Source organism: Cimex lectularius, unplaced genomic scaffold, assembly GCF_000648675.2.
Source record: "Cimex lectularius strain Harlan isolate CLEC.00 unplaced genomic scaffold, Clec_2.1 scaffold126, whole genome shotgun sequence".
Classification (NCBI taxonomy): Eukaryota; Metazoa; Arthropoda; class Insecta; order Hemiptera; family Cimicidae; genus Cimex; species Cimex lectularius.
In genome coordinates this window covers 103937-392294 of record NW_019392705.1, presented here as the reverse complement: position 1 = coordinate 392294, position 288358 = coordinate 103937, and the positions used below count along the sequence as shown (strand labels likewise).

The window sequence follows — 288358 nt, the reverse complement described above, 5'->3', positions numbered from 1 at the left end:
TTTTTCAGCGATTAGCATTAGGTTTGTAAACCTATTATCTTTCCAAGTCCTATAGCTCCAGCAATGAAGAATCAAGATACACTAACACAAAAAACCTAATGTATATACCTTCAGAAAATAATGTACAAAACTTTCTACTTCATTTGTATAAGGGGCACTCTTGGAACCCACATGTTTGATTTAAACGAACTGACGTCAAATAATCAAAATCAAATGCTGAAGCGAATATTAGATAAAAGATTTCAACTGGCATTATCAAAAAGTAAATTTTCGTCTCCTCCCCCAAAAAATTTCACTTGTCCAAAATTAAATAAGAAACAAACTGCCAATTCATTAAAAAACTCCAAATATTTGCTAATTGTGGAAGACTTGTGAAAGATTAGGTTATTGACTTCTGGAAGATTAGGTGCATTCTTTCATCCACACGCCTATTTTAGTGAGAAATGCTGCCAACTAATTATAAACAACTCATCTTCCATCTGACCAATTTTCCTGGCGTTCCCCAGTGAGGCATACTTGTTCCCTTACTTTTCTCAATTTAAACATATTGTTTCCCATTGCATCCAAACACGTACCTCTCATACACCAAAATTCCATTACATTATCTGTCAAATACAAACAAGGGGAAAAAGAATAAAATATATTGTGGTAAAGTTTTCCATTTTATCCTTCTTTCTCTTCACCGCAACCTCTGTCCTTCAGGAAATAGATAAGAAATTTTGGGCTATATCCGGATAAGTGGCACACTTCAAACCGACATGTTTGATTTAAACGAACTAAAAGCGTAAAATATAAACGTTTTGGTCATTGGACTTCTCATCCACCCAGGATTGTCACAGTAGATTCCAAGAGTTTATATTGGAAAATAATATTCTCTGCTCTCATCGCCTCAGTGTGTACCTTAAAGCTTTAAATTTATTGTGCCTTAACTTCAACTAACTTAACTAACTCAATTAACTCCAATCCAAAATCATACCACGGCTGATCGTTTCAAATCAACCATACTATTTTGATCTAAATACACAACGTCAAAGCCTTACCTAGTAAAGGTAAAATTTCACTTAGGTCTTTGATTCCAATCCTGTAATCAAAAACCAACGAAGCATTCCATTTCATTCTAACCCTAGGAGGAGGCTGAGGCGCAGGTCGCGCAACAACCAGAAGTGTTACGTCTGCACTCCTGCGGTATACCGTTGACTTCAAACCAATATGACCAATTTCAATTAGTCCACCGTCCGACCAATTAGTTCAAAACTATCCACCGCAGATATAAATATATAAAATCCTAATCAATTGGGCAGGAAAGGCAAAAAATAATAAGAAAAGATGACAAGCTAAAAACTTTAACACTTATTTGTTATGCCATTCTTTTTTGTAATCAGTGAGAAATCTTTTTAAAAAGTGATTGAATATAAGATTTGTTCCTTTATTCAAATATTAGCCGTATAAATCTTAAATGTGTTAGGAAGTCGTCCTTCGCAAATTGAGCCGTAATTGAATCTCCCCTCTCGTCGCGGTAATTTCAGGAAAAATGTGCCAACAAGCCAGACGTCGGGAGAGACGGCTAAGACCGTCCTCGGATAATGAAAAGAGCGATAAATTCTTATTGACCGACGTTAAACCAGTAATCGTGATTTACGATGGAAAAACAAGGATCCGGGGGCAGCCGATCTCTCACGGCGGCGGTGGCTCTTTTTTTTCCCCACTTTTAATTCTATTTATACTTCCGATATGTATCTCCCGACGCCCGTGGTAAAATAAAATGACGTCAAAAAGGAATTGTAAATCGCTGTAAGTGCTAAAAATCCAAAGGTGCAGTAAAAATCCGAGCATGCTCGGCAATATAGCGTGCAGTAAAAGCCATTGAGCGCATAAACCTGTGGGGCTTCGAGTTATAAAAAGAGTTCCTAGAGCTCATGCTTATTTTACAGCCTCTCAAATATCGCTACATCGTTAATTTTTTACATTAATTATAATTCAATCTTGGAATGTAATAATGATATATTAACTTCATAAATCAAGTTCCTTTCTTTTTTCTTCAAATTTTATTTACTACACCGAAGATATTTTAACAGGTTGTATCATTTCCATTTAATTAATTTGTATCTTCTTGAACTACTCGTCCGACCCGGCACAGATGCAAAAAAAAGTCTTTCTCTATATTGCACAGTCATGTTAAATAGCTGAATGTGTGTGGTACGGTATGGAATGTTTAAATTAATTTAAACTTACTTATAACATAAATAGTTAATAATCAGTAACTTTCAGGATGATTAAACAGTATAATTGTGAGTTGAAATATGATTCTAGCCCCTAGCAGACATTAAGAAATATTTCTGAAGCCGAAATGGATAGACAGCAAATAGCATCAATTCTCAAGGCAGTTCTTGTTGATTTTCTGGCTACATATATTTTCTTTATGCATTATATTTATTGCTTATTGCATTGTGTGGGCTTTTGCACTGAAAGGCTGGCCTGGTCGTACACATTTCAAACAAAAACAAAAGATTGTGTTATCTTATTATCGGACCATCGAAGATCGTAAACTTACAAAATTAAATGTTGGTGTGCTTCCTTTCAAATTCCACTATTTTAAAGTATATATAGGATCCTCCTTGTACTTTGAGACTCTTCTCTATCTTCCAATACAACAAACCGTTCATAAATAAAATCCAGTAATAATAATAATGATAATTATATTGTAATAATTTGAATGAATAAGGTTGAGAATAGTTTTTATTCTGTTCTTTGTTATCTCCAGAGCATTTTCGATTATTAACTTCCTGTTCATATTTTGTTTCTGCATCCAACTTTTGAGCTATTAGAAATACTAATAGGGTATATAAATGTTCAGTTGGTTCACCTAAATTCTTTAAAGCTGTTAAGTGATTAGAAATTGTAGTGTTTTCAATTTGGTATATGAAAATTTGTCTTCTTTCTTGTAATCAATAATTCCTTGCACAAGTGCTGTTATATAAGAGTCATGAAACGTTTATTTCTTTAAATACTGTTAAACTGGATCGCAGTTAATAGAATTTCAGAATATCGATTCGTCTTTTCGAATTGTGTTTCATGGATTTCATGAAATCTTCTCCATTCCGTAGAAACCAGGGATATATATTTATGGTAATTTAAAATTATCAGCTGTTTCACTTACATCGGTTTTTCTTTGGGGGGGGGAGGTGAATCCCTTCCAATGATAATATAGTACTTTAATTTTAGCCAACTTCAAAATAAGTATCAATAAAATTTAAATATTCTCGTATATATGTTGATATGTATATGAATTTCATTGTGAACAGGGTTAAACTGGGTCCTGCAGTCTTCCAGTTTTAGTTTGCCTAAACCTCAGCTCGGCAGCATTATTCACTTCTGGTCGATAGCTAGTCAGAAAATTTCTGATATGCCTAAAGGACGATGATTATTTATCCCGTTCGTGTTTTTTTTTTACAAATTTCACTGGTGTCTTTACGTCTGTAAAGAACAAATAAAGCATGATAATTTTATATTAATAAAGAAATAAATTGCTTAGCCTAAACAAACAACAAATAAGAATTATGAACAGGAATACAAGAATATCCGAAATTGTATACATGAAAATAAACATGTATGCAAATAAGGAAGAAATTTTTGAATATTATTGAAATGCAAGTAAATAGTCAAATCCTAACGAAATAATGAAATAATTACGAAAATTCCACGCCTATTCTGTTAGTTTTTGAGTTTGAATAAAGTTTGATTTTTAGTTTACTGCTTGTGTAATTTTCTACAATGAAGTTGACACTATGTAGAATAAAGCAGATAGGAATATTCTTCTTCTTTGTCCACTGTTCGAACTAAAGCTGACATCTTGGGTTTTAACTTGCACCTTTAGTTCGGTTTATCACGTAGGGGTAACCAAAAAAAATATTTGCCTGTTTCTAGTGACACTGAATCTAGTTGGATGATTGAAATAAAACCCTTTAATGGGTCGTTAATAATGAGTTTAACTATTTTACATGAAAACTGAGACTTGTTTATTGATTGCAAAAGTTTATTAGTGCAATTTAGAGTTTTAAAGTTTTTTTTTTCAAGCCAGTCCCCACTCGCACCCAAATCGTCCAGCAATCTATTCCTTCGATTTGGGGTAGTTCTGGGTTCTTTTCTTGATGTGTAACTTTTGAACGAGTCGCTCGGACTTGCTGTTTCCAGGCATTATTCCATTTATCTTCTACTTCACCTTTACTCCATTGTAAGGTTTTTAAGAGACGATTAAGGCAATTCGTCTTAGTGTATTATCATATCTATGATGGTGTAACTCAGGGATGCGTACCCATACTTTTAATATACACTACTGACCGTATCATACAGAAACGACCATCATGAAAAACTGCTGTACTTTCGACTCGAAACAAAATGTGTTGAAATCAAATGCGGTAAATGGAATAAAATAACCCTTCCCCTTTGTATGAAATTTTCTCCTCCATTATATTTCAAAAATCCCACCAATAATGGACAAAGTGCGGTACTTGGTACATAGACTGGTGACAGGTTATTCACTTGTTAACGAGCGAAATTTTCCTGGAACCTCCACAATATTTTCTTATCGCGTATGCGCCGTAGCCAAAAATTAATTAATAGAGGGTAAATATCCGTTTGTAATTTTGGCCATCGTAAAGAAGGTTGTTCAACGAGATTTGGGAGCTGGTTTTCGCACTGGCGTCGAATACCACCCGAAGAGGGGTGTAATCGTACTTTGAGATTTAAATATTACACGATGGGGAATATAATCACCAGATTTGTCAGTTATATACTTGACCAGGGACATGTGACTTTTATGTGAATAGCCCCGAATCACCTCATGATACGCTCACTACGTAAATCTGTATCACGAGAAAGTCGAGCTTCCAAGTTGAGAAGTGTTCGTTTAGTGACTTCGAAAGAATGAATACACTAAACGGATGGGCTTTTTTTTACAACTGCATTCTTCGACGCAAAAAGTAAAACATATAATATTTACATATAAATAATAATAATAGTAGCATGGAAGCCGTTAGTACATCAATACCGTGAGCGAGATGGATTCCGTCCTAGGAGATCGATGTCAAGTGTTGAGGTTGTCGACGCTTCAGTCTTCTGTTTAGATTAGGTAATGCGGTGGATGACAGATTTTTGACGAAAGGGTTCGATAATGTGGTAGGTTGGAATGGAACGTTTTGTAGCGGGATTGGGTGGACTAGCTTGGTAACAAGAGGGACATTTAGGCCGGGATACTTTGATATATAGGATTTGATACTTAGAAAGGGGCGTTGACTATTGTTCTGAGGATTTTGGATTGAAGGGATTGGATTCGATTGAGGTTGGAACGCTTAGCAGACCCGTAAAGTTCAAGTCTGTATGCCCAAATGGGGGCCAGGAGGGCAGTGTAAAATTTGTTTTGTTGGTAATGAGAGTTTTGATCGTCCGTCGAGTAGTCGTTTAAGCATGAAAAATCGCATGTTTACAATCTGTGCGCTTAAGTCGTGTATTTCAGGTTCCACGTCAGTCGTTTGTCCAGGTAGAGTCCGAGGTATCGCAATTGGGATGGGAACGTTGTGAGGTTAGGTAACAACAAACCGCCCCGAACTTATTCGGCAAACTGTTGATGAACATTTGTTCACAGAAAGAATTTTCCACCGGGCCTGTGTCGAGACAAAACAACTTGGCTCGGTGCTAGTCTCTGAAAAACTTGGAACCTGACCCATTAATATAAATCCTTAACAACTGAGGCGATCAAATCGTTCCAAATCGTATTACCTTATGGGTATTTTCGTCGAAGAGGTGAGGTATCAACTTCGCTCCAATTATTCCATGGACTGCCCCCGGCCGATTAAAGTCCCGATTGGAATCACCTAAACTAAGAAAAGCATTTTACATTAAGACAAAGGGCTGCAGTACTTGAGGGATACTTTTCCGACCATCCTGGTACTCCTCATCATTAAACATAATTCTAGAAACTTAACGTTTTTAATTGGATTTGTAATACTTTTATTACTTATTTCTTTAAATAATGGTACACTTTATGTGTGCAATAAATATGCATTCTTACATCATTGTTTATTATTTAATGTATTTTTTAATGGGCAAGTGAGAAAAATACAATTTTTTTTATAGCAGTTAAAAATTGCACCACGCTGCCTTTCACTATTCTTATCATGGATATTTAATGGATATATTAACAAGCCATCTTCAATTTACCATACACCATAATAATTTAGTTGCTGTAACTCCGTGCCAAAGTGGTTCTAAAGTAAAGGAGTTCCAGCGAACAGAAAATTTCTCTTTTGATTAGATTGATTTTTTATTTTGCTTAATATTAACCTAGACGTTAATTAGCATGATTAGTTTCCACATGCGAAAAAAGTGGGAGACCACCTCGGCAGTTTTTCTAGGACGGCCTCTGTCAGATAGACCATAACCGTCGTACCGAGGACAGTAAAATAAATTAGCATGAACTGCAATAAACCTTCGCGGGTCGAGGAACTTGGCTATTTTATTTTGCAGACTTTTTGCACGGCTACGCCCAGTGCCTCTCGCTCCAGCCGAGTGCTAATTGAAACCGAGCCGGCCAAGAATTAATCTCGGACCCGCTCTCCTTTTTACTTCTGGGATTCTTTTGTCTACCGAAGGTTTATGGGCTTCTACCATCAGAAAATGGCCTCGGCCGGGATGAAACGCATAGAGAAATAACGAAAGCAACGTGGAAACACTCTTCAACTATTATTACTTAAACACGTATTTTTGAAACTGTATGAAATTTTTTAGTTTAGGAAATTTTTAATTAAATCAAGAAAGTTGGTTATTTATTCAATTTTTAACTAAGAGACCATTTATTTTTGTACCAAATATTTTAATTGATAATGCAGTTCGGGCCACGTCCTTAGTCCCTCTAACCTCTTCCTCGGTCCCTCTTCAGGTAATGGATGGTCTGAAATCCATTAGCAATTAAACTATTTGGCATAAAAATAAATGGTGTGTTTAGTTTAAAAAAATCTACTTTCTAGACTGAAATATTTTTACCACCATATTAAATTAGTGATTTTTTTTTTTTAAATATTAAATGAAATCGGCTAGCTTACGCTTTTTTGGGAATTAATTGCTCACATGTGGATGGTTCAATGACATACTCCTAAAATCTTTCTAAATCCAATTATAACCAGAACATATTCGTCATATAAACATAAATAGTGTCTAAAATAACGGCAATATTTCTTGTTTTCTATTATTTTTAAATTAATTATATTAAGCTAGGTGAGCATAGCTAGGTTAAAAAGGCTAATACCATGGAATAGAAAATGTCCAGCGACACCATATTTCACGTTGTTTATTTATTATTATTTTATTTCCATTGTACCGCAGATATTTGAGGTCCTTCGGTTTAAGTTTTTTTTAAATCAAAATTGGTCGAAATAAGTTTTAGCCATTTCGATTGTCAAGTGATTTTACATCGGAAGTTTGAAGTAATTACCATATCTTAAACCATACATAAATAGTCTTGTTACGATTTGAATTCACTTTGTTTTGTCACAAACGGTAAAGCTTTGTATTCAACAAAGATTTTATGTTGCGTTAATTGATCATCTCGGTAAACTTTACTAAATCTTACAGGGATTCAAGTTAAACTGATAATTACTTGTTACTGCTTTATATAAGCTCAAATCTGCACTTGTGTATGCATATATATACACACCCATACATGCACAGAATTGAATATAACACTTCTCCAGCCCACCGGCGTTCCAGATTTTGTGATTTACATAAATATCCCGGGCACTCCGTGGTCAGACGTCAGTCCAGCCACCGAGGTTGTGTTCCAAGAGTTAATAACGGCTAGGACTTTTCAGTCCCTGACTTAATCAGTTTACCATTCACACTCTAAGTCACTATTAAATACATTATTTCTTATTTACATATCATTTAGCCATATTAGGATAGTGGAATACACGATATTCCTACATCACCCTTTACACCTATTAAATAACTAACCTAATTAAGTATGGGTTCTCACACTACACATTCATGCCAATAAATTCACTATTAACAAAATTATGTTAGTATCTACACAGTAAAACCACTCTTTTGCTCCAAGAATTGGAACAGGGGACCCAGATTCTAACTGCCGTACCCAAGCACAACTCTCATATCGAGTTGCATTCCTACGCACATTTTTGGACCCAAGGAATTTCACCGTTTAAACAGGTGGGACACATACAGAACCTTCTCCATTTAGCCCGTGTTTCAACCTCACCACACCTTTCCTCGAGTCAGATCCTCCGAGGGCCACCTATCGACAGTGTTGTTGATAAGCAAGAGCTTCTCTGCCTATCAGGCCCATAACGGTGCCACTATTTTACTCATATTTTTTGCTGGGTTCTTAGCGTCAGAGGTAAAATAAAGTATTTTGTGTTTTATACATTTATATTTTATCTTCGACCGACGAGGCTCTGGCGTAGAGTGGCTGCCCAAGGGAAATGGTTAACGAGACAGAACAGAAAACATTTGGAGAGCTGGCGATGACCAATTTATTTTGCCGGCCTAAAAATTTTTCATAGTAGATCTATCTAAGATATAGAATACATTGTCCCTATATTTTCTTATTTTTTCCTTTTAACGATAGTACCCTAAAAAGAGGTCCTTGGGTCTTTCATTCGTTATATCTCTTCTTTTTCTTTTAAAGTGTTATGTAGCCTAGTACTAGTAGTATATATTATTTATGGGACGACAAACATCAAATTGTCCTGGCTGGCACCTGTGCTTTAAACAGAATATTCTTTTCTTCTTTTGCCCATCTTTGTCACTGATTAAATCATATTTTGTCATATTTTCTTAACTTGCTTACTTTTTTAAGTATCGTGAAACTTTTATTAGATTGTAATCAAAAATACAATCTTGTCGCAATTTTTAACTAATTCGGTTAGGGTGAAGAAATAATGTTAGCCTTATTCTAAATGAGAAAGTGTGTGGATTAGATTCATTACAATTTTATATTTAATGTAATTTTAATATAAAGGTTCAAGGTGAAATAACGAAAAACAGATTAACTGAGGAAGTTTTCCAAATCGAACCGTGGTGTCTACATTGGAAAACTTTCAAGCAGGTTAAAAAAAATTTCTGTTTAACGAACCTCCAAAAATAAAAAACCCCATAAACTATCCAGAGGTGGGAAAAAGTCAATTACATGTCTAGCATCTGCTAGTCGATTTCACGCCCTTTCTGAATATTAAGTCGGGGAAAAAGTTTCTACGGCGAAAAAACCTAATCGATTTCCACCCGGCGAGGAAGTGTTTCTTTCTCCGGAGAGGAATAAAAGCGGAAGGGAAGGTGAAGAAACGAAATTTGTTTTTATCATTCTATAAAGAATGGAGTAATTAAAGGATAATTATAAAGCTCCAACCAGCAGGACCTCATTTGACTTCTTTAAAGTAGGAGAGATTCCTGATTAGACGACCATAAGATCCGCCTACCATCATGTCAAAATGGACATTAAACGGAATCGGAATCGAAATCATCCATCGGACGGAACGGTAAAATATCTAGGATGGCATTTAGGTCTACAACTTGGAGAATTAATACCAACAGAGTTATTACACTATTAGCAATATCTTATTACAATAGAGAGATTTTGCATAACGTTTCCGCTTTTTCAAGGACAATGAAAATTTAACGTCTTTCAAATAACGTTGAACCTATTTGAAGATTTTTTTGAATAACGGATTTTACCGCTAATGCAAGGTTTTCTGGGGGTTTGTATTAGTTTGCAAGCATGTATAAAAGGCACCGTTCACCGTTGATATGATTGATTGATTGCGATAATGACAACAAATGGTGAGGACCTGATAGCCCTAGAAGCTCTAACGTACAAAGTAAACAATAACGGGACGATTCGAGGCAAGTTCACTTTAAATGAAGTTGAGGACGAAAAGGATCAAAAACTTAGGAAACGAAAGCTTTTACGTTAGCTTAGCAATTTCAGGAAATACTAAACTTTTTTAGTCTAATTATTTAACCAAATACATACTCATACCTACCTCTTAGAATTTTAGCTTTGTATGTCAAATGATGTGTTTTACAAAATTGCTGTAGCTGCATTGAAGAAAAGATAAAGTTGCTGTATTTCTAGCTAAGTGCCAGCCATTCCTGCTTGTTGTCAATAAAACCTATACTATTTGTTTAGGCCTACTGATACCTTTTTCCCCGCAATTTACAATACCATGGAAATTAGGCTTATGATTTTAGTCAGTCTGTCCCTGTACTTTGTCTGCGGCATCACGTTTGTCACTTTCACGTTATTTTTTTTCAAGTTTTATTTCTACTTGTTGGCGATGGTATTGACTAAAACACGTACTTCTCTCCATTTTCAACGGTTGGATCGATTAAGATCGAATGAGGACCCAGGAATCTGTTTTCAGAGGCAATCCTCAGGCTTCCGGGAGCGGCAGAACGTTATCTGGACCATTCCTCAATAAAGGAGAAAAGATAATCTTGTAAATATCATCTCGGTTCCTCGTTTCAACCGCCTTTATGGCGGAAATTTTTTCAGGCAACAATATCATTATTTTCTTAATGGGACAAAAAGAACTACTTTATTGACCATACCGTCACCAAAGCACTATTGTAAGGCAAATAACGTAGGACGCTATCTCAGATAAAATTAAATAAATCTAATCGCGCACTTCAATCTTTTTAGCGTTACCGTTCAACTTAATGAAAATCGCCGTAATATAAAATCTTTATTAAAGGCGGAATGTTGTCTTCTTGTAAAAATAAGATATTCTACCTACATCTCATTACCTTAGGAAGACCGAAATGGCAATACAGCCACATTAATATAATAAAAAGAGAAATTTGGTGTGTAAAAGTTAATCTCGAAATCTTCTGGTCCGAATTTAATCAATTTTTTTAGACGCGTTACTTATGATCATATGAACGACGTGGACATTGTTTTGTCATGTTATTATTGTAGTATCAAGTAATGATATAAAATTTTGTATGCCACTTGCATATCGCAACGCAAAACTGATCTTCGTAACTGCTAAACCCATCTTGGAAAACTTTCCCCTCTCTGTTTTCAGTGTAGCATAGGTACTGCGGGATCCTTTTAGGTATGCCCTCAAGAATAAGCTGAAGTCCTCAGGGCTGTTACTTGTATAAAATACAGCTGGGATTGTTAACAGCTTTCCCCCCAATAAAATGTATTAAAAAATTGATGTCTGGAGCTAATGCGTTATTATTTATTATTCAGCAGAAAGTTCAAATCAAATACTGTAATAAATTGTATTTTTAAATGTCTTTCTAAAATAAAATATCTGGTCTTAAAACTATATTTTTACAAAGAGGAAAAGCTAAAAACAATATTTCAGATTTGATCAGCCTCATTGTTTTAAAACATCCAATTGCCCTCAATTTTTCCAATCCTTCAAATCGAAAGTGTATCGCAATGAATTTATAGTCAAGGGAAAACTTCCCCAGTTTTAAAATATAGTTTCAATTTACACGAACGTTTCGCAAAAGGGGGAAAAAGTACATGAGACGGATGCGATAAGATGTGGGGTGTTGAAGATTGGATAGCTAGCTGGCCGGTGGTGAAGCGAAACCGGTCTTCAGGAACCGGTACAATATCTCACAGTTTACATACCGCTGTACCATTACCGGACGATACTATAACTTGGGCTTTGAAGAAAAGACAGCTACTCGGTTAGAAAAAAGATAAAATTAAAAATACGGGGCGCTCACGACGCCCAGGTGCAGGCGAGGACGCACAGGGGTGGATGACAAAGAGGTTGAGTTGCATTTCATTGAAGGGTCGATTTTGCAATAATGCGTGTCTTTTTGTATAAAAATACTTGCAAAAGATGAAAATTTTTAAAATTTGTATCACATTCCTGATTTTACTGTCCACAGCTTTACCAGCTTTAAAGTAATAAACTGACAATCTTACCGGGAGGGAATTCTCTCTCTACACCCCTTGGGATGGAGTCGTTTGCATATTAAACAATTACACATTTTAGGACATATTTTTTTAACATGCCATAATTTTTTTTTTTTTTTTGCATAATTGCAATATTTCATTCTTCATTGGTACATCTTCCCTTCACCAGTGATGTAACGTCATCGAATTTTTAAATGTTTTACTGTATTAGTATGTGAGTGCTTAGGAAAATGTACAGCCCAGTTAAAAAAGTGGTTAGAGACAAAAGAGGTACATAGAGAGGTTGAATAGGGCATATCCTGTTATATATGTCCTTCTAGGCATTGTCTGTGTTAATATGTAGACTTATTGTTAACGTTGTATTTTACTACAGCATATCAGGTAAATATAACTGATCGAGATTTTCTAGTTCCATTTTGTTGAGAATGCAAAAATTCAAGAAATTAGTTAAACTACAGCTTACTTAATTGTTGACAAGCGTATTTCTGAAGCAGTACGTTTACATGATTGTAGCATAAGTAACAACAGAATTAAGTTAGTCTAAACATTTAAGATTTCATGTACACAGATGGTTTGGGTCTACATTTTGAGGAACCTGGCTGTTGTTTTACTTTAGTTAATGAGAACTTCCACCTCTTCTGTCCTGTGCAATCATCCTGAAACTCTGGTCATCTTTAAGGAGCCATAGAATATAACTGAATAAATATCTAACATACAAAATTTCCGTCTCTAAGTAACATTTACATCTCATAACAACAACATAAGGGAATAAAAAGGCTTTGATAATTACAATTACTGTGTCATTGTCAACCACCTTCGTTACAATGTTTTCGTTCAATACCAACCGCGCCGCGTAAAACAATGGCAGTCATTGAAAGAATCATCTTTTCCGAAGGGTGACAATTGTAGGTCGCACCTTGTCGGTCACAGATTGGTCACATCTGACCACCGACCCTCGCCGGCCTTAAAACAAAGGCGGTCCCCTCATTAGGGCACACCTGGCCCCTTTTGTTTCAACCCCCACCCTTGAAATTGACATTTTTATGCTGCCCCTCCAGGCATCCACCGGCTCTGGAGGTCCAGGGCGGGCCACTAGTCCGATCTAGGCATGGCATTAGTTAGTTGCAATTTTAATTAAGCTCATTAAGGAGGACATGGAAGTAAGAAGTAAGTGATATTTACTATTTTTACCATTTTTCAGTAACTTCCATTAGTAAAAGAACTCAGTTCATATGGTCTTAGGTTCAGAAAAGTAAAGGGAAAATAACTTGAAATATGATAAATGCAGGCTTAGTCTCTTAGAAAAATTCCAAATTTGGATTATTTTGCATTCATTTATGCAAAAATATCTGCCTTGTTCCTTTATGCGTTACAGCATAACGACCTTAAGGGCTAATGGTTAAATTTCAAAAATTCAAAACCAAACAAAATGCGTGAATTGTTATCCCTTCAGATGATGAACGAACATGTCAGAACCAGTCGGTACGCTTCAAATCATGTTGATTTTTTTGCATTTATTCTGACATCGGGCCGAGATTGAACGTGAACGCGTACAAGGCCGATTCCATGGAGCGCATTTTTTTTACATGGGATTTTGAAAAATTGATAGGTTTTGCATCCGACAAATGTTATTTGGGCATAAGACAAAAAACTACCCAAACAGACAATTGGGAAAAAATTTTCAATGTAAACTCGAATATCTTGAAAACAATATTCCTGCAGTACATTGTTACATGTTATGTTTATTCTTCCTTCTATAATAACTTGAATAACGGTAATGCAATCATAATAATAATAATATTCAATTTGCTTTTGGGTCAGCCCTCGAAAGGGTGAACCATATGTGAAGATTAATGTACAGGGTTATTTTACAATATTTGTTTTTACACAAACCATCCAAAAGATATTATATTTTATTATAAGTATAATTTTAAATTATACAAATTAAATTTGTTAATATTTTCTATGTGGAAAATTTGTTGAATTAATATATGAATTCATGAATATACAGGGGTTCCCGTGAATTATGTCAATACTGCAGTAGGTTATTTTACATGTCCAATTGGACTAGAAAGTCTCGTTCGTTCAAATGTGATTTATTTTGTAAACTATCTGTTTTGTATAGATCTAGAAGTGAAAATTGTAAAAATAATTGTTTTACGCTAAAATAATCGTTAAAAGTGGAATTAAATTTATATTGGCTGCTTATTTAGAATAATTTTAATTATTACGTTTTTGTAATTTGGAGGAAATTTATAGTAGTTTTATTAGTAGAACTTCAAACAATAATACTTTATTTCAACAGAGATTGAGATAGGGAAAGATAAGCTAGTTTGGCACAGTTATAAAATTGTAGATATAATTTTTAGGATAGTGATTTTAGTTTTCAAATTTTATTTGTAATGTCGTAATATATGAATTTCAAAATTTAAATGATTACCATGAGTGATACCGAGGCATTTACATTTTTAAAAATTTTATTGTTTCAAAATCACATTTTTTATAGGTTTTGTACAAAATTCAGAGTGAAAATATTATGTGAGAAAAATGATCCTCTCAGGATTATTTAATAATTTGGATGATTTTATGACGTATTAATGAAGTTGTTTTTATTTAATTGCAATAATGTTTAAGGTTATTATAGAGAAAAAAAGCTCTAGACATTTTTTGGGCGTAATTGATGTATAGTAAGAATAGATCCTAAACCTATACCGAGGGCTAAATTAAGTTTTAGTGTCAATTTATTATTATTATAAAGAGAAATTTTATTTTTACCTTTATTTTCGGCTTTTAGGTAAAAGTTGAAAAGCTATCAAACTAACCCTTCTATACCTGTTTAGTTTTTCCGATAAAATAACAATATAACGAATTTTTCAGCTTCAAGCTCTTGGGAAGTGAAATGAGAAGTTGCAGAAAGATCAGTTTGAATTTTAGATTGCATATTTTGTATAATAACATTTAAACTCAAATTATATATGCGTGAGTTCCAATCTCGCTCGTGACACTAGCTTTTTCATCTCAACCAAGACCTTAGACTCAAAGTTTAATTAATTAAAATAATTAATTGGACAATTATGTCTGCTAAATACTTATATCGCTTAACACGGATTAATTTAAAACTTGAATAATTTGTAATAAAAATGCGTTCCAATGAAGTTATATTAATGTTAGTTGGTACATAATTTGACGGGAAGCGGTTTTTTATTGGGCTTAGTCATATTCAAGTTACTATAAAGAATTTCAAGCTTGTTATCAAATATAATGGCAGTATAATCTACGAAACAAAAACATGTAGAGTTTAAACACATTTTAATTAAATGTAAGATTGGTAAAGATGTAAAATTAAAGTTACAGTTCTACAGTAAGAAGTAAGATTGGTCCTAAAACTGTTCCTTCTGTGGCATCAATTTTTACTTTCAACTTAAACAATCACAAGCCTTATATAATACTTATAATACTTATATTTATTTTTATCTTAAAATAGACCAAATACATTTCTTAATTTAACTAATTTTCATACATTAATTTGGTGACGTTAAATAGCGCATGGGATGATAAAATATCAGATTGATAGCTAAATCGATGTTATGTTAATTTGGAACATAAAGTTAGATATTGTTTAATTAATTTTTAATACATTTTTGTTAACTTCAGGTTTTAAAAAAAATTGGTCTATAATTATTTAAAGAAATTTGTCACTGCAATGTGGCAATAATCACAGTTTTTTTGGGGGTAGCTAAGACATGCCTACAGTAATACACAGCCATACCTACCTATACAGAAAGCTCCAAGGTATAACCTCTATGATTTCTAAACTATTACTATTCAACAACCCCACTGAGTTACGCTTATCAGCTGTCGGACGAAATCTATCAAATGCGTACCCACCGTGCGTTGTCCGTTCAAAGTAAAACTTTCTCATTTTGCGGGCATGCGGAGAAAGGAGTTAAAAACGTCCCAGTCAACACACTCATAAACGTAAAGTTCAAAGCTCCGAAATTCAGTTTGTGCCCTTCCGTCCCCTCTCCCTCGCCAAAAACAAACGCATCAAATTGTTGGCAGCGGTTTCGTTCGATTCTTTCGACACGATCATGCCAACGAAACCGGACTCTTTGAGGCAGGTCAGTCCCGAGCGATACCCGCCGCCAACAGTACCGGTACACACCTCTTGAACCATAACAAATGTAATCTCGACGTAAATATTCGGTAAAATTAGCACAACCCTTTTGAGATTTGTTTAGCGTGTTGGCCATGGCCTTGACAATACAGATCTAGAAATCAAGGTAGGCTCTCTACCTTGATGGTGCATTTTCTCAATCGCTGCTTCCACAAAAATCCATCAAACGAGGTATGTCTTTTTGCCTTCATTTAGGGATGTTCTTATATCATTATTTTTAATAATGTTAATCACACCTTAATCATTTTCATTTAAAGTGGGTAACTATGAAGCTATGCCACAAAACCTTTGAAAGATTGTGGATTTAACTTCTTCCCCCTCCCTATTTTTTATTGGGTCGTTATTGGAAGAACTACGAAACGCGTAAACTTTTCTTTTTTCTCTCGATTCTCACGAGCCAAAAAGTTTTGATCTTTCCAGGTTAGCGGGATAGGAATGTGAGCTTAACGACAAGTGGCAAGTATTCGTCGATGTACAGTTTTTGAATGGTACTTTGACGCTGAGTTCATCTGTGCAAACAGTTTTCAATTTGGAGCGATAATTCTCAAGCTAATCGCAAAAAAAGTCTTAAAACATACCTTAAAACTCCATAAATAACCACGGAATAAAACATTTCGATCATTTTTTTTCTTTTTGAGATTACTCAAAAGGCTCAGGCGTCAATAAAACAAATTGTATTGTAGATTATCCCTAAAATCAAATAAATGATCTTTCGGCGGTCAGGAGGAATTAATTTACTATCAAATTAAAACGATAAATAAATAAATTCCTTTTTTGGTTGAAGAAATTGGAGATTTCGTTTTTCCGAAAAAATAGTTGTTCAAATTAAAAACTTTATGCAGCGTTGAATTTATCATAAAAAATCAAAAATCTTACAAAAAATGTTCATTGATAAATAACGAGCCATTTGAGATAGTTAAGCCCCTATCTATATCCCGCCATCTTCGAAAGTTAGGTCCAAGCAAATGGCCCTTGAGAAACTAGAAAAAAACAGAAAAGTTCACGTACCTTGGAGTTTTTGCCGAAAACGCCTCAATAAAACAATATTAAAAAAAAAAAAAATAGCGGAAGAAGAAACAACTAGTTAAATTTACTCTATAATATTGTAGATCATCAGGGAGATTTTGCATAACGTCAGAGGGAACGGTAACGCTAAATTAATTGAAGTGCGCATGTCCAGATTTAACGGAACGCTATCTGACAGCGTCCTACGTTAGTTGTCATAGAATAGCGTGCTCAATAACAGGTGACGGTAAAGTCTACAAAATAGTTCTTTGGAGATATTGTCCGATTTAAAAAAATAGAATTATATATGAACATACAAACAGAAAATAACAGTTAAGTAGAAATAATGCAACCTTATACATTTTCCCTTCAATTAAAGCCAAAGCCATTGTGTAAAAAGATCCTTTTTCTGAACCGCCTATATGCAATTGAAAAACTAAAACTATAAGAGACAGTTACAGAACGTGATTATGGTGGATGGTAGCTAAAAGCTTTTTTTCTAAAGAATTTTTAACACTTCTCGTTCTCAATTTCATTTAAACTGAAATTGCGCCAATCACCGGGTAATGATGTTAATTTTGTAGGTTAAAGCTTCTACAACTATCAGGTCCTTAGCAATTGTCAAACTAACGTCAGATGATAGAGTTCTATTTTTAAAGACCTTTTCACTTTTTACTAGCCACAAGTTGCAGGTCTAAGAGGAGCTACGTAGGGAAGGCTATAAAAACCCACCAAGTATCAAGTACCAGGCCTTGAACCTTAAAAATCCGATAAATAACGCCCTAGGTGGGAATAAAGTCGCCCTATAATAGAGGCCGGAGAAGTAATTATTGGAAATCTGAATTGCAAAGTCTTGCTACAAAGAATCCTTTTATAAGCTATACTCGTTTGCGGGGGGGAGGTCTTGATATATCTGCATACCCCCAGTCTTGGAATGCTCTCTTGTCCTCGCCGATATTTATTGCCGTTCATCCGATTCATCCCAGAGACTCCTATCGTCTTTAATTAACCTTGCCATAGATCCTTCCGGAAAATCAGTGCCCATCGATTGTAATTTTTAATTGTTTTTTAGTTTCTTGTTTCCTGTTGATTCGAATCGTGCTCCCCAAAATGTATGTGAATGTGTAAGTGATTGATAAAAACATTCTCCTAAATCGTTTGGGGGGGGGGCTCCTGCCAATATTCCAAGATTATCAAACAAGTATAAATGTGATTGTGTGCGATTCCTTGATCCTAAATGGTCTTATATGTACTTAAGATGAGTTTTATTTATGTCGGGTGTATTTTTCCCTTATTGTATTTTTTCTTTTGAGCTTTTATGCCTAATTTTCTTAATAGTTTAAGTTAATTACACAAAAACATGATTCAATATCAAATTCCTCCATGTGGTCTGAGTGGTGATGAACTTGCAATTTGATCGTTACAAGACATTTTTCTGGTCTGCTTCTCCTCGCTGCTTTTAAAATGTGTAAAGTCGTGTCCCACTCACTCTACCATTCGTTCTGTTTTATTTGCATAACATTCAGTTATGGTAATGGAGTCTCAATATTCCTCCATCACACTTGACGTTTTATATAATTAACCTAATTAAATGTCGATGGGATATTCAATATTCCGCCATTCACTCTCTCACTCTCCACATTCACGCTAATAAATTCATTCTCAACACTCACTAGCGTACACATGCGACCAAATAGTATATCTGCTTTGGTGTAGAATCAGTTTCTTATTATACTAGTGTGTTAAATTAGTTAAAATCTGCTTATTATTATTCCTTATAATCTTATAACTTATTCCTTACTGCGCAAATCCTCGCACTATACTAATATGTACTTGTTCAGATATCGTGAGATGCGGTCGGGTGTGATGTAGGTTTCAGAAAAACATTTTCTTTATCGTGCCAACGTTTCGATCTTTTATTGAGATCATCTTCAGGGCCTGGGATTTACAAACAATGTTTACATTTAACAATTACATTTAGGATGTGGAGAAGTGAATTTATACAATGCAAAATATATTTTATATTCAAACAACGTATTTCTACTCACTCAAAGTGTTTGTCTTCTGTGTAATTGTGCCATCCTTGTTGAGAGTGCCAGTGAGATTTTGCTGTTTTATGTTTACATATGTTTGGTGTTGAAGGGGTGGGGAAGGAAGTCGGTATATAAAAGACAATTTTACTAGAAACCTACATCACACCCGACCGCATCTCACGATATCTGAATAACTATCGATAAACGGTCACTAATCTCTACACACTAATATGTACGTTAATTAGTTACCTGACTTTGTTTTGTCTAATTCTGTTTATTTATTATTATGAGTACAAATCATTGCTCTTTCAAAATGGAACCTACCCTTCGCACATGTTGAGCATAGTTTTATCTAAATTTAGTATTTAAGCAACTGTAGATATTTTTAAAGAATGAATAAACAAAAATCTTAGGGAAAAAACAATTAAATACAGTTGAAATTATCTGCATGCTTTTATCGCGACAATTACTTTTGTGAGTCCGACTCTTAATAAAGATTCAGCCGCCCCCACCCGCTAAAAAACTGAGATCTTATAAAGCAATTAAAGTCCCTGGACCACCGAGAGGGGTGGGCGAGAAGACTCCACTGCTCAATTATTCTTTTATTATTGTTTTTAAATTAATAAGAGTTTCGAAACGGAGGATCTCTGATTGCGTGCTCGGCCCTAATGAAAGCCGCCCTTCCTACGATTTTTCATCCCTCGCCCTTTCTCGATGAGCGGCTGTTGAATTTTTCTTTGACACCCTCGTTTTTTATTTTTTTTGCTAATTGTATTCGTTATATTTATTTACTCCTTTCGCTCTTTCTAGAGTGACGTCTAATTGGATCAATTTCGAAGAGAAAGGCGCTCTTTGCCCGCATAGGGCTCTTTTAAATGTTATTTATCGCTTTCAAACCAACACCTTATTTATTCCCCAATGAAATACGTATTTATCAAGCCGAGTTGACTTTTATGACGTTCTTTTTTGAACAAGGCCAATTGGTTGTTCACTGATACCCAGCATGACTTGCTACTTCGCTTCCCGCTTCAACCCCATTGAGACGGGTTTCTAATTGAAAAAGTAAAACTCATAATATAAAGCCAAGTCAATCGAACATAGACCATGTTGGAAGCACTTGAAGTTTTCATGTGAGGATCAGTTAATTAGTAAAGGAATTTTAACATTTCCTTATGAAGTATACTGGATGATGAACCAGTTCGGTCATATCCAATCATCAAGTCTACGAATACGTAGTATTTTGGTTTGTCAGAAAATTTTTAATTATTTTTAATTATTTAAATTTTTTAATTATTTACAAGTAAATTGCCAGTATTTATTCTAAACAATTTTGCAATCCTTTAACATAATTTCGCGTGTATAAATTTTACGTTGGACGCCGTGGTAGACCTTAAGGTACAAAAGTACGGGTGCTGAGTGACGCTTTCATGGAGCTGAACCGGAAATTTCACTTTGTGTGCCGGTGTAGTAGTATGGGCAAGAAGATGCATATCTAAGCGTAAGAAAAAAGGCTCTCAGGGTCCTCGGAATGAGTTGCTCCTCACCCTCTCTCTTACAGCCTTGAAGTCGTCGCTGTCCTTTGCCTGCATCCTTATGGATCGGGAGCGCAGCTTTTTAGCCACCCATTTAGTGGCGATGGCTGTGGAGTATAGCCACCAAACTTGACAGACCAGAAATAATATAATCGGGAAAAAAATAACATTGTCTCTTCAGCTTCAGAATCTGCACGTGCCGGTTGGGCCATTCTAATCTTCTTCATATGACCATTGAGTAAGTGGTGACCTGTTAAGAACCTTGTCAGGATTCGAAGATTTTTCCTACTTCCTATGCGTTGTTTCTTTCATTCGAAAACTTGCTAACAGGTTCATGGATTGTTCGTGTTCAAGGAGTGAAACCGTTTCCTCATTTTCTTTTTGTCTTCTTTTCCTTGACTCATTGATAGTGTGAATCAATAATAAATTTTTATTTAGATTTACGTAGTCCAAGTACTAACATTTGGAACGGGACGACGGGAGATCTGCTCACCCGGTCACAAAGGAACAATGCCGCGATTTGAATAAAACTTCAAAAATAAATCAAGAAAAATATCCCAGTTGGCTTCCACTGTTGGCAGATTTTTCAATTGCACAACGTCATGCGAATTTTTACAGCCGAGGCCAAAAGCCCTGAATAACGCAAATAGCGAGCTGCCTCCCACGCGGATTAATTGCCGGGGATCGAAGACGGATCGATACCGTTCCCGCGGCAGACATCACGCTGATTATCCACGCTGGTGACTTCCATAAAACTTGGCCTTTCCCGGACGTGGTTTATCAGCCGTCTCGCATTTCACCCTGGCGAGGATCGCGTCTAATTGCTCCCATGCGACCTTTCGACCAGGTCGGCTGAAAGCGTCAACTCGGCCCATGAATTGAAACCCGAATAGCTGATAGTTTCATCAAAGATGTTGATACAAATGAACACTCCTTGACAACTTTTAATAGGAAATTTTACGACGATACAATCACGCTTTTTTCTAACGACTTATTTACAATATGGAATCGGTTCTTCAACAAAAGGCTATGATGAACCCGAAAGGTTATATAAACTATATTTGAAATTGGAAAATAATTGGTCGTGCAAAAGTAGAACACTTATGCCCTTTTCTTCACCAATTTAAAATTCTCCCATCACAAAACCTAATAGCAGAATTTTAAATTAAGGCTATTATCGCTTATGCGTTTAAAAAGCTACTTAATGTAGAAGATACATTGATTTGCATTTAAAATTTATTTTCCCACGATGATAGATACCAGAAACGGCCCAGTAAAAGTACAGTAGACGTCTTTATAATAAGATAAAACATGTGTAGTAAAAGAATTTGGTGTTTTTAATGTTTTGTTTTATTATTTTAAGTAATCTATATACTTTTCTAATACTTACATAACTAAAAATTAATAATGACTTTATTAATATTTATAAAATAATAATATAATATAATTAAGACAATGTAATTTATATTTTAATTAATCCATATATATATATATATATATATTTGTAATACTTAAATAATTAATAACGATGAAGTTAGTCTCGTCGAGACCCACGCTATAGGTCCAGCGGATTTACAAAGAACGATTTCTAATTATATAAAAAATGAACGGAAAATGCACTGGAACGAAAGAAACATATCTAATTTATCCAAATGTATAATAGACATCGGTCCATTTCCTGCGGAGGCTTCCCTGTTTACAGCGTAAAATTTTCGAAAATGTTCAATATTTACGCTTACTTGAAAATCGGGAGAGAGTGATCCATTTTTGTCGATGAACACGTAAAAAAAACCACGTTCCCAAAAATCGCTAATTACTCCAAAACGAGGGGCGTCGGTGGCCGCAACGGTTTTAGGCGTTGACACGGCGCTCATCACTGTAAGGTAAAGGTCCCGGGTTCGAATCCAGCGGCCCTGCATTCAGCCACGACATACATACAAATGTTGTTTTTTTTGTTTTTTTTTTTCAAAAACACCGGTACACCGAGGGTTGATATAACCTCTGCTGTTGCGGACCCTCGGAAAAAACAAAGTTGAGAAATCGGGCAATGTGGAAGGTGACCAATTGAAAGATTATTAAAAATTCTATCGATTGCTAAAGGGCGCCGCTACAGGACGATTTCTTGGCTCCACAGCTCAGTCGTGAAGTTTTCGTAACAAGTGCATAATTAACATGTTCCCGAATTATTGAATTAACTGATGAATACCTGAAGTTAGGAAAACATTTAAAAAAGCCATTTGTTCAGTGTACAATAAAAAAATGAGGCCTAGCGCAGGTCTTTTACTTAAAAGGCTAAGAAAATATGCATACCCAAAGTTGGCCTTTTTTCGTGAAAATCCAGGTGGTCGGTTTTTTATGGGTATTTACAACGTCGCGTTGGCGATGGATCGGCGATTTGTTCGGTGTAAAATTTTCTAAAAAATGAGATCTATCGCAGGCCTCTGTCTTAAAAGCTAAGAAAATATACTTTCCAAAGTTGGCCATTTTTTCCTGAAAAAACCAGGTGGTCGGTTTTTTTGTGTGTAGTGTATGTAACGTATAGATAAATAAATAAAGAAAAATAAACATAATGTATAGGCTAACTTGTGACGACCCAGAACGTCATAAGAAAGAGCAATCGAATTATGGTATTCTATGTTGTAAATTATAACCTTTAGTCTGACATGAAACTGGGCATGTAAGGTCTTTTATTAATTGTCAAAACGTCATATCAGAACAGCTGAAAAAAGTTCTTTTGAAAGTGTTTTTTCTTGTCTCCGTCTGTGGAATAGCGTGCGTTAAGATAAAAATAAACAATTAATAAGTATAATTATTCAGAAATCGTGAGATGCGGTCTGCTGTGATGTAGGTTTCAGAAAAACATTTTCTTTATCGTGTCAACGTTTCGATCTTTATTGAGATCATCTTCAGGACTCAAAGTGTTTGTCTTCTGTGCAATTGTGCCATTCTTGCGTGACGTGTTGAGAGTGCTAATAACTATAATTAATCTAAAGCTTAATTGCTTTGTAATTTATTTTGATGTTAATTTTAAAGTCCGAATTAAAAATAAAGCCCTTAAAGTTACTTAAAATCGCCTCTAGAGAAATCGTCATGTGCAAGGCAAAGCACAAAACTTTGCAATATCGGCCTGTGTGTACTATGTATTAATCAAGTCCAGAATTATTTGAAGCTATTTAGAAAGTGAAAATCCACTTTAGTTTTCAGCTTAAACGATCTATTACACTTGGGCCCGATTTCTTATTGATGACTCATTACATGTACCAATTCGTTTGAATCAATTTTAAATTTGGAACACTTTCATTTCTTTAATGCAATATCAATTTAAAAGATCAGGGACAAGGTGAATTTGAAAGAAAGACGTTTATTATTATTATATTTTTTATTTTTTTTATAAGTTTCATGTCATAACAATTGAAGAGGGAGAGCGGGCACCCCGAAATCATTACTTGCAAGTAAATAAAGAATATTTGTTTTGAAAGGGTTTTTTGTTGTCTCCGTCTATAGAATAGCTTAGGTTAAGATTTAAAAAAATTAATAACTATAATAAATCTAACTAAGAGTAAGTTGAGAAAATGGGAAAGGTGGAAGGTGACCAGTCGAAAGCTTATTAAAATTTACTGTCGATTGCTAAAGGGCGTCGCTCCAAGCTAAGTTTGAAGTTTTCGTAAAAAGTGCACAAATTAGCATGTTCACGAATTTTTGAATTTATTGTTGAATACTTGAAGTTAGGAAAACATTTAAAAAAACCATTTGTTCGGTGTAAAATTTTCGAAAAAATGAGACCTAGCTGTTATCTGTTAATTAAAAGCAGCAAAAACCAGGTGGTCGGTTTTTTTATGGGTATATACAATGTCGCGTTGGCGGTGGATCAGAAATCCATCCAGATGTGTTTTTTACTCCTTCAATCTGATGATGAGCCTTTAATGCTTGAAAACATGATTGTTGTAAACAAAAAATCTGTGAGTACAACCAACTTTTTACAAAAATTCCCTTTCATGTTTTAAACTGCAATTTTTGGGCGTTTCTGATTATCTTGTCAGTCTCTTCTGAATCAGTTAAAAGACAATAATAGCCGGTGGCGATAAACGAGCGGAGAGGAGACCCTTTTAATTAACATTTTTTTCGCTACCCGCCTACTAAAAGTTGGGCCACTTAAACAAACTTTGTATCTAAAAGAGGAGATAAAAGAAGTTGGAAAGATGGCGGTGTCGCCCTCCCCCGAGTTTTAAAGCCGTTTTTTTTCCTACCCTTTTCACCCCCGAGTCCCCGCCCCCTTTCACGTCTCATTTCGCCCCTTCCGATCAACAGACTTCTCGCGGATGTTAGTAATTATCTATTTTACCGACTAAGGAAGCCTGATGGAAAACTATTTCAAATAGGACGCATGGGGTCGTTTTCGCAAATAGCTCTTCACCTCACACAGTAGGTGATACTTTAAAGTTTTAAGTGTTAATACTCTGGTCTGTGGAATTATTGGGTCTAAGCTTTAGGCTTTAAAAACGTATAACAATTTTTTTTCCAAAATTAGGCTAAATATAGAGATAATAATTGTATTCAACTTACATGTAAGAAGTTACCGATAAAAATTATAATGTAAACACATTAAAAGTCAAATTTTTTTAAACAACACCATTCTACACGTTTTAAACATAAAGTAATAGAGAACACTGCTTATCTATTAATCCATTTAAGTTTAGTGGTTTAATTGACCATATTAATTATTTCAGTTAAGTCTTCTTTTTATGTATGGCCTTGGTTGAGATGAAAATTTAGTGTCACGAGCGGGATTCGAACACGGGGCCTTCGGCTCAATACGCCACTGCTCTAACCACTTGAGCTACGAGTGGATTGAAGTAACGATCTAAGTTTTTCATCTCAACCGAGATCACTTACATAAAGAAGAAGTATTAAATTAATTGAAATAATTAATATTGTCAATTAGACCACTAAACATAAATGGATTAATATATAATAAGAAAAGAAGTAATCACTTCACTAACATCTCCCGGTGGCCTTTTCATAAGTGGGTCCGAATCGAATCCTGATTACACGACATTTAAAAAATGGCTAAAAGAAGGAAAATTCGAAAGGTTGTAGGTTGAGATGGGGAGTTGATGTGTCCGAGTGGGTCGAAGTCACGATAAATCAAGTGGTTAGAGCAGCGGTGAATTGAGAGAAGGTCGTGGGTTCGAATCCCGCTCGTGACACTAACTTTTTAATCTGAACCAAGACCTTACGTAAAAAGAATAATTAATTGAAAAACTGCTTACCTTTCAAACCAGCATAACAACCAAATAGAAAAATAACTTTACAATTAAACTAAACCTAAGTTACATAATAAACTGTGTATAAATTTATAAAATGTACTAAATACTAAATACAAATAAATAATTTTAGAAATATAAAACCGTTTTATATCTATAAAATGTATAAATACAAAATATTTATAACTATAAAAATATTTTTATGACAATATATACGTCGAACAATGGTAGACCTTACTTTTTTAAAACAATACTATAAATTCTACTTAATTTATTAAAATCAGTCTGTAAATTAGAGGAATTATAGTTCTTTTTGACAAGCAAGGATTATTTTACAACCTACGTCCAAGTACGCTTACAATGTTGATTTTTATTTCTTCTGTATTAAAAATAAAATTATGTTTCATCTCAATCCCATGTTTAGATAATCCTGTAACTGTTCTACTATGGTTGTTGCAGTCATATTTATGGGACCCTTTCTAATTCGAACTTTTTGTTTTGGCCATACTATACAGTTGGACGATCATTACACTTAATGCAATAAATAATGCTTGATATTTTTTCTTTCTTTTCTTTATGTTTCAATTTTACAAAACCCGTTATTAAAGTTATCACCTATTGTAACATTATTAATTTTATTTTCAAGTAAAACTTTTAGATTTGACATGTCTTTTATAAAATTGTAGGGAATTTTTTTTTATATTTCTTGGTTTCTTTTCAGGAACTTAGACAAACAGCCAACCCATTTTCTTTTTGTGGATATTTGAAACGTTTCCAAAAAGAAAACGAGACCGATGAGGGGAGGCTGATGCCCCCGAAATCGATATCAATAAAAAGCAAATGAGTTTGATAGTTATCTAATTCCTAAAAAGAAACCCAAGAAATATAAAAAGTCAAGAACCGAAAAAGAAGAATAAAATATATAATTTTTTTAATATTTTGAAAGGACGGATTTATCTGGCTATAATAATATCGGTATTATTAAGTCTTTGATGTAAAACCCTGTTAATCAGTGATTTATGATAACCTCTAGGTACAAATATCTTTTCAGTTCTTAATTTATTCTTGAGAGGGACACACTTGTCACTTTAAATGACATATTAGTTAAAATTCATTATAATGTTATTTTAACTTGTGTGGAGTGTGAAAAGCTATGATGTGCTCTATCTGAATTAGTAGGCTTTACTTCGCTTTTTGTAAATGATGCTTCTACTCACAGATTAGTTGTTTAATAAGATCTGGTTTCAAGCATTAAACGCACATCATCAGTTTGAAGGAATAAGAACAAGCAACGAAAACTTAAAGATTAATTTTTGCTGAGCTGGCTGAGTTCTATTGTTGCTTTTTTTAAATTCTGTTATTTCTTTAATTCTTTTTACTATCAACCCATAGATAGGTATTTCTTGATACCCTTTGCTTTTAGTTAAGAACAACACTGCACCCGCCCTAAATTCATAGGATTAGCTACGCTTTAGCAAATTTGCTAAATTTGGTGTTGCCTGAGGAAACGTTGGGCAAGAAAGAGCTAATTATTATTAAAAAAACGTCGGTTTATGTGTATAAGATAATTTGTACAACCCTCGATTACCGGAACGTGCTCCAAAAACGTCCCCCTGATTAGAAGAGGAATTTTTAAGGGGTCCCTTTCTATTTACCCCCGGGGTTTAGGGCTTTAACCCTTCGGAAGAGGTGGTCGGGGGTCACTGGAGGGTGATCCTGGGGGGGCAGATGTTCCGGGCCGTGGACTGCAGATAATCCGGTGCAGACTGCAGGTAAGCAACTCGCCGTCAGGTGACCATCTGCCCCCGGTAACAATACTACCATTGTCTTAACCCCGACAGATGGACCCCGTCCACCCCTTTGTCTAACAACAGATTTATAGCGTCTCTGCCCCTGCCACCCTTTTATCACCCCGGCCATCCGAGGACCATAACTATATCACGCTCACATCTCAAGATTCACCCTAACCTGCACTGTTGTATGACAATTCAATTTGCATTAATTTGGCCCAATATCCTCAATCTGTTACATCCACTGTTTATAAATATTTCTTAATTTCTCTGAAATAGGATTCACGCTTCTCATTGAAATATTTTTTTAAAACATAATGTTTTAATTTCATTGCACATGACACCACAGCATTAAATATTATTAATATTTCATGATTTCATAAATTATTAGTTAAAGTTTCAACGTCCTGGTGATGAGGATATTTCTTCAAAACTCGACACGAACTGCGTTTTATTTACAGTTAATTGACCTCATCCTTGATAGGTTTTTATTAAATAATTTCACACTTATCACATGTTATAAAATTATTAAAACCCTAATAAAATTCATTAATTTATAAAATTCAATAATTATTTTTGATTGCACAAAAATTGGGAAAATTATTTATGAGTGAGAATTATTCACTATTCTAAAATTCATTCTTTTCAACAAAAAAACTATTAGGATACTTCCGATCTTTTATTAATTTTTCGATAATGGTTTTCATGCTTTAAACAAAATACATAAGAAAATAGACAATAAAAAATAAATAGTGCACAACAAAAATGAAATAATTACATTGAATTTTTCTTCTTTTGTGCTCTTTTATTAGGTTAAAGTTGGGTTTTACAACTTCTGTATTGTTCTTTTTTTGTCTGTGTTTTGTGTAGATAATTTGTCAAACTTTTCTGCTTTGGTCGTTCTCTATGTTTCTTTCTTCTTTTTGATATGTGTTTTACTTCATTTTTCTTTCTTTTTGTGGTTTTTTTTATTAAGTTGGGTTATACAATTTTGATATTGTAGTTCTTTTTTTTGTTTTGTCTGTGATTAGAGTAGATATTTTGTCCATTTTTTTCTGTTTTGGTTGTTCTCTATGTTCATTCTCGTTTTCGTGTTTTCCTTCATTTGTTCTTTCTATTCTTTTGTTAAGTGTAAATTAAGCAATAAATTTAGCCCAGGACAAAAAATTTAATTCATAGATTAATCCCACTCCTCCTTTTTACACCGTCACTAATTTTTTCCCATTTAGTATCGAATTTGTGAATTTTGGTTGACGTAATTAAAGAAAAGGGTGTACCGCTAGAAAGCTTATTAAACGAAGAAGTTTATATAAAAATATTCAAAGCTCTTCCTTGAATTTTTCCAATTTGCAAATTTATTTTAACGGATTGTAAATTTAACAGTTTAGGGACTTATTAATTTTTACTACGAATTTTAAAAAATTAGCAGTTTTTGAAATGTGTTTTTTTAATCAAAAAGTATAATGAAAATTCTAGAAGGGTGCGTTCTTAAAGAAAATTTAACTCATTTTTCAATGTTTCTTTAGAATTTTTATAAAAATGAATACAATAGGTCAGGAGGTACGAGTACATTTATTACGAAAATCGTAGATATTTGAAAATACAAATTGAATATCTACGGAAGAGTTAAAAATCGGACTATGGTTCCCGAACTTTTTTGTTGCATTTGAGGTGAAAAAGTTCGTGACAAATTTTGTCCTTCGAGTAGTGAATCGTGTAAAAACTATGACATGATTTAAAAATAATTCATAAAGGAGGGGACAATATGAAAATTTTCCAGGTGTGCCATGTAGGCATATTGTTCGAACCACGAAGCTTAGTTCGTCGTCTAAAATTTTGAACAAAATATTAGATAAAAAAATTTATATAGGTGAATATAATTTTACGCTATGTTAGATTATTAAAATAGATTTTTCACCATTCATACCCAACGAAGTATTCCATGTCATAAGCCATCTACCATTAAAGACAACTCCGGTTTCGACCTATCATTACAAAAATCCTTCGACATCTACCCAAAAATATTTTTAGTTTTACTTATTTACCTTTACAATTCTGCCCTTAGAGCACCCTACTTTTTGCCCGAATGGAAATTTTTCGTCATCCACATCTTAATAAACTTCATATTCTGTTATCTATACATGGACAAAACCTTACAAAAACTATGTGGTGAGTAGTGACCGTTAGTCGATAATTATTCAGAAATCGTGAGATGCGGTCTGGTGTGATATAGGCTTCAGAAAAACATTTCCTTTATCTTGCCAAAGTTGCGATCTTCATTGAGATCATCTCAGGGCTTAACACGACACGCAAGAATGGCACAATTACACACAAGACAAACACTTTGAGCCCTGAAGATGATCTCAATAAAGATCGAAACGTTGGCACGATAAAGTAAATGTTTTTCCCATAACAGTATATTCTATGCAATGGACTACTTTTACTGTATAATAGTCTCGTGGATTAGATTGTGGTCAGTTTTCCTATAACCTTTCCCTGACACCAGTTTGGATTCAGCCGTTCAGACAGCAATGTCATGGTGTTGTAGACATCATCGCTGCTGCTCTTGTCCGTCCTTTATTGTATTCAACAAACGATTCAGAGCTTTTGTTTATTATCGTTTTGTTAGAATCTAAATTATCTCTTTCTGTTCGCTTAAGCTTCATAACAGGTCTTCATATTAACTTTAACGCGTTAGCTATTCGTTCCTTTCCTTAACTATTACATTACGTTATATTATAGTGTTGGAGAGTGTTTCTTCATTAAGTTGTAAATATGTGTTTGCCGAGATACCTCTGGCAAAACTAAAACGCTTAATGAACAGTTTTTGCAACTCGACTTTTTGAGTTTTGCGCTGAAACCTGTTGTGTTTCATGATCGCTTTAGACTTCTTATAATTAAATATGGGGAAAGACTGTGGTTGAAGTAATTGAATACGTTTAAAGAAAATTACTTTTAGGATTAGGCATTAGCCAGGGAATGTGATCGCAGGCCGGGATAAATATTGTTTTTAGGCCGGTTTAATGTTTGTCTTCGCCTTTTCCCAGAGGCCCATGACCTGCCCCAAGCCGGCCACCCTTGTTCTAGACGATGCTATTTTTGCGGTTCTCTATTTTTTTTCAAAGAGGCGGAGGGAGGGGACGTTATTTCTGGATTATTCGGTTTTATGTTCCTGCCGGGGGGACACTTAAAAATTAAATTATGGGATCACTCTTTTTAGAAAAGGGGTCGACAACCTATGTCGAGCCAGAATCGCTTAACCGGTGATCTACGGTCGTATAAATCAGCTTAAATATATTTCTGATTTTAAACCGTTTCTCATATCCTTAACCTTTAATATTTCAAAGGGAATGCCGTGTCTTAGCCAATTTGCAAACTCTCGAAACAAATGCCTGAAGAAAACGCAAATATTTTCAAACTGCTTTCTGTAAATAATCTACTTAATGAAAACAATCATCAGGTAGTAAAGTGGCTTAACACTTAGCTCTTAGCTTTAAAGAAAAATTATTTCTATTTGCTTTAGCTTATTCTATAAGCATATAAGCGACATGTTTAGCAGATTCCCAAAATTATGAGCCCATTTTGTTACGAAAATTTCTAATTCACCAAAACTTACCCAGTAATACATAAATCCACTAGTAAAAATATCGACTTTAACATAAGGAACGCCACTGGTTTCAGGTTAAGTAGATGGCTATTGATCAGTGCCGAGTAGTATAACCAACATCTACTCGGTCAACCAGACGGCAACTCATTACTAGTAAAGTCCAGAGCCGTCTGGGATAGCATCAAAGCCGCGTCGGTCATTGTGGAAAACAACAAAATTACACTTGTTTGGGTACCACAGCTCACAGAGCAAAGTGGCAATGAGGAGCCCGATAAATAGGCCAAGGTGGGTGGCGACCGCGGAGGCCGAGTGGTTTGGGCGCCCGACTTGTATCGCCACGATAGCGGTTCTGGGTTCAAATCTCGGCAGAGCCCATGGCTCTTTATTTGATAATCGTATCAAAAATGTATAGTAAAGTGATTTGACCCCCGTTCGCGATAGCCAACGCCTGGAATTTATACCCTGCTGTTCAACAGGAATTACTTTACTAAATTGGCACAGAAAAGTTTAATGCGAACACCGCCCTTACCCGTCTTACGTCATACGAAATTGCCAAAAATTTAGAATCATCGAACATTACGTTTGAAACAAGGCCTCCTGGGATAGTTGGAGTCATATTCAAAAGTTCATCAAGGAACTAGAACAGTAGGACTGAAGACTGGACAATGCAAACTCCGGAGGCAGCACGACAGGAACCTGCAAGATTTCTGCAATAGGAAGTAGAAAGGTCCTCTATTGGTACGAAGGCTTAAGCAGACTGAGAGCAGCCTAGGCCCGAAGGATACACATGGAGTCCTTAACAAAGCTTTTAATCTGATAAAAAACCTTAAGCTTAACGAGCTTTAGTTAATAATAACAGAGATGATCATAGATCATAGATCGGAGGGCGTAAGGTCTTAAATAGGCCAACTCAACCTTAACCTTAACCTTAAGATTGTGAACAGATTTGGTTTACATTTTCGCGATACAAGTTTTATATCTTTTAAGGGAGATCCCAAACTTCCCTTTGCCACCGATTAAATCACCTCATTCATCAACTCAATTCAAGATATTTATATAACAATTATTTTCATAATAAAACGCCTATTTTACGCTGGAGATGTGCAAAAGAAAATATTAAACGTTCAGGAACACGCTTAAGAAAATTTGTGGTTTTCAAAATAGAGTACTTCCGGTCGAAAAGATATATTTTTAGTTTGTTTGCGATGTGAAGAGAAAATTTCTTAGCTGACCGCATTTCTTATGTAGATATTTATCGTGGGGTTATTTTTAAGGTGGATTTTGATAAACATAAACTCGCAATCTTGAAAATCACCAATGATTCCTGGTGGGTGGGAGTGAACATCCTTTGCACCGTTTCCAGAAATCAGGTCTATCGGTAAAATTAAAGTAATTAAAAGGTTAACCGAGCTCAATTCGATGTCCATTTAGATAGCCGCTTTTATAATCTGGCATGGAAAAATCAGGAAAAAGCGTTTTCTGAAGGTGAGGCCGGTCCGCATCTCTGGCAATAAAAGGAGAGACAGACTTTTTCTCCCTCTTTATCCTTCTCGAGTAGAGATAAGAAAAATGGTGGTTGCCGGGGAAGGGGACCGAGATAAAACCCTAATGAAATCCCACCCCCAAGCCGATTCTACCCCCTTACTAACTACTTACGCCTTATTTTTTCACCCGACGTAAATTTTAACCATCTGCCTTCTTAGGGAATTGTTTTTAAGCGAGCACTGGGAAACTAAATCGCTCAAAGCTACGGTATTGTTAAACAAATTCTGTCCTTTATCCCTTTTATGCCCAATGTTGCCTCAAGGCAACACCAAATCTAGTAAATTTTTTAAAGCTTAGCAAATCCCATGAGATTAGGGCTGGTGAAGTGTTTTCCTTTCAATGTTTCATCTCGTGTATTGGCAATATTGATTTATTTGCCGCCAATCTACTGTCTCCATTTTGGAACCTTCTATCTCAAACGGCATCTTATATCGCTTGGTATATTTGCCAAACATGAAATTTTTCATAATCCATTATTTATATCCAGTTTATAATTTAACTGGTTCTTTCTCAAAGTAGGATTTTTGTTTAAGGCTAGCAGGAAATCCCGTGAGTTTAGGGCAGGCGCAATGTTGCCCGGGCTCTGTTTCTGCCCGTGTATTGGCAACACTGGTTTATTTGGCGCCAATGTAAACTCTCCATCTTGTACTCTCCTATCTCCAACATGGCAGAAAGCAGCGAACTGCTCGTTTCAAAAAATTCAAAAACTGTTATCTTTAGGTATATGATCATAGACTGAGAGTTGTAAATGGCAAGAACTTGCTGAACCTATAAAAATATTATTGTATACATATACAGAAAATTATGTCTATATTTGAATTCTGGAATATAGATTATTATTAAATCTTAAGGCTTTCTTACTAGATTATTTTGTTAAAAAACATTAAAAACCAATTTCTATTTGTGATTATGCAATATATTTTGTAAGCATGACAGTGGGCGTAGTTGAAGAGCAGTTAGGAAAGCTGTGTGAATAAATTACAAGACGATTTTTTCAGTTCAATTATCTTCTAAACATAAAAGTACCATTATATAAATCTCTGCCCCGTTTATATAAATTTGACCGAATTCTTTTAGTTTCATTTTTCCAGCGACTGTCGACAGATATGAGGGTTTTCAAAGTGCGTCAGACGCTGTACAACTGCTTGGATAATCATAGAAACATTCCCTTCTGGCAGTGTCCCTTTGATCTTTACGGTTTGTAATTAGCCTTTGTGGAGGGCATCGTCAAATCGTAAGTTGTACGACTAGCCGTAAAAATACCACACGGGTCTTAAATTGGCCAATGGATAGAAACGGTTCAAACGCCTTTTACGCCCTTTCGCAAACGGCCTATTTCTTAAAAGCTACCCCGGCCCTGGAGAATTGATTACCCTATTACAAACTTTCGCTATTGTGCAATTTTTGTCTTTCCGACCAGTCGGACACTACGTTATTTACAAACGTTATCAATTGTTTGAGGTGGCGAAATACGGCAGACCATCTGATGAAGCATGTAAAAAAATATAAGCTCCTGGCTTGGTTATTTTTCTTACCTTCAAGAGTACTCAGTGGTATTGTCAAATTTTCTCTAGCTAATAGTACCACGGGCGTTCCTCAAGGCAGTATACTTAGCCCAGTCTTGTTTGTTTTGCGTGAAGACCTCATCGACAATGTTCTTGCCCGGTAAAGCTGTTCGAGAGGCGTCTAGGTGGTTTTTATTAAACCAGTTCAATTATTGTAAATCAAATTACATAACATTCTGCAACTAAACACGTCTATAAAAACTCCCTGAACTCTCATTATTAGAAAATTACTTCCTACCCATCGTTTATAAAACCCGGTTCCTGAGAGAAACTTGATTATGCGTTTTCATTTTCACATCACTTCACACGGGAACTCTCTGTTGCCTTGTTGTTGTTGTTCCTCAGCAGCATTGGCTTGTGAAAAGTCCGATCCGCATAATAGTGGGGGCGTAACGCATTTAAAAGAGTTAAGTGATAATGATACCAGGTATATACTCTTACAGTGCTCTATATTCCCCGAAGTGGGGTTAACCAACACCTCCATTCACGCTAATAAATTACATTCACTCCAATAAATTAACATAGTACACAACACCCGATACAAACATTGCAGTCTGGTCACACTCACACCCCCAGGGGCGGGGTCGAACCAACTCCACTCTCGCTAACAACGTACGTCACACAATCACCCCAAGACTAATCACAGATCTGATATAAACATCAGGCCTTCTACAATTGAAAGCTCGACTGTTACTTTATCCTTGCATAACAAGCATCTAAGCGGTCGCTTTCCGGCCGAAGGTGCCTTCTTTATATTGTACTTATGTATTTTATGTAGTTATTTTTGACTATGTTCATATAATGGTTGTGGCTACTTCTCTCCTTGAAGCTCGATATGTCGAATTATACGTGCTCTTTCCCTGTCGAAGAGATAGCAGCTGAATATCAGATGGTTCCAAGACTGATCTCCCATACCGCAAGGACATGCTGGATTGTCGATTATATGGAACCGTGCCAGATAAGATCTGTTTTTCCCATGGTTTGTCAAGGCCATAGTTGATTTGTGAGTATGGTCGATCTGAACTTTTAACCGTGAGGCTACTGTAGGGAAGAATTGCTTGGTTCCTGTTCCTTTTTCCGTCATGGTCCATTCCTCTTCCCATTTGATTTTTGTGCATTGTCTCATGTTCTTCTTTATATACGTGTCTTTATGTACGTACAACCGTATATGTGACACTAATGTTCTCTTCTTCGGCGGCTTCTTTAGCGAGTTTGGAAATATATGGATTGTCACTGAATTAAAGATATTGTGATTGATTTATTGATTGATTTAAATAAGCGTAGTAATGAAAAAGAGTTTTAAACCAAAGGTCAAACTTCGGGGGGGGGGAGTGTTGCTGTAACCGAAGTTCCGTACTTTTGTAAGTACGCTTCAGCGATAAATGTTAGATATGTAAATGAGTAAAAAGATCGAGAGGTAAATAATTTGAAAGATCCGCCCATTTTCCGCCGGCAAAGTTAAATAAAATATAAAAAGTAGTAAAAAATTCAAGTCGGAATGAATGAGAATTATTTGATTTTGTTTTGAAATTGCTTCACTCCGAAACTCGTATTTATTTCAAACTCCACCGTCGAAATTAACTTTCAAAAGCTCGCTTTTCTTAGAGGGTGGAAATAATTTCGAGAATAAAAACAGGAGCCGGGAGGAAAGGAAAAGGAAAGTATTATCTGAGCGAGAGAGGGAATAAAAGTGAGGGAGAGTGACAGAGATGAGGGCTGGAACGACTGGAGGGGTCGCTGTTTTTCCCGCATAAATTATAACTGTCAAGAAAAATACCCCGGTTTGGGTCTGGTGAGAGAAAACTTGGTAAGCGCCATAAAATATCTCTTTTATACAAAACTTATCAAATAAAACTTTACAACGTGGATGGACTCGGGGGCTATCTCGCGACTCGGAGCCTATTTTTTATCCGGCTCTTTTGAAAACGGCTTGTTTTGTAACTTTTATTACTGAGGATGAAAAATGGCCCGGCCCTGGGAAGGAAGGGGTTGAAACAGGGATTTTTCCTTGTTACAACTCTTGTTACCTCCCTACAATGAAATTACCCCACGAGTTGTTTTTTAACCCTCTGTTATCTCGGCGTGTAAAAGTGGCCCACCCCCAGATTGTATTGCCCTCATTCTACCCTTTTCTACTCCCTTTTGTTGTAATCGGACTATGACTTTATATGTCCACAGTTTTAAGAAAACACGGCCAGCCGGTATAACTCTCCCTTACATTTTCCAAGGGGCTTTCTGTGTAAATTAGGTGATATTTAATTATTATTACCTTGTTTTTAGCCTTCTGACCTGTCAGGAAATTGTCTTTATCACGTAATGACCGCACCAAGACAGGTGTCATCCAGGGGATGATCCTTGTCCCATTTCTTTTTTCAATCAACACGACGCATTTTAATAATTCAATACATACTTTTCTGACCTCCCCTTTTATTCATAATTTTTTAGCAGGCTACACATACAACATTCTCATAAAAATCACGGTTTAAAATGAAAATATTGTAAATGTAAATAAAAGCATTCAGGTAAATTTTAGGGTATTGCCGTATGGTTATGGTGTCTGACTCGTATCTGACACCATAGCGGTTCTGAGTCCGAATCCCGGCACATCCCATTGAATTTTAATGAGAAAAGTATGAAAGAAATATTGAAAACTGGTTTGATTTTTTATCCATGACGTACAACTTGCGAACCTTGTTATTAGCTACTATCTGATTCTAAATGATACTTAACCGAGAGTTTATTTCAAATAAACTGTGGCTCCTTTCTATCAGTACGCACATGCATGGATAATAGACAGTATCTTGAGACCCATCTTCCTACCAGTGTACACGGCAGATATTTAAACACTTTCTGAAACAATCCTTATAAAGTATGATATAAAGTATATAATGATTCTATCATCTCAACCTGTACAGCCAGCTCACATCCCTTGAGCAATGGTTAAGCGGTTTAAAATGACAATAAACATACAAAAATGTGTAATGTCACTTACACTCTCTGAAGAAAACTACTGCATCATCTACGACAATAGCATCCGTCTGTCAGTGGCAAATGAAGTCCGCTACCTTGAAATATTGACCGTTGTCTTACATGGAACCATCACGTACGACTGAAAATATAAGAACTTAGTAAAAGAGTACTAGGCAAACGGTCAAAGCTGATTCTATAAAACAAATGATTCATGTATAACATCATTCTTCAGGACCATTGGGACATACGGCATAAACCTTCCCAACCTCCACTATCGTCAATGCTTCTTTTTATTATCCTTATAGCCGTTGGCAAAGAACTTAATATCCAATTTGTTTAAGTCGTGAGAAGCGGTCAAGAATAACACCTTTTTCATTTTTTTGCCGACGTCTCGACCTTAATTCGGGTCATCTGGCATGAACTGTATTGCCATTCTTGTGGTGCCACATTGGTTTTGTGTGAAAGTGTTGTGTTTGTAATTCAATCAAACAATAATTTCTTAGTACATACCATTCAGATATTCTTAGATGTCTGTTTTGTTGTTGCTCACAAGTTGGACCACGCGTGTCGTTGGTTTTGGGAGTTCACCAAGGATTACGCAGACTGACCTTTTGGAGCGGGAGTGCTGCTTGGACCTATCTTTTACTACTTCTCTACACTTTAGATTTCATTCCCTCCTTGCATACTTCGCCGACGACACCGTGCTCTTATCCCATTTCCGCAATTGCTTCCGATTAAATGTAGACTTAGGTCCTACAAATTGCCGAATGGAGCACACTTTAGGGATATATATTAATGAAACAAATACTCATATAACATTACCATCCTCTCATATATTCCTCAACAATACTTCTATTCCAAAAACTTTATGCCTATGCTTTTACCTTTTGTTATGCGTAACCTGGAATGACACAAATAAAGAGACAAATAAAAATTAAACTGACGCTTTGCACTACTTGGACACATGTTGACAAAAAAAACACTACTGACACCGATTTGATATAATTAAGGACCAGAACTATAAGGGGCCGCTAAACATACCAACATCCAACGAATACAGTCCAAGGTCTTCAGAATCACAGATAACCTTCCTATAATGTTTCATGTACAAACATCCAAATGACGTCAAAATAACCTTCATAGATGAAATAATCGCCAACAAATTTTCAAGCCCCCCAATATAATCCACCCGAACAACTAAAGTGGGAACAGCCCTCGGATAAAGTATTGTCAAGGACTAGTCTATGACAAAAGTTGGAGTAGCAAAAGTTGTTGACTCATCTCTAGTGTAATATGTATATTTATGGACCGATAAACTGGTCATCACCGGCCCTCTGCTCTTTATACGGAAAATCCTTCGTTTTTTTATTTTTTTATTTTGCGCAATTTTGTCGCTGATTCGCTCAGATTTTTTCTCCTGCTTTCGTAACTTGCATACCTCTCGAAGGTTACCACCTCCGGAATACCGCTAACGAGAGTTTGAAACACGCGGGCAGTGCGTAGATGAACTCCCTGCAATGCCACGGTGAAGAACAGGCAGACAACGCCCCCGAAACAACGCCGCGATTCTCCTTCGAAATAGTCATCCGTCGTCGTGTGGTACTGGAGTATTCCAATTACGCGTATATCGTGTCACCTCCCATAACAAGACAAGTCTGGTCACATTTACACCCCCGAGTACTCGATATTCCTCGGGTCTGGTTTAAAACCCTCCATTCACGCAAATTACATTCACAACAATACATAAAACACAACATATAAACATAAACAATTTAAAAATATTTACAGCCCTGAGGTACTGAAACGGTGCTCCATACCTGCATAGGTCAGTAGGAACTCTATGTATACCTCATTCTGCAAGCATCTAATTTTCTGCAATGTAAAATATGATCAATACTTAATCTTGCGATACATAATGGACTCACGGGTCTCTTTTCTTAATCTGTTAACTATGGTGCTTTCTTATTTTGACTCGGGACCGATCGACCAGGGACGAATGAATGCCAGTTTCAATCTGCCTAATTTCGCAGAGTCCCAGATTTTCCCGTTTTTTATTTACCTTATTCCTCATTAATCATATTCATTATCATTTTATGAAATAATGTATTTATAATAGGCAGAAGGTAAGAAATATACATTGGCAAGCAAAAACTTCTACCCACTTGTAATATAACATAAACGTTTTTTATCGTTCAATAATTGAGTCTTGTCAAAAGTAAAAAAAAAATTGTAAATTGATAAGGAAAAAAGAGGGACAGATAAAATTTCTTTTAATTTTGTTTAATATTTTTAATTAATATTTCAATATGGCGTATTTCCTCCTCTTGCCTTAATTACATCTCGAAGACGCCTCGGTATATTTTCTACCAGTATGAATGTCTCTTTGCTGGAGGTTAGCCTTCACGAAGAGTCCTTTCAAGATCGTGGAGTATATGAGGAAGTGATGGACGTTCTCTTATTCATCTTTTGAGATTAGCCCATAAATGTTCGATGCGGGTCAAGTCAGGTGAACGGGCTGACCAGACTATGACCAAAATGTTATGCTGTTGAAGGTATGTTTGTACTATGCGAGCGACATGCGGGGCATAAAATATCTCTACACATCTAAAAGACGGACGTAATCTTGCATTAGAAAAGGATTGTCGCTGATTTCATCGAGGATAGGCAACACACTATATTGCAAAATTTCATCCACATAGCGAGTGGCGGTCAAAGAGCCTCCAGGAACAACCAACCCTGTGCGACTGACTCTCTATTGACACCATCAATCATAGCTCTGGGAAAAATTACAAGCTTCGTACCTTTAATTTCGCCTTCTCCATACTCTTTCACCCCCATCTGGAGATCGTAGAGCAAATCTACACTCATCTGTAAAAAGTTCAGCAGACCAATCGTCCAAAGACCAATGGCTGTATTCTCGAGCAAATGCGAACCGTGCAGCTCTGTTTATTCTGGTCAATTCTGGTCCTCTTACGGGGCGAAAAGCCATCAATCCATACTGATTTATTCTTCTTCGAGCAGTGTGTTAAGACATTTGGACACCTCAAACTTCCTGGAGTTGATGAATCGGTTGAACGACAGTAAGGTGCCGGTTTCGCAAAATTCTCAACGGCAAAAAACTGTCTTCCTGTGGTTCTATTACCCCAGTGCGTCCAGAACACTCCTAATGTAGGTCCCAGTTTTGCGTCGTCTCGCAGAGTTTTGTAGGGAACTCCGATGGCAATAGCCGCATACCTGATGGAATGTTTATCATCCATAAGCGCAACATCCTCAGCACTTAGTGACATTTTTAAATTTCAAAATTGAAATTAAGAAAACAAATATGAAAACTAAACAGTTCTTACTAAACTAAACAGCTTCAGAATTCAAATGAGACTGAATAAACATTTAAAATTCCGTAAAACGTAAACATTGAAAAATCCTTTATACTTGTTTTGGATTAAGGATTAAGTGTGTTTACATCTAATTGCTATTCACAATTTAAAACATACTATAAACAAGTATTTATTGATAAACACAATGAGACAAATGGAGCAGAATTTTCTTTTATCGAGAAAATGAAAAAAATTGAGTGGAATTTTTTTCCTGTCAGTATATTAAAAAAGGTTTACTTTCATTATCAAGATATATAATTAATAGGTTTGAAGTTAAATACTTTTTATTAATAATTAATAATTATTATTGTATAATATATTTTACACTTCTTTTATCTGCTAACGGTCAAATATTATGTGAAATGTTCATCCTGAAGCAACTGTTTTATAGGTTTAAAACTTTTTATTGCGCGTTGTTGAAATAAATGGTAGAAAAATGTGGTCGAGAGTTTGAAAAAGGGGGAAAAGTGGGTTTTTCCTTGTAACAAGTGTTGCCTCTACAATGAAACAAACCCCGAGTTGTTTTTTAGCCCTCTGTTATCTCTGTATTTAAAAGTGGCCCACCCTTGTATTACTTTACCTTTATTGTCTCCCTTTTTATATAATCCGCGCTTTTATTACCACAGCCGGTTATACATTCTCCCTTCCTTTTTCCTTATCCTTCAGTTTCCATTTTCATTTAATTAGAGACCTCAGTTTTTCGCCTGTGGAAAAAAACAAAGGCGCACTGTTTTTGGCAGGGCCTTTTGTCCTTGATAAATTAAAAACGATGCCCTCGCAGTACTCGAGATGGGATTAATCAGACGGATTAAAAATCCCCGCGGCCCCTCAGCCTTCTTATTTACTTCGTGATCCGAATCCCGAGAGAGAAGAAAGCCCCGTTTAGGAATTTTTTGATGACCCGCAGGGAATTTCAATCATTTCACTTTTACGTTCCACTCCGCAGCCGCTTCCATTATTTTATCATCCATTAATAAGAAAGTTCAATTAATGCCCCGGAACGGATGTAATCACGCGAACAACCCATAAACAAAGCATAACATCATTTCCATTAGCATTAGATGCATGGATATCAAATCTGATAAAAATTTTCGATGTCCACACAACTATTAATCTAAAGTTATTCAGAAATCGTGAGATGCGGTCTGGTGTGATGTAGATTTCAGAAAAACATTTTCTTTATCGTGCCAAAGTTTCGATCTTTATTGAGATCATCTTCAGGGCCTGGGATTTACATTGTTTACAAGACAAACACTTTGAGTGAGTAGAAATACTTTGATTGAATATATATATTTTGCATTGTATAAATTCACTTTTTGACATCCTAAATGTATTTGTTAAATGTAAACAAATGGCCCAGGCCCTGAAGATGATCTCAATAAAGACCGAAACGTTGGCACGATAAAGAAAATTTTTTTCTGAAACCTACATCATACCTGACCGCATTTCACGATTTTTGAATAATTATCGATTAACGGTCACTAATCACCACACATTAATCTAAACGTTTAAACTATTTGTCTGTTTCAAGTCTTCGTGCACATAACAGTACGCAATTGAAACATCATACAAACCCATATTCTTCCTTCGACATCCAAAATCCTTGAAAGACTCCTTTTAAAACGCTTAAACCCATCCTAGATCTCATAAAAGCATTCCATCTCACCAATTCTTCTTCCGTCCTCATCACTCCGCAAACCAACAAGGATTCAGGTTTGACGTTGATCCTCCTCTGTCTGTTCTAGAGTATAAATAGTATTGCTTGGGTGAGTTCCTGGATCTAGCACTGGCTTTTGACAGGGTCTAGCATCGGAGTCGGTCTCTATAAACGTAAATGCCTCTTGCCCATTCATTATTAAATTATCCTGAAATCCTGCCCAACCGACCGCTTCTTCAACAAGTTGAACAAGTCCTCGGCAGTCAGAGAGATACTAGCTGGCGAAACACAGGGAACTTTATTGGTACCATCCTTTATCACATTTATACTGCTGACCTGCCTATGAAACTTAATACCATTACCACCTAAGACGATACCGCATTTAGTCCTCTACTCGAATCAAATCCAAGTTACCCCCAATATCCACTCGGGCACAAAGTCAAGGACAAGTCGTTCACATTAAAAATTCCTAACACTGCACATCAGCAACAAAGAGATACCGAATTCCATTTCAAGTCAGATACTTAGGACTGTATATATACAGCAGACTGATGTAGAATCCTCACACAAGACTTAAAAGACAACAACTTGGAAAACTCCGATTCGAGATCGAAATCTGTCTAGACCGCTTCACTAAACTAACCTTATATAAGACTTTACTGGTACCACTTTGGACATGCCGTGTGGAACTTTGGTGTTCTGGCAAGTCATCCAACATCAAGCGCATCCAATTCTTCGAGTCAAATAGTCCTCAGAGAAATTGTCCATGCATCACTAACTTCGTTATCCACAATATTCCTTTTGTCAATGAACTGGTTCCAAAAATTTCATATCAACCTCTCAATCCATCCTAGCATGATGCTCGAGCGCTCTCTCTACATATTCCCATCCCGAGAAACTGCGACGTCGCCTTAATCGACCTCCTTGCCCTTTAATCCCTCTCGTTGAGTGCCAGCATTGGCTTAAATCACAAAAAACGTTGCATCCTTAAAAAAAGTTTGCCAACTTTGTAAATTTTGATTTTCGAGGAGTAAACATTAAAGAAGAACAATGAAGGGATGTAATAAAAAATTTCCGAAAGTTCTGAAACGCAAATTGGGTACGAAAATGTTAATTTTGTAGGCAGGAAAAATTATTCCTAGCATAAATACAAGGCTTTTCTACCTCCGGTGGTTCGTAAGCACAAATGTTTATGATGTTCATGCGGCAATAATTTATTTTAAGAGATATGTGCAAAAACATGACAAGTGCCTTCTGAGACAAGACATGCAAATAGTTGAGCATCAGCACAACCGTAATACTGTATAATCCCATTACGTCTATTTTCTTTATTGCAATGTATAAAGCATGTATGAAGGCACTAAGAATTTGGTATGATGAATATTGGGACAATTGAAATATTTCAATTTGTTTGATCTTGGATTAGTCACATTAAGAAACGGTCCTGTGAACCTTGAACGATAGCCTCTAAGTGTTGAAGATCTTGACGTTCAAAAATTGAGATTCTTAATATCTTGGAAATATACAAAATCACCTAATGCGGCCCATAGACGGTCAATATTATTGTACAATATAGATTGCACAATATTTGACGGTTGCTCCTTAACGTTCAATGATATTGTACAAAATTTTGTTTGTGCAATGAACTTGAATTGTTTGAAGGCGATATTGAAGTTAGTGCAATATTTTCCACTTGTTGATACTTCACAAACTGACTGAATTGTGCAATAATGCCAACAGACGGTGCAATATTTTCCAGGTTGTACAATACATTTTCACCTTTTCGTCAATCATGCGATGCACAAACTTTCAACATCGTCTACACACGATCAGTTAAATTGCACAACCCAAAATATTGTGCAATAATATTTATTGATCGTCTATGGGCCGCTTTAGAATGCACAAAATAACAATACTTTTTAAGGCGGGCTCTAGAAGATCAATTCTATTGCACAATATGACGAATTGCGCAATATTTTTGACCGCCGCCTTAATGTCCGTAACGTCTGTAGTAATAAATTTGGAAGTAATGTTGTGTCAAATTCTCTTCCAATAAAAATCAACCAAAACGTAAAATTGAAAATGTACGGGTAACCAAAGGTGATAGTAATGGTCTAGACAAAAATCAACCTTATCATAAGATTTTACAGTTTATGGTTATAAAAGTCGTAATTTCAATTCGTAATGTTTGTTTGATTATTCCGATTGTAATGTTTAAAGTCGTAACAACCCGCGTTGGCATGTAGAAACGGTACACGAATCGTCTAGTTCGTAGAAATGTAATAAAAAGGCCCATGGGCCTTTGGTTTTAAAGCTAATGGGAAGAAATCTCTCTAAGGTCGTCGTTAATACACTTTGGAATAACTCCAAATTCCTGCAACGATGACTTGTAAGGTCGCTGAACTTGATTTACCGACTCGAGGGAAGTTTCGTCAACCGGGATAAAACATGGACAAATTACAATTAATTAAGGTTTTTTTTAGTTTTTTTTTAGTTGAGATGAAAAAAAGTTAATGGCAAGAGAGGGATTCGAACCCACGACCTTCGGCTAGATACGCCGCTGCTCTACCACCTGAGCTATCGTGACCTCGACCGACTCGGACATCAATTCCCCATCTCAACCCCACCTTACGAGTTTTCCCTCCTTTTGCCATTTTTCAAATGTCGTGTAATCGGTTTGGATTTTCGACGACAATTGAAATGGGGTTGAGATGGGGAGTTGATGTCCGAGTTGATCGAGGTCACGATAGCTCAGGTGGTAGAGCAGCGGCGTATCTAGCCGAAAATCGTGGGTTCGAATCCCTCTCGTGCCTTTAACTTTTTTTCTTCTCAACTAAAAAAAAAAAACCTTAATTAATTGTAAAGTAATTATTGGTCAAGCGGACCACGAAAATAGTGAATTTCATGAACAAATTCTTACACTTGACTAAGACCAAAACAAACTCGGATGAACAAAATGCGGATCTGTACTATCAGTTCATCTATATTATTTCTTTTCAGTTAATAAAAATAAAATTTAAGAGAGTAAAAAAATAATCAGGTATTGCAATTCGTTCCCATTTTTGAAATCCGTTAGCTAAAATGGAATTATTTTCGAAAAATTAGAAATTATCGATCGATTGCGATTTGTAATGTATCACATCCTTGTCATAGGTACATCAGGACGAACTATTGTATGCAGCAGCATGTTTAGTTTTTTTATACCAACTTGCCTAAGATGTAAGATATTTGGGTTGTGTGATACTAGTTCATCGAGGAACTTGGTTAATAGGCCCAATTTCAGAGGTTGAATTTCTCCTGTTGTCTATGTGGCGCTATATTTGTTTGTAGGTGTGTTGGTGTCTCCTCTGCTTCTTTGCTGAATCTGCAATTGGGTTATACCAATCTTCTTCAGATGCCCATTCAGTCAGCAGTGTCTTGTCAAGAACCCTATCATTCGTAGTTTTTCCTACTTAAAATAAGTCCTTTTTAAAGGATTAGAAGGAAATAAAACATAGATAAAAATCTGTAATTACAATTGGATTTTGTAAATAAATTTTTGAATAGTCAGTCTCTTCTTTGTTGGTTTTTCTGTAAAGTTTTTTTCTAACATCCCGGTGGTTTATTATTTGTTGTCCATTTTTAAGTTTCAAATTTGTTTGAGTGATGGTTTTAAGTTATACGGATTCGGCGAGAATTGTAACACTGTCGGAAGATGGATGAAGTCAAGTGTATCTTGCCAGGGTGCTTAACATCCCCAGAACAACTTTCCGAAGGGTCTTCCATCGCTAGCATGATATTGGAGATTACCCAAGAAGGTATGAATCAGGTCGTCAACGTGCCACATCTCAGAGAGATGATCGTTTTATTGTTTCGAATGTACTCCGTAATCGACATTCAACCGCTGTTGAGGTCAAGCAACGACTTCAACAAGCAAGAAATATTAATGTCAGTTTACGTCCTGTAAAGCGAAGATTTTCAGAAGTTGGATTACATGCTAGAATGCCTTCCATTGGACCAGAAATTACAGAACAGCAGGATTTAAGTATCAAGAAATCATCATCATTGATCTGAGGAAGATTGCACTAAAATCTTGTTTTCAGATGAGTCAAGGTTTTGTTAGAGGTCATCTGACGGCCAGGAGAGGGTGTGGAGAAGAACAGGAGTTCTACATTAAATTTTCACTCCGAAGAAGCTATGGAGGTTGTGGTATTATGGTTCGAGTAGTCATTTCTATGGAAGGTCGTACAAATGGGATCGTCATCGAGGATTCCGTAACGCTGAACGATACATTGAAGATGTGTTATCTGAAGTAGTTGTTCTTTATATGCCACTAACTTGCGACGGTTTTATTTTCATATATGAAAACGCAAGGCTCTACATAGTTAGGATCGTTGGTGACTACTTGGAACGGGCTCTACTTCAATGTTTGGAGTGGCCAGCATGTAGTTCCGACTTAAACAAATCGAACACTTTTGGGACGAGTTGTCGAAGAAGGTAAAAGTCGCCCAGTGACACTAGAAAATTTACAGGCATTAAGAATGGCGCTTTTGAGGAGTATGACAATATTCCAAAGCAATGTAGTGCTCGAAAACCCCATAAAATCGTTGCCAAGTCAAATGCAAGCGATGATCAACGCATGAGGAGGAAATACTAAACTTACACTAACATACTAAATGGAATATTTTTTTCACTAAATCCATTAGCTTTCTAGGTCCAATTCACCAAATAAATTCTTTCAATTAATTAGTCTTTAAGTAAGGTATTGGTTGAGGTAAAAAGTCAGTGTCACGAGCGGGATTCGAACCCACGACCTTCGGCTAAATACGCCGCTGATCTACCATTTGAGTTATCGTGACTGATCCACTCGGACCAGCTTTCGAATTTTCCCTTCTTTTTGCTATTTTTCACTAAAGCTTTCGTGGCCATTTCATTTGTTTCCGATAATGGAATAGATTACACAACATTTGAAAAATGGCGGATCTAAGTCATGATAGCTCAAGTGGTAGAGCAACGGCGTAACTATTTACTAAAACAACAAGGGGGGAGGGCACTTTGTGTCTTTCAGTGTAGATCTATCAGTGTACCAGCAGTTGGTGCCGTTCTTAACGGAAAGAATTTTCCCTCTTTCCCATTCGCTTTGGGTATTTGGATTTATTTAGAAATTGTACTTACATTCAAACATTCTTACCACTAGTCTATGTTTCATATAAAAAAATTATCTTTAAGTCTTCAATGCGACCTTGGCAAATGTTCAACCTATAGTTTCTACACCCTGCAGACCATCAAAAAATCTAACTATGTAATTGAAATTAACTTTTTATCAAATCAAAACTAGTTAAATTCTTCAATTTAATCAATAATAGCCCAGGGTTTTCTATTTTCGACTTCGGACATCCGTTCGTAGAGCGATGATAATAGCGCAAAGCCCGGATTTTTTTCCCAAAAATAATACAAAATACCAGTTGTGATAAGATAATTTTTTTGGTGATATTGGATCATTATAATCGGTGTCTTGTCTTCTTGTCCCATGTGTTATCAGTCATAGTCACATTGTGAACTTTCATTAGCTGCATAGTTATCGCTTGTTAAACAATGGAGAACAATTTTGTCAGATCTTTTATTCAACTTGACTAAATATCGCGTTAAAAGGGCGAGTGCGGTGTAAATTTTGCAACAGAAGCTCGGAATAATCGAATGATGTCGGAACAGGATCCCTAAAAACGGCTAAAAGCCCCAGGGGGCTGAATTGTCGCTAAGGTTTTCCTTTAATTTTGCGGCACCTCCTTAAACTAGATACATGTGACTGTCACCGGTGATATATTCCCCTCAAGTCCACCACCCCCGGGGTGATTACCGGAATTTGCATTAGGTATAATTGCCTCCCCTGCCGGCGACGAGCCGCTCTTTTCCACTCCGCGAATGTTTTAATCAACTTTAAAACCAGGTACACTTCATTTTAACCTCGAGTTATTGCCTCAGTTAATTTCCGCTAACAGTTCCCCCTCGTTTTTTATTCCTTCACTTGTGTTTTTTCTTATGTTATTGTCATTTACATTGCGTTTTTTTTTTTACTTTCCCGGGGGTGTAAACCGCCACGACCGGTCTCTTTAGGTCCGTTCATCCGTGTCCACAATTTCGTCAGGAGGGATTGCCGGGCGTAAAGATCAATTGGAGGAACGAACGAGTCAATTGGAAACGGGCCGACGTCGGCCGGCGGACGTTGTCGCAAACGGCACGTTTAACGTCCTCCAGGTGCTCATAAAACGGCTCGTCAGCTCGAAAAGACCACCGCGATCCAGCATGCATCACGTTCCGTGAACCGGGCCGAATCGGATCAAGCATTATTCTTGCATCGGATCAACTTAAACATTTTACCTTTACAAGAAAGTTTACAATTTGGTTAGATGAAATTTGTTTTAAGGTCATGCCTTTGTTGAAAGTTAGAACCATTAAAGTTTATTTCGAGCTGAAATAAATAAAAAATAATAAAATCTTGATAATGGTAAAGATACATTTTCGATTTTACATTGTTTTTTAATTAAAATTATAAAGCGTGGCCTCACTCAAAAAGCCCTTTTTTTTAAATCCATTTGTTTACGCCAGTGTAAACATTTTTATTTAGAATAATTGTTCTGGTTAATAATTTTAGTTTTTATATATTTTTCTTCCTTCAAACTCAAAAATCCTCAGATAAACATAATTTTTCGACGTTTTTTTAGACTTTTGATATTTCCTTTCTACATATAGTGTCCAATTTTTTACAAGAATTTCTACGTGAGATCAAGTTGAACTGTTCGAAAGGCTTCATTCGTTAACTCGCAACTACCGCCTCAACCGGTAGTTCAAACTCGAAAAACCCTTAGAAAAACGTACTTTTTCGAAGTTTTTTTAGAAGTATTGATATTTCCTTAGTTTTAGAAAGTATTTCTACGTATTGTGACCAATTTTTTACAAGCTTTCAACACGAGATCACGTTGAACTATTCGAAAGGCTTCATTCGTTAACTCGCAACTACCGCCTCAACCGGTAGTTCAAACTCGAAAATCCCTTAGAAAAACATACTTTTTCGATGTTTTGATATTTCCTTAGTTGTAGAAAGTATTTCTACGTATTGGGACCTATTTTTTACAAGATTTCTAAACGTGATCAAGTTGAACTATTCGAAAGGCTTCGTTCTTTAACCCGCAACTACCGCCTCAACCGGTAGTTCAAACTCGAAAAACTCTTAGAAAAACATACTTTTTTGAAGTTTTTTTTACAAGTTTTGATATTTCCTTAGTTTTAAAAAGTATTTCTACGTATTGTGACCATTTTTTGTCAAGATTGCCACACGAGATGAAGTTGAACATGTCGAAAGGCTTCATTACTAACTCGCAACTCGCCCTCAACCGGAAGTTCAAACTCGATATTTATAGTAAATCCGTCATTAAAAATGAGAATTAACATTCGTTTGTATTTGGTTTGTTGTTTCTATTTTGTTTTATCCAACTAACAAGAATATATCGGTTAATTTAACTAAAATTAATAGAATAAGAATAAATTACAAATATCCTCATTCATTTTTGAGCAGTTTATTGTCATTTTAAACACACGCTAGTGGACCCAAAACAGTCTATACAGTACTATATACAATAAAACAAAGGATCGGAACAAGGTCTCAGATACTATCTGCAGTGCAAATTTCTCATATCAGGTGTCATTCCTACGCGCTCTGTATATGGAACCAAGGAATTTTACCCTTCAATTTTGTTGTACACATCCAGCAACCTTTCTCCGTATGCCGGAGACATATGTGGCCTTTTAAGTCAAGCCCTCCGAGGGCCACCTACCGATGTGCTTTTCGCGAGAGCTACAGGTCTACTGATACTGCCACATTCTTTTAATCGTGTTTTTTCTTCAGTTTTTAGCGTCAGAGGGATCGCGTTGGTTAAGTCAGGAGGTTTGGATACCCACCCCATCCGCCCATTTTTTTTACCCTCCAGACCTATGCCAAGACATCGTCTCTTATTCTTAGTATCTATTTTGTATCAACGGGAAGTCATATTTTAAACATTTAATTTAAATGACAACTATTGACTGTATATTTTTCATGTAAGTAGTGTTTGCATTGAGTATTACAAATATTAATAATTAAAAAGTGGTGCCAAAAAGTTGCCTTTCATAAAACACTAGGAGTATTAATTATGTTCCGGATAAAACGAAAGTATTTTCTATTTAAACGAAAATATAAAGGAAAAGGAAAAATTGAATTTATGTATATTTCGTACCATTTTTTTCCCCAAAGCAAGAAAAGATACACAGTCTGTGAAGGTTAGTGCTAGGATAAAATTTATACAGTTTTAAAATACGAAAAATAAAAAAAGGAAGACACCTACAAATATGTAAATCATAAAAAATTATTAATAGCTTAAATGAGACTATTAATGTCTTCTAAAAACGATAGTGTTATGAACGATATTATTAATGTTAATTAAATCAATGGTTGTGTATTAAGAAGAGATCGAAACATGTGTAAATAAGCTCAAAAGGGCTTAGTACAAAGGCTTAAAATATCAATTGGAGCCGAAATGACTTGTGTGGAAACTACTATTCGGACGCATAAGAGTGGTAATAGCGTTGCCATGGGCAGCCAGTTATACGGAAATGTTCACATAAATTAGTCGTTCACCCCCAACCCCTCGATAGTTCACCCCTAACATAGTTCCCACGTCGGCCATTTTGTTGCCGTTTTCACTATCCACCCCTCCCCACGACCACTGGCCTAGCCTTCCCCTAGGCGGCCAATGGCCAATAAACTAGACGTGAAAATTACAACCTCGATTATTGAGGATTGTTGGTTATTTCGGCTCTGACCCGATTTTCGGATTTTAAAGAATACGGGAAATAATTATCTTGTCTGGTCGTCTCATAGGCATTGTCGGTATTTTAAACATATTCAATGAAAACGTCAAAAAAAAGCATAGATTACATAACAATTGTAAATTCTTCTAAACACGTACTTTCTTTTTATAAGTTCTTTTGCATAAAGTTCTTGAAACATTGCGAAGATTGAAACATTAAAGCGTAGATAACCTTTGTCCAAGTTATAAAACTTGGAAAGTTTCAGCTTTACTTTTATTCAGCCAAAACAATCTTAAAACTTGAACAATATTTTTTGCTTTTCGCCTGGGTTAATTATTGTATTCATTATATTTCGTGGTCCAATTGACCAAAAAACTTCTTTCAATTACTTAATTTTTATGTAAGGTATTGGTTGAAATAAAAAAGTTAGTGTCACGAGCAGGATTCGAACCCACGACCTTCGGCTAAATACGCCGCCGCTCTAATCACTTGAACTATCATAACATCTTTTTTATTTCAACCAATCCCTGACATAAAGATTAATTAATTGAAAGAAGTTATTTGGTCAATCGGACCACGAATTATAATAGATTTAGTAAGTAAAATGAAGTATCGGGTTGTCCGGAAAATAATGCAGGATTTTAAGTTTTCATTAAAAAAAATCTATATAAAATATTCTGTTTACGTTTACAGGATNTGGGAAATTATTTTGATTAAAGAACATTGCTTTAAAGTAACTAGTTTCTTTTTTTTTGTTTAATACCAAAATCCTGCATTATTTTCCGGACAACCCAATAGAAAAGCTGAAAAAACCACCAAATTGAACAGGTCACTGTATTATAAACAATTTTCTTCGCGTTTTTACAATTTATAATTGGTTCGTGCTTATTGTTTGAAAGATGGGTACTAGGGCGGCCGAGGCAGCTCGTAAAATTTGCACCACGGTCGATGATGAAACGAAATAAGCGAGCATTGCCCAAAAATGGTTCAGAAACGTTCTTCTGAGAAAAGAGATTAATGATGAGCCTCGGTCTGGTAGATCCTTCTAGATCTTCTGTCCTGAATGACGAATAATTGAGGGAAGCTATAAAACTCGACTCGAGTCCCTCTAGCTCATAACGCCTTGGGAAAACGTGGCAGATGAGCAAATGTGTTCCTCATAAATTGATCGACGGTAACAAACTTCAGCCTCCAAAAATTTGCCTTTCATTGCTTTCACAGTACAAGTAGAGCCGTTTTTGACCGTATGGTTACACCCGAATGAAAAATAGATCCTGTCCAGTAATACCAGTAGGTCATACCATTGACTGTCACCAATGACCAAATATTCTCCAACATGTTGATGTGATGCTTTGTGTTTGGTGGAATACAACAGGCATTTCCCCATGGTGGTCAGGCATCACCGCGTAAATCTACTCAAGCCAATTCCAATGGTCTGGTAGATCTTCTGTCTTGAAAGACAAATAATTGTGGGAAGCTGTAAAACTCGACTCGAGTCTAACGTGACAGGAGCATGCCAGAATGTTCAATAATCAAGGCATTCGCTCTAACTCACATGGACTTGGGTAAACGGGAAACTGAGAAAATTGGTTCTTCATAAATTGGTCGAAGGTAACAAGTTTCTGCGTCCAAAAATGTGGCTTTTATTGCTTTCACGGCAAAAAATTGAGGCGTTTTTGACCGTATTGTTACATCAGAATGAAAAATGGATCCTGTCGAGTAACATCAGGAGTCATACTATTGACTATCACCAATGACCAAATATTCTCCAACAGGACGGTGATGCTTTGTGCTTTGTGGAGTACTGCAGACTTTTCCTCAACGTGGCCAGGCCATCATTGCACAAATCTACTCAAGCCAACTTCAACGAGTATCTTTCTGTACCCCAGAAACAGAAAAACCGTTCTTGTGAATGTAAAAGATTTTTCATCAGGACAACACAAGTCCTAATACGGGCAACGATAATGGAGCTTAGTTGGCCCTACCAAACCTTATTACTCCAGGCCTGGCTCCATCTGACTTTAATTTTTTCGAAGCAACGAAATCATATGCGCAATCGGGAGTTCAATAATATCCAACTGGAAAATGAACTGATTTTTTTTTAAGAAACTTTTATAAGCAGGGCACAACTTAGCTAGTAGAGATCTCGAATAAAATATCTATTTAATCTAAGTTAATTACAGAAAGACAGGGTAGCATACTCAAAACGACTACGAATTGTGAAAGAGAATACATTTTCAATCGAAAATTGTTATGTTAACACAAATGGTCACAAATCGTAATATTTATTAGCCTTGATTGATTTGGAAAATTTGAGGGTATGGATAAACATCATTTACCATCTTTAAATGCAGTTTTCAATTATTAAATTCACTAGTTACGTGTGGATCGAGGTCACGATAGCTCAAATGGTAGAGCAGCGGCGTATCTAGCCGAAGATCGTGGGTTCGAATCCCGCTCGTGATACTGACTTTTTTGTCTCAACTGAAAACCTTAATTAATTGAAATATATAAATTACATTGGTCAAACTATATTTGTGGCTCTCATAAAGGCAAAAGTTTGTTATTGTTAAATTCAACAGGCGGTATTGAGTTTGAACGTGACCAGGATGAGACAAGTATAGTTTACTGATCACCTGACGGGAAAAAGCTCAAACGGTGCCGATCTTTCATAATCAACAAATAGACAAATATTTAGGATAAATAAAAGTACTATTTGAATAAAGGAATACATGGGGAGTTGGGTCCGAGTGGATCGAATTCGTAGAATAATGTTTAAAGTTAGATCTAGTAAATTTCGTGGTCCTATTTACCAAATAACATCTTTCAATTAATTAATCTTTATGAAAGGTATTGGTTGAGATAAAAAAAGTCAGTGTCACGAACGGGATTCGAACCCACCATCCCAGCCGAAGGTCGTTGGTTCGAATCCCGCTCGTGACTTTTTTATCTCGACCAATACCTTTCATAAAGATTAGTTAATTTAAAGTTAGGTTGAGTTCAGGTGGAAGAGTGTTTCTTTAATATTTTCAATCAATTTATTTGAAAATTACAGATGAGCACAAATGTCAATTAGAAAAGCCAGGATGAATAAAACATAAATACACTATTAAATACAAGAGAAGTTTAAACACCATAATACTATATTTACTATTGGGTTGTCCGGAAAATAATGCAGGATTTTGGTATTAAACAAAAAAAAAAGAAACTAGTTACTTTAAAGCAATGTTCTTTAATCAAAATAATTTCCCATACTCTCAATACATTTCTCCCAACGTGTTGGTAACTTATTAATTCCGTCTGAGTAGAATTCAGAATTTTTAGAATTGATAAAGTCAATAAATGCATTTTCCAGTTCCGTTTGATTTTTGAATATTATGTGTTGTAAGTAGTGGTCCAGGTGTCTAAAAAAATGGTAGTCAGTAGGCGAGAGGTCCGGAGAGTAGGGTGGGTGAGGCAAAGTTTCATAGCCAAGCTCCAATAATTTTTGTGACGTTACACGTGACACATGTGGTCGAGCGTTGTCATGCAACAAAATGGGCCCTTTCCGATTGACCAAAGAGGGCTTCATTACTGCCAATTTCTGATGCATGGTATTAATTTGGTTACAGTATGATTCAGCATTGATGGTTTCGCCAGGATTTAAGAAGCTGTAGTGTATTAAACCAAATGAAGCCCACCATACCGTAACCATTACCTTTTTTTGATGAGTTGGGGGCTTTGGAAAATGTATTGGAGCTTCTCCTTTGTCGAGCCACTGTCCAGAACGTCTAGTGTTATCGTAGAGAATCCACTTTTCGTCACATGTAACAATTCTGGCCAGAAATGGGTCATTTTTGTTTCGACAAAGAAGTGATGCACAAACATCAAAGCGCTGATTTTTTTGGCGATCGTTTAATGAGTGTGGAAATCGCCTTGAGGTGGTCAGCGACGGTCGTTTTACTGACTTTGAGTTGCCCTGCAAGTTCTCGAACAGTTGTTTTGGGGTTTTCTTCCACCACTGATCGCAGAACATCATCATTAAGAGAGGAAGGCCTTCCACGACCTTCTTCATCTTCAAGGCTGAAATCTCCCTCCCGAAATTTTTTAAACCACCTTTGCACAGTGCACTCATTAACACAACCCTCGCCCCAGACTTGGTTAATGTTTCTAGCCGTTTGGGCTCCGCTTCGGCCGAGTTTAAACTCGTAAAAGAAAATCGTACGAAATTCTCGCTTTGACATTATAAGGATGACTGAATTATTTCCAAGTAGCGGAATGCTACAGAGGTAAACAAACAATATCATTTGGAAGAGGATTAATAAGTGTTGACATTCATACAAATGAGTAATCCTGTAAACGTAAACAGAATATTTTATATAGATTTTTTTTAATGAAAACTTAAAATCCTGCATTATTTTCCGGACAACCCGATATCAAAATGTTTTAAAATTTTATTTTTGGTTTAAAATCAATTTTCTCTAAAGATTTCTTTCATATTTGTTCTTAATTTTTCAGGACAGAAGGAAAAATACTTCCGGCGGAGGGAGGAAGAAGTTCAGAACAAATGCAGATGTAAGTTTTTCATTTTTTTATTCATAATCTTTTAATTTATTCTCAAAATGTACAATCATTAGAAGAATTAAATGTTTCAAAATAAGGTATATAATTTGAATTTATGAAGTACAGGACATTACAACGTTAAATTTTTAATTTTTGAAATTTTGTGTAATAGTTGGGTCCAAAAACTTTTAGTAGTAGTAGACTAAAAAAGGTTAGCTCGGTTCAACTTTAATTAGAAAAATGCAAGCTTTTTATTGCTGAAATTTTTTTTCGGTGTAAATTTTTTCAGTTTGTCTATAAAGATTTCCTTTTCTCCTCATAAGACATAAGATCAATAGTTGGACCAGTGAAAGGAAACTAGTTGATTGTATGCTATGGTTTTATTTTTCGCCAATATCTGTCTGTAAGAACTTGGTGAAGTTACCAACCTTAATTTTACAATGTTTTTTTTCTCTTTAACTTAAACCTATCTGAAAGACATTGTTGAAATTATCAGTCTTTATTTTAAAGGTGTTTTTATTTTGCGTAAATCTGTCTGTAAGACCTTGGTGAAGTTATCACCTTTCATATTATAGGATTGTTTCTTTCACTTAAACCTATCCGTAAGACGTTGATGAAGTTATCAGACTTTGTTTTATAGAGTTTTTCCTTCGCCAAAACCTGTCTGCAAGAACTTGATGAAGTTATGAGCCTTCATTTTACGGGGTTTTATTTTCGCTAGTATATGTCAGTAAAAATATGATGAAATTACAAGCCTTTATTTTGCAGGGTTTTTTCTTGCCCCAATAACTGTCATTAAGAAAATAATAATGTTATCAGCTTTTTATTACGTGATATTTTTTGCCTCAATAACTGTCTGTAATAACTCGTTGATGTTATCAGCCCTTATTTTACATGATTTTTTTTTCTTTCACCAATACCTGTCTGCAAGAACATGATGATGTTATCAGCTCTTTATTACAAAGTATTTTTTGCGTCAATAACTGTATGTAATAACTTGTTGATGTTATCAGCCCTTATTTTGCGGGATTTTTTCTTTCGCCAATACCTATCTATAAGAACTTCAATATGTTATCAGCTCTTTATTACAAAGTATTTTTGCGTCAATAACTGTCTGTAGTAATGTGTGGTGATTAGTGACCGTTAATCGATAATTATTCAGAAATCGTGAGATGAGGTCTGGTGTGATGTGGGTTTCAGAAAAACTTTTTCTTTATCATGCCAACGTTTCGATCTTTATTGAGATCATCTTCAGAGCCTGGGATTTACAAACATTGTTTACATTTATCAAATACATTTAGGATGTGGAAAAGTGAATTTATACAATGCAAAATATATTTTTTATATTCAATCAATGTAACCATTACCAACACATTGTTTCCCTTCGTCGGCTCTTTTCACCTCAAAGAAGCCTACGCCTTATACAGAAATGTCTTTTCTATACCGACTTCCTTCCTCACCCCTTCAAAATCCAACGTATATAAACATAAAACAGCAAAATCTCACTGACACTCTCAACACGACACGCAAGAATGGCACAATTACACAGAAGACACACTTTGAGTGAGTAGAAATACTTTGAATATAAAAAATATATTTTGCATTGTATAAATTCACATTTCCACATCCTAAATATATTTGATAAATGTAAACAATGTTTGTAAATCCCAGGCCCTGAAGATGATCTCAATAAAGATCGAAACGTTGGCACGATAAAGAAAATGTTTTTCTGAAACCTACATCACACCAGACCACATCTCACGATTTCTGAATAATTGTCTGTAATAACTTGTTGTAGTTATCAGCCCTTATTTTACGGGATTTTTTTCTTTCGTCAGTACCTGTCTGCAAGAACATGATGATGTTATCAGCTCTTTATTACAAAGTATTTTTTTGCGTCAATAACTGTCTGCAATAACTCGTTGATGTTATGAGCCCTTATTTTACGGGATTTTTTTTTTCTTTCGCCAATATCTGTCTGCAAGTACATGATGAAATTATCAATCCTTGTTTTACAAGTAATTTTCTTTCGCCAATACCTCTATCTATAAGAACTTAAATGTGTTATCAGCCCTTATTTTACGGGGTTTTTTTTTTCTTTCGCCAATACCAGTCTGCAAGAACATGACGATGTTATCTGCTCTTTATTACGAAGTATTTTTTTGCGTCAATAACTGTCTGTAATAATTCGTTGACGTTATCAGCCCTTATTTTACAGGATTTTTTCTTTCGCCAATGCCTGTCTTCAAGAACATAATGAAATTATCAGTCCTTATTTTACAAGTAATTTTCTTTCGCCAATACCTACCTATAAGAAATTAAATATGTTATCAGCCCTTATTTTACGGTATTTTTTCTTTCGCCAATACCTGTCTGCAAGAACATAATGAAATTATCAGTCCTTATTTTACAAGTAATTTTCTTTCGCCAATACCTACCTATAAGAAATTAAATATGTTATCAGCTCTTATATACATGATATTTTCTTTCGCCAATAACTGTCTGTAAGAATTTGTTGAAGTTTTCGGGCTTTATTTTACGGGGATTTTTCTTTTGTCAATACCTGTGTGTTATAAGTTTTTATACATCTGCATGACTTTTCCATTTTGAAGAAATAAAAAAACGTAAAAATTTTCAAATTAATGTTATATTTGAATTAGTCTATTTGGAGGAACGAAATATTTTCTTTTTATTTAGAAACATATTTTGGCACGTGTTGGAATCCGGCCATTGTCCAGTGGCGGGTAAGTTGTCCGCCTGAGTTCTAATTACCAGCGTTACTAACGCCCGAGGGACCAGGTTTACCCTTGGACTATGATATTCTCTCCAATATTAGCCCTACCGGCTAGGTTCAATGAGTCGATGAAACCATGAAACCATTACTCCTTGTCAGATTTGTTTTCGTACGGCAATATTGTGTTTTGTATGAATTTCAACTCTTCATGTTTTAGTATTGATTCTGACTTGTTCAGCGTGGCAGATCTGGCGAGAAAGGAACCTGCTTTAGGGTTTTTTTCTCCTAGTGAATATGTTCATTTGAGGAACTGTTAAAAAATCATTGGAGTGAGGCGGACGGTCGACACGCCTCTTTTGTTTCGGCCGGTGAGCGATAGGCCGGAAGGGCGAATTTCCGCCATGTTGCGTTTACAAAAAAGAAAAAAAATCCTGAAAAAAATTTATTGAAAACGAAAAAAATGGTTTCCCGGTGGCGAGCGGGCGACTCACGAGGCTTTTCCGCTGGGAGAAACTGTTTTTTCAGCGGCCCTTTTTCATTGGGCGCGGATATGAATTCCGGTTAAAAAATGGAAAAACGAAACAAGTGCCACTTCGGGGAAACAAACAAAAGCCCGCTGTTCACTTGATGTACACTCAGGTCAAACGGAATGTTATGAAAAAATGTTTCCCGCCGGGTATTTCAATATTCACCGGGGAGAGGGCCGGTCAGGGAAATTCGAAAAACCCGTTTGTATTTCCTCTCCGCTCGAATAAAATCACGTACATTTAAAAATGTATTCAGACAAAAATCGAACAAAAAACTTTAAAAGGTTTAAAGAATATATCATCATATATTAAACACAAAAAAAACTAAATTGTAAGAATCTCTTCCACCCTCCTGAAGATAACGATCAAACTTGTAAACCATACAAAACCTACAAAATAAAAAAGGTTTCTGATTCATGTAAGAATTTCTATCTGACCTATGCTCCAAAGAGGATTGCAACGGATATCAAAACACCTGAATTTTCAATTTGACCAGCCTGAACGATACAAGCAGCTCGACGGTGCCGCTAAGTATGGAAATTAGATGGTCTTTCAAGATTTACAACGGCTTCCATCGGAGTACGACCTCGGACGAGTACGAGCTCGAAGCGGATATTCAGGCGAAACTGACTACTATTTCCAATACTCGGTGATTTACGGCTTCGACGTCTCCCTGTCGTGTTTTAAAGTCACAACATCCCATTATTTTCATCCTGTCTTTCTCCTTCCTTCAATAAATATCTTCCTTCCTTCCTTGTAAGGAACAATAACTGAACAAATAGATTTTCTGTAGAATATTATAGAATACATGAAATAGCAGCATCGCGCATGTACCAGATTATGAGTTCTACATATTATATAATTGACAGATAGTTACCACCTTCGGAGTCTAAACGTTTTGCCTTTAATTGATTTCATGGCAAAAAGAAGAGTCGTTTTATTGTTGGAACGTCACATCCAACTGAAGTACCACTGGTCACTAAATGACCTTGTCCCATTGACGCCAAGCTACTGCCGACTAGCCCAGAAACAACCTGCTCTCGTGAACAAGGTGTAATTTTTCTCCAGGACATCACGAGACCTCGTACTGCCAAAGGTGATAATAAAACCGTAGGCATTTTTGTTGTTACCTGGTGGATAGAAAAAAAAAATTTAGTCGGTTCCGATAATGTCTACGTAGTCCCTCTCTCCTCATTGGTTATGTCCACTGAAGGTACGCTGAAACGCGACTCCAAATGTCATAAAATGGAATTGAAACGACAAAAGAGGGTTGACGAAGGCAAAAGTTAACATGTTGAGGTCAGTATGGAGTCACAGAAAATTCAATTATAAAAGAAATATACATATTAGTACTTTATTGTTAATGTGATCACAAAAGTTTTTTCAAACGGTAATAGCATTAACACTAATACCAGCGATGCACGTATACTATATACGCCATTAGAAACCAGCCTGGCACTCAGTGTGGGGATTAAAGGGGAAGTAGGTCGCGAAGCCATCATTGATAAAGGCGACGTGGCGCGTTCTCGGGATGGCAATGTGTATATAGGTCTCGAGCAGTAGGTTAGGATGGAACAAGAGGGATCAGTTCGTTGACAAAACCAATGTTGAGGTCTTTGTGGATAGTGAGGAAAGTGTCGTAGTAAGTAGGTTTAAGAATTGTCTGAGAAATTTTTTTGTTGTAAAGATTGAATGCGCTGGAAGTTGGATGGCTTAGCAGAACCAGAATAACTAAATTAGGCTAGTTTAGTTTTGACGATCAGGCCCGATTTTTGACCTAGATCACGTCAGTCTATCGTCTTTGTATAGTCTTAAGAATTTTCTTCTATAGACGTTTTGGTATATTTTGTTGTTCTTGATGTGTAGTGTAGGGAAAGATGGTTTTTTCATTGTGAACGACTTGTCCTACACTTTTGTCATCAGTCTTCGATAAGCTCAAAGTGTTCTTGGATATTTGAGATAACTTGGATATGATTAGAGTTAGAGGACAAAATTGCGGTATCGTCCACTTTAGGTGGTGGTTATGGTATTAAGTTGAATAGGTGGGTCAGAGTATAAATGTTATAATGGATGGGGTCAATAATGCTCCGTTGTGGGACGCCAGCGTGTATCTGTCTTCCGAGCACTTTTGCCGCACTTCACTCAGCAGCAGGGGTCGGTTAGGTTGGATTTGATGATAAGGTAATAAGGGAATGGGTGAGAAGCATGTAAATTTATAAAACATATCAGAGCTTATCGAAAACCTGGTTGGTACACGTACTAACTCATTTTCTAGTGCAGTGTCGATAACTCTGAAAACTTGTTGGATCGAGGAATGATGTAGACGGATGCAGAAATATCACTAGTTCTTAGTATTAGTAACAGGGAATGATTTTATTAGTATATATAGTAGGATGGGTATTAAGCACTTTAAAAGGTCTTTTCAGGACGTTGAAGGTAAAAAGCCGATGGGTCTGTATGGTGCTTGGTCTATTGTCTAAAACTGACCGGTGTAAATATTCTTTTGTAGATTTCAAGGAAAGGCGATAATTGTATATAAGCGTAAATGTGATTAGGAAAGGAGAAAGGGTCCGGCTCCTTTAATTATTTCCATTCTGTCTTTCCTTCCGCCGGTTATTAAGAACTGTTCCCCGCCGCACCACCGGCTGAGAGAAAAGACCCCTTGATTACTGTTTTTATTCAGCGAGGGCCAAAAAAAGGGTTGTGCCAAGTCTGGCTAATACCCGGGCGCCAAATGAGCACCAATTGTGAGATCTTCTCAATTCCACCGCCGCCCTCGCCCCCGAGGACAAACAAGGAAAAATCACGGACGCGCACCCCCAACCCTTTTTTTGTCCAATCTTCCCACCCCCCTAGCTGAAATCCCGCAACCGACGCCAACCTTATAATTGTCAATTAATACCTTCGGCGCAATTTTCGCTATCCCTTACCCGGCTCCCCCTTCGGGTAAACAGAAAAATTCAATTATGTACAACAAGTAGCTTCATAAACTATTTTTCACCGAAGGCAGGTACGCCTTTGTAGGAAAATTACTCCACCCTCGTTGAACAACAACCCTTTTCTTCAATTACATGTACGAATGATTGAGCACGTCATGACAACTACTTTATCATAACTTTTTAAAACATGTCAAGTGCATATTACCAATCAACCATAACACTCAATTAAAGGGTTTTTTATGTTATTTCTCCAAAAATATGAAATAAAGAGGTCCCCAAATATGAAGGAAAAAAATAAACTAACATATTGGTTTTTCTTGTGTACTGATTTTGATCAAATTTGGTATATGTATACAATATAATAAAGTGGACAAATAAATCTAATTTCATAACGTTATGTCGTATAGTTCCAATGATAATTTAAAATATATAATTAGGGGTTCCCAGATATGAAAAAATAAATTGACGAACCCAGAGGCTATTCTTTTGTACAGATTTTGACGAAATTTGGTATAACTATACAAGATCATGAAATGAATAAGTAAACCAAGTATCATAACGTTATGTCGATAGTTCCAAAATTTTAAATCGGGTTTCCAAACATGAAGAAAAAATTTAACAAGATATGTGTGGTGATTAGTGACCGTTAATCGATAATTATTCAGAAATCGTGAGATGCGATCTCATCCGATTAAAGAGAATCCAACCCGATTACACGACATTTGAAAAATGGCAAAAAGGAGGGAAAATTCAAAAGGTGCGATTGAGATGGGAAGTTGGTGTATCGAGGTCACGATAGCTCAAGTGGTAGAGCAGCGGCGTATCAACTCGAAGATCGTGGGTTCGAACCCCGCTCGTGCCATTGACTTTTTTGTCTCAACTAAAAACCTTAATTAATTGTAATATATTAATTGGTCAAGCGGACCACGAAATTAGTGAATTTTATTGATGGGGAGAATGTTTTTCAGCAGTTTTTGTAAGTTATTCAGAAATCGTGAGATGCGGTCTGGTGTGATGTAGGTTTTAGAAAAGCATTTTCTTTATCGTGCCGACGTTTCGATCTTTATTGAGATCATCTTCAGGGCCTGGGATTTACAAACATTGGTTAAATTTATTAATTTTTAAATGTATTTGTGAAATGTAAACATTGTTTATAAATCCCAAGCCCTGAAGATGATCTCAATAAAGATCGAAACGTTGGCACGATAAAGAAAATGTTTTTCTGAAACCTACATCACACCAGACCGCATCTCACGATTTCTGAATAATTTAACAAGATAATGAAATGAATAATTAAACGAATTTTCATAACGTTATATTGTATAGTTCCAAACTTATTTTAAAGCATAAATTAGGTGAAGAAAAAATTTCCGAATCTGGTGGCTATTTTTTTGTACTAATTTTGCCCAAATTTGGTATAAATATACAAGATAATTAAATGAATAATTAAACTAAGCTTCATAACATTATATCGTATAGCTCCAATGATATTTTAAAGCATATAATTAGGGGTTCGCAGATACGAAAAAAAATCAGCAACTCTAGAATAGCTTGTTGCATACTAATTTTGCCCAAATTTGGTATAAATATACAAAATAATTAAATGAATAATTAAACCAAGTTTCATAACATTATATCGTATAGTTCCAAAGATATTTTGAAGCATATAATTAGGGGTTCGCAGATATGAAAAAAAATCAACTCCCGAAGCTATTCTTGCATACTAATTTTGCCCAAATTTGGTATAAATGTACAAGATAATTAAATGAATAATTAAACCAAGTTTCATAACATTATATCGTATAGTTCCAAAGATATTTTGAAGCATATAATTAGGGGTTCACAGATATGAAAAAAAAATCAACTCCAGAGGCTATTCTTGCATACTAGTTATGCCCAAATTTGGTATAAATATACAAGATAATTAAACCAAGGTTCATAACGCTATATTGTATAGTTCCAAACATATTTTAAAGCGCACAATTAGGTGAAGAAAAAATTTCCGAATCTGGCGGCTATTCTTTCGTACTAATTTTGACCAAATTTGGTATAACTATACAAGATAATGCAATGAATAAATAAACGAAGTTTCATAAAGTTTTGTCGTATAGTTCCAGTGATATTTTAAAGCATATAATTAGGAGTTCTCAGATATAAAAAAATCAACATCTCCAGAAGCTATTCTTGCATACTAATTTTGACCAAATTTGATATAACTATACAAGATAATGCAATGAATAAATAAACGATGTTTCATAAAGTTTTGTCGTATAGTTCCAGTGATATTTTAAAGCATATAAATAGGGGTTCTCAGATATTAAAAAAAAATCAACAACTCCAGAAGCTATTCTGGCATACTAATTTTGTCCAAATTTGGTATAAATATGCAAGATAATGGGGGGGGGACGGTGGCCGCAACAGTTAGGCATTGACTTGGCGCTCAAGGTAAAGGTCCCGGGTTCGAATCCAGCAGCCCTGCATTCGTACCGAACGATTAAGCACTGCATGAAAACTCTAAAACTTTTTAAAACTCGGTTACAAGTGCATATCGTCAATCATCCAGAAAATTCAATTTAAGGTCTTTTCTCTGTTATCTCTCCAAAGATATTTTAAATCATATATTTAGTGGTTCCCAAATACGAAGGAAAACATCAACGAATCTTGCGGCTCTCCTTTATGCCATTAATTTGGGTCAAATATGGTATAAATAAACACGAAAATGAAATGAATAAAGAAACCAAGCTTCATAAATTACGTCCTATAGTTTTATAGATATTTTAAAGCCTTCACTCAGAGGTTCCCAGGACTGTAGAAAAACATCAACAAATCTAGTGGTTTTCCTTTTATAATAATTTTGACCAAATTTGCCAAAATTATAAACGATAATGAAGTTCATGTAATAACTGAAATTACATCGTTCATTTCAAAAGATATTTTGTAGTGAGCTTATGTATGGTAGCTACCTAGGTACACAAATCTATTGCAAGTTAACAATAATTTAAGTAGAACGTTTATTAGCATTATCTTCACATAATGGACAAAACATTGGGGCTTTAAATCTTATTTTTATTTAAAAAGAACTGAGGGGCGTCGGTGGCCGCAACGGTTAAGTAGCTGGCCCAGAACTTATCACTGTAAAGTAAAGGTCCAGGGTTCGAATCCGTGGGCCCTGCATGGCTTATAAAAGGGCTTTGGCCACCGGCACCCAGAGGGTTCATTCAACCCCTCCCCATAGTAAACCTCCGTGAGGAGGAAAAGACAGATTGTAGTTCTTGCAGAAACTACAAATCTCATATTTTTTCACTTTCTACACTCATTTATTTAAGCCCTACAATTTTTTAATTTTTGAAATTGAATTACAGTTAATTTAATCTATTATTGATTTTGTTATACATATTATGTTTCTTAACTCGATTTATATATCGTATATGGTAATAAAAGCAGTTTTTCATTTAGAATTATATTGTTGAAGGCTGATAGTGATTACTAACTAAATAGTAGATTATTTGTGTAAACGAAATTGTAAATAATCTATTAATTGGACTAGATAATACCTCCTCATTAAAATATATACATGTAATATAATTAATTACCTTTATCGGGTGCATTATTCAATATACTGATGTTAGAGTGTACTTTCGTCAGAAACCACACACACATGCATATAATTTTTTAACCAGTCAGAGAAGTAGATCCTTTAGTGCACATTCACTGAATTCATCCGATTCTTCAACCAACGTTGATTTTTAGGTATGGTTAGTGTTAAAAGTTGTTGGACGAGGGGTTCGAGGGTTCAGATAGAAAGCGTATTATGAAAATTCTGATAACATGTTCTTCCAAGGTGGTGAACGAATGGAATACTGAGGTCAGTGTGAATAGATTTTTGAAGACGTAGATCATTAAGGTTTTTTTTTTGTTACGATTGGAGACTGGATACAGAATGAATTGGAATGTTTTCTGGAGCCCCAGGTATCATACTATGACTGCAGTCGGTATCAGTATATCATTCACATCTATAGTTCGAAATCTCCTTGATCACATTTGCTTTCGTTTTGGTTGTCCATTTATGGCGCCTGTCTTATAATATGGTGAGATGATTTTCCTGATAGGAGCTTACAACGGATGGGCTGAAGTGAGAAGAGAGAATAGGCGTGTCGTTAGCAAACGGATTACTGTGTTTGTCGAAGTAGAAATATTACCGGTGTATATCGAAAATAGGATGGGGCCAAAGATGATTCCGTGGGCCAATCCAGATTTTACTGGAATATAGGAGGAAAGGGATGTTGACTGACACCGCAATATGTTTTCGTTAAAGTCTGGTTAAAATAATTTTTATATGACGGTGGAAAGATTTTACATAACGTTTCCGCTAATTCAATGTTATATTTAACGTCTTTCAGATAACGTTGAAACTATTTGAAGACTTTTTGAATAACTGATTTGACCGCTATCACAAAATTTTTCTGGGGAGTTTGTTAATAAATCAATTTACAGTCTTATCTTGCAAGCATGTAAAAAAAGATTCGCAGATGGTATTTTCTCTTGATTGCTGACGATACTAGCAGGAAATGCGGAGAACCTGCCACTTGCAAAAGCTATAATATGCAAAGTAGATTAATTACCGGACGATTTGAGGCAGGTTCAGTTTAAATGCAATTGAGGACGAAAAGTGTCAAAATCTCTTCAGAAAAAAAAAGCTGAGTAATTTCAGGAAAAAGTAAAGCATTGCAGTGCATTTAACCAAGTACAGTATATACTCATTATAATCACATTCTATACTTGTCTCGTGGAATTTTCATTTTTAAATCGTATTTAGGAGGTTCATCAAAGAGTCTGATTTCCAGTTACCGTTAACAAGCACGCTACGCTAAGACAAATAACGTTGGACGCTATTTCAGTTAGCTTTCCGTTAAATCTGCACCTGCGCAGTTTAATCAATTTAGCGTTCCGTTAAATCTGCACATGCTCAGTGCAATCAATTTGGCGTACACGCTAACTGCAAAGTCTTCCTAATATCTCTAACACTAACATTTAACCAGAAAAAACTTAGTTGGTCATTTACTAAAAGTTCCTCAAAATTTGTTGAAATGCAGTCTCTTGGTGTGGTTTAAAGAACCGTTTGTTTTATGTTTCTTTAACTCTAGAAGATAACCTGTGGAAGCTCGGTTTAATGCATTACTAGTTTGTGAAAATGTGAAAAATTTTCGCAATAAAACTACCGTACGTTTAGAAATATGTATTTATAAATAATCCGAAGAACTGGATAAAAATTTCCTGTACTAGAATACATATCTGATTGAATACATCGTTGAAATTGAATTTTTCCGGGCATGCTTAATTATTTTAAATATGTAAGGTGCTTATACAGTTTTATTAAAGGAATGCCATTAAAACAGAAGATTTGTACTGATGAATTTCGGTTGTTTTATGGTAATGGGAGGCGTACCACAATATCCCTGAGGAGATAAGTGATTGTTGACAGATCCCATCCCTGCCCCTCGCGTTAAAATAGGAATTCACTTTCATTTTCTCTAAACTCGTTTCAGAGTGCATCAGATTCTAATGGGACCTCTTTAGGGTCACCGGGATCACGTCTGCTCACAATTACGGCAAATAACCGCCGCCCGGGAGTAATTTGCCCAGGATGAGAAATACGTGCGTATCGAAGTGTAGGGCGAATAAGTCAATTACGGAGTATTAGGATAGTTTATATCTAGAAACGGGGAATTTTAGGTAATTATATATGCAAATGGTGTCGGTGGAGGACGTTGAAATAGTGGATGGATATAGAAGTGGCAGCTGCGGCATCGCCCAAATGTTGTTCATCTGACATATACGTAGTACAATTGTCGCTTGTACTCACATAACGACAACATTTCATATTAAACTACCATGTCACACGGTGAATTCCACTCTCACTATTCAGCACTAGTCAAAATATACGACAATATATGTTATATCCCAGTGGATATGTAAGAGCTCTGTGAAGTTGTTCGACGCTCTTGTTTCTCACTTGTTCGAATAGCGCCCATGGTGTAATTTGTACCACCAGCTACAGCCGATTTTAATAGCCCACAATTATTATTCAAATGGGAATCAATTATTGACAATTATTTATTCTCTCCGTGATCCACAAAGAAATTACTTTTCACGTTGATAACGTAACTTGATGTAAAAATAAAAATATTTTATAGCAATCATAATATTTATTATAAATCTTCAATATTAAAAAAATATCTCTTTACTGAATATTGATCAAAATCTCTAAACGTTATTGTCATATATTTTTACGGTTTAAAATTTTTCTAAAATTTTACAGTTTTATATTTTTCATCTGTAATGTCTACAACAAACATTTTCATTTGGGAATTCCCCAATTCAAATGAATTTGATGAAAAATGGCGAAAACCGAATGGAAATTGGTTCATAAAAACGATGACCCCCCCTAGTGTTCTCAAAAATTAGTCAACATATATAAAAATTATAAGGGAATTATTAGCAAAATCGCTACTTTCAAAGTTTAAAGTTTTTTAAATGGTAACCTCATTTTCATTTGCGGATTCATCAAGTCACATGGATTTTATGAAAAATGGGGAACACCATATGAAAATCGGTTCATAAAAACGTTAGATATACAGGTTGTTAACTTATTATTGACCCAACTCCAGTTTCCTCAAAAATTTCTCAACATATAAAATTTTTTTTAATGGTAACTAGCATTTTCAATTGCGGGTTCATCAATAAAATGGATTTTATGAAAAATGGCGAACACCATATAAAACTCGTTTCATAAAAATGTTAGATATACAGTGTGTCAATTTACTAGTGAACCCCCTAGTTTTCTCAAAATTGCTCAACAATATATTTTTTTTGAAATAGTAACCAACATTTTCATTTTGAAATATGGCAAATACCATTTGAAAATCGGTACATAAATCGTTAGATTACCAGCATTTTCGTTTTCACTAAAGGTGTCGTTGTCATCCATGTTGAGCACTGGTAGCAGTGGTAACCAGCATTAAATGGACTTTATGAAATATGTCGAAAAACCATATATGTCAGCGTGGTATGGACAGTAGTGAACCCCATTCCTAATTTTCTCAAACATTACTTAATATATAAAAAAAAATGTTTTCTAAATGGAAACCAACATTTTCATTTGCGGATTCATCAATGAAATGGATATTATGAAAAATGGCAAAAACCATTTGACAATCGGTTCATACAAGCGTTAGATACATAGGGTGTCAACTTACTAGTGACCCCCCGTTGTTTTCTCCAAAATTACTCAACACATAAAAAAAATTATAAGAGAATTTTTCTGACTAAAATCTCTACTTTCAAACAAACAAACCGTTTTTTAAATGGTTCCCCTCATTTTCATTTGCGGATTCATCAAGTCACATGGATTTTATGAAAAATGGGGAACACCATATAAAAATCGGTGCATAAAAACGTTAGATATACTGGTTGTCAACTTATTAGTGACCCAACTCCAGTTTCCTCAAAAATTATTCAACATATAAAAAAAAATTGTTTTTTAAATCGAAACTAGCATTTTCAATTGCAGGTTCATCAATAAAATGGATTTTATCAAAAATTGCAAAACCGTATGAAAATAGGTTCATAAAAATGTTAGATATCAGCGTGTCAACTTACTAGTGCCCCCTCTAGTTTTCTTAAAAATTACTCAACACATAAAAACATTTATAAGAGAATTTTTCTTACTAAAATCTCTACTTTCAAACAAAAACCGTTTTTTTTAAATGGTACCCTCATTTTCATTTGCGGATTCATCAAGTAACATGAATTTTATGAAATATGGCAAAAACCATTTAAAAATCGGTTCATAAATACGTTAGATAAACAGATTGTCTACTTATTAGTGAACGTCTCTAGTTTCCTCAAAAATTACTCAACATATAAATAAACGATTTTTAAACATCGGTAACTAGCATTTTCAATTGCGGGTTCATCAATAAAATGGATTTTATAAAAAATGGCAAAAACCATATGAAGATCGGATCCTAAAAATGTTAGATGTACAGCGTGTCAACTTACTAGCGAAACCCTCCCCCCCCCCATAGTTTTATAAATTATTGAACACATAAAAAAATTGTTTAGGGAAGTTTTTTAGCTAAATCTCTACTTTAAAAATAAATATTACTGATTTATCGGTTTCAGTTCCATGCTATAATTATAAATTTTTTTACTCGAAATTTGAGATTAAAAAAAGTCAACCTCAATTATGGGATTCAAACCCACGGTCTTCGGGATTTTACCTCGACGCTCTAACCTCCTGACCTACCGTGACTTCGATCTCCGTCGACTTTTCCATGTCAACTCGTAATATTTGTGCAATTTCCTTTTTATCGTCCGCATTATACGTCGTATGGGTTCGAATCCCATGCGTGACTTTTTGACTTGGCTTTTTTATCTCAAATAATTCATTATTGATAGTTGTAAGTTGTATTTAGTCAGGATTGGGATAAACTCGAAGGCCTATTGTGGCCTGGTGGATCAAGCGACGCCGAGGTCCGGATTTCCAATCGCTCGGCTGCCAACTGGCCGAAAGAAGGGTTTTGAAGAAGCCCAAGAAAGTGATATCGATCTTTGATTAGGGTTTAATTTGTGTGTAGAATCCCCGCAAGATGGAAGGGTTGCGGCCCATCACACAACCCTTTCAGTTTGTTTACTCGAAGCCTTACTTTTAATTAGAAATAGACAGGCCCCGATTTCCGGCCGGATGGAAAAAATAATCAAGTCCCCTCCCCCACGCCACCTCTGGAATTCCGCCCATCTCGTTAAATCCCTGTCTTTTGGAACGTTGGTAACAGTGCATTGTGAACATACAAACGCGATTCACAAACAAACCAGGAAAGAAGGTGTGAAAAGGATGTGCGTTCCGCTTCGCCTCCGGCCACGTCCATTTCCTGCCCAATGTCCAATAACATTTCGCCACCATACCAAAACGTTCAAGCTGGACTCTTACAGGTGCTTCTTCCTTGGGAAATATTGCGTTAATCGGGTGGAAAAATCTCCAGTACCTCTTCTAACAATAACAGGGTAAATTAGAAAAATAAGCTTTAACGAGAAAAGCGCACGATTAGAAAATTTAATTTTATATATATATAAATATACAGGGTGAATTGCTACTCGTGCTACAAACTTCTCCAGTAGATTCTTCACCCTAAAATGAACAAAAAAGTTCATATTGTCCATGGTCCGATTCTCAACCATTTCAGAGTAATTTCGCTTTTTATCGATTTTGAAAGATATCACGTCCTGGCGTCGGAAAATCGTGATATCTTTTAATCTAAACATTTCTCTTAAAATCTATAAGCACCGTTGAAATCCCCGTTAATTTTTCAATAAGAAGATGAAGGTGGCAAAACGTTTGGGTCTTTCTTCCTTGACCTTCTAGCTGTTTGTAAACTTCTTAAGCATTACATACTAAATGGGCATTAAATTAAATTAAAAAATTTCAATGGAATAATGATTTTGATTCTCTCTAAAAATTAACGGGGATTTCAACGGTGCTTATAGATTTTAAGAGAAATGTTTAGATTAAAAGATATCACGATCACACAGGGTGTCAATTTGCTGGAGGCTCTCCCCTTAGTTTTCTCAAAAATTACTCAACGTATAAAATCAATTAAGAGAATTTGTCTTGCATAATCTCAATTTTCAATCTTAAAAAAAAATTGTTTTTTTAAAAGGTAACCTGCATTTTCGTTTTCACTAAAGATAACGTTGTCATCCATGTTGAGCACTGGTAGATAGTCTTGAACTGAAAGCCGACTGCTCCTCGATTTAGTCAGGTATGATATATTAAAAGCCGTATTTAAATGGGCACACCTGTTTCTATAAATTCGACAAGTATTGTCAAAAAGGACAGAATTGCTTAAAAGACTTAATGAGAAAAACAAGCCCGCCAGATCCCGTTTATAAGGTGGCATCTGTTCATGATTAATCAACAATTAAAAATTAATTTAAAGTTTATTAGACTGATTTTCCAATGTAACATCGTGTAGAATATGAGAATAAGGCCCTTGTGAGTATTTCAGAGCAGAATAATTCATCCTTTATAATAAATTCATTCGTTTTGATCCATTGATACAAATAGGTTCTAAACCTTTTGTTATTCGTGTATTACTGATGAACGAAGATTCCTTATGCGCAGAAATAAACAAGCGAATTGTCTATTCTGGTTGTTCTTTTTCTCAGAAAAAATTACTTTTAATAGAATAAATAATTTATGAAGATTGCATCCACACTTAACCAGTAATGTTAAGTTAATCTTCATTAAATTATTATTGATTCTGCTTGGTTGCTGTTTTCTATTTCTTTAATCACTGTTGTTTATGCCGGGAAATGAAAATCTTCTTTAATACATACTCTCATTATTACATTGGATAAATCGTTAACGTACTCGTAACCTTAAGTTGATTTCAAGGTAAAGAGGAACACTCTGGATATAATGTTAAAACTTTCCGCTCTTTTTTCTGAATCGCGGGATTGTTATAATCGCCTGGTCCGCCGAGTCCCGCGAGGTTCTTGGACGTGATGAGTGGCACTTGAACGGTTAAATCGGAATTGTACCACGGGGATTAGTTCGAACAAGTGTTGTCAGTTTGTCATCAGTTAATAGACACGTCCGGCTCGCGGTTCGTCATACGACCAGTGACACCTATCAACGCTGTCCGAACGATTAATATTTCTGCACGAAATCCACTTTTATCTTATCGCATTTTTGTTTTGCCATACGTTGAAGAACGATCTTTTTTAAACAGATTTCTTTATTCTTTATAGGAAAAAAATAAAAAGTGTTCCAAATTTCCTTAGGGTTGCCGGAATATCTTAATAGTTTCTTTGTCCTACAATTGGGACGGCTACCTTTAGAATTTTTTCTCGTTAAATTCGGCATTTCAGGGACCATTAGTAACAAAGGGGTCTCACGAGTCTGGGAGGGTGGCAACCCCTCGGGCTAATGATTTTTACGACGTTTTAACCAACCCCCGCCTCAAGTGTCAACGAGGCTTATTACCCTTTCTATATTTACTCGCTAGATTGAAATTCACTTATGCTTTATAAATTATTATAGACTACAACTACTCGACTAAGTAATGGCTAAAAATGTGTCATTTAAAAAATACAACGTTATCAGAGCAATAAAACAATAAACAGTGCCTTTGTGGTTCCTAACACTAATGTTATGATTGTATAAATCATCGTAATAAAAGATATCAAACATAATTAGTGTGTGGATAACGTAATAAAACATAATCTTGGCTTGTACCAAGAAAATAAACAATTATCCTTACAATAAACACATAACCTCCCGTCTTGTAATACACCTTCAGATCCGGTAATGTTAAGATTGTCTAAATGACGATATAAACCTTAATTAATGAGTGAATAATCAAAATAAAATACAAATTTAAATTCTAATAACGATAAATTATACGTAACATAAACAATTAATTATTATTTTTATCTAACGTTTTGGCTGAGATAAAAAAGCTAGTCTCACGAGCGGGATTCCAACCCTCGACGTTTGGCTCAATACGCCGTTGCTCTTACCACTTGAGCCAAAAATCGTAGGTTCGAATCTCCCTCGTGGCACTAGCGTTTTCATCTCAGCCAAAGCCTTACATCACAACAAAAATTAATATGGTCAATTAGACCACTAAACATAAATGGATAAACAATTAACCTAATGTTAAAAGCAGAATCCAGTACACTCCTTTCAATCCAGCGAGTTTAGAATTGTCTAAATATTGTAATGAATTATATAAAACTTAATTACTGCATGAATTGTAATAAAATGTAAACTGAGAGTGATGATTTATCGGAAAATAAAGAATCGTTCTATTTCAGAAACCTGCTTTCTGTACGCTCCTATGATTTCAGAGAGGTCAGGAATGTGTAACTCTTGTCTGAAACCATATCAAATTTAATTACTGCGTGATATTGTAATAAAACATCAACTGAGAGTGTTATCGTAATAAATTACCCGGATAAAATTATTCTAACATTAGAGGTAGAAACTCGCCATCTGGTTAGGTTGATATTATTTAAATTAATTTTAATTTTAATAAAATATAATAATATAAATAAATGATATACAACTTAATTCTCATAAAACATAAATTTACACTGTAACAATAATAAATCACCATGAAGTAAGGATAGGATTGTGTAAATGTTGTATGAGAGATTGTACTCAAACTTATAAATATACATCATATCATATCAAATATACATTTTAAGTGCAATAATTTAAATTAACTAAAAAATAACTAATTATCACACGCCGTAACACCATAAACGGTCGCCTTGTAACACTCCTTCAACTCGAGTGAGGTTATAGTGTGCTAATCATGTATTAAATAGTAACGTTTTGGTATCTATGACCCAGTCTCTGGACTTCATTTTCAAGATTGTCTCAAGCGTAAAGCGAATAATGCGCTTTGATCAGTATCTATGTTATATGCTAGGCACGATGGACTTTTAATTATCAATGACCCAGTCTTTGCCCTTTTTTGCATCATTGTCTCAAACATAAAGCGAAAACACTCTTTGATCAGTATTTATGTTATACGCTAGGCACGATGGACATTTCAGTATCTATGACCCAGTCTTTGCCCTTTTTTGCATCATTGTCTCAAACATAAAGCGAATAATACGCTTTGATCAGCATCTAAGTTATATGCTAGGCACGATGGACTATCCATGACCCAGACTCTGGCCTTTTTTTCACCATTGTCTCAAACATAAAGTAAATAATACGCTTTGATCAGTATCTATGTCCTACGCTAGGCACGACGGACATTTCAGTATCTATGACCCAGTCTCTGGCCTTTGTTTATCATTGTCTCAAACATAAAGTGAATAATTCGCTTTAATTAGTATTTATATTAAACGCTAGGCACGATAGACTTGTCAGTATCTATGACCCAGTATCTGGCCTTTTTTTCATCATTGTCTCACACATAAAGTCTCGAATGTGCTTTGATTAGTATCTACGTTATGGTAAGCCCAATGGACATTTTAGTGTCTATGACCCAGTCTCTGCACTTTTTTCACCATTGTCTCAAACATAAAGTGAAAAATACGCTTTGATCAGTATCTATGTTATACGCTAGGCACGATGGACATTTCAGTATCTATGACCCAGTATCTGGTCTTTTTTCATCATTGTCTCAAACATAAAGTGAATAATGTGCTTTGATCAGTATCCATGTTGTACGCTAAGCACGATCGACTTTTAAGTCTCTATGACCCAATTTCTGCCATTTGTGCATCATTGTCTCAAACATAAAGCGAATAATACGCTATGGTCAGTATCTATGTTATATACTAGGCACGATGGACTTTTAAGTATCTATGACCTAGTCTCTGACCTTTTTTCTTTGATTCTTATGATAATACATCTGATTTTGTGCATTATGCCATCCTCTTTTTGCGTGTATTCGAGTTCGTTTATTGAAATTTTACTATCCGTTCAAATATACTGAATTATTTCGAGAGTTTTCAATTGATTGGTTATTTGTTTATTTATCAGCCGATCTTTCAAGAGTATAATAATAACAATAAAGTGAGAAGTTTATGGGCCGACAAACAGCTGAGGTCCGGCCTTCTCCGTGTTTTCGTTCTTTTTCTCTTCTTTCGTGCGTATTTTGTTTTAAACTACGAACATTTGAGCGTCTCGATCTGGTTACTGACTCTATGATTCCAAATATATAGTACGTTGATATACCAGAAAGCTAGTCACTCGTTTGTACCTCAGGTTGTCAAATACAGAATAGAAACAAAACATACAGTACATATTTATACATCACCACAAAAATAGATGTCAATCACCACATTCATTCCCACAGAGTAGTCGATATTCCTAGGGGCGGGGTTATAAGCAACCCCTTCCTTTCACGCTAATAAATTACATTCATTCCAATAAATTAACACAAAGTCTAACACAGACATACCACAAAAACTGATAAAAAACTATATACATTTAAAAATCTCTATAACCCTGAGGTATCTGTGCTCGCTGCCGTGCCCCAAGACTACGCACAGGTCCGATGATATGCCAAAATATTGTCTATATACATCAAGCCTTCTACAATTGAAAATTGCTCGACCGTTATTCCATCTATGCATAACGGGCACCTACGCGGTCGCTTTCCAGCCAGAAGGTGCCCGTGCGTTATTCTTGTATGACCTATGCGTAGTCTTGTCAGAATGGCCTTTTCCCTTTTCGAACTGTTCTCCGTGGACCAGGGAACGACTTCTTTCTTAACCTGCCACAGTTTAGCCTATTATTTATTTTGTTGTTAGCTTGTTATTTCTACTTCTATTAGCGGCCTTCCCATTCTCTTTTTACAGAATTTGAAATTAATAGTTTTAGGTCCGCTGGGTGTATTGGTTGGGAAGCGTCGTGGGGCCTTGCAGCGGCTTCTTTTACCGCCCTGTGTGCTTCTTCGTTCCCGGCTGTCCCTATGTGGCCCCGAACCCATGCCAACACGACATTCTTCCGAACTGCATCGATCCTTTTTAACTATTATTTTATCTTGTTTATTAGGGTGTCCACGGAGGCTTTTCTCCTGAACTTCTGCATCGCACTGAGCGAATCTGTATATAAAAAAAAAAAGAGTTGTCGTTTTTATTTGTGTTCATGCTCAGCGCGAGGGATTTAGCGTTTAGTTCCGCCGTGCACACCCTCGCGGCAGGAAGTTCAAGAGTATAAACGCGAATTCTTTTTCTCTTACAAATTACGTGTCTTTGGTCGTAAACTACGAAATCAGAGCCAACATGTTTCCCTGTTGTATTACCGTCCGTGTAGAAATAGTAGATGTTTCTAATTAGTGTTGTTTTGTCCTAAAATGCCCAATCTTTAGTTTTCTTGCAGTGTGTATCCTTTCTTTGCACTTTATTGGTCTGGTGTGTATATTTGTTTTTGTTTCCTTTTTTTTAAGGCTACAGGAAGAATATTTGCTAGGGTATCATTCTGAGCCGTTGGTCATCTTCTTACTTGTTACTTTTATTTCCAATCCTTCGGGGTATTTTGAGTATTGTTGGTATGATTGCACTTTCAATCCCAAGCCCGTTGTTTATTGGGGATATCCTTACATATTAATAAATATCTCTCCTCGACTGGAGCTGAAAATATTCATGGAAGTATTATTGCGCGATTCATAAATAAATTAAATTCATTTCATTTTTAAATTCATTCATTCAAAATTAAAGTGTTCCTGTCTGTCATCATTCGTACGAGCATACTTTTATAACAGTTCACTGTAATCTGCTTTCAGAAAAGTCCGTACTTTTCATTGTTTTCAAAACTAATTACTCAGCTTTGATTTTACCTACTTACGCCGTTTTTTTAATCTTTATTCAACTCGTTGCGATTGTTTGTTGGATTGTTTTAGCCGGAGAGATAAAGAGGAAGTGTGAAAGTCTTTAACTTCCAAAACTCTCCTGAGTTATGGGACGCCCGGTTTTACCCGACAACCCGTGTCTCCGTAACAGAACATCTTACAAACCTTGTAGAACAGTAAGGCTTATTTCAAAACTGCGTCATGAAAAATCATCGACCATAGAAAAGCAGACGAGTCAACTATCTATCTGACAGTTTTAATAAATCATTGATGAAGTTTATAATGATTTTACTATATTTTTGAGAGGTTTTTCCTAATTATGAATTTACTTTACCTAATCGTGTTAAACCGTGTCTGTTGTTTAGTGAAAGTTCGTTCCATTTGAATTTTGGGTGTGGATTTGAAGTTAGTCGTCCAGGTGAAGTCGCAAGTATTGAAACTTGTTTGGAAGGGAGTGAAATGCATTAATGATTAAGTCGAAAAATCCCTTTAAATGATCAATTCCTTTATATAGAAGAAATCTTTTAGATCTAAGAACCAATTCGGTACAACGTCCAAAATGCCTAGAACGAATGGATGGTTCAAAAGCCAAGAATTTATAGAACATTTTTTGTAGTTTGTTTAAGGAGAACACAAATTGAATATTAAAATCATGGGCTAGTGAATTGAGCTCCTTAAATCAGGATAATAAGCACTTGACCTATCGTGTCTGCGATCCACTCGAGTTACAGCAGCGGCGTATTGAGCCGAAGGTCGTGGGTTCGAATCCCGCTTGTTTCACTAACTTTTTCATTTCAACCAATACGTTACATAAAGATTAATTAATTGAAAGAAGTTATTTGGTCAATCGGACCACGAAATATAATGGATTTAATAAGTAAAAAGAAGAATAACTTCACTAAAGCTCTCCGAGGTCATTTCATATGTTGCCGAGAATCGAATCCTGATTGCACATTTTAAAAATGGCAAAAAGGAGGGAAAATTCGAAAGTTAAGTTGAGATGGGGAGTTAGTGTCCGAGTGGATCGAAGTCACAGTAGCTCAAGTGGTTAGAGCAGCGGCGTATATAGCCGAAGGTCGTGGGTTCGAATCCCGCTCGTGACACTAACGTTTTCATTTCAACGAATACCTTACATAAAGATTAATTAATTAAAAGAATAAATATTATATATATTTAATAATAAACAGATATAGGTATGCATCTTTGCGTTTTGAATACACCAGTATGTTATTGAGGATATCCATAACCTGATGAAAGTCCTGAAATATCGTCATGGTTAAGTGACCTTTTTATTTCAAATTTTTAAAAGGTTTGCTTGCCAGATTGGACGGAAATTATTATTCGAAGGATGGGAAAGGATGAGGACACGATATTCGTGGATGAACGACGCCCAATAAATCGTTAGCGAGGTTCTTAACCCGTGTCTGGCTGAGATTCTGTTTACACTCGAGGCAGAGAGTGGACGACCTTTTGTTTACGATTCAGGGTTGGGCTGGGCCGGATTTAGAAATCCTCGGCCTGCTGACCCGGCGCGAAGACGGTCCCAGAATACCCAGGGGTTTGTGACCCAGTTGTGAACACTTACCTCGCTCAACAGCCGTCATTCTGAGTATTTCGGGCATCATGAGTCGGTGAAACCAGCAGAGAGCGTCACACGTCGACGTCAGGTTCCTATTTTCGGGAAAAAACTAGTTATTTTTTAAACTTCATAAAAATATTTACTAGCGCATATAAGGGCACGCACGTATTTGAATCTTTTAGTCATCTGACTGGATGTGTTCCGTCTGATTCGATGTATTTAAAAGCAAAATAGAACTTAAAAAATATTCATAAATTGTGGGTTTTTTTAACCTTTCCGTGTGGTTTTTGTATATTTTTTTATCAAAAAATTATTGAAAAAATTGCATATTTAATTTTTGATTTGCCTATAAAGCAAAAGTTGGTAATATTATTTTTTAGATAGCAGACTTTTATTTTGTTATTTTTTTATTTTTAAATGCTTTGCTGAACTTAAAAGCTTCTTTTTTACGAGGGTTCGCAACACCAGAGTTCATATATACCCTCAGGGTGCCGGTGTTTTTGAAAAAAAGCCCATTTGTAAGTATGTCGGGTTCGAATGCCGGGTCGCTGGATTCGAACCCGGGACCTTTACCTTAGAATGATGAGCGCCGTGTCAACGCCTAAACCATTGCGGCCACCGGCGCCCCCTTTCGAATTTCTTTGCATCCGCAGTTAAAAATAAACTGCCTCCTATATGGAAAAAGACGACTTCCTTATTATTAATAAAGCAATTATATAACTGCTAGCATTCTGAGTGGTTTATGAATATACTTTGTTCGTGAGATTATCAAAGCCTCTCGAAAAAATTAATTTTTCAAGTGACTTGGGATTAGTGTTTTTAGAATAACTTTTTTGATATTTCATGTCGAAAAATATAAAGACACGTGTTGAAACGTTCTTGTCAACGGAGAACATGAATGATTGTTTAGTACAAAATAAGAAGACTACTCTGACCAGGCAAGGCTATTTTCACTTCATTCACGACAATAAATACGTTCACCCAAAATAAGAAATATGCTTTTGCTATCCTCCTAACCTGATTGATGCGATAGATCTGTCAGTGCTCGAGTTTGCTCACAAACCGAGTCCATACACCTTTAACCATTCGCGCAAATAAATACATTCACACAATTAGGTAGTCGCCAGGGTGATGTTTCGCCAGTGACTAATCTTGAATCAAACTGCAAATATATTTAAAACTAAATAACCTAGATTACTCTGGTCTTTTTGTTTCAAGTTTTCGTTGAATTTTTGTCTTCTTATTTTGTGATAAAATTTAATCACATGTTACACATAAATAACTGTGTGGTAGTGAGAATAATAACCAGACCATGTGGTGTGTGTAATTAGTTAGCGTGAATGGCAGAGTTTATCCCCAATTAATAGGAGGAAAGTATCGAGTACTTAGGGTAGTTTGAATGAATGTTATTTATTAGCGTGAATGGAGGGGCATATCCCAAATTATCCCGAGGAATATTGAGTACTCTGTGGTCATGAATGCTATCCAGACTATCATGTTTTTATCTTGTCTCTGTGTTTCTGTTAATTTGTGTTTGTTATTTGTCTTCTTTATTTTTTTTTAATTTTATCCACAATTAACGAGATCCTGAGGTAGAGATAGGTTAGCAATAGGATAAAGAAAAGGGAGATGGAATCAAGAAAATAAATTAGTAAGCTAAGGAACAGATTGATCGATGTAGTTTGCCTCCCGTAATTTTTTTAATAAATTAATTTTTTTTACTTTTTAATTCACCAAATAATTATTTCTATTGCTACTTTGAACATCTTGAACCATCATTTTGCCTTTTGAACCTATCATTCCACTACTCGTTAACTTCTCTGTGTTAAAGATTACATCGTTCATGTCTCCAGTAGAAAATGTATACATCTGGAGTTTTTTGTATGTTTCTCAAGCTTTTGACAATGTACGGCATAAAGGACTATTATACCAATTAAAACAATTTTTCCCTTTGCAATAAATAAGGGATGAGACTTCTGCGATGAAGGAAGTGGTTGCAGGTGTGCCACAAGGGTCAGTACTCGCTCCGCTGTTGTACAGAATTTTTACGTCTGATATGCCGAACATCGAGAATGAACCGCCACATACGGAAATGATCGTATTAACAAGTCATCCCTCTTCTACACATGTTTCACTTATGTTGTAAAATCACATACCAACAATTGAAAAATGGAGCAATATTTCCATTTTTAAAGTTTGAAGTTTAAATTAAAGACCTAGCACATACCTATACAATGGACCTGTTCCTCAATCCGACAAAATTAGCCATTTGGGACTTACATTTGATAGAAGACTAACTTGGAATCCATTAACGATTAAAAAATAGACACACAACAAACGATTTAAAATGGTTTATCACCTAATCAACCGACAATCAAAAGTACCATTAATACCAAAACTTTCGACATACAAATACCTACTCTGACCTATTTGGATGTACGGTGCCAAGCTTGTGAATCAATCAAATATTCCAATATTCAAAGATTACAAAGTTTTCAATCCAGAAGTTTAAGAAAAATTGTTTCTGCCCCTTTTTATATAAACAATAACGCATTCCATTTAGCTCTTCACATGATATCTGTTTTTTTCATCCAAGAAAACATATTACAGAATATTAATTAAGGTTTTTAGTTGAGATAAAACATTCAGTGTCACGAGCGGGATTCGAACCCACGACCTTCGGCTAGATACGCCGCTACTCTACCGCTTGAGCTATCCTCGACCCACTCGGACACTAACTTCCCATCTTAACCCCACCTTTTGAATTTTTTTTCCTCCGTTTTGCTATTTTTCAAATGTCGTGTAATCTATTTGATTCTCGGCGACAATTGAAATGGCCACGGAGAGCTTTAGTGAAGATATATTTCATTTTAACTTATTCAATTCACTAGTTTTCGTGGTCCGCTTGACCAATTAATATCTTTCAATTAATTAAGGTTTTTAGTTGAGATAAAAAATTCAGTGTCACAAGCGGGATTCGAACCCACGACCTTCGGCTAGATACGCCGCTACTCTATCACTTGAGCTATCGTGACTTCGATCCACTCGGGCACTAGCAGAAATACGATTACTCCATTCCCAACAATTACAACGTGAAAGGATTTTTCATTGTATTAATCAAATGTATAAGAAATCAGTAATCAAATGTATAAGAGACCTCTTAAATGATTAATATTAATATATAATATTATTAATCTAGAGCAGCTGCCAATGGATAGCTTTCGCTATAACACCCGTAATACCACAAACATAAATTGAAATCCAATCTGCTCGTTGTATATAATACATGTACAGTTGTAGATAAAAAATAAATTAAGTCAAAATAATTTTATTTAATTTAAATTTTTCGTAAAATTTTCGCCTGTCGAAACTTGAAATGGTGCTTGTTTATTTGATATCTTCTTTGTTTTCTTATTAATCCTAGGGTAGGGCTTTATCTCCGTGGATCTGCATCGGTTATCATCTAAGTGAAATGACTTAATAATTAACGATTTATTTCACGTAAGACCTGACGAACTTTTGTAAAAGTGTAGGATTGGAGGTATTTAGTAAAGAATATCCTTGATTAATTTTTTAAACCCCTTTACTTTTCTAACGAAAAATACACTTACAGATACTTAAATTAAAAATTTAAAGATAACTTTCATCTAGGTTCTATCTTAGGTCGAAAAAAGATGATCAGAACTGTTTCTAAATTTCATTTTATAGGAGATAAAATGAAAAAATGTTTCTTTCCATTGGGATTTGTACAGCGATCCGTACGGACAAGAGGGTATGTCAGCTATTATAGATTATAAGTTGTACGACCCAACATAAATTTGTCACGGGTTCAAATTATTTAGGGCCGAGTCAGGACAGCACCTGGGCGGGATGAGGTCATTCCCTAGGGGCGGGGCTCCTATGGTCAATTTGCCACGGAAACAGTATCTTTTCACTTGACTCCTCCTTCTTTTGAACTAGGCGATCCTAGTTTTTCTTTCAAAAGTCTTCTTATATTTCAACCAAACTATAAAAACGATACAGAAACTATATACATAAATATGACATGTACAATGAAAATTGTCGGCAGTAAGCGGCGTAGTTAGAAAAACTAAAAGCTCTGTCAAAATCGAATTGAATTTTTGTTAATAAATTTTACGTAAGTCAAGGAGATATTAGTACAAAAAAATGAACTAAAAGTTTTTCCTTTGTTCTGATAGGTTTTAATGTAATTAATTAATATCTATGTCTCTGGTCATGTCAATTACGGCAGTGGGTTAAGAGACATACGCGTTTCGGTCCAACGCCATATTCTGTCGGATTCATTCAAATAACATTAAAATTCAAGGGCGACTGAAACTAGACCGTCAGAGAGGCGAGAGAGAGGGTCTGTGAGACAGACAGAGAGAGAGAGGGAGAGAGAGAGAGAGAGAGAGAGAGAGAGAGAGAGAGAGAGAGAGAGAGAGAGAGAGACGAACAAGGAATGATCGATTTTGACCAAACTACTGCCTCTGTGATGTTATATGTCCCAAAAATATTACCAAAATTTAACAATGTACCTTTCATTAACCCATTATTTAAAATATTAAATAATTACCTCTTATAAGTTAGTGATTAGCGTTTTGATTGAATTCCGTATTGAAAAACCATTGAGTATGAGGCTAATCAGAAGGAAAATAACCTAGTTCCTACTTTTGACTTTTAAATAATACTTCCTCATCATGACCTTGAAACTTTAATTATAAAATAATACAAAATAGGAACAAATCTTCACTATTTGGAAGCCTATGGTTTGAAGTATTACAATTTAAATACAGACATCATATTGCACCAGGAGGAACAGGACGAGTGAATTTTATTACAAAAATATCAAAGCCCTTATAAAGACGACATGTTTCTCGACAGGTCGACGAATTGACTGTTTTCTTTTTAATTGGAAACATTACTGATCTTTTTTAAAAAAGTGGACCGGATCATCAAAAATTCAACTTAGGACTTCATGGCCTGGGATAGGGTAGATAGGGATAAAATAGGGGACCACAGGGCCTTTTGCACCTTGACCTGTGGAGATCTATCGTACTTCCCTGTTTGTTTTATAACTCACTGGCTATTTTCAGGTTGTTAATCAACCTCCATAGATTTGCCAGCGGCTCCTTATTAGTGTAGGATCTTGTTTTCCTGCCCTAGTTGCAAGACCTGCTCCTACATAGACATAGAAACATAAAATGTGTTCTGCGGTCTCCTCCTCTTCCTGGCAGTATCTGCACAGTGTTCCTTCTGTCTGTACCCCTATCCTACGTGCCTTCTTAAGTAGCAGTTTCCTGTCAAGAGTCCAACCAGAATCCTGGTTCGGTTGCGGTTGCCTTCCAGTAATTCCTTTGGAAGTTTTGCGGATGGTCCTATGAATCTTTTCCTCATACCTATCGTATTATTCCACGATGTTTTGGTCTCAGTAAGGATCCATTTTAAGATGTATCCTCTTTTGTGGAAAGATGGGAGACCACAGTAGGGTTCAGGACCTAGAGATCCATGTTGGCTTTCTCTTTGGCCAAATATCAACTTTTTCGTTGCCTTTACGCCCAGAATGCCCAGGGACCATCATGGCTTGGGATAAGTGAGTGACACCAAGATCTGACCCTGCCATATGACCTATGGTTTTCGATGCATAGAAACTTTGAGAAAGTGAACATGTTGGCAAAAGAAAGCCATTATCCATAAATGGATCTTTAATGAGTCAAAAACCTGGTGGGACAATACTCGAGGCTAGAAGCTCGCGAAGATATTCAAAGGAGAACTATCCGGAAGAGTATGAATAGTTAGTAATTAAGAGTAGTATAACAGATCCAGATTCTGTTGGACTCCTGCAGGGCACTGCCGCCTGGGAAGGCATATGCACAAGATTAGAGTACAGGCAGAAGAAACGCTGGGTACTGCCAAAAAGAAGAGGAGACCATAGAACACGTTTTATGTTTCTGTGAAGGTGATCTTTTCCCGTTGTGATGAACAAAACACTTTCATCTCCCTTTATAGAAGGTGTTCCTCAGTGTTCAATATTTGATCCGACATGTTTTCTATTTATCTAAACGACAGAAATCTACGTTCTGTCAACTAGAGATATATTATAGTGATGACATTCCGTTTCACTGCTCCATTTGGAGGGTCAGTGCGATGGTAAACAAGTTACATAAGGACTTGCGCGAATCTTTATGTGCTTCTGTTTTCAACGGAAGTTGAAGATCAACGTCTCCAAAAATAGATTCATTCTCTTACCAAACTCAGACCCTTCATGTTCCGGATTAGTTCTGTCAACTAATGGTGTCCTTGGAGTCACATATGCCAATCAAATATTTAAAAAACTCCAATTTATACAGAACAAATTTCTGCTCTTTGCCACAGTCTCTAGTAGATACGTAAATATAACTACGAACCTTGAAATCACGAACGCCATACGGATTGGGGAAGAGGTACAAGGAGCGACTACATAATTCTGGAGGGTTATAAAATCATCGAAAAACAATTTATGCCGTTCCATCAGAACATGACGGGAAACGAACGGCTTAGATCCAGCCGGCCATAGTGCAAACCTTGATTTTGTTATTAATCAATACAATAATTGTAAATTAGACTATTTCTGTCTCTCGCCCCCCTCTCTCCCGCCTCTCTTCTTTCTTTCTCTCTCTCTTCTCTCTCTCTCCTTCTCTCTCTCTCTCCCTCTCTCTCCTCTCACTCTCTCTCTCTCACCCTCTCTCTCTCTCACCCTCTCTCTCCCTCTCTCTCTCCCTCTCTCTCCCTCTCCTCTCTCTCTCCTCTCCCTCCCTCTCTCTCTCTCTCTCTCTCTCTCTCTCTCTCTCTCTCCCCCTCCTGTTATGCAAGAGGGTATAAAGTCCAACTGTCTCTTGGGTGACACGGATGAATGGTCAAAGCCTCTTTAAAATACATTTTCCTTTTATTCTCAATTAAATAGTCGTGGAATACGTCGGGATTCGAACTCAGAACCGTTAGTGTGGTAAATACAAATAGTACACCCTAGCCACTGGTCATTTAATGTTGAATGTGATAATGTAATGAGGAAGACAATGATTCGAAATTCGTTTATAGTATTTTGAGAAAGCGAACCTTCCTGTTTATAACAAATTCGTAGATTGACGTTACACCCACCCCTGTGAGCGGATTTCCTTCCCCCCGAGTTTTGAATTAAAGCCAAAAACTGCAGGCTCCGTTTCCCGAGATGATCCCAACGGCGAAGAAAGTGCCGTTAAATCCTCGAGCATTAAGCAAATAGGAAGCCCCGGATGTTCCGGGGCAATTAATCTACCTAGAATAAGAAAGGACGTAAAAGTAAATCAAGGTTGAGACCGGAAAGGCTTGTATCATTGCTCTTTATGCTAATGGGAGCACTCTTCCCAAAGGGGGTGAAATTGCAAAACGCCTTCGGCCTGGGGTGGAGGCGGAAAAATGGGGACGCTTCTTCCGGGGACGATCTACCCCTGGTACTGTACCATTAAGAAAAATGGAGTGCGAAGGCGTGTTGGCATTAACATAAGTCATACCAGTTCTTGGCATTTTTAATAAGAGGGCAACGAGAATGCTATTTTTAACAACTTTCAGACTCTTATCAAACTTCATTAAAATCTCAGGACAAATTTTTGCACTTTTGATTTTTTCAGACATTTTGAAATAAAACGAAGCTTTTTAAAAATAATATTTTTGGAGTTTTCTCCTTGAAGTCTTTGGTGAGATGAACGTTTTGATTGGTCGTTTCTGATCATCCTGGTTCAGCTAGGGGGGGGTTCAGTCAGTCCGTGAGTAATGTTGTTACTTATTATATGTAATTTATAGTTATCTTAGAAAACAAGAAGTAAAAAGAAAAATTTCAGTATAAGGTTTCTAAATTCTCAGTATGTGGTATGTAATACGTAAAAATTGCGAAAATTTTATGACTGCGTTGGACTTTTCATTCTGTATATAGCATAGAAAGGTGGAGTTTGAATTTGATTGACCTGAACGATATCATTGGTGATATTTTTTATTTTTCGATTTTTTATATTTTTGTTCCAGTTGTTTCAGACGTAGATCGGGGTCGAAGGGGAGGGTTGCGCAATGCAACGCTTCAACACTGACGGCCGAGGGCTCGGGGGTAAAAAAAAAATCCGAAAGGGTTAAAACTGAAAAATTGAAGAGGGCTAGCTATAGAACGAGTTGATTTTGGCGAGTCGGTAATGCACGCGAGTTGACTGCGCCCGCCCAATGCAACCCCATTTTGCAGAGTGCACGTTGCAGCCCCCACCCCCGCCGGCCCAAACCCGCGGCACACTGTATAAATTTTAACCCCCTGCCCTCCCGTCGATATTATTAAAGCTTCTCTCCCTCAGTATTATCTCCCCCCAGCCCCCTGTTCGTCAGTCCTACAATGCAATGGATTGCAATCGAACACTGGACCACTATTGATCTCTGCAACCCCCTCTCCGGTGCATCCCACCCTAAACCGGTTTAAATAACTGCCCAACCCTTGTAATTATTATTTTTTTCGTAATGTCCTCGGTCGGTGAACCCTCGCACGAGGCATCGAAGAAAAAATGAAAAAAAATCTAAAAATGTTGCTTAAAAATAACCAAATTTATTAAAAAGTAATTTTTTAATTTGATTTAAATGATTGAATTAGTATGTGGTCGTCATTTGATATCTGGAAGACTAGAGAATGTCTTTAAATAAGACATTTTTTGCATAAACGTTCACTCATAAAGCGTGGTGCTTCAAAAATTATGAACTACATTGAGTTAAGAAGGATGATGCTTTTAACCTTTTTGGCATGTTTTCCTTCGCACGTGGCATTGAAGAAAAAACAGAAAAAAGATCGAAAAAATCTAAAAAGTTTGCTTAAAAAAAAGTAAAATTCCTTAATAAGTTGTTTTTTCATAAATGTTAACACTCAGAAAGCAATTGCCTACCAATCTTCGAATGTGATGATCAACATTGAGTAAAGAAGGATGAAGCTTTTAACCTTTTTTGCATGTCTTCCTTTGCACAAGGCATCAAAGAAAAAAAAAACAGAAAAACATGTAAAAAATCTAAAAAGTTTGCTTTAAAAAAAGTAGAATTTCCTTATTAAGATTTTTTTCATAAATGTTAGCACTCATAAAGCCAATTGCCTACCAATCTTCGAAAATTATGAACTACATTGAGTAAAGAAAGGTGATGCTTTTAACCTTTTTGGCATGTCTTCCTTCGCACGAGGCATTGAAAAAAACAAAACAGAAAATAGATCGAAAAAATCTAAAAGGTTTGCTTAAAAAAAAGTAGAATTTCCTTAATAAGTTGTTTTTTCATAAATGTTAACACTCAGAAACCCAATTGCCCACCAATCTTCGATGTGATGATCTACATTGAGTTAAGAAGGATGATGCTTTTAACTGACCTGAAGATCACCGGAATCACCGTCGGCAAAAAATGATAAAAGGTGTTTTTCTAAACTACCTCATTCTTGACCGCTCCTCACGACTTAAACAAATTATGAAACGATAGGTCACTAAGAAACACACAACTTGCTTTTTTTTTGCCTTGCTATATCAATCGTTCGCTGTAAAAGTACAAAATGCAGATACAAAAGATATACTTACAGGTGAGAGATCAACCCCGCTACTATGGCCCAAGAAGAATTCTTTTTGGTGTGAGCAGTATAAAATTGGTTGTTATCGCTCCGTTTTAGGGATGTGCATACCACTGCCAACACATCCCAACGGATCAGGATCAGTTGTTTTCCCAGAAAGCCATTCCGGTGCTCCCCGCATCACAGAAATTCCAGCACCAATTCCCGACCACCCAATCAAAATACAAGGCATGTATGATTAGCAGAATGACATAAACTGAAATTTCTATGTTGAAGCTAATCTGTAGAAAAAATATTTTATTCTTTATATTGCATGAAATCTAAAAATTTTTTTAAACTACAGGATACAGGATCGTCCAAGGATTATATATATATATATATGCCGATTGACCAAATAATTTAATTCAATTAATTAATATTTCTGTAAGATATTGTTGAAATGAAATAGCTAGTGTCACGAGCAGGAATCGAACCCACGACCTGCTCTACCACTTGAGCTGTCGTGACTTCGATCCACTTCGAATCCCGCTCGTGACACTAGCTTTTTCATTTCAACCAATACCTTACATAAAAATTAATTTATATTTATAATTTAGCGGTGTATCTACTAACCATTTTTTACATTTTTTTAACAACTGCATTCGTTCGATGCAACCAGTAGACATTTATTTTATACGTATAAACATTAATTTGGAAACATGGACAGATGTGTTCCAACCGGTGAGATGGGCTCTGTAGGAGATCGATGTCAAGTAGTGAGGTTGTCGCGGGACCATCGTCCTCAGTCTCCTGAAAGGAATATTAAGTAACATGGTGGATGACAGCTTTTGGACGGTTTTGATGACGGGATATTTTAAAATTGAACTTTTTGTAGCGGGATTGGGCTAGTTGGGTAACAAGAGGAATATCTAGGTCGGCATGGATAGTGTGATTGGAAACATAGAAAGATGCATTGGATTGAATTCGATTAAGGTTGGATTTGGTTAAACATTTTCTTATTTCTAAAATATTCTCTTTGGATATGTTAAGAGAGACAGGGCATTGCAATTGGCTCAAAACCTTTTTCATGTTGCAGTGCGAATGTATAGGAAAGTTCTACTTAACCCATGGTTGCTCCGGATTTTATTCATTAACGAACTTTCTTTGATGAGTCTATTTTTTTCTTCCTTTTCCTACCGCGAATGAAAGCAGCTTTGATTCCATTTAGAATCGATAATTTATAAGTCTCCATGTAGTCACTTAATGCATTCTGGTTGAAGAGAACAAAAATATGCAATTCAAGGGGGCTTTCTTTTCATACTGGGTCAGAGGCCATCATCATTTTCGTTTGAAGCTACTTCTTTGTCCGAATTTAAAGCTGTTGGATGTGATGAGGAGTTGATTTCTTGGTCGAACGTTACAATTGTTCAATGGTACAGTCCGGTGTCGTTGGTTCGAGTCCTGCTCTTGACACTCAGATTTGCATAAAAATTAATATATTAGAAAAATGTACAACATTAATTAAGATCATATTATAATAAAAATGTATCCATTATGGAAGTAATCAAGAGGTTTGGGACCTCCCAAGATCCAACCCCGATGGGTGTCGCAGAACAAATCAGTATTAAGTAGAGTATTGGTTGAGATAAAAAATCCAGTGTGACGAGCGGGATTCGAACCCTCGACCTTCGGCAAAGTACGCCGCTGAGTAGAGAGTATCACTTGAGCTACCGTGACTTCTATCCACTCGGACGCCAACTTCTCATCTCAACGTACCTTTCTAATTTTCTCTCCTTTTTGCCATTTTTTATCTCAACCAATACCTTACTAAAAATTAATTAATTGAAAGAAGTTATTTGGTCAATCGGACCACCAAATCTAATGGATTTATTAAGTAGAGTATTAATCCATTTATGTTTAATGGTCTAATTGACCAAATTACTTATTTCAATTAATTATTCTTTTACTCTAAGGTCTTGGTTGAGATGAAAAATGGCAAAAAGATGGAAAATTCGAAAGGTTGTAGGTTGAGAGGGGGAGTTGGCGCTAGTGGTATAGCTCAAGTGGTAGAGCAGCGGCGTATTTAGCCGAAGGTCGTGGGTTCGAATCCCGCTCGTGGCACTAACTTTTTTATATCAAATAATACCATACATAAAGATTAATTAATTGAAAAAGTCATTAGGCCAATTGGACCACGAGCTCTAATGGATTGTTAATTTATGTTTTTATGAATTTTTTATGTGGAATCTGTTATGTTTATATAGTTCTAGGTTTGCCATTATTTGATCATTTTCTGTCCTTTTTCTACGTTATGTAGTAGTTTATATTTGTTTGTATTTTCGATGGTTCGTGGGGATGGTTAAAAGATTTTGGCCTTACACAGGCACCACAAAATTAACGATCCATTTATGTTTAGTGTTTTAATTGGCCATATTTCAATTAATTATTTGGTTGAGATGAGGATTTGGTGTCAGAGTGGGTAGAAGTCAAGATAGCTCAAGTGGTTAGAGCAGCAGCTATTGAGCCAAAAGTCGTGGGTTCGAATCCCGCTCGTGACACTAACTTTTTCCTCTCAACCAAGACCTTACATAAAAAGAATAATTAGAATTAAGTAGAGTATTCATAAAGTTATGAACTTATGACGCTCGGATTTTTAGCATCATTTGTGAACTAAAGTTTCTAATTAAATTTCTATTTTTCACTTTAAATACTCAAGAAGAAATAGTTCGTGTTGCATTGTTTGTTGTTTTCGAAGAGGGTTGGTTTTTTGATCCATCACACATTCGCTCAGGGCGTATTTGCCTTCTCCCCGTTATCAAATCGCTTGCTGATTGAATTGCAGGAGTGAATATGCACCGACAACGCATACGTGCATTGGACTGCCGAATCCCCCTTTTTATTGCTTTTTGTTCTATAAAAAAACAAAACCTGACAAAAAAAAATTGACGGTTTGATTTTTATAAAGGGGTCACTTAAAGGCGGAAACGACGCTTCGATATGACGGGCCGTAATTTTTCCCTCGGGCCACCCCCCGCACTTCACGTCCCTTTATTTACACCCCCGAACAACAGTTTTTACCCCGTTATCATTTTTGTTCTTCGGCCCTTCTTGACGGTTTTTTCCCCGTTCTTCGGGCAGGGAGAAAGGGCTATCTCCTCGCCGTTTCCTTGTCCATGTCGCCCTGTCAAATCCTTCGCTCCAGATACCGACGGCCCCTTCAGCCCCATCAAAACAATAAGAAAGATACCAATTTTTTTTTTTTTTTTTTTTTTTTTTTTTTGTAAATCGGTTAAAAAGAGAGGAAACATATGTCCCCCGAACTGGGGTGTCTATTGTTTAGAGGACAATTCATATTATAACTATTGTCTTCGTGGTTGATTGGCCCAATATCTCTCTATTTTAAAAATCAGATCGACGTATTGGCAGGAGAGAACCGAAACATTTACAAACTCATTACTATTTATTTATTATATAACAAATTAATAATAATAATACTCCCTAGCGTGTAAGGCCTGCCATCCAATCTGAAGGTGGTACTGGAGCACTGCAGCGAGTTTCAGAGTCCCCTGTTCCGCTTTTTAGGGGAAATTGGGGTTTTTTATTGTACATAATATGTCTTGTTGTGTGTCTATACGTTTTGTCTGAGTGCATGTATTTATTAGCGTGAATGGCGAGGGGTGATGGTGAAATATAACGTCATCATTGCCCCTCGAACGTTGAGAGCGTATGAGTGTGTTCGGGGTCGATGGCGGAATATTTATAAAAGTACTCCACCGACCAAACGGAATGAGTGTATTGTATGGATGTATTTATATGTATGAATTTAGTGTTTGAAAGTGTAAATAGAATATAGACTTAGTTGGGGCTGAAATGACGTAGATGTCGGAATCCCCAGCCAAAAAAAAATAAATAAATAATAATAATAATAATAATAATAATAATAATAGATCATGTAGCGCTCCTTTAAAGTGCTATTGGGTTTCACAACGTCTACTTGTGTAAATATTTTATCAAATTTTGCTACTTTGGGTTTTCGCAATGTTCATCGTCTCTTTTCTCTATTTTGTTTCATTTTTGTCTTTTTGGGCTTTTTTTTTAAATTGAGGTTGGGGTTTGTTGTTCTTTTCTTTGTGCATGTCTTTACCATCCCTTTGTCTAACAAAAGATTTACTACGTCTCTACCCTGTCATCCTTTTATCACCGGGGACCATAACTATACCACCTATACCAGATTTCATCCTAATCTGCACTGCATGACAATTCAATTTGCGTTAACTTGATCTAATATCCTTCGATCGGTGACATCCACTGTTTATAAATATTTCTTAATTTCTCTAAAACAGGATTCACACTTGTCACTGAAATATTTTTTTAAACATACATATGTCTTATTTTCATTTAAGGTTTAAAAATTATTAATATATATTTGGTAACTTTTTAAATTATAAATTAAAGTTTCAACGTCCTGGAAGAGGATACTCCTTTAAAACTCTTAGTACGAACTGGGTTTTCTTTATAATTGACCTCATAGTTTTTTTTATTAAATAATTTCAATCTATCCCATCTAATTAATACTTAAATAAAATTCAATATAATTTTTATTATTAATTTTTCCAATAAAGAATTATATATTTTTTATTGCAAAAAAATTGGGAAAATCATTTATGGGTAAGATCTATTCATTATTCCAAAAGACATTCTTGGAATACTTCCGATCTTTTATTTATTTTATTGATAATGGTTGTAATGATTAAAAAAAACAATAAACGAAAAATTCAACATAGAAAATAAACAAACCACATAATAAAGAAATAATAAACTTAGTGCACAACCACAATCAAATCAAAACAATTACCTTGAATTATGCTTATTATGTGCTTGATTATTTTTAGATTTTAGTTTCACTTTATAAGAAAGTTGGATTTTATAACTTTTGTATTGTTGATATTTTCTGTTTAGTGCAAATATTTGGTACAATTTTTCTACTTTAGTTGTTCGCTAGGTTTATTGTCTCTTGTTTATGTGTTTTGTCTCATTTTTCTTTCTTTTTGTGCTTTTTTATTAAGTTAAAGTTGGATTTTACCAACTCCTTTATTGTTATTCTTTTGTCTGTTTTGTCGGTATTTAGTCCATTTTATATGCTTTGGATTTTCGCTATTGTTTATAGTCTCTTTTTTTATGTGTTTTGTTTCATTTTTTTTTTTTTTTTTGTGCTTCAATAAGTTGACTCCATAGGAACACATTTTTTTTAAACTGCCAATATTAAGTTTATTATCTACTAAATCCATTACATTTAGTGGTCTGATTGACCAAATTACTTCTTTCAATTAATTAATTTTTTTTATGTAAGGGTTTGGTTGAAATGAAATATTTATTATCTATATAATTTTTTTTAACTTAATAAGTTTCACTATTTTTCGTGGTCCGCTTGACCAATTAATAACATTCAATTAATTAAGGTTTTTAAGTTGAGATAAAAACCTTAATTAATTGAATGTTACTTAACAAGATTGAATATATAGGGCTTTGTCTGGTACGATTTTCTCCTAACAGCAGACGAAAATTTAAAAAAGGAAAAGTCTCTATGGCTCCAAAGGAAGTCATAATTTTTTTAACTACCAATACGAAGTTCATTGTGTATATACTCTTTTTTTAACATACTTGATAAGATTACATATGGATATGGATTGGGTTTTGATGAGTATGATTTTCACCAAATTGCAATATGTTAAATTTTGATTTATGTGTTGCAGGAAGAGTTGACCGATTGATCCGGCCCACGGATTAATAGGTAATGTAGCAAAGAATAGATCGTTTTGACATGATCGAGCCATTTTCCTAGAGTGTGGGCCTAGATAACAGGAGGAAAAGGTAATATAGATGCATAGATATAGACTCGTATGTATATCCCTCGGCCGGGGTGGGCGCTGATAACAAAGCGGCCCGACTATCTGGCCTGCGAGCAGTATATCACGAGGTATTTCCTTAATTTCGGACTGGAGTCATAGTGTGGAAGTACAATGTCCGATAGTGGGGATCTCCACCCGATCACCCGGCCAAATCCACTTAGGGAGCCTCTTCCACATCCAAACTGACAATCCATACTCGCACGGTTTATTTTCGATGTCAAACCATTTTCGAGTAGAAAAAATCTATGGTAGCATATCCATTCTGCTTTTATTTTTTCTAAATGAAATATCACAACCATTTATTTTTTTTTTAATTTTGACAATAAAATTGGAATATAAGCTTCTCCGTCCGGTCGACAGTTTAGATTATGAGATTAACTAATAATAATAAGTGTAATAACTAATTATTACAATTTGACCTGATAAGAATTAAATTTTCTCTTGCAAAATCCTATAATAACTACCATTTCATCGCCAAAAACTTGAAAAATTAGTGAAAACCAAGAGAAATCACATTTTATTTCAAATTATTATTATTAATTTTTAAGGGCGTTTTAACGGCTATGGTCATTTCACGCCTCTTTTTCAAATGTTTTTTGTTTTGTTTTTAACCAATTCTTATATCCATATCCATTCTGCTTGTATTTTTTCTAAATGAAATATCACAACTTTTTTTTTTGGGGGGGGGGGGCTATTTTGACAATAAAATTGGAATATACGCTTCTCCGTCCAGTCGACAATTTAAATTATGAGATTAAATAATAATAACAATAGTAATAAGAGTAATAACAAATTATTACAATTTGACCTAATAAGAATTAAATTATCCCATTTGCAAAATCCTATAATAACGTAAGTCTGCCCTTTTATCACCAAAAATTTGAAAAATTAGTAAAAACCAAGCGAAACCACATTTTACTTTAATTGTGACTTTTTACAAAATTTTTCAATTTCCTCAATATTTTCATTATGCTTGGTCGTATGGAGGATACTAATCTATTGGCCCTGTAATTGCGTACATATTATTCATCTCAGATAACTCCATAATAAATACATTCATAATTCATAATGTTAAGCCCTTGGCGTAGTTCCAAAGGGTACCTCAGTCTTATAAGTAGACGGCCATGTTGGTGAATCACGGATGTGGTCCAAAACCTTTTTGGTGGTTCTCATTCCAAAATACCAGACAAGTATCTACCAAGTGACCAAGCCCTGGTTTAGCCAAAAAATTTTAAGCTTGAAATTTACCATTTTTTAATATTTTTATTTCACGTTCTATTTACTCAAATCAACCATGTGAATATATATAATTTTACAGCATTTTTTAAAATCAATATTACAATGTGGTAAAATACAATAAAAAATGTGGTAAAAGTTGTCAAAGTTTATCAATAACCAAACACGTTTCTAGAAACCAAATATTTTTCACGTCAACCTGGTTTAATTTAGAGATTAAAAAAATACGATTTTTTGTGTATTAATTTTATTGTTGGTTAAAATAAAAACAAAAATGTTCTACGAATACGATGCATAATGCACCAAAAAAGTTCCAATTCCGTGACCCCACAACCTGGTCGTCCCCTAGTAAAACCCCCACGATCTTCCGCTAGATACGCCGCTGCTCTACCACTTGAGCTATCGTGACCTCGATCCACTCGGACATTAACTTCCCATCTCAACCCCACCTTTTAATTTTCCCTCCTTTTTGCCATTTTTATTTGAGCAGCGGCGTATCTAGCCGAAGGTCGTGGGTTCGAATCCCGCTCGTGACACTGACTTTTTTATCTCAACTAAAAACCTTAATTAATTGGAAGGTGTCACTAATTTTAATCCAAGTCATATCAATTAATTAATATCAATGGTTAAATTATGGCAATTAAGCAGGTGCAAAGAGCCAGGGAGAACCTCTCAGAATAAGGAGTCTGATTCAAACTTCCAATTTTTTCCAAATAAGTTCATTTATTTTTACAACTTTTAACGACTTTATGGGAAAAGATCAAACATTTACGTTTTCATTATTCACCCTGTTTTGAATGTATATGTTACTTTTTCTTTAGTCAGTGGGTAAGGTACTAATGTAAGTTTTAAATTATAATGCTTTTCTCTGATAGGGGTTGATTATATGATATTTCGAAATTCTTCTATAAATATATAATGGCTAGGGGAAAATCGGAACGAAGTATAAATGAATATAATTTGACCAAAAAGCAACGTTACATTAAGGGTTATAAGTGAATTCATCTACATAAATGTTCTTTCTCCAGTATTTTATAATATTCGAGGAAAATAGCTCTTTGGCGTATTACCATAAAAATGACGTAGCCATCGATACGGTAAGTAGTAATTATTCACGGATATTCACGCGCAATTTTTGCACTTGGCCCAATCGGAATAAACCGACGTTAATTGGGATAAATAATCCTTAATTGTTTCATTGCCAATATTGAGACTTAAATCCAGCGCTAACACATATTGATAATGATGTTAATCCGTAAATTGGACAGTTTTAACGTTTGGAATCACTATTATATATTTCGATAAATATCAAAATCGTATCAGAAGTCATTGAAGTCGTTTTATTCACTAATAGTTAATCAATTGAATGACATGTGATTAATAATGATGATTTGGCAAGTTTAGAGGCTGACAAACAGCTGAGGTCATCGCAGGCCATCTGCACAATTTTACTCCTTTTTCTGGTCTTTCACACACATTATTTCAATCTGTTACTGACTCTTCTTTTTTATGAAAACTAAGTCGATTTTCTAAAATGCTAGCCCGTAATTTGTACCTCAGAATAGACACAAAAAATGCAGTACATATACATCACAACAAACGTAGAAGTCTGGTCACACCACTCCCCCAGGGTATGCAACCCTTCCTTTCACGCTAATAAATTACAATAATTGTAACAAATTAACATAAAAACAACACCCAATACAAATGTAGAAGTTCTGGTCACATTCACTCCCTCAGGATATGCAACCCCTTCCTTTCACGTTAATAAATTACTATAATTGTAACAAATTAACATAAAAACAACACCCCATACAAATGTACAAGTTCTGGTCACATTCACTCCCCCAGGGTATGCAACTCCTTACTTTCACGCTAATAAATGACAATGATTCCAGTAAATTAATAACATAACACCCGAGAACTTAGTCCAATCACATTCACTCCCCCAGATTCGTCACAGCCAGCACTCAATATTCCTCAGGGCGAGAACGAACCCAATCCATTCTCGCTAATGACTTAAATGATTCTCCAGACGTCACATACTAACTCAGAGTACTCGATTCAAGTTAATAAATTACATGTGAAATTTATTTTTTCAACACTTTTCAACCAAATAACTTTCAATTAACAATTATAATTTTCATATTAATATATCCAAAATAAAGGAATTATTCGAAGGTAATTTAGTGATTATGTTTGTACCATAATTCGGGTAAATCTGAAAGGTTCAGGCTGACAAGCTTGAGGAAGGTTTAGTAGGTAAAATAACTAGCCTTACAAGGGTATTTATACAACCTCAATTCTGCACGGGGATATATACATACATGCATGTACAGAGCTGAGCCAATCACTTCTCGCAGTGGGCCGGCAATTCCAGGTTTATATGGTAAATTACCGCCTCGAGAATCACCAATAACCGGGTGTTGGCAGTCTGGGGTCATCAGCCATCGAGGTTGGACTCCATGGGCTAAAGACTACTAGCTCAATTCAGTCCCCAACGCAGTTTCTAGATCCAAACTACTCACACTCTCACTAACTCTCAAATGTATTCTTTTCTCCATTACCCTCCAGACATGATATATAACTAATCTGATGGAGGGTCGATTGGTAGTCAACATTCCTTCACCATATATGTTCACGCCAATAAATACATTTACACATTCTAGGGGACCCAAAACATGCACATATCAGTACTGAATATAATGATTATTCGGAGATGCGGTCTCGTGTAATTTTCTTTATCGTGCCAACGTTTCGATCTTTATTGAGATCATCTTCAGGGCTCAAAGTGTTTGTTTTCCGTGCCATTCTTGTCTGTCGTGTTGAGAGTCACTAAACACCACACACTGTATATAATAAAACAACTCTGTTTCCTCCAAGAATCGGACCTGGGGACCCAGATCGCTCCCGTACTCTAGCGCAATTCTCATGTCGGTGGCAATCCTACGCTCTCTCCATCCAGATGCCTTTTCCTATGAGCGGTCGCATACGTGGGCTTTAGCCCTAAAGTAAGTCGCAAACATTCCTAATCGGGTGAGCATGACCTGTCTTGTACGTTCCTATGAAATGGGAAGGAAAAGTTCAATGGCCGTAATGAGATAAACAAGCGGTTATCGACAGCAGAAGCATTTCGCATACCAAAAGGTCAAAGTAACAAAAAGTGAGAATTGTCGCATCCCTGGTCACTTTTTTGAAAAAGTCCTTCGAACAAAAGTTGTAGAGCGTAAAATTTGCGAAAACATGACTTTTTCAAAATTTATGCGTTCTTGAAAATCGGAAGTTTTTTCCGCGAGCACGAAAAAAACAACGTTTTTGCCCAAAAATCGCGAATAACTCGAAAACGATTGAGAAATCTGGCAATGTGGAAGGTGACCAATTGAAAGCTTATTAAAATTTCCTATCGATTGCTAAAGGGCGTCGCTCCAGGGTGATTTCCTGGCTCCATAGCTCAAATTGAAATTTTCGTAAAAACGGCAAAAATTAACATGTTCCCGAATTTTCGCATTTATTTGACGAATGACTGAAGCTAGGAAAAAATGTGAAAAAGAAAAAAAAATTGGACTTATATTTTGCATTATTACGTACATTATGAGCCATAAAATTTTCTAAAAAAATGAGTCCCTGTGTTGTTTTGTGATTAAAAGGCTGAGAAAATACGCATTTCCAAAATTGGCTATTTTTTCGAGTAAAAACCAGATGGTCGGTTTTTTCTTCGTTTGATGGGCACTGTGTTTGTGTGTATATATATACATCATATATCTCGATGAAAAAGTAAATTCAATTCTTATTGCAAAGATTTCGACCTATTTTGAAGTCATCATCATTAGGGCAGAGTAATCTTAGATATTTCTATAGATTAACTTAATTAAATTTTTCACAGACGATTTACCTTCGTTACCTAGGCAATGTCGGGAGCGAGTCGGCTTTCAAAGAAATTTAAATCGTCTGTGAAAAATTTAATTAAGTTAATTTATAGAAATATCTAAGATTATTCTGCCCTAATGATGATGACTTCAAAATAGGTCGAAAACTTGGCAATAAGAATTGAATTTACTTTTTCATCGAGACCGTACTGTGATCCAGCGAATTCGTGATTTTAACTGCCACCTCAAATAAAGTAAATATTGAAAAAACTTGGGAGAATCGGTGATTATTTTTCGGGAGAAAAAGGACAACCAGGGATAACATTTACAACAGAACCGAACAGAAAATTAGCCAATAATTTGAGAACATTCTATTTAACTAACTTTAAATAATAGCTGCTGCAATGTTAGGGAAATTTGAACAAGAGTTTATGCTTACCAGTGTGTAAAACGCGCAACCCCTTGGAAATGGTATGAGATCCTGGCCAATTTTCCTTTTCCTAAATGTAATATTTGTTGTTTTGCCATTCGCATCTAGGAGGACATTTTGCGTGTGTGAACTGTGGCATGAATTGTGGTTTTCTCTAATTAAAGCTGAATACTGTTTCGAAACGGTTGTGGTTTTTGGTCAAAAATTGTAAATCGAGATATATTTTTTAACCCTTTGGAAGGTTTGAAAATCGTCCCGAATGACGGCCAATTAATGCAGGGATACGTCGGAGTGTAACGAGAGGGCCGAAATTCGGAAGGGCGCCGTCCAATTAGCGCAATTCCAGGCTGCGATAAGCGGGTCGCCTCTTTTGAAAATTTGGCCGCGGACGGTTCCGGCGGAATCCGGTTGTCGTTGACGCGTGATGGAGGCGCCGGAGAAGTTGACGTTTCAATTGAAGCGTGAAGAGGCGACACTTGTCTAATTGTCCGGCCCATACGCACCCTCCGGTATTGATTGGGTGCAATGATGCAGGAGGAGGGAGAGCCGGCAGTTGGAATTATGCACCCTGCACTCGCTCCCTCCAACCCTCCCTCGGACGCTGGACAGACCAGTACGAAAGTAAAAAAAAAATTCATAAAAAAACCCAAAAGAGATGCATTCGGTGCAAGGCAAAAGGGGATTGATCAACACTGACAGAAGTCTGCTGGAATTTTTCGGGCATTTTAAAGACTCGACTCCTTTCATTGATGACACTTCTCATTTGGGGTCGCAATGTCTTTAGACAATGAGGTTCTTTAACGTGCGCACCTGGGACAAGCTTTATTACACGTTTAGTTTCTCAAGTTAGGAGTGACTCACCTCCACTCACGGTAAATAATGTGAACACCGTGAGGTTCGCTGTAGAAGCCACCAAATCTACAAACTAATCGAACAGACATGGTGACATCTCCCGCTTGCTTCTTCCGACGAGGTGGGTTAACATTTTGCTCTCAACCGTGTGCCGTGCGTAAAGTGATACCCGAAAGGACTGAAATGCATCAGCCTGTTTCCAACGCGCTCCCTAGATAGAAACGGCCCCCCCCCTGACTGTAGTGTCGAAACTACCGAATCGCTCCGGCCTCGGATTCTTTAAAATGGAATTTCTAACCACCACCTAGAGGAGACTACCTTCGGTAAAGGAAGCCCATAAAGGCACCACCGAACAACAGGCTCGTCTCTTAAGTACCCGCCAGGGGTCTCACCTACGGCCAACGACGAAACCATTCCCGCATAGCACCCTACTGGGCTTGGAACTGTTGGAACTGAAGACTGCTATCCCGTCATACAGCTTATGCACCCTTCCTGTCTAAGCAGGCAGGAACTTGTACTCTAATCCACCTGTGCCGCTGATCAAGCAAACGCCGTCCGTGGCCAGCCCACAAGCCAACTTCCTTAACACATTTCGAGGAACTGGGTAGACGTAGTCTTTGCATCCTCGCATGCTATACGCTTGCTTCGTCTTCCAAATTCACGCGGAGGGTGCTTAAGAAGATCATGCGCGCCAGAAACACGAATACAGCTTGTCCTTTAGAGAGTTCGTCACGCTCTCAAGCCTAGACAAATATTTTAGGCCTGGTAACACTCTTCCAACCAAGGGTTGGGAAGGGTATGTTGGAGTTTACTTGGAGCACCCACTGCACTATCCCAGAAATTGGATTGAGAGAAAAGGACATGCCGAGGCCCAAGCTCACCTTTTCAAGATACACCCAAGCCTCCAACACGATCTACCGCTCATTGTGATGACACTTCCCAGCAGGACGGGCGAAATGGAGGAAATGATCTCTTGGTTGTTACCAAGGATGTGGTCAAAGAAAGATATTTTTCATTTTAAATCTTCGCCTAGCTTTCCGAACTTTATCGTACCTTCTTCAGGGCTCTACAAAAGGATGTATTATACATTTTAATTGTGGCCAATTTAACATCAAGGCAAAATATTAGGTTCAATAAAGTTCCGAAAGTTAAGCAAAGATTTAAAATTAAAAATTTGACCACATCTCTCATAATAACCAAGAGAACATTATCTGCATAAGTTGGCCGATAAGTGTACAAAACAAATGCGGGATATGGAAATGCCAAATATTATGAGAACGGACAATGTCATCGCCGGTATAAGACAAATGTCCATGTGAATCCGTTTTACCAGATGTCGTGAAACAGGTCCATTACACAGGTTAACAATCCATCAAACGAATTGTCAAATAGAGATCATCGTTCCAAACTTTTCAAACATTACCGTCCACGGTTCACACGTGAAAATGTTAATTCACTCGAAAAATAAAGAACATTTACAACGGAACGGTTAAATTATGGCCATGTCCGGATGAAAATAACTTTGTGATTCTATGTTTTACACGACTTCCGATGCATTTTAAAACAAATGTGTCGATAACAAAACAGAACTTATTACGACCAATTAATGAAAAACACGGTTTTTAACTAATTAATGTTTATATTATTCAGTGAATACTTGATAATATGCAAATTTGATAAATATAAAGGTAGAGGAAAATCATTATGTAATTAAATATATAGACTAGGTGATGATCTTGATGATTCATCATTAACGTGTCTTGTGTTCCTAGGTTTAGCTTAGAAAAAGAAAATATATTTTAGAAATAGGCGTTTTTTCAAACCTTAGTGACATCCCTACATCATCATTGCTATTAACTATATAAACCATAGTAATTACAATGTACAAGGCTTGACAATAATAATCGAAAATTGCTATGTGACAACCTCCTGTGAACAATCCCATACACAAATTTGAAGAAAGTTTAAATTTCAAAAATTTAATTAATCGTAAGCGGGTTTTTAAATTTTTTTGATCAATTTAATAAGTGTTACAGTGAAAATTAATAGTTTATTTACGTTTTCGTGGTCAATTGACCAAGTTACTTCTTTCAATCGATTAATTATTATTCATTCGTGTAAGGTCTTGGTTGAGATAAAAAAGTCAGTGTCATGAGCGGGATTCGAACCCACGACCTTCGGCTAAATACGCCGCTGCTGTACCAATTGGACTATCGTGACTTCGATCCTCTCAACCACTAACTCTCCATCTCAATTTACAACCGTTCGAATTTTCCCTCTTTTTTGCCATTTTCTATTCGTTTATCTCAACTAGTTAAGTGGGTTTTTTAAAACTTTTTGATCAATTTAATAAGTGTTAGAGTGAAAATCAATAGTTTATTTACGTTTTCGTGGTCAATTGACCAACTTACTTCTTTCAATCGATTAATTATTCTTTCTATGTAAGGTCTTGGTTGAGATAAAGGAGGTGAAAATGGTAAAAAGAGGGAAAATTCGAACGGTTGTAGGTTGTGATGGGGAGTTGGTGTCCCAAAGGATCGAAGTCACGATAGCTCAAGTGGTAGAGTAGTGGCGTATTGAGCCGAAAGGTCGCGGGTTCGAATCCCGCTCATGACACCGACTTTTTTATCTCAACCAAGACCTTACATAGAAAGAATAATTAATTGATTGAAATTAATAGTTGAGTTCATCAAGTCTGGGAGTGCTTGCCTAATTCTTTCACCCATTGGACCGGAGCTAAAACTAGGCCGATTGTGGAGTATGCTAATGTGGGTAAATATGGCTTGAGAAAGAAAAACATGAGCATTGAACAGGTATAAGAACATTTATAAATCTCTCTAAACCGGAAAAATATGCTCTCTCTCTCTCTCTCGCTNATATATATATTTCTCTCTCTCTCTTTCTCTCTCTATTTCTCTTTCTCTCTCTCTCCCTCACTCTCTCTCTCTCTCACTCTCTCTCTATCTGTCTATCTATCTCTCTCTCTCTCACACTCTCTCTCTCTCACTCTCTCTCTCTCGGTAGGGAATACCTTAATTGTCTAATGCCCCTAGTTATGTACGTCAAAATTAGTTTAAGATTGTTCAGGATAAGTTAAGATATTTCACTCCTTCCGGAAATTTTAACGGAACTCTAAAAACAATACAAAATTGTTGTTCACTTTAATCACCTCCATTTCTTTTCAGATCTCAAAAATATTTTGTGCGGTATTAAAAAATTCAAAAAATTTAAAATAAAATAGATAATAATACAAAAATTATGTATTAAAATATCCATAAAATCCATACTAAGGCTAGCTACCAAGTACAATTTTGTCGTAGTGACCCCTAGCAACGTTGCAAATTGGGTTAAAATATTTTGTTAGCAAAATAGTTGATATAGGTTTTCTCCATCCCCCCCCAAAAAAAACCTGAAAACAATTTTAAGGGAAAATGAAAAATAAAATATTTTGTTCACTTTTTTCCCAGTCACTGACGGACACGTCATAAGTCCGTTATTTAGCAATATTAAACATTTGGTCGTTACTCCCCTCCACCAAAAAAAAAAAAAAAAGAATTGAAAATAATAGTAAATGAGAGTTAAGATAAATTGTTTGATGGTAAACGAAAGGGTCGAAGGGCAACCAAAAATGGGACAACAAATGTTGTTGAAGAGGCAAGTACCGTCAAGTTGTAGGTCGGAGTGCTCTCAAGGGACAAATGACTTGCCACGATGAAGGTGAATGAAGCCCGTTCGCCTGGGAAACTCTCGCCCCTGTCTAATTAAATCCCGATTTGCGTTTTAGTACAATTATAACCAATTAACATTTCACACGACATTTGACATGGACAATCTTCCCGATTCAAGTTTCAAACAGAATTTAGTTTAACTATTTACTTAGGAAAAGATGCACTGGATGTGTTTAACAAAGACGAACAGCTGTTTTTTTCTAAATAAACTGCATATTTACCATCTTTACAGCTCTGATAACTGTCTCTTTTCCAGAGTTCTTATAATGGGCGGAATTCCTACTCGCTCCCTATAAGGAGCCGAGGAATGATATCCTCTTAGTATCTTGTAAGGTCCTATTAAATATATTAAATAAAATGGGATAAATACAACATCAAACACACTTCAGCCTTGTATACAAAAAATATAGTTTTCGTTCCAAATAATTCGCAAAATTTCTGGTATATTTAAGAACGTGTTAATGATAGATTTCACAATTTCATTTGACTGTTGTGAAAGTTTACCGTTTTATTTAAAAAATTATTTATACAGTCTGAAATTTTTTGTTAGAATTTATTTTTTAAAAATGACCACAAGGGGGTTTAAATGTAGTGTGGAAGGGCAGGATGTGCGGCCTACGCCGCTAATCCCCCTGTTTATTTAAAGCCGACTTGGGGCGGAACACGATTTTTTTTTCCCGGGGACAAAGCGCAAACAAGCGGCGTTCAATTACATTAGGGACGAGATAGTAGTCGGGAGGATATTTTCGCAAAAATTCCCTATTAAAAATAATGAAAGTGAGTGACCGACTAGCGTCCGGAGGGGCGGCGGACAATAATAAACAAGGGGCGAGTCCGGCAAAGCGGAAAAAGATAAATGACATGTCAATGCAAATTAAAAAAATTGATTTTTCTTCCCTAATCCCGCGAAATGTAAATTTATAAGAGAGGATCGCTCGTCATTTTACCGTTACAAATAAACTAATCCGTCAAAAATGTTTAGGGATTTATGAGAAACACTTTTTTCTATATATTTTTTTTTTAAATTAATTATTTCAATGGTATTCTTTGCTAATTAATCTATCATGAAGGTAGAAACTTTTTGCACTAAACAGACTTAGTTTAAGCCAGACTTGAATATCCTTCGCTAGAGTTATCTTGTTGTCTGTTTGAAATACTTCTCATCTCGGTGGTAACATGTAAGCTCATTAAACATCAAGAACCAAAATCAGATATCTTTTTAAAAAGATAGTTCGTACTCATAGTTAGTTGTTTTGCGATACGGATTCCAAGTTTATAGCTCATCATCGGTTTGAAGGAGTTTACAACCACGTCTCTCGACAAGCATGCACTCCTTCAACCTGATGATGAGCTATAAGCTTGAAATCCGGATCAAACACACTCACTCCACCATTTATCATTTCTACGAACTTCAGGAAAAAATTCATATTTATAACTCGTTGATAATAATTAATTTTATCAAATTTACTGGAATTTGTATTTTTCATCAGACCTTTTTCTTTGTATACAATTTTTCTTTTTACTATTATTTTCTATCCTATTTTTTCTGTTTTACCAACAACTTTTTAATATTTTTACAAACTTTAACCAATTTATTAACAATAAAACATCGAAGAAAAAGAACATACGATTTTATCAAATTCAGTTACCAGGGGAAGAAGGTAAAGGTTCAGTTATTACCAATATTACCAGTAGAAAGGCACTAAACATGGTAGAACAACAACGGGGACAGCAAACCCCTCAAAAACTACCCTAATTGCTTTCAACAAAAAAAACAACCACAGAAATACAAGGCCTACGTTTCTATAATGAAATGCTACAATTAAAAAACGACGTTACATACTTAAAAATAATCTTTGCTGAGAAGTTAACCTGAAACCCTCACATGTATCATAACATAGTAAAAAGCAAAATATCGCTAATGACTACAAGAAGAATCCTAGACAAATCTTGGAGATTAAAACCGAAAATGTTCCATTGGGTATATACAATAATACCCAAAATAACTTATGGATATCTGGTGGGCCAAAGCTCAACAAAAAGTAGCTTCTCAGTCACGAGGCAGCATACAAAAATTAGCAAACCTATGTATCCGAGGGGCAATGAGATCTACCTACAGTTATACAACGAGAGACTAGGAAAAGTTCATTTAGACTTCAAAAACATTCAAATTGGATAGTAACTAAACAATTCGGGCACACAACCATAATTTAATAAAATCAGACAACCATTCTCAGAAAAGGGGGACTGACTATGTGATCCCTGACTCTCTCCTTTTATTTGTAAACAAAATCGATTTTGTAATTTATTAGCCTCTTTTTGGTACCTCGACATACTACACCTTTTTGGTACATACTTATATACATCACCAATAAACATAGAAGTGTGGTCATATAAAACACCCTCAGAGTTTTCGAGATACCTCCAGTACTAATAACTTACTTTTACTTTCCAGGCGTCACATTCTCACCCCCAGAGTACTCGTTATGTCTCGGGGAGGGGTTAAACAAGCCTTCTTTTAAGCCAATAATTTACTTTTTTTCTCTCCAGAGGTCACACATCCACCCCAGAATAGTCGATATTACTCCGGGCGGCTTTAAGCAACTCCCTCCTTTCACGCTAATAAATTACATTCATTCCTGTTTAACCTATGTACAATACCCGATACAAGCATAGAAGTCCAGTCACATTCACTCCCCGAGAGTACTTGTTATTCCTCGCAGGGTTGAACCCACTCCGTTCTGTTTTAAGTGTTAGTTGTACAGACCATGACTATTCTGACTCACGGTATGGTTGAAATAGAAAAGTCAGCTATTCCTGCCAAAATTTGGACTTATTTTAAGGCCATCATCAGTCCTACATTAACTTCACATTATGAAAAACAAATTTGTACAGTTGATTCAACAATCAATATAACTATATAGAACTTATAAAACTATATAGAATTAACATTGTTAATTTGTTTGAAATGAAAAAGTTAGTATCACGAGCGGGAGTCGAACCCACGACCTACGGTTCGATACGCCGCTGCTCTAACCACTTGAAATGAGGAGTTGGTGTCCGAGTGGATCACGATAGCTCAAGTAGTTAGAGAGCGTCGTATCGAGCCTGAAGGTCGTGGGTTCGAATCCCTCTCGTGACAATAACTTTTTCATTTCGACCAAAACCTTACAAAATGTTAATTAATTGAAAGAAGTAATTTGGTCAATCAGACCACTAAATATAATTGTTATACAAAACCATCTTACATGTGTATATAAATTGACATAATTAACTTTTTCATAGACGATTCCAAATTTCTTAAGTAACAGTATTGGAACCTTCCATGTTCCACCAACATTTTAATTTTATTCTTACTAACAACTTACTTTAACTATCCAGAGGTGACACACCACCCGAGAATAGACGATATCCCTTAGGGCGGCGATAAGCAACTCCTTTCTTTCACGCTAATAAATTACTTAAATTCACTATTTGTCGTGGTCCGTTTGACCAATTAATGTCATTCAATTAATTAAGGTTGTTAGTTGAGATAAAAAAGGAGGGAAAATTGAAAAAGGTGGAGTTGAGATGAGAAGTTAGTGCCCGAGAGGATCGAAGTCACGATAGCTCAGGTGATAGAGTAGCGGCGAATCAAGCCGAAGGTCGTAGGTTCGAATCCCGCTCATGACACTGACTTTTTTTTTATCTCAACTGAAAACCTTAATTAATTGACTAATAAATTACATTCATTCCTATTTAATATTTAAATTAATTTATCCGGTCACAATCACTCTCCCAGAATGCATGATATTCCTCGGGGCGGGGTCGAACCCTCTCCAGTGTAGTTAATATTTCTGTAAATGGTGAAGTGTACATTTTTTTACTACTTTACTTTTTTCTGTGAAAAATATGTAAATTTTTATTTATTTTATATACAAACATCATTTGCAAAATTAATGTATAGACTGGTAAGACCAGTTTTAATAAATGGTTGGTGATAGACATCTTCCCACTGGTAAATCTTATATTTGTTCATATGCGACTTTTCCATGAAAGCTTTTTGTAACATATGAAAAATATAAAATTTAGCATATTTGTTTTGTGAAGTGATGTTTTGTCAAAATTTGTATTTATTTCTAATAATGTAGGTATTCATGGTTTCGACAAAGTTATATTTTTACATCTGCATATCAAAATGGAAATTAAATTTCAAAAATAGGGTATCGTATTATTTTTTTATCTCTTGCCACCCAGCCCTCTCTTTGCAAAAAAAAACACGAATAAATACGAGTTAAAATAAAAGTGAATTAAATTATTGTAAATGGATTGAGTCTCGGATTCCCAGTGCTGTGTGGCACCGCTATGCACGTTGCATACGTCGCCCCACCGCTCGTCCCTCAAAAGTCAATCAATTCTCCAATTAAGCAAATTGCATTCACGTCGTCGACTTGGACAGAGCGATTAAAATAATAACAAAATAAATAAAAACCGAGGTAAAAATAACGATATTTTAATTACAAAATCCCAGCAGTAAAATACAAAAGGAATTAAAATTAAGGACCAAACAGAAACACAAAGGAACAAACATAAAGCAGCGAATAAACATTACTATAGAAACCCAATCAACAAATTATTCAACACATTTTAGAAAAAAAAATAATAAAGGGAAAAGACCATCACTTATCATCACAACAATAATTGACGACATTTAAATACCAAATAAATCGTAAATTTATTTTACAAATTCTGCAGAAAATATATAATAAAAATTTAAAAAATATTAAAAATAATCAATATAAGCTTGTTATTTGACGTTTTTGTGGTGTAAAATTTTTAAAATCGTGCATAAACGTTAAAAAGAAAACAATACATGGGATCTAGTTAATAATTTATCGTCAGTCATTTTGAAAAATAATTTTTTTTACTATTACTATTTTATTGTTAGTAATTAAGTCATATCTTGGAGCTTTTCGAGAAGGTAGTTGTTTAATAGTGTAGTTGATGGAATAAATACTAATGCAACTGCGACTGTAGGAAGTCCTGGCAGGGCTACAATGGAATTTCTATGCTTGCAACCAAACTTTGGAAAGTACACTTTTTTCAACAAAACTAACCACAGTATCCGGGCTAGTGCTTCACAAAAGATAAATGACGATGTCTCTGCAGAAAGAATTGGCATGTATCTGTCTCTGCTCTGCCCATCATTATAGCCATTAAATTTCCTTAAATCTTACCTGTTGAGAGCCTCTTTTGAGTGAATTTTACAGCGACAAACACAAGGTAACAAAGTTGAAAAAAGAGAAAAACAACTACAAAGATGGAATGGGTGATAGAGTAAGTGACAGCTACAAAGGTGGAGAAATAGAAAATAAAACAGAGAAAGGCCTGCTAGAGGCAAAGGGGAAGGAATTATTGTGAGACTGGAACGAAGGTGAAATAAGAATAGAGGCAGGACAGAGTAAAAGTCAGTGACAAAGGTGGCGAGAAAGAAAGAATGAAAAAAGGAGAAGCATAAACAAAGATGGAATGAGACATAAAAATGATGTGAAATGAGAGATAGGGACAAAGATAAAATGAGAAAAATCAACAAAAATACAGAGAGAGAAAGAGTGAGAGGGGGAGGGGGGAGAGAGAGAGAGAAAGGGGGAGAGAGTGAGGAAGAGAGGGAGGGAATGAGAGAGACAAAGGTGTAATGAGAGATAAAAACAAAGACAAAGTGAAAGACACTTATTGCAAAGGATGGTTCTACTCACAAAATTTTATGAGAAAGCCATCATTTACAAAAAGTGAATCGACATACTTACCGCACTTCAGAGAAAGAGAGAGAGAGAGGGAGAGGGAGAGACAAAGGTGGAAAGAGTTGAAGACGAAGGCAATGACAAAGTGAACGACACTTATTGCAAATGATTGTTCTACTCACAAAACTTTAAGAGAGAAGAGAGTGAGAGAGAGGCGGCGGGAGGGAGGGAGAGAGAGTGATAGTGAGAAGGGAGAAAGAAGAAATAAATAATTAAAAAATCGTGAAATTTTTGTATTTATTTGTTTACAACGATAAATAATGCAAGGTGAACACGTTTTTTTGTTCAGATAGAAACTGGGTTTTTTGACATTAGCCAGAGGGTCAACTGTAATGAAATCAGTAAAATCAGAGTGTATTTCATGAGTGTTAAAAAGGTTAATTTACGAGCGAAGGGTATAAATGAATGCCTCCGAATAGGAAAGGTAATGAGTGCTTAAAGCCGGAAATAAAATCCGACTTAACCATTTTTAAGTGCTCGCCGAGGCGGGAAAAACAGTATAAATTACTCTCCCCCTATTCCCGAGCTGCGAAAAAAAAACAAAAAAACGCCAGCACACCTGTAGGAGTCCGAATAGGGCGAGGATTCGAATAGGCCAGAAAAAATGGATAACTGCCCGGGTCGATTAATGTTTCAAAGGTGACAAAGGGTTGAGGGAAGTAAAACGTAATGGTTTTATCCGGCGGCGAGGCAAAAAAAACTGTGGATATCGCCTCTCCCCCGGTGGTCGAACGGGTTCTTTTATGATTTTTTGCAGCCGCCCAAAGATCAGACATGACAAGTCTGACAACAGGTGTCCACTTAACGGTGCCCCTCGACCTCCAACCTTGGCGGCGCGTGCCGTTTCGTCACTTTGCGGACCCCAAACAACGTCCGACCTTTCATTTTCTTCCTTTCATCGCATTCTTTTATCAACTTGTCAAACTCTTTATTTCACATTGTAATGGCACTCCTAAATGATAGAGTAATTATAATCACCCTCACGATCTGGGAGAAAGTGCTACTATCATTTTAGCCGTTGACGAGAATCATTGGGACAGACCAGGAGGAAAGTGTTCTATGTGATGATTAGGGTGGTTTTGGTTAATGTAGAATTTTTTGTAGGTGGGTCTTCGTTGAAAATGAATCTAAGGATGACTGTATGGGCTGGATTTTGTGTAGATTGGAAGGTTTGGACGAATCCAATAGTTCTATGTCGTATGCCCATATTGGATTTAATATTAAATGGTATATGAGTGTTTTGTTGTCGAGTGGTTATTTAAGGAATCGGTATAGTCAGTTTTGACTTTTTAAGTCTTTAGATTCTAGGTAGGACAGTGGTTTAGTAGGAATGGCTTGTGAAGTTATCACACATTGGGTATAGGTATGCGACGGAAGGTGGTTTTGGGTCTTTGTGAGGTTGAGTTTGATTGATCTTTTTTTTTAACTTTTGAGGGGCGGCTATGGAGATCCAGGTCAATCGTGATGGAGCTCAAGGTAGCGGATGACGTTCTGAGTAGGAAAGGATGTGAGGTTATCAGAGATTGGAGATCGAGTGATACGACGGAAGGTGAAAATTACGTTTTGGATATTTGTGGTGTTATGTTCGATTGATCATTTTTTTGGACGTTGTTCAAGAGAAAACAGATGTGTCTGGAAGGTTAGGTCAATCTATAATCAAGTCGGAGTTAAATGATAAAATGGCAGTGCTTTCAGCGTTATCAGGAGTGGTGACAGAATGGAAAAGAATATAGTATATAGAGAACAGTAACGGACAGAGGACGCTACCCTGAGAGACGCCCGTATCCTGTAATACATATTTATATAGGTTATTATATATCAATCTAATTGATGTTTTACGTACAATAAGAAAATATTGTGCAGGATTGTTTTCAATATAACAATTTACAACAACTAAAAGACGCTTGCAGAAAATTTTTTGTTTTAAGCAATTTTTTTTATAATTCAAAAAAATCTTCAGTCTTTTCGTTTTGGTGTCACAAGTTAAAACGAAGTTGGACCGTAAATTACTGAAACGCTCTGGCTAAATACTTCGCAGGACAGAATGGAGACATAATTGAACCATACCACTAATTTTAAAAACTGAAATATACAATTTTATCAATTAGAACACATTTAATTGGGGTTTTATAACTTCCTCTTAACCTGGAAATTCAATCAACCCTACCCTACCTAAGAAATAATTCAATGTTTAAAATTCAAAAAGGAATAAATAGACCATTTATTACTGATAACTGAATATCAACTTGCCAAATATGCTTTCTACTTATTAATTTAACTTTTTTATTACTGAAAAACCACAGAGTGATATATTTAGTTTTACTGTGTGGTGATTAGTGACCGTTAATCGATAATTATTCAGAAATCGTGAGATGCGGTCTAGTGTGATGTAGGTTTCAGAAAAACATTTTCTTTATCGTGCCAACGTTTCGATGTTTGTTGAGATCATCTTCACGCAAGGATGGCACAATTACATAAAGACAAACACTTTGAGCCCTGAAGATGATCTCAATAAACATCGAAACGTTGGCACGATAAAGAAAGTGTTTTTCTCAAGCCTACATCACACTAGACCCCATCTCACGATTTCTGAATAATTAAGTTTTACACTCGATGTTCCTCGGGGCGGAGTCGAACTCACTCCATTCTCGCTAATAAATTACTTCTACTTTCCAGACGTTACATTATCACCCCAGAGTACTCGATATCCTTCGAAGTGGGGTTAAAACACCCATTCCTATTACGCTAATAAATACACACCTACGCGGTCTTTTTTCGGGATAGAAGGTGCCCGTTATTCTTGTACGACCTATGCGTAGTCTCTTATTTTTGATCATGTTCAGCGCGAGAAATATGGCGTATTGAACGTTGACTTTTTGATAAAAATTAAGTTTTCTTATTATTGCATTAAGTTTTGCAAGTAATCAAATGTAACAGTGATTGAAGTGCGGGATGTTTACTTCGTTACCACCACGAGGATCAATCTGAAGCACGTACAAGCCTTCATACGGACTTTCAACAATGCGGTTGTATTTTTCATTTAATTAACGTTTCCATCCCTCATTTACGGAAACTAGGTCATAAAAAATTAATATTAACTAAACTTACTGATAAATTTTTTCGGGGTTCGAATCCCAGTCAGCTTAATATTCATATAATTTATTGGACACTTTAATAAAATATACTGAATTATGAAAAAGCGATACTTTACAAAGATTTAACTATCAATAATTTAAATTACTGCAGCGATGACCCAAGCTTGAGAATCGCACATATTTGGCTAAAAATGTAAACGAGTTATTTTCAAAATCCCCCCCTTTAAAAATCAAATTATCCTTCTTTGGGGCGTAGGTCCCACGTTGAGAAACACTTCTGTAGACGTTATGTTTTAAACAATGTTAAATGACAATATGACCTGCTAAATCAATGATTGTTATTGTACGTTGGATTATTTAAAAAAAAACTTTTTCGCAATTTTCTTTTCTAGTTTGTGACATGTTAAATAAAAGTTGTTAAGAATCGATCAAATTTTGTGTTTATATAGACACATACAAAAGCTGTTGGAGTCTCTTAACTGTGTGGAGTCATTTTAGTTTGACGATGTTATTTCTTGCTTAAATGGAAATTCTTTGCCTAGTATGAGAATTTCTGGTAAAAAATAGTCGAGGAGAAAACTCAACGATCATTAGATCGATATGTTTAAATCCCAGTTACCCATTATTAACTGAGGGTTTCCAACTTTTTCACTCAAAAAAGGAAAATAGAAAATGTCTCCAAAAAAGTGAATGTGAATCGGCCCATATCTAGTTGAACTAGTCGAATACATCCATTCTCCAACTTGCAACTAGCCCCTCAACCGGTAGGTCAAAATAAAAAAAAACCGCTAAAAACACATACATGTTCGAAGTTTTTTGGTATTTTAGATATTTCATTAGTTATAGAAAGTATTTTTACATATTGGTGACAATTTCCGAACCGATAAGTAGCTTAGATGTAAATAAACTAGTGGAATATATCAACGCTCCAACTCGCAGCACGCCCCTCAACAGGTAGGTGAAAATAAAAAAATTGCATTAGTTTCAAAAAGTATTTTTACATGTTGGGTACAATTTTCAAACCGATAGGTACTTGAGATCAAGTTGAACTAGTCGAATACATCCATCCACCAACTCGCAACTTGCCCCTCAGCCGGTATAGGTGAAAATCAAAAAATCTGTAAAAACACATACTTTTCGACGTTTTTCGTATTTTCAATATCTCATTAGTTTCATAAAGTATTTTTACACGTTGGGTACAATTTTCGAACCGATTGGTACTTGAGATCAAGTTGAACTAGTCGAATACATCCATCCACCAACTCGCAACTTGCCCCTCAACCGGTATAGGTGAAAATAAAAAAATCTGTAAAAACACATACTTATCGACGTTTTTCGATATTTTCAATATCTCATTAGTTTCATAAAGTATTTTTACACGTTGGGTACAATTTTCGAACCGATAGGTACTTGAGATCAAGTTAATTAGTCGAATTCATCCATTCCCCAACTCGCAACTTGCCCCTTAACAGGAAGGTGAAAAAAAAACACTTAATTTTCAATATCTCATTAATTTCAAAAAATATTTTTACATGTTGGGTACAATTTTCGACCCGGTAGGTACTTGAGATCAAGTTGAACTAGTCGAATACATCCATTCCCCCAACTCGCAACTTGCCCCTCAACAGGAAGGTGAAAAAAACACTTAATTTTCAATATCTCATTAGTTTCAACAAATATTTTTACATGTTGGATACAATTTTCGACCGGAAAGGTACGTGAGATCAAGTTGAACTAGTCGAATACATCCATTCCCCAACTCGCAACTTGCCCCTCAACAGGAAGGTGAAAAAAAAACAACACTTAATTTTCAATATCTCATTAGTTTCAAAAAATATTTTTTCATGTTGGGTACAATTTTCGACCCGATAGGTACTTGAGATCATGTTAATTAGTCGAATTCATCCATTCCCCAACTCGCAACTTGCCCCTTAACAGGAAGGTGAAAAAAAAAACACTTAATTTTCAATATCTCATTAATTTCAAAAAATATTTTTTCATGTTGGGTACAATTTTCGACCCGGTAGGTACTTGAGATCAAGTTGAACTAGTCGAATACATCCATTCCCCCAACTCGCAACTTGCCCCTCAACAGGAAGGTGAAAAAAACACTTAATTTTCAATATCTCATTAGTTTCAACAAATATTTTTACATGTTGGATACAATTTTCGGCCGGAAAGGTACGTGAGATCAAGTTGAACTTGTCGAATACATCCATTCCCCAATTCGCAACTTGCGCCTCAACAGGTAGGCGAAAAAAAACACGATAAAAACACTTAATTTTCAATATCTCGTTAGTTTCAAAAAATATTTTCACGTGTTGGGTACAATTTTCGACCCGATAGGTACTTGAGACCAAGTTGAACTAGTCGAATACATCCATTCCTCAATTTGTAACTCGCCCCTCAACCGGTACATGAAAATCGAAAAACCGGTAAAAACACATACTTTTTCGAATTTTTTTGGTATTTAGATATTTCATTAGTTTCAAAAAGTATTTTTACATACTGGGGACAATTTCTGAACCGATAAGTAGATCAGATCTAAATAAACTAGTCAAATAAATCCAACTCACAACTCGCCCCTCAACAGGTAGGTTAAAATCAAAAACCGGTAAAATCACTTACTTTTTCGAATTTTTTTATATTTTGGGCACATCTAAACGAGTTATTTTCAAAATAGCCCGCCCCCCTTAAAATTCAAATTGCCCCCTGTGAGGCGTATGCCCCGCGATTGGAAACACTGCTCTAACCTTTTAAGAGTCTACCATGTACATCACTCGAATTCCAAATTTCATCTCTTCTGAACAGTAAATCGGCCCCCTTTATACACCGAACTGCTATCTTTCCACAACTACTTAGATCCTTCTGTAATTTTGAGGAACATTCTCTTCAGCCTCGGTCACCACGCGCTTTCTTTTGAAGCTAGTAAGTAGTTAAGTTAATGCATTAAAGGAAACGTCAAATTTCAATTTAATTCGTTAGTAAGACCTTTTCATATGTTTTATTTAGTCTGTTCTACTTTTCACCAACGAGAAACGGTGAGATATGTTTGGTCTGTGATGATGAAGGGGTCAAGTTTGTTACGAGAGGTCTGGTCTGGTTCAAAAGCAGGGATAGATCTGATTTGTTTTCTATGGACGAAGAACTTCGAATAATCTAGGTTGAGGTAGGTGAATGGAATCCATGGAGGTGGGACTTGTACGGGAAAAACGGAGAGTTGGCTTTTTTTTTTCAGGAAATAACTTTTAAATGCAGCTTGTACAAATTGACTGGTTCGAGGAAATCCGGGGTGGAATGGGATTTCAAAGGCGACGAGGTGTGGGCGAGGGGCGAGCGGACGTTCGAGGGATGATTTATTTCTTCGGATCCGGGGACAAATTTTTTCCAACCCCCCGAATGTCATTTGTCGTGAGTCCTTCCCACGAGCAAGTGTGTCCGTTGCGGCATTGTATGACGGGCCGGTCATTAATTTAAGTTAAACCCTCTCCGGTACAGGAGAAAGGGTGGTCGGCCGGGGAGGGGGCGGTTGAAAAATTCGCACAAACCGGTCACAAGGGGGGGAAAAGAGTGAACGAGAGAGGGGGCTGGATTTCGCAATACTCGCACACGCAGACACGCACACACACAGACACGAGGACACGCGAGTGGGGGTCGAGGGCGGAACGCGGGTGGGGGCGCGCCAAACTGCACCTCTCGCTAGTAGCTAGAAATCTGCATCCCAGTGCAGTTTGGACCGCGGGGCAAGAACGACACCTGATCATCACGCAGATCATCACTACAGCACATCATCAGCGACACCGGTAGGCCGCATCCTCATCCGACCTTCTTCCTCCCCCTGGCCGCCTAACACCACCCGACGCGACTTAAGACTTTTTGTTTTTCCAGGTGTGATGGTGGGGAAGAAGGACTGAGGGGGACTTCGGAAGTGCGTTTTCGGACTTTGCCCCTTCCCCTCGTCTTTGTTTTGATCGTTTTACCAGTTTTTGTGAAATGACCGGCCCTGGACAGATGTAGCCCCGGGAGCTACCGGCACCTGTTCGAGAAGAGACCTTAAAAATTTCACCGCCGCGGGAGAGGCTTGTTTAAGCCCCCTGCCCGCGGACCAGGGCTTAAGCCCCTAAGTCTTCACATGCTCTAGTCTAACAAGACAAGACACCCCTACAGGCTCCAATCCCTATCCCAGTTACAAATCCCACCCAACCAAACCACAAGTAACAAACGGGCCCGTTACCGAGACGATAATTCTTTCCAAAAACGGTTATCCTTCCACAAAGATTCAAAAAATCCAAAATAAATAAATATATATATATAATTTTTATATATGATAAACCCCCTTACAAAATTATTTATTGAATATATTGATAAATAATTAATACAAAAAATATACCTTATTAAAAATTCAAAAACAAACCTCAACGAAAAAAGCTAAATTCTAAATCGGGAACTAGTGAAAAAGTTCTTTTCGACGGGTATTTAAGTGCGTTCTAAATTGATAATAATAATTAATAATCTATATAATAATTAACATTTAAATTAATCCAGAACGCGCCTTAGTGAAAATTAGTGATCTTTCTGAAGTTACTCTTTGGTGAAGAATTCTGAAGAATATTCCTCATGTGCCTATTTATAATTATTATATTTTAGAAGAGGGACTATTTGTTATTGAGGACACTTTAAATTGTTTATTTAAAAAAAAGAAGAAAAGTTTCGTTTTATAAAATAATATTATATATATATTGAATTATTTTCCTTTCACTCTCTTTATCCTAGACGTCCAATATCGTCAAAGTCGTCTGATAGCAATTCGTGGCCTATTAAAACCTTATTAAAAGAATACGGTTATAAATTTTATATCTTGTGGAGAAAATCGAAGTTTATTTTAAGGATTTGTAACAGCAAAAAAAATTAATTATATAATCGTAGACATATTAATAAAAAAAAAGAACAAAAAATTAGTCGTTAGTTCGTTTTTATTGTTTATATAATCGGTCGAAAACTTGTGATACAAAATGGTTGTGATATTTTTCTAAGAAAAAGACTGGGCTTAATTATTACTAATTATTATTACTGTAAAAATAATAATTGCAAAGAAACGGACGTTAAGTTGAAGTGAAGGCGAACAGTTTTGGAGATCTGCACTTCTCAACCAGACGACATTACGAAGCTTCAACTCCCTTTGGAGGTAAGCAAAATTATTTCTTTTCTTTAGCATAATTGCAATGAATTATGTTTCTTAATTAGTAGCAGACTGGATATCGCATCACAGGTAAATTTTACATTTAAGATATTTTTTTTATTATATTTGTGTCTTTATCCTTGACCGAGGCCGTAGGGAAATAGTAATGGAACTCTCAGACTTGTACCGAATTTTGGGGCTGTTTACGATTCGAACTTGGGTGTCGTGGTGTCCCAGAGCCCTCGACGCTGGGACCGGAAAGAGGACTCGACCCTGCAGAAATTTCTTACCCTCCTTAATATCGCCAACATTCGCCATTTAAACAAACAGGATTCTATACAGGGCTCCGACTGTTTGGACAAGTGAAACGGAATATAAACAGTAAACACGACAACGCGCTTTGAATGAAATCAATTGTTTATTTACGGGCCCGGGCCTCGCAAAATTCATTATGAAGTCCAGCCATGAATTCGCCAAGAGACCAAATTAAATTAACTGAGAAAATGGACACGCATTTCCATTTTAAATTAATTGTTTAAAAATTCTTCCATTATTAATTTTTCAAAGGAAATAATACAAAAGCGGTCAATTTTATCTAAGGTCTTGGTTGATATGAAAAAGTTCATTGTCACGAGCGGGATTCGAACCCACGACCTTCGGCTCAATACGCCGTTCAATCAAGGTCGTGGGTTCGAATCCCTCCCATAATACGAACTTTTTCATGTCAACCAAGATCTTAGATAAAAAGAATATTGAATTGAAATAATTATGACCGTCAAACATGTACGGATTCAAATTTATTGCTCGATAGTTACCTATCATCATGATCCGCCTAATCCCGCCGTTTTTTGTTTTTTTTTTTTTTTGTTAATTCAAACACGTCTCGGCAGGGTTTCGGCGATTTCAGAGCCACTGAAGATGGCGGAAAGTCGGAAATTAACAAACATCAGAGAGGATAGGCTGACCTGATGACTATCAAACAATAGGTTTATCATCCCGCAGACCAAAGGAAGAAATGTCATAATATCACAATAAAAAGACTCCACTTCAGGCGCACATTGTACAATACGATTAGTAAAGATTTGTCTAATAATATAGAAAAATTATGGAAATTTTGAAATATTGTACAACCAGTAAACTGGGGGCAAGCAAAAAAAAACTAAGTGGTAATATCGTGACAAAATTCCAAATTTATTTTCTCAAACTGATTTGCCAATAAAAAAAGCACATATTAGCAATTCTTCTTTTCAAAGCTATACTAATTTTTACCTATTATTTATATATATAATTTCATATTCCCTACGATATAGTCACCCATTTTCAGTATTATAATTTTATATTAATTTTTCGATATAATTTCTTAGGGAAGTCACAGCTCAATTTGTAGAGTAGCGGCGTATCAAGCCAAAGGTCGTGGGTTCGAATCCCGCTCGTGACACTGACTTTTTTATCTCAACTAAATCCTTATGAATGACATTAATTGGTCAAGCGGACCACGAAAACTAGTGAATATAATTTCTTAGTTTCGATGAAAAGGTATTCCTGGCTGTACGAAGGAAATTGGTTTTTTCTTTCTATTTGTCCTTATAACAACAAAAAGAAAATCATAAAGTTCAAGAGGAAATGCTTTTTAACAAGAATAATTTAAACAAAAATTAAATTGTGCATGTGAACTCATAGTAGAATTCATTCATAGACATTTCAGACGTAAGAGCATGTTTTATTTTTGTAACTGACATAAATTATTCTATTATTTTTTTTTTTTTTTAATTGGTAGGTATATCTTTTTTTTCATTTGGAATAAAAATAAGTTGGGGAGAGTAAATCGAACGCGGTTAAAAACGTGCCCCGCGTATATTTTCATTTCACCCGAGGGGGTGTGATCGGGGTGAATGTGCGGTTTTTCATTGCGGCGCCACCCCCGTCCTCAGAGTGTTTTTTTTCCACTCTCGCTCCCCCCGGACAATTACACTAATGAGGTTATGGCCCTGATTTCCGCCTGGCGAAAGAGAAATTTCGCCGTTGACCCTGACGCCCATCAACTTCCCTTTTTATAGGTTTTTCATTGTCTGTTTTACTGAGAATTAACGGTATTTTTATTTTATTTTATGGATGTGATAATCGGTGGGAAAGGTCAAAACTCATTCCTCGTAATTATTTTTTTCACTATTATTATTTCTTTTAATATGTACAAAATTTCGTAATGAATTTTTCTCTTCAGTAGATTTTGGAACACAGAATACATTAAATCTTCTTTATTAAAATTTATTGTACGCCTATAGAACCGGTTCAAACTTAAAAAAAAAATAATAATATGGAAATTTTTGAAAGTGCTTTCCTTATTTGTGCCGCTGAATTAAATACCATACATAAAACCTATTTTTTAACTTAATTTCTATTTGTTTAATTTAAGGCCCGAAAATGTTCAATGTTTGACTAAAACAGGGTGTCGGTGAGATTAACCCGCACAACCGGCCGGCGTTTTCATTGCATAACCGAGCCCCTGTTTTCGAGCCACCCCTTCGTCGAATTTAATTACGACCCTTAAAATTCAGACAATAAAATCTATCTATGTGGTAGTTTTCCTAACACGTGTGGCAAAAACGTTGATCGTTACTGTCCGCAGCAGTATCAGTCTTAATTGATCTGAAATGGAAAAAATATTCGTTTTAGTGTCTGACCATCTGACGAATCAGTTTTATTAAATTTGTTATACGTATTTTAAAATACATTATTTTAAAAAAAGCAAAACAAACGGGTGGAGATCAAAAATGTAGCCATGTGTTTTTCTTTTTAAAATGTTTTGGTTGTACGTAAACCTATTTTTATTGTTAATAGGTGTTTACAAATTATAGTAAAAACGTGGCAATATAAACTTACAATTTATTGTATAATTTTAAGTTCAGAAAAATCATGATTGTACTTAAATAGTTTTCTTTCTAACAGAATGTAAAATCTTCCAAGTTAAAGTAATGAATGAATTTATTACATTGATATAAAGATAAGGTGAAGTTTTATTACTTTTATTAAGGTAATTAGCCCCAAATAAAATTATTTTTTGAAAATATCACTTTTTTGGTTGTTTTTGCTCAAGTTTTCTGAGGACATGGTATCGTTTTATCTGTGTTTTCCTTATATTCAGTTTTATACTGTCCACAAATTTTTTTTACATATAAAATACGGTATAAACGGGATTGGTATAATTTTGATGTGTCTGTGAGTTTAATTTCCGACAGCCAATTTCTCTTTTAAACAATTTTACTTATGTGCTTAGCTTAACTAGTTAGAAAAAAAGAAATCGTTGAAGTAGAAATTATTCAGTGAAGTAATAAAGTATTCACTAAATCATTTTTGGATTTGTATTGGATTTGAATATTGCATATATTGAAAAAGAAATTTTTTTTGTTGGTTAAGAGAATTAGTGAATTTTAATTGTTTAGCGCATGGTAATTTTTTTTAAATTGTTTTCTCGTCGTGTTTTAATATAATCAATTTCATGTTTATTCATTGCTGTGAGTTGTCCTTGGTTTTTTACTGATTTTTTTGTTGTATTGATATACAACGATGTTCTGTTGACTTGGGACTTACAGGGCTGTGATTTTTTCGATAGGTGGTATCTCTATGAGTACATTGTGCTATTTGTCAGTTTTGAGGTGTGCTTATAGTACTTTTAATTTTAGTATATGGACATAGTCAGTCATGTATAATTGGAAATTTAGTATCGTGTGTATTGGTCGTTTGAGGGGCCCCAAAGACGAAATTTTGGCGTTTTTTCTCTTTATCCGGCCAATCAATAGCTCAGCCCTCAGTCGGCAGCTTTCCGTTCTGGGGGTCGGATAAATTTTTTGGACTTTCCCGCAGTGGGGGCGGCGGGGGCGGCTGCCCATTGGTCGGCCGGCAACTCGCCCATTGGTCAAACCGCCCCCACGCACGCAACGCTCTCCGCCCCAAGCCGCCATTTTGTCATTTGCCGAAGGCGGGGGGTGTAGGTTCACGCATATAAATCACAATTATTAACCCCGTAGGTTGATGGTAAGAGGAGAGTGGGGTAATCCCTAAAAAAAATCCCACCCCACGGGGGATGATTTGATTGATTCCGGTCCCCTGCCGATTGAGATCGGATATATAAATATTGGGAAGTGGATGACTAATGCGATTTCCTTTCACTTTTCCCCTCATTTACGATTCGTTTTTTAAGACTATTCTACCGACTCAGGACGAAAAATTCCCGACTTATATTGTTAAACAGCCTGTTGGCCATTAGAAATATATGCAAAGTTATGACTTGCCAAATATGAAGAATTTGTTCCATTTTTGTATCCCTATAAATCATAAAGTTATGGCTTATTTTTCTTCAAATTTTTCATTATGAACAATTGCCATATTGTAGGCTTTTAAACAAAATTTAGAAAAAGCGATTTCATTCCTGTGGAAATTTTATGCAGGGTGTTCGGCTACTCGTGTTACAAACTTTGCCAGTAGATTCTACATTCAAAATGAAACCAAAAAGCCCAATAAACTATGGTCCGAATCTCAACATTTTTGGAGTTATTCCCCTTTTTCTGATTTTTTATGATTTCAGGACCTTGCTTTAAATAAACAATGATAACTTCAAATCTACAAGGTTTTGGGCAAATCCGTTGATATCATTGAAAATTACGTAAAATTTCCAATAAGATGTGATCAATACTGAACTTGTAAACGTTAATGAAATATGCATTTTAGTAGCCAGAACTTTGAAAAAAAAATTTCGAAGTTAAAAAACTCACTATGGTGATTCTAAACTACTATACAAGCATACTATACTATACAATACTATACAAACCTAACTCCAGGAAATATCAGAAAACGTACTCCAATTAATATCCTTCTTAGTGGTGTAATTGCTTTTTTAATTTCTTTTTAAAAGATGACGAAATTGATGAAGGAAAGGTAAAAAAACCGTGGTTGACGGATTGGTAAGGTGGAAAAATTAAAAAAAAAAAGCTTAAGGAAATTATGAATGAATGAACTAAAAATATTTAGAATCTTAGAACTCTTTTATTCCAGGGAATAGTAATACAATAATCCTTTATTATAATAAGTTATATGATAATTTATATATAATTATTAATTTAAAAAAGTTTAATAAATTCATTCAAAATTCCTTAATTTTAATTTTTTAATTTTTCTACCTTACCAATCCGTCAACCACGGTTTTTTTACCTTTCCTTCATCAATTTCTTTTTCTATGAAAAAATTAATTAAAAAAGCAGTTACACAACTAAAAAGGATATTAAATGGAGTACGTTTTCTGAAATCTGCTGGTCTCTAGGTTTGGAAATAGTGTTTAGAATTACAATAGTAAGTTTTTCAACTTTTTTTTGGAAGTTCTGGCTACTAAAACGCTTATTTCACCAATGTTTACAAGTTTAGAATTGATCACATCTTATTGGAAATATAATTTAGTTTTCAATGGTATCAGCAGATTTGTCCGAAACCTCTGAGATTTGGAGTTATCATTGGTTTTTGAAGCAAGGTCGTGAAAACTTAAAATAATCATAAAAATTGTAATAACTCCGAAAGCGCTGAGATTCGGACCATAGTTAATTAGGACTTTTTGGTTTTGATTTGAATGTAGAATCTACTGGCAAAGTTTGTAGCAAGAGTAGCCGAACACCCTGTACAGTCTCACAGTCTTGACTTGTCCCATTTAAGGTTAATTGTGTAATTTCCTCTTGTGGTCTGTCAGGTGAAGAAACTATCGTTTGATAGTTGCCTATAACCTTGGTCGACCTATCCTCGCTGATTTTTGTTGGGCCACGGAGGATTCAGCGAGGATAGGCAGACCAAGATGATAGGCAACTAATAAACTATTTTACGTTTAGCTTTGAAAACTTCAATCCTGTAAATTTTACCTTTAGTTCAAACTATGAACAAGTAGTTAATACATAACGTATACATAAAAAACTAGAAAATCATCCTTCCAAAAATGATAGTATTTCCGAAAAACGTCCAGTTTAAGAACCTTACTTTTAAAAAAATCCAATTACATGACGAATCACCTAATTTCTTTAATCAAGACTATTGGAAAATCTCTATAAATTTGATCATTTATTAATTTTTAGTTTAATATATGGAAATGTTTTAATGGTTATGCAATGGGGCGAAACGCAGCCCGATTGTTTCTATGATCGTCGAAATTATTATTTTTTTATATTATAATCATAATAATATTCTATAAAGTCTTACGTTTGTGAAGTTTTCAATTATTGTTATATATCATTCTCCTTTGAATTTTCCATATTGATGTTGTAATGTCAAATGTTGTATAAAATGTATCGGGGAAGAAACCAGAAAGGAAAACTCAAAAATTGTAGGCAAGCTTTAATAATTTTAATACCTTCATCAAGACTGGTACAATTGTAGGTTGTTTTTTTTAATAAAAAATAATTACTACGAAAAAAAAAAGATTGACTAAATTAGAGTTTTCACTGCTGGCTTCCTTCCGATTCTCGTACAACACATGTGACATCATAAGGCCGATATGATAACACATCATAAAAAAATTGGTGTAGATTTTCCAACATTTTTTCTCATCGACACAATTTTTCGTCAAAATATTTCGTTCAGGTAAATTTTCTGTATTTTTCCGATTCCAAATACGGTAGTACACCATCAGTAAAATTCAGGTACTCCAAGAATTGAGTAAAATAATAAATATAAACATACCTTTAAATTAACTTTGTGGACCGTAGTGGCCGAGTGGTAAGGGCGTACGATTCGTATTTGCCTCGCTAGCGGCCCTGGGTTCGAATCCCGGCATACCCCTTGGATTTTTGGAAATAATATGGAGTTTGAACCATTGTTAATTAGTTTGACCCATGGGGTGCTTTAAGCCGTCCGGACAGGATTTACTTTACTTGGTTTTTAATTGCTTTTATTCTAAAGGTTGGTTCTTTTTAAAAATCTTCTTTTTTGAATGGTGGCGCACCTGAATGATTATAAAGATTTTGTTAGGGGGCGTCGGTGGCTGCAACGGTTTAGGCGTTGACTCGGCGCTCATCACTAAGGTAAAGGTCCCGGGTTCGAATGCAGGGCCGCTGGATTCGAACCCGGGACCTTTACATCCTTACAAATGGGCTGTTTTTTCAAAAACATCGGCACCCTGAGGGTTCATATTACCTCGTAGTTGAAATACCCTCATAAATAATAATATTAATAATAATAATAATAATAATAATAATATCTTAACATTCTAATTATCTGAGTATAAATAGACAGTCTGTAGAATAACGGTTTATTCTATAGATTTACGTCAACTCATGTCTATTTGATATTTTTTCATCATAAAGCATAAGTTGAAAGTAACAAAAAAAATCATTTTAAAAATCAAACATTAATGATTTATAGCAAAACAACACATTTGTACAAAATCTTACAATAATTCAATATTTGATAGAATAATTCGTTGTTACACATTATTTTTATACATAATTCACTAAATCTAATCATTGGAAGGACAGCGGGGAAGAAAGACTTTAAACTGAATTTAAAAAAAAAAAAATCAAATTAGAATATACCAACGCGTTACCATTTCGTGTTCAAGGAAAATCGAAGTAAAATCATTATTTATTTAGAAAATTATTTGAAACAAGTTTTTGACGGAATTCAAAAGAAGAATTTCAAAATGTTTACCAAATATTCGATCACATTGACCAGTGATCATCTGTGTTTAACCCTTTAAGGGGCTAATGGCATTTTAATGCTATCTTTTTAATGCTATCTTAGTGCAACATTAGAAATTTGGTTACAAGGTTTGAAGGAAACCCCGTAAGTTTAGTGATAGAGTTTAGATTTGCGCTTAATAAATCAGTGTTGCCAATTCACAGGCAGAAACAGAGCAGGAACAACACTGCCCTAAACTCATGGGATTAGATAAGCTTTGGCAAATCTGGTAGATTTGGTTGCAAGAAAAAAAGGGTTCATAGTTTTTCCCATAAAACATTAAGATCGTTGATACCTGCTAACGTTTTGTGAAAATTTTATTACTTATTTGGGTTTCAGTTTTCCAAATTTAGCTCCGTTGAGGGCCAGGAAGGAAAATGAAAGACTTGTTTTTCCCCAACACCTTTCATTTATATTTTTATTTGTACGGCCTTATTTTACTTTTGGAAATTAAAAAGATTTGATCCTAGATTTTATCTTGAGTTTATTGTTTTTGAAATCTTTTTTTTTTGTGTGTGTTCGTTCTAATTCACGAGATGTTTACCCGCTGAGAAATATCGGCAAATTGATACAATTTATTATTATTTTCCTTATTTTCCATTCATTTTTTACTGTTGGTATGTCTTGTAGTTTGCCTGTTTTGAACCTGTTTTTGGTTGTTACCGTTCATTTTTCTTATCCCTTGCTGGGACCTTTTTCGTCATATCTTCATCTTCAGTGTTGTGTACGTCTGTTATGTCGGAAGATTTTTCTTACCGATAGAACCAATTATATTTTCTATATACATTAATGTATATAGACGAGGCGTACTTATATATGTTTGTTGCTTTTACCCAATTTTTTTCTTTTGAAGGGTTAAATATGAAATTAAATTTTCAGATGCCGCCGAAAACATTTTTATGTTAGTAAAAATAGTTAAATGGCCTAAACAATTTAAATAATAGAAAGCTTAGAAATTTTTTCGTATTATGTTAGATTGGCTTTGGGCGTAGAAATACCTTACAGACAGCTTCTTTAGGCCAATAAATAAATATAAAAATAAAAGTATTAAAAATATAAAATTATTTTTTTGTTGCACAAAGGTACATTGGTTAAAATACAATTCCACCTAGATTTATTTTTATTAGGGGTTTTCTACCGAAAGTGGAAGGGATGTTTTACCCAGTGGGTGCTTCGATGCTTCACCCCTTCAATGCGGCGTTCATTTCTCCAGGATTCCAGATAAATTTTACTCAACGGCTCATCATCACGTTAGTTGGTCGTTTCAAGGACATTTCCTACCTTTAAAAAAATTCCTTCTGTGCAACTAAAAAAATTAAATTGTTGTAAGCCGATGAATCTTATTGTGTACTTAACTTTTATTCAATTATGAAAACGTATTTTTTTAAAGATATTTAACACTTATTTTCTTTATATTGTGTCAAATCGTGTATTTTTGGGTATAAACAGTAAATAGTCATGAACGTAAAAACTGGATCTTTTTCATCTAGCAAATAATTTTTATAGAGCTTCGGCCAAAAAAAAAAAAAAATTGTTCATTATTTGCAAAAAAAAATCCAAAAGAAAGATCTGATCCATCAGATGTGGAAATTGACGAACTGAGATTGTTGAATAATTGTAGACATTTACAAAATCGCCTAGGATCTTCATTGTCGAACGGACGCCTTTTGTCGGTTGGTGCGTTGCGCTGCTGCACGGACCACCCTCCACGGCCAAGCAGGTCGTCCGACGATCAAGCGTTAAAGGATATCAAGCGCTAGGAAGTCTTTTATCCCGACGAGATCGGCCGACCGAGGCCACATTTACATAAAACCGGTAGGCGCCCCGCTCTTCATGCATTACAACATGGACATATTATTTATGCGATCGAGATAAAAACGGCCCATCACGAGGAGCGCCCCTCCGAGAAAAACTATATTCTCACGTGATATATAAATTACCTTTATCTTTTACAGCCCTGACATAAATCTCGGAATTTGCATTCGCTTCTAACCCCCCCCCCCCCTGTATTAAGAATAATTAAAAGCAGATACATTAGGTTCCTTAATGCGCAAGGAATTAAGTTTATTGCTACTTCATTAATAATTCATTCCCATCCTCTTGTAAAAATGAAATAATAAGGAACATTTCAACGTGCTTGACTAAGTAAAGATTCCATCCAATTATGTGAAAGTGTGGAAAAATCATTAATTAAATTAGAGTTTATGCTGTTTTTTATACAGAAAAATAATTTTCAATTTATTAATCTTTAATTAAGGTTTTGGTTGAGATAAAAAATCAGCGTCACGAGCGGGATTCGAACCCACAACCTTCGGCTTAAGGCCTCAGCCGAATCCCGCTCGTGACGCTGACTTTTTTATCTCAACCAAAACCCTAATTGAAGATTAATTAATTGAAAAGAATTTATTTGGTCAATCGGACCACGAAACCTAATAGATGTGTAAAAATAATGATAATCTTAAAGTTCTTCGTGAATTATTAAGTATAAGAAATTCCAGTCATAAAAGTTTACAATGCTTTTTTTTAATATAAAATTCAAAGCATAAGGCCGGGATTCGAACCCAGAACCCCACGCGTCCCAAGATCTACGCCAACGACTTGGCCACTTCGCTAGAAAATCTTCTTAATTATGCATTAAAAAACAGTTAAATTGAAAAAATATGCATTTTCTTCGACAAGCTTTCGGAAAACATATCGCCATAATTAAAAGTATTAAACTTTGGTAGAAAATGAGCTGTTAACATTTCATCTGGTGCTAAATGATTTCAATCTTTTATTTCTTTATCCTTGAATGCTTGTAAAAAGTTAAAATTAAATATATCAGTTTTATTCTAATTTATATCTAAAATTATATACAAAAATAAATATTTATTTAAAAAACGTAAATACTAATATATTACAGTTAATTAAGGTTTTTAGTCGAGATAAAAAGTCAATGGCACGAGCGGGATTCGAACCCACGAGTTCTCGGCGACATCTCCAATCCGATTACACGACATTTGAAAAATGGCAAAAAGGAGGGAAAATTCAAAAGGTGCGTTTGAGATAGGAAGTTAATGTCCGAGCGGATCGAGGTCACGATAGCTCAAGTGGTAGAGCAGCGGCGTATCTAGCCGAAGATCGTGGGTTCGAATCCCGCGCTCGTGCCATTGACTTCTTATCTCGACTAAAAACCTTAATTAACTGTAATATATTAATTGGCCAAACGGACCACGAAATTAGTGAATTTAGTAAATACTAATGCAACTCTACTTAAATTGTAAAATAAATTAACGTTTAGAACTAGTAAAATTAGAAATTGAGTTCTTGGCTCAATGGGAGTTTATCCCAGGACATAGAAATGCGAAGAAGTACATCAAAGGATATTTCTTTTTTTGAGTTTTAAAAATAATTGTTTCATTATTCTATTGATATATATCTCAGACTTTGGGAGCTCTTTTATCCACAAGTGCTGTCTATTTCTGACTTCATTGAGATTTTTCCATCTGCTGCATTATGTCTTATGTTTTACTTAATACGCCCTCTCTTCAGGCAATGAACACTGTGCCAAGGAGATTAAAAGCTGGGTATTACTGACAAAAGCCATCTCCTCAAACAAGGTGGCACTGAAGGTAACTGCCCCATCGGCTTTATCGGTAATAAAGTCCAGAACAGGTTGGGATTGAACCAAGTCTCTGTGAGACATTACAGACAATAAAAAATAAAAAACAGTTGCGTACCAGGGCATACAGGGCAGAGAGGAAACAGTGAGGCCTATAAGTTGGTCAGGGAAAAGAGGTCCGATGACACTAAATGTTCCATCCGACGATGATTTAAAGTTCAATGGGAATCTAGGATGTGTTAAGACTAGAATTATAGTAAAACCGCTGACTATATACTACAGATTCTGGAGGCATGTGTATAGATACGGAACAGTAGAAACAAGCCTGATATTGCGCGGAAGAAGAGGACACATAGGAACAGGTCTGTTAGTGCGAAGGCATATGCAGACTGAGATCCCTAATCGTGGAAGGAAAAGCCTAGGTATCTAGTAAGATATGGACATACTAAATTGCCAAAAACCCAGATTCATCTGAGAATGAATTACGGATAAGTACTCGCTTCAGTGGGGATGCATTTCATAAACAAACATAAAACATAAGCATTTAAAATTAATGACCGTCGCAGATACTAACGGGAGATGTACTAAATCTAGGATGTGTTAAGACTAGAATTATAGTAAGACTGCTAACCATGCACTACAGACTTTGGCGGCATATATATACTGAGCAGCATAAGCATACCTGAGCAGATATTGCCAGGAAGAAGAGGAAACAGGAATTTGTTGTCGTAGCGCGGAATCCTAATCGTCGAATGAAAAGCGTAGGAGATATGGAAGGTGAAAAGGAAAAAAAACAATTCAGTTCGAACCAGGGACTAAAGGCAACGATGAGGCCTATACTTTGTCCAAGAATAGTTTGATCAGGACACCTTATGACCTGAACCATTGTTGGACATACCAAATTGCCAAAACCGCAGATTTATCATTACGAATAAGTCCTCGGTTCAATGGACATGCATTTCAAGACACAGAAATGAAAGCAAAAAAGATAATCGCAGAAACTTACAGCAAATCTATTAAACCTAGGATGTCTAAAGAGTAGAAAGATAATAGGACTGTTGTCTAGACACTGCAGACTCAGACATTTATTGACAAAAAAAACCAGCGGAACATGTCCTGTTTGGTTCATGGGCTTATGCAGTATCCTGGGAAAGGTAAAATCTAAGAAAGTGGTAAATAAAAAGAAAAAAATCAATTCAATTATTACTTTAATTTTCTTTTATTTTCCATGTGGGTAAAACGTTTGAATAAAAAAATTGAATATTTTTCTTAAAACTAAAATGTTATTAAATATTACCTCGTATGCTTACTGGAACATTAGGCAAAAGCTAGAAAATATTCACTTTCCGAATCGGAAAATGTAAAACCCATATTCGTATTTGATAATCTTTAATCCGATGAGTTGGGGATAATCCAATTGACTTTCCGATAACGTTAAATTGTATGCTTTCTGGATACAATGTTAACGACAACTTAATTTGCTTGTTTTGCCTATGGAATTCCCATTACTGAATTTAGCCACTAATGACTGCACAAAACGTTCAGAAATATGGTAAAACTTGTCGCGAATTGTATTACAAAATGGGAGAGGGTTTTTTTTACAGTATTGAACTTCAACTATAGAGCCATTTTCACAAATATTGTAATATGGATGAGACTTTGTGAAAAGAGGCCAGAATGGGCTGCGGTCTGCGGTGGACCTGTTGTGTTTGGTTTTCATTAGGGCCGGTTTCCTGGCCCCCGAAGCCGCTAATTGGTTTACGAATCCGGCCCGGGAGGATCACGAAAAACTGCGATCTGTGCAGTCGTCGCGTGCGCACGGCATCGTGCATGACGGTTATGGATAAGAACGGTGCAAGTCGGCCTCAAGTTAGCCAATAAACAGACGAGCCGAGGAAAAAAACGATACCGCGCGATATGCACATTCTCGACAGGGGGTGGAACAATTATTTTCAAAATACACGAAATTTATCACTCAAAGTCGGTCAGTTCTTAATTCATTTAATCACGCCAGGATAACGTTCCACCTACCTCATTTATCATAATGATTTATTTAGAGATCCTTTTATGGAACCAAACCTCCATATCCACACATGTTCTCAGTATTTCAAAACATTCACCGAATTACTAAATTTTTATTAAGAAAAGCTGTCAGATTTGTTAAGGTGACTGTAAACCTATTGCACTCCCCATCAACTTGGTCCATTGTCTTCTAGAAAAACTTTAAGTGCTAATAGACAGGTAAAGCTGTTAACTGTTAATTCAGTTTCCTACAACAACTATAAGCATACATTAGCTTTGATAGAGTGAACAGTTTTTAAAAAATGTCCACCTATCAGGCCTCAGGTTATAGCTCTTCACTCAGCTGTACTCCCGGTTGGTGCTATGTGGATGTAAACCTATTGCAAGCCCATCAACTTGTACTATTGTACTCTAGAAAAGCTGTACCGACAGGTAAAGCTGTTAGAGCTAACCGACAGGTAAAGCTGTTAGCTATTAATTCAGTTTTCCTACAAAAACTATAGGAATACATTATCTTTGATAGAGTGAACCGTTTTTAAAACATGTCCACCTATCAGGTCTCAGGTTATAGCTTTTCACTCCCCTGAACTCCCGGTTGGTGCTACGTGGCTGTCAACCTATTGTACTCTACAAAAGCAGTAGATCTAATGGACAGGTAAAGCTGGTAATTCAGTTTCCTACAAGTACTAGAAGAATAGATTTGCTTTGATAGAGTGAACAGTTTTAAAAAAATGTCCAACTATCAGGTCTCAGGTTATAGCTCTTCACTCAATTGTACTCCCCGTTTGTGCTATCTAATAGTAGGTTGTTTTAAACCTAAACTCGCAGGTCTCTAAAAACACTTCAGCTGTATTTCGTATAGGTCATTTTTGCTGCTTGATTTGCAGTTCGGATATATTTGTCCTCGCGTGAACATCGAGAGCAGGCAGAAGCATCGTACAAAAACTCTTGGCAATAGATCGCCGAAAATTTGGCCCCTTCTCATTTTCTGATAAAACCACTATACGTAATACTTAACAAATCTAAACTATAAGAACGGCTTTAGTGTTAATATAAATTTGAAGGGGGATTTACTGTTAGGTCGATGTATGCGGTTGATGGACGTCAAGAAGTCCAGCTAGCCGCCTTTTCATCCGCGTTAAACGGCGATATTGTCGACACCGCGGTCCAGAAACAAAAGGGGACCACGTGATGACAATGGTCAGCAAATGCGAAAGGGCGAGGATTGTTTCGACAGAACAGACGCACGCCCGTTTGCTGACACTTCTGCCACCGGATTCCGCTTCCTTGGCCACTGGGAGCGTCACGCTAATTTATGCCCCGCCGGCCAACGCTTCGTATAATATGCTCACAATTAATTATACAGCAGGCATAAACTGGCCCACCATTTGACCTAACCCTCGCTGAATTATTATACAAAAATAATTGCTATTGATTTATGTCAACTACCTATTCCATAGTTCGCCATAGCGCTATAGCATCTAAGTTTTCATCAGTAATCTCTATTACTCCTTATGTTTTTTAGTAGGTCCTACTTTACCAAAGTATTGATTTAAATTTATAATCTTTTATATAGTATATATAGTTATCAATATAGTTGAGATGAAAAATTAATGTCACGAGCGGGACTCGGACCCACGACCTCGGCTATGGGTTGGTGTCCCGGCGGTCACGATAGCTCAAGTGGAGCAGTGGAGTGTTGTTCTTGAATGTTCTACGTATCAAGAGGGATCATCCTCACCCGTTTAAGAATAAGCCATGGTGGATATATATAAAATATTTTCTTATAGAAAAAGGTGTTCCCACTTAACCGAGGTTATCATTCCCTGGCTCCGTATAGAGAGCGTGTAGCCACCCGATAAGAGATTAGTGCTTGTGTACGGCAGCGAGTATTTCGGTTCTGTTTCGATTTTGGAGAAAACATTGCAGGTGTATTGTATGTAGTATTATTGATATAGCTTATGTTTATGATTATATTTATTAGCGTGAATACTTGATAATCAACCTTCAATCGGATTTCAATTGTATAGGTTGTGTCTAAGGTGATGCTGTCAGGTCGAATACTCGTCTATTTGAATCCGTTTTTGTGAAGAAACAAGACGGTGTGTACACTTGTGTGTGTGAACATAATTATTAGTGTGAATGTGTAGTGTTAGAAGGTCGATGGGGGGAGTACTTAAGCCACTTCTTGGCTTCGTATAGAAAACTAGTAAGAATTCCAGCTTATAGTGTCCCTCTTTCAGAATTTTGATCGATTAATTTTATTTCAAATAAAAATTAATGTTCAGCGAATTTATTAGAGTGAATACTGATTACATCGACCTTCAGTCTGATTAATTGTATAGCTTGTGTGTGAGCTGAACGTGGTGATGAAGTGTCGAGTACTCGAAAATGTGGGCGAATTTTTGGAGGAAACTTTTATTCTTTGTGTATAGCGAATGTACTTATTAGCGCGAATATTAATGTAAGAGGGCCGAGGGCGGAAATATTTGAATACTCCACCGTATGGGTCGCTTTATGCTCTATATGAAGATGAAAGCGTTTTTATTTTATTAGCAACATTTCCAAATATATATTAAAATAAGAAATTTAATTAAAAACTATAAATATTTTTTTAAATTATTTGGAATATAGTAATTTATTAGTGATTGTGTTGTATAAGACATTTTAGCCGTAATAAATATAAAAAATGGCAATATGTAAAGCACAGTTGAGGAGCGTGATTGATCATACTTAACGAACAATATAACAATAAACAATTCCAGCTAGGGCATTTATTTCATTTTTATTATCCCTTACTTTGGTGTTTAGCCCTTCTACACATGTATAAAATGCTAGCCAAAAAACTAACCTAAGTTTCGCGGGTCTCAAGAGTTCTCGACATACTGAGACCCGACCCCCTCGACTACGTTAAAATTTTGTACTGCCTAAACCCTTGGTTGAGAGCCCGGCGAGGCGATTTTCACCCTGACGCCTCTCTTCATTCACGCCAATAAATACATTCACAGGTATTCACTATACTAAGTTAACTAGCTGGTTCGACAGAAATGTGGGTTGTCGATTCCACACAGACCGAGTCCATATTTAAACACTCACGCAAATAAATTCATTCATACACCACCAGAGTTTTTGACATTACACTAGTGACTACCTATTAATTGAATATAAAAAATTAAATATAAAAATCTTTTATACAACAATTGATGGAGCGAGGAGTTGATAGTACGAACTTACGGACTGACAAACATCTGAGGTCATAACCTCTGCTAGTTTTTCCATCTTTTATCTGGTATTTCACGCGTATAGCCCGCAACCATTTGATGGTCTCAATCTGTTACTGAATCCCTGCTTTTAAACCTAAGTCGCTACCCAAAAATTTGTACCTCAGTTTGTTAACTACCAAAAAAACCCTAAGCATAGAACAACAAACATAGAACTCACACTCACTCCCCAAAGCAATAGATATTCCCATATCTATTTATATATATATATATATTTATATATATATATATATATATATACCCACTCCATCCTCGTTAACAACTTACTTTTTACTCTCCAGACGTCATTCACTCACCCCTGAGTAGCTATAAAATGGTAATTTTTTAGTTCATGTTAGAAAACAATTCCATGTGTTTTTTTTAATAAAAAAGTAAATACAGTAGTTATTGATATAGTATTTACATATTACATAAGAAATATAATAAAATAATCTATGATAGATAGTATAAAAATTTATAATTTATATAATAAGAAATTATCCATAGAAATCCAAATAATTACTCAAAATACCCAACGCTGATAAATAATCGGAATAGGAATAATAGTAAATAAACTTGAATTACAATACAAAACGACATACATTTTTTTTTTAAATTATATAATATAAAAGTTAATAATTATTTAAAAAAATTAAGGTTTTTAGTTGAGATAAAAAAGTCAGTGTCACGTGCGGGATTCGAACCCACGATCTTCGGCTAGATACGCCGCTGCTCTATCACTTGAACTACCGTAACCTCGATCCACTCGGACACTAACTTCCCTCCTTAACTTTTGAATTTCCCTCCTTTTTGCCATTTTTCAATTGGTCAAGCGGACCTCGAAAATTAGTGACTTTTTTCAAAAGTTAAGCTTTATAATAAAATGTAAAATACTAAAAACGTTGTAATATACTAATGTCTTTAAAAATCAAGGTGCAGATGAGGGGAGTAAATTCTCGAAATTTCATATAACTAATAAATTTACTTTTAAAAAATATATAAAACATGGATAAAATTTCTTTAAACAAAATATAAACAAAAAATACAAATTATTCTTAAAAATTTACATGTTATTAAAAAGAAGAATCATCTAAAAGTAAGATTTCATTAATCTTTTTATGGAGTTTTCCTTGAAATGAAACATTTGGTGTCACGAGCGGGATTCGAACCCACGACCAATATTCATTTCAACCAAAATTTTACCTAAAAAGATTAATTAATTAATTTAACATAAAAGATTAATTTAATTTGTTAAATATACCACTAAATATAACGGGGTAAAATTTAATGCATTAATTATATTTTGTATATCTATGATCCATTGAGGATAAAACTAATATTGAACCATTATTTTAAGCAGAGTTTTTACCAAAAGTATTTTCTAAAATAAATACACAACAAAATCTCCCATTTAAACCTGTGGGGTATATTTTTTCTAATGTGATTTTAAAATTAAATTAATTATTTGAGTCAATATGTAATTGTGAAAATTTGAAAATCATTTCCACAAATAAAATGGCCGAACTAGCCCGACAACCGAAACATCGAAGTTACTGGTCACTGCCAAGAAATCTCACAAAATATTAAATTCTATTAAATATCTAAATTAAAATAATTTTATTATTTGTACAAATACGATCTTCAGTAATATTATTAATATTATTTATTTTATTAGTTATCTAAACCAGTTCTTAATGTAATGAAAAGAATGCTGACAATGATAGGAAAAATTAGTTTCAAGGACTGTACATGGGGATTTGGGTTCGAGCCCCGGTCATGACATTTTTTTTTCGTCTCAACTTTCTTTACACTATATTTCAACAATGTTCAACAATAATTTGTAACTCTACAAATTGTGAAAACGATAGAACAATTTTTTGAGGTGCAAATAATTTCACAAATCCATGAACAAAGAGATCATGTAATTCATTCATAAATAAAATATAATTTGATTAAATTTCTGGTGCGTAATAGGCTAAGTTTTAATTAACCGGTAATGTCGACGAATTCTGTACACGATTTATTTTAGAGAAATAGCCAGAATTGTAGAATTAATAGAAATTACAACCGTTATTAATAAATGGAAATGCATATTTTTTCCTAAAATTAATTATATGTAAAATACAATTATTTAGATTAAATTTATTGTATTGGCTATAATTAACAAATATTTCAAAAGGCAAACGTTTTTGAACTAGGTAAAAAGGCGCTTTCTTTGAAATAAAATGACAAATTGATTTCGTCCCCCTATGCCCCTATTCTTAAGCAGTTTTGTAAATATTTGCCTCCGGTGCCTTAGAAAGTCTTTCACCCCTTAATTTATTACTTTTACTCATAGAATATTATATTAAAACGACGCAATGGGCCCCTTCGAGCTGGCACAGCACCGGTCCTGTCCAGGTGAATTCCGAGGGGTGACCCGCACCTTTCTAGCATTTTTTAAATTCGCCCCAAAAGCTAACCCTTTTGTTGTAGCACGTGCCCGTATTGTCCGAGGGATTTTTATTTTTCGCCACCGAAAAGCGTGAGGGGTTCAGGGTTCGGCTATTATGTCCGATGATTTTTTTGTTTTTTTAATTTCGTATGAAAACGTTTAGTACCTGAGTGAGATCAACTTCCTAAACAGTTTACTCATAATAGGCCATCTGTGGGTCTGCCCCGTTGCATATTTATGCTCAGGCATTGTCCAGACATCATAAAAATATTTTGATATATTTTATCAGCATTTGTATTAAAAATGTTTCTCTGGGAAAATTTGTTTTCTATGTTAAACATGTGTATCACAAATCTGTAAATATGGGGCGGAGTTGGTCTTTGGTTGATTTGAAAAACATAAAAAAAATAACGGCTTCTATTGTACAAAACAATCGTGTATATAATATACGTATCTGCTTACTTTCAATATATGTATAAAGGATAGAATTTGAACCCACCCCATTCTCGCTAATAAGTAACTTTACTCTCCAAACGTCATACACTGCCTCAAAACTATTCGACATTCCTCGGGCGGGGTTAAAATCCCCATACTTTTACGCTAATAAATTACATCCATTCCGATAAATTAACATAACCACAACACCCGATACAGTAATAGAAGTCCGCTCACGTTCATACCGTCACATATTCGTCGTGGCGGGCGTTGAACCAACCCCATTTTCGCCAATAATTTACTTTTACTCTCCAGACGTCACACACTCACCCCAGAGTACAAGATCTTCCTCAGGGCGTTGGGGTTAAAAACTCCTTGCTTTCACGCTAATAAATGATTGATTGAATTGATTCAAACCCAACACGACCACAATGTACATTTAAAAATCCCTATACCCCTGAGATCAAAATATTATAAATGTCAAGCTTTTTGCAGTTGAAAATGTGTTCGACCGTTATTTTATTCTTGTTTAACAGGAACCTACGTGGTCGCTTTTCTGGCCAAAATTTTTCCCTTGAGCTAGTCTTGTATGGCCTATCCGAACTCTTGTCAGTATGACTTTTTTTCCCCTTTTCTTATTCCTGTTTTGTATATCCAGAGATTTTTGTCACAAATAGTACGAATTTGGGAAATAGTCTAAAATTTGGATATGACGATAGCCACTAGGTTCGCAACATCATAAAAGCCGGTTAAATATCTTAAATTTGAGTCAAATGTTGCATTTTATGAACAATTATTATTTTCTCTTTTCTTACACAAAATTTAATACATTTCTGTTACAAGAGAGAAACAACATGCATATAAATGCACTGTCAGCTTCAGGAAACGAATAAATTTATTAACTGGAGTCGAAAAATATTTTGGTTCCAGGATCTTTCTGGAATTCTGGTCTGCAAATGCTGGTTGGGTTTGTCCGAAGGTATTTCCCCATGTAGATGTAGATGTGGTGGTTCAGAGTGTGTTATGTACTACAACCTTTTATATTATATACTCCGGTCTGTACCTATAGTATAGCACACCTGTGAGACCTACTTCATCAAAAAATTTGATCAGTAGGGCCGGTTTCAGTGGTTGAATTTGTTCTACTTTTAAGTTGTACATTCCAAAACACTTCCTCCTGCGGGAAAATGTTGCGCCACAGTGCTTCTTGCAGAGTGTGCACGTGCCTGTTTAAATATACCAATCTTCTTCATATGGCCATTCTGTCCGCAGTGTCCTGTCAAGAATTCTGTCAGTATTCGAAGTTTTTTTCTGTTTGCTTACGTTGTTTCCTCATTTTCAAATTATCTATTTGTCTAAGTGATTAATAGCGTGAAGCTGTATGCCACAGAAGGTCTCGGACCTATCAGTGGTATGGCAGCGTCCGCTTTCTCGATGCCCTCTACTCCGACCTGTCCTGGGAACAAGCAGTGGAAGACTTCGTTTTACCATTATTTATTAATCTGTTTAGTTTAGTTTTTGATGGCTATCTGGCACGTTAGCTAGATTCTTGTTTTTGTACCCTTTGCTCAAGTTGAATTGACTACATCTCTCAATTGCATGTACTTACCTGGAAGATACTGGTGTTTTTTCCCATGTTCTGAATAGGTATTTCTCCATACTCAGTGGTATCTTTGAGCTAAAAATTTGTCCATTAACAAAGTATGACCTTAGATAGCAAATTATGTATTATTATTTATATAGCCATAGCAGGTTAATCAAATGAACTGTGCATGCAGTTGTTTTACGAAAAATTTGATTATAATTCCAAATATTACATCTATCAAAAAATAATTTTAGTTAGATATTTTTTGTAGGATTGCTACAAAACTAGCGAGATTGGGAGACCAGTATAATCGAAGATATAATTAAATTAATTTTCTTAATTTAAGCTAACTCGATTTTTTTTTAAATTTTTTAGTTGAAAATCTTTTTCAAATTAGGCCTATGAAATGAATGGGTATTTGAATTATTAAGGTTTTAATCAAATCTTTAGTTTTTAAGGGTTTTTTCCCAAATCAATTTGTTAATTTTTTTATTAAATTTTTTCTGGAAATAAAAAAAAATAGAATTCTGGTCTGCTAATCGCTGATAGGGTTTGTCAGACGATATTTGCCGTACTCAGTGATATTTTTTTTCACTAAAAAACTTCCAATAACTAAGTTTGACCGTAGATATCACAGAAAATTATTTATTACCATTTACATAACCATTGCAGGTTACTCAAATGAACTGTGCATGCAGTTATGTTTTACGAAAAACTCGAGTCTAATCCAAAATATTAAATCTATCAAAAAATAATTTTTGTTAGATATTTTTTATAGGTTTGCGACAAAACTAGCGAGATTGGGAGACCAGTATAATCGAAGATGTAATTAAATTAATTTTCTTAATTTAAGCAAGCTCGTTTTTTAATTTTTTTAAAATCTTTTTTTCAGATTAGGCTTACAAAATGAATGCATATTTAAATTATTAAGACTTTAAACGATTCTCTAGTTTTTTAAAAGGATTTTTCCTTTCTAAATCAATTTTGTTAATTTTTTATTAAATTTTTTCTGGAAATTAAAAAATAGAATTCTGGTCTGCTAATCACTGATAGGGTTTGTCAGATGGTATTTGCCGTACTTAGTGGTATTTTTTTAGATAAAAAACTGTCCAATAACTAAGTTTGACCGTAGATTGCGTAGAAAATTATTTATTATCATTTACATAACCATTGCAGGTTAATCAAATGAACTGTGCGTGCAGTAATGTTTTACGAAAAACTCGATTCTAATCCAAAATATTAAAACTATCAAAAAATAATTTTTGTTAGATATTTTTATAGGTTTGCAGCAAAATTAGCGAGTTTGGGAAACCAGTATAATTTAATATAATATGTAATTAAATTAATTTTTCTTAATTTAAGCAAGCTCGATTTTTAATTTTTTAACATCTTTTTTCAAATTAGGCTTAAGAAATGAATGGATATTTGAATTATTAAGGTTTTAACCGGATCTCTAGTGTTTTAAAAGGATTTTACCTTTATAAATCAATTTTGTTAATGTTTTAATAAATTTTTTTCTGGAAAGAATAAAAAGATAGAATTCTGGTATGTCGCAAAAAATTATTTGGTTTGTCAGATTGTATTTGCCATACTCAGTGGTATTTTGGAGCTAAAAATTTGTCCATTCACTAAGGTGTTAAATTATTTATTATTATTTACATAACCGTAGCATGAACTGTACTTATGATTGATGAAAAACTCAATTATAATACCAAAGATGAAAAATATCGGAAAATATTTTTTGTTGGTTATTTTTTAGAGGTTTGGGACAAAACCGGCCAAATTGGTTGATCAGGAGACCGAAAATGTAATTAAATTGATTTTGTTTATTTAACCAAGCTTGATTTTTAATTTTTAATTTTTGTTTTAGTGGAAATATCTCTTGTCCAAATTGGGGTTATAAAATGAATGGATTTCAGTTATTAAGGTTTAAAAGGAAGCTCTAGGATTTTTAAAGGTTTTTTTTTTCTAATAAATTTTGTTAATTTTTTAAAATTAACATCTCCTGGGGGAAAAAATCAACAAATAGAATTTTAAATCCATACGGAAGGCTCTAATAATGTCTTTATTAATTCCTAATACGGTTGATTGTGTTCTAATTTGGACCTGACAGGTAAATCAATATCCCATGTTGGCCATGGACAGGAAGGTATGTTGCTCTCTGCTGCCCCCGGCCACCCTCAAACATCCTCGACACTTGCTGTTCACTTATACGTACAACCAGACCAAATTATCTACAAAGGCCATTGTTACCCGTATCCGAATTGGTTTGAAATTGTATTTTGTCGTTATTTCAAATTAAATTGGATTTTTTTTGTGAAACTCTACTTTCACTTATACAAGATCGAAATCTTTATATTTACCTTAGATTTTAACTAATTATCACCAATATCTTAGAATGCTGGTGAATATTAACAAAAATACTTTTTTCAGAAAATTTAAAGAGAGAGTAAATATATAAAAAGTTGTTTGAATGTACTGCTTATTTTGCGTAATCAGCGTCTGTGCGTAATGGTGACTAAAAGCTGCACGTCGTTTATCTTCAAAGAATCAAAAAGCTTAACGCTTTCCACGTCCGCCCCGAATTTTACCTTTGACTCGATATCAAATGGCGAAAAAGGGTCCAAATTTGTTTATATAAGATACAAACGGGAATTAAAAGGGGGGGCGAAGGGGCAGAAGTCAACCCTTTTATCCCCCGGAATCCCCTTATCCTTCCCTTTTGACAGGGGCTGCGGAAAAGTAAAAATAACCCTTTGATCTGTCCAAATAAAGTCCCTTCTCGTTAACGACGCCGCCGGGGGCTTGACCACGTGGGGGTGGGACGGCAACGCGGCAGATGTCCCGCATGCATTTCCTCCGACTACTGCATTTCGGACTGCAATTACTCTTCTTTTGAAACATGTGTTCGACATCGACTCTAATTCATATGCACGAATGCAAATGTCGATTTTTTTTTGTTCACTTTATGTTGGTTCTTTCTTTACCGACAAAACAGACTGAAAAAAATACCAAAAATTCTTTATTAAGTCTCAAAAAGGCACATTTTTTTTATATGAAATAATAATCTGCGTTGGGTTAAAACTTTATATGCTTTAGTTTTACCATTTAGCATAAGTATGACCAATCAAATTTTTAGTTTTCTTAACAGGGCATGAAAGAAGAAAAGTCATCCTTAGCTTTAAAATACCGACCAGTTCACCCAAAATTTTATTTAAAATCATTGGGTGAACTTCATTAATTAATAATCATAGTTAAAATGAGAAATTACTTGTTCGAAACCTTTTCGCACTGTATGTGCGTTGTTATTTTTCGACAATAATGTACTTTTAAGAGTTCACAAGACGAAAATTGAAACCTCTTAGTTTATAAATAATATATTGAGAATGATTTTTGTCATTTATTTTGTTTATTTTAATAAGGCATAGTTTTCTTTTCATTCCACCCCTGAAACATCGACGATGTATTTTCCCCGTTGGCCGGATTTCGGTGGAAATAATCAAAATTAGCAATTTGATATCGAGCGGTGGTAGCATAAAGGAGAGCCCGTTCCGCCTAACAACAACAGTTGTGTTATGTTTGCTTATTGACACAACAATGTTAGGACATGGGCGGGGGCGGCAGCCGGCGTGGAAAGGCGGCCATCTTGCTGCATTCTGCGATGCATCACAACGGACTAGCATATGTGCCCACCCCGCTCGGACATGTTCACCGGGGGATTATCATCTTATGGAAATCCATTAGTCTTAATGCACATCCTCCTGGCCCAATAAATCAACCTGAGCCTCGACTGGCGGCCCTGACCAGGTTAAACCCAATGAGACGGACGTTGAGGTCTTTTGTCTTCCCATTGTCAAAATCAAGCATGAATCACGAACTTTTTTATACTTAACTCAATAAATTTTCAAAAAAAGACTGCTTAAAAGTTTATTAGACTTTTTTAAATTTTAATTACGCTTGTAAATTCGGTTTTGTCTCAAAAATTTTACACCAACTTGCAATTAAGAGTTAAATTTTTTCGCTATTTTTTTCCACCCCATGACAAAATTTTTATATATTTGTATACTATTATATTTGCTAGTGTAAAATTAACCTTAGAATATCTAAATATTTGGTTTGATCTCTAGTCAAAAATTCAATTCAATTAGCTGTAAAATCAAAACACTATGCGAGATTTGATCCCCGAACCGCTTGCTTGGCTAATACGAGTCGGATGTCCGGTTGTTCCATAATTTTTTGAAGTCGTGAGAAGCGTTCAAGAAGGAGGTAGTTTAGCAAAACACCTTTTTTATCTTTTACCGACGTTTCGACCTTTATTCTGGTCATCTTCAGGGCATAAAGTGTGGTGCTATTCTTGTCACAACAACCAATATGACACCACAAGAATAGCCTCGCTTTTATGCCCTGAAGATGATTTTTATTTATTTGCTGACGTTTCGACCTTTATTCGGGTCACCTTCATGGCATAAAGGTCAGGCTATTCTTGTGGTGTCATATTGGTTTTGTGTGAAAGTGTTGTGACAAGAATAGCACCGCACTTTATGCACTGAAGATGACCCGAATAAAGGTCGAAACGTCGGTCAAAAAATAAAAAAGGTGTTTTTCTAAACTATCATTCTTGACCGCTCCTAAAGACGTCAACCAACTATGGAACAACCGGTCACTATGAAAACCCACATGTTATAAATTAAAATTAACGACATCCGACTCTCGTATTTGCCAAGCAAAGCGGGCGGGGTTCAAATCTCGCGTAGTGTTTAGAATTTTATTTTAGAATAATTTTAAAGCAATTTAAAGCGGTTTCTCAAGGCACTTTTACGGATTAACGGACCTTAATCCTTAAACCATAAGACGCACCATTTCCATTTTTTCCTGAAGTATTGAAAAAATTAATTTTTTCTTGTACAGTTTATAATTCAATTTATTTTAATTAATTTTGAATTTTTTTTGGCTAAAATACATAACAAACAGCTGATATAGTGAGGCCCAAGAAACAAATAAGCAAAATTTGTAAAAACAAATTTTTTAATTGAAAATGAAAATAAGGGTCATAAACAGCTGATATAGTGAGGCCCAAGAAACAAATAAGCAAAATTTGTAAAAACAAATTTTTTCATTGAAAATGAAAATAAGGGTCATATGAAAATGGTTTTTGAACGTCTATTTGCACAAGGTACTACCAAAAAAATAAATTTTGGAATTCCACTTTTTTTCTTTTGGAATCAAGTGCCCTTGAATAAATGTTTTCTTGTAATAATTTCCACATATATTCGTAATTTTTATCGAGTATTTTTTTATATACAATTTGCGAACTGGTTAAAATTATCTATCCTTCGGCTCTTCATTACCCCTCTTTTAGTTGGTAGGGCGTCCGCAAGGGCGAAGGTTCAGCCCTTTGCCGACGGAGCGCCACACTACGGGCCCTCTGCCCTTATCGTCGAAGTCACCATTTGACCACTAATTCACCCACTTCCCCACCCCTTTGGTAACGAAATTCGATGTACAATTAGGTTTTTCAGTGAGAAATTATGTTTTTAAATCTAACTGAGCTGATGACGCTAAACATGCAAACTTTCGTTATTTTACCCTTAAAAAAATTTTGAAAAAATATTTTAAATTCTTTAGTCCAACTATCCCTTTTTTTGGAAAAAAGCAGGTAGTCACGGTTGAATTTTAGTATGATATTACATAATGACATAGAAAGACAAATATTTCAAAGTTGATTAAAATTCCCATTATAGAAGGCTTTTATCATTTAAATCCGTATATTTCAAGTAATATCTGACTTATGACAAATCGATTTCTTTTCTTTTTTTTCAATTTTAAGCTCTATTTTTTTTTAATTGCGTACATTCAAACACAATACTCTGTTTGTTGATCTAGCTAAAGGGACATTTCAAAATAACCTCAGTGTATTTTGACAATATCACATTACAAATATGGTGTGTTTTCTTTGTCAATTAGGATGAGGTGAATTAGCATAAATTGTTAGTAAACTGAGAGGCTTTCATAGTCTATACATCAGAGAAAAAAAACTAGATTTGAAAGTGCTCAATTCATTTTCCAGTCAGAGCCGAGAGTTGATCTTCGTTTTGTCGTCATTACTGATCGTCTTGGTCCGGCTGTTCCCGCTTTTATAGCGTTTCGACATTTCGCATAATCATGGGCGAGTTCAGAGAAAATATATTTAAAAAAAATTCAAAATCTGTCAGATCAAAACAGCGATATCTTCGTATTCACAATCAAATCATTAAAAAAAAAATTGAATGTTCTCGATTTATTTTGGTGTCAGTTAGGAGCTGTTGTTAGTACTTTTTAGAGCCGGGGAGTTGACCTTCGGCCCATACTCGCCTTTTTGGCTTGACGCCTTTCGACTTTTTGCCATCATCATTGGTGGGTTTAAACAAAATATTAAAAAAATAAATAAATAAAAATCTGACCAATCAAAACAGCGAAGTTTTCTTAACTACAATCAAATAATTTTGAAAAAATTTGAGTTCTCAATTTATTTTTGTATTAGTTAAGAGCTGTTGTACGGACATTATAGAGCTGAAAGTTGACCTTCTGGAAGATCTTTTGATTTTTTTGCCATCGTCATTGGTGAGTTCAAACAAAATATACATATTTTTAAAAAATAATTAAAAATCTGACAGATCAAAACAGCGAAGTCTCCTTAACCACAATCCTAAAAACTAACTAAAACTATGAAAATCTGATGGAGTGTTGGATTTTTTTGTTAGTTTTTATTTTTAATATGTTTTGCATTCTAGGCACAAATGCCACATTATGTCACATTATATAGCATAAATTCAATCATAAGGTATTAAAACCCAGTATTATTTTTCGAAAAGTGTCCGAAATATTATAATTTGGCTCTTGGCGTATCAGGTTGAATTTGAGTTTAACGTCTTTAAATCCTTATATCCGCGGATCACGTTTCGTTTGACACATTTTTCTACCTGCTGCGATTATGTTCGATTTCGTTATTGAGGGACAAAAATTGTTGTTTGTTGTTGCTGGTATCGACCGAACGGCGGTGTGATTTCACGGGGGGGCGTCCGTCGGCGGGTTTTTTCCCGGGTCGGCATGAATGATGAACAGGTGTCAGTGCGGTCGAGGGTGTTCTCTTGGCGGAGTACGGGCGGAGAGTGAAAGTGATAGGAACCTTACTAAAAATTACGGGGGTGGCTACCCCTCCGAGAGATCTTATTCTCATTCATCCCCTCCCTTGTAAATTCCCCCACCATCTCCTTAAACACCCCACCCGCACCTAGCCGTAGAATTTTTACCACTGACACTTACCCCGGGCCGGTTCAGTGTCTGCCGAGAGACGGGTAGCGCGAGCGGTGAAAATTTTGTTGTTTTTTTTTCTCGAATTTTTCCGTGGGATTGTGCGTGGCGGCCGCGACGGTCGGGGCCGAGGGGCGATGCCCTTTCTGGAAAGAGATGTGACTTTTTCTCCAGGGGTCGGGGGTGGCGTAGGGGAAGGAAGACGCGGGTAAAATCTTAACGGTGGGGGGGAAGTGTGGGGGTGTGGGAGTGGGGACGCCCTTCAGACGCCGGCGCGGAAAACTGTAAGGAAACCCCCCCTCTAACTGCAGGGGGGCTCGGTGGGGGGGGATTTTTCTAAGAGATGCCTGGAAGACGGGGGGTGCTTCAGTCGGCGACGGGACTCTAGTTCGGCAGTCCCCCGCCCCCGCCGCCGCCAAGAGAGATCTCAGAATTTTTTCCGCCCCCTCCAGCCCTCCCTCCTTAACCCCCTCCCAACCCCCAGAAAGGGGGCTTTTTCCTTGCGCCGTCGTTTTCTTACGTGGCACCCCTCCTCCCCCGCGGTATAAGTCTGAGAGTTACTTGGGCCTCCGGTCTCAGTCGGGTACGGACCTCCTTAGTGAGAACTGGGACTTGTTGTGTTTCAGTGAGCCGAGTATGTGCTTGTGATTATCCTCCGGTGTGCCTGTGGTCTTGTGCGTCTTACGCCGTAGGGTAGCAGCCCCGTCCTTCGCGATCCGAGGACACTTGACCGGCCTCAAGATTATCTCGACACCGTTGGACTTACGCTCCTCTTCGGGGGACCAGATGTCGGCGGATATCCAACAGGCGGTCCTCATCCAAAGGCCCGTCTTCAAGATGAATCCGGCGGCCGACTTCTGGCAGAGGGGACCGCCTTCGGCGAGCCCCCAGCTCAGCCCGGACACGCAGCAGCAGAACGGGCAACAGGATTACGCGACGACTGTGACCCCGGCGACCACCACCACGGGGACGCAGCCTCAGCCGCAGGACCAGCTCCTCCAGAGGCAGTCCCCCGAGTGCCAGAATCAACAGCAGCAACAGCCCCAGCCCCAACCGCAACAGCAGACGCAGCAGCAATCCCAACAGACTCAGTCCTCCGTCGGTTCGCCTCACGAGCCGGCACAACACACCTCGCCGCCGATCGTCCGATCCCCACAAAACCACTTACAACAACAACAACAATTACACCAACAACAATTACAGCAGCAACACCAGCTCCAGGGGGTCCAGCAGAACCCGCAGGAGCTGCCGCAAGACCTCCAAGTCGCATGTGTCAGCCCCTCGTTACAGCTCCCCGACCCGAAAGCCATGACAGAGAAGTTAGTGAGCGAATTACAGGTACGTCAAAATGGTTTATTATTTTTAAAAAAAATTGTGTTGACAAAGTCGTACTTCACGCTACCCACGTGTACGCCTGCCGGGCCTCGAAACCCTCCCCTCATCAACACCCCAGACACGTTTTTTTTTTTTTAACCACGTGATTCCCCTCCAAAAAAAACTCGTCATTCTTTATTTATCTCCACCCTTTCAACACCTGATCGCCGGCGAAGGGAAACAAAACAATGACAAACTTTTTTCTGTTCTCTCGCATATAAAGTGACAAAAATCGGGTCTTCCGCTATAAAAAAAACAAAACAAAAAAACACTTTCTTTTGCTTTACACGTTTATGCTAAATAATATGTTTTTACCACGTTGAATCACTTAAAATCGCTAAAGTTTCATTTCATCCTGTACTGACGAAAAGTTTCTTCAAGTCCGTATGTCCGATCAATTTTTACAATTTGAAATTTAATTCCCATTTCGATGATTGGTAGTTGAATATTCAGAAATTTACAAAAAGAACGGCGTCTGATTTTATTTGTATTTCCCCGCGCTATTGGTGAAATTTTATTTCAAACGGATATATTTTCCAAAAAGTGTCAATACCCGGTGTATCCGAACGCCGACTCGATGTTATTATATTTTTATTCGCCCTCCTAAGTTTTTTGAAGTGCGGTAAAACGGGTAGATTATATACGTCGGAAAATAAACATAAACCGCCGGCACCCTAACTTTGAAAAACAAACATTGGTTTTTCACCCTGTCGAATATTTTAAAACTTCTTACCAATCGGAATTATCATACGTTTGTCACATTGTTAAAAAAAATTAAATTTGACAAAAATATTTTTTCGGCCGTTGATTATATATTTTTTTAGTAAAAGCAAGAATCACGAATAATTATATTAATTCAGTGATGTTTGAACAAAATCGTTTTAATTGTTTTCAGCCTTGTCATTTTTATTAATGTATCGTTTTTGAAAAAATATCAAATTTCAAAATTTACGGTTGTAACGCATCAACGTATATTATTTGTCGCGTCCATGTCCTAACTATTGCTTGTTTACATTATTGACACTTTTGACATTAGATTTTTGGAACTTTTGAAATTGACTTTGACTATAATACCTCATATCGTGAATATCAATTGAAAATAATTTCCACAAAATTACTATATTTTCCGTTTTTTTAATTATGATTAATAAAAGGGTGGGTTGTTTTTCGCGGAATTTTCTTCTTTTCCTTAAGAAAGGCTGAAACAAGTTATACTTCGTTGTAATATTTCCCCTGTCAACAATAAACAATTAGCCACCTGCTCATCATAAATCAAAATTGACTAAATTAAAAGTAACTTATTCAATTAAATTTCATAATTCAAAAAGTTGTTCCGTGGAGATATTGTTTACTTTCATAATAATTTAACAAAAGTCTTAATGCTGCAAAAGCAAATATTACAAAATTGATTTATTTTATTTTTTTCAACAAACATCATCATTATAACTTAGTTTGCCAAATGATAAGACAAAACAGTTGGTTTGGATTATTAAAAAAAATTATGCTTTTATAATCCAAATGAGAATATACAGCAAAAAGAGAAGAAAGAAAAAAAAACTTGTTATATTTATTGATACATGCAACTTTTCCGTAAATTTACGTTAAAAAAAATAATTTATATAAACAGATCTTGAAAATAAAAATTCTTGGCTGTTTTGCTATTTCATCAGTGCTCACTTCTCAAATCCAATTAAATGAATATTTTTTAAGACTTTAATTCAAAGTTTGTTGTAAACCTAAAAAACCTTGAAAATCAAAATTTGAACAGTTTATAATATTTGTGGAAATAAATTTTGTCTCAATAAAAACAAATAACCTGTTTTAACTCATGTAAACATTTTTGTCTTAAAATCAGTCAAATTCGGCTTTTTAAATATTATGAATTTCTTCTATTTCTTTGTCTTTCTAAAGTCTTCTTAATATTTTTACCGAAGGAATTACTAGCTTAGATTTTTTTTTAAATCAAAATATTTAAAAGCTGTCATTAATGTTTGCCAAAGTTCTTTACATCAAACATAATTTTCAAAATTCCTATTTTCGTATGTTTTCTGGGTCGAGTAATAAAACTGGTTTATCCCTCTAAAAGCTCCGTAATTTTTCTCAAGTACGGGCCTCAAAATTTTCAACCCCTGTCAGAAAACATTCCGACACTTTTACCCCCCCCCCCTAAAAAGTAAAAAATAAAAAATGGGAATCGATGTGTTTTTATTTATATAATCACGTAATATCATCGTATGACAAGGGCCGAGAGATGAAAAGGAACTGGGGGGTGGGTGGGTGACAGGTGGTGTGCGTGCGGCCCATGGAAATTGGGTGGGGGGAGCCCATGCGTGCGCACACTTCCCCTCCGCGTACTTCGCCTACCCCCACTCCTTTTAGGGGACGCCTCTTACGGCCAGTCGTCCGCCGAACTTTGCGTACGGCAGAACTCTCAGCCCTTATTTTATTATTTATTACGAAACTTCCTTTACCCGACGAGCTTTCCTTCCCAAAACCCTGTTTTATGTCTCAATTATTTATTTTCCCTTTTATCTTTAAATTTTTTAAGTAGAGAAAATTCTCTAATCTTCATTATACAAAAGAGAAAATTATCAGACTCATGTTTTAATAATTACGAGATGTCTAGAATGGATTATAGTATTTGATATACCATCAAACAATACAATCAGTAGTTTTATTTATGAAAATTTTCATTGTCTTTACAATATATAAAAAAAGACTAGCGAAATTACCAACAAAACTTGGAAGTATTGCTTATTTTATAATAAATATATACAGTTTATTTACAATAATAGTAATAATCTCTTCTGTGCTGTGTATCTATTGCATCCAATAAAGTATAGTTATGCAATTAAGTCCCAATCTTGTCGATTATTAAACCCAAGATAAAACTTAACAACCTGTACTACCAAATTATCGTCCATTGATCCGTTATTTGCTGCTTTGAATCGATCCTAATCCATCTAGAAATAATTATAAAAGAATCCCGAATCACAATAATAAAAGTCTAAACGATGAGTAAATTGTGAAATATTTGAGTTAAACTTAAAATCCAATATTAACTTAAAATTGTTCAACTCTCCTGAGATGTTTTTCCATCTTGAAATAGTTTTTTTCTGCATTTTTATATCATGTGTATGATTTTTGGTACAAATAATTATTGAAAGATTGGAATTGCGAGATTCAATAATAAAAATATTTATTTATATATTGCCAAAATTAAGCCGTCATATCATTACAAGCTGTTTTCTTGACTACTGGGCGAACATGCTTAAAAAGACCAATAATTGTTAAACTGCGTGAAATTGCTGGAAACGATAAAACGCCTTTTAAAGGTTACAGTAATACTAAAGAATTTTACAACCTTCAATATTAAATTGAAAAGTCTGGATGGAGGAGAAAAAAGGAAATAATAAACTTTACTGCGGCGTAAACGATAGATTATAATGTTAAAGATATATTTTCCGAGTTGGAATTTAAATTTATTCCCCTTGATTATGTTGAAATTTAGATTTTCCTTGTCAAATATTTTGCCTAATTACTATTTTGTTAATTATATTGAGTGTATTATTATTAGTCATACAAGCCTATGGGAAATGTTTAAATTATTATGGAGCTAAAATTCGAAATTCTAATTAAAGTACAGGAATAAATTTTATAATTTAAAATGGTTGTTTCGCATACATATTTAGTAGTTTTAGTATTTTAAAAGTATAAATTAAAGCTTTGGATAGATTAGTTTATAAAAGGTTTAAATGTTAAGGCGAGAAATGACCTTAGCCGTAAAAACGCCCTTAAAAATTAATAATAATAATAATATATTATGTGTAATTCACGGGTAAAATTTGAAGGTTTTCTCGTATTGTGTTTTTTGGGAGTTTAATTTGTAGAAAAACACAGCATAGCAATTAAAAATTCCTTGATTGCGCTCAATATTAAACTATATGTAATTATTATATTGTTAATTGTGTTTTGTGTGTTATTCATGGCTGTAATACGAAGTTCTACTCAAATTATTATTATTTTTATTGTTTCATTTTTTTTTCGGACGGGGTTAATGTATAGAAAAATACACCGCAACAGCTAAAAGTCCTTGATTACCTTGAATTTTAATTTTAACTTGTTACGAACTATCCTTGCTAATTATTATATTGGTAATTGTGTTTTATTTGTAATTCGTGGTTGCAATTTGAAGAACTATCGAAATTAATTTTTTGTGGGGTTTAATAAGTAGAAAAATACACCTCAACAGCTAAAAGTTCTTGATTATCCTGAATTTTAAATTTAACTCGTTACGAACTGTTTTGGCTAATTAATATTTTATTAATTGTATTTCATTTGTAATTCATAGTTATAACTCGAAGATCTTCTCGAATTATTTTTTTAGGAGTTAAATTTGTTGAAAAACACATCGCAGTAGCTAAATGTCCTTGACTATGCTGAATTTTAAATGCTATATAATAATAAATAATAATAACATATAAATAAAAGAATATACTATAAATATATTTAATATGATCAAACTTGTAAACAATACTTCTTTCTTTTTAATTATTTTATCAACTTCTACTTAATTATATAAATACTCGATTATTTGTTCACATTTTTTTCGAAATGAAAAATTTGTGTCACAGGCGGGATTCGAACCGAATCTTTCCGAATTCGAAACAAATCGAACAGCCGAAAGTCATGGGTTCGATTCCCGCCTGTGACCGAAATTTTTCATATCGAAAAAATTGTGTATGACTAATTGAGTATTTATACTTATTTCTGTTAAAAGCGCACTTTTGACGTATGGCAAAATCCCCAAAGTACTATAATATATTTTATTATATTTACCAAAATTCAAAAAATGATATAGTTCCATCCCTATTATTCTACGATTAGGATACTCATGGAAAATGTACAATCAATCATTTATGAAACTTTTTTATTTTCGATAGTTTAAAAATTTATAAAAAGCTTTGCTTGTACTAAAAGCGTCTTAAAATTTTGTCATCCATTTGAGCGATACTCGTTATAATCCGTTTTATTCGTTTTTTAAACATAAATAATGAGTTTTTCATAAAAATTACCTTATATTTCAGTTCATTACGTTTATACAATATATCTCAATACATTTTATTTTTTATAAATACCGGTGTTGGTATATATTTAATAATTATAATTTTCTGGAAGTAGGGGAGAAATTTGTACATTAAGAACTATCAGATGAAAAGAAATCTGGAAAAAATACTACGTCATATGGAATCTATACAAAAGAGTAAATCTAATCAGATAGAAGTGAAATTTTGTAAAAAAAAATTTCCCTGGTAATACAGGGTTTATAAAAAAAATTGACTGAGTGTAAAGAATTCTTTATTTGCTGTTTTGAACATGTAACTTAATGACTATATATTTATAATAATTGTTTTGTGAGTCTGTTAATTTTTAAAATAATACTGTCCATAGGTTCATCAGATTTAAAAATTATTTCCAGTCTTATTAGTCTGATGTATTTATAATTGATTTATCCTTTTCCAGCGTGAAGTGCAACAATGTCAATTAATTTTAATATTAGATTTAAGTTTATTATGTTATATTGGTGATGTTCATATCAAATTCTCAGTAGTCATTTCATGGTAAATGGTTAAATATGGTGGTGTTCTTTTAAAGATAGGGTTATTGGCGCTTGTTTTGGTGGTGGGCTGGATGCTGCGGGGGCGGCATAGTGGCCAGGAGGGCCGAGAGAGTTCTCTGCAACCGCCCCCGCAGACGCCCCTCGGGCACTTTTGGCTATTAACATGTGTTCTTTCTCTGTTTCTGCTTCCTTCTCCTTACGCCTTTACCTTTCGTCGAATCTGTGCAGAATCGGTCTGGGGTGATATCCGACCGGACTTTGGAAGAATGCTGGAACGCCCTTCAAAGAGTGAGTCGATTATTTTCAAGCCCCGTTTGTCATGTTTTTTAAATGTAGTATTTGCATGGATTTTTACTATTTGTCGTGTTGCATGCTCTCCTTTAGCACTTTGTGTTTGTTTTATGCCACTATAACTTGCATATTTTCCGCCTATTTTTCAATACCACACCTAGAAATCAGACTTTTGACATTTATAAGATAATTTATCATTTCTATCATTTTTATTTATAAGGTCGTCTGGAGGTATTTCATTTTTCACGCCTAAAATCATGTTATCAAATAGAAATATATCAGTATGAAAAACAATTCGTTCATTAACAATTCTAGATCTTAACTATTATTGAAATTCTCAAAGTATACCGGTTGAAATAGGCTTCAAGGGTGTAAATTGTATATCCTTAACAACTTCATTGTATAAAAGTCATTTACCTCAAGTGACTGACCTATAAAATAACTTGGAAGTATAAATTGGGCCATTTTAACGGTTTTACATTATTGCACACAAAAATGATATCGTCCAATATATAAAAAAGACATTGTCTTCAAATGACTGGCCAATGAAATACCTTCTATGTACAAAAACGTCCAATTTAACGGTTTTTATAATATTGCAAAAAATGACATCGTCCAATGCTTAAAAGTCATTTTTTCAAATGACTGGTCAATGAAATACCTTCTAAGTACAAATTGGGCAAATTTAACGGTTTTTCATTATTGAAAAAAAATGACATCGTTCAACGTACAAAAAAGTCATTTATTCAAGTCACTGGCCAATAAAATACCTTCTATGTACAAATAGATTCAATTGTATACTCAATTTTTTACATTATTGCAAAAAATGACATCGTCCAATGCAAAAGAAAAGACATTGTCTTCAAATGACTGGTCAATTAAATACCTTCTATTTACAAATTGGTCGAATTTAACGGTTTTTATATTATTGCAAAAAAAAGACATCGTCCTATGAATAAAAAAGTCATTTGTTCAAATGACTGGTCAATGAAATACCTTCTAAGTATAAATTGGCGAAATTTAACAGTTTTTCATTATTGCAAAAAAATGACATCGTTCAACGTACAAGTCATTTATTCAAATGACTGCCCAATGAAATATCTTCTACGTACAAATAGTTTCAATTTAATGGTTTTTATATTCTTGCAAAACAAGACATCGTTCAATGTATAAAAAAGTCATTCATTCAAATGACTGCCCAATGAAATACCTTCTATGTACAAATAGTTTCATTCGGTTTCATTCTTACAAAAAATGACATCGTCCAATGCATAAAAAAGACATTGTTTTCAAATGACTGGCCAATTGAATATCTTCTATGGAAAAATTGGTCCAATTTAACAGTTCTTTCATTATTGCAAAAAAATTACCTCAAGTGACTGGCCAATAAAATAACTTCTAAGTACAAATTGGAACATATTAAGGCAATTGTACATTTTTTGTATTTACTTGTGCATGCTTTGAGTGAGCTTTGTTTAATATTCCAATGCTTTCTTTGTTGTCAGTTTATACTGATTATATTCTGCATGTGATATAAGCTTCAAAGGAAATTTTCATTAACACCTTTACAGCATATATTAGTTTATTCTTGAAATAAGAAGATAGAAAACTATTTTGAATTTTAAATTACCAAAAAAAATATTTTCAGGCTGCATTTCACACACATATTAACTTGTTCAAATCATTTATAGAATCAAACCTTAAATAAACCTCGGTAAAAAATTTAAAAAAATATAACAGATGCTTTATTGGGTTTGTCAGTTTATCTTTTAAACTCGTTTAGATTTTCGGGAGATATGTGATGCCAAAGGACCAAATTATTGACCTTACTAGTGGAATTCGTTCATCAATCTTAACAGGCTAATTAATTTTGAAAGAGGGGTGGAAAGGATGGAAAATCGACCCCTTAGGCAGATCCAATCGGCTTCTGAGCTCGAATAGTATCAATTGGTTTTTCTACACTGAACCGCTGTTCATCCTGCGATGTTAATTTGTTTTTGTGTCGGAAGCGATGGGGTTGTGCTTTTTGTCAGCTCTGAGATTTTTTCCGGATTACGATTTGAAAACTGGCCCGACCGGTATGTTAATCGGCGTATTGTTCTAACCAGGGGCCAAGAGTTTGTCGCATGTCAACTGTCTTGCACTTTCCCTCCTTTTTTTTGTCTTTTCACTGCATTTCACTGTCTCAGAAGATCGGTCTTCTTTTAAACTGTGTTTCTGGCTAACGGCGATCGTAATTTAATGCCTGGCATCGCAACTGTTATTACTGAGCGCTCATGACGTGCCGTACCGAACAACAATCAGTAATAACTTGAAATTACGCTGCTTGATCGTTTACAAAAATCTGATGTTAAACCATCTCTTAAAGGTAGGTCGATGACTAGAAGATAACCAGTTAATTAAATGTGTATTTCGTGTTTATTGGCTCTTTAATGAACACCGATAATACGTTTTAAATAGCGCACGGATCAGTTTTTTTCTGTTTAAATTGCAGTAAATTACAACTACCTTCAATTCGGTAACATTTAAACTGAGATAGGAAATGCAAACAAAATTAAAAACAAGGGTGGAGAAAATACCCATTGGTCAGTAAGGTCTTCCCAGTCCGTAAATCCATACCGACTTAACTATGTGTCGTAAAACAGTATTTTTGGGAGGTAAGTCAGGGTGTTTGTCCGTCGTGTAAGATCGTTTTGTAACTTCTTGATGTTTCGGTCCTGTTTGAGGATTTGACGTGAAGCGTGTATGTGATCCTGGTCGCACCTTGAACGCATTGGAGGGGGGGTATTTGAAATATTAAAGGATCAACCTTTTACTGAGAATTTGGAGGTCGTGAGATGCGGTCTGGTGTGACGTAGGTTTTAGAAAAACATCTTCTTTATCGTACCAACGTTTCGATCTTTAATGAGATCGTCTTCAGGGCTCAAAGTGTTTGTTTTCCGTGTAGATGTGTCATTCTTGTCTGTCATGTTGAGAGTGCCTCTGGACACAACAAACACTTTGAGCCCTGACGACGATATCAATAAAGATCGAAATGTTGGCTTGATGACCGCATCTCATGACCTCCAAATTTAAGTAACGGTCACCAAACACCACACATTTTTACAGGACACCAGTCCTTTATTCCTGGTTAAATTTTATTCTTTGCTTTTGCGTATGGTATGGTATGGTGAAAAAGGATATTAGGAAGCGGGGTTTGCACCTCCCAGGCACTGCAGCCTTCTGGCTTATTGTACCTTCCTAGTTCCTTAGTTCGGTGCAATAGACTCAATCCTTCTTCCTAGAAGTATCAGGTCATTGACTGCTTTGTAATGCATCATCTGGCAAAGGTTAGGGTTGTTTGAGAGGTTTGTGTCCAATAACCAACTTGGACATATTCTGAGAGGATACTGCTTTCAATGACTTGGAATAACCAAAGTGAGATGGGTATGCAGTATGAGGTAGTAGGTGGATGTCCTTGAACATGAACACCCCGGGTGCCAACGTCGATCTTACGTCTCAGCTTAGGTTAACAGCCCAAGAACAACACTGCCCCAACTCAAGAAAGAGATGTGTACCACAGTTGGACAGTTAAGTAGCAGTTGTGAAAACCTGTGGTCGGGGATTATATTTTGAGAATTACGTTTGGAAGAATTTAATAGCTTCTTTTTAAAAAGATAGTTCGCATTCACAGCAGTTGTTTTTAACGACCGGATTTCGAGCTCATAGGTCATCATCAGATCGAAGGAGTTCTACAATCACATCTCTCCCACATGGATTGAAAGACAGAACCCCTCGATCCCCTGGTTTTTATATCAGGACAATTATCGACGTGCGAAATCATCATTTCTATTCGTTTTAATAGTTTTTCTAAAATTACCAAAAATGGGCAAATTATTTTGCCAATATGAAGCAGTACAATGTGTCGGGTTTTGGGTTTGGTTCGTATATACCAGTGGTCGGCAAACTCGTCGTCCAAAAGAGCCAAATATAATCAAAAATACAAAATTAAAGTTTATTCAAAGAGCCATTTTTTGAACTTAAGCTTTGTTTTATTAGACATTTGTATGGAAATAATTAGAATTAAAAGTACGCTCTCGAAAGTAGGGGTAAGTCTGCTTTTATGTTGTTTTTAATTTTAGGCCCGATTCCAAGTTCTCATCGATAAGCCGATTTCTTAATCTACTCTTGATAAAGTTCACGCTTGAAAATTATTGTTCGCATAAATATGTAAACTCAAATAAAGAAAGAACAGGAAACGCTAGTTTCTTCAGTTGACCATCATCAAGTGTTAAAAATCAACGTATCTTCCCTCGCCAGATCTTTCAAAGCAGACTGTGCTGTAAATTTAAGTCACATTTATTTTGCTCCAATAGCTGTAAATCTTTAGCTCTTTTTTGAGCTCAAAAATTCTTTATTTTTTTAAATCTAGCAACTGCATTTCAAAGCTGCCAATATCAATATTAAAGGGCAAAAAATTTTGTTACCGTGGCATTCAGAGGTTTTTTTTAACGAAGGCTAGCGTCGCTTTGTTGTTTCTAAAGTCTTTGAACCTGCTGAGCAAATGTGTGGTGATTAGTGACAGTTAATCGATAATTATTCAGAAATCGTGAGATGCGGTCTGGTGTGACGTAGGTTTAGAAAAACCATTTTCTTTATCGTGCCAACGTTTCGATCTTTATTGAGATCATCTTCAGGGCTCAAAGTGTTTGTCTTCTGTGTAATTGTGCCATTGTGCCAATTGTGTGTGAAGGCAAACACTTTGAGCCTTGAAGTTGATCTCAATAAAGATCGAAACGTTGGCTCGATAAACAAAATGGTTTTTCTAAACCTACGTCACATCATACCGCATAATAATAATAATAATTAAATACTCGAAATTCCCTAGTTAAACTATTTCGCTATGGCGTTCATCGTGAATTTTCTTCTTTCTGTTTTGACTTGATGTCTCTAGCCTTGAAATTGGCAGTCACTGATGCTGATGGGCAAAACCCCTCCTGTTTTTTTCCAACTTGTCGATTCATTTTAGAAAATCATGGTTCTTTCTAGCTTACTTCCCGATCGAAAATAATTCACGGATGTCTATCACCGTGAGAGTGGGCCGCGGGTTCTTCCTCTATGGAAACACCAAGGGGTTCACACCATTAGAATAAATAAAACGGAGAATCCAGGGTGGATGAAGACAATAAACTCCTGGCGGGCGTGTATCTGCATAATATCTGTTGTGTTGTTTGCACGGCCCCCGGCCTAATTGGAAGTAAAACTACTTGTTTGGCCCGAGTGTTGTTTAATTGGCCCTAAATAACGACGGTCAGAAGATCTTTACCCAAGATTGCTACCCCGCGAAACACAAAATGGCCGACCGAGATTTTTAATCCGAATAGCACGCAACTACTCGACTTTTTTTGTACTTCCGACAAAGCAAATTGGATGATACTTCCTCAGACCGTGAACTTTTTTTTGGACGAAAAGATAAAAAGGTTAGTGTCCGCCTCATATGAATACTAGTAACTTTCAAGAATATTGTAATGATTTTGTTAATTCGAGGAAAAATATACAAAAGGATAAAAATATAAACAATGTTCTTTTCTATGAATAAAAGTAAAACAGCAATTAATTGTAATGTTTAAAAAAGTTAGATTTTTTTTTTGCTGAAGTTTAGTGGCGTCACAATCGACATAGCAGTGCCTAATAATTTCTACTTTTATTACTTTATTTTGTTTGTTTCATATAATTCACTATTTTTCGTGGTCCGCTTGACCAATTAATATCATTCAATTAATTAAGGTTTTTAGTTGAGATGAAAAAGTCAGTGTCACGAGCGGGATTCGAAATGGCATTGAAAAACGGCAAAAAGGAGAGAAAATTCAAAAGGTGGGGTTGAGATGGGAAGTTAGTGCCCGAGCGGATCGAAGTCACGATAGCTCAGGTGGTAGAGCATCGGCGTATCTAGCCGAAGGTCTTGGGTTCGAATCCCGCTCGTGACACTGATTTTTATCTTAACTCAAAACCTTTATTTCATATGTTGTACGAGTATTGGACAGGAGGCCAACAAAGAAAAACCCAAAAATTAACGCCTTCATCAGACCTCTATTACAAATAATTATCTTTATTTTATATAAAATTTATACACATTAATGAAATACAACAATTAACTTACCCAATCTATACCTTAACCAAAATCAAAAAGCATACAATTTTTTTTTTTTACCGTCGTCAGAGATGAAACAACTAGCATTCCAGGTTAGAACTTATGGCCCATGCTCCAAGAAAACACAATAAATCCTTTAATGACAGTAATATTTAGTCAACAAATTTTTCCATTTTTTTACCATTTTTAAAATTAACAAGGTAAGCCTTGCTAAAAACATTTTTAACATGTAAACATAATTAATAGTTAAGAATAGAGCTCTAAGCTTGTAAGCTCATTTTTGATGTAGAGCATCTCTTTTAATAATTCCATTATATTTCGTGGTCCGATTGACCAAATAACAACTTTCAACTAATTAATATTTATGTAAGATATGGGTTGAAATGAAAAAGTTAGTGTATCGAGCGAGATTCGAACTCACGACCTTCGGCTCGATACGCCGCTGCTGTAAAGACTTGAGCTATTGTGACCTCGATCCACTCTGACGCCAACTTCCCATATGAAAAATAAACAAATAATACAGAATAAACTTGTAGCAAGAAAAAAAACCAACCAAATTAAATCTTGGCTTTAAAATATCTTAACTACAATTTAAAATTTTTGAAATTATAAATTTTTTGCCTTCTTAGTAGTATTTGAAATTTTTAATAATAATCCTCTCTTTATTTAAAAAATAATAATTTGCATTAATATTTTCTATAAATTTTAAACTTAATTTTCTCTTTGAAATAGTGGAGATAGTTGTAGTCCATGATTCTATCAGAGGAGTATAGTTTTCTATACCATCTCGTTACTATTTATTAGAAGTATTTCTATGTAAGGTAGTTTTCCACCTCTTATTCAACTGTAAATTCTAATTAATCTTTTTATGTAAAATCTTGGTTGAGATAAAAAAGTCATTGTCACGATCGGGATTCGAACCCACGACCTTCGGCTCAATACGCCGCTGCTCTAACTTGAGCTATATTGACGACGATCCATTCGAGCACTTGAGCCGAAGGTCGTGGGTTCGAATCCCGCTCGTGTCACTAACTTATTCATTTCAGCCAAAACTTTACATAAAAAGATAGATTAATTGAAAGAAGTAATTTGGTCAATCAGACCACTAAATAAATGGATTTAAGTAAAACGAAGGATGACTACACTAACAGCTCCCCGTAGCCACTTCATATTTCGCCGAGAATTGAATTCTGGTTAGACATTTGAAAAATGGCAAAAAAGAGGGAAAATTCGAAAGGTTGGTTGAGATGGGAAGTTGGTGTCCGAATGGATCGAAGTGATATAGCAGCGGCGTATTGAGCCGAAGGTCTTGGGTTCGAATCCCGCTCGTGACATTGACTTTTTCATTCCAACCAAAACCTTACATAAAAAGATTAATTAATTGAAAAAAGTAATTTGGTCAATCAGACCACTAAATATAATTGATGTAAATTCTAAGTTTTTATGGTATGATTTGAATATTTCCAATATCCAGACTTGGATATCATTAGTAACAAATCATCGACATATTTCTTTATGCACTTTATAATGGTTATGCTTTAAATTTTTTTAAATTTTTCTTTATTGGCCACCTCGATACTCGTACATCAGATATCAGAAGGCCGAAAACACATCATAAGTTTATTTCGCTTTTTATTTCTTTCGATATTAAATAAATAACAAAGTTTGAGTGAATTGAGTTGCTAATTGTAAAGCAATTTAGAAATGTGTCAGTTTAATGATGCCTTCAAGGATGCATTAGATAATAGCAAAAATTAAAAAAAAAATTCCAACGACTTATTCTTTATAGAAGGGACCCAGTAGAACACCTAAACCGGTTTTAAATGAATACTTACTACCATTAGAAGAAGTAAAAGAAACTAATGCGAACATATTGTTTATACCTGCCCTTTGAAGAATCTAAAAAAAAAAAAAATCCGGAGATCATCGTAAAATCTAGAACAATGGTATAACGGAAGAAGGGTTCATCTTGCGTTTCCGTTAGATGTTCCCATGTCCTAATCAAGTTTTTTTTTGGCCGGCAAAGGATTGTAAATAAAGAAGGTCCTTTGTTTAAGAGAGACCCTTTTCTTATTGTCTCAAGGGCCGGCAGGAGGGGTGTCAACTATGCTTCTCCTTATAAAACTATTTTTTAATTGCACCCCTCGTCGTCGGACATGCACTACCTAGGCGAGTCGCTTCTAATCTTAATAAGCCGGAGTCCACCCGAGATAAAGCCGACATGGTCGCGTAACAAGACTTATTCCTTACCACTGACGCAATTAAAATAACAGGACTTAAAAAAAAAAATCAACGGTATTTCAGCTATGAAATATAAAAACAGATAGAAAAACCCATTTTCGACATGAAAACACCCCCCCCCCCATGAATAAATTACACCGTGTTCGTATCGCGTGGACGAAACGACCCAGGACTAATTTCAGTCGGGATTTGTTTTATCCAGGTGTTTTATCGAGAGCCGAGCAACTTTAATCGAGGAGAAACGCGCAATGGCCGCTAGGAAAATATTAAGAATCCGGCAAACAACGAAAACTTAGTAATTTTCTTAACAGTTCCGACCGAATATCCAACGACTAATGCCTTCGTACACGTTCCTGTGAGGTCTAGTTTAATTGCTAATCAATGAAAATCCGGCTGAGTGTTTACGTATTTCAATAAACAAATCATACTGTGCGTGTCGAAAATACATAATCCTAAATAAGAAAGAGTTATATAACAATGTTTTAACATAATTTTTCTTTCAATTAATTAATCTTTAAGTAAATTATTGGTTGATATAAAAAAGTCAATGTCAAGATCGGGATTCGAACCCAGGACCTTCGGTTAAATACGCCGTTGCTCTTCAAGTCACGATAGCTCAAGTGGTAGAGCAGCTGCGTATTTAGCCGAAGGTCCTCGGTTTGAATCTCGTTCATGGCATTTACTTTTTTATCTCTACCAATACTTTATTTAAAGATTAATTAATTGAAAAAAATTTATTTGGTCAATCGGACCACGAATACCGATCGATTCAATAAATCTTTTTGTATATTTATGAGAAATACCATTTTATGTGATATAGCAATTGCAAAGAATCGCCCAATGTCGAACATAAGCTTAAATAAACATTTGCATAAATATTCTCTCGGTACAGATCCATTTTCATGTAGGACATTTTGTGTCGGGAAAGCAGAAAACGAATGCGAAACGGCCGAACAGGCGATCTCTTCGATCCAATTTTTTTTATTGTGCTACAAAAAATAAATTTATGTTAATCCTATTAATATCAGGGGTCGGCAAACTACGGACTGCGGACTAAATGTTGTATTGTGTTGGAAAAATTGGATATAGATGTAGAAGAACCAAATAGTCCAAAAATATTGGTAAATTCCGTTTTTTCCTGTTTTCCCGTTGTTTTTCTTTATCTTATTACTTCAATCTTTTAACCCTTTCTTGCCCTTCTTCAGAGCAACTTTAGCGACTTTGTTTTAGGTTAACAAGAAATCCCGTTAGTTTATGGCGTTCCTGCCCGTGTATTGGCAACACTGATTTATTCGGCGCCAATCTAACGGACGAAGGGTCAAACCACTTTACAACAATTAAAAGCCCATGAGCTAAGTCGAGATTCGAACCCAGGACCGGTAGCCCTAACGAAAAAATAAAGCATTATTTGTTAACACAAATGATTTTTTTCCGATTTATTGTTATCACTTATCAAACAAATATCATGAAAGTATAGCGAAAAAATTAAAATTAAATTTAAAATTTAAAATTAAACGCTTTTCCAAAAGCATTTTGTTATAAGGACAATTTCTTCTGGGCCTCAATCCTATGCTCAGAAAGTAAATTTATATTCTTGGCTCAGATTAGATAAATATGGTCAAAATTAGTTCATTCATACCCTATACAGCCAATAATGTCATTACAACCAAAGAAATATATTAAAAAATATTTAAAAAGTAATAAGCTCGTTGTTAACGTTGTGAAATTGACAAATTACAAAAAGCTTTTCTGTCATCACAACATTGCTCTTAATCCTAGAAATTGTACTAAATTATTGAGATAAAATAGCATTAAGGCAACAAAAAACATGAAAGTACTCCAAAAACATAATTTATAGATAATTTTGGGAGACGTGAAATTAGCCCTCTTGTGAATAGCCCATGGCTTTGCGATTGATTTTTTTTTTTTGAAAGTTGAAATTTTCATGAAGTTCATGAATTTTTTTAAAGTTTTTAAATATTTTCATATCGCCGTTCTACATGCCCCAATCAACTATGTAAATATATCATTTTACAACATTTTTTATTTATATTGCGATAAAAATATGATAATTATGATAATAACTATCCAGATTTATTAATAACCAAAAAATTTCTAAAAAACTAATATTTTTCAACTCAGCCTGATTTAATTTAGGTATTTAAAAAATATGATTTTTTGTATATTATTGGTTAAAATAAAAACAATAATGTTTTACCACATTTTTTTTGCAATATTGATTTTAAGAAAATGCCGTAAAATTATATATTCACGTAGTTGATTGAAGAAAATAGTACCGTGAAATAAAAATATTAAAAAATGGAAAATTTCAAGTTTAAAATTTTTTAACGGTTACAAGAAATGGCGGATATGTGTCTCGTGTTTTGGAGTGTAGAACCAAAAAAAAAGTGTCCCGTTGTTACATAAAAAGTATAATTAATTTTGTTTCTTAGTGACCTGTTGTTTCATAATTTGTTGTATTCGTGAGTAGCGATCGAGAATGAGGTAGTTTAGAAAAATACATTTTTCCTTTATTTACCGTCGTTTCGGCCTTTATTCGGCTCATCTTCAGGGCATGGGTAAATTACGAAATACTTGGTTCATAATTTATATTTACATCTTAAATTGTATTTTGTCCAATCAACGTGCGTTTCTTAATTTATCCAGGCCCTGAAGATGACCCGAATAAAGGTCGAAACGTCGACAAAAAATGAAAAGAATGGGTTTTATCTAAACTACATCATTCTTGACCGCTCCTCACGACTTCAATAAGATAATTGATTAAAATTATTCAATATAATGTTGTCAAGTCAAAATAGGACTCCTTGATCCACATCTAGTATTAACAATTGTCGATAACTGCAACTTTGGATGGCAACGATATATCGAAATATTTCTACATATTCGAGTATATTTTTTATCGATATATTTGAGTATAAATACTTGAAATGTATCGATATATTCGTTTTTTATTTACGAAAAAAATTAATTTATAAAAACTTGACTACAAATTTTTTTATTACTATTGGATAACTGCTGTCTGTATGAAACATCGATATATGTATATAATTTTATTTGTTTGTAAACTTTCGTCCGTGGATAATAATAATTTGTGTGCGCTATTTTCAAATACTTTTTTATATTGACACCTTCCTCTGGAAAAAGTCAAAAAAGTGTTTTTTTTTTAAATATTTTAATGCACCGGAAAAAGGAAAACAAATGGCAACTTGCAAGACTTGCTCGAAAGGCTTTCAAACCTTAATTTTTATTGGCATAATCTTTTTTTATTTTATATCTTTTTTACGATATATTGGTGAAGCGGACATATAGTTTTCGGTATATCGGTATATATAGATTAAATATTGCCATCCCTAAGTACAACTTTACTGATTCCTGCTCTATGTTAAAGCAAACGGCATGGTTGGTTCTGTCTTACAAGATGTGTTCATTGTAAGATTTAAAGTTATGTGGCAATTTAATGCGAAGTTCTTTCGTTTCGGACTTTTTTTGGAACCTCAAGGACGGTCTTTTGTTGAAAGAGTTGAGGTCCGGCCGAGGGGTCGGGGATCGGGGCAGGGCGGTCGGACCCTGGCAGCCGGTTCCGCGGTGCATCGGGAGCTCCTCCGGGTACTCTCCAGGATTCCAGGGGATTCACCCTGTCTCGAGTGTAGGCGTGGGACTAAGAGGGGGACTGACCCGGGATAACCCCCCTTAACTCCTATTAATATAATATAAAACAAAAGTAGCGAGGCTTGGTAGTGGGGTTGCCCCCTCCAAGGCTCTCCCTCGTCGGTCGTCTCACTCTCAAACTCTTTTCGGTTTTTCTACGGAGTGGAGTGTTTATGTGCAGGCGCGGACGACGATGACCGAGGTGAGTTATCACTGTTTTGATAACGGGCGCGTATCCTCCTCGGCCTCCAGACTCCAGGAGCGAGGAGGGACCGGTTTTATAAATAGCCAGCTACTCGGACCTACCTCAACTCGAGGCCCCTTGTGCAGACCCGCGCCTTCTGTTTACTCTCTACCGGGGCACCTGGCCTGAAAGGCGTTCGATGCACGTGATCCGGAGGTAAACGTCGGCCCGGTACTGGAGAAAGACGCGCGAACATCCTGCAAACCTCCCCACTACGACACTGCAAACACTACATTTCTCTATCTGAGAATTTTCCGGAACCAGACAAGGAAACTTGACTCAATTTCGATTCCGGTTTCGGATCGAGACATCCATTTTATACACAAAAAAATTAAATTTCCTAAATTCACCAATATTTACCATGCTTGATCAATTTCTCTTTTGACCAAATCTACTAAAAGCAAACAAAACATTAGTTTAAATTTTGAACTCTTAATAAAAATTTTTTATTTAGTTCCTAAAGACAACAAAACAAAAACAACCTTCAAATTGATTAACAAGAAGAAATGAACTTTTTAAACTTTTAATATATAAAATATTAATTTTTTTATGCGGGGTGTTGATCTGTGAGTGGGTGAACTCATGCGAACCAGCACTAGGTCATTTATTGGGGGTCCGTCTTCTCTCGTGAGTTTGATGAACTGTAACATGTCAATTTACCCGACACCGCACAAGCCCTACGAGTGAGACAGTTTCTCACTGAAGATGGCAAAACTGTTTTAAGTACCCATGCCGGTTCAGTATTGTCATTTTACTCATATTGCTGTAATATTTCATCACGAATGACAAGGATCACAGTAACTGACAAACATGTGTTCATAACAAAACTATATCCTTTTCTTGTCAGGTTTTACTACAGTTTTGTTGTCTTGTTTAGAAAATAATTGTTCAATTTGCGTTGACAACTGTCCGTGGACATACACGGATTTACACACTCCTAGTGATAAACAAACTTCCATGTAAATTTGTGCAACATCGGTTTTTTTTTAGATAAAAACATTGTTGATTTTTTTATATCATGTATCGTTTATATATAAAATTAACAAGACCTAATTTACTGTATTCTCAATAATTTGTTGAAGTAGTGAGGAGCCTTTTCTCTCATTATTATTGAGAATGTTTATCGACCGGTTTTTCAATAATTTGTTGAAGTAGTGAGGAGCATTCAGGAATGAATTTTTTTTAGAAAAACACCTTTTTTCATTTTTTTGCCGAGGTTTCGACCTTTACTCGGGTCATCTTAAGGGCCTGGGTGAATTAAAAAACACGTTGATTGGAAAAAAAATATTACTCATGTAAAGTCGAAACGTCGGCAAAAAAAGAAAAGGGTGTTTTTTATACAATTCATTCCTGAACGCTCCTCATTACTTCAACAAATTTTTGAAGAACCGGTCGTTAAACAAATATTCTCAATAATAATGAGAATAAAGACTTTATTTCATTTACATATAAACAATAAAACATCCATACTCAGATCGTAATGTTCCATAGCGATTCTATCTGAAATTCCATAAGTGTATAAACAATTCCATTAACAGTAAATGTTCATTTCTCAAGTACCACCTTGTAAAAACGAAGTCCATACATCGAAAAACATTTAATTTATAGTCGGTAAAAAAGTTCACACTGCATATATTAAGCACGTCAGTCTTAACCGATGTGTTTCTACAGTCTGAAGTTTAAAAATATTTTTGATCGGTGAGTCATCTCTTTCAAATAAGCATCAACGTTCATATGAATATATTAACGTTTGATTACTTCACACTGCTTAGAATGAATTTTATTTGACGGAAAATTTACCGTTTTGTATGAATATTTGAACTAAATTAAATATGTCTTAATGGATCAATTTTAAAAATAGGTTCAATTTAAGTTTTGCAAAGTTGAGCGAGAATTCCTGAACTCCTGACGTTCGTGTCTGCTTTGTGCCAGAGGATTTCCAGGCGATCCTGAAGATCAAATTTTAATATTATGGATACCACTGTAATAAGTGGTTTACATTGAACCAAAAAGTCTCATAATGGGCATACCGAACATACTACAGACCCTTCTGTAAAATTCTTCGAAAAATAAATGCTTCTGTGTCTCTAACCATAAAATTCATACCGACTTAAAAATCTCGTATCCGACCTTGTCCAAATGTTGACCTTGTTTTCCAAAAATGTTCTAAATAAGTCTATCGGTCAAAACCCCTTAATCCGGAATTGTCATCATCAACATTACCCGCCAATCCTCGTCGTAGACAGAAGTCGTTGGCCATGCGACAACTAATTGCATAACATCGGCAAATAATAAGTTATCACCACCTTCTTGGACGTCATGTCTTACATGCCCTTTATGTGCACATACAACAACCTTGTGAGCATATTCACACAATACTATAACAATTTGAACACAACAATAATTTTTTTTTTATCTTTATTATTATTTGATTTAACTTATCAACTATTATTAGTAATTACGATTACGGGACTGCGGTGGCCGAGCGGTCAGAGTTCCACCAATTTGCCACGCTAGCGGTCCTGGGTTCGAATCCCGGCATATCCCATTGGTTTTTCATTTTAATTATGGAGAAAGTATTTCAAAGTGGTTTAACCCCTAGTCCCCTGACAATTGGGTAGTTGAACGTTAAGCCCTACTTATGACAGAACTTACTTTACTTCTTTTTTTCGGGGGGGGGGGGAACCGACCTATCAAACTTTTGTCCCTTCATTAAATCTCTTGGTTTTTACTAAATTGATAATTAACAGACACTATGTTGAGTTTCTTTCATTTGTTCTGTAATTTAAAGGAAAGAAAAATGTATGCATTAAACAAAAATAAAAAAATAAAAATGTTGAGATGGAAAGTTGGTGTCTGAGAGGATCGAAGTCACGATAGCTCAAGTGGTACAGCAGCGGCCTATTCCGAAGGTCTTGGGTTCGAATCCCGCTCGTGACGTTGACTTTTTTATCTCAACCAATACCTTACGTAATAATAATTAATTGAAAGAAGTAACTTGGTCAATTGATAACTAAAACGTAAATGGATAAATAAAAATGATTAACCAAATAACAAAAGGACAAAAAGGATAATCAGACAGGTGGATTCTGCATTTTAGTTGATTTTCTTTTTAGATGTTAATACAAAAGTATTTTTTTTATTTTCACGCCTTTAAAATGCAAACTTCGTGTTTTTCCGACACGGTGTTCCGACATTATCACGATGATACAGCGAAAACAAACAGACCGGGGTGATTAGGGACAAGATTGTTAGTCGATGGCAAATGTGCAATAGATCGGGATAACTTGACGATCACTTTGTCAAATAAAACATTAAATAAATCCTTCAATTAATTAATCTTTATGTAAGGTTTTTAAATAAAAAAGCCAGTGTCACGGGCGGGATTCGAACCCACGACCTTCGGCTAAATACGCCGCTGCTATCTTGACTTCGATCCACTGGGACACCAGCTTCCCATCTCAACCTACCTTTCGAATTTTCCCTCCTTTTTGCCATTTTTCGAATTTTAATTTCAAATCAATTATACTTTTTATGTAAGGTCTTGGTTGAGATGAATGTTTGAAAAATGGTAAAACGAGGGAAAAATTCGAAAAGTTGATAATTGATCATTGGTCAATTTTTAAGGGGAGTTTAACAACATCCACAATTAATTTTTTTATTGATTCGTTCATCATTGGTTTCACGCAAAATTAAATCAGGCCATCAGTATATCCAAAACGATTCTTTATTTCCAAAATTTTAAATTATAATTGACACTTCGGCCGTTGGGCCGAATTATCCCAAGAATTTTGAACAAGATATAAACGAGTATTTTGTACCAATTATTGTTTGTAATTAGATAATATCCATATAATTATTGTTCACCCGGATGCCCAGGCTTACAAATTCTGACTCTGTAACAAAAATTACAAATTTAAAATAGAGCAAATTATCCATCAAAACTCATTAGGGGGGTTTTATTTTAAAATTGACGTCGGGGTCATTTCCAGTGGGGACGTCTGGACAAAGAGTTTATCTCAGATTACATAGATTTGAACAATAATTGTCTATGTAATTAACTATTAATAATGAAAGAACGAGAAAGAAACACTAATTTTCAATACATTAAGAAAATTAATTTAATTCCCCCTTGCGTAGGTTCAGGTTTTTTTTAACAGTGAAACAGATATATTTAGAATCCTAGTACTAATGAATTATCAATACACTTTTGACCTCAATTCTTTAAAAAGAGTGTTATTGCATTTTATGGCCTAGAAATATTTCAAAAAAACTTTATTCTTATAAACTTATAGTACTTATTAAATATATAAATTAATATTTCTATGTTTTAGTTGATCCTACTAACCAAAGAAATTATTTTAATTGATTTATTATTTTTTTATACAAATTATAGTATAGTTGAAATTTGCATAAAAAATAATCAATTAATTAACATAAATTAATAGCAAAATAAAACAATTTTTAAAGGGATTGTTTATTAATTTTTATTGTTTTCCTTGTTGAGTGTAAAAGCGTGACTTTTTAGATACGAAGACAAGTCTCTTCCTCAGGTGATAAAATGAAAAATAAAGAAAACAAATTGAAATCCATAACATGACGACTGTTATGACTGTTAAACAGCCAATTTGAATAACATTATTAAATCTGCTGATTACGGCTGCATTTTTTCCACTCCGAGTTTTATCGTCTGTCCTCCATTTATAAAAACTGGGTTTATTAAATTAACAATGCAGCTCAAGGGCATATTTTTTTTTCAAAATTGCGACAGCACTGTTTCATAAAAAAATTGACAGGCATATATAAAACGCAGGCGTGACTCGATCGCGCTTCGTCCTGCCCCAGCGCGAAGTATTTTACTACCCAATGGAAACTGTCTCCGTTTTACACTCCGTATGTCAACTTTCCTTATTGAAAAAGTCTGTGTAAATAGCAAGACGAATGTTTATTCGTATTGTGCACATTCGCTACAATTTGCCCATTAGCCATTAAAAAGATCGTGTAGAAGTTGTACAAAAAAGTAAATGAAAAATAATTAAGTATTGCTAAGTATGGTATCGCTTTTTAATTGTGTAGAGACGAGAAGAGAGAGCAAGATACGGTAGTAAGAGAGAGGCAGAGACAAAGCGAGAGAGAGAGAGAGAGAGAGAGAGAGAGAGAGAGTGCAAAACGAGACAGAGAGAAAGAGAGAGTAAAAAAGAGGTCTAGAGGGAGAAAGGGAGAGAGAGAAGAGATAGTAAGATATTGATAGAAAGAAACAGAGACCGAAATAGATAGATAAAAGAGAGAGAGAGAGAGAGAGAGAGAGAGAGAGAGAGAGTAAGCAAATCATGACAGATAGAAATAGAGAGAGAGGATGAGTGAGAGGGATAGAGAGATAAAGGAGTGAGTAAGAAACAGATAGGGAAAGAGAGAGAGAAAGAACTGAAAATGAGAGATAAAGAGAGAGGGCGAGAGAGAGTAAGAAATAGGTGTAGACAGAAAAGGAGAGAGATAGCGCGAAGAGAGAATAAGTAAAAGGGAGAGAGAGAGAGAGAGAGAGAGAGAGAGAGAGAGAGAAATAAAAATGAGCGAGACAGAATGAGAAATAAAGAGAGAGTGAGAAAGAGTAAGTAAGTAAAAAAAAGATAGTGATGCAGGAATGGGATAGAAATAAAAACGAGCGAGGCACAATGAGAGAGAGAGAGAGAGAGAGAGAGAGAGAGAGAGAGAGAGAGAGAAAGTAAGAAAAAGTTAGTGACACAGGAAAGGGATAGAAATAAGAACGAACGAGACAGAATGAGAGAGAGAGAGAGAGAGAAATAAAAATGAGCGAGACAGAATGAGAAATAAAGAGAGAGTGAGAAAGAGTAAGTAAGTAAGAAAAAGATAGTGATACAGGAAAGGGATAGAAATAAGAACGAACGAGACAGAATGAGAGAGAGAGAGAGAGAGAAATAAAAATGAGCGAGACAGAATGAGAAATAAAGAGAGAGTGAGAAAGAGTAAGTAAGTAAGAAAAAGATAGTGATACAGGAAAGGGATAGAAATAAGAACGAACGAGACAGAATGAGAGAGAGAGAGAGAGAGAGAGAGAGAGAGAGAATGGAATTTACAAAGAGAATAAGAAAGAATGAAAGAGAGACAGCGAGAAGAGAGAGTGAGTGAAAGGGAAAGGAATTAGAGAACGGTAAGAAATATAGAAGCAGGGAGAGAGAGTGGGAGATCGTAAAGAAAATATAAATTTTGTCGTCCAATTTATGTAAACAATTCCGAACAAAACAGTCTTCCTCAGTTTTGTTTTATTATATTGTATACGATTCATTGTCTTTAAAAATATGAATCCGAAACAATCGAAAATAACGTTTTCAACACTTCTCTCATACAAAACGCAAAATGAACTCCTCCACCCCCCGACCCCACCATAAAATTTCACGCCCCACGGGGTTGTCACGCGTTTTATTTTGAATATATTTATCCCATTAATACAATTAGCAAAAATAATGGCGGAGATTGAATTGAATTGGTTTTAAATAGAATAAAATGTTCGTTTGATTTTTTTTCCTATTCGAGATTGCCTTTCAACGCCAGAGAAATTACATAACGAAGGCTTTTATTCCTTTTTTTGCAAAAAAAAAATGTCAGATCATGAGGCCGCGATAATACCGTCTGAAATACTAAAATCCTGGATATTTCACTTTCAAAACTATAGAAAAATTATCAAATTCTCCTCTTGCAGTTAAATTTGTTCAATTTAAATTTTTTATCCTGTTTCAGTTCTAACAGTTGATCTTTATTAGTGCTAATAGTAATATTTCTGATAATATTGAACTCAATGGATATTTCTTATCTTTCGTCAGTACAGATTTAAAAATTATCTCAATTCGTTTTTAACCAAGTCTGCTAATGTTAGAAATATGTATTCGTATGTGCCGGATGCAATTTATCGATTATAAGGTACACTTGATTTATTTGTGATTTAATTGGATTGACGTGTTTGACTTGAAACTTTATACTTAATAAATAGGAACGGTTACTCTAGGGTCGTCGGTGGACGAAACGGTTTAGCCGTTGACACGCCGCTCATCACTGTAAGGTGAAGGTCCCGGGTTCGAATCCAGCGGCTCTGCATTCAAACCCGACATATTTACAAATGGGCTTTTTTTCCAAAACACCGGCACCCCGAGGATTGATATAACCTCTGCTGTTGCGAACCCTCGTTAAAAAAAAATCAGACCGATCAGAATAGAAAGCGATTCATACAAATTTTCTCGCCCAATTTCAGTATTTAAAACTTAAACAGAAGAATTTATGCTGAATTATAAATTGCCGGATAGCATCAATCAGGTGGGCTTTTAAACGGATTGGCTAGACATTTCCAAGACGCGTTTTAAAATGCGATCGCCTATAATCTAAAAAATTAAAAAGATAAATTTTACAATCGCCTCATAACCTCGATTTATCAAAACATTGCATAACAGGACAATTAATCCATTTTAAGTACCAATTTTTTCCCCTTTGTTTCGATTGCAGACGGACAGTGAAAAAGTCCAGATATGATTAAGCCCCGTCATAATCATAACGCACACCGTGATAACATTTAAACCTACCAACAAATTTGGGTGTAATTAATTATCTTATTTTAATATATCATTGAAGTTGCTCAGTTTATTACATATGAAAGAATTGTTATCAGCTTGTTTTTTTTTGTTCTCTCTTCACTTAGCTTTGTGGATTGTAAATCGACGAAAATGTTTGTTCTTTATCAATAATTCTTGGGATTGCATAGATCAGTGAAGAATAGTGAAAGTGACGTTAATACCGTTTAAAGAAAGGATTGCAAAAAAGTAGCTAATCTCTAAATCAGCCTGGAAGGATGACAATTCCCCTCCGTTCCTGTAATTTACACCTGTCCTCTTCAGAAGGAGACAAGTGGCAAAAAAAAAAATCAAATCAATCCTGGGCGCGCGCCGGGTGTCGGCTTTTTTTGCAGCAGTCCTTCATTCCTGTATTAATCTGTGTGGTCATTTATTTTATTTTATTTATTTATTTATAAAACTGGAATGTTCGATATTTGTCCTTTGAGGAAAATCAGGCTGTTTTGATTGAAGCGAGACAGAGCGGACCCCGTGTATTAATATCACTGAACGATAATCACGAATAGTATTCGGAAACGAAAACGATCAACAACTTTGTTCAGATCATGTTTATACAAAAGCCCTTTTTCTCTCAGATGTTTATACAAATATAAGTCACGGTGAAAATATTTTACTTTAAAATTTCTCATAACTGAAAGTTATGGATCTTTATTAGATTGGCAAATTAATAAATAACTTCACTAGTTAGTCCGATCAATTAAATATTTCAATTAATTAAGGTTTTTAGTTGAGATAAAAAGTCAGTGTCAGGAGCGGGATTCGAACCCACGATCTTCGGCTAAATACGTCGCTACTCTACCACTTAAGCTATATTAAGTTAGTGTCCGAGAGGATCGAAGTCACGATAGATTAAGTGGTAGAGTAGCGGCGTATTTAGCGGAAGGTCGTGGGTTCGAATCCCGCTCGTGACACTGACTTTTTTATCTCAACTAAAAACCTTAATTAATTAATAAATAACTTTTTGCTTCGAACTCTATATTATAGGTAAGTCTGATTGCCTATTGGAAGGAAGAATTAACATTCAACACTCAAAATGAGACGACGGACAAGCTAAAAACAAAAAAACAAAAATTAAAAACTGCCAGAACAACAAAAACAACTACTACTTAATACATGCACAGGAAGAGGCAAACTAACCGACCTAACAAGAAAAAGCTGTTTTAAAACCAACACGACTGGAAAAAAGCATAGACAAAACTAACACAAAGACATATCAGAGAGACTGGCAGGAAAATATAAAAATTAATACAAAGAGCATATAATGTCATTTAGGGACAAATTAAAAACAAGCATAACAACACCAGGTTCACCTAGCTATATTGGTGTATTGGCAAGCTTAAATTTGCCCAATGGCATACAGAAAAATGGCGAAAACGAAATACACAAACACAACAAATGCTACAAGAAGTAGCTGAATGGAATCACACACAAACCATACATAGTGCTATAAAAAGTAGACAAAAAAGAATCGACTGATGCTAAAACTGATTCAAAAGACATAGTCATTTAGAGACAATCGAACTACGCGCAACCTTGCATAAAAACACCACGAACTCTCACGCTTAAAACTCCTCTATGGACAAAAAAAGGTCGAAAACTTGTAAATACACACACACAACAAATACAACAAGAAGAAATATGTTCACCACACAAAATATTTTAAAAGCTATTCAACTTCACATAAAACTTCCTCGAAACCTGACCAATGCAGGTACAAGCTTAAAATCTCTCCATGGCATACAAAAAAAGCACGAAAACTTGTAAATACACAAGCACATCAAATACAACAAGAAGAAATGGCTGAAAGAACGAACCAATAAATTACGTGAAACATGTAAACCATACAAAATACTATAAAAGGTAGATAAAAATCTGATACAAAGAACATAAGGTCATATAGAGACAACCAAAAACAAACCACACATAAAAGCACCACGAAACCTCACCTATACGAGCCTAAAATGGTATACAAAAAAGGCGAAAACTTGTAAATACGCAAATACAACAAGAAGAATTATGTTAACCATACAAAATACTGTAAAAGATTATTCGGAGATCGTGAGATGCGTTCTGGTGTGACGTAGGTTTTAGAAAAGCTTTTTCATTATCGTGCCAACGTTTCGATCTTTATTGAGATCATCTTCAGGGCCTGGGATTTACGAACATTCTTTAAATTTAACAACTACATGTAGGATGTGAAAAAAATGAATTTATACAATGATAGAAATTTTAGATAAATATATATAATATATAATATATAAAAAATATATATAAAAGGTATTGGTAAATTTTCTAGCATTGTATAAATTCCTTTTATCACATCCTACATCTATTTCTAAAATTTAAACAATGTTTATAAATCCCAGGCCCTGAAGATGATCTCAATAAAGATCGAAACGTTGGCACGATAAAGAAAATGGTTTTTCTAAACCTACGTCACATCATACCGCATCTCACATCTCCGAATAATCACGACTAAACACCACACTATACCTTAAAAGATAGATTTAAAAAAAAAGAATCGACTGATATTAAAACCGATACAAAGAACACAAGGCCATTTAGAGGCAACCAAACTTCACAACCACACATAAAACCACCTCGAAACCTTACCAAAACAGCTACAAGCCTAAATTTGCTCTCTGGCTACAAAAAAAAAAAAAAAGAAGGAAAACATAAATACACAAACAAAGAACGTATAACGTAATTTAGTGACAAACTATGTAAACAAGCATAACACCACGAACCCTCACCAATACAAGCCTAAATTTTGCTCCTTGGCTACAAAAATAGGTCGAAAATTTGTAAATAGCTTTCCAACTTCATCACGAAGAAATAACACAAATTAGCAACTCTCTAATCTTAAAAATTATATAGGCAAATAATCGAATATCAGAACGATCAACAATACAACTTGCAATAAAAAACTGGGATTTAATTAATAAAAAGACAATATTGTTTAGTACTTAGTCGTTACCTGAACTTACACAAGTCTTAAAAAATTACACATACCCACCCTGGAAGAAATTTCGATACTTGTCAGAAAAAACAGTGAAGATATGCGGATCAGAATCATGTTTTTCAATCATCACTGCAGTCCTCAAGAACAAATTTCACAATAACTCAATCTTTAAACTATTTTATCAATTTTTGTATTCAAAGGGACATTTTACAAATTAATTTTTCGGCTTTTAACGAATCTTATTTTTTAGCTCTTTAATATTGATTAATCATCGAAATGAGTTGAAAATTAGTTTTTTGACTAGAAATAATGTCTTATTAAACTTAAAAAATTTATGCGACTTGATTTTAAGTAAAATTATACCTTATGGGTGTTCGTTTAGGGCAGACTGACGAAGAGTAACCGATTAAATTTATGTCTGAACAGATCGTCAAAACAAACATTCGTTTTCTTAGTTAAAAGGAACAGGTGCCTCCTTCGACTCGGCCGGATCCTCGCGAAGACGCGGTCACCTGTCAGTGCGATATAAACAAGGCACCTATTATGAGATTGAAGAAGTGCGGTGTCGACGTTTAAAGAAAGGAGCGATGACTATCTCGACCTCGTTTCTCCAGGTGGCGACGACGAGGAAGTCGAAAGGGTTGCCCGCCTCCCATCTGGCATCCGAATAATAGCGATATGGGAAGGCGACTTCCTTCCAATAATGAACCCTAATGGATTATCGCTACCTGTCCGCCTATTCTAGAGCATCGAGTGCATAATTTAGCCGTGTAGACGAGCGGCACGTGGGCCGCGGGGGTGTGTTTTTTTTATGAAAATGAGCTGTTATTAAGGCCGAGTGAGGGCCGGCGTGAGGAATGCAGTTTGCAGTTTGGTGCGGATCGCTTATACAGCCTCCTCGGGCGCTCATTCTAAAAAACGACATAATAAAAGATCCACATTCTCTCAAGGACGTCTGAGATCCGCGACCCGTACTGCCTCTACCTGTGCAATGTTCTCTTCTTCATAACATCAAAACGCCTCATTCCTTAAAACCGTCGTGGGCGAGTTTATTTCTACGTCCGGCTGACGCTCGATGATAAACCGGAATCCAAGAATCTTTCCAAGTAATAGCAAATAAAATGCCCACTTCATGTCGTGTTCGAACCATTCCGGATTGTAAACCGTCCGACAGGATGAATATTAGATTATTAACAACTCTTACACAACTGCTTGGATCACATTTTTCAGTTTCCATTATAGCTCAGGTTCAAATCAAAGCATAGCACACCATAAACATTTTTTTGTGACATTTAAATAAATTGATATACTCAAAACCTGCAATATAAAATAACGAATTAGATCCTCTTGTAGAAATTATATCTGATAACCGCCTTAAAAGGTTTACAAGTGAAAAACGTTCAGAACTGACCTTACCATTGTTTTATCGAATCCGCCTCTGCCGGCCCGGCCTTAAATCTTGAATGCACGCCGGCCGCGATTGTAAAAAAAACCGGTTTGTCCGAGTATTGAACTTCGTTTTTATATGCAACAACGGCGTGGTCATAGTCATCGCGTGTTCTTCCACGTTTGCAAGCCGGCCACGAGTTTGCGACCGTTGTGCTATCCGTGACCCGTCCGCCGGGCGGAGGTACCGAGGGGCATTAACTCCACTACACACTCAAAAGGTCTCACTTTCGTTAGATTTTCTATTTTTCGACAAGATTGAAATATTTATTCTTTCTCTACGAAAGCGATTTAAAACAAATATATGCTAGCAAGTTTATAATATTTTTCTACGAGCGCCAGTACAAATTTGTAATTTGATCCTTAACGATCGTGTAGATTTTAGTACACAGGAGAAGCAAATAGAATAGTTAAGTACTGCTAAGTACGATCTAGACAGACAAATATATATATATNGATATATATATATATATATATATATATAGTGAGAGAGAAAGAGTGTGAGAGAGAGGTTAATACTTTATTTATAGTCGCAGTGATTTGGTCGAATTTAACCACTTTACACTCAACTACTAACACGGGAGAGAGAGAGAGAGAGAGAAAAAGAGAGAGAGAGGTTAATACTTTATTTATAGTGATTTGGTCAAATTTGACCACTTTACACTCAACTACTAACATGAGAGAGAAAGAGAGATAGATAGAGAGAGAGAGAGAGAGAGAGAGAGAGAGAGAGAGAGAGAGAGAGAGAGAGACAGACAGACAGACAGACAGACAGACAAACAAACAAACAAATAGAGTGTAAGAAAGTTAATGAGAGAAAGTAAGAAAGAAAGAGGTACAGAATGTAGAGAGAGCCAGAGTGAGAGATGTAAAAGTCGGAGAAAGAAAGAGAATTGAGAGAGATAGAAAGAAAGGCAGAGAGTCGAAGAGAAAAGAGACAGGAAGAGTAAGAAAGAGAAGTGACAGAGAGAAAATAAGAAAGAAAGAGTAAGAGAGAGAGGAGAGAGAGTTTGAAAGACAAACACTGGGAATGAAGAGTCTATGGAATAAAAAGAGAGCACACATAAGGAGAAAGAGAGAGACAGATGAGAATGGAGATAGAGAGAGACATAGTAAGGAAAAGAAAGTGTTGAAGAGAGACAGTAAGAAAGAAAGACATACAGAAGGAAGAGAGAGGTAGAGAAAGAAGTGAGAGTGAGAAATACAGACAGACAGAGAGAAGAGAAAGTAAGTGAGAGAAAAATGAAGACAAAACAGTGAGAGAGAAGAAAGAGATAGTAAGGAAAACAAAGTGTTAGAGAGAGAGTGACATAGTAAGGAAACAAAGTGTTAGAGAGAGAGTAACAAAGAAAGAGAAACAGAAGGAGGAAAGAGGTAAAGAAAGAAGTGAGATTGAGAAATACAGACAGACAGAGAGAAGAGAAAGTAAGTGAGAGAAAAATGAAGACAAAACAGTGAGAGAGAAGAGAGAGATAGTAAGGAAAACAAAGTGTTAGAGAGAGTGACATAGTAAGGAAAAGAAAGTGTTAGAGAGAGAGTAACAAAGAAAGAGAAACAGAAGGAGGAGAGAGGCAGAGAAAGAAGTGAGATTGAGAAATACAGTCAGACAGAGAGAAGAGAAAGTAAGTGAGAGAAAGAAAGAAGACAAAAGAGTGAGAGAAAAGAGAAAGATAGTAAGGAAAAGAAAGTGTTAGAGAGAGTGACATAGTAAGGAAAAGAAAGTGTTAGAGAGAGAGTAATAAAGACAGAGAATGAGAAATACAGAGAGAAGAGAAAGTAAGTGAGAGAAAAATGAAGACAAAACAGTGAGAGAGAAGAGAGAGATAGTAAGGAAAACAAAGTGTTAGAGAGAGAATAACAAAGAAAGAGATTCAGAAGAGAAAGAAGTGAGAGTGAGAAATACAGACAGACAGAGAGAAGAGCAAGTAAATAAGAGAAAGAAAGAATACAAAATAGTGAGAGAAAAGAGATATAGTAAAGAAAACAAAGTGTTAGAGAGAGACATAGTAAGGAAAAGGAAGTGTTAGAGAGAGAGAGTAACAAAGAAAGCGAAACAGAAGGAGGAGAGAGGCAGAGAAAGAAGTGAGATTGAGAAATACAGACAGATAGAGAGAAAAGAAAGTAAGTGAGAGTAAGAAGACAAAATAGTGAGAAAGAAAATAAATGAGAATAGAGAGGCAAAGATAAAGTGAGAGAGGGTTTTACCATCTTGGTCTTGCCTCTCTTGGTCTGTTACACGCATTTTCGCAAATTTGCCTTCTTCAGTGTGTCTAGTGATAAGGATCGAATTATAATTTATCGGCAGACTACAGAAGGAAAGCGCACGAGTTACTTATATTTTTTTTATGTTTGTACTTTATTTTCAATATGCAGTTGTGTGTATTTGTAATCTTGTACACTGATCTAGAGACGATAATCTCCTTTAATCTCCGGAAGAATAATTTTTCTTGTATAATATTAACAAAATGTTAGAACAATTAAATTTTCAATTAATATTTAGGATGTTTTTGTAAAATGTACGGACAGGTTTTTCAGGTGCTTGAAGACGTTTAAGCCGAAACCAGGTGAATTTTACAGAAAGCGCTTATAATACGGAAAATGGAGAGGTCCTGTGACAATTAAGAATCCATTTTATATCCATTAGGGGCCGAAGGGACGACGCGTCCCCGCCCAAAGAAAAATACCGTGATAAATCCTTATTACAAGAGACACGTTGGTGATAACTATCGTCGGGGCTGTTGTCGGAGGGGGTGTTAATTTTTATCTCGCAACCCTTTCAGCGCCCCAGCTACGCATCTTGAATATTTATCCCCGGTAATTAGTTTTCTCGTGAAAAAGGCGGGCGGCTGTAATTTGTGTCTTGATCGTGAAAAACTCTCCAATTCAACAAATGCGCCCGTTTTGTTGCGGGGGTGCGAATATTTAAAAGGCTTTCTTTACTCTGAGACATTGACGAATCGCACTTTACACAGCGGCTGGAGAAGTAAGTTACCAAGATCAATCGTTTTTCATTTTTTTATTCTTGTCGACTTCTTACAGTGGAACCCTTTTGTTAAAACATTTCTGTTTTTCTTATACGTGTTTTACTCAAAAGCCCATGGAGATAGAGAGATTTTTCATAACGTCTCCGCTATTTGAAGACTTTTTGCATAATAGATTTGTCCACTAACGCTGAGTTCCTGGGAAGATCGTAGAAGTTCAGATATAGTCGCATCTTGTAAATCAAAGCTTGTAATCAAAGGAGCGTTATGGATTTTCCCTTGATTGTTGACGACAGTTGGTCAAATTCTGAACACCTAGCCCTAAAGTACAAAGTAAGCATTAAGTTGATTGGGGCAAGTTCAGTTTAAATATAATTGACGACGAAAAATGTCAAAAACTCTTAAGAAAAAAAAAGTTTTTCCTTTCGTTCAGAAATTTTAGGTAAAACTGAAATATTACTTAGTTAACCATAGTTTACTAATTATAACCGCATTGTATACCTGTTTAGCTTTTTGGCAGTTAAACAATTGCTGTAACTATATTCAAGGAAAGATGTATACCGTTGCTGTATTTCTGTCATCCCTGATTGTATGTAAATAAAACAGTTAAATATTAAATAAATAACGTTAGAACAACAAATATACTACATTATTTACAGTCGGTATTCATGAAAACTTGTACGAAAATGTCTATAAAATAAGCAGTTTTATTAAATCTGTATATATATTACTTTTTTAATTGGACAATAATCTAATATAAAATACTTTGTCGACTTTACCGTCACCGGTTAACAAGCACGCTATTCTAAGACAAATAACGTAAGACGCTATTTTAGAGAACGTTCTGTTAAATCTGCGCATGCGCACTTCAATGGATGTCGTTATGCCGCAATAAAAGTAGATACTTCGTGTGGACTCGATTTTGGTCGGATGGGAACCAGGTTAAATTATCTGACGGTATTATGATAGATACGGTATACATGTCTATTATATTATTTTTTTAAATGGAACAATATTACACAAAATCTCCCTACTATTTCAGATAGTAGTTCCGTTAAATCTGCGCATCGCACTCATTAACGTTCACGCTAACGTTATTCTCGAATTCTCCCTAATAGTTCTGTTTATGTTAGAAATTTAGCTTTTAAATTGTCTTTATGTACTGCAGCCAGTGTATTTTTTTTTTAGACAATTGCTGTCTTTATTGTAATAAAATTGTATAAGATTGCTGTAGTCCTGTCGTTCAAGCTTGTGTAAATGAAACAGCTAAATGTTTTAATGTTGGAAGACATCATATTACATTCTTTGGAATTGCAATTCATGAAAACTTCGAATTGTAAAACGTTAACTATAAAATAAACAATATTACTATATTTGTTGACAACCATCACGGGTTAGTATGCACGCTATTCTAAGCTAAATAACGTATGGCGCTATTTCATTTAACGTTCCGTTAAATCTGCGCATGCGCACTCCGATCAATTTAGCAATACCGTTCACGCTAACGTTATGCAAAATCTCCCTAAATGTTCTGTTTTTCACCAAAATATCGAACTCTCCTTACACATAAAAGTAAATCGCATAATTTTAAACTAATTTCCCTAACATCAAGATTCAACCCTTTTTATAAAATATTTTACATTGAATTTCAAATTTAGATTACTGTTGCATATCATCACTGTTGAAAATGTGCCCATGACAGTGAACTTCGCTTCGAACGCTCTTGGGAAAGGAGCTGTATGCTTGCAAATTATTCAGACGTTTATAAAGTATCCAGCGTGTACTGAATTTCCTACACGTCCGTTAATTGAAACGACACGGCCGATATACTGGAAATTTCGCAATGACGAGACAGCACATAAAATAATTAAATTGAATAGTGAAACTGTGATGCAGTATTACATAAAAACATAAATAAAATAAAGTGTTTATTCGTCTTATCTCTTGAGGTAAAAAATGTGCAGGTTGTTCAGATTTTTTTCGCGTTTCCCTGTTTTTTATATTATTACACATGATAAACGAATAAACTGGTTATACTCCAAAGCCTGGTCAATCCCGATTTATGTGACTACAACAAAAAAAATATTTTTACCACGTTTTCTACCCACACCCATAAATAATATTGTAAGTTCGAGTAACTTGGTAAGCTAAAAAAAGAAAAAAATTCATTCTTATAAATGATTATTTTTTCATTATGTGAATCGAACATTTAAGAAGAACATTAACGTCACGCCGGACTGGGCAGGGGCCCGGGACAGGAAACGGTTATCAACTCCATTTTCTTTCGGCCCACCGTACAACAATGTCTGGATGTGAATTTCTTAATATTTATTCAACGTGTGTACAACATGAAATTGCATAATTCTCAAATACTTGGGTATGTTGTTTGATTTTGTTTGTAAAATATTAATCTATTATGTGATATTTAGTTGGGCCTATTAACTAAAGTAATTACTGTAATTATTACGCAAAGTATGGTTGATTGGAAAGTTAGTGTCACGTGCGGGACTCGAACCCACGACACGCCAACATTAAATCACGATAGCTCAATTGGTAGAAGCGCAGGGGTAATCCGGAGGTCGTGGGTTCGAGTCCCCCTCGTGAATCTAACTTGTCATACTTTGCATAATAATTACCGGTTATTGGCAAAATAATTGAAATTTGGTCGTCACCTCGTCTCGCTGATTTGCTCTAACTGACGCGTTTCAACGTTATGCCATCACCAAACAGTAAAGCAAACAAAATAAATGAACATAGTGAACTGCTAAAATGCACCTGACAGACTAACTAACTAAAGTACAACTACCTCCAGTTGGGTAACAATTAACATTTAGAGTATTAAAAAAATAAATAAATACACAAGAGTGAAAAAACTACGCAATATTCCTATGGATCCTAGGTGTGTTGTGTTTTAAGTGTGAAGTTATTGAGTGGATTTTTCTAGGTTAAATTGTATTTTTTTCGCCAAGACTTCAGTATTGTGAGGTTCCTGAAGGGTTTGAGTAGAAACGAATGGATTGGAATTAGGGATCAATGATCGCTGTATCGTCTGAAAGGTTCGGAAGTTAATTGAGGATATGGAACGTTGGCTGTATAAATCTGGTATAGTGTAGGGGTCACAACGCTAGCTTGAGGAACCCCAACACGTAGAATGAAGATAATTTGAATGGATTTGTCAGTGTTATTTGCGCTCTGTTAGTGTGAGGTGTTCCTGAAAGTTTCCAGTGGAATTGACTGGATTGGAGTCACTTGCAGGGATCACTGTATCATCTGAATGATTAGGGAGGTTGGTTTGAGGATATGGAATTTTAGCAGTATAGACCTGATATCGTGTAGGCGCCAGAACGCTACCAGGAACCCCAACACGAAGAATGAAGGTATCGTCGGTGTTATTTGTGCACTATTAGTGTGAGGTGTTCCTGAAGGTTTCAAGTGGAAATGACAAAATCGGAGTCGCTGAATCGTCTGCAAATGTGAGTTTGGTGGGATGAGGAAGTGGTGGAAATGGAATATCAGATGTGGTCACCTGGTATAGGAACCAAAACTTAGTGAAGAAATACTATGGATGGGGACTAGTCGGATAGGAAATCGCCTTCAGTGAGAAAAAACCGGTCAATGACACAACTGCAATATGAGATAGCTGTACACGTAGTACGGTTGAGGGCAGAGCACTGGCCTGATGCCAGGATAGATAATTTGGGTCGACGCTGACCCTTCAATGACTCGTAACTACTAGAAATAACGACCAAATTTCGGTTGCAACACGGTAGGTATAGGGATAGGGATAGAGGCGGCCACAAGGCCTTCTGCACCTCTACCTGAATAGATCTATTGTGCTCCCTTGTTTTTTATAACTCACTGACGAACTTGTTAATCAACCTCCATAGCCTTGCCAGCAGCTTCTTAGGGTAGGTTCTTGCTTGTGGTTTCTCTTGCCCTAGTTGCAAGAACCTGCACCTACATAGACCTTCACAGAAACATGAAATGTGTTCTGCGGTTTCCTTCCCTTCCTGGCTGTATCTGCAGAGTGTTTCTTCTGTCTGTACTCCTATCCGGTGCATGTGTTTTTTTAAGTGGCAGTGCCCTGTTAGGAGTCCAACCAGAATCCTGTTCGGTTGCGGTTGCCTTCCTGTAATTCTTTTGTAAGTTTTGCGGCTGTTCCTTCTATGAATCTCTTCGCGTGCTTCATACCTGTGGTATTATTCCACGAGGTTAGGGTCTCAGTAAGGATTTATTTTGAGATGTTTCCTCTTTTGTGGCAAGATGGGAAACCACAGTAGGGTTCAAGACCTACAGATCCATGTTGACTTCTTCTTTGGTCAAATGTCAACGTTTTCGTTGCCTTTACGCCCAGAATGCCCAGGGACCATCATTTGGATAAGTGAGTCGAACCAATACCTGACCCTGCCATATGTCCTGTGGTTTTCGGGGCATAGAAACTTAGAAAGTGAGCATGATGGCAGAAAAAAGAGCCATTATCCATAACTGGATCTATAATGAGTCATACCATCAGGTTTTTGACTCAATTAAGGATCCATTTTAAGATATACCCTCTTTTGTGGCAAGATGGTAACGTTCAGAACCTAGAGAGTCCATGTTGGCTACCTCTGGTCGACATCCGAACCTTTTCGTTGCCTCTATGCCCCGAATGCCTAGGGCCTCCATGCAGTTCCAAACCCTCTATGTCATCACCTCGCACCTAGGTCCTTTAGTTTAGCCTGACTGTCAGAGAAGATGGCTATCTTCGGGAATGTATTCCTACCTTTTAATTTCTCTGGCGGAGTGTTCAATCCTTATGATTTCAGCCTGGAAAACTGCACCATATTTAGATAGGTTAACCGTAGTCTTTGGATTCATCCCGAAGTCTCCAGCCCTTGTGGCCTTGTCGGTTTTGGAGCCATCAGTGTAAGAGTAAAAGTTTGCCTTTAGCGGTGTACCTTCATCTCTTCTTCCCGTTCTGGAACCTTGTACTTTTAGTAAAATTGTGTTTTGTTCTTTATGGTTCAGACAACAAAAATAATATGTGTGTAAAATATCGAAATTGTAATAAATTTGTTCGGTAAAACTTTGTAATGTTCAGAGAGCCATAAATAGATATTAATTGCTATAAATAAGGTTAATTATTAAACTAAGCGAAACAGCTAAAATAAATTAGATACTTATACCAACTGATCTATAATAATTGAAAGAAATTCTTTAGGATTTTACCTCGATTTGAAAGAATTATCTGTAAGTGCAAAAATCATATGTTTTGGGGCTTGATTGTTATCGCTCCCCTCGGGGTCATTGAAATTAAATATTTGCAGGATGAAGAATTATAAATAAGGGTTACCGTCGTGATCCGCAACGTTAAGAGTGGCGACCCCTCGGTTAAACTGATTACTCTCCCCCTGTTGCGAATCGAGGGGAAAAAATCCTTTTTTTCCTCTCTCTTTCGAGCGGTTTGCCCGTAAAGAGATGCGATCCCCCGAGATTAAGATGCGGGGGTTAAGTAGGGCCCCAAGTTTTTTAATCGGCCGGGTTAAGTGGGCGCATTGACCATTGCTAATCCGGAGGAATTGCGCGTTTGGGGGGGGGGCGAGGATAAGGAATTTTTGAGCCGGGACCCTTTGTTTGCCAGCTCCTCGATTTTGATATTGCCGAACAACCACCCTCTCTTTTCAGGCCTATTCACCGCCTCACCGGCCGAATGTTTTTCTCTTCGTTTTTTCACTTAATTTTAATTGCTTTTGAGAAGCGGACCGGCCATCTTTTGATTGGGAAGAAAGGCGGCCGGCCGGAGAAAAACTCAAAAGGGGACTCCCGGTTTGCTTTTAATACGTTGCCAATTTTGTGAATTAACAAACCTTTTGAAAAGGCAAAGACGTTGACCTTTGTATTTGGGAGGACTACGTTATTGGATGGAGCTCGTCTGCTTATTGAAAAAAACTCAATACCTTTAAAAGTAATGCTTTCTCTTCGATTATTATCAACATCTTCCTATATTTCTGTAGTATTTAAAGACTTGGTAATTACTTAATGTCTTCTTGAAGACCTTTACATCCATGAGAACCCCAGGTTATTTTTCTTTATACATAAGAATTTTTTTTTTATCCATTACAATCTATACCGTATTTCCATTACGTAATGAGGTGGATTTACAATATATACAAATGGCATAGATCATGGGCAGAGACCGTATATTTATGCAGTAAAAATTGCCAAAATATGCCATAAAATAAGCAGTCGAAAGCCCTGAAATATGCAATAATATACAGTAGTTTTTCTTTTTTTATGAGGGCTCGCAACAGCAGAGTCGGTGTTTTTGAAAAAAAGCCCATTTGTAAGTATGTCGGGTTCGAATGCAGGGCCGCTGGATTCGAACCCGGGACCCCTACAGTGATGAGCGCTGTGTCAATGTTTAACCGTTGATGCCACCGACTAGTATTTATTTATTTAACAAAAACATTTTCTCACTTACATATTTTATACAGATTTAGTTTAATTAATGTTGATATGTGATGTTAATTATTCGGAGATCGTGAGATGCGGTCTGATGTGACGTAAGTTTCAGAAAAACATTTTCTTTATCGTGCCAACGTTTCGACCTTTATTGAGATCATCGTCAGGGCTCAAAGTGTTCGTTTTCTACCTAGATGTGCCATTATTTTGTGTCGTGTTGAGTGTGCCCCCACGACACTCATGAATAGTATAATTCTAATATTTTTTTACAAATTTTTTATGCTTCCCCGCCAAAAANCTTTCCCCTAATATATATATAATATTTTAAATATTTTGCGCGATAAATGCGATTTAAAAAAAAAAAACCTTCAAATTTGCGATATTGTTCAAAAATGCAAATTTATGCGATATTTATCAAATTTGCAAAAATGTGCTCTGTAAAATTTCACCAAGGCTTCCTAGATATATGATTCGTATAGCAATTGGTTTCCTCGGTTGTATGTGGTGACAAGCAAAATATGCAAAAAATACTGTCTCTAATCATGGATCTTAAACGTGGCTTTGTACATGCGGTATTCGCCGATTGCCTTCGAATTTTTGCCAAGTCCCAAAACAAACACTAATTCTTTCAAAAACTCCTAAATTTAAAATTACGAAAAACATCTTCATTTAATAAGCTTTCTAGCTTCTAATTTTTTTTTAATTGCATCCAACCAAAATGCAGAAATTTTGTGTTAAAAGAGGAAAAATTGGTGACAGTAATTCAATCTTTCATCCTGCGCAAAATCTATTTCCCAACTTTAATAAAAAAGGACGAAAGGAAAGAAAAATAAAACAAAACGTCGAAAAAAAAAAACACAATAAACATAGTTAACAACTGAAGCAGAAAAATTGTAAAAAAATCTACACTAAACACAGACAAAAGAAGAAGAAAAGTAAAATCCAACTTTAATGTAATATAAAAGCACAAAAAAAGAAGAAAAAATCAACGTATAAATCAAACGAAACATGTGTAAGAGAGAAATAAATATCGTGAACAACCAAATTACGTTGAATTTTTCTCTTTTATGTGCTTTTTTATAAGGTTAAAGATGGGTTTTACAACTTCTGCCTTCGATTTTTTTTCCTGTGATTAGTGTACATATATTGGCATATTTTTCTGCTTTGGTTGTTTATCGTCTACAGTTTTTCTTCCTGGTTAAGTTGATGCATTGACTTTGTACGGAAATGTGTACATTATGTTAAAATTGTGTTAGATTTGGCTCCATTAGTCGGTTCTATGTTCGGGGGGGGGGGGTCACCAACCAAAGCAGAAAAAATAGACAAAATATCTACACTAAACACAAGCAAAAACAAAGAACAACAATACAGAAGTTGTAAAACCCAACTTTAACCTAACAAAAAAAGCACAAGTAAGGTAAATAAATCAACATAAATATCAAACAAAACATACAAAAAAGAAAAATAACCATTTCTCTTTTTTGTGCTTTTTCACTTTCCTTTTTTTTGTTGGTGGTCACCAACCAAAGCAGAAAAATTGGACAAAATATCTACACTAAACACAGCCAAAAAAAGAAAAATAATACAGAAGTTGTACAAAACCAAATTCAACCTAATAATAAAGCACAAAAAAGTGAAAAAAATCAACATAGAAAACAAACAAATATACAAAAGAGACAAATAAACATTGTGAACAACCAAATTACGTTGAATTTTTCTCTTTTTTGTGATTTTTTATTAGGTTAAATCTGTTTTTTACAACTTCTGTATTGTTTTTCTTTTTTATTGCCGGTGTTTGGTGTAGATATATTGTCCAATTTTTCGGTTTTGGTTGTTAGCTATGTTTATTGTCTACAGTTTTTTGTTCCTGGTGAAGGTAGTGCATTGAGCAGAGAGACACCCTGTATATCGTCTTGACACTTGTCTACTCGCGGTCTCTCGACTTTGTACAGAAATGAGTACGTCATGTTAAACTTATGTTAGATTTGGCTCGATTAGTATATTCTATGTTCTGGAGGGTCTCAGAGTCCCTTTCAACAAACCGTGTAACAATCTTATCCGTTGTTTTTATGGTTTAAGATTGAAACTTTTCCGATCTTCTGAAGTTTAAATAAATATTGTGCATTTCATATTTGCACTTCTTGACATGAAATTGCTACGGTTTAATTTATCATTTTTTCGTGGAAGAGGATTCTTGTTGACATAGCACGTCGAAAAGGAAATGCATTGGGTTTAAAAAAAAATCCAAATTAATAAACGGTGATTGCTGATTATTTGAAGCCTTTTTTTAAAAGTATAAATTGCAGATTAAAACCACTCTTAAGAGCAAGTGATTCATAATTGAAATAATCGATATTATTATCGATCTTCCTTTTTCCGAGTGGCCGAAGCGGGATTCGCATTTGAATAATTTCAGTCCGTATCAAACCGGGGAATCTCTCTTCTAGATTTTCCCTCAAATTGCTCTCAATATCGCATTAACAAACAAAAACAACCGGCCCAGGCGGAATTAACATAATTCGAGATGATCACGTGAACCGGTGGGAAGCGGGGTGGAAACTATTGTCCGGGTTCCAAGTCGAAATAAAAGCCGGGTCGGCGCCCCCGAGTAAATCAAATTGACATTTACCTGTATGCAATAATACCCGGATCATTAAAGCCATTTATTATCTTGGGCTGGGCTTTTGAAAGCGTAAGGTTCCTCGCTCTAGCCCAACACTAAATCATTGGCAATTTATGGAGTTTCTTCTACAAACAAGCTAGACGTCTACTTTTTTTAATATCTTGCCAACTAATGATCATTACAAACGTCTCACCCTTTCAGTTGAATAACATTAAAATATCAAAACGCTCATGCACGCCCTCTTCTTGCACAGAGCCTTTCGCCAAGCGCAATTGCACAATCGTAATTGGAAGTTTTCACCGTTATTTTTTACATCCCGATGACCTGAAAAACGCCCGAGTTTAAGGTTTGGCTTACAAATTTTCCATAGTCTACGATTTCGGATATCAAAATACAGGAAGGCATAAAAAGAAGAGAATTCCAGACTAATGTGTGTGTTTACTACCGATATGAATGACAGTCAATGAAGGTTTTAGTTTAATCTTATCATTCTATCAATTTACGACCGCGCCAGCTTACGATTGACAAATATCTCGATCTAAAGTGTTAATTAAATTTAATATAATATTTTTTCTAGCCTGAGCGTGTTATATGCAGAAAACCCTGGGACCCTCGGTGTAAAATTTAATTCGAAAAAAATTCTCTAAAATACGTTAAGCCAGATTGCCACTCAACTTATGTTGTTCCAAGGTGAATGAAATTTTCTGATCAAAAACGTACATAGAGACCATGCGGCTTTAACATTAGGACAAGAAAAAATGAATTTATGGTTAGGGATGGTTAGGGTTACTGTATGAATACATTATTTTGAGAAAGAAAATTAAATGGTAATTTCTTTTAGTTAATTAATCTTTATGTAAGGTGTGGGTTGAAATGAAAAAGTTAGTGTCGTGAGCGGGATTCGAACCCACGGCCTTCGGTTAAATACGCTGCTTGACCACTTGAAGCTATCGGGACTTCAATCTACTCAGACAACTTCCCATCCCAACCTACCTTTCGAATTATTTATTTTCCATCTTTTTTTGCCATTTTTCAACCAATACCTTACATAAAAATTAATTAATTGAAATAAGTTATTTCGTGGTCCGATTGACCAAATAACATCTTTGAATTAATTAATCTTTGTGTAAGGTATTGGTTGAGATAAAAAAGTCAGTGTCACGAGCGGGATTCGAACCCCGACCTTCGGTTAAATACGCTCCTCTACACTTGAGGCTATCTTGATTTCGATCCACTCGGACACCAACTTCTCACTTCAACCCGAAGGTCGTGAGTTCGAATCCCGCTCGTGACATTGGCTTTTTTATCTCAACTAAAAACCTTAATTAATTGAAAGATTTATAATACAATTTTCTCATTTTTTTGCCAAAGCATCAATATTAAATCTATATAAAAAATTTATTATCATAAAATTATTATCAAATGTTTAAGTTGATTAGAAAAGTTGTATAATCTGACAATTACAATCATTTAAGTCGTATTGATTTTTAAATATTAATTGTTATATTTTTAAATATATTTAAAAGTAAGAAATTACTATCTAACCATTTTTCATAATTAATATTTTTTTAATCTTACGTCATAATTATTTCCAGAAAAAAAAGTGTAACTATATCATCAGCGAATCACAATATTTCACCAGAAAGTATTAATTTAAGAAAATGGTTGATATAAATTAAAAATAGTGCAGGTCCTAAAACACTTCCCTGTGGGATACCTACAATTAATATAAGTGCGATAGCTAAAAGTTTGACATATTTTTTTGTTTTTTCAGTCCTATTTAACAAATATGGTTTAATGAAATTACAAAATAATCCTTTGAATTTTTAAAAGTTTTTAAAACGAAACTGCACGGTATGTATAAACACAAGTCTTTGAGATATCCAAGAACAACCCTATGACTTTAATTTTATTATCAAGAGCTTTTGATAAAAACGCTGGAGATTTACATAATTGACATACAAATTTTTTGGGACCGTTATTTTGTTATTATAAAAAAATCAACAATTTTTTTAAAACATTTTTCCAAAATTTCACATAGTAAGGGAAATAGGCCTGTAATTAAACATCATATTTTAGGCCTGGTGTAAGGTGATAACCATAAATTTTTAAAATTCAGTGAGGAAGGTTCGAAAGTGAAAAGATAAATTAAAACTATGAAGTAGAGGAAGAATTGTCATGAAAGAAAATTTTTTTCATAAAAAAAATTAATAACTTATGCTAACAATGCTTTTATCTTTTAACCAATTTAACATAGGTAGTTCTTCATAGGACATTGGTTTTAGACAAGCAAAATTTAATATAGAAAACAGAGAACTTTAGATGAGTTAATTTATAAATAATGCTGTATTTTATTGCATTAATTATCGGGATACACAGTCTGAAAATCTTTTTTCAAATGAATAGAAGCTCATCGAAAATTTTTCTACTTGTGATGGTAAGTTTTCTTTTATAATGTTTGATAGTAGAATTTTTTTTTTCAAAATTACCTCTTATGTGCTGATAGAAATAATTATAGATAGTGTGATTAACACTTAAAATATTAAATTAATTATAATTTTAATATGCGGTCTGGGTTGAGATGAAAAGCTAGTGTCATGAGAGGGATTCGAACCCACGGCTCAGTACGACGCTGCTGTAACCACTTGATCCACCATGGCGTATTGAGCCGAACATCGTTAGTTCAAATCCCGCCCATGACACTAGCTTTTTCGTCTCAACCAAAACCTTAGATTAAAAGTATAATTAATTTTAATAGTTAATACGGTCAGTTATGACTACTACATACAAATATAGTTTGAAATTGTCTGTTTTTTTATGATAAACACAATTTGGTTTTTCGGCCTGTTCTGTGTTTTTTTATTTATTTTGTCAAGAATCGGTGCCAAATATTTGTTAAAGTTTGATATAATTAATTAGAGCTTATGAATCTTGTGCCCTATGGTTTGAAAAGCATAAATCGCGAAGTCTTAAATAATTCAAGATTTCTTTAATAATCTAATTTTTGAGGTTTCAGAGGTTTCTTTAAAATATGAAAATATTACTGTCTGGTTTTTTAGATATGTGCACGTCTTTCATATCCTCGATTTGCTGAAATTTAGATGAAGCATGGTTTTTAATATTTTTTCTTTATAATTTTGTCTTTTCGGCGCATGACGTCCTTCTAGCCCAAAGACGCTAATTTTTCCAGGCGGCCATCTTATAACCCTGAATAATCGAATTTATTCTCCGGCGTCTAGATATTCATGCGGAAGTCTGCGATGCAGATGCATGCCCGGGAGTTGCAGCGGCCTCCGGAAGTGAATAAACCCCACCAATGCCAGCAGTGCCTCAAGTCTTTCTCGTCCAACCACCAGCTGGTCCAGCACATAAGAGTCCACACTGGAGAGAAGCCGTACAAGTGTTCCTACTGCGAAAGGCGATTCAAGCAGCTGTCACACGTCCAGCAGCATACGAGGCTTCACACCGGTAAGCGACTTGCTGCTAAACATACTTCCACCTTATCCTACTCACCGATCATTAAGCATCAAATATTTTTTGCATTTTCAAAATCTCAAGGTAAAAATACTTTGTTTTAAGCAAAGTTTCTACTATGTAAGCTATGGCATTGCGCAGAAAAAAGTACTTTCAAGCTTTTTGCGATTTTATAGTTTGGCGTTTTCTTTTTTATCCAAACGTCAGAAATTTAACTATTTTAATATTGCTTTTCCAGCTATTTGTGGCAAGTGTGACTTGGTTGCGTGTCAGTGTTCAATATTTACGGTGCTTCTTTTTTAAAATGACCAAATCTTTCTGTACAATCATCAATCTGACCGAACTGATTGATCGATTCAACTGCCCTTTTCACCCTGATAAAACTAGGTTGATTCTTAAATCAGAAACAAGACAAATATTATAAAACGTTCTTAGCTGGCTGAAAGAGCACACGAACGTCCTATATATATACTCTTATCGTTAAAGACACGTAAGAAGCGGATGGGATCCGTCTTGCCCAGATAGGGGTACGTCTTCCTCAGGAATCAATCAGCCCTTTGCCCAACTCTTCCTTAAAATGCGCTAATCCTTTTTCCAAAGAGTACAGCAACAAAAGGCATTTTATAACGTTAAATTTATATTATTAAAAAACAAATTATGAAGTTAAAAGTTATCAAGAGTTTTGCAAGAGAGAGATAATGCACTTCAGATATGCATTTTTTTTATCCGCATTATTAACAGAGATTCCGACTGTTGGATTTTTTTTCTCTCTCTGGCCTGGGAACTGGGCGCTTAGGCGTCAGTAAACTACGTCGCAGTTTTTATCTTTTTTCCCCAGTTTTTTTTTTCTATCTCGGCCGGTTCACAAATGCATTGACACAGATCGATAATGCATTCTCGTTCGCTTTCTCTCTCTCTCGGCTTTTTTTCCGCGTTCATCTCGTCCGATGCGGCCGGGAAGACAAAGGGGATTCGGACGAGCACTTCCAAATTAAAAATCTCAACCTCCCCCGGTCGGTACATTGATCTGGAATTCCTCCTTTATGAATAACAGGCCTTCTCACCCCTTCTGCTTGCCCCCTCGTCTTTTGAACATTGATTGACTCCTACTGGGTCACTTGAAACGACCGATGTTGCCATGTTCTTCCCTTTTTTTTTTTTTTTTTAAGTCCACTGTTGGAAATTTCTGAGCCTTTAATATTTATAATGTATACATTCTTTAAAATACCTTTATAGCACTAAATTTGCACAGTAGACCTACAAACAGCCTTAAATTAGTTGCCTAGTTGTTTTGTCACAAAGATGAACATATCAAATCATGTTTTACGTAAGGTCTAGGTTGAAATAAAAAATTCCGAGTCACGAGCGGGATTCGAACCAACGACCTTCGACTAAATACGCCGCTGGTCTACCACTTGAGCAATCGTGACTTCGATCGTGACACCGACTCTATATTTCAACCTACAACCGTTCGAATTTTCCCTCTTTTTGCCATTTTCAAATTACACAAAAAGAATAATTAATTTAAAGAAGTAACTTGATCAGTTGACCACTGAAACATAAATGGATTATAGGCAATTTTACTGGAACGCTCTCCCACAAATCTTTCGATGACTATTAAACTCCTTACACTGGCAAAAAAAGTGAATGCATCCAAAATCTCCAAAACCTGGAGAAACTCAATAACCTGATGATATTTTGGGTAACGAAAAATCATACCGGCCAGAAGAAGGTCGCAAGACCATCTCAGGATGACAAAAACAAACACTCAATCCTACATCACTGAATGGATCCGAAAATACAAAAGAAGAAGTGATCGCTAGATAGAGTAAACTTATGGTAAAACAACCCTCACTAGCGAGGGCTAAACTGACACGAGTGATAGGACTATATACCGCTGACTGGCATCTGAGAGAACAAACAACTTATTCAATGAGGAGGAAGAAACAATGAGACGTATCATCTTCGCAAGAAGCAACTGCTCAATGGTGGCATAACCTGGGGTACAAATCATACCTGGGGTACAAATCATACCCAGAGATAGGAATTGTAGCAACGACAGTCAATGAAATAGTTACTTTTTACCATTGAAGCATTAGCATATAAAAAACACATCACAACTAGTCAGTGATTGCATCCAAAATCTCCAAAACCTCGGTAAACAACGAACTTATGATATCTTGGCTACCAGGATATAAAGGAATTTTGGGTAACGAAGAAGCAGTCACTGACCAAATCCTCAATCAATCCTCTATTAAAGAATGAACACAAAAGGAAAAGTGGATAAACTTTAGTCACAGCAAGGTTATGTTGAAACCACCCTATCAAGAGTAACAAATTCACTGCTACAATTAAAGCAGGCTAAACTCAAGGTTAGGACGATATACAAGTCACTTAACATTGGTATGTTCAATGGTGCCATTTATCGGTAAATGATAGGAGAATTCACCTAAAATTTTCAAACCTTGTGAATAAACAACCTGTCTATTAGGTCCTAGGTGATAGGACTATTGTGAGTTCGATCCACTCGGACACCAACTCCTCACCTCAAGTGGTTAGAGCAGCGGCGTATCGAGCCGAAGGTCGTGGGTTCGAATCCGGCTCGTGACACTTTTTCATTTCAGCCAAAACCTTACATAAAAATGTTAATTATTTTGTAAGTTCTATATAGTCATATTGATTGTTGAATCAAATGTACAAATGTAAGCGTGTCTCTTTTGTTTTGGGCCCAACCCTAAATTCGGAAAACCGAAAACAAGGTCTCAGAGGTTTATTTATGATCGGACTGACTACATTAATTTATTGATCAGGCACCTTTTTTGATGTATGAAATTCCAATATTCAATTCAAACCAAAATAAATACGAGACCAAAATATTAATTAAATTTAAATCTTTTATTACAATTTATTTTTAAATAAAATTACAATTTGTTTTATTAATTATTATTTTTAATTTAAAGAATCTTTTATTCTATAATAAAACCTATTTCAGAATCTACAAACATTAATTTTAAAATCGAATTTAATTCTCGTTTTATAAAGAAAAGTAAAAGTAAAGAAAATTATTATTATTGTTATTATTATTAATTTTTGACCACCAATTAGAAAATACAATTAATATTTTAGCATAACTTTTAAAATCAAATGCTATCTCTTTTAGTTTTCTTTATAAAAATATATTTTTTGTGAAAACCATTTTTTAATACAAATAATAAATTTTTAATAAAATACAATTATTATTTTTAGTTTTTTGACGTCAAAATATAAAATTTACTCACTTGAATTATGCGCACACCAAATTTTCTTAATTACAAATAAAACAGCTCTTAACCCACGGAGGACAGAAAGGGAATTGTTTTTTTTTTTTATTGAAAAAAATAGTCTTTTCCTAGCCCCTACTCCTTTCACTGTCAGATGTGTGTGGAGGGGCATGGCGGTACATTCAAATCGAAACGTGACACAAATATGGGAAATTAATATAGGCCTGATGATGGTCTTAAAATAAGTCCAAAGTTTGTCAGGAATAACTGAATTGTCTTTTTCAACCATACCGTGAGCCAGAGTATTCACGGTCTATACATCTAACACTGAAAACAGAATGGAGTGGGTTCTACCCTGCGAAAAATATCGAGTACTCTTGAGGATGTGAATGTGACTGGACTTCTATGTTTGTATCGGGTGTTGCACTTATCTTAAATAGGAATGAATGTAATTTATTAGCGTGAAAGAAAGGAGTTGCTTAAAGCCGCTCTGAGGAAGATCGACTATTCTGGGGTGGGTGTGTGACCTCTGGAGAGAAAAAAGTAACTATAGGCTTAAAAGAAGGCTTGTTTAACCCCTCCCCGAGACATATCGAGTTCTCTGGGGTTAAGAATGTGACGTCTGGTAAGTCAAAGTAAGTTATTAGTACCGGAGGTATCTCGAAAACTCTGAGGGAGATTAATATGACCACACTTCTGTCTATATCGGGTGGTGATGTATATAAGTATATGTATTGTATAGTTTATACAATATATATTCTATAGTTGACAACCTGAGGTACAAACAAGAGGCTAACATATTACAAAATCTATTTTGTTTTAAAATATGTAGAGAGAGTCTGGGATCACCTAGTCAGTCCCTATTTCTAACAATGGTTGTCTTATTTTACTAAATTATGGTTATGTGCTCGAATTGTTTAGTTAATATCTAATCTGATTGCTTTTGGAGATTTTAGAGCTAAATGAGCTTTTCTAGCAGGTTGAGTCGCGCAAATGGTTACAGGCTGAAAAATATGAAAGACCAGAAAAGAAGTACAAACAGGCACAGAGCCGGTGATAGCCTCGGCTGATTGTCTGCCCTTAAACTTCCCTTATTTAATAGAAGTGTTTGAAAGAATTAAAATAAAATAAATTCATGGTAACTAGTACTCGTACTAAAGAAACCAAATCTGTCATAAATTGCTCAATTGTTTTTACGGATTTAGGAGGCCTAGGAGAATCGGAACAAAATCGTTGTAATTTACAATTAATTAAGGTTTTCAGTTGAGATAAAAAAGTCAATGGCACGAGCGGGATTCGAACCCACGATCTTCGGCTTGATACGCCGCTGCTCTTCCACTTGAGCTATCGTGACCTCGATCCATTCCAAATGAAGTATACTTTACTAAAGCTCTCCGTGGCCATTTCATTTGTCGCCGAGAATCAAATTGATTACACGACATTTGAAAAATGGTAAAAAGGAGGGAAAATGCAAAAGGTGTGATTGAGATGGGAGGTTGGTGTCTCAATTGGTGAGCAGCGGCGTATCAAGCCGAAGATCGTGGGTTCGAATCCCGCTCGTGCCATTGACTTTTTTATCTCAACTGAAAACCTTAATTAATTGTAAGATATTAATTGGTCAAGCGGACCACGAAACTAGTGAAGTTGTAATTTACATTTTGTATGGAAAAGATTAGTTCGTTGAACCGTTAATTAAGTCCTGGGCAGAGTGAACCAAAAAGTTTTGACAATTTCTTAGAGTAGAGGCTCGTTTCACAGCGAATCTTGAAGTATAGATTGCGAAACGTCGGAAAGACTGTGAACATCAATTTTTCAAACTGAAATTAATCAACAAAATAATTTATCAGTCTAATCCTTTTGGTAATTGGCAAAGGAGAAATGAGAAAAATGCTATACGGGGGCTCTCTGAGGATTAGAGCGTTTAAAAAACAGTCTGCTCCACTGGGCGTCGTCGGGGGATGAAGGTGGGATATTAGCACTTAATCAAGGCCCAGTCCCGGAAGGGAAAGGGTTCAAAAATATTTTTTAATTTGCGTTAAAATGGGATATAATGAAAAATGGGATAAGTTTTGAATTCATTTGAGCCGGAGAAGAGCGCGACACTCAGCCCACTTAACCGAGAGGAAAGAAGACTTTGGAAAAGTGCGGGGGAGGCGAATGCTAATGCAATAAACCGTCTCCAGCCCCCGCCCCGTCTCTGGAAATCCAATAAAGGATTTCCGCTTTTTGAATACGTCGTTCCCGCTCTAAAATAAAAGTAATCATAAATTATCGCAGGGCCCGTCAATCCGGAGAGGCGCCCTTTTAAAAATTAATTTACCTCGGGTGTTTGAGGTGAAGACAGTACGGCCCTTAATGAAACTGTCCCAAGTGTTTTCTTTAATTTTTTTCTCTCTCCCCAGAGGCCCTAAATTCTGTAAAACATGGGCAATCAGCACATAAAAAAATTACCAAGAAATTTTATGGTTTTTCGATTTTTCTTTACATAAAAAATATGACAAAAAATTTTGACAAATGAGAGTAATTTTTGACTGAGGTACGTCGGAAATTGTTTGATTGACAGTGATGATTGATGATTTCGACAGGGCGAGCTTTTAAAGCCAGCAATTTTCGATTGTGACCTAGAAAATCATCTGGTTGAGCTTTATGTTTAATTTCTCTTTTTTAATTTTAACAGGCCACGCGTAATGCATACAACCGCTGCGTGAATTAATAAAAACCGGATATTATTATAATTGAGATAAAATGGAGATTACGTACGGCTAATCCGGCATTGGATGGGATTCTTTTAGAAAAAGTTAGAAAAAAAGATCCTATGTCAAAATATTCATACAATTTTAAAATACATGCTTAGGTATGGGTCTTAAAATAGAACAATTTTGTAAATGTATGTTCTTGTGTATTCTCTTGGAGTTTTTCAGCCGTTTATTGTATTCTGATGAGGTTAACCAAAATCAAAATATCAGTTCTTATCAGATTAATCTCTGGTACGACTTCTATGGGAAGTCAAGTAGATAAAAACTGATTTTTTGGAAAAGGAAGGTGTGCTAGGGCTTCTTCCAACTCTGACGCAGGTTGAAAACAAAATTGACGCGTTCATGTTCTTTTGGAGTTTTTTCAGCCGTTTATTGTTTTCTGATGAGGTTTGTCAAATTCAAAATATCAGTTCTTATCAGATTAATCTCTGGTAAGACTTCCATAGGGCGTCCAGTAGCTTGAACTGAAATTTTAGAAAAAAAATGCTAGGGGCTTGTTCCAACTCTGTCGCAGGTTGAAAAAAAATTGACACGCTCATATTTTCTTGGCAGTATTTCAGCCGTTTATTGTATTTTGATGAGGTTTATCAAAATCAAAATATCAGTTCTTATCAGGTTAATCTCTGGTAAGACTTCCATAGGGCGTCCGGTAGCTTGAACTGAAATTTTGGAAAAAAAATGCTAGGAGCTTGTTCCAACTCTGTCGCAGGCTGAAAAAAATTGACACGCTCATATTTTCTTGGCAGTATTTCAGCCGTTTATTGTATTTTGATGAGGTTTATCAAAATCAAAATATCAGTTCTTATCTGATTTATCTCTGGTAAGACTTCCATAGGGAGTCAAACAGATTAAACTGATTTTTTTTTAAAGACAGAGGGCTAGGGGCTTGTGACTCTGGCGCAGATTGAAAAAAAATTGTCACGCTCAGATTCTCTTGGAGTTTTACAGCCGTTTATTGTATTCTGATGAGGTTTATCAAAATCAAAGTATCAATTCTTATCAGCTTAATCTTTGGTACGACTTCCATAGGGTGTCCAGTAGATTAAACTAATTTTTTCTGATTTTTTGGAAAAAGAAGGAGTGCTAAAGGCCTGTTCCAACTCTGGCGCAGGTTTGAAAAAAAAAATAGACGCGCTGATCATTGTAAGGTAAAGGTCTCATATACATACTTTTTGTTTACTTTGCCTTAAGGCATTCAGTAAATATCATTTTGTTACAGAGAATCCTTAACTCCCCTAGGATCCGGGCCACCCCCAAAGTGTGCCCCATACACCTGCTTTTCATTCGGGTATACACCTAATTTCAGTAGCATTAGTAGAACGTAGAAATATAAAAACCTTACATGGCTACAGAAACTATTTGAAACGTCACCATACCCTCTTCCCGGGGACCATTTGCTCTTTGAATGATGAGCACCATGTTGGGATATGTTGGATTCCAGGGCACAGAGGAATTTTGGTTAACGATAAAGCAGAAGCCAGAGAAGGATCTGCAAGTCCATCGAATATAGAATATTCTATCGCATAATGGATCCAAACAAAACAAAAGGAGGAGTGGATAAATTCTAGCGGTGCTAACTATGATCTACTACCCTCAACAAGACTGGACCAACTCTGCTGCAGTTGGAGAGGACCAGACTCAGAGGTGCAATAGGACTATTAACCGGTCACATCTGAGAAAACATCTACACAACTGGGCATATACAAAGATGATTCCATCTACAGATTATGCAATGAGGAGGAGGAAACAGCCACCCATGCCTTCGAATCCGAAGCAACGGTTCAATGTAGATTTAACCTAGCATACAGGAAAAATTTAGGAATGAAATTGTAGCAGCGACAGTTAATGACCTGATACTTCTAAGACTTAAGTCTATTGTACTGAACTAGGGAACTAGGAAGGTACAACAAGCCAGAAGGCTGCAGTACCTGAGGAGCACAAACCGCGCATCCTAGTATCCTCATTACCATTACCATCTCTAAGCTTTCGACCTATTTTAAGGTCATCATCAGGGAAAAATAATCTTAAATATGTGAACAGATTGGCATATTTAAAATTATTTTGCCCTGATGATGACCTTAAAAAAGGTCGAAAGCTTGGCATTGTCAACTGAATTTGCTTTTTAATCAATGCCATACAGTGATCCAGAGTTTTTGTGAGTAGAAAAGTTTAAGAAACTTTTAAAAATGTATTTTTATTCAAATAAATTTCAGTTTTTCTCTGTAGATGAATAAGGCTTTATCGATGTTCAATTTGGAGGTTTATTTTTCAAAAGTGTATTAAGATTCGATGTAAAGAGGTAGTTATCAATCGCTTTTAAACTTTTTTTAATTACCAGAGGGTTTACTTAAATAAATTAATTTTTTTCTCCAAAAGGTCGTCGGAGGGAGAGGCTTTATAAAACGTCAGGTACCCGAAGTTGAAAAAGAATGTTACTTTTCTGAGAGAGTAGGAGCTTTGAGGATGGAAGGGGGGACAAGAGAAAGAGAGAAAACATCAAATAAAAAATTCAGTCCTGGTCCGTCAGACAGAGTTTCCAACAATGGCGTAAAAGTTTGTTCCAAAAATTCTGTTAACCCGCGCCCGCCCCTTGGTTCAACTTTTCTCCCTTTTTTTCCGCCCCCGACCGATTCCTAACAAAACCTTAAACCAATTTGAAACTGCCCGGAAAGTAGTACTTTTATTATTGGGCGACAAAGGGGCGGGATTCGGAGGAATAATGGGCCTAATCGATCGCGAGGAAGAAAAAGGTTGTTCGAAGTGAGGGAGATAAAAAATGATAGATTTTTTAGCAGAAAGTCTTCTTCTTTTTTTTTGCAAAAACGCCCCCGCATCGAACCGGAAAATAACTTTCCTACGCCTTCTCAGCTGACGGTCTTTGAAGGAAAACCGATTTATGTCTCTAATTGTTCACAGTTCTTTCCAAACAAAACGACCTCTTGAAAACCCGACGATATTCAACAAGTCCTTTTCAAATAGAGTGATCTGGTCCGCCTATGTTCGCTGTTTTTGTCATAAAGTACACCGAAGAAAATTAACTCACCAAGGTGACAAAACGTCAAAAACAGGCCGAAAAAATATTCCACATATATGATATTATATTGTATGAAACTATTTTTCTTAGTTGGTAGTGTCGCATAATTTGTGAGTAGATAAACTCATATTGAATCGTTGATCACTTTATTGAGTCCGCCTATTCTAGATGGTTGCTAGGGCTACCGGGGAGAATAGATTGACACCGAAAAGTGATCGGTATCGATCATTTGACTCTTTAGCTTTTGGCCGTTTAAATTTATTGATTATTCACCTACTAAGCACAAATCTGTAAACCTGGCGGTCCACAAGTTTAATTTACAATAAATTACCGGTAGGCATCGAAAATCATCAACCCCGGATGATGGCAGTCCGGGGTAACACCTCGGTCTTTTGGTTCCATGTGCTATCAACAGCTTCAGGTGACCAGGGCATATCCAAAATCCAAATCCTTTCACTCATGGTATTAACTAATCTAACAGGAAATATTTTGCGATGTATAGCAAAATTCAGCCAATTAAACCGGGCCTATTAATTAAGTTTCTTGATGAACTAGGACACATAACGTCAATAGCTCTCAAAGGCGCGGTATATTATACACCCCGAACATCTTACACAATCTACAGAGTTAATGGGTTACTTCTTTCACATTACACTCACGCTAATAAATACATTCACTCTAAACACCCACTTAGGACAGAAATATATCAGAGATGTATCGAACAAAACAACCCGGTTTCCTCCAAGAAACGGAACAGAGGACGCTCACTTTATTGAGCCAAGGAATTGCAACCTTCAATCAGGTGGGACATATGACCAATCTTTCTCTATACTGCGGAGACATATTTGGCCTAAAATTCGTGTGTCAACCTAACATGGCCTATTCTTATTCAGGTGACCGATGATCGCTATTCTGCGGTTCAGATGGTCCGAAGGCCACCTATCGACCGTGAGATACGTGAGAACTTTTCTGCCGGCCCAGCCTATCGACCCTCAAAGAATCACTAAGCCGGCATACCACTGAGTATGAAGCCAAGAAGTCTCACAAGAATTCCGCCATCGGCCTTCTAGCACTACTTCTTCCCCTCCAAGATCTGCCCTGCTCAAGCACAATTCTCATATCGGATGGCATTCCTACGCGCTCTCTATACGGAGCCAAGGAAACGCACATCCAATTAGGTGGAATAAATCGGCCAACCTTTATATACATCTGGAGACATATTTGGCCCCAAGTCCGTGTGTCAGCCTTGCATGGCCTATTCTTATTCAGGTGAGCATGATCGCTATTCTGCGGTTCAGATGGTCCGAAGGCCACCTATCGACCGTGCTCCCGATACGTGAGAACTACTCTACTTGTCCAGCCTATCGACCCTCAAAGAATCACTTAGCCTGCATACCACTGAGTATGAAGCCAAGAAGTAGTACAAGAATTCCGCCACCGGCCTTCTAACACTAATTCTTCCCCTCCAAGAATCCTACAGGGTACCAAGATCTGCTCTGCTCAAGCACAATTCTCATATCGGATGGCATTCCAACGCGCTCTCTATATGGAACCAAGGAATTGCACAGTTAGATTGGATATATAGAACGTTTTTCTTCATGTCTCTTCTTTTTCTTTGGTATGTCGGTAACTAGACAAATACTATGTCGTTCTTTGAAAAAATTGGATTTAAACACTGAATTTTTTAAATTCACTAATTTCGTGGTCCGCTTAACCAATTAATATATTACAATTAATTAAGGTTTTTAATTGAGATAAAAAAAGTCAATGGCACGAGCGGGATTCGAACCCCGATCTTCGGCTAGATACGCCGCTGCTCTACCACTTGAGCTATCGTGACCTCGATCCACTCGGACACTAACTTCCCACCTTAACCCCACCTTTTGAATTTTCCCTCCTTTTTGCCATTTTTCAAATGTCGTGTATCTGTGATCGTGGGTTCGAATCCCGCTCGTGCCATTGACTTTTTTTATCTCAATTAAAAACCTTAATTAACTGAATTTTTTTTAATTTAGGCTTTTTGAAGTATGTATGTCTTAAATAATTTATAATATTTTCCCTTTCATTTTACTTTATTATAGTTTATATCACGAGAGATACAAAATAAAGAACAGTATCGGTCATTTTGTTGTTATTGATAATAAAGGTAAATTGAATAATTATCGTAATGTTTTCATAACTCATAAAACCCATCTGGCAAATGTGGAGAGAATAATTTAGACGATAATTTTGAAGTGGAATGCGTGTAGATAGGGGTATGTGGAAGTATCGATTTTCAAAGAGGGGGACGAATGCACCAATTAGCATAATTTTAATATGCTTAACCCTACCCTGACGTCGTCCAACAGAGAACAGTATTGTAAACTGTTTAAAATATTTTTAACTTGTAGGTTTTGTTTTTTGAAAATTTTCTAGTTCGTCGGTGAGACGTTTAAAGAAAGATCGATAGAGGAAGAGGAAAAATGATCCCGGGTTTATTTATCGTTTCATACAGGATGTATTACCGTTGTGAGAGAACGCATGTGGTCAGCCCGGGGGATGCAATTTGCCGTTGTTTACATAATTAGAGGGTGTCAAGGGGTGTAGAGGACACTCCCAATTTCCCCGCCTATCCGGCCACCCCGGAACCCGGAAAATTCCCAACCGGGATCGGACTTGAAGTAATGAGGGCGTAGCATGTTTTCACCGATATTATAATAACATACGGCCCACGGATGGATTTCCAGATGACAAACACAGAAACCGGTTCGCGGAGTGCGATAACAACGGATATCAAATAACGATGTGGTCGAAGAATTTCGAATAGTTCGAATCGTTCAAAATGAATAAAATACATGAGTTCGGTAATAAAACACACAATAACACCCTAATGTTCTCAGAACTGTCCAATTACATAAAAATCAATGAACTTTTGACGCCTATGAAGTCATTCAATAAAAAATTATAAAAAAAACAATAAAAGTAATTAAAACAAAAAAAATAAAAAACCAGTCGATAGCCTTTGAACCTGCGAACGTTATGAAATACTCAATAATAACGGCCGCTACTCCGGAATTCCTTTCCCCGAAGCAAGAATCTATCTAATCAGCTTATTTAACGAAAATAAATTTAAAATATAAAATGTTTCCTTTGATGTACCTGGTTGTTTTGGGAGTTTTTTGATTTTTAATTGTATATACGTCACCGTGGTCACACCTTGATCTTAACCGTACCACCGTCGAAATCAGGCTCAAGCATTCGACATTATGGTCATTTCAACCCCCGACGCAAGCAGTTTTAACCTAAGCACTCATTCTTAAATATTTTCCCTCTTATTTACACACCTTTTACTCAATTAGGGCGATGGGAGTACATTGCTCCATCACCTTTTATCATGAAGACCTAATTCCGCCGCCGATCCTCTACCGCAAACACATTCACGCATATAAATACACTCTCGCGAAACGGTTGAAATATCTTTCACCAAACTTAGCATATATACAAAAATTGCCCAAAGATTCGTAGCCGTGGTCGTGTACAAGTCCTGCTTTACTACTCGCTCCCTATATGGAGTAAAAACATTGCACCTTTCAATTATTTAGTACAAGTGCAACCTTTCTTTGCATACCGGACACCTTCCTTTGGCCCAAAAGTAAGTGTACGTTTGTCGAATTTTGAAAAAACACACGACGATAATTTGGGAATTATTAATCCCCATTTGTGTCCTGAAATTTATTTAAAATTATTTAATTTTTATTTTCTAAGCGTACCACAGCCTTGTCAAGTAGGACAAGAATAATTAAGAAACAGAGGTTGTCCCCGTTTTAATCATTTTTATCGGTTTAAGATTAACTTTAAAGAAATGAGGAATAATCCCACGCAAGTGTTTATCGGTATTAATGTATTTATTAGCGTAAATGGTAAGACTTATCCCTAATTACCCCGAGGAATATCGAATACTTTGGGATTTTGTAAATGTTATTTATTAGATCCATTAGATTTCGAGGTCCGATTGACCAAATAACTTCTTTCAATTAATTAGTCTTTATGTAAGGTATTTGTTGAAATAAAATTAGCGTTATTTATTGGCGTAAATGGTAAGACTTTTCCTCAATTACCCCGAGGAATATCGTGTACACTGGGGCGGTGTAAATGAATTATGGTGTATGTATGTAATTACGGTGAATGACAGGGGTCATCCTCAATGACCTCGAGGAATTACGAATACCATGCGATAGCGTGATTGAATGCGTGAATGTAATTTATTAGCGTGAATGAACTACCCCAAGGAATATCGAGTTTTCTGTAGGGTAATGTGACAGAATGTGGGAATGTAATTTGCTTCCGTGAAAGTAGGGGCTCATCACCTATTACCCCGAGGAAATCAAGACTTCTCTACAATAGTTTGAATGGAATGTTTGAATGTAATTTATTAGCGTGAATGAACTACCCAAGTACCCCAAGGAATATCGAATTTTCTGTAGGGTAATGTGACTGAATGTGGGAATGTAATTTACTTCCGTGAATGTAGGGGCTCATCCCCTATTACCCCGAGGAAATCAAGACTTCCCTACAGTAGTTTGAATGGAATGTGTGAATGTAATTTATTAGCGTGAATGGTGAGACATCCTCAATTACCCCGAGGAATAGCGTGTGTACACTGGACTAGTGTGAATGAATTATGGTGTATGACAGGACTCATCCCCAATGACCTCGAGGAATTACGAATATCATGCGATAGTGTGTTTGAATGCGTGAATGTAATTTATTAGCGTGAATGAACTACCCAACTACCCCAAGGAATATTGGGTTTTCTGTAGGGTTGTGTGAATGAACGTGTGAATGTAATTTATAACCGTGAATGTAGGGGCTCATCCCCTATAACTCCTAGGAAATCAAGACTTCTCTACAATAGTTTGAATGGAATGTATGAAGTTTATTAGCGTGAATGGTGAGACATCCTCAATTACTCCGAGGAATATCGCGTGTACACTGGAGTAGTGAGAATGAATGAGATTGCAATCTATTAGCGTGAATAGCAGCGCTTATCCCCGATCACTCCGAAAGATATCGAGTGCATTGGGGTAGTGCCAGTGAACGTGATTCAATTTATTAGCGTGAATGGCAGGGTTTATCTCCCAATTTCTCCTAAGGATTTCGAGTACACTGGGGTAGTGTGAATGCATGTGAATCTAATTTATTAGCGTGAATGAAGCTTATCCACAATTTCCCCGAGGATCATCGAGAATTTTCTAGGGTTGTGTGAACGCTAACTAACTTTTATGTTTTAGGTATTATGCTTTGTGAATGTGTCTGTTATTTGTGTTTCATCTTTAATTGACTAGAATAAAATCACAAATAATAACTTACTTTCTAGAAATGATAGAAATGATAAATGATGGAGAGAGTGTGGGGTTCAATCCCTTTAAAAAAAATAGTTCCTACTCACAGTAAGTTGTTTTGGAACGATCTCGATTTCGGGCCCTTTAGCTCATCATCAGGTTGAAGGACTTCTACAACCACGTCTCTCGACATAAATTGCCAAAGTGAACCCGCTGATACCTCCGCCAATGCGACGTTCCAAATAGCAGCTGATTTTTTTAATGGCGCTCAATTTGAACGTAACACGTAACAACTTACTTTCTTCTTATTTTTTTGCACAGTCAACCCTCTGGTAACGCGCTCAAATTGCAGCAACACATTTGATTCGACGAGAGAGGAGTTTTTCCTTTAACTTTTTTTTAGTAAGTTTTGAATTATCTGTGGGGGTGTCAACTTGACCGGATTTAAGTTTCTAACGACGACACTTGTGAGGGATCAGTTATTTGTTGATTTATGTAGAACCGGGGTGGAAGTGTCGAGCCGGAATAAAAGGGGTCGGCCAATTGGCTTTTTATGTTTTGGCCCAAGTTTAAGATATTCAATGCCTCTGGGTCTGATTTTGTTTATTCCTCTGCGGTATAAAAGTTGCGTATTAACAGAAGAGACCCCCGTAACAAGTGGAATGGAAATTACTATAGCGGTTCCAAGTCATATTAAAATCAACCCTTCCGTCCGACCCCAGAGGAAAAAAAGGCCCTCCTCGACTTTTATTACCCTGTTAACTCGTGGTCTTGAGGGGGTCGATTTGTCAAAGCGGCGACCGCATTTGCAAAATATGGTCGTTACGATGGAAAAACGAGGTTCGGAGGGTTCGAGGAAAAAATCTTCCCCACCCGGAATGAAAATCGGCAAGGGGAAAGAATTGCCCGAGTAAATCTCTCTTAATGACACGGGGATATTTTTGGAGGCCGAGTCGAAGAATTCCATGAGGGGGTCCCGAAGACCAATCAGCAAGGGGGAATATAAAAGAATAATTCCCTTTTATTCTTCCTCACCCCCATTGTCAATACACTCTTTATATTGACATTGTAAGAATATTTTTTTTTTAATTCCTGTCGGGACATCGGTGTTAAGGCTTCCTTTTGTCCCCTTCCCCTGACTACTAGGATTTTAGCCGCGAATGGAAGGGGACCCGATTATTACACTTAGTGGAAAATTATCGATCCGCGTCCACCTCCCATTGTCGAAGCATAAAGTTCTCAAGCGCATAAAGCGCCGCGTCAAACGTGCTTCGCCTCCACGAATCCGTCCCTTCGAAACAAAACAAAACTTGGTGAAGTCCCGATTCAAAAAACCCCGCCTTAAGAAATTCACAAAAAATCCTTATTTTCTATATTTAAAATTCAACCACAGTCCTTATCCTGAACTAAATTTTCCAAAAATAAATCTAATTAGAAATGAAAGACACAAATGATGGTGACAAAAGCTATCAAGCTCTTGAGTTAGGATTTTTAAATAAAAGCCTAATTTGAACTGTTTTTAACAGAAAAAAGTACAAAATTTATATAGCTTTCCCTAGCATCGTATCCATTTATTTATTTAAACGAAAATACGTTAAAATTTTAATTTATAAAAAAGTACTTTAGTAAGTTTAACGATGGTTCAGCGATCCTGTTTTCAAGTCATATATTTTATTTCTGAAAAAAAAATCCCCGAAACGTCGCTAAATTGTAAATTTTAAAAAATTGAAATAATAAAGCCTTCAAAAACAAATTATACTTCTAGTTATGTCGTAAATTGATAAGTACATGTAAATATCGTGAGTTTAATATGGTACTTCCAGACTTCATCCAGTAAATTGTTCAAAAATCTATAGAATTTTTATTTACATTTGCTGATATGCATTTATACTTTTACAATTTTGGCTCAGTTTTAGATAAGAGTGTTAGTTCTAGTTCAGGCGTCTTTCACTTCTGGGCGAATGTTATATCATTTGAAACTTCATGGAAGATGTTAATGTCACTGATATCCATTGCAAAGAGGATATTTCTGATTTGTCCCTATATTGGACAAAAACAACCCAGGGTAGGAAGACGTGAAAGAATCTCATTATCTTTTTTTCTCTCTAATTATCTTTTTTTCTTTAAATCTGTTTGAAATATACAATATGTCACACTTTATTAGAAGGATGGTAAAAGCTCCAAAGTGTTTAATTTTAACATCTGTCATTTTTGTCTGCCAATTTCTACTGTTTTTGATCTGTCAGATGTTTTTCTTCTTCACCAAATTAGTTGGTGGACAAAAACAGCCCAGGGTAGGAATACCCCGTGAAAGAATCTCATTATCTTTTTTTCTCTTTTATTATCTTTTTTTTTCTTTAAATCTGTTTGGAATGTACAATACGTCACACTTTATTATAAGGATGGTAAAAGCTCCAAAGTGTTTAATTTTGACATCTGTCATTTTGGTCTGCCAATTTCTACTGTTTTTGATCTGTCAGATGTTTTTCTTCTTCACCGAATTAGTTGGTGAACAAAAACAGCACAGGGTGGGCAGACCAGAATGATCGGAAATGACCAAATCTGTTCATCACCTTTTTAAACCTCATTAGGTCACAATAAAATGTTCATTTTTGATATTTCATGTTTTCGAGACACAAAATTTAAATTCAAAATGTGCCTTTCATTTTTTTTTAAAGATATATCAAAAAGATGTGTCATACTCAATGAGAAAGAGGGTAAAAACACAAAATTGTTTAGTTTGGTCGTTTCCTTTGATTTTGATCAGCCGGACCACATTACTTGGTGGACCAAAACAGCAAGATTGAGCAGACCAAAATGATCGGAAATAACCTAACAATTTGATGACCTTTTTAGTCTTACAATCACCTTTAGATGAGGAAATCTCACAATAAATTTTTTATTTTTCGTACTTCAAGTTTACGAGCAAAAAAAAGAAAATCCAAATATGTCTTATTTTTTCTCTCTTCATTCTTAATTTTAGATGTTTTTAGTTTTTGGGCCAATATTATTTTATTAATTTGTTAAATCATTATAGAAAACAGATCGTACTCGATGAGAAAAAGGGGAAAAATATACAATGGTTTACTTTGGTCGTTTGATTTTGGTCTTCAGACTGTTTCTTTATTTTTTCTCACTTCATCCTTAATTTTAGATGTTTTTCCTTTTTGTGCCTTACGTTATTAAGTAGATTTATCATGCACAATAGGAAAGAGGGTGAAAACACAAAATTCTTTAGTTTGATCGTTTCCTTTGATTTTGGTCATCCAATCTCCATTTTTCTGTCAGACTCATTTCTTTCAGACCACATTATTTAACTGACCAAAATAACAAGATAAGATGACCAAAATGATCGGAAATATCGTAACAATCATCCCCTTTTTAAACCTCGTGAGGAAATATCACAGTAAAATTCAATTAATTAAGGTTTTAAGTTGAGATAAAAAGTCAGTGTCACGAGCGGGATTCGAACCCACGACCTTCGGCTTGATACGCCGCTACTCTACCGCTTGAACTATCGTGACTTCGATCCACTAAAAACCTTAATTAATTGAATGATATTAATTGGTCAAGCGGACCACGAAAAATTGTGAATTTAATGAATTAAAATGAAGTCCACTTCACTAAAGCTAGATATGGCCATTTCATTTGTCGCCGAGAATCAAATAGATTACACGACATTTGAAAAATAGCAAAAAGGAGGGAAAATTCAAAAGGTGCGGTTGAGATGGGAAGTTAGTGTCCGAGTGGATCGAAGTTATGACAGCTCAAGTGGTAGAGCAGCGGCGTATCAAGCCGAAATTCGTGTGTTCGAATCCCGCTCGTGACACTGACTTTTTTATCTCAACTAAAAACCTCAATTAATTGAATGATATATAAATTGGTCAAGCGGACCACAAAAACTAGTGAATTCAATGGTAAAATTTTTGGTAACTATAATAATATAACTAAATTCTTTGTTGTAGCTATTTTAAAATTCTGGGCGAATATCATCCTAATTTAAAACATGTATACCCCCTACAAAATATTTATGGCCCTTATGTCCATTACAAAATAGGGTTTAAGCATAAAAGTATTTTGTTTAGTCGTCTTCTATCATTTTCGTCTGCCTATAAACATTATTTCGATCCGTAAACAAATTGGACCAAAACAGCGAGGGTAGGCGGACCGAAATTATGCTTTTATCATCAGGAATGTTTGATGTTTCAAACTTACAAGCCAGAAAAATGAAAATCTAATTATGCCGCTTCTTTTATGATATATTTTTTGCCACTTTTTTCTTAATTTTTGGAACTGTTTTTGATCAGATATGTATTATATGTTTTTATATTATAAAATGGAATAAATGATAAATGTATCTACAATTTGAAGGGGAAATTATTGTGTTCTGGTTGCATGTTTGAGAGAAGTGCACTTTCCCCCTGAGAGGTTTTCTTTCCCCTTCTACGAGCCCCATTATTTCAATAACTGCAATGTCCTTACTACATAATTTATATGCTGGGATCCATTGATTGGATTTCGCCTAGTTCATTGTGGGGTGGAGGGTGCGCGCTGTTGGATGGCTCTAGTAAATAATTTCATATATGTTGTTTGCCGGGCGAAGGGCGTGCGTGCGCGTACGCGTGTGTGCGCGTCTTTGGGGTGTGCAGTGTGCAATAATTCACACTAGTGTGTGTCACGGGTCGGGCGGGGGTTGGGGGCCGCCGGTTTTCGCAATAAACTAGCCCCTGGCCCCCACACGGCCTCAGCAGGGGTGTGGCCGCGGCCATAGTGGCTGTCAATCAAACTCGGCCACGCCCACATCACTGCACATGCAACCCCCGGTGCACCCCTGGCCGGTGATTTTTCGGCCGGGTCCATTAATGGAAATTGTGTGTCAATTTTAATGATCCCGACCCCGGTGGTGGTACAAAGCACTTTGGGAAGCACTTGTTTTATTGCTTTACTACCCAGGGGGTGGGCAGGTCGAAAAATAAAAAATCCTCTTCTGGCAGAACCATCATCAAATTTTACATCAACCATATCAATCACCTTGATGGAGGCAAGATGTCATTTTTTAACTCGCGCGCCTGTCGGTAAAACGCACACGATTTCCATCCAGGTATCCAAAATTTTCCAAAACCAAAACCTCCAGGCAAATTAAAGTTAATATACCCAAAACTATTAAACCAATCCTAAACATAGACTAAATCATAAAATTTCCTTGACCTTTTTTTCAATCTCTAAACTGATTTACTATTCCTAACATCATAAAAAATAAAATATTAAATTTTTTAACTATTTTTGTTTTAGAATTCCGTTTTATCGGGGTTGCATAATCCAAAAAAATTGGATTTGCACAATTAAAATTTTTTCACATAAAAATACGATAATAAAGAGGAATTTACGGTAAATCTAAAACGGATTTTTTGATGAAAAAAATAGGACTATTTAACACTTTTGGAGTTTAAGTGTACCTACCCTAGCACTTGGTGTGCCAAAATGAACCAAATTTATTTCATCTCTCATTTCTATATGATTCTCATTTTTTGTCTGCTCTGTAAACGGATTCATGACAATTGAAATCATTGAATTCACGCTAATTGGTTTTAAAAAGTTTTGACTATTTTTTTAGGAAATGTTCTTTCGCGGTTGTATAATGCCAAAATATGATTTTCATAATTAACATTTTTTCGTATAAAAAATAATATAAAGCGAAAGGTACGGTAAATATAAAACCGAATTACACTAGATTTTTTATTAAAAAAAGAAAACAAAAAACTTTGGTATCACTTGGCCACTCATTTCTATATGGCTCTATTTTTTTTCTGTAAACGAGTTTACGATAATTAAAATCATAGAATTGTCGCTAATTGGTTAAAAAAAACTATACTTTTTTAGGATTTAATGTTCTTGCGCGGTTGCAGAAAGGAAAAAAAGATTTAGAGGCAGATATTTAAAAAAAAAGAGGCATAATTAACTTTTTTCGCATAAAAAATATGATCCTAAACAGAAATTTACGTAATTAATATAAACCAAATAAAACAAAATAATGGTATAAAATTTCTTTTTATGCTAAAAATGTTGATTATGGAAATTCTATTTTTTGTGATATGCGCCCAACTTGACATCGAATTTTAAAAAAATGTTTTAGTCTCCAATTAGAGATTTTTTGGTTGTATAATCCAATAAGTTCGAAAAGTCAAATAAATTTGGGGGGATTCGGTACGCAACATGCTAGGGTACACTCCAATAGTGGTAAATAATTACAAATTTTTTCGCATCAAAAGGAAGTCATTCGGTTTTAGATTGGAACCGGAATCCTTAAAAAAGTTAAAACGTGTTAAAACCAATTAGCGTGAATTCTATGAATTTAATTGTCATGAATCCGTTTACAGAACATACAAAAAATTTGAGCCGTATAGAAATGAGAGATCAGCTAAATTTGGTTCATTTTGGCACACCAAGTGCTAGGGTAGGTACACTTAAACTCCAAAAGTGTTAAATGGTCCTATTTTTTATTTTTTTCGTCGAAAAATCTAATATCATTCGGTTTTATATTTACCGTAAATTTCTCTTTCTGACCGCATGTTTAAAAACTGTTAATTATGCAAATCCAACATTTTACATTATACAACCGCGTAAAAACATGAAATCCAATAAACGTCTAATTTTTTAAAACCAGCTAGACTGAATTTTATGATTTTAATTATCATAAATCGGGATACATAAAAAAAATTGGAACCATACAGATATGAGAAGCCAAATAAAATTGTATCGTTTTGGCACACCATTGCTTCGGGGTAGGTACTTCACTTCCAAAAGTGTTAAATAGTTCTAAATTTTTTTCGCATAAAAAGGAATCTAATGTCATTCAGTTTTAGATTTCCCGTAATCCCTTTATGATAGTATTTTTATGCGAAAAAAATTTCAGGTAACGCGATGTTCATTAAGTATACTAATATCAAAAAAGGAACGGCAAGAATTTTTGAATAAGATGACAGGTTTCAATTAGGTTTTCACCCTTTGTTTTTGACTTAGAAATAGAAACCAAGAAAAAAGTGGAGTTTAAGTAGGAAAATAATAAATGTTATTCCATATATGTTTTAGTGTCAATTGACCAAGTTACCTCTTTCAATTAATTATTCTTTTTATGTAAGGTCTTGGTTGAGGTAAAAAAGTCAGTCACGAGCGGGATTCGAACCGACGACCTTCGGCTAAATACGCCGCTGCTCCACCACTTGAGCTATTGTGTCTTGGTTCGAATCCCGCTCGTTTCACTGACTTTTTTTATCTCAACCAAGACCTTACACAAAAATAATTATAAATTATTATTATATTTATAAATAAGCATGCTTGAATTTTATTTAAAACAAAGGATTTTTATCAAGGTTTGCTTTTAGCGAAAACCAGATTCTTGTTTACATCCGAAGAGAAGAGGCAAGATCTTCCCTCTTGGAATTAAAGAAACGAGGGGCATCTGTAGATAAAAAAGGGTTATAACGTCTGGTTTACCAGGCGTCATCCCCTTCCGCTTAAGAGCAAGTAGACAATTTTTACCCTCTTGATAAACGCCCCCTCGGATGCATAAAAATCCCCCGGGCGCGCTGTAGAGCCATTAACCCGGTTTTTGATAGCGCCTTATACCCGCTAATCCCACCGTTCTGGTAAAAGACATCTAATTTACAAGACGGATCCACCCTCGTGAACAGGACTCCGGAGCCCGAATGTCCTGGGGTTTCGGATAAAACAACTCAAAAGTGGGTTTTTAACGGCCGAAGGAGGCCTTAATAGATTCTCCCGTCTTTTGTCGTTCAGGAGATAATTGACAGTTTCTACAGGACATCTCACACTGACAGTGTCTCCTCATTCTGAATGTCCAATCGGTCGTTATTTACGGTAGAACAAACAAGACCAGTTTGGTTGGCGTTCCACGAGTTGACCAACTGTCAGCACGAAACATCATTCCTCTATCCCAAATACACCCTAAAAAATATGACATTTTTGAACATGTGACATTTCTCGCTTAAAATATAGTGATCAATATCTGAAACGAAATTAAACCAATTTCTGTTTTAAATATTTGCAAAATCCACTATTTTTCGTGGTCCACGTGACCAATTAATTAAGGTTTTAAGTTGAGATAAAAAAGTCAGTGTCACGAGCGGGATTCGAACCCACGACCTTCGGCTTGATACCTTTTGAATTTTCCCTCCTTTTTGCCATTTTTCAAGTGTTTATCTCAACTTAAAACCTTAATTAATTAAATGATATTAATTGGTCAAGCGGACCACGAAAAATTGTGAATTAATGAATTAAAATGAAGTATACTTCACTTAAGCTCTCCGTGGCCATTTCACTTGTCGCCGAGAATCAAATAGATAACACGACATTTGAAAAATGGCAAAAAGGAGGGAGAGAAAAAGATGGGAAGTTAGTGCCCGAGTGGATCGAGGTCACGATAGCTCAAGTGGTAAAGCAGCGGCGTATTAAGCCGAAGGTCGTGGGTTCGAATCCCGCTCGTGACACTGACTTTTTTATCTCAACTTAAAACCTTAATTAATTATATGCAAAATCATTTTCCACCAATATTTGTTGTTATAAATTTTACTGTTATCATTTTAGAGTTTGATGATGGGGTGTAGGTCGGCGAACTCATGCTGAAACGGAGGGTCGCTTATTGGGTCCGTCTCCACTCGCGGGTTGTGTAAACGGATTCATGACAAAATCAAGTTTTAACTTTTTTTAATTATTCCATGCTCTTGCGCGGTTCCAATCTAAAACTGAATGACTTCCTTTCGATTCGAAAAAATTTGGTACTATTTAGCACTTTTGGACTGTACCCTTGCATGTTGCATATCGAATTCCCCTATATCCTGCTCCCCTCATTTCGAGCTTATTGGTTTATACAATAAAAAAATCTCTAGTTGGGGACTAAAACATTTTTTTAATTCGATGTCTAGTCGGGCGCATATCACAAAAAATATGATGATAAAAATGTTTAACATAAAAAGAAATTTTATCCTATTCCTTTTTTTTTATTTGTACGTAAATTCTCTTTAAGATCATATTTTTCGTGCGAAAAAAGTTTAATTGTGCCTCTTTTTTAAATATCTGCCTCTAAATCTTCTTTTCCTTTCTGAAACCGCGCAAGAACATTAAATCCTAAAAAATATAGTTTTTTTGACCGATTAGCGAGAATTCTATGATTTTAATTATCATATAACGTTTATAAAAATAAAAAAAATAAAAAAAAATAAAAGGAGCCGTATAGAAATGAGTGGCCAAGTGCTACCAAAGTACTAAATAGTCCTATTTATTTATTTATTTTTAAGTTAAACAAATCTACTATAATTCTCATTTATATTTACCGTAAATTTCGCTTTATAATTGTATTTTTTATACGAAAAAATGTTAACTACGAAAATCCTATTTTTGCATTATGCAACCGCGCAAGAACATGTAATCCTAAAAAAATAGTCAAAACTTTTTCAAACCAATTAGCGTGAATTCAATGATTTTAATTGTATGAATCCGTTTACAGAACATACAAAAAATTAGAATCGTATAGAAATGAGAGATGAAATAAATTTGGTTCATTTTGGCACACCAAGTGCTAGAGTAGGTACACTTAAACTCCAAAAGTGTTAAATAGTCCTATTTTTTTCACAAAAAAATCTAGTATCGTTTGGTTTTAGATTTACCGTAAATTTCTCTTTATTATCGTATTTTTATGTGAAAAAGATTTTAATTGTGCAAATCCAATTTTTAACACAAAAAATAGGATTTCGATGATCAACATGTTTAACATAAAAATAAATTTTATCCTATTCCTTTTTTTTTATTTGTACGTAAATTCTGTTTAAGATTATATTTTTTTCCTTTATTCAACTGCGCAAGAACATGGAATCCTAAAACAATAGAATTTTTTAAACCAATTGACGTGAATTCTACTGTTTTGATTATCATAAATTCGTTTTCAGAACAAAAAATGGAAATGAGTGGCCAAGTGCTACCCAAGTACAGTCACTTATTGGGTCCGCCTCCTCTCGCGGGTTTGTCCAACTAACCCAAACGGGTTCCGGCATTGCGCCATCTTCAGTGAGAATATATCACTTTTCGCCCTATTCGAACAAAGTAACAGACAGTTCACACCTCAACCCGTTTGAGTAGTTCGACAAACCCGCGAGTGAAGACGGACCCAATTGGTGGCCCAATGTAGGTTAAGGATGAGAAATAGTATTTTAAAAAAAATCGCAAAAGGCGAAAAGTAGTCTTTATGTAGTGGAATTATAACTATTCTAAGCAAGCCAAAAATTTAATATAATAAATTTTACATTTTGAATTTAATATATCATCTGTTTTCCCTACTCGCAGGGACAAAAAATTCTCATGCTCGTATTTTTTTTAAAAGCATTATAACTTTTTATTAGCCAGGATAACATTAATGATTTGTAGTTTTTGGAGGAATGGATAGCGGGAAAGAAACTCCCTGGGTGGTTAGGAATCGAACCCAAGATGGTCTAACGAGAGTAACCACTCGCCTACAAGTCCACTCCTTTATTAAGTAAATTTATTAAATCTTGACAATACTTGATGTAACGATTTGAGGTCGAATTCATGGATGCACCGATATAATGTGGATTTTTTGCATTTAAATTGAAAAAATAAAATAAAACCAGATTTAGACGATATTGACTTATTGGTAGTCAAAGTCATCATCAATAAGACCTGATGAAGGGAAAATCATCCGAAGTTTGACGTAGGAACTGAGTGTTTTTTTAAATCTACTATCCTTGATGTTTTTAATGTTGGTTTTGTTGAACTACTCAAACGCGCGAGTGAAGACGGACCCAATAAGTGACCCCATGACGTTGCTATAGCCATGATGCTACAGTCATTATACATTAAAAAATTAATTTAAAAACAATTAATTAAAGTGGGAGTGGATGAACTTATGCTGAACCGGGTCGCTTATTGGGTCTGTTCCACGATGAAGATGCAATGCCGAAAGGCGTTTAGTCCAACAACCCGCGAGTGATGACGGACCCAATAAGCGACCCAGTGCCGCTTCATCATGAATTATCTACGTGAAATTATGATTAAAAGGGAAACAGCTTATTAAAAATTATTAGTCGGTTATTTACACGACTGGTCGATTGGTTCTTTCTCTCTCATGCATGAGTTTTATTGGTTGTTAACTTTACGAGGAAGATAGCTAATGAATCCATGTAAAATTCGTTAATAGTTGATTCAATTGCTAATTCGTAGATGACACCTCGGTCCTGGAACCCCTGTCTGCCAGACACGTACAAGGACCCGGAACATCCAGGTCAATAATATATTGACTAGCTGAAGCACTTGGGATCTCGTACGGCCCAGGAATAGTTCAGCTCCAACGATCCGCAATAACAGTTTTGTTTTTACCGTTTTTCCCCCGGAAAGAAGCACGGATTAAATAATTCAAACGAGTCAAATATTCCCCGTTCGCACGAAGAAAAAGGGTGAGCTACGCTTTGGATTTCTTAATGAAAGCCGGCCCCCTTTTCTCAATGCGTCCCTCGGGGAAAATATTTAACGATGTTTTATGTTTAAAAAAAATCCAGCGGGTTCAAAAAGGATCATTGGTATGAGAAATTTTAACCTCTTATGTGCTGTTATCCACAATATTCCGAAGAGCATTCATAAAATATAAAAAACTACCTCTTTTTGTAGTTTTAATGAGTTTGAGCATTTCAATATTAATTCAAAGAAGTACAAACTTTTGAAATATAAACTATCAAGTGTATTTCGTGTGCATTCTTAAACATGACCCAAGCTTTTGACAGAGTCTGGGGAGTTCTCTTTAAGCTAAAACAGTTACTTAACCCTACCCTACTTAACACCAAATCCTAAAATCCTAACAGAACGTTGCTTCAGTGTAAGGTACAGTCTTTCTCGTATACGTCGTCTTAAAAAGGACAATGAGGATCTTTAACGTTCGCACCTAGCCTACTCGGCCTTATCGGACGTTTTGATTCTCAAGATGAGAGCTGACGCACCTCCGCATACGACAGAATGGTGTAACTGCCGCAGCATTGGTGTAGAGGTAGCTCAAGCCCGAAGGGGCCAAGACAACCTCGCTCCCCGCTTGCCCATTCCGAGTGGTCGGGCTGCATTAAGCATCAGACCGTATGCTGTGCGCAAAGGGCTACCTAAGCCGAAATACATCAGCCCGGTCTTCCGCGCACTCCCTAGATAAAGAAGGCCACTATCTCCCATAGTATTGGGGCTTCTTTAGAGTAGAAATTACCGGATCCGCTCCGGCCGCGGTTTCGTTTAAAGTGGAATTGCTAACCACCCCCTAGAGGAGACCGCCTACGGTAAATGGCCTCCTATCGAGCTCAGCCTACACCTACGTGCAAATCATATTCGAGTAGGAGCAACCGATTCACTACCCATTTCCATCCGCCACTACTCATGCATTCGAGGGACTTTTCGGCGTGATAAAAGCGTCCTCAACGCTTATACGCTGCCGTCCGATCCGCCGTATCCCGTGAGGCCGGGTGATAACGGTGGTCATACGCAAGTTTCATGCTAAGGTCACAGTTAGAAGACAGCTTTTTCTCTAAGTACCCGCCAGGGGTCTCACCACGGCCAACTACAAGTCCATTCCCATTGTGACAGGGCCTGAACTTGGAGCATTTCTGTTACCCCGTAGTACAGATGGTTATGCACCCTCCCCCGTCTATGCAGACAGGATCTGGTGCCCTAACCCTCGTGTGCCTCTGATAAGTGTAAGGTACAGCTAGTTCTACGAGGCAAGATCGCTCCAGGCTGGCGTGCAAGGGAGCATTCTTGGTCCCATCCTATATACCGTTTATCCTGCCGATACATCCCATCACCTACGGGGGATGATTTTATCTCTTAATTCCAATCCTACCCAAGCCATCTCCAATATCCACGAGCATCTTGAGTAAAACTACCGACATCTACACAATAAAATACTTAGGGCTACAGTAGACTCAAGCGACAAGAACTAGATAGGCGATTTGGACTTATTGGACTTAAGCCAGACAAGACGGTAAAGAGGAAACTAATTCTGTACAAAACATTACGTCGACCTATTTGGACATATGGCCTTACCAAGCCATCTAACATCCAACGAATCCAACCATTCTTATCAACAGTTCACAGAAGAATCCTCCAAACTTCTTAATATGCAACCTATCACCCAAATGACCTTAACATTGTTTTCGAAAAAGAATAGATCCATGTACCTCAGGTTTGACTCCAATCTTTCAGCCCATCCTAATCCTACTGGGCAAGACCTCTCCACTACTTTCAATTTCAAAACGACGTCACCTCAAAAAGTGCTGTAAATGCTAAGGAATGTAACGAGTATAATTCATGTACCGGTTACAAATAAATATTCCAGTATACCACAGAAGCAAATGTATAGATACATTTTGGGTTTTCGAATTCCAAGCACTACTGTCTGCTCAAGATCTTATACCTACCCAAATTAAAAAAATATTTTCCGGCGCTCAAAAACAGGGGAGGCAACATATAAAAGAAATGTGTAGAGATTAGCGATCGTTAATCGATCTCACGATATCTGAATAAATATAAAAGAAAGAAAACCTATCAACTCTGCTGAAAATCTTGGGAAAATCTCTGTTATATAGAATCTTGATCTGGGACAATCAAGCTATCGAAAATATTTGGATTTTGAGGCCGGAAAATTGTACAGACGATATTGTCTCTAGTCAGTTCGCTTACAAATCTAGTGTTCTATAAGAGGGACAAAAACTGGAAGTTTTCATAAAAGTAGATTTTTATTATTGAAGTTATTTTGAATATGTGCTTATGGTGATTATTTTTTTATGCTGGGCAACGAACAGATTTTTTAAAAAGACTTAAAGACTTAAGCCACCGAATAAATTTGCACAACATTCTTATATTATAGTTTTAAAAAAATATTTTGTTCTGTTTTAATTATACTAAAATATTATGCAGGGTGTCCTTTTTAGATGGCCGGGCTGAATTGAAATCTATTTGATTCTCGGCGACAAATGAAATAGCCACGGAGATTACACGACATTTGAAAAATGGCAAAAAGTGGGACAATTCAAAAGGTAGGGTTGAGATGGGAAGTTGGTGTCCGTGTGGATCAAAGTCACGATAGCTCAAGTGGTAGAGCAGCGGCATATCTAGCCGAAGGTCGTGGGTTCGAATCCCGCTCGTGACACTGACTTTTTTATCTCAACTAAAAACCTTAATCAATTAAAAGATATTAATTAGTCAAGCGGACCACGAAACCAGTGAATTGAAATTAACAATGAAACAGACGAAATGTTTTTTTTTTTCAAACCGTTTGCCATAATTTTGCCATTTTTCGACCAATTTAAAATCCGAATGCACCATTGTTTTCAGCATACAACATCGTTTTAATGATATGTCAGGACGTACAGGTCGTATTTGAAATTTTGAAGTTGAACTGGGCCTGAGGTACCCCCGTATACTTTTTCTCCAAAGAAAAGGTAAAAATTTGAAAATAAACTAAAAAATATTAAAAACGTATTTTTATTTTTTGATAGAGTCATTGGTTCAAGAGAAATTCAGCCGGGCCATCTAAAAAAAGGACACCCTGTATAATATTTTAGTATAATTAAAATAGAACAAAATATTTTTTTGTAACCATAATGTAAGAATGTTGCGAAAATTTTTCGGTTGCCTGTCTTTTTTAAAAAAAATCTGTTCATTGCCCAGCATAAAATAAATAATAAAATAACTTCAATCAGAAAAATTTAATTTTATGAAAACTTCTAGTTTTTGTCCTTCATTTTTTTAAAACTGTATTGTAAGAATGTTTGGAAAGTTTATTCCGTTGTCTTTTTTTTTAAATCTGTTCGTTTCCCAGCATAAAATAAATAATAAAATAACTTCAATAATAAAAATCTACTTTTATGAAAACTTCCAGTTTTTGTCCCTCTTATAGAAGACTAGATTTATAATCGAATCAACTTCAGACAATATCGTCTGTATAATTTTCCGGCCTCTAAATCCAAATATTTCTGACAGCTTGATTGTCACAGATCACCATGATCATTCATTCTGTATAACTGAGATTTTCCCAAAATTTTCAGCATAGTTGATAATTTTCTTTCTTTTATTATTCCTGCATTTTTGAGCACTGTTTGTTGAGAGTTTTGAGAAATTAACGCCAATAAAACAAAAAAATTAAAAAAATATATATTAAGGAATTTGTTCTGTACGTCAATTATTCAAAATAGGAGTACTTTAACCACAGGCCAAGTAACTTATTTATATTTATGCAAGCTTTTTTAACCAAAAATAATTTAATTAATTTAATTTATACTTAATTTTTAAGTTGCCTATATAATATTATAAATATGTATTAATGGAAGTACAATATTCTAAATTTTCTTAATTATTATAATTTAAAAAAAACTTTTTGCCCAGTAATTTTTATGTTTGATGTGTGCCCCATCTCTTGCTCCCACCTAAAAGTATCTCGGGTTAAATAAGGATATTTGAGCAATTTAAGCTGAAAGTACAGGGGACAGGGTAAATGAGAGAGAAGAGGCGGCGCCCGGAGATTAGCAGGATTCGAGGGGGAGTGAAGCCGAGATTTATAAAACTTTAGTCATTGAGACGTCTGAAAAGATTCGAACTCGAGTTCGTAAATCCGTCGAGAATGGATCCGTGATGAAAACCGGCATGAAAAAAGGAGAAAACACGTCCACCCCGGCCCCGGGAGAGGCGGCCGCTGCGGGGGGGCTAGGATTCTGAATACTTTATAATTTTCTGTAGCCGCCCCCGCACCGCTTCCCGAGTGCTCTTCTCATCTCAAAACGCCGAGAATTTCGTTAGACCGCCCCCTCCCAGGTAATCTGGGAAAAATTAGGGAGACTTGAGCAAGGGGCGGAGGAAATCAAGTTAATTCAACTGTCCTTCTGATGGACTCCCACTTCGGAGTGAGAGAGGGCGAGAAAAATTACATCTGAAAATAATTACACCGTCCTAATTCGAAAAATAAAAATCCACCCCTCGGCTCCTTGACGTTTACCCGCGAATCTCAACATTTCCTCCTAAGTTATTTAAAATCCTGTACATTATTCATCTTCCTCGGACGTACAAAAAAAAAAAAAAAAAAAAAAAAAAAAACATTCGTTATGTTACCGTTAAACGCTTTAAAAAAGAAAAACTTCAGCCCATGAGCTGAATTATTCAGTAAATTTAATGCCCCCGATTTAAGCCCGTTTTATTTCTTGCACTCTTTCCAGACAAACGTAAAATTGAAAATTTTAGGAAAAATTTAAGAACTTATATCTAAATTATCAAACCAGGAATCATTTTTTTCTCCAATCCTCTAGCATATAACAAATTGATTGGTTTTCAAAATATGATTTTAATTTCATAAAACATCGACCCTTCTTTCAATGTTCTTATATGATCACTTTTACACTCAACATTGGTAATTGGAACCGATAATTAATTTTTATCTTGTATTTTCACCCTTCTGCTATAAACCACTTCAACAATTTAATTAAAAACTTAATTAATCCAACCGTTTTTGATAAACAATTTAAAGATATTTAACGTTGTGGTTGTTTTATTTGATAAATGTAATTAAATTGTGAAATAAACAGAAATTTGTATTGAATTAATATTTATTTATTCAATTGAGTATTTATATTTTCATTTCGTTCTCATCCGTTTGTTTTTTTAATATTTCAGTCGAAATTCAGCACCCCGAATGTCAAGGTATTTGGAATTTTCGTTCCGTCGGATATAATTTAAATAATAATTTTACAATTATTCCGTCAGATAATAATTTAAACCTGGTTTCCGACCGTCCAAAATGGAGTCAACACGATGTACCTCTTTTATCATAGGATAACGTTAGCGTGAACTTTAACGCCAAATTGATTGAAGTGCGCATGCGCACATATAACAGAACGCTATCTGAAATAGCGTCCTACGTTATTTGTCTTAGAATAGCCTGCTTGCTAACCGTTGACGGTTAACTCAAAAAATGATATATATGCAGATTTAATAAAATAGTTTATTAAACGTACAAGTTTTCATGAATCCTGAATTCCTAAGTATGTATGTTATTTGGTGTTTCAATATTAAAATATTTAGCTGTTTTATTTATATACAAGTAATGACAGTAAGTTAGTAGATCAGCAACCTTAGACATTTTTACTTCAATACAGACACAGCCATCAAAACAGACCCTTTGGCTCAACAGCCTAAAGATAATTAAAAAGCTAAATTGGTAAAAAAACAGAATTATTAAGGAGATTTCGAATACCGTCAGCGTGAACGGTAACGCTAAATTGATTTAAGTGCGCCTGCGCATAAACGGAACGTTATCCGAAATAGAGAGAAAATTTTGTTTAACGTCAGCGTGAATTCTTTGAAGTGCGCATGCGGATATTTAACAGAACGCTAACTGAAATAGCGTCCTACGTTCTTTGTCCTAGAATAACTTTTAATTCTTAACCGGTAAAGTCAACAAGTCAAGTAGTTTCTGCTGGTGTTATTGATCAATTTAAAAAAGCAAAAGAAAAAAAAATATATAATATAAAACATAAAATTCTAAGAGACAACTATAGAATTTCGATATAACTAACTGCACCGTAATATATTAGATATTCTTAAAATTGTTAAGCTAACGTAAAAGCTTCTGGCTTTTTCTTAACAGTTTTGACACTTTGGTCCTCAATTTCATTTAAACTTAAATTGCCCCGAATCGCCCAATAATTAATGTTTACTTTGTTCGAGCTTCTACGACTATCAGATCCTCAGTACTTTCCAAACTATTGGGTTGTCCGGAAAATAATGCAGGATTTTGGTATTAAACAAAAAAAAAGAAACTAGTTACTTTAAAGCAATGTTCTTTAATCAAAATAATTTCCCATACTCTCAATACATTTCTCCCAACGTGTTGGTAACTTATTAATTCCGTCTGAGTAGAATTCAGAATTTTTAGAATTGATAAAGTCAATAAATGCATTTTCCAGTTCCGTTTGATTTTTGAATATTATGTGTTGTAAGTAGTGGTCCAGGTGTCTAAAAAAATGGTAGTCAGTAGGCGAGAGGTCCGGAGAGTAGGGTGGGTGAGGCAAAGTTTCATAGCCAAGCTCCAATAATTTTTGTGACGTTACACGTGACACATGTGGTCGAGCGTTGTCATGCAACAAAATGGGCCCTTTCCGATTGACCAAAGAGGGCTTCATTACTGCCAATTTCTGATGCATGGTATTAATTTGGTTACAGTATGATTCAGCATTGATGGTTTCGCCAGGATTTAAGAAGCTGTAGTGTATTAAACCAAATGAAGCCCACCATACCGTAACCATTACCTTTTTTTGATGAGTTGGGGGCTTTGGAAAATGTGGTCAGCGACGGTCGTTTTACTGACTTTGAGTTGCTCTGCAAGTTCTCGAACAGTTGTTTTGGGGTTTTCTTCCACCACTGATCGCAGAACATCATCATTAAGAGAGGAAGGCCTTCCACGACCTTCTTCATCTTCAAGGCTGAAATCTCCCTCCCGAAATTTTTTAAACCACCTTTGCACAGTGCACTCATTAACACAACCCTCGCCCCAGACTTGGTTAATGTTTCTAGCCGTTTGGGCTCCGCTTCGGCCGAGTTTAAACTCGTAAAAGAAAATCGTACGAAATTCTCGCTTTGACATTATAAGGATGACTGAATTATTTCCAAGTAGCGGAATGCTACAGAGGTAAACAAACAATATCATTTGGAAGAGGATTAATAAGTGTTGACATTCATACAAATGAGTAATCCTGTAAACGTAAACAGAATATTTTATATAGATTTTTTTTAATGAAAACTTAAAATCCTGCATTATTTTCCGGACAACCCAATATAAAAATCCATAACATCCATGCCTTCGTTTTATGTGCTTCCAAAATACGTCTATAACCTGAACAAACTCCCCAGGATACTTAGCGTTAGCGGCAAAATCCGTTATGGAAAAAAATCTTCAAATAGCGTCAACGTTATTGAAAGACATTAAAAAATAACGGTGACCTTGAAATAGCGGAAACGTTATGCAAAATCCCTCTGATAAGTAGGTATCAAACAATTGAAGTAACCTACACGATTCAGTGTTCTGCTGGAAATTGTGAACGACCTCCCATTTTAACAAACTGAGAGATCCGCTTTTTGATTTGAAGAAATTCGATAAAAATATAATGAGATTGTTGATAAGGTTTAAATAAATTCACGTTGTTATCAATCGGACGGCCGAAAACAGGCCGATAAGAATACCCTAGATTTATTCGTTTCTGTTGGAAAGGGCCCACCCAGTGAAGAAGGAAAAGAGTATTTCACTTATTAGAAAATTCTTCGCCTTCGATGGAAAGTGTTTTATTAAAAAACGTTTTTAATCCCCGACGTCTCGGAGCGGAGAAGGCCAACTTTAAATCCCTGCCGGGGAGAAATATTCCAATAAGTTTTTTCCGACGGCCCTGGATTTTCGCTAATGAAATTTCCATGTTTGTTCACCGACGTCCAGGTGGTCGTTTAAGAACGAGGAACCCTGAATTATTCAGGTTGAGTACGTGTCTTCCAGAAAATGGCAGTTATCCTCAAAATAGGCGTATTATATATTCAACCATCCCAAGACCGTTTCAGACATTCTTGAGAAAAACTCCAAAAAAAGAACAGTAATGGTCTCGTGGATACACTTTTGAAAGTCATTCTTCGTACAGAATTATACCATGATCTATTCAGAGTGCTTTATCGAAGAAAACTTCCCTTTTTTGCCTTGCTTTAATGACACTTAGTAATGGAAATAAATAACTTTAAATATAATAATCCCTGCGGCAGTGAGTTCTCAGAAATCAGCCGATACAACCCGGCGTCCCACAAGGGAGCATTCTCGGTCCCTTCCTATATATCATCAACTGACTTACCTACTAATTTTGTCATCTAAGTCGAATCTTATCCAAGCTCCCACATCCAAGAACACCTTGTACTTATCGAAGGGGCAAAAAGTGAAGGACAAGACTGAATAAAGAAAACTGTATTCAGTGTCCACATTGAAAAAAAGGCTTGTACATCAACAACAAAGAGATACAGAAGTCCATTCAAGTCAAGTATTTAGGAATAGTCCTAAATATAAACATAAACAGCAGTGACGTGGAATCCCCACACAAGAATAAAAATCTGGCAAAAATACTTAAGAACACATCATTATGGCGGGCCCCGAAGATCAATTATATTGCCCAATATTTCGAATTGCGCAATATTTTTGACCCGTAGGGTTAGTATTGAAGTTGGTTCAATGATTGAACAAAAATTTGAGGGAGTTTAATTTTTATTGAGCCATATTTTTTTCATTGGACCGTGTAGGATTAATATTGTGCAATATTTTTTAGCCTCGCATCTAACGACACTAGGTCGTGCTTGTGCAGAAACATAGTCGCTTATGATCCGTAAATGTTATTGCTTGATACATTGTAATCAAGCTGTCATTCAATACTATTGCGCAATAAAAGTATTGTGCAATGTTACTGTAGGTCTAGGGTCCGTCTTAGTCCGGTAAAATATTGCACAATATATATCAAAAACTAAAAGTAACTCGACTAAGAAAAATAACACAGATCAGCAATAATTAATGATATTTGACATACTAAAACAGCAAAGCAGGATGATATGGAACGTTATACCCAGGAGTATAATGCTGAGGACGTAAATTATAAAATAAAATATGCAGCGATTTTGCAGAATGAGATGGTTATCGATCAGCATTGCTGCTTAGTTTCAGGTTAACGAATATTCTATGTTCTACGGTAAAATACATAATGTTTCCGAACTTAGAACTACTTAATGATACTTTCCAGATCATCACACTTGTGTACAAGAATGAAAAGACACTAACGGAAATAGTATCGATAGACGGTGAAAGCGACTGCGGATTAACACGCGAAATAAGCACGTGGGAATGCCGCCCCTTTCTCAGGTGTAAAAACCGGTTCCGGCGCGCTTAAAGCTCCAGTTGAGACCGAGGGGAAGACAGGGATGACGTCCTGTTGTGAAGAGGAGAAACAATAGTCGGGCCAGTGGGAAACTTAATTAAAAAGGGTTAAAACAAAGCTGATTAGAAATGTTTCAACCGCCGTCACCTTTTCTCAGCAGCGAGACTGGCCCCCGAGGTAATTTTCTCATCAGCCGCTCAATGAGGGATCATACGTGTCTTTTCAATGATAAAACAAAAACTTTATACTTGTCTCTACCCCATTCGGCTTAATAAAACAAAAGAAAATTATTAAATATAAGTGGGTGGTGGTTAGTGACCGTTAATCGATAATTATTCAGAAATCGTGAGATGCGGTCTGGTGTGATGTAGGTTTCTGAAAAACATTTTCTTTATCGTGCCAACGTTTCGATGTTTATTGAGATCATCTTCAGGGCCTGGGATTTACAAACATTGTTTACATTTAACAAATGTAGGATGTGGAAATTCACTTTTTTCCACATCCTACATTTGTTAAATGTAAACAATGTTTGTAAATCCCAGGCCCTGAAGATGATCTCAATAAACATCGAAACGTTGGCACGATAAAGAAAATGTTTTTCAGAAACCTACATCACACCAGACCGCATCTCACGATTTCTGAATAATTAAATATAAGCAGTTTTTTTATGCCACTCTTGTTAATAACAAAAAGAAAAATGAGGGAAAAGTCTGTCAAAAATCATGTTTTCTCAATCACATAAAATCCGATCAAAAAAATAAAATACAAAAAGAGCACTGTGACAATGAAAAATTGCTAAAAGTTTGGTTGGAGGCAATTGATTTCTAAATAAAAAGAAATCCAGTGGATTGAAAATAGACTTAAATGACCAAATCTGGTTCAGATTTTCTAATATATATATATATATATACCATTTTACTTAGAAAAAAGTTAAATATGTGAAATAGTCCTTTACCAATTAAATTCGTAGCGCTTCGTTTTCTATATTTCAAAAATTTGGACTCTATTAACAGAAACTTCTTCAAGGTAAGTTTGATAAAATTGAGATTTCCAAAGGAAAACAGTTTAAATTTAAATTCGTCCCCATTTTCTACGTTAAGCTTGGTTAAATAAGTTAAACAACAAGACGGATACTTTGGTTTGAAATTAAGGCCGGCGTACCGCAAGGCAACATCTTAGGCCCCATGCTGTACTTGCTGAACCTACCACTATGGAAAACTGTCGCAATACGTCTGATGACACAGTTGAACCCTCTCAGTTGAAAAGTGCATCCGTATATCCGCGAACAGACTGCAAACGGCAGTCAACATCATCAATGACAGGACTCGGTGTGTCAAAATAATCAGAAATCTATGTAAATTTCACAAATAGAAAATCCACTAGACAAACCAAATCGTCTTATTATTTGCCAAATATATAGGCATGACAATAAATATTAAAAAATCGAAAAGCACATATAAAAAATAAAATAAAATAACTTGATTTCCAATACTGTCAATTTTATTGGTTGCTGGGAAGGAATATCCTGGTTATCAATACAAAATTTCAATTTTAGTTTGCGAGTTTAATTTTTATTGCGCCATATTTTTATCATTGGACCGTTTAGGATTAATATTGCGCAATATTTTTTATCTTCACATCTAGCGAGCTAGGTCGTGCTTATGAAAAGCATAGTCGCTTATGAGCCGTCAATATTATTGCTTGATAAATTGTAATGAAGATCATTCAATACTATTGCCCAATCTCTCCGCTCGTGACACTGACTTTTTATCTCAACCAATAAGTTACAAAAAAAAAATTAATTAAACGAAAGATGTTATTTGGCCAATCGGACCACGAAATCTAATGGATTTAATAAGTTAAATGAAGTATAACTTCACTAACAGCTCCCTGTGGCCATTTCATTTGTTGACGAGAATTGAATCCTGATTACAACTCATCGTTACGGCGGGCCCAGAAGATCAATTATATTGCACAATATTACGAGTTGCGCAATAATTTTGCCCGTAGGGTTAGTATTGAAGAATGTTTAACGTTGAACAAAAATTTGAGGGAGTTTAATTTTTATTGCACCATATTTTTTTCATTGGACCGTTTAGGATTAATATTGCGCAATATTTTTTAGCCTCACATCTAGCGAGTTTTGTTGGATGCCTCATGTCTTGTCGCTCAACACCTTACTCAACACGTGCAATCTTAACCTATGTGGTGTATGTAAATTCATTTTTCTTGGGGATGCCCTGAGGATGGCGATATAAGTCGCCGGAAGCTGTTCTTTTTCTTTTTATTTCATCCATAATTTGACCTCCCGAAGATCCAACTCGTAATTGCTGCAGGTCGATAACTTCATCTTGTATTTCACTATGTACATGTTGACTCTCAATTCGTAGGGTTCATAAACTTTGCTTACTAATTTCAATGTTTTCAAAAGGAAAATAGATGCAACTGTCTTTCTCATGTTATCCTTAGGGTGTAAATCAGACATAAAAAATTTATATCCTGATTGTGATTTAATGTATTGTGTCGTTTTAAACTGACATTTTTAGGGGGTTTCCTTCTGATCCTGGCCTAAGTGTTTATGTGGCAGTTTTCACCGGTTTTCCATGGAAGGAGGGCCAGGTGGCAGGGGCCTTGCTACCCCTCCTTCCACTGTATACATATGCAAATGGCACTAATTTAACTAAGACAATAGTGCCCTCGTCCTCTTTTGTTTTTTGAACGGGGCCCCTCTTCCCTCTGTCTCTCACCTTGGTTTTTTCCGGAGACTCCGTCGCGGAATAAAATTAACATTCTTTTGTCTCCTGAGGCCGTATATGTTAATTCCGAGGAGGACGCAGGGGCAGTTTTTTCCGCAAGGGCTTTGTCGTGGCAAGAAAGGGTTCGCGCGCTTCCTGCTTCCGTGTGTGATTTATCTGCCGCTTCCGTTATAAACGCTTAAAAACCATTCGTACAGTGTACCCCCGAGACAATTGGACATCCCTTTATTCCTCGATTTTATAGAAGTGTCAGAAGCCCGGTGTGAAAACAAGAAGCTTTAATAGTTTAATAACCGAGTTGCAGTTGCAACGTCGGCCTTCGTGATCATTCCAACGACATAGAGACAGATGGTGTATGCACGGAGGTGCAACCGACGCCCTGAAAGGTACAAATTACGCCGGACGTGCACTATGCACTCTGTACTGCAGACCTTCACTCCTAACCTTCCGCAACTAACAATTTTTCCCGGGGGTCGCCTTGGAGCTACCGGAAAAACTTATCTTTTTTATTTTGATATTTCTTGTCCAATTAAAACTAAAATTTTCCCTTTTTTTACTCATAGAGATGATGTTCTCGCTTTGTTCTCTCAGAATCGATTAGTCCTCGATTAGACGAGCTTTTGAAGAAAAATTGGCAATCGGGTATTTTCAACTGCCCGTCTGAGTTCGATGATACACTCGAGGTTCAGAAGGCGCAAAATTTTGTGACGGTGATGAAACGCTCGATGATGAGGCGAGTCCAGGAAGACCGAAGCTAATTAACGAGCAGGAACTGAGAGATTTAATTGAATCCCCGCCAAACCGGCTCAGAGATAGCTTACCAACTCTGAATCATCCGCGTTGAATATCCAATATCAAATAGGAAAATTAAAAATGCTAAATAAATTAGTACTGACGTCAAGCTTGAACTTTTATCCATAGTTTCTTCCCAAGCTTCCTGTATACAAACATTTATACAAAATTATCATTTTATATTTTTAAAAAATAGTGCCGTACCTAGAAATACTCTAAGCCCGACCTCCATCCAAAAATTTATGCCCGAAGTCAGATTGTTTTTGTCCCAGTCAAGAAAAGCTTCTAAGTTATTTCGATTAGTAATCGCTTGTTTTGAAATATCCGTCATTTAATTTGTTCACTTAATATGCTTGGTGTTCAGAGATGATGCAAAATGTCGTGATGGCGATGACCCGCACTATGATGATGCATGAGTAGCCACAGAGATTTAGTTGAATTGTTTCCCCACCAAATTTTCCCAGATATATCTTACCTAGATGGGACCTAGGGTGGATCATCAAATTGGAAAATTGAAAATGCTAGGTAAATTATAACTGACGCTAAGCTTGATTTTCCATGTCTCTTCCTTAGCTTTCACACCTCGTGTCCAGAGACAACAAAATTCACAATATGATTTGGTACTTTTGCTACATTACAAAACTTGTTACCTTCTTTTGTTTCAACTTTTAAAAGTTTACAGTTTGTGATTGTACTACTTTTCCCTAAAAACTTATTATTGCTAATATTATTTATATTTTGTATTATGTGATCATTAATTCAAGTGGTTGGTGTTATTCCTTGTATGTTTAGTCGTCATAATTGTCCATATTGATTATTTCAATTAATATTCTATTTAGCTAAGGTCTTGGTTGAGATGAAATAGTGTCACGAGCGGGATTCGAACCTACGAACTTTGGCTCAATACACCAATGCTCTAACTACTTGAGCTATCGTGACTTAGATCCACTCGGACCCCAACTCCTCGTCTCAATCCAAAACCTTTCGAATTTTCCCCCTTTTTGCTATTTTTCAGATATCGTGTAATCAGGATTCGATTCTCAGTGATATTATGAAGGGGGTCAGCGATGTGATTACTTCTTTAATTATTATATTATTATATATGTTTACTGGTCATAATTGACCATATTAATTAATTTATGCGTGTTTCTTAGTGACCTGTTGTTTCATAATTTGTTGAAGTCAAGAGGAGCGGTCAAGAATGAGGTAGTTTAGAAAAACACCTTTTTCATTTTTCCGACGTTTCGACCTTTATTCGGGTCATCTTCATGGGATTTAGAATAAATTATAAAAGATACGTTGATTGGGAAAAATAAAATTTAAGATGTAAATATAAATTTGGTATCAAGTATTTCATACTCACATAAAGTTTGGTGTTATTCTTGTTGTGTCATATTGGTTTTGTGTGAAAGTGTTGTGAAACGTGAATTTGTATTCTGGTGCTTTTTGTGATTGTGACAGAGTGTTTTTTCATTTAAAACCGCCTATGATCAAAGAAAATTTCCAAGATTTACCGCGTCCCCCACCGCGTTTCAATCATATAAAAACAGCATAATTGACGTTTCACAACACTTTCACACAAAACCAATATGACACCACAAGAATAGCACCACACTTTATGTGAGTATGAAATACTTGATACCAAATTTATATGTAGATCTTAAATTGTATTTTTTCCCGAAGATGACCCGAATAAAGGGCGAAAGTCTTGGAAAAAAAATTAAAAAGGTTTTTTTTCTTAACTACCTCATTCTTTCATTCGTGACCGCTCATCACGACTTCAACAAATTAATTATTTTAATTAATTATTATGTTTATATAAGGTCTAGGTTATTCTTAGGGTACTCTAGTCCCAAAATAAAATATTTTCTCTATTTCAATGTGTCGGACAGTTTTCGTGAGAATCCTTCATCCCTCTATCCTTTCTGCCCTGCCACCCATATTTCAGGTTATTTGTTTTCCCTCTGGAGATTTTGGATGCATTTAGGATGTGTCCTTTTTTAAATGCTAATACATTCAGGACTGCTTGGCTGTCTGATCTTATGAGGATTTTTTTACCAGTGTGATCTTTCTTAAGATTTTCTAGTTTATCCAATTTTTGTTTAGTGGGCATAATTGACCATATTAATTATTCCATTTAATTATTATTTTTATCTAAGAGAAAATATAAGCGTTCAAATTTAAGAGGGAAGTACACCTCGGTCTTTCAAGCGGAAGTAAATTAAATAAATATATACACACAAAACAAACTAGAAAATTCTAATTAATTATTCTTTTTATCTAAGGTTTTCGGATGAGATGAAAAATTAGTATCACGAGCGGGATTCGAACCAACGACCTTCGGCTCGATACGCCTATTGAACCCCAGTTTCGTCGTTGGATCTGTGAATTCTGGCCGAGATGAAACTGAGCGAATAAAGAAACACAAATCTACTAATTAAGTAGGCAAAAGTGCCATACTCATCAGTCCAAACAGGATAAGGCAGACCAGGATGACTGGAAAAATCAAATTAAATTACTTTTATTTCCTTCGGGTTTTTTCCCTCAAACCTACCTTTAATAGACATCAATTGTTACTTTGAAGTGTCCAAGCTAATTTTTTTCTTTCGTTTATTTAATATTTTTTCCGCCAATCTTTAATTTACTTGTCATCTGACACTTTGAAGTGCCAAAGCTCTGAGAAGACCTTCCTTGAACCTTAAATTCCTCGTTGGATATGTAAATTCCGGCCGAAATGAATCTTAGCAAATAAAGAAACACAAAATCCACCACTTATAACAAACTAGAAAATTCCAATTAGTTATTCTTTTTATGTAAGAGTTTTGGATGAGATGAAAAATCAGTATCACGAGCGGGATCCGAACCAACGACCTTCGGCTCGATACGCCTATCGACTGGAGCTGTCTTGACTTCGATCCCCTCGGACACCAACTTCCCATTTCAACCTACAACCTTAATTTTCCCTCTTTTTTGCCACACTTTCAAATGTATAATCAGGATTCGATTCTCAGGGACTTATGAAGTGGCCACGGGTAGCAATTACTTCTTTTAATTATCAAATTAATCCATACATGTGTAGTGGCCATAATTGACCATATTAATTATTCTTTTGATCTGAGGTTTATGGTTGAGATGAAAAATTAAATAAAAATTGAAAATGTGGCAAAAAAGAAGGAACATTCGAACGGTTGTAGGTTGAGATGAGTTGGTGTCCGAGTGGATCTACGCTAGCACAAGTGGTTAGAGCTGCGGCGTATTAAGCAGAAGGTCGTGGGTTCGAATCCCGCTCGTTACACTTATTTTTCATCTCATCAAAAAACCTTAGATAAAAAGAATAATTAATTGAAATTTTCTAGTTTATTATGTAGGTATATATTTATATTTATTTCAGTTTTAAAGAGCCAGGTGTACGTCCCTCATAAGTTTGAATGTTCATATTTTTCGGTTTTTTATTCTCAGTTATTTTAATTGTTTTGATGTCATCTGTATTATATATAATATATTTAATTTTTCTCTGATTTCTTCTTCTCCTAGTGTTCAAATTTGATGGGATGTTCTGAGAGCCTTGTAATATATTTGTTTTTTTATATATGTAGCAAGGATAAAAAAAATCCAAAATGATTGAAAATTCTGTTGTTTTTTTTCGTTGTCCGTGTATTAATAGAAAGATTAACGGATCTGAACTAAAAGCTTAGCGTGGGAAGAAATTTCAATTGTACGCACTCGCCGTTTTGAATCGGTCGTTTGACACGTCCTGGCCGTGACAAGGCCCTTCACGCATATGCATTATCCCCCCCCCCCGGTTGCATATTGCATCGGGTGGGATTTTACAGTAGGAATTTCCTAAAAGGGCGTTGTTTGAAAGAGCCCAATTCCCGGTGATTGAATAATGCAATGGGGAATCGTGCATTGACGGATACATCCATACTCACTCGGTTTAATAGACACCGTCGTCCGCGGTCGCGCCCGGTGCAAATGCACTCGAAAAAGTCCAAACGTCGGTCGCGCTGTGGATAAAAAATGGGCGTGGCGCGTCAACCGCAGCCCAGGCGTCCACCCCTTTCTCACAAAGAGCTTTTTTCTTTTGTCAGAAGAAAATTACTACAATTTTTTCCCTCCCTCGACCCCCTTGCCTTCACGGGTTGGTCGACGGGGGTGAATTAAAGCCAATACGGCATTGCGTTAAAAGCGAGAAATTGGTTATTTCGCTTTATCAATATTTTTAATTCCCCGTCCCACGCCTCGTTACAATTCAACACTGTGAATGTTTTCTTAGAAATCAATTTGATCGAATGACCCGAGGCATGACACGATTGTCTCAACCCCGGGAAAAGCGTTAACTGTAGTCAAATTGTCCTCTTTATCGTGTGCACCAGCCGGAACCAAATATAACCGGACATCTCGTACAGGAGATTGTTTCTAAAGTCGTAATATTATCGACATAATGACAATCACGAAAAACATCGATGCATGGGAAGACGGCCTTATGGGCCGGATCCAAGCTCTACGGCGCCACCTTGAACCCCAGCACATTCTATTATTAACTTCGGTTTGTTCCTCAAATCTGTCTTTAACAAACGTACCAACTGACTTTGAAGTATCCAAGCTCTGTGAAGACACCTCAAACCCCAGATTCCTCGTTGAATCTGTAAATTCTTGCAGATGAAACTTGGCGAATAAAGAAACACAAATCCATCACTTCAGAAAGCAAAATGCCATACTAAACAGTCAAAATCTTAACAGACTAATTGACACTTCGACACTTCGACGTGTCCAGTCTTTTAGTCAAAACAGCGATGATAAGCCAGACCAGTATGACCGGAAAAAATAAAATTAAAATAATTTTATTTCCTTCGAGTTTTTTCTTTCTCAAATCGTTTTCGTAGATTTAACAATTTACACTTTGAAGTGTCCAAACTTCAATGAAGACCATGAACCACAGATTTATCGTTGGATCTGGAAATTCTGACCGAGATGAAACTCCATCATTTTAAGAATGCAAATTGCCATAATTCATCAGTGCAAACAGCTAGGATAAAGCCACACCAGGTTGACTGGAAAATTCAAATTAAATTACTTTTATTTCCTTCGGTTTTTTCCTCAAATCTGCCTTTAATAGACTTATTTGACACTTTAAAGTGCCCAAACTTCAATGAGGACCTACTTTGAACCCCAGATTCCTCGTTGGATATGTAAATTCTGGCCGAAATGAAACTTAGTGAATGAAGAAACAAAAATCCACAACTTAAGTATGGAAAATGCCATAACTCATCAGTCCATACATCGAGGATAAGCCAGACCAGGTTGACTGGAAAAAATCAAATTTAAATACTTTTATTTCCTTTGAGTTTTTTTCTCATATCTGTTTTCGTAGATTTAAAAATTTACACTTTGAAGTGTCCAAACTTCATTGAAGACCTTGAATCTCAGATTTCTCGTTGGATCTGTAAATTCTGACCGAGATGAAACTCCACCACTTTAAGAAGGCAAATTGCCATAATTCATCAGTCCAAACAGGATAAAGCACACCAGGTTGACTGGAAAAATCAAATTAAATTACTTTTATTTCCTTCGGTTTTTTCCTCAAATCTGCCTTTAATAGACTTATTTGACACTTTAAAGTGCCCAAACTTCAATGAGGACCTACTTTCAAACCCAGATTCCTCGTTGGATCTGTAAATTCTGACCGAGATGAAACTTAGGCAATGAAGAAACAAAACTCCGCCACTTAAGTATGGTAAATGCCATAACTCATCATTCCAAACTGCGAGGATAAGCCAGACCAGGTTGACTGGAAATATCAAATTAAATTACTTTTATTTCCTTCGGTTTTTTTCCCTCAAATCTGCCTTTAATAGACATCAATTGTCACTTTGAAGTGTCCAAGCTAATTAATTTTATTTCATTCGAATAATTTTTTCTGCCAATCTTTAATAGACTTACCATTTGACACTTTGAAGTGTCAAAGCTCTGTGAAGACCAACCTTGAACCCCAGATTTCTCGCTGGATCTGTAAATTCTGACCGAGATAAAATTGCCATAATTCATCAGTCCAAACAGGTAGGATAAGGCACGCCAGGATGACAGGAAAAATCAAATTAAATTTTTTTCCCTTCGGTTTTTTCTTCAAACCTGGCTTTAATAGACATCAATTGTCACTTTGAAGTGTCCAAGCTAATTTTATTTCCTTCGTTTATTTATTTATTACTTTTTTCTGCCAATGTTTAATAGAATTATCATTTCTGACCTACCTACCTTGAACCCCAGATTTCTCGTGGGATCTTCTGGCCGAGATGAAACTTAGCGAATGAAGAAACAAAAATCCGCATCTTAAGTATGGAAAATGCCATAACTCATCAGTCCAAATTGCGAGGATAAGCCAGACCAGGTTGACTGGAAATATGAAATTAAATTATTTTTATTTCCTTCGGTTTTTTTCCTCAAACCTGCCTTTAATAGGCATCAACTATCACTTTGAATTGTCCCAGCTAATTTTATTTCCTTCGTTTATTTTTTTTTTCTACCAATCTTTCATAGACTTATTTGACACTTCGAAGTGTCAAAGCTCTGTGAAGATCAACCTTGAACCCCAGATTTCTCGTTGGATCTGAAATTCTGGCCTAAATGAAACTTATAGAATGAAGAAACCCAAATCCACCACTTAAGTAGACAAAATGCCATAACTCATCAGTCCAAACAGCGAGGATAAGGCAGACCAGGATGACTGGAAAAATCATGTTAAATTATTTCATTTCGCAAATGTCTCTTTAATTTTGTCATAAATTGTCACTTGAAGTTCTAAAAAAAGTCTATGTCGTCTATGGTAAATAGCTAAACCCTCATGATAAAAGGGCATGGATTGAATTGTTTGTATCACTTAGTTTGAGATAAAGGAGGCTAAATGGTCAAATATTCAGTTGGTATGAAGACAGCCTCGACCTTTTGAAGAATGGCTCGACCTTTGGTTTTGTTTGTTTTTAAAGTCCTTGATTTTGACGATTTGTTTATTTTCGTGTTTCAGGAGAGAGGCCGTACCGGTGCCACTTGGCCGAGTGTGGCCGCGCCTTCATCCAGCTGTCGAACCTGCAGCAGCACCTGAGGAACCACGACGCGCAGGTGGAGCGGGCCAAGAACCGGCCGTTCCACTGCACCATCTGCGGTAAGGGGTTCGCGACGGAAAGCAGCCTCAGGACACATACCACCAAGGTAATTTGACCTCCCGTCCTGGGTCGATTTCAAATTAAACCGCCGGCCACGCCAAGGCGTTAAAGGAAAGCTCGCACACGGTTTATTAATTGCACATGGTTCATGAACAATTAACTTTCCGTGACTTGTCAGTTTTACAGTTCGGGGGAAAAGTTTTATGCATCCAGTTCACGCGGAATTATATTTTTATTTTTATTTCATTTATTTTTATATATATTTTTTTAAGACAGATTTTTTTTCAGGGCAGATCATTTCAATCCGTAATTTCTTTGATTTTAAGACGAAACTTCAACCTGATAAATGAAATTTTGGAATTTTTTTCCTTGTGCCTAAGGGGATTTGAAATTTAAATTCAAGCTAAACACAAATTAGGCTAGGGTTTTTTTAAATTATACCGCAGACACAATCGGGGACAACGCGTTTTGGCTCAGGCCGAATTTTTCCCCCAATTTCATTTAATTTTAATTTTTTTTTTAATTTTACTTTATTATTTTCTCAACCTTTTCCTCCATCCCGTCATTTCCAGCTCCAGACCCAAACCTCGGCCCATTTTCCTAATTTGAGTTACTCACAAGTTATGTCTCTGTGACCCTTAGTGTCAACAAAGCCCAAGAACTGGTTGGGGTGATGCGCATTGTTTCTGGCCCTTCTCAGGCAATCACAGGGACATCGCGGTGAGTACCTCTTATCATCTCTTTTCAAACATATAGACAATAAACTCGTTAATCCTCCATTTCACATAATTTCCACCTTTTGTTTTGTTAAATTTTAAACTATTAATTTCGATATTCTTTTTCATTTCTGATTAAATCTATTATCTTTCTTATAATTTTTCTGCCCTGTTTTTTTTTTTTAAATTATATTTATTTATTTTTTTAACATTATAATACCAATTCACGCCTTTTAATAAATTAATATTAATAATTTTTCAATAATAAATATTGCACTTTTTGACAATTACTTTATTCCTGTTACTGTCCTTTCATTCTTAATTACGATTTGTAATGTTTAAAATGAGTTTCATTATTAATTTTCTGTGTCTTTTATTCTCGTTAATAATAATTTATCAGAATTAATTCTAAGGGCAAAAGGTAAATCAGACGCCCTCGTACACGTTCTTAGAAATGAGTACTGACTACATGATCCCGGAAATATTTTTCCTATAAAGGTGAGGAGAGAACTTAGGAGAGTATCAGATACAACGTGGTTTTCAGATGGTTCCAAAATAAACGAAGAAAGCCAAGATATGAGCAGTCAAACGCATTAGAGGAGTATACTTCGGTTTTTCAAGCAGAAATCCTCGTGCTATAGAAATTTTATAAAAGAGGTTTTTAGTTGAGATAAAAAAGTCAGTGTCACGAGCGGGATTCGAACCCACGACCTTCGGCTTGATACGCCGCTGTTGTGCCCACTTGAGCTATCATGACTTCAATCCACTCGGATACTAACTTCCCATCTCAACCCCGTTGCCATTTTTCAAAAAGGTGGGGCTGACATGGGATGTTAGTGTCCTAGTGGATCGAAGTCACGATAGCTCAAGTGGTAGAGTAGCGGCGTATTAAGCCGAAGGTCGTGGGTTCGAATCCCGCTCGTGACACTGACTTTTATCTCAACTAAAAACCTTAATTAATTGAAAGATGTTAATTGGACAATCGGACCACAAAAACCTAGTGAATTTATAAAAGAGGTTACACTGACAAATGCTAGTAAGATCTGATAGCCACTCAGCTAATAAACCAAGCGTGTAAAAAAATCACATAAAAAATAACTCAGTGAATGCATTTAAAATCTCCAAAACCTGGGGAAACACAACAACCCGATGAAATCTTGGGTGCCAAAGCATAATTTTGGGTAACGAAAAAACTGACACCCTGGCCAGAGGAGGATCTGCAAGTCCATACTTAAGCCCAAAACCTATACTTGGGACAACAAAAACATAGACTGAATCTTCCATCGCAGAATGGATCCATACAAAACAAAAAGAAAAATGGATAAACTTTAGCGGCCGTGGACAGAGTAAACTTAGGATGAAACAACCCTCACCAAGACTGGCAAACTCACTGGAAACCAGCTCCAAAACCTGGGGAAACACAACAACTCGATGAAATCTTGGGTGCCAAGGCATAATTTTGGGTAACGAAAAACTGACACCCTGGCCAGAGGAGGATCGGCAAGTCCATACATAATCCTGAACCTATACTTGGGGTAACAAAAACATACACAGAATCTTCAATCGCAGAATGGATCCAAACAAAACAAAAAGAAAAATGGATAAACTCTAGCGGCGGTGGACAGAGTAAACTTAGGATGAAACAACTCTCACCAAAACTGGCAAACTCACTGCAAACTAACTCCAAAACCTAGGTAAACCCAACAACCTAATGAAATCTTGGGTGCCAAGGCATAAAGGAATTTTGGGTAAGGAAAAGGGAAATGCACCGGCCAGAGGAAGATCTGCAAGTCCAAACATAAGCCCAGAACGTATAATTGGGATAGCAAAAACAAATACAGAATCCTCCATCGCAGAATGGATCCAAACAAAACAGATGGAGAAGTGGATAAACTCTAGCGGCCTAACCCTCGCCAAAACTGGACCAACATTGCTGCAGTTGGAGATGGCCAGACTCAGATAGATAGGACTATTAACCGGTCACATCTGAGAAAATATCTACACAACTGGGCATATGCAACGATGATTCCATCTGCAGATTATTTAACGAGGAGGAGGCATCAGCCACCCAAATCATCTTCGAAAGCGAAACAACAGCTCAGTGGAGTTTTAACCTAGACTACAGGAAAAACCTAGAGAATGAAATTGTAGTAGCAACAAACAATGACCTAATACTTCTGAGAAGAAGGATCGAGTCTATTGCATTGAACTGAATCATCAAGCAGTCCTGAAACTATTAGCATGTAAAAAGGACACATCAGAAATAGTAGCTAAATGCATCCAAAATCTCCAGAGGGAAAACGTATCACCCAAAACATCACTTTGGGTGCCACGGCTCAAAGTATGGAGGGATGAAGGATTCTCAACAAAACTGTCAATCACATTGAAGAAGAGGAAACAACCACCCATATCATCTTCGATTGCGAAGCAACGGCTCAATGAAGATTCAACCTAGCGTACAGAAAAAACCTAGGGAATGAAATTGTAGTAGCAACAGACAATGACCTGATATTTCCAAGGAGAAGGATTGAGTCTATTGAATGAACTAAGGAACTAGGAAGGTACAATAAGCCAGAAGGCTGCAGTGCCTGAAGAGCATAAACCACCTAGTTTTATCATCATTACCAAGGGCCAAACATGAGCCAAGGTAGTAGTAACCTTAGTTTTTTGCTCAATTTTAAATTTACAATTATATATCAATTTTGATCTGCAGGAATAGTCGGTGCAGCGGTTATAAAATCAGGCGGATACAAATTACACAATAAGGACCCGCTGTCCAAATTATTGGCCATTGTTCACGAAATATAAATCGTCGAAAATCTTGCTTCCTGTGATTGTTCCTTTAATCGAAGTAACGATTTAAGTAGTTTGTTTGATGGACCAAAATTCAATAAAAACAAGATATACATTAAGGAACATACAAAAACTGGCAAACCTACAGCCAAAAGCAAGGAAAAGCTCATTTAGGCACCAGAGGCAATCCAATTGGACGTGAACTAAACAATTCAAGTACACGATAATAATTAATAAAATCAGAAACCTATTCATAGAAATGATCCTGGAAACATTGCATCATCCGATAAAGTCCGAACAGACTACAAAAGAGAAGAAGAATTCAGGAGAACATTAGGGTATACAGATGGCTTTGATGAGGTTCAATAAAACTTCAAAACTTGTCACTAATCGATTTTTAAGCAGGGTTTAAAAATGGGCATGTATTAAAAATAGTTACATTGCGATTTGTCCCTGATATCGACAGGCTTATTTTTAGTGTGTCACCACTTCCAGCGAGTCATGTTTACGATCAGGTCCATCGTCATTGACGTCATTTTTATCGGAGAAACATGAAAATATACCATCCCCTTCAGCCTCGCCCCCCCCCTCGAATCGATTATCTTGCCCTGAAATTAAGAAATTATATCGGATTCGGGCCGTCACGATTTAAATAAACTCGAGATAAAAATTCAAAGATTGACGTATAATTAACTTGATATACAGTGGCCGTGTGAAGGAGTGTTTCTTATGCAAACTAGCACCCTCCCGCTGCCAAAAAGCACATAAATCTTTAACGCCCTATCTCCTCCCAGGCCGTACTTATTTGTGTGTCATGACTATATATTTCCCTTAGCGCCTCCCTCAACCCTTTTTTCCGTTGTTAAGGTTTGAAACAGCGTTTTAATAATTGCCGTCAGTCGATGGATTGGGAAAATTAAGCTGTTGGTGGAAAAATCGAAAGGTTCGAACCCTCCATCGTTTCGACGAGCATGAAATAGTGCCGAGTGTGTTTTTCTAGTTGGGAGTTATCGGTCCGTCCTGCACCTGGCGTCCGGGAACGCGTTAGTATTCAAAACTAGCCACGGGGGACGAGTAACACTTGTAAACAATTGTTTCGGCCGATCCAGATAAAAGGCCGATGGAACATTTTGTACTGTTTTGCATAATTCCAGTTAATAACGACGAAAACACGACGCCCGCACGCCATCGTAGGTGTAGAAATAACAGTGGCCGGGTAATCGGCACATTTCCGTTTTACACTTTGCACTATTGACACCTAACATTTCCCGTTTTTTTTATTGGGAGAAGCATTTCTTCGGTCATTTTTGATCACTCGCTATTTCGGCCTGTCAGATGCGGTCAAAATACAACAAAAATGACTAAGAAATTTAGCTACAATCCCCCTAAAAATAAGAGAAGTGCCATGTCAACCTGACAAAAAACAGCCAGGTTAGGCCGACCAGGAAAAAGCCAAGTTTCCGGAATCTGACAAAAAAAATCTGACAATTTCTCTTATAAGGTATAACATTTCCTGTAGCCTATGAAATGGTAAACCTATCACCCTATCCTAACCTCGCTGATTTTTTTTGTTCAGACGCGATTCGGCTTACACCTAATTTGGATGAAAATCACCCAAACACTGAATATGAGAAGAACCAAGCGAAGTGACATGTCAGTCTGACAAAAAAACAGTCATGTTAGGCCGACCAGGAAAAAGCCAAGTTTCTTGAATCTGACAAAAAAAAAGTTTCTAGAATCTGAAAAAAAATCTTACATTTTCTCGTACAAATTATAAGATTTCCTGTTGTCTGCGGAATGATAAACCTATCATCAATCAGTCTGACATAAAACAGCCAGGTTTGGTCGACCAGGAAAAAGCCAAGTTTCTGGAATCTGACAAAAAAAAACGTTTCTAGAGTCTGAAATAAAATCTTACATTTTGTCGTACAAATTATAAGATTTTCTGTTGTCTGCGGAATGATAAACCTATAATCAATCAGTCTGACAAAACAGCCAGGTTTGGTCGACCAGGAAAAAGCCAAGTTTCTGGAATCTGACAAAAAAAAAATCTGACAATTTCTCTTATAAAGTACAAAATTTCCTGTAGCCTATGAAATGGTAAACTTATCACCCTATCCTATCCTTGCTGATTTTTGTTTGTTCAGAGGTTTTCCGACATTTCGTCTCATTTGGGTGAAGTCACTTTAAAAATATCACCCAATCACTGAATATGAGAAGAGCCGAGAGAAGTGCCATGTCAATCTGACAAAAAACAGCCAGGTTAGGCTGACCAGGTTAATAAGAAAAAATCTAAGTTTCTAAAATCTGAAAAAAATCTGACAATTTCTCTTATAAACTGTAAAATTTCCTGTTGTCTGCGGAATGATAAACCTATAGTTACCTATCATCCTGTCCTATCAGCGCTGATTTTTGTTTTTGGCGTTTCGGCATTTCACCTCATTTGGGTGGTTACTTTACAAATATCACCCAAACACCGAATATAGCGAAACGCATCTGTACCAAAAAAATTCGAGGATAGGCAGACCTTGATGATAGATTATTTTCTAACAATATATTTATCTTGTGGTTATCAATCCTAAATTGTTAGGCGTGCAGTCGATCGATGTCTCCAGCCACGAAGCCCAGGCTATGCCCATGTCACATCTGATACGCAAACACTGCTTAAAAAATCACTGCCACTACAATATATATAATTTTTACAATTTTTTCGACAATATAAATTTATATTACCGTGCTTGCTTTGGTTTTTATATAAATATTTTAAAAAAATTCGAGATAACTTAATTATAAGGTGAAAATACTTTTAAAATTCCATAATATTTCAAATATAGAATGCCAACTCTAATAAAAAATATATAATAAAATAAATTTTTTACTAGGTGTACTGGGTAGATCATGGGTCAAACATTCAAGATCTTACAGGAAATTGAACTTTGAGTGAAAAAACTGGGTCCGGAAAGTCTTCACTACAAAACTAGGGTTAAAAAAAGAAGAAAAAAACACGTTTTTTGACCTTATTTGTGAAATAGTAAATAAACAACTAATACTAGCATAAAACAACTCGAAACATTCATAGTGCATTTATTTCAGCGTGGAATGAGACTAAAACCATCCTGATTGGTTGAGAATTATCATTTTCACGATTTTTCAAAGTTATAAACGGAGAGGAACAAAAAATTCACCGCTGATATTTTTATCGACAAATTCAAAAGATGCACCCCTTATTAAAAAATGTCCCAAAATTAACCCTGTCGATGATGGAATTCTCCGTCAAATTAGCGAAAATGAGCTTAGTTTGGACTTAACGTAAGTGTGCAAAGACAGGCGACTTCATGTTCGAACCTTTCAAACTATGTCATTGTCTCCGATCTTCAATTAATTCGGTGTGTGCATGTCGTCTTTCACTTTAATGAAAAAATGACCTCTCTAGTGAAGAATATGCCCATAGTGCTAATTTATGGGAGACATATGAATTGAAGAGAAACAGTGCGGATTTTCGCACGCCGATTCGCAAGTCTCATAAAAAACCAAAGTAAGCACAGTAATATAAATTTATAAAAGATAAATTTACTGTTTAAAACTGTCATCAACGTCTGCCTATTCTCGATATTTTTTTTTATTTTTTTGAAGGGAGGGACAGATGCGTTTCGCTATATTCAGTGTTTGGGTGATGTTTGTAAAGTGGACTTATACCAAATGAGGCGAATGCCGAAACCCGTCTGAACAAACAAAAATCAGCAAGGATAGGATGATAGGTTTATCATTCCGCAGACAACAGGAAATCTTACAATTTATACGAGAAATTGTCAGGTTTTTTTTCAGATTCGAGAAACTTGGATTTTTCCTGTCAACCTGGTCAGCCTTACCTGGCTGTTTTGTACAAGTCTGACATGTCTCTTGGCTCTTCTCAAATTCAGTATTTGGGTGATATTTGTAAAGTGTTTTTCATCCAAATTAGGAAATCCGAAACGCGTCTGAACAAAAAAAAATCATCAAAGATAGGATAGGGGATAGGTTTACCATTCCAAAGCCTTCAGGAAATTTTATAATTTATAACAGAAATTGTCAGATTTTTTTTTGTCAGATTCCAAAAACTTGGCTTTTTCCTGGTCTGCCGTTTTATGTCAGACTGATTGGTGATACTTTTATCATTCCGCAGACAACAGGAAATCTTATAATTTGTACGAGAAAATGTCAAATTTTTTTCAGATTTTAGAAACTTGGCTTTTTCCTGGTCGGCCTAACATGGCTTTTTTTTGCCAGTCTGACATGTCACTTCGCTTGGCTCTTCTCTCTCACTCATCGAAATTAGGCGAAATCTGAAACGTGTCTGAACAGACAAAAATCAGCGAGCATAGGACAAGATGATAAGTTTTCCATTCCAAAGGATACAGGAAATTTTATACTTTACAAGACAAATTGTCAGATTCCAGAAACTTGGCTTTTTCCTGGTCGGCCTAACCTGGCTGTTTTTTGTCAGACTGGCATGTCATTTTCACTTGGCTCGTGTCATATTCAGTATTTGGGTGATATTTTTAAAGTGATTTTCATCGAAATTAGGCGAAATCCGAAACGCGTCTGAACAAACAAAAATCAGCGAGGATAGGATAGGGTGATAGGTTTACCATTTCATAGGCTACAGGAAATTTTATACTTTATAAGAGAAATTATCAGATTTTTTTTGTCAAATTCCAGAAACTTGTCTTTTTCCTGGTCGGCCTAACCTGGCTGTTTTTTGTCAGGTTGACATGGCACTTCTCTTCTTTTTAGGGGGGGTTGTAGCTAAATTTCTTAGTCATTTTTGTTGTATTTTTGCCGCATCTGACAGGCCAAAACAGCTAAACTAGCTCTGTCCCGAAGGCTTTTCGGACCCAGGTTTATAGGACCTTTTTTACGCAGCGTTTAATTTCCTATTAGATGTTGAATTTTTGACCCATGATCTGGGGTCAGCCTGTATAAAAAAATGGCAAAGGTTAAAATAACACGAGTTCTAACCTTCAAAAACCTTTAAAATGTTCAAAATAGAAAATGCTTTTTGTTCTGGGGTATTTTAGCTTTTAGCTCCGGTGCCCGCGGGTAAAAGCGGTTTAAGAAGAGGCTCCGGGCATATGGCCGAGCAACCCTTCCACACTTGTCTTCGGATTAATTAATTTGTTTCTCCGACCGATCCCTATCAGGAACGTTCGGGCAAACACACCTACAACGTGCAGGACCGTGAAGATCCTATCTGGCTTGTAATGTTTCCAGATTAGGGCGTTCGTGTTATATATTATCGCTGTTTGTCGGTTTTTCTGTTTGTTCCTGTTATTGTTCCGAAAGGTTTTAATTGTTTAAAAAAAAACTGGTCCGACGTCGAAGGATTCGGATAAATGAATGGTACATGGGGTAAAAGCAAGAGGACCAGTGAATTATGAAGGCATTAGTGCCCTTTAACGACCTCTCATAATCGATTCATCCACTTTTCACGGTTTTTCTCGGCTTGAATGATGCGAACCGCGTTGTCTCCTGACGGTCTTATCCGTCACTTCCCCGTCGGGAGTTTATGAACCTTTTTACTTAACACACTCCCCCCCCCTCGGAAAACATTACGACAATCAAAGCGGGCCCGAGAGAAAAACCAACGGGACATAAATCACGAAGTTTCGCCTTCGTACCAAGAGATACCTCCATTATTTTTTCCCTACCAATCTAGCCCAGGAGCGATATTATATTTTCAGCCCTACCCAGAGCTTCCGTTTCTGTAAGAATAAATCGCCTATGGAAGGGGAAAATGTTCCCGGGGCACGCGATGTTCTCCTCGGCCCACGCCGTCTATCAGTCTTCAATATCCAGGGGGAAAAAATTAATTGTTACTCCTTTTAATCGAAATTAATTACACGAGAGGCGTGAAAATGAATTAGAAACACGAATCTTTTGTTATTGGACAACAGGAGATTTTTTTTTTTTTTGTCGGGGTCAAATCCGAAATCGGTCTTTTGGATGAAGACGGCCGACCATCAGATACCAGCCCAAGGCATCGTCTTAAATCAGGACGCGTGCTCTCTTGTGTAATTGCGTGAGGAGTTTGTATTTATCGCGAGGGTGTAAAGATAAAAGGAAGAAATGGGAAAATGGGAGAAAGGGGTGAAAAAACAATCCTCAACACTCGAAGCCTCCTAAGAAAGCACAACTCTAGATTGGTTAAATATGAAAAACTTTTGAAAAACCAGTAGAAAAAAAGAAATTTGTTAAAGTCGTGAGAAGCGGTCAAGAATGAGGTAGTTTAGAAAAACACATTTTTTCCCCGACGTTTCGACCTTGATTCGGATCATCTTCAGGGCATAAAGTGTGGTGTCATATTGGTTTTGTGCGAATTATGATACCACAAGAATAGCACCACACTTTATGCCCTGAAGATGACCCGAATAAAGTTCGAAACGTCGGCACAAAAAAATAAATAAATAAAGCGTTTTTCTAAACTTCCTCATTCTTGAGAGCTCCTCGCTTCAACAAATTATGAAACAACCGGTCACTAAGAAACACACAGAAAAAAGAAATTTGTTGAATTCGTGAGGAGCGGTCAAGAATGAGGTAGTTTACAAAAACACCTTTTTAAATTTTTTTGCCGACGTTTCGACCTTTATTCGGGCCATCTTCAAGATATAAAGTTGCTATTTTTGTGGTGTCATATTGGTTTTGTGTGAAAGTGTTATGCACAAAACTAATATGACACCACAAGAATAGCACCACACTTTATGTCCTGAAGATGACCCGAATAAAGGTCGAAACGTCGGCAAAAAAATTATTGACCGCTCCTCTCGACTTCAACAAATTATGAAACAGCAGGTCACTAAGAAACACACAGAAAACAATATTTTTTTTATTAATTAAACGAACTTCTAGAGAAAGTCCTGATTTACAGCTCTAAATATTTAATTACTCGAGAAGCGGGAAAATTAATTGGAAACGCGACGCTTCATAATTATGCGACAGGTTTTTTTATTTATTTTTATTGCGTGGATTCAACTTATTATTAATCAATATGACACCACGAGAATAGCACCACACTTTATGCCCTGAAGATGACCCGAATAAAGGTCGAAACGTCGGCAAAATAATTATTGACCGCTCCTCTCGACTTCAACAAATTATGAAACACTAAGACACAGAAAAAAAGATTTTTTTTTTAAATTAAACGAACTTCTATAGTAAGTCCTGATTTAAAGCTCCAAAGAGTTAATTACTCGAGAAGCGTGAAAATTAATTGGAAACGCGTACGCTTCATAATTATGCGACAGGTTTTATATATATATATATATTTTTTTTTTTTTGTATTAACCAATATGACACGACAAGAATAACACCACTCTTTATGCTCTGAAGATGACCCAAATAAAGGTCGAAACGTGCAAAAAAAAAATTATTGACCGCTCCTCTCAACTTCAACAAATTATGAAACAACAGGTCATTAAGACACAGAAAAAAGATTTTTTTTAATTAAACGAACTTCTAGAGTAAGTCCTGATTTACAGCTCTAAATAGTTAATTACTCGAGAAGCGTGAAAATTAATTGGAAACGCGAACGCTTCATAATTATGCGACAGGTTTTTTATTTTTTATTGAGTGGATTCAGCTTATTATTAACCAATATGACACGACAAGAATAACACCACTCTTTATGCCCTGAAGATGACCCAAATAAAGGTCGAAACGTGCTACAAAAAAAATTATTGACCGCTCCTTTCAACTTCAACAAATTATGAAACAACAGGTCACTAAGACACAGAAAAAAAGATTTTTTTTTAATTAAACGAACTTCTAGGGTAAGTCCTGATTTACAGCACTAAATAGTTAATTACTCGAGAAGCGTGAAAATTAATTGGAAACGCGAACGCTTCATAATTATGCAACAGGTTTTCTTTTTTTATTGAGTGGATTCAGCTCATTATTAGCCGGTTCCTTAGTTTATTTCTCGGTTTCTGGCCATTTATTCTTAAGACTGATTTTTCGGGATCGACGCAATCGTCACACCCCCAATGAGGACTTTTAACAATTTCCAAGTTGATCTATAAAGTTCCAGCTCCTTGATGTTATGCCACGGGAAGCTAATTTAGATTCGATTTCCTATCCGAAAATAAAAAAGCCGATATGCAACGATCTATCACTGACGACTCGATGCACGCTATGTCCCCAATCATAAAAAGGCGCCCCCTCCATCGCCAGACGTCTCCATCATTTTCTAAATCAAAAGCCACCCCTCGATGATTCTCAATCTCCCAATCTCTCCTTCTTTCCTAACTCCCCTGTAACGTATTTGCCGTCCTATTTGATTTATTTCCTGTTGATGATCATCCGTTAAAATACATTGTGACGGTTCGGATAAAGAAGCGATGAGGAAAAGTGTGAATAATTTTCGTATTCCTAAACAAAAAGAAAACCTTATTAAGCCATATAACAATACACAAGTTGTTAAACAAACGTAAACAAGGGAAGGACGACCATTAAATCGTATTTTTTACCGTGAGAGGGTGGAAGCTCGTCTCGATTATTAAAGAAGTTCAAGTCACCGGAACGGCCCTCGTTAGTATGTGTGGTGAATGGATTTTTATGGGGTAAGAAGGGTTGAAGGTGGGGTGCAGATGTTCGGACAATTTCCACAGAAACGGGTTCAACAGAGAAAAAGTCTGTAAGGGTGGCGTCCGAGGGGGTGAGTCATAACTCATAACTACCGCATGAGGGTTACTCTACATCTACACTTCTGCTTAATAAAACATCAACGAGGTGGGTTTATCCCCTCGTGCCCGGGGAGAAACATTTTTAAACACCGGACGGCTTAACTTTATCGCTTCTCTTTCCTCACCGCCAGACGTGTCTTAATAAAAGTACAAAATAAAGAAAAATTTTAACTTTTAACAACCTTTCTTTTCACCCCTTTTTTTAAATAATTAGTCTAGATTAGAATGCCAGATGTTCCCCAGATACGTGAAGGTTTATCGATGTTGACGAGCCCCGTCAAACGAGAACTGGGTCATAGCAAGGGGAAGGGCCAAAAAGTTACTTTGAGCTTTCGTGCGAAAGAACTTTAAGCCCAGTTATAATTTCCCAGGCTTAGGTTCAACTAATAAAAACACGCCATTGAAAAAGCCCGAGTTTTGCACATGTTAAACTCAAATCCACATATTCAACACATTTCCTCCTTTTTCTGAATAAACCAAAAACACCGAGGTTTATTTTAAACAAGCTCGATAATCAAAGTCAGCATAACAATCGACAATGCGAATTCTTTTCATTCACTTCTCTAATGTTTATTATAATAACTGGTTGAATCACGTTATAAACAATAAACGGCTTGGATATTCATGAAATCAAACAGGTTCGAACGTAGGATGAAATTTGACGACTTTTACTACGACTTTTACTAGCATATTTTACATAAATATGTGTTTTCTCGAGGCCTGAGGCGTGATGAACAGGTCGATCCATCTGGTCCGCAACTATCACTTATTTCAGTCAATTCTTTTTTTCTTTATATTTTATTATTAGGCCGTTTGCTACCGTTCCTCGAGCAGCGAGAATTGGCGGACCAGAATAACGACCATAAAACTTGTCACGTTCATCTTACTGACCCTTCAAAAATCGACTGTCCCAAATATGAAATTACCCCCCCCCCACAGGACAACTGCATAAATTTTGAAAATAAAAATTAAGTTTTTTCTCACTTTTACACGAGCTTCATTCTGTTACAAAACCATGAAACATGGAGCAATTTTTAAGAAGTTTTTAAAATTTGAAACATGCCCTAGCATATATTTATACAATGAAGCTGTTCCTCATTCCACAAAGTTAACTATCTAGGACTTAGATTTGACAGAAGACTTACTTAGAATCCGCATACATAAAAAAAAAGGAGCTTAACAAACGATTGAAAATATATTATTAAATAATTAACCTAAATTTACCATTAAAATCAAAACTTCTCAAGCAGACGCAACACCTACTCAAACATGTGAGGGCCAAATATTCCAATATTACAAAGTTTTCAATCCAAAATTTTACGAGAAATCATTTCTGCCCCCTTTTAGGTAAAAAATAACACATTTAACGACGGCCGGAACTGTTTAGGCGTTGACACGGCACTCGTGCCTGTAAAGTAAAGGTCCTGGGTTCGAACCTGACGGCCGGCGTTGACTCGGCGCTCATCAATGTAAAGTAAAGGTCCCGGGTTCGAATCCAGCGGCCGGTGTTGATACGACGCTCATCACTGTAAAGTAAAGGTCCCGGGTTCGTATCCCGTGGCCTTGCCCTCGACATACTTACAAATGGGCTTTCTTTAAAAAAAAAAAAAAAACCCCGACGACGCGAGGGTTGATATGATCTCTGCCAAAAAAATAAAAATAATACTTCACATAGATTTTAACACCCGAACTTTTTTTTTCATCCATCAAAGCATTTACAGACGTTAATCCAGAACGGCTGCCAATTGGTTGGTACTTTTCTCTATGCCCGAAATCCGATCTGCTAGTAATATACATATACAGTTGTAGATGAAAATAAAAGAAGACAAAAAAGTTTCTTTTCCTAGAAAAACTTATTACCTGCGCCCGACATACTTACAAATGGGCTTTCTTCCAAAAAAAAACCGGCGGCACGTGGGTTGATATGATCTTTGCCGGAAAAAAAATTAAAAAAACACTTCACTTTCACTCAAACACAAGAACTTTTTTTTTCATCCATCAAAACATTTACAGACGTTAATCCAGAACTGCTGCCAATTGGTACTTTTCTCTATAATGCCCGAAATTCGATCTGCTGGTAATATACATATACTTAATACATATACAGTTGAAAATAAATGAAGACAAAAAGTTCTTTTCCTAGAAAAACTTATAGAATGGAATTTGATTTTTTTTTTTATTGCCTGCATTTCTAGTTTGAAATGAAAGATGATATATGGTATTAGTAAGGTTTTGCACCCCTGGCATCAAGGACGTTGATGTTGATCAGAGTCCGGTTCTTCCTCATTAATTCCCGTCTGATTTCTTTTTTTACCCTTTTTTAATTAAAGAGAGTCTGACCCACATATGCACGACGGGAGGAGGGTAGCGGGGATTAAAATTGTATCCGTCCTCTTCACTGTCCCCGTTTTGGTATCGATCCGAAAAAAGAAAAATGGCTGAGGGCACCGAACCGTACAAGTGTACCCAACTGTTCTCCCGGGGGGCGATTCACGGTTGGTTCTTTTATTATTGGTAAGAAGGGAGCCTGAAACAAAAAGTACCTGTTGAACAAGAGAAAAATTATTTTAAAAAAATAATAATACTAATAATAAACGCCTCAAATATCCTTTCTCCTTTAGTATTTGGCAAAGGATAAAAATCGGTTTTTAACCCCCAAAGCAATTTAACCTAAGGCGATAAAGGTAAACTGGTCGCAGGGGTGGAGGAAAGGAAAAACCGTTAAAGGGAGAAAAACTCGTCGGGAAACGTCGCGATAACCCTTGGAGGAAATTCTTTAAATAAAACGCGGGGGTGGCGGAAAATTGAGAAATTAAAAACGATATTAATCTTAACCAGATGGTCTTGGGGGTCGGTTTTTTCCCCCCCTCGGATGCTATTAACCGGCGAGCTTTTCATTACAGAAATGAATTGTTAAGTCCCGTTAAAACAGTAATAACTGAGTTTTTTACATGTTTTGTTAAAAATTTATGTAAAATTAATTTCAGAGCGTCTCGAAAGAGAGGCTAGTCCTGCTTTTCGACATAACAAACATTTGATAGATTCTGTTGTCAGTATGGCAAATTTTTACTATTGATTGGAGCCACGGAAATCCTTAGTTCATTTTCCATACCCTACCCAGCAACAAAAAAAATGGCCAACTTTGGAAATGCATATTTTCTCAGCATTTTAAGTCTCAGACTTGCGCTAAGTCACAGACCCTTTAGCAATCGATAGGAAATTTTAATATGCTTTCGATTTGTCACTTTCCACTTGGCCCGTTTTCTCAGCAGTTTTCGAGTTATTCGCGATTTTTGGGCAAAAAAAATTTGGTTTTTTAAATGCTCACGGAAAAATCTCTCAGTCGATTTTCATACATTTTGAACCGGCATGTTTTCGCAAATTTTACGCTCTACAACATTTGCTCCGAAGAATTTTTCAAAAAAGTGAACATGGAAACGACAATTCTTACTTTTTCTTACTTTGACCTTTTGGGATGAGGATGCTTCTGCTGTCGATAATCGCTTCTTTACCTCATCACGGAAAATTCTACTTTTCCTTTCGATTTCTCAGATTTTGTGGCAGTTCGGCTTCGAATAGCGTATGGGAACAATAGCTTTATATATGGTAAAATCCAGAGAAAGAGAAAGAGAGAGAGAGAGAGAGAGAGAGAGAGAGAGTGAATGAGTTTTTTCCATGAGCACGTAAAAAACTATGTTTTTTGCCCAAAAATCGCGAATAACTCAAAAACGGTCGAAAAATCGGACAAGTGGAAGCTGACCAATTGAAAGCTTATTAAAATTTCCTATCGATTACTAAAGGGCGCCGCTCCAGGACGATTTCCTGGCTCCCCAGCACAATTTGAAATTTTCGCAAAAATTGCAAAAATTAACACGTTCCCGAATTTTTTATTTTAGTTATGAATGCCTGAAGCTAGGAGAACATTTCAAAGAGCCATCTTGTTCAGCGTAAAATTTTCTAAAAAATGAGATCCTGAGCAGGTGCGCAGGTCTGTGACTTAAAAGGCTGAAAAAATTTGCATTTCCAAAATTGGCCATTTTTTCGTGCAAAAACCAGACGGTCGTTTTGTTCTCTTCAAACATAAATTAGATTAGAGAATTTCTTTTCGATACAAACTTATCAAGGCGACCCAAATTATTACAGTCTAGTGTCAAAAAAATTGATTTCCTCAGGTTTTTTAATAATGAACACAAAATGAATGTTCCAACAAAAAAAGTTCAAGGCTAGGTCAATACATTTAAAAAAAGCACTCCGTTCCCACGTCAAACTTTGGAAAAATTTCCCCTTCATCAGGTTTTATTGATAATGACTTTGACTAACAGTATGTTAATATCATCTAAATCTGGTTTTATTTTTTCAATTTAAATGCAAAAAGTCCACATGTTATCGGTGCATCCATGAATTCAACCTCAAATCGTTAAATACAGTATTGTCAAGAATTAATAAATTTAATAATAAATTTACTTAATAAAGGAGTGGACTGTAGGCGAGTGGTTACCCTCGTTAGACCGTCGTGGGTTCGATTCCCAAGCACCCTGGAATTTTCTTTCCCGCTGTCCATTCCTCCAAAAACTAGAAATCATCAATTATACGGCTAATATAAACTGTCATTAAGACACAAAAAAATACGAGCATGAGAATTTTTTGTCCCTGTGAGAAGGGAAAACAAATGCGATATTAATTCAAAATGGAAAATTTATTATATTAAAATTTTTGGCTTGTTTAAAAGAGATAAAACTCCACTATATAAGGCCACTTTTTGGCTTTTCCGATTTTTTTTTATACAATACAATTTCTCATCCTTAACATTGGGTCATTAATAGGGTCCGTATTCACTCGCGGGTTTGTCGAACTACTCAAACTGGCTTTGCGCCATGTTCAGTGATGAACTGTCTGTTACTTTGTTCCAATAGGGCGAAAAGTGATTCTCACTGAAGATGGCGCAATGCCGAAACCCGTTTGGGTTAGTTGGACAAACTCGCGAGTGGAGGCGGACCCAATAAGTGACCCAGTGCCGGTTCATTTCACTTCATCAGACCAACACCCGGCATCATCGCAATACAATTTCTAATGCAATCGAAGGTATTATAAACCAAAAATGGCAATAATTGTGGCACAAGCTTCCGTGACTAGTGAGAGCTTTGATAATACTAAAAAAAATTAAACCTTTTTTCTTATTAACCTACAAATAGTGAATGGAACAATCTTCCTGAAAGAGAGAAGCCAAAAAAACTGAGGGTTCCATAGTAGTTATTATTGACACAACTGCCTTTCTGGACAATGAATCATCAAGTAAAATAATAAGCTGTCATCTCAATTTAAAAAAAAAAAGTTGAAAAAAAAATTAGATCCCCATTTGTACATCTGGTCTTGTTTTCCCTTATGGGAAGTCGGTTAAAAGGGGGCAGGGTCTGTAAAAAATAGGGGTGTCACAACAGGCCGAGGGGGTGAGCCAGAGACGAGGGAAAAAAAAGGCTTTGGGTGGGGCCTTGAAAAAAAATTCAACCCCTATTGGCCCCAGTGCGGTGGGGATAATCCGTAGAGGGTGGGCGCATTTTTTTCCTAAGACCAACCCCCCGACGCCAGTCCGGGCACGCAGCTTTTTTTTCCACCCCGCGCCTGTCCGGTTGGGCACTTTTCTTTCCGGGCCGCCCAGAGTTACGCGCAAAATGGCGGTGGCGTTTTCCCAGCATAAATCCGCGGCTTATGCTCCTTATGCTCAACGGGCCGCGGGTTGGGGTAGGTCCAGACGCGGCCTAACCGGATTCCTGAGCCTTGTTTCTCGTTTTTTACTTTTTGCATCGGCGGTGGGGGAGTTTGGGTCATTCCCCTTTTTCTTCAGCCGACCAGAGCTTTTTATGAAACCATCTCCCCTGCCGCATAAAAACCTGTTCTTCGTCAGACTCGGGCCCCCCTCGGACCTCACCGCCAACGCGAAACACACAGACACACTGGCATCGGCACCACAACCGACCTGTAATCGCTTTGTACACTTACTTCCTCACTGCTTTGCTTTTTCCAAGACGCAACCTGTGCCAGATGCCGACGTCCGAGTCATGCGACGTCCAGAACAACTCTTCTCGAAGTTTATTATAATTACAACCCCTGAAATTTCGGCAATTAATATTTTTTTAATCATTAGTTTTTCCTCGCGGGACTCTGCTTTAATTTCTTTTCAAATTCTTCTCTTTTCAGTTCACTTCGGACTATACTTGGTAAAACATTGTCCATATGATCCCCTTAGAAAGGTGATCAATGCACCGTCGAAATTTCAGCCCTTTAGATCCAGCAGTTTGGTCTGTGCTTTGTCTGTCAGTCAGTCATGGAACTGTATTATATATATANATATATATGTATATATATACACACAGATTAATACAGACGGACAAGAAAAGCCAATTTACAAAGATACAACAGCTACAACCAAAAATTCAAAGTTATAAAATACCAAGACAAACATTATTCATAGAAAAATATCACAAATACACATATACAGGGTGGGCCCAAAAGAAAAAAAAAGATAATTTGTGGAGTTATACGAAATTTCAAGCTGAAGAAAAATTTTCTATACACTGGGTCCTCAAATAAATGAGGAAGGCCTCCCATGAGAAAAACGCACAAACATCTAAAAACCGGGGTTTTTTCAGCTTTTTTCCAAGAATTACACCCAAATGGCTCCATATCTCAAAATACATATCGAAAAACCTATTCGAGCATTAAATTTTGAGTAGAATGAGACCAACCGCGCGTTTTTATCTTAATCCGTTGCCGAGATATGATTTTTTTATATAATAACCACTTTTTTGCAAGAAAAATAAACAGTTTTTTTTAAACGTTTTTTCGGTGTTAAAACTTCAAAATAAACGTTATAGGAAATTAAATTTTATGTAAAATGAGACCAACGCCACCTCATAGGGGCTGAAATGAAGTTTTCTATGAGAAAAACGCAAAAACCTCTAAAAACCGTTTTTTTTTTTAAGAATTACTCCCAAATGGCTCCATGCCTCGAATACGTATCGAAAAATCCTATTCGAACATTAAATTTTGAGTAGAATAAGACCAACCGCATGTTTTTATATTAATCCGTTGCCGAAATATGATTTTTTCTATATAATAGCCACTTTTTTCGAGAAAGAAACAACTTTTTTTAACGGTTTTTTTCAGTGTTAAAACTTCTAAATAAACGTTAAATTTTACGTAAAATGAGACCAAGATGCCGAGATATGATTTTTTGTAACATAATAATGACTTTTTTTTCGAGAAAAAAAAACAAACAAAATGGCTCCATGTCTCAAAATACATATAGAAAAAAACCTATTCGAGCATTAAATTTTGAGTAGAATGAGACGAACCGCACGTTTTTATCTTAATCCGTTACCGAGATATGATTTTTTTATATAATAACCACTTTTTTACGAGAAAAAAACAGCTTTTTTACAACGTTTTTTCGGTGTTAAAACTTCTAAATAAAAGTTATAGGGAATTAAATTTGAATCCAACGTAAAATGAATCCAACGCCACCTCATAGGCGCTGAAATGAAGCCTTCTATGAGAAAAACGAAAAAAACAGTGGTTTTTTTTCCAACAATTATCTCCATGTCTCGCCATTAACTCGTGAAAAAGATACTTATAAATTAAGATGGCAGTTGACAAATACTGACAGGTGTGGTTTACGGTGTAAAGGTAACGCTCAGCATACTGACTCATATGAGCCATTCCGTTCCCTGACTGCATTCTCCTCATTCGTATGTCTAGACATTTTCCCTGTCCTTTAAAAAATAAATCTTCTATTATAAGTATTTGCAGTTCGTCCCTTTTTTATACAAAGGATGGATGCCTGCTTCCGTGTTTACGAGGATCACTGCGTTGATTGTGATTAACTGTTTTTATAAGATTAATGCTTTACTTCGAATGAAATTATTTCATTTTGGTTTGTTTGTAAATCACTTGAAAGAAGAAAGACAGGTGAAATGAAGCAAGAACATTCATGAGCCATTGTTGCTTAATTTAACCGTGGGAACTTCATCAGTGTTGACTCATTTGGTCACTGCCTAGACTATACACGAATAAGGAGTATAGACATTCGCTTAGGGTACGTTTACATCAGAGCTGACTTTGACCGATTTTTAACTGTGCCGTTATCGTCCAAATCATCTAGTAATGTATAGAATGTATGTAGAGAGTACAATTGGGTATACTAGGACTGACCTACTCGGCAGAACCCCGCCGAATTCTACCAACTGCCGACACCAAAGCATATAATTTTGTTTTATCGAATCTGCCGATGTTTCATCATAATTTCCTATGTGCCATTCATTCCGCACGCTGCAAGTGTTTGTTTCATCGTCATTTGTCGATCTCGAAATTTAATGCTCGAATAGGTTTTTTTTTCGATACGTATTTTGAGACATGGAGTTATTTGGGAGTGATTCTTAGAAAAAAAACCACTGTTTTTAGAGGTTTTTTCGTTTTTCTCATAGAAGGCTTCATTTCAGCGCCTATGAAGAGGCGTTGGATTCGTTTTACGTAAAATTTAACGTTTATTTAGAAAACACTGAAAAACGTTAAAGAAACTGTTTGTTTGTTTTTCTAGAAAAAAAAGTCGTTATTATGTTACAAAAAATCATATCTCGGCAAAGGATTAAGATAAAAACATGCGGTTGGTCTCATTCTATTCAAAATTTAATGATCGAATAGGTTTTTTTCTATACGTATTTTGAGACATGGAGCCATTTGGGAGTAATTCTTGGGAAAAAAACACTGTTTTTAGAGGTTTTTTCGTTTTTCTCATAGAAAGCTTTCAGCGCCTATGAATGAGGTGACGTTGGAATTTAATTTCGTATAACGTTTATTTAGAAGTTTTACCACTGAAAATTAAAAAAAAAACTGTTGTTTTCTTTTCTTGAAAAATGTGGTTATTATGTAGAAAAAATCATATCTCCGCAAGGGATTAATAGAAAAACATGCGGTTGTTCTCATTCTACTCAAAATTTATTGCTCGAATAGATTTTTTTCTATACGTATTTTGAGACATGAAACCATTTGGGAATAATTCTTGGGGGGAAAAAAAAGAAAAAAAAAACAGTTTTTAGAGGTTTTTTCGTTTTTCTCGTAGAATACTTCATTTTACGTAAAATTTAACGTTTATTTAGAAGTTTTAACACTGAAAAAAACGTTTAAAAAAAAAGTTGTTTCTTTCTCGAAAAAAAAGTAGTTATTATAGAGAAAAAATCATATCTCGGCAAAGGATTAATATAAAAACATGCGGTTGGTTTCATTTTATTCAAAATGTAATGATCGAATAGGTTTTTTTCTATACGTATTTTGAGACGTGGAGCCATTTGGGAGTAATTCTTGGGGGGGAAAAAAAGAAAAAAAAAGACTTCAGTTTACGTAAAATTTAACGTTTATTTAGACGTTTTAACACTGAAAAAAAGTTTTTAAAAAATTTGTTTCTTTCTCGAAAAAAAGTAGTTATTATAGAGAAAAAATCATATCTCGGCAAAGGATTAAGATTAAAACATGCGGTTGGTTTCATTCTATTCAAAATTTAATGATCGAATAGGTTTTTTTCTATACGTATTTTGAGACGTGGAGCCATTTGGGAGTAATTCTTGGGAAAAAAACACTGTTTTTAGAGGTTTTTTCGTTTTTCTCATAGAAAGCTTTCAGCGCCTATGAATGAGGTGACGTTGGAATTTAATTTCGTATAACGTTGATTTAGAAGTTTTACCACTGAAAATTTAAAAAAAAACTGTTGTTTTCTTTTCTTGAAAAATGTGGTTATTATGTAGAAAAAATCAAATCTCCGCAAGGGATTAATAGAAAAACATGCGGTTGTTCTCATTCTACTCAAAATTTATTGCTCGAATGGATTTTTTTCTATACGTATTTTGAGACATGGAGCCATTTGGGAGTTATTCTTGGAAAAAAAACCTGTTTTTAGAGGTTTTTTTCATTTTTCTCATAGAAGACTTCATTGCAACGCCAATGAGGTGGCGTTGGTCTCATTTTGTAAAATTTAATTTCCTATAACATTTATTTAGAAGTTTTAACACTGTAAATTTAAAAAAAAAATCTGTTGTTTTCTTTTCTTGAAAAATGTGGTTATTATGTAGAAAAAATCATATCTCCGCAAGGGATTAATATAAAAACATGCGGTTGTTCTCATTCTACTCAAAATTTAATAGGTTAGGCTCGAATAGGTTTTTTAGATATGTATTTTGAGACATGGAGCCATTTGGGAGTAATTCTTGAAAAAAAGCTTTAAAAACTAATTTAAAAAACACTATGTTTTTAGAGGATTTTTCGTTTTTCTCAGCGCCTATGTATGAGGTGGCGTTGGTCACATTTTACATAAAATTTAATTGCCTATAACGTTTATTTCGAAGTTTTAACACCGAGGAAACGTTTTAAAAAAGCTGGGTTTTTCTCGTAAAAACGTGGTTATTATTTTTTTAAAAAATCATATCTCGGGGCAAAGGATTAAGATAAAAATATGGTTGATCTCATTCTATTCAAAATTTAATGCTCGAATAGGTTTTTTTTATATGTACTTTGAGACATGGAGCCATTTGGGTGTAATTCTAGAAAAAAAAAAAAAACTGAAAAAACACGGTTTTTAGATGTTTTTGCGCTTTTCTCATAGGAGGCTTTAGAGGATTTAGAGGATCTAATCTATAGGAATTTTTGTTCAGCATTAAATTTCGTATAAATCCTCAAAGTATATTATTTTGTTTTATTTGGTGCCACTCTGTATATACATCTATAGGTATAAAGCTAATGTTTGTATGTGTTTAACGATAAAAATGAAAACTACCGAACCGATTTCTATGAAACTTTCACACTTTGTTTTTATTAGTGCCGGGCAGGTTTAGATTAATAGTTTAATAATGGGTATCATAAAAAAAGAGAACTAACTATTTTTATTATCTACCTGGGTAACACTGGGTTATAAAACTAGTTTAACATATAAAACATAAACATATTTAAAAAAGTATATATCTATATAAGAAGAGAGAGAAAAAACTGTTTATAATTGTATCGTCGGATAAAATATTTCTTTATTGCAGGTTTGTGTTGAACATATCAATGGTAATGCTTATTACTAACAGATAAAATTCTATAAATACCAGACTGAAGTAAGTAATTATATTTTTTATCTTGACCCACTCTATTCCACATATGAAAAAATTACTTATAAAAACTATATTATCTTATCGTGAAAATATTGTTGTTTTTCTATTCTATAAGACAGGCTCCAATAGCCTACTCACATAACAAGGAGCAACTAAAGCTTCGAGAGGAGCTTCAGTTAGCCAGAACTTTGGGGACGCATGCTGATACCATGACCCCTAAATTCAGTTTTGACAAAAAATTTCTTACCAACCTTTGGAGCAGACTGGGAGAAAGGGATTCTAGTTAATGACCATATCTGGTTTACCTGAAAACCGAATATGGGCCAGGAGCTGGCATTTATGGAAATAAACCAAGGGCTGGAATTCATATAAGTCTTGGACAATATGCCACCATCTTTCAAGCACAAACTGTGTCTTTTGAACACTGTGCCAGGGAGATAAAAAGGCTCTACTCAAATGGCCATTGTGGTTAAGTCCAGAGTCGTTTGGGACTGTGCTAGAACATGCCATATATTAGGGAAAATAACAAAATTACCCTTTTCTGGGTACCAGGGCGCACAGATCAGAGGGGCAAAAAAAGAGGTTGATAAATTCGCCAAGAAAGTTCAATGAGGACACCTAATGGCCCTGAACCTTTTGTGGCTCACCACGAGGATCCATTTAAACAATGGACTAATATTAAGTTCTTTGTTTAATGGGAATGAAGCCTGAGACAGGCGAAAAATTTTGTCAAAGGACGATTGGCAGAACTAACTGGAAAATATAGGATGTGCGAGGACTAGAATAATAGTTGGATCTAGCTAGACACTGCAAAATCTGGAGGCATACGTATAGACTCAGGGAGGCAGAAACAAGCCTATACAGGTATTACCTGAAACAGAAAAGAAAAGAAAGAAACAGCGGAACATGTCCTCTTTGGTGTGAAGGCCTGTGGGCTGAGATTCTTAATCCTGGGAGAGGAAAAGTCAAGACCTGAAGGATACACATGGGAGCCCTTGATAAAGCTTTTGAGTGTGGTAAAAAGCCTCAAGTTTAATGAGGAGCCCTAGGCAAAAAAAAAANAAAAAAAAAAAAAAAAAAAAAAAAAAAATGGAGATGCACAATAGACCAATACTGGTCATGGTGCACAGGTTGTAAAGAGGTCGACTTCTATATAATCTCTCTATCTAAAGGTTTTTATTTTTTTTATCTTGACCCACTCTATTCCACAGATGGAGAAAAAAAATCACTTCTCATACAAAGCAGTCTTTATTTTTTTTTAAAATATGGATTTCAGGATGCTGCCTGCTCTTCCTCTTCAGCAAGTTTTATTAATTGTTAAGTTTTTTTTTAATATTTGATGTGTTTTTTTGTATTTTTAAGTCATAATAACTAAAGAGGTGGAGAGGCAGCATCCTGAAATCCATATTTTTAAAAAAATAAAGACTGCTTTGTATGAGAAGTAATTTTTTTTCTCCATCTGTGGAATAGAGTGGAACAATATAAAAAATAAATTATAATAACAATAGAACAACAACGTTATCACAATAAGATAATATAGTTTTTATAAGTAATTATATTTTTGAGTTTTGCTTTAGTGTTTAGGGCTGGTAAAAAAGCCCGAAGCTTAATGAGGAGCCCTAGGCAAAAAAAAAAAAAATGGAGATGCACAATAGACCTATACTGGTAGTGGTGCACAGGTTGTAAAGAGGTCGGCTTCTATATAATCTCTCTATCTAAAGGTTTTTATTTTTTTATCTTGCCCCTCTCTATTCCACAGATGGAGAAAAAAACACTTCATAAAAAACAGTCTTTATTTTTTTAACAATATTGATTTCGGGGTGCTGCCTGCTCTTCCTCTTCAGCAAGTTTTATTAATTGTTAAGTTTTTTTTAAATATTTGATGGTTTTTTTGTATTTTTAAGTCATAATAACTGAAGAGGTGGAGAGGCAGCATCCTGAAATCCATATTGTTTTAAAAAATAAAGACTGCTTTGTATGAAAAGTTTTTTTTTTCTCCATCTGTGGAATAGAGTGGATCAATATAAAAAATAAATTATAATAACAATAGAACAACAATATTATCTCGATAAGATAATATAGTTTTTATAAGTAATTATATTTTTGAGTTTTGTTTTAGAGTGTTTAGGGCTGGTAAAAAGCCCCAAGCTTAATGAGGAGCTCTAGGCAAAAAAAAAAAATGGAGATGCACAATAGACCAATACTGGTCGTGGTACACAGGTTGTAAAGAGGTCGGCTTCCGTATAATCTATCTATCTATCTAAAGGTTTTTATTTTTTTTATCGTGACCCATTCTATTCCACAGATGGAGAAAAAACACCACAAAAAGCAGTCTTTATTTTTTTAACAATATTGATTTTAGGGAGCTGCCTGCTCTTCCTCTCTTCAGCAAGTTAGTTTTATTAATTGTTAAGTTTTGGTTTTGTTTTTTTAATATTTGATGGTTTTTTGTATTTTTAAGTAATAATAACTGAAGAGGTGGAAAGGCAGCAACCTGAAATCCATATTGTTTTAAAAAATAAAGACTGCTTTGTATGAAAAGTGTTTTTTTTTCTCCATCTGTGGAATAGAGTGGATCATTATAAAAAATAAATTGTAATAACAATACAACAACAATATTATCACAATAAGATAATATAGTTTTTATAAGTAATTATATTTTTGAGTTTTGCTTTAGAGTGTTTAGGGCTAAGTACAATTAATCATATGAAAAATCCATGGAAGGGATTTTTAACCTAAAAGAATCATATCTTAAAAATTTAGTTTGAACTGTTTTTGGTACTAAGATACTTTTGATAGGACTTGATGGGACTAGATAGGACAGCATATTCCAAACGACTAAGAATTATGGAGCGAAATAATTTGTTTTAAATTTTATGTTTCTAAAGTGTCGAGCAATGTCAATCACAAATACTTACAATTGATCATCCTTATTAGTAATTTTGCTCGCTGGGAAAATTCGAGGGCGAGATTAAATGTTACACCGAGAACTTTAAATGTTGTCACAGTTTGTAATCGCAATTTGTTGCCAAAATATGATGAATTAAACTTTTTTATTACATCTAAAATTTATTCAAATTAGGCTCAAGTCCATTTTGTGATCACGATTCAATAAAATTAGAAAAGCTGTTTTAAGTGTTTTTGTATCGTTATCATTATTAAATACATGGTGCTTGGCGAGCAAGAAGAGATTATTCCTTTTTTTTTTTTTTTTTTTTTTTTTTTTTTTTTTTTTTTTTTTTTTATTTAATTAATTTTTCCAGGTTAAGAAATAAAACCACCCACAGAATGATTTTTTATTCGTTTTCCTGGTCTTTGACGTAGGTGCAAAACTCTTGCCTTTTGTGTTTGAAATCGTTGTTTATTGTATGTCACAAACCGATACAGTAACTTTTCATAGCCGCACATTTTTAGAAACATTCAGAAGTTGACGAAGTATTTCACCTGTTTTGTAACTGGATGATGGGTAAAATGGTTTTTATTAAAACTGAATTATTGAACAATTTGTACATTAAGCATTTATATATTTTTTTAAATATAATTATAAATTTAATTTAAAATTTAAAATGCTCACTTTGTTTAATCGCAGAAGAGAGCGTCCAGAAAGAAATAGATGGGTTTTTTATAATGTTATATTAAATTTATGTTCAGTTATCAGTTTTTCATGGAACCTTTTTTTTTTCAAACCCACCCCAACCCGCACGACTTTTCATTTCACTGTACCAACTTCTAGGACCTAGGTCACACCCATCCAGACCAACACCTATATAATAATCAATAAATGTGTGTGCAGGAAGCTGAGCTGCGTGTGGATGTGTTGCAGCAACATGCAGCACTGATAGGAGGCCCCAACACGACCTCGTGCCCGGTCTGTCACAAGATTTTCCTTGGGACAGAGGCGCTGATGGATCACATGAAGCATTCGCACAAAGACCCCAACAACCCGACCGGACCAGTCACAGGTAAAGCTAATAGGAAAATATTATTTACATCCTTAAAAAAAAAATCATATAGATAGTTATGTGACTCCCAATATTATTTATTAATAACGACATTAATCATAAGGGTTGTAACTGCAAAGAATGTGTGAATGAAGTTTGAAAGGATGAGATGTTTACACCCTTGCGTAAGAGCACAATATTATGGGAATTAAGCATGCCATGATTTTCAGGCGCGGTGGGTTATGGCGACATGACGGTGAGCCCGTATATCGCGAAACGAAGGACGGCGAATCACCCTTGCCCTGTCTGCGGAAAGCACTACGTGAACGAGGGCTCGCTGAGGAAACACTTGGCCTGCCACCCGGAGACTGCACAGTTTGCCACCTCCCTCAGGATGTGGCCGTGTTCGGTCTGTCAGTCGGTCTTTACCCACGAATCAGGTACATGGCACTTCGATAAGCCTTTAAGTACAAAAATAACTCTTAATCGTTTTTCCAGGTCTTTTGACTCACATGGAGCATATGCGGATGGATCCCAAGCATCAGTTCGCAGCTCAATACGTCCTGTCGCGTGCGGCTGCAGAAAGGAGAGAAAGAGAGAGCCTGATCGCCGCAGCGGCAGCCGGAGGACTCAACCTGGCTCTCACGGGAGCAGGCGTCCAGGCGGGAACTGGTCCCGGAGGACCAGGCGGTCAGCAAGGAGTTCCCAACCAGCAGCCGGGATCGCCGTCGGCAGCGTCCGACAGCTCATCCCAAGGTGGTGAAGGGAGACTGAGCTCGGCGGGATCCGACACCGCCCCTAATTCCACCTCACTCCTCCTGCATAACAACAACAACAATAATAACACCGCAACCGCCAAACTCGCAGAGCTCATGGCAGCGAGATCAGGTACTTCTGTTGTTCTTGCAAAAAACACTAACGTTTAACAAGTTTGGATACATTTAAACAAATACTTCATGAGCATGATCGATTCTATTGAAATTTAATAAGTTTTTCAGCTTTATTTTCAATATTTTATTTACACCATACTTGGATGTTTTCAGTGGTCTAATATTGAGTATTGGTATTCTTGCAATTTTTTTCTTTTTATAACTAAAACATTTTTATTTATATTCTATGGATAATTAACATTTTAAACAATTGGGTAGGTTAATTTATGTATTTTCTATATATTTTATATAGGGAATAATTGTTATTGATAGGGAACATAGTTTAAGAATGGTAATCTGTCAACATTTGTTATGTTGGAAAAAGAAAACGAAGTAATGTATCCAAATTTTGAGCGATAGTGTAAAAAAAAAATATTTATTGTTTTTCTTTTCTGTAATTTGTTCAAAATGACTGATTACCGACTGTTTTTTTAACAGCTGCAAATTTACTATGTTCAGGGCTAGTCGAGGCCGGAGGGAGTAATGGACATCCTTTCCTAAATCAAGCTGCGAGTCAGTACAGTCCGGACGACCTCCAGCGTGCCGCAAACGCGCTGATAGCCGTCGGCCAGCAGCAAGCGGCGGCCGCAGCTGCCGCGGCAATGGGCTCTGCTGACAGCACCAGCCCCGCCGCGTCCGTCGTTCAAGTGGCCGCTGCCAATTTCGCAGCCGCCGCAATGCGAATGAGCTCGGCGTCTCAACTGCAACAAAACCAACAAGTGCACAGGTATGAGGTGAGTTATGACAAAACGCGTCCTTATCTGACGATGCGTTATTTCGTTGCAGTAACGGACAGGTGGGTTCCAATGCGGACAGCATGTCCTCGGCGATGCAGCTGATGAACGCGGCCGTACGAGCGTCGATGACGTCCATGGTCATGGAGAACAACCACCAACTGCAATCGCCTCAAGAGTCGCCGGCGGCGCTGAGGATGCAGGAAGTCATACTAAGGTCTCAGGCGGAAGCGGCAATCCGGCTGGCTGTGACCCAGGCGGTAGTCGCGTCCACCTCCTCCGACAACGGGATGCGAGGAGGTAACGGAAACGGAAACGCAGGGACTGGGAACGGGAGCCAGGGTAACCAAGGCGGCCAGAACACACCCGCCCCAACCCCTCAGTACCACCACACGGGGCAAGTCTCCCCTGACCTGACGGAGGCCCTCAGGCTCCAGGAACAGAGACTTGAACAGGCCTTAAGACTCCATGGCGATCCCAGAGCGTTAGGCTTCTCACTCTCAAACCCACCTCAACATCATATTAACCCATGAGGGTTCTCCTATTTCTGAACTAGCTCTCTAACTGTATAGTTATTATATATTTAGCCAATATTGTACAAAAATGAACTAATTGTTGTATATATATAAGTATTAAGTCGGTGTGGACTGCTTTTTGCTGAATGACCTGTTGGCGGGTGTATTATAAATTCAAATCCTCTATTTGGGCATTATTAATCATTAAGGGTATTTTATATTATTGTGTAAAACTTATGGAATTTATGGCTAGTTGGATATTATTGTGGTTCAGGTAATAATGTAGAAATTTTGACGGATTGGTTTTTTTTTAATATATATACATATATATAAAGTGACGTTCCGGCTAGCTTGCCCCGTTCAACAGAAGCGGTCCACACCCAGGCCCCTTTCACTCCCCTGAAAAAAAAAAATGAAAAAATCATCCACTATGCCCTGCGTCCATAGCTGCCATAGAGGCCCCGCATCTCACAAAAACACACACATACACACGAACACGAAGAAACGTCAAATTCATCCTTTAACCGACTCGGAATTTAGTAAATTTAGCGTATTTTTGAAAGGGAAAAAACAATGAAACTAGAATATCAACGAATAGTGAGGTTATTTTTTAATTTCGATTCCTTTTGCGTGTACGCTTGTATGTATGAAATAATTGAATTATTATTAAATGAACAAAAAGTGGAAAACAATTATAAATTTAGAGCGAAAAAAATACGTATATATATATAAAATCATTTGTTTATATAATTTTTAAATTATATATATATATTTTAATTATATTTATAGAAGAGCAAATTTGACTGATTTTAAAGGTTTTTTAATTCTCTTGATTTTTTATTTGTTATAAACATGGGGATTTTGCAATTTCTTTTGTTTTTATTTTGTAAAAAAAAATTTTTTGTATGGAAAACTTTAGATTTTAATGTTAATTCTTATTAATTGTTGTAATGTTTAACTTTTTAATTTTTAAATATCGTATTTATTTCTTCGATAGGGGTGTGAAAATTGCATATTTTGAAAAGAAACAAGTCCTCGTCACATCAAAATATATAGAGATGTTTGTTTACATAGTTAATATATAAATTTTAAAAAAAATTAGTGGTTTTGAAAAAAAAAATTATTTGTCTAGGCTAAAAGTTTAAAATGGCGGTATCAAAAGGTAAATACTAATATGTTATAATTTTTTTTTAAATTTTTTTTTATTGTTTTATTGTTGTTTAATTTCTGTTATTTGAGTTCCTCTTTCGCAGTTCGACATTCTTTGGAATAAGAATTTAAAAGGTAGATGTTGCTATCAGCGGGTTGTACGTGGTAATAATGGAAAACTCCTTCCCCTTGCCAAATAACTAATTCCTGAGGGGATGAAAGATCCCTGCATTGTTGACAATACTTAGGTAATTTTTTTTTGTTTTTTTTCTCAAACCGTCCCTTCCTTTTTAACCCCTTGGACACAACACAGCTCCTCTATATTTTTCGCCTCTGTAAATAAAATAGAACCGGTCTATACTTGTAATAGTGTAATAATAATATTATTATAATAAGCAAAAGTATGAATATAGTTATTGTATAAAAAAAAAGAAGGAAATAGTTGAATATTTGCATCGCCTTCCGCTCAACGAGACGGGAGGGTTTTTCTTTTGTCGTGTTGTTATTTTTCAGTTGACTTGTACAAAACTTGTACATAATATTATTGCTATATCGGATAAAATATTGTCGTAACACGGCCGTTTCAGGACGGCCGGAGCGACCATATAAACGGGTTTTCCGTTTAAACAATCAAAGTACCGGACTAGACGATTCAGCTCGAAATTTTTGGCGAGCCTCCTCTTAACTCTGCTTCTTATTTTATCGATTCAAAAAAGTAAATCGTAACAAAGTCCCAACCCGAATCCCAGCCTCCTTCAACCTCACTCTAAAAATCAAATCACCTTGTTTCTTTTATTTTTATGTTTTCTTTTGATGTTTTGATTTTCTTTTTTTTCTTACTGCTACTCCCTTACTAGACCTTTATTATTTATTTTCAAAGCTAAACCGGAAAAAAACTGCAGCTCATTAGAAAAAAATTCTCTCGAAAAAAATAACAGGAAAGAAAAGAAATGCAAAAATATCCGTATAATATACTAAAATTCAGTACAAATCAGTACAAAATAGTCATTTCACACTATTGTGTACACATAAGCAGGTTTAACAGAAAAAAATAAAAATTTCCACATATATTGTAATAGTACCAATGCGCTTCGGCTCGTGTTCTCGGACCGGGGTGCACCATACGCAAACACTTCACGGACATAATGCAATAGCCCAAAGCCTTCCAGTCGGACGCTGGAAGTGCTCAATATCTCACACTTTTTTCCCAATGACGCAATAGTAACAAAGTGCAGAGTTGCTGCGGCATCTCGCACCATTCACAGACCGAAATGAGAATCAAATTTGCCGGTGTTCAACGCATAATAGTCTGACACTATTGTGTACGGATGTTGTATATATAAAAAAAAAAAAAAAAAAAAATAGAAAAAATTACATTAATAGTATGGCACTATTATGTACTTATAGACCGCAATAGACCGTTTGTACAAATAATGGTTTTATTTTTCCCGCCTCTCGTGATTGGTCTATTCGAGTCATTTTATTTGAACGCTGCAATAGCCCACTGTGTCCTCAGAGACGCACCATAACGCAATTGAAAATGTCATTATTACAATAGCCCAAATACGCGTTTCAAATGCGTATCTTACACAGGCCGAGGTCGCGAGATCCCGGCCCAGATCAAATAGTTTGTTCGAACCGAAAAAACAAAAATTTTCCACACAACTCGCGGTTCTCCCGCGACAATAGTCAAACCGGAGGGCTCCTCATCGGGGAGCCCTTCCACACATCTCAACAGTGTCTATACATAATGTCAAATACTATTATGTAATAAAGTATTTGCATCATTTCGAGTCGTTTTATTTTTTAGGAAATAAAACAACTCTTCCCTCGGCGGCCAAAGAGCCGTTTTGTATTTTTCAATAGAATACAAATTTTTTCTCATTAATTAAATGTTAAGTTACAGATAAGCATAATAATCTCATACATTTCACTTTTATCTATCATAGTTAACCGGTATTTGTTTGCTGTGGTTTTTGATTTTTCAAGTCGGATGTGTTTTTGCACCCGGAACCGAAAACCCCCTGGATTTGTTGAATTGAAACCCCCTAGCCTATTATTGTGAATGTTGACTGTTTGAAGAAAAAAAACACAGAATCACTCGTGATTTTTAGTTGTAATAGTTTATCGTTTTATCCTCTCTGTATTGATAACAGTAGTACAAACGGTTGGGACTAACGAGCAGCTTTTCCAGACCCAAAATATTTCAATACGATTCAAAATTTTAACAAATGCATTTTGGCTTTTTTAAATTTAAAAAAAAAAACATCTGCCAGTTAGTTCCTGATCCACATCAAATACAAATAATTAAACAATTATTACACAAGAATTTAGTACAATAGCTTTTTCTTCTACAATTATAATTACGTTAAGTAAGGAAACAATGTTAATACAAATGTTTTTAAATATTAAAAAGTGCAGTCACCGATCCATGGTCTTTGTTCACATTAATTGTTATTTTGTAAACTTTTTTTTTATATTTTAACGCTTACCATTGTTGATCTGTTTTACTGTTGTGTTTACAACTTTTTAGTTGAATTGTTAACTAGGACAAAAGTTAACCGATGTACCTAAAAAAAAACCAATAGCCCAATTATATTAGATTTTGTTAAATCTTTGTTTAAACCTATTTTAAGTTAAGAATTTTTTTTTGTGGACAAAGCCTGGCCGAAACCGTGAATTATACCGATTATTAGAATAGTAACCTGAGCAAAATGTCAACAAAATTTTCCGGCCCATGAATACAAAAAAAAAGTAAACAATAGATGAAAATTATTTTCACTAGAATTAGTGAAAATAATACTCAAGAACGCAAAATCAGGTTACTATTTTACTTTGCTGCTATATAAGTCCAATTGCTATGACAGTAATATTATTAGTATAATAAAAAAGTTTGTTTTTTGTAACAGTATAATACTAGTTTACAGGATGTCTTAGTAGTCTCAATATTTATTAGATAAACATTAAAATAATAAAGTAATATTCAGCCATAATAACAGTTATAATTATATAAGCATTTATCTATCTATTTCTATTGTCTATCTCTTTCTCTATCTCTCATAGGTGTATCAGTAACAAGATGTTCATGTTTGTTTGTTGGTTTGCCATGTCTGTAAAACAAATTAAAACACACACACTCAAAGCAGAAAAATTTGGGTCTCCTTTGTTTTTTTTAATTTTTTTTTTTTTTAATAATTGTTTAAAAATTCTGTTTGTACAGCCACTTTGTAGCATGGCTTAAGAGGTGGTCATTTAAGAATAAAAATTGAGTATTTACAAAACAAAAAAGGTACTTGTGAAAAAAAAACGATATTATATATATATATTTGCAAAAAAAATTGTGCACTATCATTGCAAGAATTTTGCGGAATTTATGGTTTAATGTTCCAAAAAAAATGTAATAAAAAAAGAAGAGACAAATTATTATTATATGTTTATATAAATATATTGTAAAAAAAAGAAATAATTTGAATAGTATTATGTACAAATTAAAAACGTCCAGAGCTGGAGCGTTGCTTTCATTTTCAAACTGTTAGTTTTTGCCAAAAGAAAACATAAACCCAAAAAGTACTTACAATGAAATGTAATGCTTTTGCTAATATTTGAGTTCCTATAGTTTTTTGCAATGCTGTAAAAACAATCAAGCTCTATACTTTTAGGGGGGGAAAACAAGGAAAATACTTTCTTTAAAAAAAAGAAAAAAATGGGAAAAGTGTGTATGTTTACCCGTATGAGTGTGACTTTCCATATACAAGTAAATAGGCCTATGTGTTTAGCTACATTATTCCATTTACATCAAATATCCTACATTCTTCCAGCAACAACAAAATTAACAAACAAACAAATCAAAAACATACTGGAACTTTCAAACAATAAGACAAAATATTTATTTAAAAAAAAAAAATGTTTTAAAAGGAAAAAAATGATTTAATATTAGGGAAACGAGGGGCTAAAAATAATGGGAATACAGATCTCCAAAAATAGAAATAATATCGCTAGATTTTTAATTATTTACAAAAATGAAAACCCAATGCCCTACCGATGAACCTTGTTTCTTCAATGAATGTGTTAACATTTGGATGTTAAAAGCTCTATTTTGTAGAAATATGTATTTTGGCATAAGTTATTTGTTTATAAAACATAATTATGTCTTAATTGATTGATACCTTTAAAGCTAAATGGATATATTTAAAAAAAATATATAAAAAATAAAAAAACAACAAGGAACGATTCCTACTAAACTATGTTGTGTAGTACTATTGATGTATTGGAGAATAAAAATTTATTAAAGAAAACTAAACAGTTATTTTTGTATTTTTCTTTCACCTGAAAAACTGCTTCTGACATAACTTTTAACAGTTGAATTAGTGAGCTTCAGTAATTAATAGTTGAAAACAAACACATCAACCTAAGAGTGACAGAAAGAAAAATCTGAAGTACTGAAACACTGCCAAAAACCTCTTGCAAGTACATGGCTTCACGCGAAGACAGCATAACTCAAGTAAGAATGGTAAGCAGTCAAAAGGACTTGCCTAGGGTGACTTGTAAGAAACAAAGAATAAATCTGCAAACTCTGATCAATCATCACACCCAGTAATGAATAAGACAGTTCATAGGCACCAGTGAGATCGCTAAAATCTATATTTGTCATTTTTATTCAAGGACAATTCATTTCCCAAAAACCTTTTTATTTTATGGTATTTCTTTTAACTATTAAGGAATTGTAAAGTAGTTTCTGTTATTAAGGGGGGACTTAATGTTTAACTACCCGTTGGGTGTGGTGGACCACTTTACAATACATTTTTCATAGTATAATCAATTAAAAAGCCATGGGCTCCCAGGATTCAAACCCATGGCCAATTCGAGTTGGATACCCTAACCACTTCGCCATCCCAGTCATCTCAATCTGGGTTTAAAAAAAACATTCAGTTCCTCACTATTAAGGAATTATCAGCAATCAAAGTAGCGAGGATTTCTGGAAAAGCTGTCATTGGTAAAAATGAAAGAGGTGGTCCCAGGACAGATCCTTGAAAAACACTTGATTTTATATCTTCAAATTTTCACTTTCAACAAAGATGTCTTTACTGTGTTTTCCCTGATTTCAGGATGCAGTCAAATGCTTTGTTTTGGTCAATAAAATTGAGAAAAGACCTTTTTTGAGCATGTTCAGAAAAGTTCAAAATGTCCCACTTAATTGAAGGATGCCATTCCTTGGCTGTGTATAGAGAGCTCTTAGAAATGCCACCCGATATGAGAACGGCAGTGAGTATTTGTGCCAACTTTTTGTAGGAAATAGGGTGGTTTTATAGAATAGAGTACTGGTATAGTGTGTTGAGAGTGAATGTATTTATTAGCATGAATGTTTACTGTGAGCTGATGGCGGAACCCCATTGATCCATTATATTAGTTATATAATAGGTGTAAAGAAGTGGAATATCAAGTACCTCCACCACCCTATCTGAGCAATGGTATTGTAAGACAGAGGAACAATCTCTCTATTTGCTTGCTTTTCTCTAAGAGATAAGAGAGTAGTCGGCGTAAGTGCTTCACTACATGATCTTGTGTAGGGTGAGGTTCTAGAATTCAATAAACCAAAGCAAAAATATCTGTGCATCACTAGATAAAACACTGACATTTAAGAAACACATCAGCTCTACCATCACGAAGGCGACGCGAGTTTTGATGGTGTACAGAAGAATAGCAGGAAGGAACTGGGGATGCAGATTGGAAACCCTGCTTTAGATGTTCACCATGATAGTAAGACCCATACTTACTATGGAGCTATAGCCCGGGCCGATAAAGCAGAACAAGTAACTAAAAGAAAAAACTCACAAAAATACAGAGACTTGCATCTGCATATTGAGAACAATGAGAACATGTCGCACAGTTAGTATGGAAAAAGTATTGGGATTAATGCTACACCACAAGGTAACGAGGACAGCACATTATCATTAGTATCATCAAAGGGAAACCAACAATGGGAATAAAACTAAAATGGAGAGATAGCGACAAAATAATGAAAGACCATCCGATACTCATGGCCCCAAGAGACGACATGAACAGGATGTTTGAATTTAATCAAAACTTCCAAATAAATCCAGGTACCAAAAAAGAATTGGAACGAGAGGGAAACACCTCCTTCAAGAATGGCACCACCTTTTGGTACACAGATGGATCTAGAACACGAAGGGTCAGGAGTATTCTGTCTTGGAACCAAATACTCAGAACCCATGGGAAAATACACCAGTATCTTCCAAGCTGAGATTCACGCAATTGAGAGATGTACTCAACTCAACTTGAATAAAGGATACAAAAACAAGAACCTAGCTATCATGTCAGATAGCCAAGCAGCCATCAAAGATCACTAACCTCAAATATCATTAGTTCAAGGATGGTGCTGAACTGCCAAACCAAATTAAACAAATTATGCAGAACAGTCAGTCTCTGCTGGGTCCCAGGACACATGGGAGTAGAAGGCAATGAGAAAGCGGACACCCTTGCTGCTACACCGCTGACAGGACCTGAACCCTTCTGTGGCATAGGAACCCACGCTATCAATGAGTATCTCAAACAAAAAGAAAATGAAGAAACGATGGAATTCACTTATTGGACACAGGCAATCCAAGAATTTCTAACAAATTTCGGAAGAAAAGAAATTACAGAATGTGTCAAAGGAAGCAGGAATAGACTGCAAAACCTAATAGGATTCTTAACAGGACACTGCAAGCTAAACGGACACTTAAAGAAGATTTGAATAATCCAAGACAGCACATGTAGATTCTGCAAAGAAGCAGAGGAGACCAACACATCTACTAACAAACTGCAGAGCTACACTTGCCCGCAGGAGGAACTGTTTTGGGATGTACAATGTGACCACTGTACCACTGAAACCGGGCCTATTAATCAAGTTTCTTGATGAAATAGGACTCACCAGTGTGCTTTAGGCATAGATACAATAGCTCTTAAAGGGTGCAGTATATTACACCCCGACTATTACATCTACAAAGCAAAATCTTAATTAATCTAACAAGTCAGCCATAATTCTAAATCTGGGATGAGTCTATTAACAAAGGGACTTAAACAACGTGATCAGCATCTTCAGTGCCTTTTTAATTTCTTGACTGTCGACCTCATCAGATGAGTCACAACAGCTGATCCTTGCAGGCTCTGGCTGGCTGATTCCCTTTGTTCACTCCTAGATGGAGTGTGGCTGCTTCTCTTACAGATCTACTCCTGGAGTCGACTGTTCACTGGTTTGAGCCCTTGGTCTAGGCCTACCTTTGATTTCCAAATTATCCCTTTTTATACCAGTTTCCCTATTGGAGGGGTAGAAAGGAAAATCAAAAGTTAGGGGAGTTCTCATGCCTTGGGTGGACCAAAGGGGGGCCACGGTAGCCGAGTAGTTAAGGCGTCACACTCTCGGCTAGTAGATCCCGTGGTCGTGGGTTTGATCCGCACCGTCGCCTCTGGACTTTTTCTGACACCTAAGGGGACCGGTGGCCACAATTGAAAAGAAATTGACACGGCACTCATCAATGGAAGAAGCGGGATCAGATCTCAGCAACACTGAATTTGGTCCCAACCCTCTTCAAAAATGAGTTTCTTCGATGGAAGAACATCGGGGGCTCATATTCACACTTGTGTTGCGAGCCCCCAAAAATGGAGCCAGGGATAAAGTACAATAAGCTGTAGAGCTGCAGTGCTCAGGAGGGAACTCCTCCAGTCCCTGGTATCCATTGTAAAAAAAAAGAAAGAAAAAAAGGTAGATGGGGACCAACGGCTTAATTATTTCAGTGTTATGTTTCCCAAATTAGAGGGGGACGTCACGATATTCCCGTCCGAGTGACCGCCCCTTCCGATTTATATAATTTTTTGTGTGGTCATTTAAACTAATTTTTTTCTTCTTATTTTAACAACTACAACTTATTCGGAGACGAGAACTGACTTACAATATGTAAATTGAATTTACTTAAGGGTGAGCTGGTTTGAACCTATAAACTGATTGTGTTGGGATCTGAAATGACCTAGCTGTTGATATTCCCTGGAACCCATCCTTCGAGACTGGAAGGATTAGCCCAGAATGTGAACACCGAAAGTGGGTGATTCTCGAGACCTGTAATTTATTGTAAATTACAAAAGCTCGAATTTCCAGCAATCTTTGATAGCCTCTACATATGTGTACAGATTTGAGTATATATAAAATTTTAAACCTTTACCTTACCGCCGTGTCAACGCCTAAACCGGCCACCGACGCCCCCCCCCAAATATATAAATCATTAAAATCCCTCTTCAAAGCTATCCAATGCATAATTTACAAAATTCAAAATAGCATCCTGAACATTTTTTATTCAAATGTATAACAAAAATTTTCTGTAAAACGGACTTACCAAAAATTGGATTTATGCTTTGATGCCCTTCATCCATTTATTTCTTGTTTGACTTCTAAAATTAAGACAGTGTTCAAAAAATAAATAAATAATAAAAAAAATGAAAAAGAAATGACAGGTTAAAAACAAAACAGTGCAAAAAAGTGGGTCAAATTTATTATTTACAATCTACAATTTTATTCCATATCTCAACATATATGTTCTAATGCAGATGACAACAATAAGACAACATTGAGACCATTCATTGGACTATATAAACATTGACTTGTTTCACGATCACAAACTTAAAATGACTAAAAAGAAAATAGTAAACAAAAGAATAAATCTTATCTCAAAAAACTAAAAAAAAGTAGTATAAGGATTAAACTACAAAAAAATAGATTTTCTACATGCACTAGGTCAATACAATCTAATATCACTCCAAATAAATTGTTACAGGGTGAATTGTATCACACAGAACACTTTGAGCTTATTTGTTAATACAAAAGCTTCTATAAATTATGTCAAAACTGCCCAGGCATTCTGCTTGCACGCCATTAGTAAATTCAAGATTTTGAGAAATTATGACAAACCGTCATGAGTTGCATGCAGACCATTTTAACAATAAAAGAACCAAAAATTTAAATCAATATTTTTTATTTATTTAATACATATATTATTTATATAATAAAGTTTTACTCTCAGTTCTTTTACTAGAAATAATAGGTAATCAGATATTATAAAAATGATGATTCGATATCACAAGACATTACAAAAAGAGCCTTTCAGTAATGGCAAAAAAAAAATCATACAACCTAGAAAATATGTCACATGTCTATGTACAAAGTTTAAAAATGCCTTATTCCTGAGAAATCACTTGAATGCACGAACATTTAAAGATTGGGCAGATTAATAAAATTAGTTGCTAAATGAAGAGTTCCTTGATCGATTGTTGAAGAAATAACCTTGGGCTACGAGCCACTCTTTTATGCCGGGAAGGTTGGCAACTTTCTTCTGGAGTAGCTTGAGCTTTGGGTAGTCGACGACCAGATCCTTGCCGAGCATGAGTGCGACGTCGCACGAAAACGCCAAGAACACGATATCTGCCCAGGTCACCTACAACATAATTAATTAACTTATGAACAAATTAAAAAAAAGAAAAATCTCACCTTGCCGGCGACAAAGTAACCGCCATTTGACAAGATGTGCCTTTCGAACCTCTCCAAGTATGAAGGTACTAAATCATTCGACACAATCGGGTACAGTCTTTCTCTCTCATCGGGGTCTTTGATATGGTCATAGCTGGCCACCTCTAAAGAACAAAAACTTTCAGTTAGTTTAAAAAATAACAACCTCCTTTCTTCATTAAAAACATAAAGCCCAACAAATTTTCCTCATTCCGTGAAAACTATCCTTACGTTCTAACCCATTAATCGATCCATTACCCAATCATACAACCCAGTCAACTAAAGCAAAGATTGCCCAAGGATGTCATTAAAAATTAAGATTAGAGTAAGAGCCGACCTCTTTACAACTTGCGCACTGCGACCAGTATTGTTGAAATGTTCCATTATCTCATTAACTTAAGGCTTTTTATCAGATTCTTAAGCTTTTCCAAGGACTTCCATGTATTCTTTAGTCCCGGGCTTTCTTCTCCCAGTAGTACAAATCTAAGCCTTCATCCCAACAGAGGTTCCAATGTCTCTTCTTCTGCACAGACTTGTTTCTGCCGATCTGAGTCTACACATACTGCCGTAGTCTGCAGTGACCAGTTAGCAGTCCTAATTTTATTGGAATCCTAACTCGCCCTACATTTAGTAGTTCTGCCAACAAGGTATGTAATTCCTTTGTCCTGTATTCATTCCCAGAGGATGGAATATTTTTAATCCATTGTCTGATGGATCCATATTTTGATGAACCATTTTGCATGCCTTTGTCCTGGGCTTTCCCATTGAATGGAGGACTTAGTTTTTAATCCATTGTCTGATGGATCTAAAATTGACTATATATGCCTCCAGAGTCTGCCGTGCCTAGTTAGCAGTTCAACTATTATTCTAGTCCTAACTCACCCTAGATTTAGTAGTTCTGTCGTTAGTTTCGGCAATGGTACTTTGATGAACTTTTTTGCAGGCCTTTGCCCTTAGCTACATTCCCATTGAATGAAGTACTTTTTTAATCTATTGGCTGATGGATCCACAATTGTCTATATATGCCTCCAGAGTCTGCCGTGCTTAGTCAGCAGTCCGCCTATTATTCTAGTCCTAACTGGTAGTAGTTATTTTATTTTATGCAATGGTACTGTGATGAACTTTTTCACATGCTTTTGTCCTCCCATTGAACGGAGGACTTAGGTTTAATCCATTGTCTGATGGATCTACAATTGTCTATATGCCTCCAGAGTCTGACGTGCTTAGTTAGCAGTCCGACTATTATTCTAGTCCTAACTGGTAGTAGTTATTTTAGTTTATGCGATTGTAATTTGATGAACTTTTTCACATGCTATTGTCCTGGGCTTTCTCATTGAACGGAGGACTTAGTTTTAATCCATTTTCTGATTGATCCACAATTATTCTATACGAATTGTTGATTAAAGAGTTGTAAATTGTATGCCTATGTAATGTGTCTCTTATTCCCACCTATTTTTTTTACCAAATAAAACAATAAAAAAACTAAATAAATAAATAATTGTAATAATGATAAACACTCCAGTGAAAAATGCATCTTTGACATTTAAATATAAATAAAAACAATGTGATCTATTATTTCATTGTTATTTTAATGATGCTGTAATTAATAAATTTGTGCATTGAATCATTGTAGCAAAAATGAGGTTTTTTCCGTGCTTGAATCAAAGCTAATTTGATTCATCTGATCCCAATAAAGTTCCAAATTATTTTATAAAAGAATCGTAAACTTATTACATTAAAAAATGGCAATGCGCAAAAAGCAGTGAAAGGAAGAAAAATAATTTTTAAATATCAATAGTGATATGAGAAAATAAACAAACACAAAAAGAAATTTCTGATATTTATCTAATTTTATCCGTTTGTTTACTAAATAAAGATAGGAGATAAACAGCCCCTCTATTATTATCTCGAACTCACTCGATCTAAAATCGTAGATCATGTCGACCATTATGTCGGCCAACGTCGCCTCCCACTCGGTCTTGCCACACAGATTGAATCGTTTCGCCAGAAACCTGCAGATGGCCTTACTCTGGTAGTACACTTTGTCCTCCATCTCCAGGACAGGCAGCTGTGGCCATGGCAGTCCTGAACAAAATCAAACGTCAGAAAAGACGGGGGGGTTAATTAATTATTAATAAATTACTTACTTAATTTCAGTTCCTTCCACTCATCGAGTGACACTCTTTGGTCAATGAATTCGACTCCACCAAACGACAAGATCAGCCTTATCGGTTCAGCCAATCCAGTCTGGTCAAAATATGTCAGTTTACTTGTCATTACAATAAAGAAAGCTGTAAATCAAAAGAGATTTGCATTATTTTAATGAGGAGAAATTACGGCAGATCAAGCTGGAAGAACTACTGTGCATTACATGGAGACATTACATTTCTATGGTTTAAGTTTAAAAAAAATTGAATTAATTGAATTGAGAGAAGTGAGTGACAGTGATAGCGAGAGAGAGATAGAAAGAGAGAGAGAGAGAGAGAGAGAGAGAGAGAGAGAGAGAGAGAGAGAGAGAGAGAGTAAGTGAATGAGAGAAATGAGACAGAGAGTGAGTGGGTGATTGAAAGAGAGAAAGAAAATAAGAGAGTGAGTGAAAGACAGATTGAGAGTAAGTAAGAGAGTGAGAGAGAGGGAGAGAAAGAGAGAGAGAGAGTGAGTGAGTGAGACAGAAAGTGAATAAATGGGTGAGAGGAGGGGGAGAGAGAGAGAGAGAGTGTGAGTCATACAAAAGAATAGCTGAGGCAATAAAATTTTCAAGAATTTCTTTTGTTCAATGAATCCCTCATTTCACTTCACTACTAAAAAATAAAATGTCAGTTCCGGCTACTTTTTTCTTCTGTTAGGTATAACATATCTATTACTTAAAAATGAATGAAAAATAGGAAGAAGAAATGAAGAAAATGTCAAATAATTTTTTTTTAAACTTTCCTTTTAAAGAAAAAAATTGACTATATATGTGTATTATAATAGGTTTAATATTTTGTTGATTCACTAATAACAAAAGTTGTGTTGAAATGGTTTTTTGTACATATTTATATATTTTATTAACACCCTCTAAATATTATAGGATCACAGAATCTGCATTTTGGATAAAACATGGCATAACCCAAATTTTTCAAAAAAATGTGGGGTAAAACACGGCTGTCTCCTTTCACCACTGTTTTTTTCACTATATTAAATGATTTGTGTCGGTTCATAGAGGAAGTAATTTGGATAGAAAACATCAATGTGAAATGCTTGTTTTATGCTGACAATATTGCCCTCTTAGTAAGTGAGCCACATACAGTACAAAACATGATTAAAAAATTACATGATTATCGTCAGCTGGAACTGAACTACTTAGAAAAGTCAAAAATAATGGTGTTAACAAAAAAAGAGGGTGACCAGGACACAATGAAATAGTGTAAAAAAGAAATAGAGGTAATGTCTCGGTACAATATCTAGGGCTGACTTCGACCATCAGTTCTTGTACAAATTTCATTTCAATGAAAAATCAACTGCATGCAAACTAGGCATAGGTTCAATTTGGAATACCCTCTTAAAAAATGATCGTGTTCGTTTAAATGTAAAATATGTGTTTGGTTCTGTGAGCAGAGCTGTTATGTGTTACGGGGCTACAGGAAACACCTTGAAAAAGAGGTAAAATTCAAACGGTTGTAGGTTGAGATGAGGAGTTGGTGTCCGAGTGGATCGAAGTCACAATAGCTCCAGTGGTAGAGTAGCGGCGCATCAAGATGAAGGTCGTGGGTTAGAATCCCACTTGTGACACTGACTTTTTTATCTCAACCAAAAACCTTACATAAAAAGAATAATTAATAAATTAATCCATATTTGTTTAGTGGTCTTAATTGACTGTATTACTTACTCCAATTAATTATTCTTTTTATCTAAGGTTTTTGGTTGAAGCGAAAAATCACTGTCATGAGTGGGTTTCGAACCCACGACCTTCAGCTTAATATTTGTTGCTCTAACAATTTGAGCTATCATGACTTCAATCCCCTCAGACACCAACTCCTCATTTCAACCTATTTTCATTTGAATTTGAGTGGGCACTCTCAACACGACATGCAAGAATGGCTCAATTATGCAGAAAACAAACACTTTGAGCCCTGAAGATGATCTTAATAAAGACTGAAACATTGGCACGCTAAAGAAATTGTTTTTCTGAAACCTACACCACACCAGACCGCATCTTACGATTTCTGAATAATTATCGATTAACGGTCACTAATCACCACACATTTACACTTACTTTCATTCGAATTTTCCTTCTTTTGCCATATTTTCAAATATTGTATAATCAGGATTCGATTCTCAGCAACTTATGAAGTGGCCACGGGGAGATATTAGTGAAGTAATTACTTATTTTAATTATTAAATTAATCCATATTTGTTTGGTGATCATAATTGACCATATTCTTATTCTAATTAATTATTCTTTTTATCTAAGGTTTTTGGTTAAGACGAAAAATTAGTGTCATGAGTGGGATTCGAACCCTCGACCTTCAGCACAATACATGCTGCTCTAACCACTTGAGTTATCATGGCTACCATCCCCTCAGACACAAACTACTCATCTCAACCTACAACCTTTCAAATTTTCCCTCCATTTTGCCTTTTTTTTTTTTTTTCAAATGGTTGTAGGTTGAGATAAGGAGTTGGTGTCCAAGTGGATCAAAGTCACGATAGCTCAAATGGTTAGAGCAGTGGCGAATTGAGTCGAAGGTCGTGGGTTCAAATCCCGCTCGTGACACTAATTTTTCAACTCAACCAAAAACCTTAGTTAAAAAGAACAATTAATTAATCAATAAATCGGCTGGTTCAAGGAAATATAGTTACATTGCAAATCCAATTTAGACAGTTTCTATAAAAAAGATAGTTATGTAAATGATTTAATATGAAAAGTTGAACTAAGTTTTATGGCAAATTTATGTAATGATAGAATTGCAGCCAAATTTCATATTGGATGTTCAACTCGGCGGACATAATTACACGAATAATAAAAATAGTAGGTATTTTATGGCTAACTATTTAACATTAGGTTATTACATCTTAATTGCTGGGTAGACCTCAGGATCGGCTGAAGCATATTGAAATCATGTACCACTTCAGCCCAATCTTAAAATACTTCTATGAAAAAATGAAGTAGGAAGAATTTATTATTTGTATGGTAGCAACTGGAAAAATTTAGTTGCAAGCATGTAATGACGGAAAATTTTTAATTGAAGAATTCAACTTTTAGATAGGAACTTTATATTTATATTTTAATTTTTTTAAACTTATTTGAGTCAACACTTCTACAGATGGACAAAGTCCATGTTGTTTGTAACACAAGATTTATTATTGTGAATATTTAACATCCCTCTGCAATCCGAATCCAGATAATCTGAGAGGGCACTGTAGTTTAAGAAACTTTTTATAATTTTACACATATTGCACAGCCTAGTTTGACGAATGTAAAATATGTTAATTTTATGTTGAAACTAAGTTGCATAATAATGAAACTTTTTTTCTCAAGTAGAAAAATTTAAGAAATATAAAAAACCAAACATCAAATTAACTTTAAGTGTTATAAATTGCATGTTAGTTTTAGGGAAATCAAAAGTGTCATTAATAACGATGTAAATTGACGGAAGAGTAAATATAGGAGTGGGAATTTAAAAATAGAATCCCTACAAAAATCGAGATGGCCGGATCCCTGCCAAATTCACCCGATACTACCTAGGAAGTGAGACGCATTAGTCCTGGAACGAGGCCAAACGCTCATACGAGCTCACCAAAAATTTTTCGCACAATTAAAACCAAGTGTGGCATGTTTTTTTTCTCCTAAACGTGCGAAGTTGTAATGCAATTCCCTCTGACCCAATTTGCCTATTCCGGCCTTTTATTGACAAATGACTCCAATGAGATTAATTTAAGCCGGATTATTGGAGAGATTTTAAGGCATCGCATATGAAGAAATATTTAACAAGCGATTCGCACGTATTAACTCATAGGACAACAAAGCTTGTCAGGCGTAAGCTCACCTGCCTACGTCTCTATCTATTTTTAACCCGGGCTGTTATCTAACACAATTTCCTATCGTAATCGGATTTTACTTTTGAATGTCTGCACCCATTTAAAAATAGAAACACATACAAGGTCACAAGTTTTAAAAGAAAAATAAAAATGTTTGTAAATAAATAAACTTTATATTCTACAACAAAATATTTTTTTTAAACCATACTTTTAAGAATTTTAATAATAAGTTATAATAGATTATATTGTTAAATCTTTTGTTTAAATAGTTTAAAATAAAAATTCATTAGTCAATTTAGGAGAACAATGCAGCTTGCTCCAAATATTGGCAAGGTTTTCTAAAGACACCCTCTCTTCTCAGATTACCCGACCTCACTAGAACTTCATGGATTGGTGAATATGGTCGTTTGATATTACATCACTACTAATTTTAACTTGGCAGGTCACCAAAACCCAAATAAGTCAGAATTGACAAGTTTAACTTGACACATGTACAAATTATATTTGAAAATTTTATGTTAACGCTAGTTATGTTTACAAGCCTTGTGGTTCTGTGGAGAGTAAATAAGTTTATTGGCCAATTAATAGCATTTTTTGGGGGTAAAGTTAATAAATTTAATAAAAAACAGAATTGGTAATATTTTCTTATCATACTTGTTTTTCACATTTCATGGTTGTATTGGCTCAGTGGGAAAAGGCACTTTATATCGAGACTATATAGGTAATTTTGCCAAAGTTGACGTTTTGTAAATTATATTTTTCTATTGCACCTTAGTTTTGCATGAACTAGAAATTTCAAAATTCTTCCATGCAATTTGTCCTAAGTTATGTATTTATGATAAAATCAGATTGACACCAAGTTAGACAATGAAATTTCAATATTTATTTATTAGTGTAGGTTGTTTAGAATATTTTTTTTTCCTATAATTTGGTCGACCTGTTTTTTCAATGTTGAAGAGAATCAGGTTTATGTTCTTGAATGAAGTTACAAATTTATGCAAACAATTCGCCGAGCTTTCGTGACATCAGAATTATGTTAGATATTTGAGAAAGACAAATATTTTTAACAATTTCACAGAACATTTCGACCATTAAGTGTTTTTTCACTAGATTCTTTGATCATAGTTGTGGTTCTTTTTATGTTAATGGACTAGTTCATTTGGAGTAAAGTTGATTAGTTGAAATTTAAAATAAATAGTCGGTTTCCTTCGGGGTCCCTCTGTCTACGAGCAGAAATAAAAGGATGATGCGAATGAACCTGATGATGCGACTTTCTGTTGGGAAAGCTCGGCGATTTGTTTGCACAAATTTGTAATTCATTCAAGAACATAAACCTGATCCTCTTCAACATTATAATTTTGTCGTTATTGTCTGCCTATATTTGCAGGGTTGGTCTGTCAGACGGGTTTGCCATTCAGTGGTTGGCGAAGAACATGGCAAAAAGCTGAAACATGTGATGACCAACCCCGGGAGGATGTGAGCGAGGCAGTGAGAGAGAGAAAGAGAGAGTGATTGCGAAGGAGTGTGAGTGAGAGAAAGAGAAAGATCATGAGGAAGTGAGTGAGAAAAAGAGATTATAATGGAGGGAGGGAGGGAGTGAGTGATTGAGAGAAAGAAAGAAAGAGAGAGAGAGAGAAAAAGTCATTAAATGAGTGTGTTAGAGAGGAGAAAGAGAGAAAGTAAGTTAATAAATGAATGAGAGTAAAGAAGAAAAAGAGAGAGAGTAAGATCATGAAGGAGTGAGTGAGAGAGAGTCATTGAATGAATGTGTGTGAGAGAGGAGAAAGAGAAAGAGTGAGTTAATGAATGAGTGAGAGTAAAGGAGAAAAAGAGAGGGAGAGAGAGGGAGGGAGAGAGAGAGAGAGAGAGAGAGAGTCAGTGAGCAAGAGTGTGAGAGTCAATTAGAGAAAGTGAGTGAGTGAGAGAGAGAGAGAGAGAGAGTCAGTGAGCAAGAGTGTGAGTGAATTAGAGAAAGTG

General features: G+C 35.7%; 2 protein-coding genes and 2 non-coding genes across 10 annotated transcripts in view; 3 read left to right on the top strand and 1 right to left on the bottom strand.

Moving 5' to 3' along the window:
- The first annotated feature begins 94308 nt into the window (after positions 1-94308).
- Positions 94309-270071, top strand: LOC106674274 (zinc finger protein 629). 6 transcript variants are annotated; one of them, XM_024226247.1, is made up of 11 exons: positions 94309-94346; positions 147591-148302; positions 154187-154246; positions 193863-194091; positions 240037-240221; positions 240818-240895; positions 267333-267501; positions 267711-267920; positions 267979-268368; positions 268848-269136; positions 269196-270071. In XM_024226247.1, exons 2-11 carry the CDS (start codon positions 147751-147753, stop codon positions 269674-269676), a joined length of 2643 nt encoding a protein of 880 aa, XP_024082015.1. In that variant the 5' UTR covers positions 94309-94346; positions 147591-147750; the 3' UTR covers positions 269677-270071. The 6 variants fall into 6 exon arrangements, with proteins under 6 accessions (XP_024082015.1, XP_014262386.1, XP_024082017.1 ...); XM_014406900.2 differs by lacking the exon at positions 94309-94346 and adding an exon at positions 118202-118636; XM_024226249.1 differs by lacking the exon at positions 94309-94346 and having other exon boundaries at positions 147322-148302; positions 267363-267501.
- Positions 200285-200476, top strand: LOC112126688. Its single transcript, XR_002910143.1, has one exon. It is a non-coding gene; the product is annotated as a U2 spliceosomal RNA (small nuclear RNA).
- On the top strand, positions 200874-201063 carry LOC112126687. The gene has a single exon (XR_002910142.1). It is a non-coding gene; the product is annotated as a U2 spliceosomal RNA (small nuclear RNA).
- A 9261-nt stretch (positions 270072-279332) lies between the features above and the next one.
- LOC106674292 (glutathione S-transferase-like) overlaps positions 279333-288358 on the bottom strand; it is a 20407-nt gene continuing 11381 nt past the window's right edge. For both annotated transcript variants that reach the window (XM_024226246.1, XM_014406928.2), the window contains exons 2-5: positions 282508-282651; positions 282278-282445; positions 280343-280485; positions 279333-280289 (exon numbers count right to left, since the gene is read on the bottom strand). In XM_024226246.1, the coding sequence (XP_024082014.1) occupies positions 280092-280289; positions 280343-280485; positions 282278-282445; positions 282508-282637 (639 nt within the window). In that variant the 5' untranslated portion in view covers positions 282638-282651 and the 3' untranslated portion in view covers positions 279333-280091. The remainder of the gene's footprint in view (positions 280290-280342; positions 280486-282277; positions 282446-282507; positions 282652-288358) is intronic.

Coding starts and splice junctions, on each gene's coding strand:
- LOC106674274 (XM_024226247.1), top strand. CDS start 147,751: ATGTCGGCGGATATCCAACAGGCGGTCCTCATCCAAAGGCCCGTCTTC. Junction 268,369..268,847: donor GCTCATGGCAGCGAGATCAG/GTACTTCTGTTG, acceptor TTTTTTTAACAG/CTGCAAATTTACTATGTTCA. Junction 269,137..269,195: donor CAAAACCAACAAGTGCACAG/GTATGAGGTGAG, acceptor ATTTCGTTGCAG/TAACGGACAGGTGGGTTCCA.